Below are 288358 nucleotides of genomic sequence, written 5' to 3'. Positions count from 1 at the left end.
AAGTTAGACGCTTGAAATTTGGCAAGCAGGTACCTTAGTAATCTTAAAGCTTAGTTATAACAGGATATTGCAAAATTCTCACGGGAACGGGAGTTAGCGGGAAAAAACATTTGTATGAAAATATCTAAACCGCGTAAGTTAGACGCTTAAAATTTGGCATGCAGGTACCTTAGTAAACTTAAAGCTTAGTTACAACAGGATATTGCAAAATTCCCACGGAAACTGGAATTAGCGGGAAATTCCTTTTGTATGACTGACTCACTGACATACCCACGCACAGCCTAAACGACTAAACGTAGGCACTTGAAATTTATAAGGGACGTAGCTTAGGTACCGTAGAGGTGCACTAAGAAAAGAATTCCCGAAATTCCCACAGGAACAGGAATTACCGGGAAAATCCTTTTGTATGAAAAATCTAAACCGCTTAAGTTAGACGATTGAAATTTGGCATGAAGGTCTCTTAGTAAACTTAAAGCTTAGTTACAACAGGATATTGTGAAATTCCAACGGGAACGGGAGTTAGCGGGAAAAAACATTTGTATGAAAAAATCTAAACCGCGTAAGATAGATGAAGGGGGTAAAATGGGATCCACGCGTACGAAGTCGCGGGACGCCGCTAGTTAACTTAGAATAAAATCTATATATATAAAAGAAAGTCGTGTTAGTTACACCACTTATAACTCAAGAACGGCAGAACCAATTTAGCTGAAAATTGTCAGGGAGGTAGTTTAGAGCCAGGAGAAGGACATAGGATACTTTTTATCCCGTTCGAAATTAAAAAAAAAGTCTGCTTATTTATTGCCATTAAGGCGGAACAAAGTTCGCCGGGTCAGCTAGTTGGCAATAAAGCCCATATGCGAAACTTTATTATCTTATCGTAAAGTCTTAGTTTTAGGGCGCCATCATTGTTCTCGTTTGAGTTGTCATATGCGGGTGCGCAATCTTTGGTGTAATTCAAAACATTAAGTATATTGATTTTCAGAATACTGGAATTTAGTAATGCCATCTGAAGGGAAAGTACTCTTAACACTGTAGATAGAAAATATTTTTGGAAAGAAAGAAAACTGCATTCCTGTAATATTGTGGAACATACTTACCACATTCTAGCGACACCTGTCGCAAATAATTTGCACTGAGCTCGAAGCTTGATGCCCTAATCGCATCACGCAACTAAGTTACTGCCTGTCCAGACTGCACTCACGAAACTTGTTTATCCACGGCCATTGCGAGCCACTCTAATGAATTGGAAGCCGAACTAACCAATTTTGGGTTAACCGCGAACTAACGTGAAGTTTGGCGGCCAAATTACTGTAGAAGTGTTGTGTAGTTCAATGATGAAGGGTATAAGTCGTGAGTGAGTTAGGCAAAAATTACGAGTTCAAAGTTCAAGCAGTGACTTCTGAGAAGTACTTATATATTCCGGAGTCGATATCATTTTGTCTTTTTCCCCACACTTGAAATATTTATATCGTTACCTAAACTCGAATGCGCGCTGGCAAAAATAGCCTAAGTGCATACAAGAAACGTGCAACCTAGGTAGGTACTATTCGGTTTACGAAAGTAGGTATTTAACAGATTTAATAAAGCATGTTGTTCCATCTCGTACGGAACCTTTTGAGCGCATGTCCGACTCACACTTGACCAGTTTTTGGGATCCAAAACGATGAGAAAATACATCTTTTATACAGGCTTTATGATTTATTATAGGCTAATAAAGACTTAAAGTATCCGTTCAGAATATTAAAGCTCATAAAATATATTTCGTGCTTTGATGAAAATTTTTTCGTCCCTTCACCAGATTCTTATGTCGTAAAAGGCATAAAAACGCAACTGCTACAACTTTATTAATATGTACGAATATCTGATGGAGGGGTTTGGCAATATTAACAAACTTGAGACATCAACACCAACTGTGGGCCAGATCTTGACAAAAAATCTCATTTCGCCTGATACGTCAAGTTGGATCATTTTTGCGAGGCAAGTTCGAAAAGTGTTTTGCTAGTGTTGAATAGCATAAACGTATGAATAAAATTGGCATAACAACCATGAAGCACCGTGGTGGAAAGACAACGTAAGGATCAGAATCATGTCAGTAACTTGTAATAACAGATTTTTCGAGGTATTTTTAATTCATTACAATAATTTTTTTTTTGAAGAAAATCTATTGAAGATTTCATTCAGGAGTCCGAGCTATGGGTCGAGGTATGGCCAACCGAATCTTGTCAAACTTTTGTATGATCCATTGAAATTATTTATCAGGGGATTTTTTTTAAACAAGTTAGTACACGGCACGTGAATTCTGTGACATCTTGTGTATCTGTAATAGGTTCCATTTTGCAATGAAAATATAAATAACTAGCTGTGCCCACGACTTCGTTCGCGTGAAAACCCGTTTTTGCATCATTTTTCATTGTTGCTCTGCTCCTATTACCTACTCGTATCGTGATGGTATATAGCCTATAGCCTTTCTCGATAAATGCGCTTTCTAACACTGAAATAATTTTTCAAATCGGACCAGTAGTTCTTGACATTAGCTCGTTCAAGTAAACAAACAAACAAACAATCAAACAAACTTTTCAGCTTTATAATATTAGTATAGATATAGTGTAGTGTGCAGTTGCCGTACATACTTACCAACCTGTATTAAATGCACGCTAAAACGTGCGTGATATGAGTGACCGATTGCGTGCGAGAATTAGTGGACCAGCGTATACCATGGCCATAAGATTGATCTTAATGTCGATTATTAACGGAAATAAGGCGCTAATAAATTATATTAGTAGTACAAACAATATTTCAAGTAGGAAAGACCTTGAAATTACGCTAAAAGTATAGTAATTTTCTATATTTTTTTCTAGTAAAATGAACAGCGACGCTTTAGGTGCATTCCAATCCAGTTGAAGGCTGAATACTACCTTAGAAGTTTATTTTATTTGGAAAACATACAGTGAACAACTGCTTAAGAAACTTAATTAAATGCTTAATATTTGGAACGTTTTCGTACGTGTGAACTTATTCACTTCATTTATCTAGTCGTTTTGGTAGGCTGTTTTTGTCTTTTATAAAGGCTTCGATTTTGTGGCTAGATACATTAGTGTATGTAGAAAACGATTTTTTTATAAGTCAAAGTAAAATTTTCTTTGTTTGTATAGACTATTATATTATAGTACTTACAAATCGTCAAATATTTTGCTCTTAAGGAGCCTCTACATGTTTCATAATCTCTTTACCCTACCTGCGCTTCGAGACCAACATTTGGCAAGTGCTGAGAAGAAGCGCCGCAACATTATATTGAGACTAACTTATTTGACAGCCTAGAATTACATTATATTGTGTCAAGGTTCATCACGCCTGAAAAACTTAGCAAATAATATGAAATCGATGCCCCACTTGCGGTCGAGGACAAATTGGGCTATCTAGCCGGGATGCGCGAATAACTCCCAGACGTGACTTGTGTTACATTTCGGAGAGTGACGAGCGCGAGACCGTGTGGTGTAATGTAATATTTAATTCAATCATTGCTACAAAGTTTTCAGTTTGTTCGTTATGGCTTAGGAGCGAGAGAGAGACCAAAGGTTGTTGGTGGTAGGGCTTGTTCTAAGTCCACCTGGCTAGCTACCACCATCTTACCTAAGTCTGTCGCCATAACAACAATGTTAACAGCATTGTTGTGTTCCGGCAGTTAGAGGTAAGATAGCCAGTTCCTCCGTGGTTGAGGATTCCGACTGAAGCTCGCTTCCACCTTCGGCCTGATCGTCACTTACCATCAGGTGAAATACAGGCCAAGAGCTTCCTCGTTGTGGATAAAAAAATAATTCGATAACAAGTTAACGATCAGTTGTACAGTAGAATACGTCCTGAACTACTGAAAAAAAGAAGGCCCATAATATACGACACCTAAGTGCTAAACTGAGAATAAATAAGTTGGAAAAAGTCATACCATAAATAACTATGTTGGACTTATAGGTGAGATATAACTTGTAAAAAGAGTATTTCAATATTTACAGCCGGTGCACAGCAATAAATATGAGTTGCGGCACTCTAAAACAAGATATGGGAGTATCTTCCTGACTAAAATAGCTTTGCTCACACCGGTTACCATTTAATACTGGTTGAATTCTTAAGTTATAAGTAAATCTTAGTTGGAAGGTATAGGTACGATGTTTACAATAATAATTATAGAGGTAAATATAATACCTAATAGCATTTGCTGTATCTAGTTGAAAAAGTGGCTGATAAAGGTGACTGAGTTTCTTCTGTCACTTCTTCTCAGCACCAGCCCAAATGTTGTCCCGAAGTGGTGGTAGGGCAAGCTATATTTGGGACGTGTATAAGCGCCTAAGAAAGGGCCTACTGAACAAAAGCTTTGATTTTGACCTAATTAATAAAAAAGGTAAAATGTTGAAAATTCATAAATACGAGTACGTCAACACGTAAAATTAACATTTTACACGTTTTCCAACTTTTAATATATTCGGTTTGTGTGTACATCGTAATATTAAACGATCACACGAAATACGTGCTGAAAGTGTAACCTCGCTTCAAAGATTACATGCAGCACTGCCAATAATTTAACACGTTTGATGCCAGCATGGGAACATTTTAACCCGATAAAACTCGTGCAAATATTTTTCCAATACTCGGTCTTCGGAAGTTGCACAGATTACGCGTGCTGCGGCGAAGGTAACGTGATAAGGCGCCACCTGCCGGCGGTTATGTCGGAATGCGTTTTACATTGAATAAAATAAAATTTGATAGTGAGAGCTGAAAAAACTTTAGAAAGAAAGAAAAAATATTTATTTGACAACTAATAAAAGTACAAAAACAATGGAGAGAAAAAGAAAAAAAATGTTGTCAAAGAGGTCACCCACTCAGTATCATCTTGACAGTTGACATTTTACTGCCAAGTGCCACGACACTGGTTTTCGAGACACGGCGACTGCGTTCATCGTGACGCAACACGGGTTATATTTGCTTGATGAAATGTTACTGAAATGCACTCGTTGCTTGTAAAATTAGGTGATAACAAAACGTCGAGCAATGGCAATATACATAATAGTAGAGAGTAGATAGCTAGACGATCTGTTAAAAGCTAGTAGGTAGTACTTAATATTCCTCATTAAACTACGTAGTAATCTAGTCTTAATTTAAACAGATGTCACTATACATTTACAACAAATCGAAATACGTGTATACACTGCTAATTCAGCCCCAAATATCCGAGTTAATCACACAAACGTTTGATTTCCACATACATTAATCCGATAAAGTAAACATTGCTCTGTATCAATCATTCAGTAATCCGACGCGAAATTAGAGATCCACTTAGTGAGCTGCACTGATTAGCATAGTGATCGCGTTCATTACAACTGAACGTAGCTTGTTTCCACAAATAAGATTAGAAACATTTTCACACCCGTATTCATAAACGATGCTTGCTTAAGTGAAGCAGCAAATCAAACGCACAGCGTTAAATAGAGCTCTGTGATTGGTTCATGTGTCATTTGTGCGTCCACAAGCACTGTGAGACCTCATAGTAATGTTTGTGAATATGGGCATGAGACACGTACGTTAGTAAAAATAAGATTTGTGTATGTGTATGTAGGACCGATCTTTGTAGAAATCCTTGGGAGGCCTTTGTCCAGCAGTGGAAGTCTTTCGGCTGAAACGAACGAACGAACAAACGAATGATGTGTATGTGTCGAGACTTTGCAATAGAAAAATTAGGGACAGCGCAAAACTGCGCATATTATTGAGATGGCACGGAAAGGGATTTTTAGATTAAAAAAATTGAGCAACGAAATTGGTCGATTAAAAAAAAGAATAAAGAAGGTGGTGGCCAGTTGCACGCTCAAGGATCTTCTCAATAAAAATAATTTTACATGTGTGTATCCTACCTATTCAGAATACTCTATGCTGCGAAAAGTTGCAACGATCAACTAACTACACATCTAAAGAGCAACAAGCTTACAATTAAAGTTTTAAATTGGTGAAAGTTGCAAATTTTATTTATTGTATATTTTTGACGATATTTTATCGGACTCGTGTGTCAATGGATATACTTTCTATGTTGCCACGGAAGCAACGATTAGTGCTAGAAATTGGATGTGTGTAATTGTATCCAACTAATTCCTTAGCTACTTTGTATTCATGGTTTCACATATCTTTAACTGCTAATTATCATTCTGATATTGTGATAATTAATGTGCATTATAATTAACAACGCTTGCTTTTAAAGTCCTGGGGTAAACTAAGCTGCAGATTTTGATAGTGTTAGATTTTATGACGACTCTGCACGGCTTAATGGCTAAAAATAAACTCAAAATATGAGACATTTTATATGTGTTTAATGGTTAATGACACTAAAGGCTACAATCGCAAAGCATGATATAGATTCAGATTTTTGGTATGTTGCATGAAACAGGGTAGTGTGAATCCAATTTTGCAACTTCGAAAAACTATTCTCGCTGTGTAACCACGCGAACAAGAAACCTTGGAACTTCACTTTTTCTCTAAAAGTCGATTTCTACTGGGCTACATGATGGCCTTGAATCATCACCGTCGTTCGATATAAATACTTTTAAAATAAAGTGTATTATTAAACTTTTTATTGAAATACACTAATTTTCTCAAGTTATGGGTCTTATCAAGAGGGCTCTGCACTTTCACTGCCTTAAGTCAAATCTCGCCACTGTTTTAAATAAATTCTAAAGTTTTTGTTTATCTTCTGCTTATTCCTGCCACATCGGCTTAATGACAGCCATCAGACACGCGAGGGGTTAACAGGCCGTGGTATGAATTAATATGTAGCTACAGTGCCTGCGGTAATTAAAATTTTGCTTAGATTTGAAAACAGGGCACGTCGCAAATTTACTCCTTGTGATGTGAGCGTTGTAATTTTAATGCGTAACTAGCTTTTGTTTCCCACTCAGATTAAGTTATTGTATTAGTTAAAGTTCATTTTGGGAGGTGGAAGTTGAAGTTTGATTGGATGAATGACAGGAAGTTTCCGTTGCTTAATGAATTTTAATTGAAATTATCTTTAAGTGAATAGATTCGCTATTTTCTACGATTAAAAGAGTTGTTCGTGCTTGGTGTACTGTTAATGAAAGCCGCGTGCATGATGGTTATCTGAAAAGGGTGAAAATTATGTTTTTGATTGTAAGAGTGTGTTGTAAAGATGTAAGCATATCAGACTACAAATTTTTTAAGCAATATTGCTTATTACAAGTAGATAAGAGGCGACAGTGTTATTTATTATTTATTATCATTTTTATTTTCGACAGCCTTTTTTATTGCGATTAGTCTGTATCATATAAGCACTGAATAACAGTGTCGATGTAGAGATCAAAACGCAGACTCGGCCTTTTTGTTCGTTTAAAAATACCTACCAACGACTTTCGTAGTATTTGCTTATAAAGTTTCCAGCCGCAACCGTAGAGTTGTTCATTTAAAAAGGTTTTGATTCTGCAGGCATTGTTCGCCGGCTTTGAGCGCCGTTTTGCGATGCATTCTTTCAGTGTTAGTTGGGCTTCGAAATAATTGCATTTCTAGCAGGCATAGGTACGCAGAATTCGTACCGTGAATTCGAATTGCAGCCGCTGCTCCAGACTGGATGGTTTAATCATTCGAAGACTGAAAGAATAAAACCACATGCCATTGGGTAGTTACTTTTGTTGCACCACCTAACCATGACCGTTTGTATGGAGTTTGACAGATTTTTGACGTTTGTAAAAGTTTAAGTAAGATGGTGCAACCCAGCCTAAAACGAGATTTGGCCATTTACCCTAACAAGTTCTTTGTCCAGCAGTGGCCGTCTTTCGGCTGAAACGAACGAACGAACGAACGAACGAACCCTAACAAGTTCATCTGAATTTTATTGTATTTTTGTGTAATTTTATACGAAATATCCTCCTTTCATAAAACGTTTTAGTCATTGTAGGCAAAACGTCCCGCAATCACCCGCCACGATTAAGACAGACAGACAGACATAAACACAATCGTTATTCATAGTGTTCTGCTCGGGACCGAGCATTCGTATTTATCTGGCATTGTTCGCGCGTCATTCAGCCGGGACTCATTAGTGGATGTTCAACTTTTGTTTGCGTTTTCTTTAATAAATACGCCTTTGTTTCGCTCGTTTTTTGCTCCAACAAACACAGGATTGTAATTTAGTGGGAGGTTGTAGGCTTCAAAAACAGACAACTTGAGGCGAATTTGTTTGTAAGCATCTAATTTACGTAATGTTTAACATGAAATAAGTTATCAAGACGAATAATTAAATCAAATTGCTACATGTGTGACGTGACAACGAATTATTTGTTATCACAAGAGAAAATAATTGCATAACTAACGGGACTATTCCCACCTCTCGTTCCCACCACTGCAACTCCTGTGTAGCCAGGATCTACAGCTTGACCGCCACAAAAACCCAACCAATGAAGGTCAAGTTTGTCCCGGGGAAAGTTAAACTGTCATTGGACCCGCAACGAAATTAATCAGAAGAACATAGGAGGAGTTCGAAATTATTTGCATAACTAGACGAAAAATTATATCATTCGACAAAAGTTTGTGACTAACGCTATTTTCATAGTTTTTTATACCAAAATTATTTTCTCTTATACGACCTCATAAAGGTAGCGGGAAGGCGCTGGATGCAGACCGCCACCAACCGGCTATTGTGGAAGTAATTGGGGGAAGCCTATGTTCAGCTGTAGACGTCCTATGGCTGAAAATGATGATGATGATGATGATGATGATTTTCTCTTATGACAGCAAAGAATCCGTTGTCATTTCAACTACAGCTCTACGATTACTTTACGATACGATAGTTGTTCATGCTTGGTCCTATACCGTGTATCTTTAAAGATCACAAGCACGACCTTAAATATCAGAGTTCCTAAAATTCCGCAAACAAAGTAACAACTCAAATAACAGCTAAGTAATGTAAAATTAGGGTTTACTTAAACACAAAGTAACAACGATACAGCGTTCGCCTGAAAGTGCAAGCGACTGAGTTTATTCAGTACACTGCTCTCGAAAATAGGTCAAACAGGAATTGAAACTTAGGTGCAGGAATATTTCTTCGTATTGGAAACAAAGTGTTTACCCGCTGGTATAAAAACAAGCGTATTTTATTTCAAAGTCATTGAGCGATTCGAATGGAAAGGGAAAAGAAATGAAGATTTTTAAATTACTGTTCCAGTGGCTACGAATACACATTGCGATTCAGAACTATAGTCTTTTTCACCTAAGATGATCCGTATGACGTTTCGAGTTTGAAAGATTTAGAGATGTTACATAACTAAACCATAGCGATTTATCTATCGATTTTTTTCGAAGAGTTAGTAAAACCTACTTTTAGAGAAATATTTTGTATAGGTGTTATTTAACAAAAAACATGTTTTTTACAATTACAAATATTATTGTAACAATTTTTTATTGATAATATTCAAATTTCATGGTTCATGTTCAAAAAAACGATTCCTAAAAAGTACTGGTTCTTTTTCTTTAAATTAAAAACCATTAATTTATTTTTAATGCGTTTATTAAAGTCAATAATCGAAAAATATAGTTGATTTTTGTGATGTTTTTAATAACTAAGTATTCACTGCAATCGATTAATGAACCGCGGAAATAATCGATTTTATTATACAAGAAATACCCCAGCACTAAATCTATTCCGTTTCACACATTGCGTACATGAAATAAATGATATTTTTACATCGTATTTAATTAAAATATAATCAATAGACTCAGATTTTACTATATATTTCAAGACAAGGTAGTTATTTTTTTTTATTATATTGCTAATAAAATACAAATATTTTTTCAAAAATATTCTGCATATGTAGTATGCGTAATATGGATAACCTTGAAGTGTCATACGGATCATCTTACGTGAAAAAGACTATAAGTTCGAATGGGTGGAGACGAGTATGATAACTAAGTTTAAATACATATTATCTCCTATGTAATGGGATGAGACAAGATAAGTAACTTTAAATACATACGAGCATTTTCTATGTAAGCATGATATTGTATTGTGTGTATTATGTGGGTATTTCATATTATGTAATACAATGTCATATTATGTTTTGAAAAGATTCGTTTTCATTAGCGCTTCGCTGCATCTCTAATTTAAGTATGAGATATTAAAAATATATCTTTTTTTTTTTTTTTTTTATGTGATAGGAGGCAAACGAGCAAACGGATCACCTGATGATATCTTCATCGAATACACGAATGTTACATTATCTAGCATTTAACTTTAGATACATACCTACTTAAATATAACTCTTTTACTTTTACTCGTTGCACTATCATTTATTCCCAACGGAATTCAAACCTACACCTGCACCTGGCGTCGTATTACTCAACCCGTCAAGCCAGTCCGCCATTAGAGAATCAGTGCATTTAAAATTCAATCTATGCACTCTCATCGTTATTCAGAGTCGACCAAAATCCGTCCTATGATTATTCATTACCGCCATCAGCTTTCAAAATGGCCGCTTCGTTGATATACACGGCAAATAAAAACCTGGGACAAAGTGTAGACTACTTTTGAAGATATTAGCACTTTGATGGCGTTATTAACATAATCGAAGTCCGGCTTCTGGGGGAAATTGTCTACAGTTTCAATAATAATGCGAAGGCTGCGTAGGCAAAAGTTGGGAACGAGCGCGCTTGTGATAAAAATGATTCGGGGATCGAGCTGTGGGTTTTTATATCAATGTGTAGAGTTGTAGAACGGCTTTTCATGAGCAATAAGCACAGAAAAAGTAGGTACGATTATTTTACTACCAAAGTTATCAATACAATTTTTGGAAAATTTAAAATTTATATCCTGCACTTGCTAGGTTATTATAGGTACCTAATCTTTTCATTGTACATCCTTAATGAACTTTCTGGGTTTATTCCAAAATTTTATTGTCATCACTTACCGAAAATCAGAGGTTTATTTACCACATAATCAAATATCTTTCCATTCACTCTTTATTTACCTTCATCTGAGTTTCCAGCAAGAATGCTTTAATTTGAGTGTCTCCCTCAGCAGAGTTCCTCTCGGCCACCTCAGCTGATTTTAATGCACTTTCGCTTGCATTTTATAATACCCTTGGCGGTTCTACTGGGCTTTAATTTAGTCTAGTTTTTATAAGATAATCCTGGTTCTGTCTTTTCAGTGAAGCGTTTTTCGATAAATGCTTTCAATATTTTGTTATCTTATGTTTTATGTATTATAATGATATAATTAAAATACAACTGCAATTTATGAACCACCTACATAGACTAAATATTTACAAATATTGTACTCCCAACAAAGTAAAAACAAAGAGACCATTGTATGTTATTTATTTAACTTAATAACTGTGCATATAAAAACATACACAGAAACAGCAAAATTGATGAACGTAGCCTCGTAGCGTCTAGGAGCGTAGCACCGGCTACGAGACTACGAAAATATTCGTAGCATAGATTTGTTTTGCGAATGTTTATCTGAAAATAAATATGGTTCGGTTGCAGAGAAAGCCGCAACCAAGTTTGTGAAGTTCTGTCATAAGCTGTATAAACAACAGACATCGGTATAAAGTTACTAAATAGGAAGGTTTATTTATGTTGTACTCGTAGTTACAAAATTGTATGCACGAGTATGAGCACGGAGAATGGATTTTCTAATTTTTTGTATTTCTATTTCCTAATGGCAAACGTAGTCAGCGTACGTTTTGATCATCTTCGTCTGCTGTGCTTTTTCCCATTTTATTTGGGGTTGGCCCTACTGGTTCTAAAGCAGCAAGACAGTCTGTTTGGACTTGATTGGCCGTTGATCTGATTAATAGTTGCTCTATTATATGCTTTTTGTTATTTATTTAGTTTTATTAACCCTATTTAGACCTACCGTAGCGTAGCGTTCATATTAAATAAACAATGTTCTTTTTAGTGTTTAGTCATCGAACCAAGTCCCAAAGATTTGACCTGAGTAGTATCGACATAAATTATACGCCTCATATTCGCTGCAAGCGTTCGCTCGCAATAACAGAATGAGGGCGATGCGCTAATTGCAACGTGATAACATTCCAGCGCAAAATCAACATTCGCCACCATACCGCGCTGGAAATAACGAACAAATTCCTTTACCGCAGCGGTAGCCAACTGGGTTGACTTAGGGCTCGTACAGATTAACACGATATGGCGTCACATCGTGCTACGACGCGGCAATTTTGGACGGATTTCACGACGTGGGAATTTACGACGAGTAAGCGACACGACATCAAATTCTTAAAATGACTCTCGTTACTCATTAATTGAAATAAATGCATGCATCTAGTACCTTCTGTGTATCTATTTGTTTCTTCTTTTTTAGTCTTTTTAATAGCAGCGTGAGGAGAACACGTCTAGTGCATTCCATTTTTAGAGATTAACTGTGATCGACCACACGACGAAATCGTGCCACATATTCCTACGATACGGTGCCGCGTTGTAGCACGATGCGTTGTCGCATCACGTTTATGTGTACGAGCCTTTAAATCGAACAAAGTTATTATACCAAGCCTCGTAGCGACTTTGAGCCGTATAATGTGATGTGTAGGATCCAGAACGGCGTGGCTGATAGTGTTTGCAGAATGTCTATCGAACGCGTCTCGATTACGTTGCAGCGTGTAATTCGTAGCGTAGAGCTTTAAATTGTCGACAAATGTGTCGATAGTCGATGGAGTCGTGTTCGCCAATCATCGCCCGAAGCAATCAACTTGATAGTTCAAAATAAATAAATTGGGTATTTAGTTACTAGTGAATACCACTGTTTAATGATTATTATTTTTAAGAGCTGTCACAATGCGATCCTTCTATGGATTACGGTAGGTATATTTTGTTATTACTTATTATAGAAATAATTTTACACTTTTTCTAAACTAAATAAAACTTTGACTATGGGCACTAGACAACAGTATCCCATCAAAAACAATACTTGTCAAAAAAACCAAGTCTCGCAACTCAGTTGTTCTACGGTAAAAAGTTGTGAGATCCATGTAATACCAAGTCCAGGCCAGGAAATCTTTAACGTTTTACATAAATTATTGACTTGGCCATCGCACTAAATAATTTAATTTACACGTGTTTTCATGCGATGGCCAAGTCAATATATTTATGTAAAACGTTAAAAATTTCCTGGCCTGGACTTGGTATTACATGGATCTCACAACTTTTTACCGTAGAACAACTGAGTTGCGAGACTTGGTTTTTTTGACAAGTATTGTTTTTGATGGGATCTCATTTCTTTTTGTATTTTGTAGACAGCAGTTATGTATCTAGAAAACTGGACCGAAATTGAAAAATTTTACTCGACTTGGCGGTTGCGCCACCGTGCCCCCAAATATTTTAGTTTTTCCTTGATTCATACACCAAACACTACTTATATTCCGAATTTGAAGCTTCTAGGTCTTCTAGAAGTGCCTTAGAGTTTTGATGATCGGTGAGTCAGTGAGTCAGTGAGTGACAAAATTAAGTAACTTTGACCCGTTATAATTCTTAAACTACTGGTTCAAATTGAATGAAATTTTAAATATACCGTGTCTTTACAATGCCTGCATAGCTAATGAAAATTCAGCCTTCCAGTTTTATCCACAACGAAGTTACAGGCGGTCGAAAATGGCCTGAATTGCTTCGAGAAAAGGATGGTACGGCCGTGCCGCTTTTTTGCTCGACTTGGTGGGGGCACTGCCGTGCCCTCAGATACTCGTAATTCGATGTATGTTTTAAATACCTACCTGCATGGAAACACCCAGACTGATACAAACGGAACTTTATGCATATTAAGATTTTTTGCAATGTTCGGGATTCCCTAATTGTCCTACGTTAGCGACCGGGCTCGAATATATCTAGAAACATATTTTTAAGTTTTTTTTAATCCACAACGAGGAAGCTCTTGGCCTGTATCTCACCTGATGGTAAGTGACGATCAGCCGAAGGTGGAAGCGAGCTTCACCCGGAATCCTCAACCACGGAGGAACTGGCTATCTTACCTCTAACTGCCGGAACACAACAATGCTGTTAACATTATTGTTATGGATTAAGATATACATTTTGTCATAGCGATAAACGTTTTTATCCCCCTCAGTTTTCTTTTACTAAGGCTGGGTTGTACCATCTTACTTTGACTTTAAAAAACGTCAAAAATCTGTCAAACTCCATACAAAATACACCGGTTACGGTCAAAGTTAGGTGGTGCAACTCAGCTTAAGGCCGGGTAGCAGAGAAAATGGCGAAAATGAGGTTTTCATTTTTCATTTTTGAGGTACTAAAAAGTAAAATTAAAGGCTAAGATTTTTATTGGGCATAGTTGAGGATATTTTCTAGGGCTATTAACGGATGGAAACACGATTTGATGAAGTTGACTCGATAGAATAAATTCCCAAAGTTACCTCTATTCGGTTTCTATTTATGGTTTTATTTTTAAAATAAGCGATTTGAGATTCTAAATCTTTTACTAAACTAAAGTACAGAAATAACTTGAGGGCTTTTAACGGATGAAATTTTTATATTGCGTCTTATTTAGTTACTATGTTAAAAAATGTGGAAAAAATCGTCCATGACGGCTTGGACAATCTCAATCAGTCGCGCGGTGGCGCTTACAGAGGACGGACGCGTGTCAGTTTTTTGGCCGTGACAGTTCGCGATTTGTCAATATTTTTGACAATGATGACTTTGATGAGTCACAGTATAATAATATCAGTGTTACTGGAGAAAGCTTAAATTCAATTCAGTCTACCTATTGAAATTTAAATCGTTCGCATCCTTTTAAACGAAAACAAAATATGAGACAAAACCAATGAGTTAAAATTACATTTTAATAGTACCTACCTACATACTATCGTCTTACACTCTTTAGAAGAGCACACTGACACAAATAAATAATAAAAAATACTGTCTAAGGCAGCGGTTCCCGAATGGTGGTCCGCGGAACCCTGGGGTTCCGTGGAAAGGCCGCAAGGGTTCCGTAAAAAATATTATCCACGTTTCGTGACCGACGTTGTTCGCTCACACCGACTTGTTTACGCACAAGGGAGGGGCAGGGCGTGCGGGCGGAGTAGTACGGGAGTTCCGCTAGGAAAGGTATAATCAATTAGGGTTCCTTGGCAAAAAAAAATTGGGAAACCCTGGTCTAAGGTCTGTAGCTAAAGGTCTAAGCTGTAAGATAGAAGAATCTTCTAGTCAAAAAGATGGCAGATGCAGCAGATGTCAACGGATGTAAAACTGGAGTTCATGTGACTCCTTGTAGACTTGAGTGTCTAGAGCATCCCTTCCTCCACCATGCGTAAGAATTTTCGCAAAAATACTGTCTAAGGTCTGTAGCTAAAGGTCTACGCTAGGGCTTGCAATATCGGATGGTTTTCAATTCCGGAACTGATTTCCGATATTGGACACTCAACTCCGGAATTCCGGTTCTAGTTCCGGAGTTGGTTAAAAAAAGAAAGCGCCTCCCGACAAACACGTACACGTATATAGCCTCCACTCCAGAACCTTGCCCCATCGGCCGTCTGTTCTACGTACTATGTGCCCTGCCCATTGCCACTTTAGCTTGCTAATCCGATCGCTATATGTCAGGCGACTTTAGTTCGTTTACGAATCTCCTCATTTATGGTTCGATCTCCAAAAGAAACACCGAGCATATCATTCTCCATACTATGGTGTGCAACTTTGAGCTTATTATAAGGCCTAGTAAGAGGCCACGTTTCCGAACCGTATGTCATCACTACTGGTAACACACACTGATTGTAGACTTTCGTTTTTAGGCACTGAGGTGTTTTGGTCGAAAAGATGCTTATTAGTTTCCCGAACGTATTATTACATCTCCCTGCCTGTGCCGAGCACGAGGAATCGCCCTCGTGCTCAGCCAGGCTCAAAGACCTTCTCATAGTCTAAGAACGTCAAGCATATAGGCAAGTTAGACTCTTCAGTCTTCTGTATAACTTGCCGTAGCGTATAGATGCGGTATATGGTAGTGTAAACTTTTCGATAACTGGCTTCCTCGAGAGACTATAAGTCATCGAACATACGCGCGAGACTATTAGTGATGGATCTCAAAAACAGCTTATAGATATGACTCAGAGTCAGAACCCAGATGGGTCTGTAATTCCTTAATAATGCTTTTACCCCTTTCTTAAATAAAAACACCACCAAGCCTTTGTTCAGTGCCTCTGGCATTATTCCCTGGAGTAAGACGGAGTTACAGTCTCTGAAGGACTTTCAGTATCGGCTTATCACCAGCCGCGTTCAGAAGCTCCGAGGTTATTCCGTCATCATCACCCGGTGCCTTGTTGTTCTTTAGCTGTTTGAGAGCCATCCTAATCTCGTAAGGGCTGATGTCCGGGTCGGGATATCTTCGGTATAGTGTCGAGTTAGCTTAGCTCTTGGAACTATCCTGTGGCTGAGCTATTAACAGGTTTGGTGACCGAGGTATAATATAGCTGTCCATAAAATTTTTTCGATCCCACCCAGAACCCTCAGCTTTTGTTGAATTTACACTATCATCCGCTGTCTTCAGCTGGCTTCGCCCATTAGGCCTCAGCCTCGAATTTAGCGGGCAGCGGGGCGGCGGCGGTAGCGGCGCGGGAGCGGCAGGATCTTATTTATGCGTAAAATCAAATAGACCGGTTCTCGAAAACAGCGGCGCGGGAGTGGGCAACGAGCGGGCAGCGCACTCCTTCTTTTGCGCACAATAAATCGAGCGTTAGGAATAAATTTGAATCGAAATAAAATTGTCACCGTTGTTCAGACATTTCGTTTGCGAATAAAAACAAATATCTCGACAACACAACCCCGAACACAACACTTCGCCGCTAAAGCGCCGCGCGAGCTACCCGCTTGTTTCGAGAACGGGTCTGCGTTGCCCGCCCCGCTCCCGCGCCGCTGCCCGCTAAATTCGAGGCTGAGGCCTTAGAGTTGTCTCTAGTGAACATGTTGGAGCTTTGGTTCCGCTCTATTGCCTCTTTAATATTATTATTAGTACTAAAGTTGCGAATACATATCTTAAGGACTTCCTTATATGTTATAAGGACCTATTTTGATACTTAAACGTTTTGAAAACTTAAAATAATTTATGAAAAATTTCAATATCGGAATACGATATTGGCTTCAGTTCCGGAATTGAAATATCGGAAAAAATCTATCCGAAATTCCGGAGTTACGAAATTCCGGAATTCCGGTATTCAAGCCCTAGTCTACGCTGCAAGATGGAAGAATCTTCTAACCAAAAAGATGGCAGATGCAGCAGATGTCAACGGATTTAAAACTGGAGTTGATGTGACTCCTTGTAGACTTGAGTGTCTAGAGCGTCCCTTCCTCCACCATGCGTAAGAATTTTCACAAAAATACTGTCTAAGGTCTGTAGCTAAAGGTCTAAGCCGTAAGATAGAAGAATCTTATAGCCAAAAACATGGCAGATGCAGCAGATATCAACGGATTTAAAACTGGAGTTCATGTGTATCCTTGTAGTTTTGAGTCTCTAGAGCAGTGGTTCTTAACATTTCTGTCTTGTCAAGGACCACCTCATAATCGGTCAAAACCAGTTTGACTGCAAAAATCAGTTAAAAGTGGTTTTGACCAAGGTGTGCAAGTGCACATCGTGGACCACTTGGAATGCCTCCAGGGACCACCAGTGGTCCGCGGACCACCGGTTAAGAACCACTGCTCTAGAGCGTCCCTTCCTCCACCATGCGTAAGAATGTTTCAAAAATACTGTCTAAGGTCTGTAGCTAAAGGTCTAAGCTGCAAGATAGAAGAATCTTCTAGCCAAAAAGATGGCAGATGCAGCAGATGTCAACGGATTTAAAACTTGGAGTTCATGTGACTCCTTCTAGACTTGAGTCTCTAGAGCGTCCCTTCCTCCACCATGCGTAAAAGTTTTCCAAAAATACTGTCTGAGGTCTGTAATAAAAGTCTAAACTGCAAGATAGAAGAATCTTTTAGCCAAAAACATGGCAGATGCAGCATATATCAACGGATTTAAGACTGGACTGGCACCACCTTGCAATGTCATCCTCTCATTGTTATCTGTAATGTAAATTATTTTTAAAATGTATTTAAAAAAATAAAATGTTCGTTTTATTATTTCAATAATCTGACCTCTCAACTCAACTACACAAACACCTTTGTTCGCAACTGTACTGACGAAATCTCGATATTATACCGTTCATTTAAGATGGCAAGCTTTTTGCTGCGGTAATGCACTTTAGGTAACCGTGTGTGATGCTTATTGCTCATAGTGATTTTCGATACAGAGCCCCGTAAATACGTTATACATTATGGAAAGAAAACACCCAGACCAATACAAACAAATATGTATGCAATTTTAGTATGATATTTTTATTTATTAATAAACAAAAAGACTGAACAAAATTGATGCGTGTACTGCAAAGCAAATGCAAAGCACATGCAAAGCTTTGTGAATTGCAACAACTATAATTTATTATCCAAGCTCTAAATTAATAATCGCTACTACGAGTAACTGATCATAAAATGTTTTTCCAATCGCTCAAGCTCCCGAGGATCTACCGATAGGTCGGGTGACGTAATCTTGAAATTCTTTTAGCCGGCGCGGAACTTCTGGAAGGTCGGGTGACGCCACGCCTCTTTGAACCGTGTTTACTTTGGCAGTTATAATGTTTATTCGATTCTAAAATATATTCCCAAAATTTTTGGAAGTTGTTTTAATTTGTATCACTTGGATATGATTTGTATTAGAAAGTGCTGTGAGTGTGACGCTTGAACGGAAGGAAGTCAACCTAACCTAACCAACTGCGTATTTCTAAACTGCGTATTTCTATACTGTGTAGCCGCGAGAGCTCTTTGGCGCGCTGTCTTCGGCGAAGTATTGCGCGCGCAGATTTTGACAGCGCGAAATACCTACTTTAGCAGAAATACCAAGCCTTAAGCCTGCCTGCTACTAACTGTAACAATGTAAAGATGCATAGATACTCTCATTTGTTTTCTACATAACATACTTACAAACAGCATTATTACGCGACACCAGCAGTGGTAATTACAGCACATTGTCTCAAAACAATGTGTAACGGATCTTAGGCCTTTGTCTCGTCTGCCGCGAATTAGCCAATGAATGGTAATGAACACGCATGCCTTTTGCTTGCTATCATTGTTCGTTTAATACTTTGACGTGTGTGTTGATACAAAGGACGATCGAGCTAGTAGGGTGGCCAAATAGTGTTTATGTTACGGTCAAAGTGATAAATGTGAAAATTATGAATAATCGCCGGTTATTATGAATAATTACCGCATGATTTGGTAAATGTGATTAATATGAGGTCATTTATGTGTGTATAAAACTAAATAGGCGGCTTAGGGGTGGCCCAAGGGCCACCTCCGCCGCACCTTAACTTATTTTTCACTTTAAATCAAAACATTATGTTATAGGCATCATGGAAAAGCAATATTATGCAAGAAACATTCCAAACTCATTATGCCAAATTATATTAATATATGATATCAAAACATTCAAAAGTTTGGCTGTACACAAGCACGTACACAAGATGTTGTTCTCTTTTATGAAATTTGTTAGTACTAAGGTTGAATTATTAAATAATAACTGTTAAATGTGATTAATTTATCACTTTTACCGCGACTGTCGGTAATTATTCATAATAACCGGTTTTTATTAATAATTTTCAATTTATCACATTAACCGTAACATTTATAATGTTAATAGTCTCCTACTCCTTTAGATAACCTAGTGTCATTTGAGACAGATTCGAATCGTTTAAAGTGTGTAATACTCTCCAATGTACGCTAAATATAAGTATTATAAGTTTGTGTCAGGAGTGGCTTTACCATAAAAGTCCGGCGCTCCACGGGGATTGAAGCATACTCCTCGGATCTCAAATCGGCAGTCCAACACCAACACGTTGGGTTATTGTCGCTTAGAAGTCTTAAGATACTGCGTACAAAAATAAACTTACGAATGTCCTTTAAAACTGAACATTATTGGTCACCCCAATCCATTGCAGGTAGGTTATGATTTTCCTTTTTTAATTTTCTGGTAGGCACTAAATGTATCTACACCGTGACCTTTTGGCCTTCGCAATGTTGGCTTTTATGTAAATAACGCTTTATTTCTTTACGATTATATGTATTACAGTAGAAAAATGGTCAAGGGTATTTCAAACTGCGGACCTTTTTTTTTCAAGGAAGTTTTCGGACCTTTTAATATTCTATAGGTTTATTTTAAATACTGGTGTTGATATAGGTTTGGCAGCCACCATTTGACCTAAACGCCCTAGCCCAGTTCCATGCAAAAACCATTGTACACATGGGTGTACAATACATGGGTAACTGTATACCATTCAAGTTTCACTGTTGCACCGCTACCGATACAATGGTAAACAAATTAAAGCGCTCAGAACACCCTGTATTGTTGTCTTGACGTGACGAGGGTACAAGGCAGTAGGCGTGAGCGGTGGAGGTGTGAATGTGGGACAATGAGCAAAATTGGAGGCGAAACTTAGTGTGGATTGTAATTGGTATGTTGACGTGAGTTATGATCGTGACGTTTAAGAATACGCTTGTGACCGAATTGGAATAAATGTTAATGTTTTTATTAAGACGCTTATGTAAGACCAAGCTGGCATGTCCTTTCTAAAAGTTTACTATCAATTTTTTTTATCGACAATGAGGAAGCTACATCTCACCATTCTCACCTGATGGCAAGAAATGTACCCGCCGAAGGTGGAAGCGAGCTTCACCCAAATCCTCAACCACAGGGGAACTGGCTATCTTACTCCCAACTGTTGGACTTAGCGACTTCAGACTCAAATTGATTGATAATGAATTGAAAAACATATCGTGATTCAGAATTGAGTATACAGACAAGAAAAAAATATGTTGAAGGGTGTCATTGTGTCTTAGGCCCAGTTTTTTGAATCTTAGTTAAAATAACTAATTGTTAAATTTTGCTACTAATGGTTAAATATTAACAAAATGTAAACAAATAGTTAAAAAATGTACTAAAAGTCAAGCTAACCATTGTTCGAAAAACATTTTTTTCTGATATTTAACCACTTGTCATTTGACATCTGTCAAATTTGACTATTAGTTATTTTAACTACGAATCAAAAAACCAGGCCTTAAAATTTAAACGTTCATAATCATCATTAAAGTCTAAATCCTCATCATCATTATCATCTCAGCCATAGGACGTCCACTGCTGAACATAGGCCTCCCCCAATGCTTTCCATGTTGCCCGGTTGGTAGCGACCTGCGTCCAGCGCCTTCCTGCTATCTTTATGATGTCGTCGGTCTACCTTGTGGATGGACGTCCCACGCTGCGTTTTCCGGTACGCGGCCTCCACTCCAGAACCTTGCTGCCCCATCGGCCGTCAGTTCTGCGTACTATGTGCTCTGCCCACTAAATCCTCACATAAAACAAAAGCCTATCACTCGCACCAGACATCGAGCGGGCCTGCTCGGATGTTCAATGACAACTGTATATCTCACGGGGTGTACGATGGCACAATGGTTCTATCTTCGTACGCCACGTTTCCGTAACACGGGTACGGTGCGGTTGAATGAATTATGAACGACTCACGTTATTAGTTATTAAAAATTGTTACACATAGGACATAGTAAATATTCTTTAGTGTGAGAGAAATTGGAATGCTTGAATTTTAAAATCATCAAATAAAATAAAATAAAGTTAGACATCCCCCTTATTAACACCTTTGCTGCGGCAGTAACTTTCTAATACTTTCCATTCCTTCGGTACAAGGTCAGTAAACCTGGTATTAAAACTTACATTGTGGCGGCACAAGGCTTAAAGACCTTGTAATATTTAAGATATATTAATTTTATTTTTGGCTTCATGTTAATAGATATTGTGTTTTTTTTCTTTGAATATTAATAATAATGCATTTATTGACATACACCTGAAGGCGTTCGTGAATAACTTGTTTAGTATAAAAATTATAGCTATATTCAAAATACAAGGCTTATGCACCCTGTGCCGCACTGAAGTAGGGAAGTTTGGTGGGTATTCTAGGGATGTGAAATACAAATATCGATAGTTTAAATTAAGTTTTAATAAAAATTTAAAAAAGTAACAAACAAAGATGTTTTAATAATTTAGTCTAAATATTTTACAAATAAGATATACGTGCATAAATACTTAAATAAGCTATATTTAAAGAAAACATATTATTTAATAACATTTAGTTACAACTTCAAATGTTTGTCACGAAAAACATTATTTAAATTAGCAACAAATTAAATTATAATCAATTTGCAGTTTTGATTTTGTTTGTTTCTCTTGACGCCATGTCGACATGTGCGTTTCTTACGAATGCGAGACAACACTGGCTGCACGAAGCTAGCGTGGGGTGCGGTACCAGGTGCGCAGGGTACAAGGTGCTTCGACCTGGTTTCGCATTGTGAAGACATTTTATTACTTCCGTGCGGTACCAGGTCTAAAAACCTGGTATTAAGGTAGGTACATCATTGGATTCTATTTTAAGAATACATCATAGATATATATTCATCACTTTCCTACACCGGACCCAATTGAAGTTATGCCTTTCGCACGACAAGGAAGACTATAATTTTCTTAGCCGCACGGTAAGCGAAACGTACACAAGGTCTATAGACCTGGTTTCGCACTCAACGTGTTAATAAAAAGACATTTCCGTACTAAATGACAATTTAAGCTTGAGTTCAACTAGGGTGTAACTTTTATTAATAAGGGGGTTTTGATTTACTCATACTTATTTTTTCCAAAATTTGATTTTTTCTTTTGCAAATCTTTTGTGACTCTACATTTAACTTCTTTTCCTTCTTATTGACATTAGGTTCGTACAATGCTTCATTTTGGTCGCAGGTCCCTATAAAATACTGTGTGATGTTTATAAGTAAGATATACGATTTCACATTTCCTGCTTGAAAAGTCAATCCAAAACAATTTGGTTCATTTATCACGCCGTCAACCCGTGATTATTTATCTATGATTCCTTCAGCCTTGACTATTTTTGGTTAATGGTTGTTGTCACGACACTATCACCTCCGCCAAATTGTACCGTTGCCCTTTATTTTCACTGATTACTTGTTTTTCCACCTGGCAATGTACCTACTTGGGGATTTGGATGTTTTGGAAAAACAGACGTTCATTTGTTATTTTTTATTTCAATAGTATCATCGTCATCATCACGTCAATATTGTAAACTCCACTGCAGGGGTATGTGCCTCGCTAATTTACCAGAGGAATGTGGATGATTTGGTTTATACTCCCCACGCTGTCCAGGCAGGTGAAAAAAAACCGTGCCATTAGAGCCGTAGCAAAACTTGGCTTAGTTGGTGGGGGTTAATGTTAATAGTATTTTTTTAAATTATTGTTCGTTTGTTCGTTTCAGCCGAATGACGTCCACTCATGGACAAAGGCCTCCCCCATGGATTTCAACAAAAACCGGTCCTGCGTCGCCCGCATCCAGACACCTCACCTAAACTCTTGTTTATTGGTTATATCGATTTTAGGATTCAAGGCGATTCTCCTCTTGAAATCGGGGTGTCACAAATTTGAGAATTCGTTGTCTGAAGTAAATTATTGTTGTGAAAGTTATTCAATATCAGGCCATTTTATCAAAGTTCTAAACTAATTGACCTGATTTAATTTATAAACTGTTCTTTATGGATCTGTCCTTGTACACTAACGTCTTTTCTGTATTAAGAATTTGTTCGTCCCTCCCTTTCACTATTGGTATTAGTGATAGAGATGGATATACTAAAAAAATTGGTAGGTATAATAGAAATTTGCCCATTAGTCTGAGCTGTGTGTAAACTTATACAGGGTGTTAGTAAAAATCCAAAAATTGAAATTACTATTTTATTTACGCAAACCGTCCTCGGAAACAGATGAACAGACAGTATACAAAGCACATGGTTATGTACAACACTATCATTATTATTGACACGGTACTAAGGCGACGACTATGGTTCACAATACATAGTGGATTGACAGTATCAAAGTCAGTTTTGATTATTTTCTTTCATTTCCATTATTTACTGACGGCTAGAAGACAATAAAAAAACCGTTTTAATTTTTTTAATTAAAAAAAGACTAAATTTTTAGATTGAATTAACAAAATTATAAGGATTTATGCCACCAATATAATCAAGAGACAAACAGTTTTTTTTCAAATTAACTATTAGTCTTCTTAATAAAAGTAAAGCTCGCTTTATTAACAAAGTAATACACTGAAATTCACAGACTTGAGTTCTTTATTTGCGGAAAAAAGCGATGGTCCGACACTATCGCCCGTATTCACAAACGATGCTTGCGTAAGTGAAGCAGCAAATCGAACGCTCAGCGTTGAATAGAGCTCTGTGATTGGTTCGTGTATCATCCTGTGCGTCCACGCACAAGTATTCACGCAGTAAAGTTTGTAAATACTTGCGTTAGTCATAATGCCAATCAAATAAGTCAATCTAGGATGGATTTTAATGTAAATAGAAACAATTCAGAACTTTTGATTGTTTCTATTTACATTAAAAATCCCTCTTGGATTCGCTTATTGGATTGAGAGACGGATTCGCCTGCTGTAAATTAGGTTACTTGACTAATTAATACAACAGGTAAGATGCGAGAAATAGACACGGAGATCTAGGTCAATAGTATTAACTACTACGATTATGTGTCCCGAAACTTTGCACAAACATTTTATAGAAAGTTATTATCTTTCCACATTTACTATAATTACTTATTTACTATGTAATAAAAAAGGAATGGTGGACAATTCAGTGGTTTTTTTTTTTCGAATATCTTGCAAATTAGACCGCATTTTAGATTTTAAATAATACGATTTATCTACAAATTAATTAAAAACTAATCAACAGATAACTTACACTTGATAAACATCTTGTTAACTTACTTTTTAAATCAAAGAAATCTAAAATCTATAAGTAGGTTACATTATTTTAGTAAGGTATTCTTTAGGTTTGATTTACATGGCTTTAAAACAATATTTTGTACTCACTATTATAGTAGTCACTATTTCATTTATCGATGAAATTTCAATTAAATCTAACTACTGTTATTTCACTCTTGTCTTTCATATATTTTTGTAATAACTTATTATTATTAATAATACATGAATTAAGGATTACACTTTTGCTTATTATAAAATATTTTTACATTGTTTTCTATGTTGTTTGCTACTGCAATGTTTAAAAAAATACGTAATATCCAAACTTATTATTTGTCTATAAACAAAGAAGGTAGGTATTATTATATTATTATGAATTACATATAACATAAAATATATTATGAACATATTACATGTTAAAAATGGTTTGGAAAAATCTTATAAATATTTTAAATAAAAAATATTTGAATTTGATTTATACGAAAATTACTTATATTGCTTATTGTATTTGAACTACTATTACTTGATTGTTAACTTAACAACGGTTTAGGCCCGCATGCGTACAAATCTAATACAAAACTAACTTATAATTGACTATTTTTGAACGCTCGAAATCTTTAGCTGGGCTCTGGGCTTAAAGCTTTAAAGCGTTTCTTATTATAATAATGTGATTGTGAGTAGACTGGTGATGATAAATAATTTATTATTAATAATATCAAACGTAAAGGTAATACCGTTAACAGTTACTTTAAAGAATTAGTTAGGTAGGTTTTGAGTAGGTACTTTTATTTCAAAAATCTAGTTTCAAATTAAAATGAATCTTTCAAATGTAATAGTCTACTCATTATCACAGTATTTCCAAGTAGTTATTTAATCAAGTACTTACATAATAATATACTCAACATATTTTTCTCAAATCGAGATAAAGTCAACTACATCCTCATTACATACAAATTCCCAATTACTTTCAAGCTATTGTTAAAATATTGAATCTATCATAGCTTAAACAAATATACGCTTAACTAGAAATATAAAGAGACTTTGAATAACTTTAAATCTAACATTTATATACACGCTCTAACATTTTATTGTCAGTTCTGAACTCCAAAGATCAAATAAAAAATTTATAAATATACAACTTTTCTACCTTATGTACAAAATTTGAGATCTGCTTTTAAAGCCGACGTTTTCTTCTATACATTAAAATACATATTCTACACAGTATGCTACTATAATATCTATACATCAAAAGCATACTTACGTATTAAAAGTCATAAATGACGGGTATTGTCTTATTTAGCAACAATCGAATGAAGGTCATTCGGAGATTGTGCGCGTAACATTGGCCAAGACTCTGAGCCACCCAAATTACGCCTTGTAGCCAACATACATGGACTAGGTGATGTGAAAGTCCCCACGGAGGAGTCTCGTGAAAGTCTTCTTGAACTGCTGATTGGCCAGCGCGTAACAAAACGGATTGATCGGACTGTTCGCGTAACATAAAAAGTACGAGAACATGTACAAATGTTTGTTAATACACGGCGGGTCCGTACAAAAACCTTCAACCAGCGCCAATATGTGGTACGGTGTCCAACAGACAACAAACGCACCCAAAATAAACGATATCGTCCTAAAAGCTTTCCTAGCTCTATTTTCCGATTTAGACTTTTGTCGCCCGATGCTCGGGAATAAACCGTCTCGCTTCGAACGCTTAACTTTTAATTTTTTTCCTATGTTTTTTACAAACTCTTTCTTGGAATCACCGCGGCCTGACCCAGTTACAGCGGTACTTGAAACATCGCTGTTTTCAACAGCTGGACTTACTGGATTTAGTTTTAAGGGTGAAACTTTTGATTCCGTAGGCTTGGGCGGTTGAGAGTCATTATTATTGGAAGACGTTGATACAAGTGTAATTACTGGCTTGGATCGCTCGCCGGTAGACAAACTTACCTCCGTGTTCACTTTGACGGGCGGAGGCGGGGAAAAACTAGATTTAGGAGTGACTATTTGAGCTTCAGCCGTAGCTCTGATTAAGGCAGCTTGCAACAATGAAGTGTTGGTAACATTGCCCGAATTCATTGTTGGGGGAGATGAGGGCTCAGTCGCAGTAGGAAAGGTCACTGAAGATGGTGGACTTTCAAAAGTAGGGGAAGGAACGATAACTGAACTCTCGTCCATAAAACGGAGGTCTGCACCATCCATACCCACAAGAACGTCATACGAGGTGCCGTCACTTTTCACCAGTCTGACAGTTTTTGTGCGTGACGATTCTGATTGAGACGGGGGACTTTCAGACACAGTGGGACTGCATCTAAATTCTGATGGAGGTGGGATGATTCTCTGAGCAATAGTTGTTGAAACTTCCCTTTGGTCGGACGGTGTGGCTATACCTGATGATATAGGCGACATAAAGCTAGCTGTACTGTGAGGCACTGTAGGAGCTGGAGTTGGCCCGCTGCTTTGGGACGTATCCGGGTTATCAGTATCCAATAAACTCTTTTCAGATATCTGTGACAAAGACGTTTTCGGTTTCTCAGAGTCAGGCTTAAACATTGGTGTTTGTTTTGCATCAGGTGGTTTAATTAACATACCACCATTCATTCGCATGTTATTTAATAATTGTAAAGCACCAGTTTGCATCACTAGATTGGCTACAGATGGTCGTTTCTTCGAATTCGTCTGGGTCGTACTTTCTTCATCAGAGTCAAAAGCTGGGCTGCTGGACCGTTCTGCTTCTACTTGATCTTCTTTCTTATCTCCATCCGACTCTTGTGTTGTCGATGTACCGGTAGCAGTGGCACTGCTTTTATGAGCAGACGATTTTTGGCTTGAGTTAGAGTCAGTAGATCCACCTAACGCCAATAGCGGGGCTGCTAACGAGCCCTTTGACGTTGAATCTTTACGGACCGCTTCGGAAACCTTCACCTGATCTTCGCTTGATATCGTTGCTTTGGACAAACCCGACGTGCCGGCCGCGCGCCCTGCCATTCCTGTCATAAAACCTGCACTTAAAGCTACCATCGACTGCATCTTCCTCTGCTTCGCTTCGCTTTTCTTTTGCATGTCATATGCAGTTTTGAAAATTCCCGCGTACAAAACAATAAGTACGAATAACGTCGTCCAATAGTATCCGATGATGAGGGCAGTATTGAATATCGGGTCTTTGAGGAACTGCACAGCACACTCGCCTTCCTGCAAATCCCTGTAGCCTACAAAGTGTTCCCATCCAAATATAGTCGTAAAAAATAGTAAGGCTGGTATAATCCACGTCACTGTCACCATCCATATGACACGGTTCTTCGTCCGCCACGCTCGGTACCTCGCCGCAATTTTCACACTACAAAATCTGTCCACTGTTATAAGTAAAACTGTATATTGGGATACTAAGCAGACGGTGTAGTCGACGGAAAGCCAGAGATCACACAGCAAGGGCCCAAGATGCCAATATCCTTTCAAGACGTAGTCAGTGTAAAACGGAATGGACAGAGTACCTGCGGACAATGAAACAACTTTTTGCTCTCATTCTTTCATTTACTAAATGAAACCGCTTTTAAAATGGAAAAGCACTTTTCTTTCTCTTAATTAAAGTTCCCGCTAATTCATTCGAATAGATAGAATGTCAGAAGTTTAAGGCCGGTCGGTGAATAATATTCGAATAATAATTCAGAAGGATGACATTTTTCATTATCCTTAATTTATTCCATACATTATAAATTTCGCATTAAATTAATTTCAAATAACCAAACACGCATCACAAAATCAATGACAGGGTAAACAAGCTTAGAATGAAAAAGCGAATAGATATGGATGCTTAATAGGAAAAGATAATTTAATTATCTTTATGACTCAGTTCCCGGATACTTCATTGTCCTCATTCTCATTTAGTAAGAATAGGTTGCTACCACACAAGTGGGCTAAGCAAAATAACTTTTATAGCTTAAATTAAAAGTCAACACTAGTTGAAATGAACTACACACATAATATTTTACATAAAAAACAACGACCGAGTATAACGAAATTCTCGTCCTCTCTATAACTTTTAATAGCTATAAGATTTTCTTACCTATCAACAGATCGGTGGCAGCCAGCGAGGCAATGAAGTAGTTGCTCGGCTGCCGTATGGTCCTGTCCACGAGGAAAGCCAGCAGCACCAGGATGTTCCCGCTGACGGTCAGCAGGATGACCAGCACCAGACACGTGGCGAAGATAGCCGCCAGCCACAGCGGGAACGGCGGGAGGACGGCTTGCTGCAACAAGCATTGCATTCAGAAAAGCCTTGGATTGTGTAAGTATCGAGCAGACAAATGAGGTTGAAGAGTTGCAGGAGTTGTCACAAACATTTTTTTAAGATAAAAGTTAGCCCCTCGTCCTAAGCGAAAATTCTTTCTTTGTACGAAAGGCCAAAGGCAAAGGCTTTTTCAATATTTAATATGCTCGTGTCACGAGTGAGCTCACCACAATACTTAGTCGAGCGCCGGCGGGGATCGAACCCGCGTTCCCCGGATCAAGAGTCGGCCAGTCCGATCCCTTCAACGTTCGGCTATCGTGGATTCTAATAATTACTCGTGTGTAGACAGAGATAAATATTGGATAATCGCTCGCTTCAGAGGAGCTAGTATATTCCCGCTGACGGTCAGCAGGATTACCAGCACTAGGGGAATAGCGGGAAGGTGGCTTGCTGTAACAAGCATAAGACTTTACAAAATAAAGCCAAAGATTGTGTATCGAGGAGACAAATGGGACTACTTGATGTTGCTGCTAAAGTGAAATATGCAATTGTCAATGTTGCACGTACGCTCTATTTCGTTGAATAATGTCTGGCATCTGAAGCGCGCTTAGAACGCTACGCTTCTAAAATTCTATGAATTTATATGCAACGAATCACACACATCCCAATTTTATAGGGCACCCAAAACATAGAATTTTGAGCACCCGTCGGCGCCTGTTATGACTAGTCCCTAATAAACATCAAGGCTGACAGCCGGTCGACTCGACAAGTAGCTGAATTTATTTATTTATTTTCTATGTTACACCTAGTTCTTATAGGCTTTTCTGTTGTCAAATAGTGTTTGGCTCGATCTATTTCATAATCAGGACAGAGCATTTTCACCAAGATGCGCAAGTTCTATTTAAAAATTGTTCATTTTCCAGATCAATACAGCAAAAGGTATGCCGCTTGACCCGATGGATGAAGAATTTTTATTTCAATTCTATACAAAATTCCGATAGCCATCAGCACTAGAGTTGTGCCGTGATGTGTGGACTCGATAATGGCGTTAATCGATTACCCTCGACACGAATGGTTGCTGCAGGGAAATTTCTTCAGTTATGCCACGGAACTGTGACCTACAATTTGACGTGCTAGTAAATAGAGAAGGTAATTACTGATATTAGTATCGAATAAAAGCGTGCTTTACATTTTTTTGGCATAATGGCATCAGGTGAAATTTTAATAACGTGAACCTTGGTTTACGCGTATTATTAATAGCGTAAGTACCTACTTGTGCGTATATTATGCTGTATTGTATGTCCACAAGGTGGACCGACGACATCATAAAAGTAGCAGGAAGGCGCTGGACGCAGGCCGCTACCAATCGGGCCTATGTTCAGCAGTGGACGTCCTATGGCTGAGATGATGATGATGATGATGATGATTGTATGTTTCCGCTAAGCCAATCGATTAAACACCCATAAATAGACAATTGATTTTTATAAACTTTTTTGATTTTAAAGCGAAAAGATGCCAAAACAGCTAAACAGTTCAATGTTAAACTTAGCTATTCATACTTAATTTAAGAGCCAGATTACTACAGCTTACTTCTTCCTCGAATCAATTCCAAACACAGCTTATCAAATAAAAGCTAAGGAATTATTATTGTGTATGTTCATTTAGTCAATAATAAAAAGCTCTGTTCTAAGTGACTTTAGTAGTCTTCGGAAAGTTACTGGAGAGGTAGGCAATCACGAAGTATTTTTAACGGCGGCACTCTGTCGTATAACGTCAATAAACGTTGATGGCCGTGTTGGTTGGGAGATTGAAATGGCGGTCAAGTGTCAGTCTGAGATCTTTCATTAAATTCATATCTTTACGGGATCGCTAAAATCAGATCAGAGAGCTTTTGCGTTTCTTTTAATGAAAAGATTTATATTCAATTTAAAATCGTAAATAACTATGAAGAACCAACATATTCAAAATTCAAAGTTCAAATTAAGCTTAAACCTCTTTAAAACATTATAGTTTAAGGCTGAGTTGCACCACCTAACTTTAACGGTAACTATGACGATAATCGGTGCATTTGTATGGAGTTTGACAGATTTTTGACGTTTGTCAAAGTCAAAGTAAGATGGTGCAACCCACCCTAAGTATCTAACATATTAAAATTGGAGCATAATGTCTAGTCAATACAGCAAGTCGAATCGGCAATATGGATGCTAAATAAAATACTACTCTATCCAAGCGTAAGAAAGATTTACTCAAGTCGTACTATGAGGATTTGAGGTATGTACTCGTACTACTTATATGTTATTCAAAAATAAAAAAATAGGTCATCGCCTATTCAGCAAAAATTTTCCGGAATATGATACCCCTAGAGTCTTCTCAAATTCTTAATAATTCTTACAACAATTTGATGCCCTTTGATTGAGTGGTATTTGATTTCTCTTTTAAAATACGATCCAAAATTAAATTACTGTTTTGTGTAGTTTTATTCATCGTTGTAGGTACCTACTCGTACCTATATTTTTGTTTCAATTTAGCGTCTAGTCTAATTCAAAAGAGTCCAAGGAACACTGTGACCGGTTTCAATCTATTGAAATCGCCGCTGTAATATATTAGTTTTCGAGTCCTTTTATTAAAAAAGTAGTATTTTTAGGGGACGTTAAGTCTTACCTACTTAAAGGTAACAGGAAGGCGCTAGATGAAGGCTGTTACCAACCGGGCGATGTGAAAATCATTGGGGAGTATGTTCAACAGTGGACATTCTGTGGCTGAAATGATGATGATGTCTTACTTCCTCTGGGCTTCAGATACTTATAATAAATGATTTGTAGTTTCCTTAAAACAAATTCCACTTACCAGGTCCCCGTTAGCAGCGAGGATGTTCTCTACGGTGCTATTGAAGAAGTAGACGTCGGTATAATTGGAGCTGTTGGTGAGGAAGAAGGCCTGGCACTCCTGGAAGCTGCCCGAAGACAGGCACGACCGCTGCTTCAGTTTCTGGAGTTTCCTTCAACAAGAGCTAACATTAAAACAAATAGGTTTGTGGTGAGCTTCTGTTTTCATGAGGAATTAAGGATACTAGGTAAGTATGTGTATCATCTAGCTAAATTTTAACTTTAAATCACACCATCACACTAAATTATAAAGGCGAAAGATTGTGAGTGTGTATGTTTGTTACTTTTTAACGTCTAAACGGCTCAAGCGATTTTAATAAAATTTGGTATGGAGTTAGTTGACACTCCGGATTAACACATAGGCTACGTTTTACGACGGTAACACGGCGGGGCACAGCTAGTCTATTTTAAATTTTGTAAAATATTTAATTTGGGTTTGACAGAATAGCGGGGTATTGTGGACTGTACACAATCAATGAGTCATATTCTGTTGTATGTATATTCTACATTAATGGTTACATTAAAATTTAGTTTTATTATTAGTACCTAGCTAATGGTATTTGAAAAGAAGCAGAAAAAAATGTGACCAGAGCACCTGATAGCAATAATGATCAAACGGCTGATACGAGTACAAATGAATAAACAATGCGTACTCAGTCATGTAGGTACTAGAACGACCATCATGATGTCATGTACAATGTACTTGCTATCGCATTTTGTATTTTATCCCTAACAAGACTCAAATCCGCAACCGCAAATGCGTTGTCGCACTCAAACCACTTTAATTCAACGTACAATGTAATCCATTAACCATTATCTTTATTTACGATGCCTCAGTTAAAACAAACACAGTATTAGATATGGTCACTGCTGAAGCAGTCAGATAAAAATAAAAGCTTTCGATCCTTGGCCGGAGGGATTTTGTTTTATTATCTTATAAGAGAGCTGATAGACGAGCGAAATTATGTCGGAGACTGCTTGCGACTTAGGCTGGTTTTAGTGTTACGCGGACTGTCAGTGCGGATCGCTCCGCACAGCCGATCTGTATGAACTGCTAGGGAGCGAGCGGTTCCTCCGGACCGCATTACTCTAAAACGATCCCTAGAAGTTCATACAGATTGGCCGTGCGGAGCGGGTCCGCCTTAGGGCCGATTTTACCATCGTCGTATAACTTTTAACCGAAGTATAAGTTTGGCGCATTGATAGTTTTTGTATGGGAAATATGTAAAAATGACAAGTTTATTCTTCAGTTAAAAGTTATCCGGCGATGGTAAAATCAGCCTTTAAGTCGGCGACGATCGGCGATAGTCGCGGACGACCAATTTTCAAATTGGAGGACCGTCACCGACGCATCGAATACAGCCGACGGTCGCCGACATTCGCCGATACATCGCGACTCTCGAAGACGTGCAGTCATTAACGCATAGTCAGAGTGTCAATATGTCATGACAGGGAAAGGCGCGAGTCGGAGACTGTCGCCAACAGTCGCCTACAATCGCTGAACCATCGCCTACCACTATCGCAAGCAGTCGCAGATAAACTGTTGCTAGTCTGTGAGCTCCCTGAGGCGGCGATAAAAGTGGAAGCAATATTTTTCGGTTTGAGAAACTGCGTTGTGTTCAGGTTTATTTTTATTTCAAACGTAAGCAAGATTGGCGCAGAGGCTCAACGTAAAAAAGTAAGTGAATAAATGATGAATACATACATGTTTAAATCTGCTTTAGATTACGTCAAGTTAAACACGCGTCTACTGTGATTGTGATAAGTACATAAATATGTAGTCACAAAAATTTTAAATGTACAACACAAACGTAAAGATTTTCAGTATTTCTTACAAAAATATGAAATACCTACTCAATAATTGTACGAGTAGGTACGACTAAATACAGAAATCTGAAGTGATTAAAAATACAATATGGCTTAGAATGCTCTGTGACAAAGCTTTATATGCATCCAACCCAGGTGTTTGGACGGTAATAACGAAGTATTTTTTCTTGATACATATGCTTTATGTGTTATAGTGGTGTATAAATATAGCATAACATTAAAAATTTATCGAACCGCGCGTAAACTCCCGAATGGCAAGTTTTAGTGTTGCCTGTACGAGCCGCCCGAAATTTACGTTCGTGCCATTTGGGAACCAAGTTATACAGGATGATTTTGTTATCAGTATTCAATTTTTTAAAGCTATAGAACAATTTAACAATACAACTTTATCTTAACTATTTTTAATTGCGGAATTACGGTTATTGAAAATCTGATTTGCGGGTGCTCGCTCATATCTTAATTTTAAAGGTTAAGGCTTAATTTCGCGTATGTAGTTAACTGTGTGTACGTATTTTTCTATGAACGAAGCAAATTATCCACGTGAGCCAATTTTGAAACCGCGCCTAGCGGATAAAAATAATTAAATATAAAAAAAACTTTTCTTTACTTAAATCGATTAAATTACTGATTCTGAATCGCTCCTAAAAATTGGATACTGTTATTAAATATTTCTTAGCGAATAGAGTCGCTTCTCAAACTAAATTTTAAACTTGCAGCCGCCCGGCAAGCGGAAGGTCGTGGGTTCGAGTCTCGCCTTAGGCAGTTCGATTTTTTCAAGTTGTTTGTTTAAAAAATTGGATACTGATTGCAAAGACACTCTGTATATCTTTTATTTATGTAATCCTTATACCTTTTTTTTCATGGCTACTTATGTAACATAACGGCTTTTAAACCGGTACGATTCCGAGAGTGCTTACCGTCTAAATCGAAAATCAAAGCTTTGTGCCAGTACTTTTTATTCTACAAATCGTTTTCTTTTATTGAACTAAGCTCGGAAAGTAACCGGTGAGCCAAAGGGCAAATTTTATGTCGTTCGATTTGCAATGAACGTAAAACACTCACATTTGAACTCAATGTTATACGGTTATAACAAAGTTTTCTTAGTGAAGATTATATAGAGATTTATCTCATGCTGTCGGTAGGTACAGTTTGGGCAGTAAATAACTATTTTCTCACCAATGGGTTAGTATTAGTAACTTGGGTTTAAATACTCGTAGCTAAAGCGAATAAATAAAAATATATATTCAGTATAATAGGTTTTGAACCACCACAACTTTTGCATTAATTTTCTCTTTGAAAATGCCTTATGTGGTCCACTTGAATTCACGACATGCTTGCATTATTGCTTTGACCTTTGAGATCACCTTACTTAGTCATTATCCTCATGCTCGTTTTCACCATCAATCCCTATTTTTTAAGTGACCCCTTTGAAAACAAAATTCCTGTTATGTGTTACCATAGGGGTCACTTAAAAATTAGGGATTGATGGTGAAAACGGGCATCAGTTTCTTATAAGTTTAGAAACTTCTAGTATTGACGTAAGCTATGTTACTGCAGTAATAGCCTACATCAATATCATAATCTGAATTAACATAATTCGAACAAACAAAAATACATATTTTGAACAAGTTGGAGGTAGCAGTGTCGTTACAGTTATAGTTCGCTTCATCCACGAAGACGCGCGGGGTCGAGGGAAACTACAATGATGACGCTCGGATTGGTCGGATTATGCTCCCCGCACCCCGCGCTACCCTCGACCCCGCGCGTCTTCGTGGATGAAACGAACTATAGTTACAGCTACATTTCTTTGCAGGAGAGTAGAGTTACTGAATCTAACTCAATTATTGTTCTCATAATATAAAAAAAAACAAAAAAAAAAAAACAAAAAACCTTTATTCAACCAAGGTAACAACTTAGACAACATTGCTAATGGTCCCCAAACTAGGTAACACCTGTCTCTTGGGGACTGGAGTACGAGGCTTGAAGTTAAATAGTTAAATAATATGTTTCATAGAAAGTTGCAGTTTGGGTTATGAAAGGAAGTTTCCGAGAACTCGCAAGTTTCGGCTTTCGGTGTAATTCCTGCACTAAACTTTGCTCTGATGAATCTTTATGAAATTCCTCTGGTTTGATTTAAATATTTACGTCTTGTATGTAGGTAGAGACGAAGGCATATCAAGCTAAATATGTGGTATCTTATTTATTCGTGATAAGTGTTATTTTGCAACAAAAAAAAATGATCTGATGTGCTGTTGACTGACCGCGAACCTATGTCTAGATTATAATACGAGTAGGTATATTAAAAGTTAATGGTTTACCTATACATAAGAAGTTTTCTACATCTTTCGTATTTCTTGGAATGGTCTGGGTTAGATGGAGTAAAGCTTCAACCACACCAACGCGTGCAGATCACCGACGCGATCCGTTAAGGTTCGGCCAAACCAACGCGATCACACGCGATCAGCCGGCGTGCAGCGATGGCGACCAGACTTAAATGCATTGATCGTCATCGCTGCACGCTGGCTGATCGCGTGTGATCGCGTTGGTTTGACCGAACCGTTACAGTCTAAGGCCAACGACGTTCGCGCGATCCATTGCAGTCCGCCTATGATCGCGCCGTGATCGCGCCGGCGATGGCGATCTGCACGCGTTGGTGTGGTTGAAGCATAAGAAGAAAATATCATCCGTAAACAATAGCCCAATCGAGAGGCTGTGCGTAAAATGGGCGGCACTGCTCAGTTTACTTTCTCTTTCATTGTATATTATGTTTTATGTCACCTCTGTCTTATTTGCTTTTTTATTTACATCTTTTGTCTTTTGTAATGTCCATGGCAATAAATGATTCTTTCTTTCTTTCTAAAATCTTAACTGAACTTAATGAATAACTTTACCATCGAACGATGAATAAAAGTATTTTTAGAAATTCTAAGTGCGTCAAACCGCGGTCAAAGCACGGTGGGACATTAAAATCAATGACAAATAGGTGCTTTGGTTTAATAGAAAAAAAATTTGGAGGAACTTCCATAAATTATACCAATCTATCATCAATTCTAAGTGGCGAGGGAGTAATTCCCACCAAATGGTAAGTGGCTTAAATAGGCACTCAGGTTTGGGGAAATGTTTCAATTACTGAATAAAATCGTCTGTAAGGATCGCTACACAGTGAGTGTAATCGCAATTCAGGTATTCGATACGGCACCTCAGTGAGAACATCTACTTAAAAACTGTGGTCATCAGTATTTGTTAATTCAGTATTTTTGAACAGTTATCGATGTCCATTGATGGGTTCTGGATTCGTTTCCCAGTCGTGTCTTTTTAGAGCAAGTTATGTTTTAATAGGCCGTTTCTCGATGTATCAACGCGTTTCTGGACCATAGTAGCATGTAAAATAATGTTGTACTTAGCTCAATATTTACATTATTTTTGTTTCTTTTACGCGTGTTTCCATTTTAAGAGTCCATTTCCCAGAGGAATAATATGCTCTAAGCTTGATCTGTATACCTAATCTTTTCTGTTATTTGCGGGAATAGGCATATTACATCCCACTCGGTGTGTTCAAAGCTTTATTACTGTGCCGATGCTAAAACCTGCTGGCGAGTGATTTGTAGGCGGCTGAAAAAAGCGATATCGAGTCGGGTGAGATTAATGAATGAAATATTCCCGCAATTGCGACCCGACTTCTCATTAATACAGCCTTGATTTGCTCCCTACGAATAACGTTCGTTCGTTTCAGCCGAAAGACGTCCACTGCTGGACAAAGGCCTCCCCCAAGGTTTTCCACAATGAACGGTCCTGCGCTGCCCGCATCCAGGCTCTTCCCGCGACCTTCACCAGATCGTCGGTCCACCTAGTAGGAGGCCTGCCCACGCTACGTCTTCCAGCCCGTGGTCACCATTCGAGAACTTTCCTGCCCCAACGGCCATCGTCTCTACGAGCTATGTGCCCCGCCCACTGCCACTTGATTTTAGCAATTCTGCGAGCTATGTCGGTTACTTTGGTTCTCCTGCGGATCTCCTCATTTCTGATTCGATCACGCAGGGAAACTCCGAGCATAGCCCGCTCCATCGCCCTTTGGGTGACCTTGAGCCTTCTTATGATTTGCCTTGATTTGCTCCCTACGAATAACGTTACCCAGGTTTTATTAGGTAATATTATTAGGTATGTTATAAATAAAATATCCGTTTCAAATAAGCATATTAGTGATTTGTAGGCGGCTGAAAAAAGCGATATCGAGTCGGGTGAGATTAATGAATGAAATATTCCCGCAATTGCGAGCCGCCTTCTCATTAATACAGCCTTGATTTGCTCCCTACGAATAACGTTGCCCAGGTTTTATTAGGTATGTAATTTATGTTATAAATAAAATATCCGTTTCAAATAAGCGTATTAATATTTACAAAACCCCCTTGATTAATAACAACAAAAATATTAGGGCCGAGTCCGGTCTGTTAGTTACCTACATTTGGTAATAGGAGTATCTATACTATCTATACTAATATTACAAATGCGAAAGTAACTCTGTCTGTCCTGCTTTTAAGCCTAAACTACTGAACCGATTTTGATGAAATTTGGCATAGAGATAGTTTGAGTCCCGGGAAAGGACATAAGGACAGTTTTTATCCCGGTTTTTGGAACAGGTTTTTCTGTGAAAGACAAAATTACACGCGAGCGAAGCCGCGGGCGGAAAGCTAGTGTTGTAATAAAGCAAGTTTTTCTGTTTCAACTCTTGGTTGAAATGGAAGAACATTTGCATAAATTTTTTGTGTTTATTTGGTAGGTCTGAGAATAGGTTGGAGGCTTCTTTTTATACTCCTATATGACAAAACAACGTTTGCTGGTTCATAGCCTTATTCACGTAATAAAACTTCAACGACAACAAATCGCTGAATGCGATCCTATCGAGTAATCATTCTATCGAAATGACCCTTGTGAATATGGATTTAAAACTGTTTTTCAATGGGACGACTTCTGAACGTCAGCGAGATCTTGACTGTCAAAATACGTGAATTAGGCCACAGGCAGAATGAGGGTTTGCGCGAATGAAAAATCCGCCAGACGTACGCGTAGACGCGAAGTCCAAATGCTGCATGATTGGTTATTTTTGACATGACATTGACAGATATGTCAAAATCCACCAATCACGCAGCAGTCAGACCCCACATCCACGTCCCGCTATCTAGCGGATCTTTCATTCGCGAAAACCCTCATTGAAAATGGATAGCTCGCTTGTCATACATACCACTGCGTTATAAAGTTGGTGCCGATAGCGTAGATGGGGGTGGACTTGTTGACGTCGAGGCTAGCTTCCGTGACGTTCATTGTGGCTGCGCTCCGGCGGCAGATACCATCAGATCCGCTCGACGCTCGTCTGGAACAAATAGGGTTGATTATGCCTTGTATTATCTTGAAGAACAATGCAGTTACTACAGTCAGACAGTGAAGATGTTTCGTAGAGTGAGTTGCACCTTTAACAAACGTCTACAAAAAAGCACCGGTTATTTTATAGTCACGGTTAAAATTAGGTGGTGCAACTCAGCCGTAGGATTTCATAGGCTTAAGTTAGTTTTAAAGGGCTCTTGATGATTCAACTTCTGTAGCGAGTAAATGAAATCATTCAACAGTCTCTTTTTCCTAACTCAGCGAAATTATTAACATTGGATCTAACGTGATTAAAATTTGTGAAGGTATACAATTCTAGAACTGTGCTACTATGTTCCTTAGTTAATAAAATCGTCATGGTTTCTCGTCAGAAACTTATGTTTAAATATGGGGGTAAATTGTTCCGATGCAAATATCTCGACAACAGAAAGAATTAGATATGTGATCGTATTATGTCGCATGTGGCCAACTGTTAGGCATTATACGAAATAATACGATCACATATCTAATTCTTTCTGTTGTCGAGATATTTTGCATCGGAACAATTTACCCCCGGCACTTTCAGCCCCGGTCTTCCCTACGTTTTAAATGATAAATATTAGAATTTTATAAGTTTGAAAGTCTTGCATCTAAGACAAATGGAGCAACATAAGTCAGTCGTTCTAAGCGGATTATTCCAAAAAGAATACGGTGTCTATCAGAATACAAATAATCGTAAACTAAGAATTTATACTGAAATGGAATATCGGTTTGCGATCTCGCAAACTACGAACACTATTCCCAAGGTAATTTACGCTTTCTAAATGCAAAGTTTCTGTGTATTAAATTCCGAGCTTAGTAAGCAATGCGCGTAGTCCGTCTCATTGGGACTTTCTTAAGGGTGCATTTCCATTGATCGGAACGGAGCAGTATTTTATAGATACTTAAGTATTTCCCACGTTCGTGCCGCTTATAAATGTACCTGTATGTATAATCTGCTTAAATTATTCTAAACATTGTTTGTAGGACTGCTCGAAAAATAATTCTCCCTATCCCGAATCTACCCTGAATCCTTTTGTGAACTCCTCATTCTTTTGATTCATTTCTTTACGGGTCCACTGACATTTTAACTTCTTGGTTGGCGATCACGCTGCAGATTCTGGCTAAACAGGAGTTGCAGCGATGGGAATAGTCCCGTACACTCAGTAGTATCGAAAATAAAAAGATTAAAAGTCTATAATCTACTTATTCATTCTCAAATCAATGCAAACACGCCCTAAGAACTCCGAAGGTGAGCTCATTTAAAAAAAACCGGCCAAGTGCGAGTCGGACTCGCGCACCGAGGGTTCCGTACAAACCTGCAAGGTTTACAAAGTTCGTTCATTACGACAATCGAGTCATAACTATGGTATTTTTATTGCAAAATGAAATTCATAACATTACAATGGGGAAAGTAACTACTTAAAAGGAGAATGCCCAAAAGTGGTATCGCTCGAAATCTAATTGTACATTGAGGGTACCACACCGTAAATTCCTTTCTTCATTTGTAATGATTTGCGAAAGTAGTAAGAAATTGTAAAACCTCCGGAATAAAATCCGATTTTAATAAAAAGTATTGTAACAATGAGCTGCAATCAGCAACACCTATCACCGAGCAACGACACTACGTAGTTCGCACGGTTGTCAATAGATGGCGCTGTTCGTAGTTAGCTCGCGGTATCATTTGATTTTTTCCTGTCCTTAAGTAGTCAGGGCTAACCACAAATCCCTTTCCCCTTGCAAAATGGTATAAATAACATTGGTATGCACGCAAGATTATTTTGTGTTTATATCTGATCCTTATCAAATAACGCTAGCTTTGGCGTAGCTAGGGTTTTTTTTTAGGCAGGGTAACTATCTACAAATATAAAACAAGTATTCTAAGGTAAAACCTGTAGCTATGCCAATGGACACCATTCATTTCACTTAAACCAAAATTACGTCAAAGTCCGGAGTTTTATAAAAAAAAATATGCGGTATGATTATTTTTTATTTATTTATTTTTCCTATATTTGCATTATAGGTAGGTACCTACCTCAGCGTTTTGAATTTTTGCGTTGATTTAGAATTTCTCACAGTTTAGAGGCAATTAGATTTAAGAAGTGTTTGATATGAATTTCAACTTTAATATCTCTACGCGTTCATGTGAAAAAGGGTAGGTAGTAAGTTTATAATTATTAAAAAAATATTTTATGTCATGTAAGCAAAAATAATATTTTAAATTTTATATAACTTCAAATTTATCATTTTCGCAATTTTTCCTTTATCTGTACTATATAACGTTGCTTCGTGCCGAATTTCAAGATTCTGAGTTCACAGGAAGTACTTTGTAGGTTTTGATTCCCTAGCGTGTGACGGAAATTCGTCTAAGGTGTCGGTATAAACTGCTGTATCTTTTGATCGCGTTAACTTAGAAGTTTGATTTTTTTACTTCTTAAAGGGACAATAGATCTAGGTATTTGGTATAAATTTCAATTTGATACCTTTATTCGTTCGTGAGAAATAAGGTAGTAAGTTTCATTTTATTAAAATATTTTTATTATATTATATAACTAAAAAAATGTAATTTTCGCAATTTTTCCTATATTTGCATTATATGACAATGCTTTATGCCAAATTTCAAGATTCTGAGTTTACGGGAAGTATCCTGTAGGTTTTGATTCCTTTGCGAGTGTCGAAAATTTGTTGAAAATATCGACATAATCGGCTGTATCTTTTGATTGGCTTGGCTTAGAAGTTTGATATTTTCACAGCTTAAAGGGACAATAGACCTGAGTATTTCATGTGAATTTCAGCTTGATACGTTCACGCGTTCTTGAGATAAAGGGTCTTGACAGAAGGACGGACGGACAACAAAGTGATCCTATAAGGGTTCCGTTTTTTCCTTTTGAGGTACGGAACCCTAAAAACATGGCGAATACAATCCTTTCTTTGAAATTGAATGAATTGCCTACATTTGTAGCAAATGGTGATTTTCACACAAAAGGTGAAAAGGTTTTACTCTACAGTGAGTGCATGTTGATGAAAATTAGAATACGTGCATTAGTGTCGTTGAAAGCATTTACGGTATTCAAATAAAAAATTCAAGACAAGGATTTGACAAAAATAAATCTTTTGTATTGTTTAGATAACGTAAAAAAACATGTCAGTTTTGTTATGATTTTATACGTAGGTACTCGTACGAGTATTATACTTTTGATTTGGCAGTGTTTGTTTTTTAAAAGCCTGCAAGTTGTAATGACTATTTCATTTTTATAGACTGGAAGAGATTTTAAAATCCGTGATATTAAAGTTAGTACAGTCAAGTAATATATTATATAAAAAATTTCATATTATTTATTAAAAAGTGCTTTTCGCTATTGAGGACGAACGTTCCTCATAAAGTATAATAACACGTTCCGTATTTCACACGCTGATACATTATGTATGTTCTTTCGTATTTATACCTTTTTATTCAATTAATAATATCCGCATAGTCCTTCACTTGTTATGTCTTATTAGACAGTTAAAGATATTGCACAAGCGCGATGAATACAATCATCATCATCAAGTTGATCGTTCGATGACTTTTCTTTATGTTTTACGCCGGTTTCCCATATTCAATCCTTGTCTAAATCTGGACTACAACTGTCAAATTTGAATCTGTTGTCGATCAAAATATCCATATTTTTTGATGCGGAACACTTTAATATTGTTTAAAATTAGTCTAATAAGCGGGAAGAGCCTGGATGCAGGCAGCGCAGGACCGTGCATTGTGGAAAAATTTGGAGGAGGCCTTTGTCCAGCAGTGGACGTCATTTGGCTGAAACGAACGAACAAACGAACGAAATAGTCTAATAAACAATATGAAAATGTAAAAACATCGAAAACCGTAAATATTTTGACCAAAAACATATTGTTTGACAGATGACGGACGGATTTGGATTAGTATTGAATATAGAAATCATTAGACAGCTTTCCTCTAGAGATCGTTGGTCCCCGGATCGATAGGAGTTTGCTTTACTACTCTCATTCTGAAGGCCTAGTGTGAGTTTACAACAAACGTGCTCACTAGCGTCAAAAAATGACATTAAATGTATGACGCATTGTACAGCGCCCCTAGCGGGAAACGTTCAAAAACTAAAATTTTCATACATTTTTTAAACGCGCTCACTAGTGAGCGCGTTTGATGTAAACTCACACTCAGCCCACAGATGAAATCTCTACTGGAGAACTTACTCCACTATTATCAGTTTGTGATAGATTTTTGGACTGTGAGCTTTACTTAGGTCTTGTGTTGACCTCGTTTTGATTTAAAAATATAAGCGTAAAATTGATGTTTATTTCAGGAGTGCTTATTCCAGGAAAAGTTACGAGGAAAACGGTTGAGAACGGTGTAAGCAGTATAGACAAAATATTTCTCATTCGTGATGAACTTTTCTGTTTTGTAATAAATATTAATTTAAATGACTTTCTGTGCTGATTTTGCTGTCATTATTGTGTAATATTTTTCTTGTTCTACCAAAAGTCACTAAATATAAGAATTAGGTCATTTCCTCAATATCTGACAACATCCAAGTGGCTAACCACATTGATCACTGACACATGATGGCCACTCAGCCATCGCTCTTCCTTTCATTGATCAAAACCAATCGGACCTAAATCACTGTCGGCATTCAGATTCAGGCACCTGTAAATGGCGAGATGTATCTTATCTTGGGCAATGAGTGGAACAGGGATGAGGCAATGTTATTATTCGTAGTCAATAAAGTACTTGATATTTAAGATTGAGATTTTTAATTATTTCGGTTCCATCGAATTCCGTCCACTGCCGGTAAGCCTTTACCTCAGATTTTCACCACAACCGGTCCTACGCTGCATCTAGGTACTTCCAGCAAGCGTAAAAACTGATCAAGAAATTTCTTTGGCATATCATCATCATCATCATCATCATTTCAGCCATAGGACGTCCACTGCTGAACATAGGCCTCCCCCAATGCTTTCCATGTTGATCGATTGGTAGCGGCCTGCGTCCAGCGCTTCCCTGCTACCTTTACGATGTCGTCGGTCCACCTTGTAGGTGGACGTCCCACGCTGCGTTTTCCGGTACGCGGCCTCCATTCCAGAACCTTTCTGCCCCATCGGCCGTCAGTTCTGCGTACTATGTGCCCTGCCCATTGCCACTTCAGCTTGCTAATCCGTCGGGCTATGTCAGCGACTTTGGTTCGTTTACGGATCTCCTCATTTCTGATTCGATCTCGCAAAGAAACACCAAGCATAGCCCTCTCCATAGCACGCTGTGCAACTTTGAGCTTCTGTATAAGGCCTATAGTGATAGGCCACGTTTCCGAGCCATAAGTTATCACTGGTAGCACACATTGGTTATACACTCTAGTCTTCAGGCATTGAGGTAATTTGGACGAAAAGATGTTGCGTAGTTTCCCGAACGCTGCCCAGCCGAGTTGGATTCGACGATTGACCTCCTTCTCGAAATTGGACCTACCTAGCTGAATCGTTTGTCCGAGGTAGACATACTTGTCGACAATCTCGAGAATATTGAGCTCCCAACTGAAACTGGGTAGGGCGTAACATGGACATTCGACATAAGCTTCGTTTTGTCCATGTTCATCCTCAGGCCTACCTGTTGGGAAACTCGATTAAGGTCTTCGAGCATTGTGCCAAGATCTTCCAACGATTCTGCCATGACCACAATATCGTCGGCAAACCGAAGGTGAGTGATGTACTCGCCATTAATGTTTATGCCGAATCCTTTCCATTCCAGGAGTTTGAAAGCGTCTTCCAATGCAGCGGTGAACAGTTTCGGAGATATAACATCTCCCTGCCTAACGCCTCGCTGCAGTGGAATCGCCCTCGTGCTCTGCTCCTGTACTCGGACCGACATGGTGGCGTTTTTGTACAAGCACTTCAGCACCTCGATATACCGATAGTCAATACGGCACCGCTGGAGAGATTGTAACACTGCCCAAGTGTCAATCGAATCGAAGGCCTTCTCATAGTCCACGAACGCCAAGCATAGTGGCAAGTTATACTCCTCAGTCTTCTGTATAACCTGCCGCAGCGTATGGATGTGGTCTATGGTACTATAACCTTTTCGGAATCCGGCTTGTTCGGGAGGCTGGAAGTCATCGAACCTACGCGCGAGACGGTTCGTGATGACTCTCGAAAACAGTTTGTAGACATGACTCAGAAGCGAGATGGGTCTGTAATTCTTCAGCAAGGTCTTATCACCTTTCTTGAAGAAGAGCACCACCACGCTTCTGTTCCATGCCTCTGGCGTAGTTCCCTGGAGTAAGACGGAGTTAAAGAGTCTCTGAAGGACTTTCAGTATCGGTGTTCCACCCGCATTCAGAAGCTCCGATGTTATTCCGTCATCACCCGGTGCCTTGTTGTTCTTTAGCTGTTTGAGAGCCATCCTAATCTCGTATAGGCTGACGAGGGGACTTTGGCATATAATAATGACAAATGCTGAGAGGCAACCTTTTTGCCACACTGTTAATCATACAGACACCATTGTTTGAGAGTATCATAATCATATGTTTTTATGCCTCCGTTGTCTGTATGTCTAATTGATCTAGCTTAAAGATCAAAAAGGTGATTTACACAACTTATACTACAAATAGTAATTTCAATACTTATTTAATTTTTTTCTATATTAACGAACGCAAAAATGTATCTGCAAAATATTGTATTAACAGTTGTTTTACTCGTGTCAGCTCAGAAATGTAACGGAATCATTTTCTGTTGCACGATATTTCGTACATTCCCGTGGACAGCTGTTTATGACGTATATCTGGGTTCCAGGAAACGCATAAACCCAACTCTCTCGTTCGGTGTAAAGGTTCGTTTCCACTGGAGGGAGAATTATTTAAGTTTTGGGGCACAGCTTCGGTGCGTTATTTCACCTGCATTTCTTATGCTTAAGATAGCAGGTATTTGAGGCAGGTATCAATCGCACCTGGTGTTAAATGAGATGCAGTCTAGGATTGTATGTTTATCCCCTTACATAAACGCGTGCTCAAAGTTTGAAAGTGACATTTAGGCTGAGTTTCACCAACTTACTTTAACCGTAACTGTAATAATAACCAGCGTTTTTCGTTTGGAGTATGACAGTTTTTTGACGTTTGTCAAAGTTTAAGTAAGATGGTGCAACTCAGCCTTAGTATGGAAAGGTCTTTTTGAAGTAGTGTTCAAGATGCATGTATCTTTTCATTAATATCTAAGTAGAAAAAATAAATTGTTTGGTGCTGTTCTCATAAAAAACCCTAAAAAGATCCTGCAGTTTTAACTTTATAACTTTCTGCGTTATTTTAAAGTTAATTTGGGATTAACACGATACTTTTATCTGTTGCAGAATAAGGACACGTGTATTGTGAGAGTTGTTGATGAAATAATATTAAGAGAGTAAAAATTCTACGGATCCCAAAATCCTTCATACTCCAGTCAGACCTTGGTCACAGGTCGGTGTAGCCCGAACGAGACGACAGGTAAATATTTGTGTAATTTCCTTAGGCTGGGTTGCACCATCTTAATTTGACTTTAACAAACGTCAAAAATATGTCAAACTCCATACAAAAAACGCCGGTTATCGTTAAAGTCACCGCTTAAGTTACGTGGTGCAACTCAGTCTTACTGTGGGGTATTTTTTAGATAAAATAAATACTTGAACAGTCTTTACTGAATGTTTTGTTACGCGAGTAAAAAAAAAGATAAATTCCGTTTTTAGAAAATAATAGGTATTAATTACTATTATTTCGAAAAAAAATCTATTGCTGAATATAGACCTCTTTTGATCTCCCACAATAACGGTCCTTTGTTTAACGGCTCTTTGTTACCTTTATCAAAATTTTAAATGTCATCGCGCCAGTACGTGCTAGGTAATTTGGAATATAAAGCAAAGAAATTACTTACTTAAAATAATTAGATTACGAAGAATAAATGGAAGAATATCAACCCCAGCGCTGCTAAATGTTGGCAGCAATTTTAATCTTGTTTATTATATTTCTTTCATTAGTAAACTGTGATATTTTTTGAAAAATTTTTAGTAAACGTTCAGATTTTTGTATTTCACAGCCTACGTCAAATCTATTATTCAACAAACGTACTGATAAAACCAACATTAATATTGAGTGAGTCATATTATCCATTATCAGATTGTAAAACATTATGTTGCAGATCACATTATATGAGTGACTCACTGTTTGCATATTTCAGTAAGTCATGTAGGGTTTCAAAGGAAGTATCTAACAGAAGGTACCTAGTAGATATTCAATAAATTAATGATCTTCTTCTTGTCGTGTCGACAACAAACTTACACAGTGTCAGCCCAAAACTCCGCCACAAGAGTGGCGTTGTCAGTAGCTTTAATTACATCTTCCTGCGTGCAGTTGTTTGGGCACGCAGGGCAGGGCGACATCATGTGCTTCGTCGACTGGGGAACAAAACCAAGTTTGAGCCACCCAAGAATCCCCACCTGAACAGATTGTACTACGGCCGACCTGCATCCGAAGTCTACATATTTAAAGACTTCCTGGTAAGCCAGGGGAGCTCATGTCCAGGACTCTCAGGCATAGCGACAAAAGGGCAGGGAAGATCAGCTCTCGCACGCCATAATTGATAATGATCATGATATACAAATTGATGATCTAACAGAATAAGTATTTTGAATGCACCCGTAAAATGTGAAGACAAATATCTGAAACACATGGCATTAGAAAGATCAGTAGAGGGCTATCGAGGCGGAGACAATCCAAAGGTTTTTTTTAATCCACAACGAGGAAGCTCTTGGCCTCTCACCTGATAGTAAGTGATGATCAGGCTGATGATGGAAGCGAGCTTCACCCGGAATTCTCAACCACGGAGAAACTGGCTATCTTACCTCTAACTGCCGGAACACAATAATGCTGTTAACATTGTTGTTATGGCGACAGACTTAGGTAAGACGGTGGTAGCTAGCCAGGCGGACTTAGAACAAGCCCTACCACCAACCAAACCGAACAGAAAAATCTGCCTCCACTGGGAATTGAATCCGGGACCTCTGCGTCTGAAGCAGGTGGTCTTACCACTAGACTGTGGCGGATAAAATTCATTATAATCAGTACAAATACAGAGGTCGGCACAACTAACCCTCTTGCTGAAAACAGCAATAAAGTCTTTTATATAGTAGCTTTTTACTTTAGATATCCAAGTGTATAATTAAACGAGTAGTATATTTAAGTAAAACAAATAAGAAAGAGACACAGCTCTATTTGTTTTCGACTCATCATCAAAGTGCGTGTCAACATCTCATTGCCTACGAAAACCACGACCACGTCGTTTTCGTGTACGCTCTCTCAACAAACGCAGCTTTTGTTAGCATGGAAACAAGGGTACATGAACTTTATCGTTTCTGTATGGGCTCGAGATAAAAATACTTTAGGGTTTTACCTAATTCTAAAGAATATCGTCAAGATATCACATTTAGATAAAATCATTGGATTTTAATCATTGGTAGAGATGAAAGAAGCTGTTCTTAACTTTGCGTGATTTAAAGAATTAGAGATAAAAGTTAAAAAAAACAAAGATTCACATACCACATACCCACATACATACATACACTCGAAAAACATAACCCTCCCTCTGACGCAGTCGGGTAAAAAAGACAAAGTTTCACAGTTTAGTTTATCGAAGTTACAAGCTTGGATTTATAACCCTAACTCATCACAAAATAAAAAAAAAACAAATTATGATTATCATGCTTTAATGTCGATTGCTACTAAGGCTACATAAATCATCAAAAGTCATTACTATTAATAAAAATCTAGCAACAAAACATAACACTTTGCTGTCAGTAAGAACACAGCCTTACCGGCTATCTACTCACCACTAAGATAAGGGCGCGGGCAGACTGGCGGCGCGCGCCGTCCGGCCCGGAACCTCGGCGTCGTCCATGCGATCACGGCCTATGCCATCTGGAAAGGAAACCGGTTGTGACTGGTTTGAACTGGCGCGGACCGGTGAGAGCCGGTTATCCCTCAAGCAGAATGAAAATGCAAATTTTAAAATGTATTTCCTTGTGTTAAAGTCCAAAACCAATGAACAATTTTAACTTGCTGGTCCGATTAAGGATTAAACTAAGCTGAGGGTCATGTGAATAGTTTTTATTTTATTTTTGCGACTTTTTGCTTAGTGTAAATTGATAATTTCATTGATTAACGGTAGGTACATAATGTTAGTACATAATAGATAAGATAATTTGTAGGATAAGGGCAATGTTAAAAATAATTTCTGAGTATAGATAAATAGCACCTTGCATGATTAATCATGAATCATAATCTAAATAATTTCTTAAACCACTGATTACGTTTTTAAACGATGTAAAGACTTAATTTTGTAGAAATGTTAAAAGGATCATTTTTCCAAGTGTGCGTGATTTCCGGTGCTATCACAAAATAGGGTATTTGACACCTCCAATCAATTGACGTTACTTTATAAAACTGTCAAAACGACACTCTCCCATAGATTTTGTACGGCAATACTAGCATGTGACGTGACAATTATATCAACTCAATGAAACCACCTTTTTTAATTATAATGCAACCAAAAATCGTAAGGTTATTAAAAATTAATTAAGTTTTTAAGACCAGAAAGAAGTGTCTTTTTTAAAAAGTTGTGCTTTAGAATTATTGGGAAATGGTGTCAAATACCCAATTGGATGGTGTCAAATTTATAAAATAAACAATACAAATTACGTTTTCGATTAACTCGAGCCTAATTATGGGATTACATAGGCGTCGGCACGCTCGTGTATGTATGGACGGTTCACTGACTCGGGTGTACTCGGATGGAAGGACTATCTTGAGAAAATAACATAATTACACGTGTAATACACGCACATGCGTTATTCATAATTTATTATTATTCGTGAAAATCATGCTCAGATGATTTATTTATTTATTATTATACTGCCTAAATGCCAAAGCCACCATTTTTGGTGAATGTGGAAAAATTCAAATCCACCATTTAATTTTGCCTTGTTAAAATAAAGAGGGTCGTCCTCCTACGGTGATGATTAGGATCTGATGATAATAATAATGATGATTCAATCCCTTTGAAATTAATAATGCACCCTTATGTTTAAAAAAACTCGGTAATAGTTTTCGAGTCAATGTCTGAACTCTACTGGTTTTACTATCTTTTAAAACTTTTATTTTCAAGCTACGTCACAGGAACTTATTATTCTATAAAATAATAAGTTCTCAATATTCTAATTCGCTTATTGTCCTTATTATTAACCCAGGTAAGTGGCACGTTTCAGCCACTTCCATCTACTTGAGCTCAAGTTTTCTCAACGCCCGTACTTCTAAGACGTAAGAGGCCTTATTATTAAAACCATTTGGGTCATTAGGTCAGTCAATTATGTTCTTCAACACTGACAGCAAAGGTTCATTTTATGATGATCCCCTGTTAACAGACTTTGACAGGCAGTAAACACCAATTAGGTAATGTAACGATGTTTGCCGTAAACTTCTATCGAAATCCTTATCGTTATCTAAATTTCCATAACAATAACGAAGTAAATATATTTGCATTTAATTGTTTAATAAAGTTCCGTATGAATAATAGCATATTAATATTTACATACATCTTCCACGAAGACTTTAAAAAACATTTTCGCGTATCTATTGTTGCATACTTATTTTAGGATATTATTTGGTGGGTGTCGTAGTGCAAGTTCAGTTGCGTAGTTTTTCCGCGAAACTTTTGTGCTGGTAATTTTGTGCAAGTCTAGATGCCTAATTCTTCCACGAAGCTTTTATTCACATTATAATATATAACAATTGATACGTTATTTTCTACGTAGATATCTTTGTGCAAGTCTAGTTGCTAATATTTTGCGAAACTTTTGGCGATGTAGTATTTTATACCGATATTGATACATTTATTTAGATGTAATTTAGTCATTAACAAAGCACAAATTAACTTAGCTTCAGTCATTTAAGTATCCAATCCACTACTTTTTGCACTAAATACCCCTGTAAGACTGTGTGTTTATCAAAAATTCGTCCCAATGATTACTTACCACGTGGTAAAATTATCGGTCTTTATGAGTACAAGATCCATTTTAAATACTGTCTCTCTCTTCAGTGAATCGTTATCGTAGTTATCGTGATACATTTTCATCTTTCCAGAGCCGCATGAGTTCATTTATCAGCTTATGCGTGTATTGCCAGCATGACAAGGTATGTATCTAGTATCTATACGTCTTTTGGAGCAGTAAGCAACAATAGGTGTGTCCCCAATTATAAAATGACACAAGTTTATATGTATTTTAAGGATTATTGTAATCAAAAGGACATACTCGTAATGGTCAGACGTTTAAAAATGCAACAACCTGATACAAAACTGTTGCCATCTTTTTGTATGTACGATGAGCGAATACTGACTGTATTCTTTTCAGGTGGTACTTGATCGACTGGACGCCAACCTTTCGCAGACCTCCACAGATTGTACTTGCCACTGGAATGTAGTGCCTATCCTAGTGTTGACGCTATTTGTTCAGTAAATTGCATTTATTTCCAGGCCTTATGAAACTCCTCGCTCAGACAAAGTTCCTATTCTGGTAGCTTCACAGGTCCGGCCACTCTTCAACAAAGCGTATAAAAGCACCTATAAGTTTTGGACCAAATAAAAACTGTTCTTTCTTTCTTTATACGTTCAGCCAAACCAACGCAATCTCAAGCGATCAGCCGGCGTGCAGTGATGGCGATTAGACTTAGGGTTCGGCCAAACCAACGCGATCACAGCGCGATCAGCTGGCGTGCAGCGATGGCGACCAGACCTAAATGCATTGTTCGCCATCGCTGCACGCCGGTTGATCGCGTTGGTTTGGCCGAATCTTAAAATGCATCGATCGCCAATCGCTATCGCTGCACGCCGGCTGATCGTGTGTGAACCTTATATGTAGGATTTGGAAGTGATGTCACCAACGAGTTCAATGTGGGTAGCTTTTGTAGTCATGCAGACAATAAATATCACTATATTATAGGCTTCTATAGTTTTGTTTCCTTGGACATCAAAATTTAAAAGGGTCCTTCAAAATCGTCTCCCTTGTTCATGAATTGTCTAGATTGAGATACTTGCTGTTCTGGTAAATCTACCATTATTTGTACTTTGGCAGTAGCATTCAATTTAGCATAATTGAAACATCTGTGCACGTATTTTCTCGCCAATGGTTTCGCCTTGATAATCCAAAATGTGGAGCCTTATCAGCTTTCTTATGAATTATAGTATTAATTATTATAAATGTTTTCGACTTTCTCCACAACGCGGTTTGCAACAATAGATTTCCACCTATTCGTCTCTCCAGACAGCTAGGCGATCACAATAGAAAAACCTGTTCACAGTGTTCGAACATCTGTGAGGTTGGTATTCTTCACATTACTTCTTCTCATTTGCTTCATCCAGTTTACTCAAAGTACCATATAGCTCAAAACGTGGTAAAAAAAATAGTTTTTAGAGAGCACTTGAGTTTTTTAGCAATTAATTTCGTTTCAAATCTTTCATCTAGTTGATAGTGAACGGCTGCAGTTTATTGCACTCACAGAGGCATCGCTAAATTCATTATATTGTATTTTTACTCGGCCTGCATCCAACGCCTTCCCGCTACCTTCATCAGGTCGTCGGACCACCTTGTGGATGGATGTCCTAACGCTGCGTTTTCCGGTACGTGGTGTCTGCTCCATAACCTTGCTGCCCCATCGGCCGTCAGTTCTGCGTACTATGTGCTTCCAACCGCGCGATGTGGAAGTCATTGGGGGAGGCCTATGTTCAGCAGTGGACGTCCTGTGACTGAAATGATGATGATGTATTTTTTCTCTCTATCTATAGATAGTATACCAACCTATATCTGTATTTTGTCAATGTGAATCAAATCCTGCCGTATCTTAATCAAATCTTTTTCTAATGAGTTACTTATCTTTCCATCCTTACTAGTTTTTTATCAGCCAATGTTTTTGTTTTGAAACAAATAAATACTTTCTATTCTATTTCCATTAGAATCTTAGCCATGACTGTACTTAACGCTAAGCTCCAGGCTCCAGCCAAGGGAATCAAAAAGTTTGATCAGATGTATCAGATAAAATGTTACGTTTCATGGTTGGTTTTGCAATTTGTGGTATATTCACATTGAATTGAAATCTGTGCTCAAATTCCATTCAATACCCAATACTTGGACTGTTTCATCAAGGTTCATAAAACTACTTTAGCACTAGCTGATATTTTGTTGTCTTCTATTGACTTCATAAACTCAACGCAGAACTAGGTAGCAAAAGGTATTTGACCGCAATTGCATGTGATGTTAAGTGAGATGCAGTATAAGATGATAGATATCTACCTGTAAGTGCCTATAAGGTCCGGTATAGTGCTCAGGAGAGACAGCAGCAGGCAGCGACCTGTTCGCATTATAAAAGAGTTTATCGAAACGCTTAGTGCAAGCTGGTGGAATGTCGACAATGTAGGAATGATACGTTAACCAGCGTCTGATGATGGAAGGGGGCTGGTGGAATTAGGTCGTGTAATTCCTTCGCACATTCTCTGAAGTGTAACCTGGTGGATGGTCACATCAGATGTATTATTATCTGCTCTGTAAGTTCTCATTAAATTATAGCATTATAGCTTCAATTGACCAGTCCAGTCTTGATAAAAGGTCGTTGATATAAAAATATTGTTTTATTATTTTATAGAAATCGGTACTCCGGTAATCCGAATAATTTTTTGTCACATAAATCTGAAGATCATCTTCATAATGTCATCTATGAAGCAAACACGTTTCATCTCATTATAATATTTCTCGGGTTTTCTTGCAGCTGGGAACCTACAAGCAGTTCGTTATTCAGTGAAATATAAATCGAACCTTAACACAAAGCATCAAATAGGTATAATCGTGCGCGAGTTGTCTCCGTATTATTCCAGACGACCGCATGATGAGGTAAGTATACTGTCAGTCTTGTTTCTTTTTCTTCTTCAGGTAGGTATCTTTTTTAATAAAAAAAAATCTGTGTGTTTGTTAATCTTTTTTCAGGTCTAGTGATTTCTGTAACTTCCTTTCTTCATAAAATTGAATTCTTTATTGAACGGACCTGTGAGTGGTTATGTTTCTGGGTTTTTTAAGGGAAAGGAGGCAAACGAGCAGACGAATCACCTGATGGTAAGTGTTTACCCGCCACCCATAGACACCCGCTCCTCGGTGAGTTACAGATGCGTTGATTGTCTTTAAAGTATTAGAGTCTGCTCTTAAAGGTTTTAGGTCGTATTGGTCCGCAAATACTGCAAACGGCAGTTCATTCCTCGGCTTGGTGACTGCAAATGGTGATTGTGGAATTTCTGTTTTAAATGGTAACTTTACAAAATATCTATCTACCGCTTCCGTAAAAATAAATGTCCTGAAGCAGTGGTTGGGTTAATACTGGGGAGTGTAAAACTATAAAAGTGCTTTATAAAAGCCTACTTGCAAAAATAAATGAGTTTTATGCCCGTTTTCACAATTAATCCCAAATTTTTAAGTGACCCCTATAAAAACAAAATTCCTGTTATGTATCACCATAGAGGTCACTTACAAATTAGGGATTGATGGTGAAAACGGGCATTAGTCCTTTTGATAGCTCGTCTCTGCCTAAAAATGCAATTTCCGAAAATTATAATATAGTTATGCAAAAATATTGTAACTTTTTGATTTTGAATAAAGCTATAATTTTACATACTACCATAAGTAATGTAATTTTTCACAAGGTAAAAGTACGTTATCCTTTTTACGAATTTATTTCAATACGAATAGTTCGAGGAAAAACTACGTAAACTACACTTACACGTTGAATGCACGACTAAATCTGAACGCCAATAAGTAGTTATCTGCAATAATACCAAATAGCATGTATTCCTTTACATGTCAACAATGCAATATTCATAATTACAACAACAAGTGTTAAAATATGTTTCGCGGAATAAGTACGCAACGCTCTTTTTTAAGTTTTTCTCAAAACCTATTAAGTGTATTTTAAATATAAATACATAGGCCCGTCACAGACATTTTAAGCTATCTTTTGATGTATAACACATATTTTTAATAATGGTAATAAATTTTTAGGACAGTTTTTTTACGCTCCTGAAAAGTTGGCATTTTTCACTTGCGTACTTATTCCAGGAAGGGTGCGATTTGTGTGCATGAACATATTTGTTTGTATTGGACTGGGTGTTTTCTACGTATATAATAAGTATGTATTTACAAAAAAAAGTATTTAAGTATGTTTATATCCGTTGTCTAGTAGGTACCCATAGTACAAGCTTTGCTTAGTTTGGGGCTAGAGGCGCAGTGTAAAATGTCCAAGAATATTTATTTATTAAAAAAAAATATTTTATTTATTTATTGAAGTTTTGCTAGATTTAGTTTAAGATATTCCATAATTTATAATCTTTAATCACTTTACTTAGATATGATATTTCAACAATTGATTGGCGTGTTATTTGACAAAACTAATATAAGTAAACAAACTAATAACTTTGTTATTGTCTACGTATCAAAATTAACTGTCTATCTACATATTGTTAAGATCTATACACGTACTTAATAATTTTCTAAACTAAAGTCATAGCATAACGAAAGTACAGTAGGCTGAATGTATATTGCTATTCATACGGCTCTATGGTTATACATAAGCTGAAGGCTTGTGTGCCTTCCGAAGAACGGAATATTTTTTTATCAGACTGTGTCGTATTGATTCAAGTCACTAAATTCTAAAATACTGGAATTCAGAGTAGCTTTAATTGGTGTTTCCCAACTAAGAAGTGTCTTTAGACTTTGCATTGAAAGAGTTAACTCTTCCATCTTCTCTTCCATTCATTTTTTGTAACACCTGATCTTTTTTAAGAGGCGTATTTTTAAAGCATACATCTTAATTTGCTTGCACATTTGAAGTGTAAAGAATTTGAAATCAGTGTCTGAAAACTTTTCTTAAAACCTCAAAAAGGAGCTTGTTGGACCACTTGTTTAAAAAGTAGCTAAATAACTTTACACATAAAGTTCATAGGGATTCTCTTGCAACGTCAATACTGATGCGAATCGGAACTCGAAACCTCTCAAACGAAATTCTCGAGTGCGGTCGAAACCGGCCCGTATACAAAACGCGTACACAAGCTTTGTTGTTGTCATTGTAAAACGTAACATTTAGCCGCGGCAGCCTTCGATCCATTTTATTTTCAGACATCGGTCGGGTACCTTAGGAGAGGATACCAAAACAGAAAATAGAGACTTTATGTAGGTTAAGGACATGGGTTATACCAAGTCTTTGTGGCAAATTGTATACCAGTAGGTACTAAGTCTTCATCCATTCAAAATCAAAAAAAATCAAAAGTATTTATTCAGTTTAGACCACAAGTGGCACTTATGAACGTCAAAATATTATTATAGAAAATAATAAAAAAAGAAAAGGTAGCCCTTATGGGGCACTTTACATGTCTCCTTATCTTTTGGGCCCTACCAGCGCTTCGAGACAAACATATGGCTAGTGCTGAGAAGAAACGCCGGAACAAACTCAGTCACCACTAATTGCCAGGAATTATCTAACGGTAAGAATAACCAAATTCGAGTACATCAAATATGTGCAGACTGAACTGACCACGCATCCTTGTCATCCATTGAGCCTCTAAACCAATATTATAGAATTTTGGTAGGTAGCAAATTCCCATGTAGAGGAGGCGTTTGCGAACTAATGAACTATTTATTATTACTTAAGTAAACAGGGAGTAAGTATGAGTAAGTTAATTGACATGGGAATTTGCTATGGGTCTAAATTCAGACGCCTTGTTTAAATCCGTAATAAATCTTATAAGGAATGAAACAGGATGATATAGGTTTATACGAGCTACTAATTATTTCTCATGTTATATGAAAACGTACGATTTTATACCGTGCATTTCTGCTAAGACTAGCGAAGCCACAGGGAAAAGCTCTAAATAAATTAAGAACATGATTTTTCACTTAAAAACCGACGACTCGAAACCGCACGACTGCTATACCACTGCATTAAAAGACTTGATGTACCGTAAAGTTCATATTTGCTTAATTTAAAACACGAAATTTTTAAATATGTACTGCATTAAAACGTATTTATTAACACAAATTTTCACGTCAAGTCACCTCTGACCTCGAGTTTTTTAAAACTGACGTACTTTAACTGCAAGGTTAAACTAACTCCATAAACGGTTAGCAGTATTTACAATACTAAATTGCATGTTCTAAATTATGGTATAGCCGTAATTATACTTTTAACTTTCTAAAGATTTCTAAAGAGTATAAAACTATACAATACAAATACAAATATTTTATTATGAAACACATGTTACATTGTCATTACAAATTAGCCTTATCCATTTAAGTTTTTAAAAACTTGTCCTAGGATAAAGCTGCTCTTCACAATGTTTAAAATTTCTAACATGAGTAGGTAACTAATAATTTTACGTTTAACAATTCCACGAAGCTCAGCAATATGTTGTAAACAAAATTTAAAAAAAAATCTCTATGAAAAACATAAAAAATTAACGCACTGCTCTTAATTAACTATAGTTTGGTTTTTGCGCTCTAACAAACAGTAGGAAGTAGAAGTCAGCCATTTGGCCTACCTACGACTTATGTTTGGCAATTGTGCGGACTACCAATTAACTGATAAGTGACTTTGGTTCTCCTAAGGACTCCTCATTTCTGATTCGATCACGTAGGGAAAATCGGAGCTAGCACGCGCCGTCACCTTTAGTTTCTATTGATAAGAAAATATGTTTAGGCACTTAGATTTTAAGTCAAAATTGTAAGCGTAACATGTATGAAATGTTTAGTTATTATCATACTTAATACCTAATCTATTTTTTGTTATATAAGAGGTGTATGGCGTGGAGAAACTTTTCCACACAAATATGAAAAAAGTACATTTTTAACGCCCTATCGCACCACTACACCACTGCAGTCACCATTTTTCCAAAATTGGTAACGGACTGACAGACAGACCTGTTAAATGGCAATACTATGCTGGACTTTGTAGAACCTCACTTTGAAAGTACCTCACTTTGAAATCCTCGCTCTTGAAATTCTAATAGAAGTTTAGCAATGGCTATCCTACAGCTACTTAAAATGATAAGTATAGCTAGGGAATCGTTAAAAGTTAAACTGTTAACGCCCAAAGCAATCGCGCATTTTCAAAGCGCACAGGTGTAAACCGCTTCCTGACATTTCCAATCAAGTTCAAAGCTGCAAATGTCATGGTCAATAGCCTTAAAGGTTGTATGTAGTTTGCCCTTTCGCTACCTTAATGGTATAGTAGAGCAGCAGAAGGCAACAATGGCAGCCGTTGAATTAAAGTGCATGCTTGGCACTTGGCATTTATTCCTTTGTCTATACGAAATACTCGTAAAAAAGTAGTTATGCGATTCTGAATTTGAATTCTGCTAGAACTTCTGAAATAAAAACTAAAACGATCGTAGCGTAGTGTTTTGTTTTTGTTTTAAGCATTTTCTGCGATACTTTTTGTCAGATGTACTTTTGTTATGGTTAAGTTATTTTATAAGGAATTTTGTCTGAAAATCATGAGATTTGGAAGTTCGTGCTCAGTCATTTAAAAAAAAAAAACTCAACTTTTTGGGTATCCCGAACCATTTGAAGCTGATTGTCCTAAGATTGAATTAAACGTAAAAATACTGAAATACTTAATTACAAAAGCTTTATTTGGAAGCTTAAATTGATTAATCACTTTTCTACTAGACACATAGAATAACTTCAATTTGGACAAAATTTTAACTGATCATTATCTGTAAGCGGTATAAATGAGCCGAATCATTCAATGTCAGATCCATAAAGCACTCTTGAAACTGGATTATGAAACATTTTAATATGCTGACAAATGACAATTAAAAGATATTTCTATTTTATATGTGTAATGACAATAATGTGTGTTATTGTATGATGTATGTACAGTCGGTAATGTTATTGTATGTACAGTCGACAGCACATGAAAATTTACATTTTTGTTCCCAAATGGTTTGTATTACAATGAGATAAGATTTCACCGTCTTTAGCATAGTCACCGTCTTTAGTTAGCCAGTATGTAACAGGAATAAATGTTGACGTTCATTATAAGCAACAATCCAAGAATAAAAGTATTTATTTCAATCCATCATGTTGATGAACTGTGATAACTTGGAAGATTATAAATATTTTTAAATCTATATCAAATACAGTAGCAATCTTGAAAAACAAATCATGACAGGGCAAATATTTGCACGTTAAGCACTAGTAGGTACCTACCTACTTATGAGTATTAATTGATCAAAGATTCGAAATATAACTAAAGCTATCACTGTTTTATCCTTCTCCTAATATTGATATGATATAACGAGTGTGATATGACGAGTCCAACTAACGGACTAAGGCTGGGTTGCACCATCTTACTTTAACTTTGACAAACGTCAAAAATCTGTCAAACTCCATACAAAATACGCCGGTTATCGTTATAGTTACGGTCAAAGTTAGGTGGTGCAACTCAGCCTTAGGGTTTCAAGTTGATACCTTCTTGACTAAAAATTAAATAGCTATGACAAACCAACGATCAGTCAATCCTCTAAGACTTAATTTGGATTTTATGCTTCGGAATCCAAAAAAAAACTTGAACAATCTGACTGTCCATTCCGTTATCGTCACGAGCTGCCCAGTAGAGCCTTATCAGCCATCCTCGACGCCTCATTAAATTTGACACAACGTTGTTATGGCAGTTCCGCACACAAAGAACTCGTCAGGAAAAACATTTCCAGTGTTTTCTTTACAAAACTAATGTAGATTCTACGAAAGCACGCGAGGATCTTAAAAACTGGTATGTTATTGCTAAAAATGCGTATTTTTACTACTAAAAGTCTTTACATAAGGTCTTAGAAGGTGTGATTATACTAATGTTTATGTTTATGTTTACACTTATCCAGTAAAATGTGTGAACTTGAACATGTAAGCACATTGTGAGCTTTAGCAAAACGAATCCAACCCAGATACGGCCATTTATGTGATTCCAAGCCGTGTCCCCTGTAATCCAGGGTATTTGAATTGGTACAGTCAACTACAAAATATGTGTATTATACTGTGGCAATATAGAAAAAAAGAAAAAGAAACATTTAATGCTATGGACATCACACAAGGACAAAAAAGGTAAATAATAAAAAAAAGATAGAGGCAAGGCAACACATAAAACAACAATGGAAGAGAAAATGAACGGAGCAGAGCCACCCTGTCGCAACAGTGATGCCCATTGCAATGGGAACGCACTCAGCATATGCCATGGCCCACGGTGAGGAAGGCCACGACGCTGATTTTCAGTGTGCCCCATGCACAAAATTTTAATATCATATAACATGATACTCTACTATATGTGTTGTATCAGAATACTTCAAATATTCAGGTAAGTTCGTTCGTTTCAATCCAATGACATCCACTGCTGGACAAAGGTCTCCCCCAAGGATTTTCACAATGACCGGTCCTGCGGTGCCCGCTATAGGTATCAAGATTAATTTATTCTCTGATTCCCCTAAAGTTTTACCTAGATTTTGCCTAGATTATGAGAAAATGTTTTAAGCTGCTTATGCAAACACCCTTCACTTTCTGTTCGGGGTAAAGTCTTTTAAAATTGAGTTTAAATTAGCTTTAAGAAAAGATAAATAAGTATAATTAGAACTCAAAACTTTGGAAGGAGTTTGCTTGGTTAATGATGTTTATTTGAAAGTTATTAACGTTTAAGTTCATGCTTAAAGAACTTTGTTCCATCAAAAGAAATTTACATTTTACCTAAAATCGTATAGAAAAATATTATCCGTCGCATGTTTCTCTGAGACTTGAGGTTCATTTAAAGTATTCGCATATTAACAAGCCTTCACATTATCTAATTTATTATATTAGACTAGCTTTCCGCCCGCGGCTTCGCGCGCGTGGTCTACGTTATAGCGTCAGGGAGGAAAACCCGACTTATTTTTATATAGTAGATTATTTGATCTATAAAAGCGAAAGGTCACTGATTGACTGACTCACTCATCACGAAATCTCAGAAACTACAAGTGCTAGGAGTCTCAAATTCTGCATGGGGGTTCCTTTTAGAACGTAGGTGCTTAATAAGACAGGAATTTGCAAAATTCAACCCCTAAGGGGGTAAACCGGGATCCACGCGTACAAAGTCGCGGGCGGACGTTAGTTTAACATCAATAATATGTTTAATTTTACACATTTTTGTGGTTAAGTATACTCTAAGCGTATAATGCTCATGTTATTTCGCCAGTTACACACTCGAACGAGGGTTGCCTCATGAAACAAACGCTTGGTGGGATATCAGCACTCGCCAGATACTATTATGTTATTAAAAAGGTAAAGTACTTGGAAATAGGATATGATATGCTAACTGCTTGGTGCCCGTGACTTATCCACGTTGAATAAATTATTTAAAAAAATATTTTATTTTTTATTAAAATTTAGATATGAGTGAGTTTGTCGCGGCGCTTCTATTCAGCAACCAAATGCGCTGGTAGCTATGGTAAAAAGATAATGAGACATGTAAAGCCTCTTTATGAAGAAAACTTTGTTTTTTTTCTTTAAATATTTTACGATTTGTAAGCACTATTTTAACGTCTTTGCAAATAAATAAATTTTTACTTTGATGCTATTACATATCAGGAAGTTGATCGCTTTTTTATTTCTCACACGAAAATAGGAGTTCAAATGTTTTTAATTTTTTAATTTGTTTATTTTCTTAATTTTCTTTTCTTTTCTTCTTTGTTTTTTTAGTGTCAAATAAAGTTTTTCTTATCTTATCTTATCAAATTAGTATTTATAATTAGTTTTGAAAGATTGATTAAAAAAGTAAATGAAAAACCTAGCACCGGAGACTGTTTGACAGATCGTTATAATCGAATGTTAGAGTAAAAAGAATCAAATTGTATCTGTGTAGAATTCCTTTTAAACAGTCAACATCGTAAACTCGACCCGATAAATTCGATAGCTAAGGCTATAAAATGACTAGTAAACCGAAACTATTGGAACTGTATTTGCATATAAATAGTTTGGGGCAAATTAACATGAGACCGGGTAACATTTGTGCAAATTCTGATAATATTAATACTCGTTTGATTACTTTTGGGTCACGTTTTGGAATATCGTAAAACTGTAGGGATGTGGAGATTCTTATAACAATATCAAATTGATAATTCCGATAATCCCAACTAATATTATAAATGCGAAAGTAACTCTGTCTGTCTGTCTGTCTGTCTGTCTGTCTGTCTGTCTGTTACGCTTTCCCGCTTAAACCTCGCAACCGATTTTGATGAAATTTGGCATAGAGATAGTTTGAGTCCCGGGAAAGAACATAGGATAGTTTTTATCCCGGTTTTTGAAACAGGGACGCGCGCGATAAAGTTTTTCTGTGACAGACAAAATTCCACGCGGGCGAAGCCGCGGGCGGAAAGCTAGTTCACCAAATAAATTTTCAAAATACACATAAGTAGGTACAAACGATATTAAGCACTACTAATAAAAATACCTACCCTTTAAAACGTGTCAGATGTTGTACATTGTTTAATGTATGTAGGTAGACAGAATAACAAAAAAAAAACTACAAAAGTTTATTAGTCTGCCTGTTCATTGTCGATACAAAGTACAACAATTCAATCAATTTAGGACCGTTAATTCATTTTTGTATAATTTAAAACTACAGTAGAGATTAAGTTCTCTCAAAATATTAAAATTTTCCCGTAAAAATTTTACCTTAAACGTGAAACGTCGTTGGTAAAGAACAGAGTAAAATTATAAATCAAGTTTTTAATAACAAAAAAGGTCATTAGTGCTCGCCACCTCTGTAAAAACTGTGTCGTACTTAGTTCGAGACTCCTCACTTAGATGCTTTCATTTCTCTCCTAATGATCTTACCCCAGAGAATAACTCTTGGGAACTTTTAACCATTCAACATTTTAAGGTTTAAAGAAGTCCTTTTAACTTTTGTCTTTAAAAGATTCACTTAAATGTTTTATATGTCAAAAGTTAGGTATGCTTTATTGTATTTTGAATTTTTTCTTTCTTTTCCAGTTAAAAAAAGGACGAAATACGTGCTGGAATTTGGGGGTGGTTTTGTCATGAAATCTTCTTTTGAAATGCCGAGAAGCTAGCATGTGAGTACAAGTACCTACTTTTTGTATTATGCATGTGTGTATGTTTTCTTCTTTTATGTGGCCAGTACATGAATTATTTATTTATTTATTACTTGTAACATTATTTCAAGTTATAATCCTTTCCTACTCGTGTACTATTAATGCCTTGTGTCTTTTATTAGTCTCAACCTCTTCCTTCGTCTTCTAACCAAAAAGTTTTAATTAACGGTTTTCAATTTAAATGTCAACCTACTTCAGTTTAGTTTCAGATTTACTAACTAATAAATTGCCTTTATCAGGGACGGAAATAAAGCGTAGCTATTAATTACCTTCATTATTGGGGAATGTCGCTATTGTCTCTAAAGTTCAAAGGTTCATAAACTAAATCTCACGGTAGAGAGGCTTGGCAACATTTTGGGCTGTTAGTTCGCAAAAAACATTCATTGTAGTCTCCAGTTAGACACAAATTGAAGGGGTGAGTGGACAAAGGTCTTAACTAACAAAATGAGTTATGAGTGTTTGAAAATGTTAATCTGCTCATAGTGCTCATACCACATTTGAATCCTGAAATGTATGAATGCTTGTCAGATAACACCTTTGTTAAGGTTTGACACGTAACAAAATTGCGTGTTTTGAGCTCATTAGTCGATTTTATCATCACTTAAAACCTATGTTTATGCAAAAAAGTCGATTCTTCAGTTTGGCCAGATAACACCTTTGTCCACTCACCCCTTCAATTATGAGTAATTAACTTATATTAAAACCTAATAAATCTACGTTTTTTATCTTTAATTCCTCATTAACCCAGATATCGACAAACAAAGCTAGGTATCCCGGTTTTGCTCATTTTTTTTATAGTTTTTTATACCTGTTACTTATGTATAACACTTTGAAATATTATAGCCTGGATGTTTTAAAGCGCTTTTTATTATCCAATTTGCAGAAAAAAACTTCTTTGAAGACTTTATTCTTAGAAAATTTTACCTTTTAAGCCATTATTAAAATTTTCGTTAAATTATTTCATGTACTCTACTTAAACATATCTATTTATCCAATTCTCGAATATTCACACCATCTATTCTCGTGTACCCGCTCGAACAAAACCCACTCACGTTTCAGACGCGTCGCACGATTATTTGTTACATCGATAACGACTAGTTGTATAACACTCGAGAGTCCGATTTGCACCTGTCAACAACAGTTTCGATCTGCGTCACAGCCGTTGGATAAGGCTAAGAACTCACGGCGCAATTTTCACCCGCGCCCGCGGCGATTGTGTAATTGCGATTTTATTAATCAAAACTCACGGGAGCGGTTATTTGCACGGTTATTCTAAGAACTCACGGCGCGATTTTAAATCGCGCCGCGTGCTAAGTCACTGGTACAAAATGGTCGCCCGCCGATCGGGCGGTTTTCGCGCGGGCGAAAACCGCCGAGCGGGACCAGATTACACCCGCGCCCGCTGCGGGCGAACACCGCGTCGTGAGTTGTGCATTAGTTTTTACATAAGTATCTGCATTCTACAGAAGCTGCGGGCCCGCAACCGGCGCGAGCGCGGGTGAAAATCGCGCCATGAGTTCTTGGCCTGTCTGTATTGCTGTAGACTAAAGATTATCTAGATAGTCTAGAAGATACATAGACTTATGAAACGTAAACAGTAGCGACTGAGTTTATTGCGCTGCTTCTACTCAGCACTGGCCTATTTATTGTCCTGAAATAGTGGTAGGGTTAATACTAGGACGTGTAAAAGTGCTTTTTAAAAGCCTACTTGCATTAATAAATGAGTTTTATGAGTTTTAAAAGAGAGAAAAGTTTCAGTTGTTACAGTGTTTTAACATTTTAAGGGAAGAAAATATTATGCAAACTTATAAAATAACTATTGCAAAATAATTAGGCATTTGATTAAGTCAACCAAACAATTGAGGTAACGTGATTCTTTCATAGATTTTGTATGGCATAGTGAAATCCCTATTTAATCAACTCAATAGAGAAACTTTTTAAATTCTTACTTATACTTATTATGTAGTTGAATGAAAAATTATAATAAAAAAAAACTTTTTTAAAAACAAGTTTTATCCTGAAATGCAGTTGTACTAAAACGAAAAAAATAATTATATGCTTGGTTCAAAGAATTTCGAAAGCTTGTATCGCGCATGGAATTTAAATTTATTCCTCTTTTTTTCTGTTTGCGCTACAAGCTTTCGAAATTCTTTGAACCAAGCATATAATTATTTTTTTCGTTTTAGTACGACTGCATTTCAGGATAAAGCTTATTTTTAAAAAGTTTTTATTTATTATAATTTTATTTTACACTTTTTAGTTGTATCTCAATCTCTGGGTGATTATTTAGCACCAAAGTGCTCCTGAAGTCGAATCCAACGAACCCAAACTCGATAAGATTCCGCCGTTTGGTTTAGGAGTTCCTATGGCAACCTCCTGACTCCATCATCAGACCAGCTCAATGGTATCATAACATTGCATTGTCATCGTACTTACATAAGTATCGTTTCAGCCAAATACATAAGTATACCAAATTTCAACTCAATCGGTTGAGGAGAAGTGTTCTTAAATTCAGTTGCAAGATTTGTCCCACACATACTAACAAGTGAAGTAAATATAAAGCATGTAATAAAAAGCTTGTAAAAATAAGAGTTCAAACCAGAAGAAAAGTTGTGGTTGAATTATTCGTATTGTGCCAAATCTGATTAGGTTTTTCAGATCACATTTTTGTCTTTTACAGCCTAAACACTTATCTATGTCAGATCTAATCGATTCTCTATCTACAGTTGTTGCGTAAACCGTGATATCGCGCTCGTCTTTATACGTTCGATGTACTTTTATTTATTGTGAAAGCGAGATTTGTTTTTGACAGAGACACATTATTATCTGTTGTTTATATAACTAATGTTGAATGGAATTGTATGGATTGTGTGACTAATACAGGACATAAATTTCGTGTATTTCAATTCAGATTCTCGACAGTCTGTCTCAATTTTCTTTTAACTCGTTCAATTGAACGCAACTAAAAAATGAGCAGAGATGGCAGATCTCTGAAGCCCATAAAGGATAAAAAATTGACATGAGCTATGTTCATGGTATTTAATGTTATTGTAGGAATACCTCAGTAACGCAATTTAGTTTTATCAGTACTATAACTGTGAGTAAATAAAGAAAATTCTTTGCAAGGAATAAATAAATATCCTTGAACATTTTAACGCTGCGCGCTCTATTCCCAAACTAAACAAAGCTTGTACTATAAAAACATGGAAAGAGATCGAGACAAAAAATTGTCTATTTACGTTTGACAGCTCAAACCGACGTCACAAAAAGATTTTTTGTCTAAATCACAAAACAGTCTCACAAACAACGACCGAAGACTTCTGAAACCCGACCGCAAACCATTTATCCGGATCACGTTTTATTTAAACGTCTACATCAAAACTTAGCTGTTGCCGGCTTCGCGACTCGCTGGAGTTTCTACAGTTTGTTGGCGACAGATTTCAGAAGATATTGACAGTATTTATAACTAGCAGCCGCCTGCGACTTTGTACGCGTGGATCCCGTTTTACCCCCTTGAAGGTGGAGTTTCGTAAAATCCGTTTTTAGTGAGCACCTACGTTTTAAAACTACTACGGGGGTTCCCCATGCAAAATTTGAGACTTATAGCACATATACTTTCTGAAATTTTGTGATGACTGATTCAGTCAATCAGTGACCTTTCGCTTTTATAGATAGATTATAGATTCGATTAAATTCATTGTTTAATGTCCTATTACTCTCTGAACTAACCCACTAGTAAAAATTACGTGACAGTAACTTACTTTATCAGCTTGTATGTTTAACTTGTAGTGAAAAAAGACTTTAAAGAGAAAATTCTTACAGGGAGAATAACTGTTTTCTTTAAGAACGAGAATTCATAATACTCATATACTTTTAATATGAAATGTAGAGTGTTTGTAAATGTTTGGTTTTTCAGACCGTTTTGTGATTCGTGGGTTGTCTGACTAGATCGTCGTAATTTACTGCAGTATTGAAACGCAACTGTAACGTTTACAATAAAGAAAACTAAAATTATTGGGTATTTATCATTATGTACTCTATTACGTTCGTATTCACAAACATACTATGAGGTATCACAGTGCGCGTAGACGCACAGGGTGACACATGATCCAATCACAGAGCTCTATTCAACGCTGTGCGTTCGATTTGCTACTTCACTTACGCAAGCATCGTTTGTGAATACTCGAGTGTTCCCCGATGCCTGTAGCAAGTCTACGTTATATAAAGTTGTAAGATAAAACCCATTTACTCAGACAACATAACTCCTAATCAGAGTTAAACATCTTTTCAGTATGTATTACTACTTACTTGTGCTTCTAAGAACACAAATCCAAACTTCTTCCATTAAACATAGAAACAAGCGCAAGCAGCGGCAAACTTGGTCTACATCTATTGCAACTTCATATTCAGATTTTACTGCACTTAACTAAGAGTTAAGAGACTTCTTGTTCCAGATAGGGGCTGTAATATACAACCGTGTATTTCATGACTACGCTCTTCGTTCGTTTCAGCCAAATGACGTCCACTGCTGGACAAAGGCCTCCCCCAAGGTTTTCCACAATGAACGGTCCTGCGCTGCCCGCATCCAGGCTCTTCCCGCGACCTTTACCAGATCGTCGGTCCACCTAGTAGGAGGCCTGCCCACGCTACGTCTTCCAGCCCGTGGTCGCCACTCGAGAACTTTCCTGCCCCAACGGCCATCGTCTCTACGAGCTATGTGCCCCGCCCACTGCCACTTGATTTTAGCAATTCTGCGAGCTATGTCGGTTACTTTGGTTCTCCTGCGGATCTCCTCATTTCTGATTCGATCACGCAGGGAAACTCCGAGCATAGCCCGCTCCATCGCCCTTTGGGTGACCTTGAGCCTTCTTATGAGGCCCATAGTAAGCGACCACGACTACGCTCTACAAAACCCAATTAGGTATTACCACAGGTATTACATCTAATCTACAGGGTGGCCAGGCAGTTGACGTTCAATCAAAGCTAAAGCTTAGATTCCTTACATCAAGGTGTATCTAAATCACGATGTTCTACGATTTTTCTTAGTTTAGGACAGCGGTTCCCAAACTTATTTAGTCTACTGCCCAGTTTGAGAATAAATTATTTATTAGCGCCCCCCATTTTTGTAGTCAAGAGTCGAGCTCAGTCGATGTCTAAGAGTCCTCCTAGTAGATGACGCCTCCCAAGCCTCTACACAACGTCCCGGTTTTTTTTTGGGTCTCTTACCGCCCCCCTTCAACCCTGCAGCGCCCACAAGGGGGCGTTACCGCCCACTTTGGGAAAGACTGGTTTAGGAGATAAGGTCACTGATTGACTTACTCACTCATCACGAAATCTCAGAAACTACGAGTGCTAGTCTCAAATTTTTATGGGGGTTCCTTTTAGAACGTAGGTGCTCACGGGATTTTGCAAAATTCAACTACTAAGCGGGTAAAACGGGATCCACGCGTATGAAGTCGCGGGCGGCCGCTAGTAACATCTAAATTGGGTAGGTACAGTTAGACATCAGACTATACATGTTTGTTCCTAAATAGCCTGTATTATAACGACCTAAGACAACGGTATTTAGCTTGATATACCTATTATTTCTAGACCACAACTTTCCCGAAGGAATTCATCATTAGGGCCCTAAAACTAAATTAGTTTCAGGCAATTGTAAATTTATAAACTGTGGATTCGCAGGCTTTACTTTAATCTGATCTTGAGTGATTAGACTAATGGTTTACATATTGAAATTCGACCAAACAAAAGCCTTTTGCCAAAAACCTACGCTTGAAACCATCGTTCGTTTTATGACTAACGAACTAGCAAGCTGAAGTGGAAATGGGCAGAGCGCATAGTAAGCAGAACTGACGGCCGATGGGGCATCAAGGTTTTGGAGTGGATGCTACGTACCGGCAAGCGCAGCTTAGAATGTTCACTCACAAGGTGGACAGACGACTTCATAAAGGTAACAAGAATGCGCTGGATGCAGGCCGATATCAATTTTATCATTTTGAGCACAATGTTCTGCAGTAGACGTTCTGTGGCTGAAATGATGAAGTTGAACTTCAATATTTATTAGACTAATGATAGTGTCAAATCTATCTTCTAAATATATGTAATTCAAAGGTGACTGACTGACATAGTGATCTATCAACGTACAGCCCAAACCACTGGACGGATCGAGCTGATTGCCTGCAGGTAGATGTTATGACGTAGGCATCCGCTAAGAAAGGATTTTACGAAGCTCTACCCCTAAGGGGGTAAAACGGGAACCACGCGTACTAAGTCGCGGGCGGCCGCTAGTTGAGTATATAATCAGATGAGAAAAAACATCTTTCGAGAGATACTGACAGATGGCTAAAAATATTGTTGTTGTTGTTGTGTAGGTACGCCCAAAAATGAAGGGCGGTTATGTTTTTCAAAATATTTTGCACATTTTTACAAGGTTTCTCGTGAAAAGGGGATAATCTCATCCCGGATCGGGATAACAGGAGCAATCCCGAGCAGGATTACGGAACTTTCGAGACGTTTCCCGCGTTTTTATGCCATGCAAATCTTTCGCAAGTTGTTTAATGTAAAACGGCTTATCTTACAACGCCAATCGTGTGTTTTTAGGTTCTTTGTTTATCTAAATTGCCTTCAATAAATATTTTTTGGGCGAAAATGTGCAGCAGAAATCATTTTTCATTCTTAACGAGCCATTTATTTCTGGGTTGATGTTTAGACATTATGATGCGTATATGGAATGCCGAGGAAATATTATATCTCAATAAGATGTTAAGCATATTGACTGGAATAATAATAAAAAATAATAATTAATATGAAGTAAATACATAAAATATAACCACCTTCTAAGGCATCCTAAGCAGGGTATATCTTTTACTACACGAAAACATATTAAAGTAATAAAAAAATACTTGTTCGCCAACTTCAATAGCCAATTGTTTGTTGATTTCAAAGCAGCTAAAAATATTTTTTTGCCCTCAATCGATTACCACCTAGGTTTCAAGGTTGAAAATGTGTTTAGGTAAATAATAGTGCCAACGCTATTTCATTGACTTCGGAAATTAAATAAGAAACTATTTTCTCTGTACCCATACACACAATACATTATGTACACTACAATGAAACGACATGACTCGATTCAAAAATCAAGCACGATTTAAGCTTTTAATTGGTAAACAATATACATAATTATTTACCTACAAATCACAGACATGAAAATATTTTTCAGAATAAAATCGTACCTACTACTTGAGTCGTATCATAATACGGGCCAATAGATAACCAAGTGGTCTCACAAGACCGCGGTAACAATAATAGGTATCCATTGTATTCTGGTTTGCTGGCACTCGATGGCTCAAATCTTTTTTCATAAAAGAAAAATAATATGAACCTTACGATTCCTTTAATATGTCAGAACTTACAATGACACAGGCTTTACCTGGATTCGGGTATTGAAAATACTGTATTGTTTTAAATTTGCTCTACATGTTCATTTTGTTAAGGCAACCTTAAATTCATATTTTATATAATACTCGATTTCGAATAATAAACTAACAATCATTCATTATGAAAATGAATGATTTTTAGTTTGCATTTTTTTACATAAGGTTTAACAATATTAACTAACTAACTATGAATACCTTATATTTAGAACTGTCCAAAATGATTGGTTCCAATATTTCAATGAGACTTGATTCAATTTAAATCATCCTCTAATATAAGCCCTTTCAACAGCCCAGTCGCGGTTAGGCTCTGCCCGAGCTGTAGTACAAATCTCTTACAAAGCAAGACCACACCACAAATCGCTTGGAACGCCGGAACATTATGTAAAGTCAGAGCAGTAGCCTCATTTCCATAGAGATATAGAGAGATGGCTACTAAGGCGCTGAGTTCGAAACTCAATGTCGCATTAGAAATTGACACACACAAAGTAATCAAAATAATTATGTGCTCATTATCCACTGCGGTATCAATAGCCTTTATTATAACGATGTAAGACGTATTTAGCTTGACATACCTATTATTTCTAGACCACAACTTTCCCGAAGGAATTCATCATTAGGGCCCTAAAACTAAATTAGTTTTCAGGCAATTGTAAATTTATAAACTGTGGATTCGTAGGCTTTACTTTAATCTGATCTTGAGTGATTGATTAGACTTATGGTTTACATATTGAAATTCGACCTTTTGCCAAAAACCTACGCTTGAAATCATCGTTCGTTTTATGACTAACGAACTAGCAAGCTGAAGTGGAAATGGGCAGAGCGCATAGTAAGCAGAACTGACGGCTGATGGGGCATCAAGGTTTTGGAGTGGATGCTACGTACCGGCAAGCGCAGCTTAGAATGTTCACTCACAAGGTGGAAAGACGACCTCATAAGGTAACAGGAAGGCGCTGGATGCAGGCTGCTACCAATAAAATCATTTTGAGGACAATGTTCAGCAGTTGACGTTCTGTGGCTGAAATGATGAAGTTGAACTTCAATATTTATTAGACTAATGTAGTGTCAAATCTATCTTCTAAATATATGTAATTCAAAGGTGACTGACTGACTGACTGACATAGTGATCTATCGACGTACAGCCCAAACCACTGGACGTATCGGGCTGTTTGGCATGCAGGTAGATGTTATGACGTAGGCATCCGCTAAGAAAGGATTTTACGAAGCTCTACCCCTAAGTAGGGTAAAACGGGAACCACGCGTACTAAGTCGTGGGCGGCCGCTAGTTGAGTATATAATCAGATGAGAAAAACCATCTCTCGAGAGATACTGACAGATGGCTGAAAATATTGATGTTGTTGTTGTGTAGGTACGCCCAAAAAATGAAGGGCGGTTATGTTTTTCAAAATATTTTGCACATTTTTACAAGGTTTCTCGTGAAAAGGGGATAATCTCATCCCGGATCGGGATAACAGGAGCAATCCCGAGCAGGATTACGGAACTTTCGAGACGTTTCCCGCGTTTTTATGCCATGCAAATCTTTCGCAAGTTGTTTAATGTAAAACGGCTTATCTTACAACGCCAATCGTGTGTTTTTAGGTTCTTTGTTTATCTAAATTGCCTTAAATAAATATTTTTTGGCCGAAAATGTGCAGCAGAAAGCATTTTTCATTGAGCCATTTAATTCTGGATTGATGTTTTGATATTATGTCGATGCTTAGGTATATGGAATTCCGAAGAAATCTATACTATCTTCTATACTAATATTATAAATACGATAGTAACTCTGTCTGTCTGTCTGTCTCACTTTCACGCCTAAAACACTGAACCGATTTTGATGAAATTTGGCAGGGAGATAGTTTAAGTCCCGGGAAAGGACATAGGATAGTTTTTATCCCGGTTTTTAAAACAGGGACTCGCGCGATAATGTTTTTCTGTGACAGACAAAATTCCATGCGGGCGAAGCCGCGGGCGGAAAGCTAGTATCTCAATAAGATGTTAAGCACATTGACTGCAATAATAATAAAAAATAATAAGCCTTAAAGCCTTAGAATCCAAGGCATCCTAAGCAGGTATATCTTTTACTACACGAAAACACATTAAAGTAAAAGCGCCTATAATAATACTTGTTCGCCAACTTCAATAGCCAATTGTTTGTTGATTTCAAAGCAGCTAAAATATTTTTTGCCCTCAATCGATTACCACCTAGGTTTTCAAGGTTGAAATGTGTTTTATACAGTTTCTGAATCGTAACTACGAGTCATTCATTGGATTTGTCAAATATAAAATGAAAATAATTTCAATTACAATGAAACGACATCGATTCAAAAATCAAGCACGATTTAAGCTTTTAATTGGTAAACAATAATACATAATAAATATACCTACAAATCACAAACATGAAAATATTTTTCAGAATAAAATCGTACCTACTACTTGAGTCGTATCATAATACGGGCCAATAGATAACCAAGTGGTCTCACAAGACCGCGGTAACAATAATAGGTATCCATTGTATTCTGGTTTGCTGGCACTCGATGGCTAAAATGTTTTCTCATAAAAGAAAAACAATATGAACCTTACGATTCCTTTAATATGTCGGAACTTACAACGACACAGGCTTTACCTGGATTCGGGTATTGATAATTAACTTTTTAAAAAAATAAAACCGACTTCAAATGCGTGAACACAAAAAAAAACTAAAAATTAAAAATATTGTGTATAAAAAAGTTCATCCCCAATTTTCCACCCTTGGGGGTGAAATATTTTCTTCAAATTCGCATGAAACCACCCTTTTGATAATACCTATTCAACAAAAAAATAATCGTTCAAATTGATTTATAATCGGCGGAGATATTGCGTATAAAAAAGTTCATCCCCAATTTTCCACCCTTGGGGGTTGTTTTTTCTAATATTAAATTTAAATGGGACCACCCTTGAGGTATTACCTATACGCCGAAAAAAGATTTGTTCAAATCGGTTCATAATTGGCGGAGTTATTGCGTAACAAACATAGAAAAAAAAAAAACATACGGGTCGAATTGAGAACCTCCTCCTTTTTTGAAGTCGGTTGAAAATACTGTATTGTTTTAAAGGACAATGACCAAAAGTGGTCCAAATGTCCACCACTAATGAGACCTATATTGGCTTATAGTTCATTAAATAGAGATTAACTTTCAGTATGGGACGAAGAAAAAATAAGCTGTCAGTAAAAAGTTATGACCGTATGAAAAATTATAGTAGTTTACGCGCTAATCTCAGGAACTACTGGTCCGATTTGAAAAAATATTTTTGTTATGGATAGCCCATTTATCAAGGATGGTTTAAGGTTATATAACATCACCCTACAACCAATAGGGGCGGAGCAGCGACCACCCGACCATAATTCCAATATTGTTGTCTTTCTTCTGAGCTTATTTTTTTTTCTTTTAGCGAGAATCTAACACGGCACACTAAGCGACATGACATAACATGCATAGATTAATTCAAAATGTGCGATGGATAGAATGATATCAAGAACATTTTTCGGATGAAAAGGTAAAAAACATGACTTTTCATTCAGTCATAACTTTTTACTGACAGCATATTTTTGATTGCGGTTTGGTTATAATGAATCAGTATTTAGTAGACTATTTTGCTACATAGGTCTCGTTAGTGGTGGACATTTGGACCACACTCCATACATTTTTGGTCATTGTCCTTTGCTCTACATGTTCATTTTGTTAAAGCAACCTTAAAATCAGATCTTAATACTCGAGTTTGAATAGGATTTTATACGATTCATATAATGAATGTTACTTTTGTTAGTTAACATTTTTTCTAAGTTTAATAATATTAACTAACTATGAATACTATCTAGAACACAACTAATATCTAGAACTGTCTAAAATGATTGGTTCCAATATTTCAATGAGACTTGATTCATTTTAATTCATCCTCTAATATAAGCCCTTTCAACAGCCCAGTCGCGGTTGGGCTCTGCCCGAGCTGTAGTACAAATCTCTTACAAAACAAGACCGCACCACAAATCGCTTGGAACGCCGAAACATTATGTAAAGATAGATCAGTAGCCCCATTACATTCAAACTGTATTATAGTTCTTGCAACTTACGAAGGCGAGTGAGCTTTACATGTGTGGCTCGCTTCTGTTGGTTTTATACTTATACTGGGACCATTGCTCTTTCTGATTTATATAAATGATCTACCTTTTTATTCAAAGGACCTTTGTGAGATAGTATTATTTGATGATGACACTTCTTTAATTTTTAAAACTGACAGGCGTCAGGAAATATTTGACGACGTGAATAATGCTCTTTCCAAAGTATTAGACTGGTTTACAACTAATAATTTGCTATTAAACGCAAAAAAAACTAAATGTTTAAAATTCACTATGCCTAATGTCAAACAAGTTAATACTAATATTACAGTAAATAATGAACGCATTGAACTGATAAACTCTACTGTCTTTCTAGGTATTACCCTAGACTGTAAATTACAATGGGGCCCCCATATTGCTGCCTTGGCGGAAAGACTTAGTTCAGCTGCCTTTGCGGTGAGAAAGATCAGAAACTTGACTGATGTTGAAACAGCAAGGCTTTGCATCGTTACCACATAAACGGTGACTCTTAGGAAAAAGGGGCAAAGACACTTTTAATAGATAATTTTATGATCTACTACTATTTCTTATCATTTCTTATGATAAGTTTACTGTTTGGCGGAAAAATGCAAAAAACTTGGACTTCGTAAATTTTTTTTTCAAATGACGGATCGTTGGGGACTTTTGACATTTCATTAAGGATAGTGTTCTCAACATTCACACAAATTTTCAGCTCTATGCGAATTATTATAACCTGGACTGTCTAACTTGGTCGGGCTAAAAGAGTGACCATAGAGTTACAAGTAGAGTAGTGACGTGTGCATATAAGAGCTCATAAACCTAATGAACACGAAAACTTCGTATCTTAGAAACTCACGGTGCAGTCCTTCGTCAAAGTTGCAACCATTTTTCGATAATTAAAGATGACAGACGACATTGAGGTTGATCATTTTATATTCGACGTCGACAACATTTCATGATACAATGCTGAGTCGAGGCACGAGGCGATATCACATTGGATTTATGTGTAAGACCGTTATGAAGAAAACACTTTTTTGACTCTTCGGATCATCGAATCTCAGAAACGCTGACTCTTAGGAGAAAGTGTATAGACAATTTTGATAGATAATTGTATGGTCTTAAACCTTGTCATACATATTTTTGTGATAAAACTTACCGTTTGGCTGAAAATCTCAAAAACCCGTATTTTTTAACTTTGACATAGAATTTTTTTTTTAGCACATGTCGGATCGATGGGGACTTTTCACAGTTAATTCATAATGGTGCTCCGAACATTCGTACCAATTTTCAGCTGTATGCGAATTATTGCAGGGTTCATGTCTAATTTGACTGGACTATTATGTGCTTGTACACGTCGTACACACACAAGTAAAGCTCACTCGCCTTCGTGAGTTGCAAGAACTATATATGAAGTGGTATATCAAGTTTAAATCATATTATGTAGCTAGAATTGCGGTTGTCAAGCCCGATGATTGTATAACAGAGTTAAAAAAAAACTTAAGTCAGGATATTTTTATGCTTTAGACCAGTGTTTTTCAACCTTTTTCATGACGCGACATAGCATGAAAAAAATTTTTGCGAACCCCCAACCGTTCGCTTTTTTTTCATGCCTTTTATAAAGATGTTGTAGGGAACGAATTCTTCAATCTATAAAATATTTATGCATTTGCATAATTAGATTTCGGATAAATCTAGCTTTTAAACTTCTCTGGTTTTTTTTACTGAGGTAGTTATTACGACCTCTCGCGACCCCCTTATAGAGGCTTCGCGACCCCCAGGGAGTCGCGACCCACAGGTTGAAAAACACTGCTTTAGACAGAAGGTATATTAAAAATGCTCTAACTTCAATTTTTGACTTCAGTCAAGTGGATTTTGGTCATGTTACAGTACTTACAGTCGAAAATACTTCAACCTTACTTTTTAGTAATCATATAATTTTTTCATAAAATATCCAGGACATATTCGTAGTTAGTTCTTCATACAAAAATTATTCCCATGTTCTCTCTCTTCTTGTAGTTTTTTTTTGCAAAAAACAATATCCGAGGACGATGATGCAATCTTTAATACCAAAGCTCATCAAAATTGGTCCAGCAGCTATTTTGTACGATTATACAAATCATTGGCTGCTCTATTTCTGCTACTGTAAAATAAAATCATACCAGACATGATGCACTTACCTACTACATTTTCTTCCTTTGTGTCAGAGCTAAGCGCTTAAGGCTGTTGCTAAATCTATCAAGTTGCGAATATTCTTCGCTTTGAGTTCGTTTCCGAGAGATTAAAAGCCCGTTTGCATATTTCATTTGGGTCTGTTTTGGAAGGCAATGTTAAGAACAACATTAGTTTCTTTGCGGCAAGATGTAATATTTCATACTTGAAGTGCTGTGCTCATAAATCAAACATGATTGTTTCACCCGACATTAAGGCACTGTAGGATAGGTTCGTATATAGGTACTTAGGTTAGGCCCAACACTTAACAGTCTAATAAATCACAGCCACAGTTTAAATAGTCAATATTCTAGAAATCTATGCCTCAAATAATATGTAAATTGAGTTTTGGACTTCGTTCTGTAACCTTAAGATATTGACTTTGAGAGGCATAAAGTGTATAAGTGGAAAGGACCTATGTACTGAATAAAATATTTGAATTTGAATTTACTTACTTTGCTTTTTAAATAAATAAAAAATATTTTTGTTAAAGTACCAAACTTCTACTAAAATGCTTCAAATTCCCAGACTGAGTTGCATAAGCACTACTTAAGTACTTATCAAGTGTTAGATAAAGATTCCGCGAATCGCTTAGTTCTGAAACATTAAACGTCAGTTTCTCCATTATTTTTCCACTCTCCTGTGGAATGTAGTAGTGAAACATCGTATATTATGTTTCTTTAGGATCACACGATGTTACTTTAAATTGTGCCAGCCATTTTTTATGTTAATAGAGGTTTGTTTGTCACTTAGGGCGGGGTAATTTGAATTTGAATAATTTGTTTATATGCGTCGTACATCCCTGAAAAGAGTCAAATAATTTATTTATTTAAATAAGTACTTTATTGCATAAATAACGTACAAAAGGCGGACTGAAAGCATTCCCCGCCAGTCAATCTTTGGTTTATGCAGAAAGCTGTTAGTGCAGAATATTTTTAATCGGGTGAAATAATGTATTTTTAAGCCTAGGCGCAGACCATCGATTTTTCGTCGGCCGATAGTTTAGTCGGGCAGTTGATCAGTATGGGCATGTATGGAAGTGCGCACATTACACCGATTCGATTTGGCCGATTCTTCATACAATTTAAAATCGGGCACAACTATCGGTCAACTAAAAATCGGTGGTCTGCGCCTAGTCTAAATGGTACGTTCTGAAGTAATGGTTTAGTCTGGTTGAGCTTTTCTCTATAAAAGTTACGGACTCAATCCACTTCTGTCAAAAGCAGTGCTATTGGCCATTTATCTATGACAGACAGGCTTCAGTCTACTAGTTCGGTGCAGCTCGCCAGAACGACAATCGAGACAATTTCGTAAAACGGAATTACGAATAAACCCGAATCTGTTCGAATTTCCAAAGGCTTAGGAAATTACTGTATCTTGTTGCATTTTTTATTCCGGCTTTCTGTAAGATAGTTTTAAACATTAAAGCACATAGTATTTTAGTGTTTAGAAAACACAAGCATTAAAAATAATTTTGAAAATCGGTCCACAATTGACGGAGTAATCGGTGAACATACATAGAAAAAAAAACATACATAGGTACAGCCGAACATATAACCTCCTCTTTTTTGAAGTCGGTTGAAAAGCAAATAACGGGAATAGCGTAGAAAATCAGAAATTTCTTAGGTGGATTCCTGTATAATATTTATCCATACTCTACTGTACAAATAAAACAAGCGGAAGAGAGGTTTGTTTGTATGGTACGTATCACCATAGATATCGAAGTGTTGGCGATCGTCAACTCTACTTTATTTCACATTGTATTTTGTACATTTTATAAAATAACTAGTGATTTGATACAAAATTACTATTATTTGTAGCTATTTCATGAGGTAGAGTTTCAGTAAAATGTATTCAATGATTCGTTAAAATCCGAACACGTTTCAAGTTTCAGTATCAAATGATCATTAATGTGAATTGCTAGGTTAATGGTTATTTTGTAATGGCCGTTTGTGCTGCAACGATGTAAGCTGCAGTGATAATGTTTTTAACTTTCAAATACAGTTAAAAGTAATGTATTATGATAATACATAATAATACAATGGTACAGAAACGAATAGCTAAATGTTATTATAACATGACATGTTAAATAACTTGCTAGTAATAAAATAAATACAATAAATATTGCCTCTGACTGTAGTAAGCTGAAGCATACGATATAAAGAAAAATGTTGCTAAAACGGAAAATATTAATCAAACCATTTTCACGCGTACGAAGTCGGGGGCACAGCTAGTATATGTAATAAAAACATAACCCTCCTTCTGGCGCAGTTGGGTAATAAAATAGAAACACTCTGAGAAACTACTCATATAATATACATATTTCTCACATACTCGCAAATACAAGATACATGGCAAAATCAACACGATACGAACTTCAATTTGCCCTCGGCATTTCTCAAACTAGAAAGGGTAAACAGACGACGTAGTTTGTGAGAGCATTTCATTCGATGTGATGATATTATACATCAATAGATATGTTTATTTTCTGTATGAATTAGTTTCGTGTATCTCATAAAGTTTTTACAAGTTGGACGCCACGTGGCTCACCGGTGAGCCTCGAACAATACAATTTCCATTGTGTCTAGCGTCTCGGCGTTCAATGACTTAATGTTAAGTCGTACTTGTCACAAGTACATAATAGTTAAACAGATTGTTGTATAGGAGTAACCTTTGTAAAAGGATTGGCTGTGAAACAGAGAATGGAACTTTCTCCTAACCATAGTATGTTCACATTCGTAGATAAATAGTAAGTTAAATAGAAACTATAGATGTGTTCACTTAGGCTGGGTGACACCATCTTACTTTAACTTTGACAAACGTCAAAAATCTGTCAAATTATATATACAAAAAGCACCGGTTATCGTCATATTTATCGTTATAGATAGGTGGTGCAACCCACCCTTAACTACACAGTAACACTAACGCGTTACTGTTTCTTCAAAGTTTCTTCAAGTTGAGATTATAAATAATGCCATCCACGAAGACGTACTCCACCATTCCTTCTAATCGTTATAGTTTATGTATGCATGCTTCCGCTAATGTTTGAGTGTTATCGGTACACGCAAATTATCCATGAGTGGATGGACACGTACTCTACAATAATTTCGCGACTGACGCTCGGATCAAACTCTCCGCACCTCGCGCTTCCCTCGGCCAAAAATTGGAGGGACGCGTCTTCGTGGATGGCACTATTTATAATCTCAGCTTGAAGAAACTTTGAAGCAACAGTAACGCGTTACCATAACTTCATACAGATACCACTTTCATACAAAGCACGAATGCACAAGTTTCGAAACTTAACAAAGTTTCCTTTTTAGGAACATTCCGACGCGCGAGTGAGTTGTTGGGTCTTCTTAACTTTTTGCCAAAGCCGTAAACTTTAGTTTTTCCCCCGAACTATTTGGAACTAGCTAAAGTTTGTATTTAATTAAAATTTATTGCAAACGAGAGTACTTTCGACTGCATTTGTAAAGCAGCTGTTTTCTAGTTTCATTATCTTCTTAATCGGATATTCGTTTATTTGCTTTGAGCATGCATTAAGCAATTTCATCTAATCTTTATTACAAATCTGGTTTTATATAAATTAGGTACGTTGCAGTTTGATCTCTGATTTGTGTATTTGATAGAAAACTTCGAACAAGGTAATGTACCCCTGGACAAGTACCTATTGTAACAAAAAAATAAGTCGAATACTAATAATATTATCTTAAATTGAATTAACGCCTTTAGTCGGATCAATTAAGCATTTAAAAAAGCTTCTTTTATTGGAATTACTAAAGAAATTTTCGTCATGGATTAATCTCAATTATCCGATTATAGTGAATTATGACAAAAAATACTGTAGACCGATTTAGTGAAACTAAAAATAATATAGCAGACGAATATTTATCTAATGCCTACTTTCTTAAGAACTCACCTTGACTGTTGTTGGTCTAATCTATTACCTATTAAGTCTGCCTTTGTCACGCTATGGTAGTTTTAGAAAGCTTCGTATCGATCTTAGTGAAATATACAGGGTGTAGCAAAACTAAAATTTGAATCTTACTCCGTAGTTGGAAACCAAAATAGAACGTCTTAGGCCCAGTTTTTTGATTCATAGTTAAAATAACAAATCGTTAAATTTTGCTACTAATGGTTAAATATTAACAAAATGTTAACAAATAGTTAAAAAATGTACTAAAAGTCAAGCTAACCATTGTTCGAAAAACATTTTTTTCAGATATTTAACCACTTGTCATTTGACATCTGTCAAATTTGACTATTGGTTATTTTAACTACGAATCAAAAAACCGGGCCTTAGAGTAGGCGCACACCGTTGATTTTTCGTCGGCCGATAGTTTAGTCGGGCAGTTGATCAGTAAGGGCATGTATGGGAGTGCGCACACTACGCCGATTCGATTTGGCCGATTCTTCATACGAATTAAAATCGGGCACAACTATCGGCCAACTAAAAATCAACGGTGTGCGCCTATACTCTTCCTGGAAAATCACAATTCGTCCATATTTTCTTGCAAACCAATAGAACGTCCTACTGGAAAATGACAAATCGTCTTTTTTTTCAGTTTTACTCTTCTTAATAAATTATCTGTTATGATATCGTCTAGAATTCAATCTACTTTACAATTCCTGCAAATGGAAACACCAACTACTTTTGACCCCAAACTTTTTATGGATCTGGTATTTTGAGTATACTTTTATTGCCTTTGACTTTTTATCGTCTTTTCAAAATTGAGATCATAATCACTTTTTATTGCACTCCAATAAAACTGAAATTAAATAAATTAGTGGTACGTGAAATATTACATTTAGCCTTAGAATGCCAACATTGCCAAATGATCGAATGAAAATCTAGTTCGGAACTTTGATCTAGGTTCACTGCAAAAGATTACACCCTATATTTTAATCTAAAATGAGGATTAAATGTTAATTTAATGTGGAAGCTAGCCCATTGTAGAAAATAGCTTGAGCTAGAAAATGAGCGCAGGAAGACTTATATGACAGTTTACTATTATCCAGGGAGAAAGGATTCTTTAGTGTGTAGTAACGGAATAAAATTAATGAATCAGTTCTTTACTATGAAAATGTTATTATCCATAGCTATTAAAAAAGCTACCAACCGGCTAACATGGAAAGCATTGCGGGAGGCCTATGTTCAGCAGTGGAAATCCTATGGCTGAGATGATGATAATGATGATTAAAAAAGCTGCATGGATAAAGTACCTACGGAGATATCCCGTTTTTTGCAGGTACTGTTCCTCGCAGGATCTCGTTTAGAGTTTAAGGCTCGGTTACACCATCTTACTTTGACTTTAACAAACGTCAAAAATCTGTCACACTCTTTACAAAATACGCCGGTTACCGTTATAGTTACTGTTAAAGTTAGATGGTGCAACTCAGCCTAATTAAGTAATTCACACAAACATCTCGTTTGCAGTGTCCCGAAAAAAACCAATCCATTCCAACTTGAAGTCTGGTTTTGTCCTAGAACCCGTAAAAACAGGATCCAGTTTAAATACAAGTATTATTTAATAGAAGTTTTCCCACTAGCAGTTTCCTGTATACATTTTTTGCAAACGTCCGTACCGAAAAAGCTCTAAGGGTTCTTTCTTAATCTACGTGTAGGTATCTTACTACCTCCTTAGGCCCGATTCGACCATACTTTTATCCGAGAATAACTCCTGATATAACTGGCACATTCAGTATGGGAAATACGTCAAAATGTCGAATAACTGACGATTTATTCTGAGATTAATATTTACTCTTGTTTGGTCGAATCTACCATTAGATAAATACCACGTACTAGATTATTCATTAAGTACTTAAGACACAAGTAAAATAATAAGTATGTGATCATATCATAAGGTAGTGATCGCTTCAGAAGAGCTCGGACAGAGCAAATTTTGCGTTCATGATGCTAATTTTTTACCAGACATAATTTTTTCAATCGTGAGCTTAATATTGATTTTTCTTCTAATTATTCCATTCCAGGTCACTTCCTGTGAGATTGCGGAACCTCCACTGATTGGGTTTGATACAATTAAGGCCGTCCTACGAATGTAGGTTGCTGTACATTTTTAATTTCACTGATAAATTAATATATTCACTTGCTATGGTGGAGATAATAACACTTACCAACTTGCTGTAACCAAATTCATAAAATTCTTTACTAAGTACAAGTAGAGAAACACGCACACGATAAAGACTTTCTGTGTCACAAACACTGTCTTAACAAAGCTAGTCACATCATACTTCATACTAATGTTATAAAGGCGAAACTTTGTGATTGAGTGTGTATGTTTGTTACTTCTTTACGTCTAAATGGCTGGAGCGATTCGGGACTATTCCCACCTCTCGTTCCCACCACTGCAACTCCTGTGTAGCCAGGATCTACAGCTTGACCGCCACAAAAACCCAACCAATGAAGGTCAAGTTTGTCCCGGAGGAAAGTTAAACTGTCATTGGACCAGCAACGAAATTAATCAGAAGAACATAGGAGGAGTTCGAAATTAAGGTTCGGTGGCTGGAGCGATTTTAATAAAATTTAGTTTGGAGTTAGCCGACACCATGGATTAACACATAGGCTACGTTTTACCGCGGGTAACACCGCGGGGCACAGCTAGTTAATTATAATGCAACATAATCTACCAGAGGATTCATTTACTCGTAAATACATTATGTGTCCAAAAAAAAGCTTAATTAACAGCTTTATTTCCATTGTAATTGATTATCTATATTGTAGACATCCGCTAAGAACGGATTTTACGAAACTCCACCCCTAAGGGGGTAAAACGGGGTCCACGCGTACGGCGCCGCGGGCGGCCGCTAGTACTTATAGATTAGGTAATAGAAGTATAAGGGAAATTCATTTGCTACCACTTTTTTGGCTATAACATTAACTTTAGAAACAATGAAACAAATTGTTACTATGCTTATCCCTTTTAATCAAAAACCTTTTATAAAAATCAGTTGTACCGTGAAAAAGATAATTCTGTCCCTTCAAAGGGGAAACTCTGTAATTTATCATTAAGAATCTTCGCTCTAACAACTGATTATTAAGTCGCACTTTTCTTTTATCATCAGTTGAATTCAATTTATTTACTGAGATGTTTCTAAATGGTAGCTTATTGTTTGAAATTAACAAGAAAATTCCTGATTTTGATATTCTTGTTTAGCAATGATATTGATTGTTTCAAAATTTTACAGTCACGTTAGTAATGTTAATTAAATGAGTTGAAATATTTTGTTTAATTTACTATCCTTGATTATTTAATGTCTATGCAATAATTTAAAAGTTCTCATTCAGTTTAGGCAGTATACTTCATATCTGGTTATTATGTAAGCGTCGAACCTGAATTATAATTCTTCATAAAAGTATATTATCTATTACGTTGGTTCTCTATATACACCATTACGTCTAAAAAAGGTGTTAAGATTTGTTTTAATTGATAATACCAAATAATACTTTTTCATCTTCATCCTTATTAATTTTATTATTAGGATACGAAAGTTATAAAATAGAAACTGATTTATTTAAATACTAGTGCAATAAAAATTAATCAAACCCTAACCTGACTTTATACACTCGTACTAAAGTATGAAAAAACTTACCGTTAAACGTACCTACCTTTTAGTACGAAATAATTTTAAAATGCCATTGTCGAGAGATTATTTCGTTTCATTATAAACTTTGTTTTAAGGATTGTGGTTTTCAACGCGGAGTTTCAACCTAAACTTCAACCTTTGTAACTTTAACTCAACAAACTTTACAAAGTAACGCATTTATTAAAACAAATAGGTCGGGTTTTGAATAATTAGCGCTTTTCGTTTTAAAATTAACATTCACTAATTAAATATTCAAAATACGATCTTAATAATTCATGTCCTATAATTTTTAATTCATAAAACGTCATTAAAATAAAAAAAAAACTTTTCGCAAAATTTCACACCCGTAAAATAATTTAAAAAAACTTACCCACTCTAAAAGGCACAGAAGAGGGATCATTATAAACCAGCCAAAAAATTCCGAGCCATTCATTTGAAAACCAACAATCGGTAGCACAGCTTTCGTAAGTGGGACACGGAGGTAGTGACGGGTGGAAAGTATGACGCGCGCGGATTCACTGGCGACTACGGCGACTACGACAGAAAGCTCTGCTACGCGCAACAGGCTACGGCTCGGGCCGTGCGCCTATATTCGTAGTCCGTAGCGTTTTTACGCTACGGCTTTGGATTTTAGGATTGCTTGGCTTGTTTTTTGTATTAAACGTGTAAAAGGGGATTATACTTTAAAATGAATAAGTTAAAATTTTGGTTATTCTGTTGATAATATTGATGAGCTGATTTTGAGTTTGTCGCAATATGTAAACGTCTAGACGTCTTTTTGAGGTCGTCGGTTCATCGAGCAGAAGTTCACACTAAATAACGAATAAAAGGGGCTGTAACTTTAAAAATTTGTTGTTTTAACTTTTGCTACTACATTATCGTGTACATTATTAAATACTTTCTTGGTTATTCTGTTGATATTGCTAAGCTAATTCTAAATTACGTAAACATCCAGACAGCTATGTTTTTCAGGTCGTCAGTGCATCGAGCAGAAGTTCACACAACTTTGTAGTATCCTCCATTCGAGAACCAGTATTTGTGTAATTATGTTTAGATGTGGTTGGCCACTTTAGTTGCTATTAAGTGGTAATTTAAAAATAAATTGTGTGTTTTGTATCAGCCGTATTATGTAATTATAAAGGTTTAATAACGTATAATTACATACAAGCACTAATGATTCCATAGAGTGGTTATGGCATCGTCAACACGATATCATAACCACGCTAGTTCGTGGAAATCGTTCAACTAGATTAAACCAGTCTTAGCAACTTATTTTAGTTAAACTCAAATAAAATTAAATTGTGCATTTAGCAGCTTAATTTAATTAAAGTTACATCTGACAGCTTTCATAACATTTATGTTTGATATTGATATTGGTTAAAATCCACAACGAGGAAAGCTCTTGGCTTGTATTTCACCTGATGGTACGTGTAATCAAACCGAACGTGGAAGCGAACCACAGCTAACTGGCTATCTCATTGATATAGACATTTACCCCTTTACTAATAAAATCACAGTTACACAGTTGTTGAACACTGTTTTAAAATGACATTTCCATACTAAACGTCACTTTAAAACACTGATTAACGAGCGTTTAAGTTTTATTAGTAAGGGGGTTAGTCTTCACTACAGGATCATGACCCTCTTTAATTTACTAAAGGCTAATAGAGAGTTTGGTTACGTTTCCACGCCCCATGCTAAAGAATTATATGCTTTTAGTTATATTTTCATAAATGGAGCTAAATTATAAAAGAAATAAACATAAACAGCGCTTGTTCCCAACGAGTCACGCTGTTACTCGTTGGAAAAAATCCCATCCAGTCATACTGGTACTGATCACAAACATTAAATACCTATAACATCAGGATACAAGAGACTTCATTATAAAGAGACAATGTACAAAATGCATTCCAAATCAATATAATTCCCTAAGTAATCTAACGCCCGTATTCACAAACGACGCTTGCTTAAGTGAAGCAGCAAATCGAACGCACAGCGTTGAATAGAACTCAGTGATTGGTTCGTGTGTGACCCTGTGCGTTCACGCGCACCGTGAGACTTCGTACTATAATGTTTGTTAATACGGGCGTAAAGCTTATAGTAAGAAAACGAGTAAGGGTGTGATTGGATGGGAACAAGCGCAAGAAAGCATGTTTTGTCCTCATTAATAGCATATCAACGAGACCAAAGGCTGGTTAACGTTTACATTTACAACAGACTGCTCATCACCCCGTATTTTGACTAGGGATGTTATGGATAATGTAGTTTCGGTTATGGATACGGTTACGGATATAGGAATAATATTTACCGGTTTCGGTTATGGTTACGGATATCTGTGCTTTAGAATGCAATTTTCAATAGTTGTCCAACACGGTTCATTAAAACAGAATAAAAAGTAATAAAAAAAAATAGATACTACATGGCATTATAAAGGTAAATAAGGTTGTTATGCCTTAACGTATAATGGTATACAAAAACAATTTAAACTGCCTACATCCGAAACTATCCGAAACTTTTGAATCGTTTACGGTTACGGTTACCGATCTTTTTTATTTCGGATATCCGAAAGTTTCGGTTACGGTTACGGATATCCATAACATCCCTCATTTTGACGAAAAGAAGCGCCCCCTAGCGAGCGTCGCGCCCAACAAATCGTGATAATTAAATTGTTCCAGCTTGTCGGTCAAACAAGCGAAGCCTGCGCAACTGTTCCTTAATTGGACTAAACGTTTTGCGAACGCTCTTTGCCAATATTTACTCGGAAATAGAACGTTTGGGAGTTTAATGACCTTGCGAAGTTTTATCTTTTAATTGCTAACGTGATTACATAATTTTGTAATGAGTTTTCTTATGGCAATTTAGACTGCGGTTACAAGTCATTCCAAAATGTTATTTAATTTTGGAATTACTTGTTATGGCTATATAATGGCTGGTATTAAATTTGATTTGGTTGGTGGTAGGGCTTGTTCTAAGTCCGCCTGGCTAGCTACTACCATCTTATGTAAGTCTGTCGCCATAACAATAATGTTAACATCATATTGTGTTCCGGCAGTTAGAGGTAAGATAGCCAGTTCCTCCGTGGTTGAGGATTCCGGGTGAAGCTCGCTTCTACCATCGGCCTGATCGTCACTTACCATCAGGTGATATACAGGCCAAGAGCTTCCTCGTTGTGGATAAAAAATAATAATAAAAAAATTAAAAAATGTATGGAAGCTGAAAACGTTGAATTTTCAGATAGATCCAGTTTATTCTGTAGCCTATTACCGTTGGATAGAGCTCGTGAAACACTTTCAGGATCGTAACCAGTTTTTCGATATCTTGTATAGTTTAGAAATAATCGAGTAAGATCACCGATCGTTTCCACCCTGTTTGTAATTTCATGATTATATTCGTATATCTATAAAATTAATAAAACCCAGACTGCATCTATACTAAGCAGTCGGGATAAGCCATACGATTAGATATCGTTGGTTTTATAAGAAAAACATGTGGGTTTATCGTTGAAAATAAATAAAATGCCACGATAAGATTAATTTGCCGTCGTAAGGCAGGTGAAATTGAGATGAAATACTTGCAAATAAAATAAAAATTCCTACGAGATTCTTCAAGAAAGTTGGCCTTCTATTTATTAATGTTTTTACCCGACTAAACCAGAAGGATGGTTTTGTTTTTACAATGTCAATCGGCAATCGGCATTACCATTAAGTGGCCATCAGTTCTCCTATTTAATGTTTAAAGAAACATGATATCTTTTAGATATTTTAACTGATTTCAAAATTTTTCAGATTTTACAAACACTACAAAATACACTTTCAAAGTAAAATCAAAATTCCTTTACTTGCATATGCTATTAAATAGTGCTTACAAAAGATTTCAGTAAACATAAGTATTGTACACAACAAAACATTAAGTACACTATAATAAATCCTTTATATTTTTAACCAAAATCACAGATTTGTTGAATATATTTTGCAAACTCTACTTCCCGAGGTCACTAAAGCATTATAAGTTGTCATATGTGGCACTGTTGTGACATCAGCGTACAATTACAGTGTTCTAGTAGCCCAGGGACTACAACTATCTGCAGTGTTCTGTTATACATTATCTTTACTCATATAGTGCTATAGGTGGAGGCTGAGTAGGCGCGGTTCACAATAGTAAATTGCCTCCTTGGTCCAGTAGTTAGGGTTAAATTCTCGGGTTAAGTTGAATTTACAGGTCTTGATTCGATACCGTGTTAGTGTTAGGCTGGATTGCACCATCTTATTTTAACTTTGACAATCGTCAAAAATATGTCAAACTCCATACAAAAAACACCGGTTACCGTAATAGTTACGGTCAAAGTTAGGTGGTGCAACTCAGCCTTAGTGTTGTAAAACTCTAGCAGTTCATATACGCTACCTTCAAAAAGAAGAGACCCATTATTCCATAGTTTCTTGTTTAATCATCGATATTATACTCAACGGCCGCTGTGAATGTTCATTTAGTATATTATTATTTCAATGCTCTTATCTACAGCCTCTCATCATTTTTTGGTCCAATGCTCAATCCGAGTAACTTAAACATTATCAATAAATTTTATAGGAATCATTACCATTTTGTTTCATTTCAGCCAAATGACGTCCACTGCTGAACAAAGGTTTTCCACAATGAACGGTCCTGCGCTGCCCGCATCCAGGCTCTTCCCGCGAACTTTACCAGATCGTCGGTCCACCTAGTAGGAGGCCTGCCCACGTTACGTCTTTGTTTAATCGAATGAAAACTATATTGTTTTAAACTTTCGTGGTCATTAATATAATGCCATAAAGCTACTAAACACATTTCCATTATGTGTAGTCCAGCTGAATATTGAAGAGCCCGCGGGACAAGCTCGTGTCTCCGCGAAATGGATGCCAACAGCCATGCATATGGAATCACTTGCCGCTTTACAATGTTAATGTGGCAACGCCATTATAACATCATATTTAGTTGGGCTCTCCGTAAACGACAGGCATATACGATAGGTTAGAAAGCAACGAAAATGTTACGTGTCAAGTGCAGCACTTAAGATGTCTCGATTTTATCTTGCCAGACGCTTCAGAGCTAAAGCACACGATGCGTTGCGGCGACGGTGCGACGCCGGAGCGGTGTCATAGAAATATCTGTGGCGGGCACACGAGCGGTGAGGCGCTGCGCTGAACGATACGACGAAATCTTTGCGTTGCGGTGGAGCAACAATCGTGTGCTTTAGCTCTCATGGTTCCGGATCATAATTAATTTAGTTTCAACCTAACGAGATCCACTGCACAACAAATAAATCAGCGCTACCCGCATCCAAGTGTTTTCCTCGACCTTCACCAGGTTCCGAACGGGCGGCCTGCCTACACTACGTCTTCTTGTCTGTGGTTGCCACTTCAGAACTTTTCTGTCCCAACTGCCATTAGTTCAACTAGTTAATAAATTAATAATTACTTATTAAGGTTTAAAAGTTTTGGGCTGACACGGTGTAGGTTTGTTGTCGACACGAAAAGAAGAAGAAGAAGAAGGTTTAAAATGGATTATATAAATGATTAAATAAATGACGTGAATTCAATTATCTACATCAGTATTCAACAAGATCACCTTCACTGTCAAGAACGTAGCTTACAAAATTTCCACTGCTAACGAGACTATAAAATGTTAATAAATAATCTTTTTAATTAAGGCCTATGAAAGAGAAGATAAAGGACAAAGTTAAATGATAAACATAATAATTTTGATAAAACATGAATCCTAAGATGTGAATCAGTAATAAACCGGAAAATCATGTCTGATAAGTGGTGATTGATTCATTGCTTTGGTACATATCATGACTCACTAGTATTTATGTGACTTGCTAGCTTACGATTCAGAATGGATGAGTTTTATATCAGAAATGAGGAGATCCGCAGGAGAACCAAAGTGACCGATATAGCTCGCAGAATTGCTAAAATCAAGACAGTGGCAGTGGGCGGGACACATAGCTCGTAGAGTTGATGGCCATTGGGGCAGAAAAGTTCTGGAGTGGCGACCACAGGCCGGTAGACGTAGTGTGAGCAGAACTCCCACTAGGTGGACTCATGATTTAGTGAAGGTTTTGGGAAGTATCTAGATGCGGGCAGCGCAGGACCGTTTGATGTGGAAATCCTTGGGGGAGGCCTTTGTCTAACAGTGGACGTCATTTGGCTGAAAGGAACGAATGAGCTTCTATAGCTACACTACAGGTATTGAAGTAACGAAGTTTAATAAGACGGCGCAAAGCACCCGAAAACGATTGTTCTATTTGGTTTAGAATGTGTTAGGTTGATTGAAGCAAACATCGCATGTTCTGGGAATAATTGCGACAAAAAGATTTTTCAAAAAATTGTGGCAAACGCAATTAAGCAGCAAAGTCAGTTACTTTTCGAGTTGTCATCTATCGATCTGTGTACCTACCATGAGTTTACGTTAGGTCTGCTCGCTAGCGAGTACGTCAAAAATCTCTATGAAGATTTTGTTTCTTGAAAGTAGCCGCTAGGGGCGCTGCACAATATGTCATACAATTAATGTCAATTTTTTTACGCAGTCGCTAGCGAGCACACCTAACGTAAACTCATGGTAAGCACACTGATGTACCCTTTTTGGGTTCGAATCCCAGGAAAGTCACGAATTGAGCTTTAATAAGGCTCAATGGTAATTTATTAGTAATCTGTATCTGTATTTAAATTCATAATAAACATGATTTAACAAATTCTCAGTAAAACTTGAAATAAAAAATGCTCTTTAATTATTTGAATATTTCAATTAAACTTCGTCACAACCAATTTATTATTAGATTAGAGATAATAAATGTATTTGTCATACTTTTGGTAATTATTAATCGCACTATCGCATTTTATTAAATAAATTTAGATAAGATATGCCTGATCGCAGTTAATAGTATCAAAAAAGTCAAATTAATTCATTGTGTTTGTATAAGTGTGGGGATAAACACACTTCAAAAGGTAAAGTTTTTTGAGTTTTAATACTTAGTTTATAATATCCCATCCTCCCTTCAGTGTTATAAGGTATGCATCAGATTGAGTGCGAGTTTATAAAGTTCTCGTGTTGAAAAAGTGCGAAAAAACCGTATTAGTGCACGGAATTACAATAAGCTATTCGATCTGAGTAAGTAACCTTTTTAAAATGAAAAGAAAGCTATATAAAAATACATTGTGAAGCCTGAAATTATGAATTCTTTACATTACTAGCATCATTTATAAGCCAATAAGATATAAAGCCAGGTTCAGATGTAGGCCGAAGCTAGATGAATCTGTTTCACCATTCCATACTTCTTTCTGCATTCCATCTAAATAGGTCACCAATATCTACTTATATCTAATCTCTAATGCTAGATCTCTCCACTTTATCAAACGGAAAATATAAATCTTGAAATAAAAAGGGCCATTACAATGATCAACAAAAGTTCCTTTACTTTTGATCCCTATGCCATTATAAAAAGGGACAACAACTCACTGCTGCTCACTGTACTTGTTGTTTCCACACCAGTGATTCGGTGCTATTTATAAAATTATTCAACCATTTTTTACTTGAACGGTCAAAGTTTGCGATTAGACCCAAAGGTATCAATCGAAGTTCCTCAACGACCTTTGCCCTATCTGACATTCCCCTTTCTTATTTTATAGCTAGGGTCAACAAAAATAACTTGTTTAGGTAAAGGTTGTCGCTATCCCATTATCTTGTTTCTGAATTCAATGTAAAAACATTACTAAGAGCGTTTTTAAAATTGCGCGACATTTATTTTGTACATGAGAACTTCTCTCTTATTCGTTACGCTCTTGGCAGAGCGGTCGTGGTCACGTTGAGGAGTTGTTCACATCGTTTGTAGAGGCGGATAAAACTCTCCGCACGATCTCCCGCCATCTCTCTCTATTGGGAGACTGTCTGGTGCAGTCACATAAGCCGTCTCCCACTGCTAATTTTACTTGGTCGGTCCAGCGCATTGGTGACCTGCCACGCGATCGGGTTCCTTCGACTTTTCCTTGGACGACCATGCAGTCGTTTATGAGTATTAAATATTAAAGCTTGAAATTTCGGCTCTTTGAACTTGCTATAGTCAAAAGAGAAGCCAGAAAGCAAAAAGATAATATGAGATTTTAAACTTTCGCGTTCCATTTCAACTAAAATAGTAAGACACGGGTCTTAACGCGACGTTTATTAATGAATAATGCGTTAATACCCGTGTCTTACTAATTAGTAGAACTATAAAGTTAGGTACTAAAGTTTTACTATAAAGATCAAAATCGAAAAACACTGGTGCTCCTTACAATAAAAAGATAGTTCGCACGCGTAATTATTTATCATGGACTTATTTCCTAGTAATCACATAAAGCCTGCAATTATCAAATAATTTTCGTGTTTTAAAGATAGCTTTAGGCACGTGATAAAGTGACATTGAGATTGAACATTTAAGTATAGTATAGGTAGTCAACAACATATTAGACTACCTGCACATCTTTAATGTAAAACATCTTGTACGACTCTTCTTCATGCAGGTTACCAACCGGTCAATATGGAATCATTGGGGGAGGCCTATGTTCAGCAGTGGATGTCATATGGCTGAAATGATGATGATGATGATGACTCTTCTTTACCCGCGTGTGTTTTGGTTTGGTTAATTTATTTTAGTGAATCCTAAATCGATCTTAAAATAGAGATCGTGCTCTAGAAATTATCTTAAAGCATAGAATAAAAAAGGTTTTTGTGATAATCTAACTACCAGTAAACAATAACATAAAAAGTCTCAGGTACATTTATTAATCTGTCCTTCATTTCATATAGTCTGGTATTAATTTTAATCACCAATTTACTCTAGTGTTCGTCATAACGGTACATGGATACTTTTTCAGTTCCAATTTATCTCTATATTGCTCAATATCAAATTCTTGCGTGGAATTCGGCCACAGTTCGCGGTATCTTAATCTTATTGATAAACGTTATCATTCGATAAATTCGTGTCAATCCGATTTATCTTACGTTTTTATAACATACAAGTAGGTACCTGTATTTTTAAGTACTCCGATATTTCTATTGTAAGGATGATAAATATCTAGTATCCTAGTGTACCTAAGTATACCTCACCCACGTCAATGCAAACAACTAACGAATCTCTACTTTTAACTACCAACTAACAACTAGACAGCAATAATTGTTATAGATATAACAATAGCTGTATTCTTAGGCTGAGTTGCACCAACTTACTTTAACCGTAACATTAACAATAGGTAACCGGTACTGAATAAAAAAAACTATTTGAAAATTGCAGCAGAAAGACCATAACTCATTTTTTTTGCAGACATGCTACTTCTACTAGTAGCCTTAATCGGCTCGGCTGTAGCCAGCCCAATATCTCAAGAGGAATTCCGCACTTTGACCAATGAGCAGCTGGCAGCACAATACAATCTACCTAGAGAAACAATACCTACCTTCTATGACGTCACTCTCTTCTTGAACCCAAGCTACCCGGATAACTTCAATGGCAGCGTTTCTATCAGAATCGTTCCTAACATAACGACCAACGTCATCATCCTTCACGCCATGGAGATGGAAATTTTAAATATTGAAGTCTTCAACGTTTTAAACACGACTGCAGATATATTCCAAACACATTTTCTTGCCACGGATGACACTCATTTCCTGAGAATTTTCACAAATGAGCTAATGCTTCCTAATCAACTTTATATAGTCAATATTGAGTATAGAGGACAATACGCTTCAAATATGTTTGGTATTTACGTGTCGACGTATGAGCAGGCGGGCTTGGGCACAGTGTAAGTTGTTAAACTATTTTTCAAAACTTAATTCTGTAATAATGTTTCTTTCTTTCTAATTCGGGCTTCGAAAAACTTACTGTCAAATCATACCTAATTATTAATTTGAATTTGGTAATGGAATAATATTGAAAACTTGATTCTTATACGCCCGTTCGAAGGCACAGCGTTGAATAGAGCGCTGTGATTGGTTCGTGCATTACCATGTGCGTCCACGCACATTGTGAGGCCTCACAGTAATGTTTGTGAATACGGGCAATAATCTTTTTAACAATATTGTATCATATGGTGCATGCATGCCTTGAGGTGAGATTTCTATAACATGCATAATTTATATTCTGCAGGAACTTGGTCACCTCTCAGCTGCAACCCACATTCGCTCGTCGGGCGTTCCCCTGTTACGATGAGCCTGCCCTCAAAGCTATTTTCCGAACTACCATCTACGCTCCTCCTGGCTACCCGACCGTCAGAAGCAACATGCCTTTGAGAAATGATACCAATAAGTATGTATTTGTCCTACCCACGATTTTATTTAGCAATTTTATACGCGAGTGCAGAAAGAAATGCAAAGGGAGTCGAATATTTTTTATCAACAACGAGATAGCTCTTGGACTGCATCCCACCTGATCGAATGTGATGGTCCGAAGGTGAAAGCGAGTTTCATCCGAAATGAAAGTATTATGAAGTAACTTATTTTCTCTTTTTCTCAGGCCTGAAATCGCTGGATGGGTAAAACATGAGTTCCAAGACACTCTCGACATGTCAACTTATCTCCTGGCCTACCTCGTCTCTAGCTTCGAGTACATCAGTAACGAAGATGACCCCATCTACGAAGTTCCCTTCAGAGTCTACTCCAGGCCTGGCACCCAAAACAATTCTGAATTCGCTTTGGACTTTGGACAGAAGAACATGATCGCTTTGGAGAATTACATTGAACTGCCCTATGCGTTCCCTAAGCTGGACAAAGCTGCAGTTCCTGATTTTGCTGCCGGTGCTATGGAGAACTGGGGACTGGTGATTTACAGGTTCGATTGATTTACAGCCGATATTATCTTAATTTGGTGCTATAACGTTTATACATTTTTCTTTTTGTGTGTTTGGTAACCTATTATAAATGCCAACGAGTATCATTTTCTGCTAACAAAAGTGAAATATTCATTTTTTTTTTTCAAAACCCAATAATCAATATTATTTTGCTTCCAAAAGGTGGTATTGGTAAGGTAAGATACCTACAATTGTTTAAGTAACTAATCTTTTTTTCTACAAATGACTAATTATTTCCTGCAGAGAAGTTGCCCTCCTTGTCACTGAAGGTGTCACGACCACCCAAACCCTTCAGAACATTGGTCGCATCATCTGCCACGAGAACATGCACATGTGGTTCGGAAACGAGGTCGGGCCTTACTCTTGGACCTATACCTGGCTCAACGAAGGTTTCGCTAACTTCTTCGAGAACTTCGCTACCGATCTGGTAAGTTCTTCTGATCAAGTTGTCTTAAAGTATCGTTAGTAGAGGCATCGTTATTACAGCATCATCAATGTTGTTGTGCGAAGTTCTTTGGTCACGTCTCTAAAATGAGAACTCGATGGAGAGACTGGTAGTTCAGGGCCAGGTGAAAGACAAGAAAGCACGCGGTCGATCGCCAACCCGCTGGATAGACGCCATTACAAAGGCTACTGAGTCCACCATGATCCAGTGTACTCGCGACGCTTCTAGCCGTCAGAAATGGAAGCACATCGCCAGAAGAGCTACCCTCGAAGATGACATCACCCCACTATATACCTCGTCAGTGCAACCACGACCACTCTGACAAGAGTGCCCGACTAAGAAGATCATCAATGCTAATTCTACATCTGGGGGCACGGCAGTGCCCCCACCAAGTCGAGCAAAAAAGCGGCACGGCCGTACCATCCTTTTCTCGAAGCAATTCAGGCCATTTTCGACCGCCTGTAACTTCGTTGTGGATAAAACTAGAAGGCTGAATTTTCATTAGCTATGCAGGCATTGTAAAGACACGGTATATTTAAAATTTCATTCAATTTGAACCAGTAGTTTAAGAATTATAACGGGTCAAAGTTACTTAATTTTGTCACTCACTGACTGACTCACTGACTGACTCACTGACTCACCGATCATCAAAACTCTAAGGCACTTCTAGCAGACCTAGAAGCTTCAAATTTGGAATATAAGTAGTGTTTGGTGTATGAATCAAGGAAAAACTAAAATATTTGGGGGCACGGTAGTGCAACCGCCAAGTCGAGTAAAATTTTTCAATTTCGGTCCAGTTTTCTAGATACATAACTGCTGTCTACAAAATACAAAAAGAAATGATATTTGGGGGCACGGTAGTGCAACCGCCAAGTCGAGTAAAATTTTTCAATTTCGGTCCAGTTTTCTAGATACATAACTGCTGTCTACAAAATACAAAAAAAGAAATGAGATCCCATCAAAAACAATACTTGTCAAAAAAACCAAGTCTCGCAACTCAGTTGTTCTACGGTAAAAAGTTGTGAGATCCATGTAATACCAAGTCCAGGCCAGGAAATCTTTAACGTTTTACATAAATATATTGACTTGGTCATCGCATGAAAACACGTGTAAATAAAATTATTTAGTGCGATGGCCAAGTCAATAATTTATGTAAAACGTTAAAGATTTCCTGGCCTGGACTTGGTATTACATGGATCTCACAACTTTTTACCGTAGAACAACTGAGTTGCGAGACTTGGTTTTTTTGACAAGTATTGTTTTTGATGGGTTTTCTTTTCTTTTCCTAATGCAATGGCACTTTTTACCTATTTTTGTTATTTCTGTATCAACCATTAGAAGAGTGGTACGCAGTATTTGCTTTAAAATATTTTTTTTATCCACAACGAGGCAACTCTTCGCCTGTATCTCACCTGATGGTAAGGATTATTGTATTATATCCCGTTCTCTTCTCAGGTAAACCCCCACTGGCGCATGATGGACCAGTACGTGATTGCCGTACAAAACGTATTCCAGTCTGATGCCGTACTCAGTGTGAACCCCATGACATACCCTGTCTTCACGCCTTCCCAGATCATCAGCACTTTCAATGCTGTGGCTTACCAGAAATGTAAGGCATTATTATTAACTAGCTGTGCCCCGTGGTAAACGTAGCCTATGTATTAATACAGGGTGTCAGTTAACTCCATTCCATATTTTATTAAAATCGCTTCAGTCGTTTAGATGTGAAGAAGTAGCAAACATACACACTCACAAAATTTCACCTTTATATTAGTGTGAAAGTGTGATATTTGTGTGATGTGATATTCCATGTCGTAATTTTGGAACGTAAAATACAAAGTGATACTTTGATTAGTAGAGACCATGTTTATGCAAGTCGTAAAACAAGAACATGGTTCCTTATTTCATAATTTATTGGTGTGTTGTTTCATAGTCACTATTTAGTTTAACATTGTTTAATCTTGTCTTCTTTAATGAGGACAAAAATAAACAAAGATGTACATACATTTATTTATAGTGACAACTGGTATTAACTACTATGTGACGCCCATTAACACCAATATTTAAAAACTTTTTTGATGTGTGTGTAAGTGCCTGCTAGATTTTTTTTACTAACTTTATTTTATTTATTTTCTAGCTGGTTCGGTTATTCGAATGATGCAACACTATCTCACCCCAGAAATCTTCAGGCAAGGTCTCGTGCAGTACGTTAGCAATATGTGAGTATCTATGTATATTCACAGCATAACTATTTTTACTGTAATACATATCACATAATGCCTTTCGCAGTTCGCCAGTGCAATTTTATACTGGCGAACCGCTTCGTCTACGAAATCTTCAAAAACGAATCAGTCACAACCATATTCCGTACATCGTCAATATTGCATACTCAGTTTCGGATTTTATAGGAGAGAGGTACATGAAAACCTATACTGGGTGGCAATCTGACTAAATGTTTCTCTTAGAGTTCGCATTTTAATAAAAGTGACTACAGAGACAAATTATCAGCATACGACGCAAATAAAATCGATCTTTATTTTAAATTATAGTTCTAGCTTCTACATAAACATCGTGTAGATTTTCATAAAGCAGATCCATGTGACATTTTAGTTACTGTTAAAATAAGTTAAAGCAATACTGTATACCTTCATCAGAATCCAGCCAATAGTTCTGTCGTAACAGAGTTTAAGTTAGTTGAGTTTTAACTTTTCCACCCTGTATGTATGAAATCACAAAACTTTTATAGCACATTACGCGGAGTCGCGTAAAAGATATTCCATCAGAAATGAAACGACCCAAAAGTTTGTGTCTGTGTGAGAGCAGGCCTGTTCATCTCCGCGAGTTTACATCGAAAACAAAACACGCACGATGGCCCACCTACAGGATACTATTCGACAAGGCCTCACATACGAGCGAACATTGACTCACGCACGCGTATTCTTCTTGAAGAAAATAAAGAAAATGGTGTACTAAATACTGTGCAGTATTTAACTGCCTAAATAATAATAAAAACACAGAATATACTTTTTTAAGTTACCTCAAGACACTGAGAGGTAAATAAGTAGTTAATATTATTCATGATAATTCATGCTAAATCATGTATTTCCTCCGACATTTTCCGCGGTTTGGCACCTCACGTCACATCATTTTACCGAAGTCAGCCCTATAGCTTCGGCGCAGTGCCGATCACTGACGTTGTCAACAAAATGGTGCTTGACTCTTGAGACAGGCTAAATTATTATTACACCATATTGTTAATGACATTGAGCATACATTTTTTTAAATACCTTCGCGAAGTAAAACTTCTGTACGTAGTACTTATTATTATTCTGTGGCTTAACTCAGACAATGCCTGAGGTATAATAATAGGAGCGACACGGGAGTTTTTGAGACATCAAAGACGTTCATTGACTTCAGATTAAGATTCACGCCCGTATTCACAAATATTACTATGAGGTCTCACTGTGCGCATGGATGCACAGGGTCACACACGAACCAATCACAGAGCTCTATTCAACGCTGTGCGTTCGATTTGCTGCTTCACTGAAGCAAGCATGGTTTGTAAATACGGGCGTAAGATTTGTATGCTCTGTCACGTCATAAATGTCAATGTCACCCCTCTCATACCTCAGGTACTGGCTGAGTTAAGCGCTATAACTATAATAGTCTTGGTAATGGACAATTTGACACCATTCTCCAACAATTCGAAATCACAACTTTTCTAAAAAGACACTTCATTCTGGTCTTAAAAATTTAATTCATTTTAAATTACCTGTAAATTACAATTTTTGGTCGCATTGTAATTGAAAAAAGTAGTTTATTTGAGTTGACAAAATAGTGACGTCACATGCTTGTAGTGGCATACAAAATGTATGGGAGAGTTTCGTTTTGACAGTTTTAAAAAGTACATCAATTGATTGGTGGTGTCAACATGTCTATTTGTGTTTCTAGATCATAAATTGTATTTATCTAAGGCTGAGTTGCACCATCTTTTAACTTTGATAAACGTCAAAAATCTGTCAGATTCCATACAAAAAGCATCGGTTATCGTTATAGTTACCGTTAAAGTTAGGTGGTGCAACTCAGGCTAAGACTCATGTGAGTGACTGTAATGTTGTTAATGAGAAATAATTAATGTTCTTTAAACTTAAATCTAATAAAAATAATGGTAATTTTTCTTTAACCTAGGTCTCGCAAAGCAGCTCAGCCCTCCGACCTCTTCGCTAACCTCCAGGAAGTGTTAGACGCCTCCAACCACAGCATTCCGTGGCCGATAGCCACCATCATGGACCGCTGGACCAACCAGGGAGGATTCCCGGTGCTCACTGTAATCAGGTCCGCACCTACTGCCAACTCTTTGACCATCGCTCAGGTAAGGTTACTTTATCATTTTAGTATCATCGTCATGTATGTATTTGCATCTTTATGATAAAAAAATAATGATTCTCGCCAATCACAATATTGTAGTTAACCCTTCCTCATTGACGTAATAAGATAAATATAATATATGGTTGTGTTAGGACTGGGTTCACCGTAATTCTCTATGACCGTAATAGTCCAGCTGTCGGTGGAAATCGAACTAGCGTTCTTTGGATCTCGTTTCAGCAGTCCGACACCGACACTGTTGGGTTATTGTCGCCTCTATTAATATCATGTAGTATTTAAGGCCTGATTCTGACACAGCGATCATAGCACGGCTTCTAGGCAGTTATCAAACATTTGTAACATTACGGTTAACGTCCCAGTGCCTTGCCAATGGCAACCTAGAAACCGCGCGATTGTCACTGTGTCTGAACAAGGCCTAAAGTAATTTAAAGTATGTAGTTATAATCAGGTCATTTAGTCTCCACTGCAGGAGCACGACCCTCTAATTTATCAGAGGCAAATAGAGGAATTGGCCTACACTCTCTATACCCTGGCCAGACGGGTTGGAGAGGTCATGTAGGTAACCGTTATACATCGTAAATGCTTGTTTTTTTTTTGTACAGGAACGTTTCCTCACCGACCGCAGTCTGACCTCCACTGACCGTTGGCACGTACCAGTCAACTGGGTGCTGTCAACCGACCCCAACTTCAACGACACCAGCCCACAAGGATGGATTCCACCTTCCTTCCCTGCCGTGGCCATAGACATCCCCGGTTTAAACCAAGCAGAGTGGTACATCGTGAACAAACAGCAGACTGGTACGTTTATTCATCAAACGGTCAAATTGTTTTACCCTTTTCCTTAAAAATACACCTATAATATTACAAGTCTGTACTAAAATAATGTAGAAGCTATTAAGATGATTGTAATAGAGTAAAGGCCAATGCTGAAGCTGATCTTAAAAATTTAAATAACCACATTATTTGCTAAATCTAGACACGCGGTAGCGTGTCAAGACAAGTTCAAGTAACAGAACTAACGAGCAGCACCGTGTGTATTACACGAACCATTTGGAGCCATTACTCGTATATTAACTACCATTGTTTACGATCATGTAGGACAAGATTCTATCAAGGTTGTCAGTCCTGATCCAAAAATGACGTCTTTTTGACCTCACATTCACCTCTACTATTATGGTAGCTAAATGAACATGACGATAGGAATAGACCACCATCGTCATATATGTATATTCTGATCTATAAAACGAATAGTTACTGCCACTATTGAAACAGTTTCTGCCACTATTTATATTCTGTTTTTTCTCTTCACCAGGCTACTACAGAGTGAACTACGACGTCCAAAACTGGGCTGCACTTGCATCCGTACTGAATTCAACCCACGAGCTCATTCACGTGCTGAACCGTGCTCAGATCATTGATGACGCTTTCAACTTGGCTAGAAACGGCCGCGTGGTGAGTACCACTTTGATATACCGCTCTTCTTTTACTGCTATCGATGGGGCAGCAAGTTTCTGGAATGGAGGCCATGTAGCGCAGTGGGACGTCTACCCACTAGGCGAAAAGACTACCCTATAAAAGTTGCAGGAAGGCGCTGGATGCAGGTAGGTCGCTTCCAGTCAGCTAAAATCTGGAAATCATAGGGTAAGGCCAGGTAAATCAAAATCCGTGTCTCTAATTTATATTGAGATTTCCACAAGTTAATTTATTTTATCATCAGTGTCGGAGTGTTCAATTTCCTAATGGATTTTAAAGTTGTGGCGTTTAAGCTCACAACAAATCTACACCGTAACTTTAAACATTATGAACATAGTATTGTCCAGATTTAGTGAAATAGAGTTAGGAGTAAAGAAAACAGGACAGTTGCTACTTCAACATTTACTTTACAAATCTCAACGCGTGGGTAGCGTTTCTAATAGAATAACTTTTAGAATTCTCAGTCCACAAACGTTAGCACCGAAGTTCTTCGTCCCACTGAATACAGAACAACTTTTTGAATAATCCATTAGCAGGAGTTAATGTTGAGGGCGTTTCGATTCGCCAAGCCGACTGGATCGGACTGGGCTGATACAATAAAGTTTGAACTCAAAAGGTTCTCTCTTTATAAATCAGTACAATTAAACGGGACTATTTTCACCTCTCGTTCCCACCGCTGCAACTCCTGTGTAGCCAGGATCTACAGCTTGACCGCCATAAAAACCTAACCAATGAAGGTCAAGTCAGTACAATTATAAATAGTCAGAAATTGATCCTATTTTAATATTGTCTACCCTGTATTACTGTGTTTTTAGCAAATAAACGTTTTGAATTTGAATTTGAATTTGACAATTGATGCACTTCATTATTTTTCTTTTCATCAGTAATAACCAGAGTATAGGAGTAGGTATTTGCTTCAAATCCTCAGGAGGATTTAAAAGATAAATATGATTGAAATAGTCTATCTACTAATACTTTCGTGAACACGTGCGTCATGCACGTTTCTTTTGAGTCTGTTGATAGTGGCAATAGAAATACACACGTGACTTTTATCGTTTTATGATATACAGCCCGATACAAATAGATAGTCAATGGATATCAAGTAATGGAGCCTCGTAAATACCATTTGGAAAATGCTTATTATTTGCACTTGCTCGTACTTGTAATTTATTACATTTAAAATTGCCTATGTTTTGTTGTTGTAAAGGCATTTTTTATCTTACTAATATCATAAATGCGAAAGTTTGGATGTCTGGATGTTTGTTACTCTTTCATGAAAAACACTACTGAATGGATTTTGATGAAACTTTACAGTATTATTGTTTACTAGCTTTTGCCCGCGGCTTCATCCGTGTGAAATTTAGTTTGTCACAGATCATCATAAATTATAGCCTATATGTTAATCAGGGTTATAAACAATAGTACTGTAAAGTTTAATCAAAATCCGTTCAGCAGTTTTTGCGTGAAAGAGTAACAAACATCCAGACATCCAAACTTTCGCATTTATAATATTAAGTAGGATAACCCAGAATAACATTATAGGCTATAGTTTATGACGATCTGTGACAGACTAAATTTCACGCGGGTGAAGCCGCGGGCAATAGCTACTTTAGTTATAATATTAGTTATTCCTTAAATCACCAAACCTACTCAATTACTTTCATTGTGTAGTCTACGACATTAACCAGCGTTTAAATGGGAACAACAGGGAGAATCGGTTAGAACTTGCTCTAGAAATGGATAACTCTGTTCGAAGTTAAATTGAAGTATCACTATTTCATAGTTTGCATCAACTGAAACTTCTGCGATAGTATTTTATGCAAAAAGAGGCAAGAGTTTGAGTTAAAAAGATTTTTTGAACTTGTTTTATGTCACTCGTAAGAAGGTACTAATAATTTCAGTATCGCAGATTCAATCACCCTTAAATCTGGTCTCTACATTCTACGTTACCTTAATGTCTATGTGTTGTTAATTAACCGAAACGGACCGAATATAATGCACTAAAAAGTAGAAAAAGCGATTAATTCGCGCATGCACCTAACTTACTAAAAACAATATTAACGCCCGTATTCACAAACGATGCTTGCTTAAGTGAAGCAGCAAATTTAACGCACAGCGTTGAATAGAGCTCTGTGATTGGTTCGTATGTCACCCTGTGTGTACACGCACTCTGAGACCTGAAAGTAATGTTTGTGAATACGAGCATAAATGTTTTCAAAATGTGTGCTTTGGAACACTATAAATATCGCAGAAGGCACGGCACGTGGCAAAATGAACTTTTCCTGATAGAGTGTGACTATGGTTTCATGGTGCATGAATGGTCAGTGGAAATCCCATTTTCTATTACGAACTTGATTTATCAACAAAATACGACTGAAATATTCGGGTTTCCCGAACTAACGTATCTTATAATCATTATCACCGTCATAACATGGTGGAAAATACACCAATATCTTGTAAAAAGAGATTACGATTGAAGTAAACAGGGAATTTCACTCGTGCATCCCACAAATCTAATACAAGTTTTTATATGTTTTGTATGGTCCTGGTGTAGTGTTCGTACCTACTTACAATAAATTACCTAGGTATCTATCTATTTTGAGTATGTCTATGTAGTTATTATTAATATCAACTTGACCCTATGCAACGTAAATAGCCATAAAAATTTACGTTTCAGGAAGGCCAGAACCATTTTTCTTCCCCTCGGCCTATTACTCATTTCCCGCCCAATATTATTTTTAGGCGCGAAACTTGTGTTAGCTGAATAAACGCTGGAGTAAAGTTTTGATTTATTGTGGGGTATAACCACTGTATAACTCGCCTAAAGCATATAAGGTAACCGAGCGAAACGTGACGCTGCATAAAGCGGCTTTGTATTTTTTCTTCGATGGCGGAGTTTTTTAAGATTCCGCGTTGTATGGTGTTTGTACCTAGCTAATTTAGGGTAATTTACCCTCAATTTTAGGCAAAATCAGAATCTGATTTATTTTGTTTTGATTTTAATTAATGTTAGATACTCTGATGTAAGTTCCAAATTATTTCAAAATGAAATTATATTCCCGCTTTTACGTGGCAATATCAACCTTCAGCATAAACCAAAAGTCGAAAAAAGTTTATCGAATTAGATTTTTCTTAGAGAAGAAAAGTCATTTAAGATTTCTTCTTGTAAACCATCATTTATGCACGTTCAGTCACTTGTATTGGATCGGATGTCGGCTTATATCCTTTTGCCACTCAATCATGAGTGTCCCGGGAAATGTACGAAAGTAAAATGTATATCGCTGCGCTTACGTCACTCCAAGGGACGAAGAACGAGCATGAATGATAGGTTCTCTTTAGTAAAATAAGAAACTCGAAAATATCATAACATGGACATAAATCTTGCACTGAGCTTAAAAATTGAATTAAAGGTCTTTAACCGCCTTATAAGTTATTATTTTTTGTTTTAGTAAGGGATCCTTGTATTCAGTGAGGATAATTATGGACGCTTATAAAAACATTTAATCGTTCTATTCTCGAGTACGGTATTGGAGTACGGTTTATAACATAAAAAGTTTCATTCGTTCGTTCCTTTCAGCCAAATGACGTCCACTGCTGGACAAAGGCCTCCCCCAAGGTTTTCCATAATGAACGGTCCTGTGCTACCCGCATTGTGTTGTGTACTACGAGGCCTGCCCACGCTACGTCTTCCAGCCCGTGGTCGCCACTCGAGAACTAGCAAAGCAATTCGGCGAGCTATGTTCATTGGTTCTCCTGCGGATCTCCTCATTTCTGATCCGATCACGCAGGGAAACTCCAAGCATAGCCCGCTCTATCGCCGGAGAGTGTTTGTAGGAATACAATACCTAATTTACTTACTTACAAGTTCCGTACCTTAAAATTCTGAATTCATAAGATACTTACCTATGTAGAACTATCCCACAGATCTACCACAACGGGGAAACTCTTGGCCTGCATTTCACCTGATGGAAACGGGTATTTTTTTTTTAACTCTTGTCTAAAAACCGTTGTTTCTTCGCAGAACTACAACTATGCCCTCGAAATCTCCCGCTACCTGGTGAGGGAAGAGGACTACATCCCCTGGGCTGCCGCCAATGCAGCATTCGCCTACCTTGACGTCGTACTCACTGGGTCGGAGGTCTACCATCTATTCCAGGTAACCAACACTACGAAGCTAGTATACTATTTACCAGTATCTTTTTCAGGGACCGGTATCAAGATTGCTTACTTAGGCCTCAGCCTCGAGTTTAGCGGGCAGCGGGGCGGGAGTGCGGCGGCGCGGGAGCGGCAGGATCTTATGCGTAAAATCAAATAGACCGGTTCTCGAAAACAGCGGCGCGGGAGCGGGCAACGAGCGGGCAGCGGCGCGGGAGCGGGCAACGAGCGGGCAGCGCACTCCTTCTTTTGCCCACAATAAATCGAGCGTTAGGAATAAATTTCAATTGAAATAAAATTGTCGCCGTTGTTCAGACATTTCGTTTGCGAATAAAAACAAATATCTCGACAACACAACCCCGAACACAACACTTCGCCGCTAAAGCGCCGCGCGAGCTGCCCGCTTGTTTCGAAAACGGGTCTGCGTTGCCCGCCCCGCTCCCGCGCCGCCGCCGCTCCCGCCCCGCTGCCCGCTAAACTCGAGGCTGAGGCCTTAATGTGTATTGTCCGACTGAGTTTCTTCCGCCACTTCTTGTCAGCACCAGCCCATTTGCTGTCCCGAAGTGGTGGTAGGGCAAGCTATATTTGGGACGTGACGTGTAAGCGCGCTGGAAAGGGCCTAAGTACCTACAGAATAAAAGTTTTGACTTTGACTTTACTATAAACTACGTTAGAAGACCAATATTTATCAAATAGATCCATCAAACGTGGTCTTACCTCATTCTATTATAATTTATCAAAGTTTATAATTATAGTTTGCATTTGTCAAAGAAAGTCTAACACTTGATTTGTTACGAAAGGTATTATGATAAGTTTTATGTCTCATTTATGAGGGACTATTGATTTCCTATAGATTGTATTTACATGAAAATAAGCCGGTGTTGCTCTAAGATCTCTAATTATTAAAATGGGTTTAGTGGTTTAGGCCTGAAAAGCAATAGGCAGATTAGTTATAAGTTCCTTTCGCAACATGATATCAAATCTTGCTAATAATGGATCTTCACTTCCAGCGCTACGTTCTAGAGCTGACAGCTCCTTTGTACTCTAGCCTGGGCTTCAACAACACCGCCAACGATGAGTTTGTGACGGCCTACCACAGAACTATCGTGCTGAATTTCAACTGCCGCTTTGGCAACGAACACTGCGTGGAGACTGCGCAAGAGATGCTGGAATCATTCAGGACTACTCGTAAGTTGTGGCCAATGGTCGTTTAAATTATTTTTTTGGGGATAAATTATGAATTCGATGCAGAAAGTTTCAAATTTCATTTCCGACGTGAACTCGTAATTGTCTGCACTACAAATTCTTTTAAGCTGGTTCGCACCATCTTACTTTATCAAACGTCAAAATTTTGTTAACTTCATACCTACAAACACCGGTTATGGTTATAGTTGTGTTAAAGTAAGATGGTGCAACTACGCCTTAGACAAAAAGGGTATGAAAATACCTTTAACGTCAATGAAATAAGTGAATTCTCCAACATTAAAAGAATTTGTAGTAATACCATGTTCGTTCGTTCGTTCGTTCGTTCGTTTCAGCCAAATGACGTCCACTGCTGGACCATGTACTTGCTCATAACTGCAATGTTTAGTTGAGCCATTTTTTTGTTTCTATTCATTATAGTACTAGCTTTCCGCCCGCGGCTTCGCCCACGTGGAATTTTGTCTGTCACAGAAAAACTTTATCGCGCGCATTCCTGTTTCAAAAACTCAAACTATCTCTGTGCCAAATTTCATCGATATCGGTTCAGTGGTTTAGGCGTGAAAGCAAGACAGACAGACAGAGTTACTTTCGCATTTATAATATTAGTATAGATAGTATAGATTTTAGGTCAAAAACAGTAAAATATAAAATCATACCTTACACAGCACGTTACAAACACACAGATTTATCTCTAGATTCCTAATGCTGACATTAAAATGTAATTTCAACGGAGCCATAATTTATTATCATTGCAAAGTCGTGGTTTTCGCAATTAAGCATTGGCTTTTATATTGAAAGCCTGCGGCCAGATGTAATTAGTAGAATCTGTAGATTTTAATTAGTCGGAAAGCCACATGGCCTAAAAGGTAAATTTAATCAAAATCGGTTGAGCTTTGAAGTCAATAAAGAGATAAAATGCGTTTTTAGACCGTAAACACGGTGGTTTCGGACCTATCCCAACAGAAGGAATTTGGTCTTTTTTCAAGTTTTAGATTACGACCATACGATAATAATATGCATTTTCATTTACACCATTTTACTCCATCAGAGGTGCGTCTTGCCGCCGACATCCAGACCACGGTCTACTGCTCCGGTCTTCGCGGTGGTGACGCCGACAACTTCGACTTCTTGTGGGACGAGTACCTTAAATCCACCGACTCTAGTGAGCAGTCCATTCTGCTGAACGCCCTCGGATGCACTTCCAACGCTGATCGCCGGCAGTTGTAAGTATTTACAGTTGGGAGCACATTTTTGCTGCAAATTACTTAAAATACCTGGCTGGGTTGCCCCATCTTACTTTAACCTTGACAAACGTCAAAAGTCTGTCAAACTTCATACAAAAATCACCGGTTTTCGGTATAGTTACGGTCAAAGTTAGGTGGTGCAACTCAGCATTAAGGTGCATCAGAACTGAATCCAACTTAATGTGCCGACATCACTACAGCACCCTCAATTGTTTGGGTTCCTATTTGACTGGTTTAAATCTTTTGATACCCCTGGGCCAGTCAGTCTCTTGCTGTGGACTAGTCTGTTGTGAATTCTTGTCAAAAGCCTACGACTTACAAACTTTCAAGAAGAGAGCGTATTTCATCTTAAAGGCCGGCAACGCATCTGTAACGCCCCTGGGACTGCGGGTGTCTATGGGCGACGGTAATCACTTACCATCAGGTGATTCGTCTGCTCGTTTGCCTCCTGTCACATAAAAAAGCCTTAATATAATGATACGAGGAACTCACGTCCGAATAACATTTTTGTACCTACTAACTAAATAATACTGAATTTTGTTCAATTTTAATCATTCGACTTAAAAGTTTCAGCAACCATTAAACTGTTCTGTTGAACTTTTGCTATAAGCTTTAAAAAATGTAGTATATTTAACTTTTCTAACTGCATTTAACTTTACAGGTCTACAAATAAATATTTGCCTTTTTAAATTTTCAGCTACATGAACCAAGTGATCAACGAGACGTCCCAAGTGAGAGAGCAGGACAGACACACTATTCTCGTGTCCACCATCAACGCTAGTCCTGAGAACATGGAGGAAGCTCTTGACTTCGTTGTCGAGAACTTCCACCTCATCCAGCCAAGGTAAATGAAGCTTTATGGTCACTGTTTTATTCTGTTTAATCGAATGGTAAATAAAGTTTATTTCTACGGGAACATTTTGGACATCACTGGATGGGTTTTGGAACGTGGAACCCTAAAGCTTCAACCACACCAACTGCCAATGACAGGTCGCGCGACCCATGACAGTCCACGCGACCTGTCACTGGCCTATGATCGCGCCGGCGATGGCGATCTGCACGCGTTGGTGTGGTTCAAGCATAAGGCCTCAGCCTCGAACTTAGCGGGCAGCGGGGCGGGAGCGGCGGCGGCGCTGGAGCGGGGCGGGCAACGCAGACCCGTTCTCGAAACAAGCGGGCAGCTCGCGCGGCGCTTTAGCACAGATAACTATATGCTTTAATGCTTTAGCGGCGAAGTGTTGTGTTCGGGGTTGTGTTGTCGAGATATTTGTTTTTATTCGCAAACGAAATGTCTGAACAACGGCGACAATTTTATTTCGATTCAAATTTATTCCTAACGCTCGATTTATTGTGGGCAAAAGAAGGAGTGCGCTGCCCGCTCGTTGCCCGCTCCCTCGCCGCTGCCCGCTCGTTGCCCGCTGCCGCCCCGCTGCCGCGCCGCTGTTTTCGAGAACCGGTCTATTTGATTTTACGCATAAGATCCTGCCGCTCCCGCGCCGCCGCCGCCGCCGCCCCGCTGCCCGCTAAGTTCGAGGCTGAGGCCTAAGTGGTCACATAAGACTTCGGCAACAACATTGATTTCTATTGTGTCTCAATTCACTTGTACTTGAAGGCATAAAACTGTGTGGCTTTACATTGGAATTGCAGCAATAGAATTACTGGGATTTGTCCCATTTAGTAACCATCATACACTGTTGGAAAAATCTTGTTTTTTTTAAATACAAGTATACCGAGATAATTAACATTATGATGTACTTATTTCAATTTACAGAGTACAAGGTCTTAGTGGAACTACAAATATTCTGAATGCTCTCTCCAGAAGGCTCACAACGCAAGCTCATTCTGACAAGGTAAGTCACATCTGTAGTTTTTGTCAAAAATGACGTCAAATGGAACATTATTTTAAAAAATGACGCATTTCTATGAATGAACGGGAAATATGACTCTATTACTTGTATGCTCAACACCTTGCTTTAAGATTGATCAACACTTGATAACTGTTATCGATAAAGACGTTTTGATACAATCGTCAACACACGATTAAATATTTTTGTAGCAAAGTGATCCTTATTTCGTCCACATAACGATGCCATAGCGTTCACTTTATTGCGTTATTCGTTTACGCATCCATCATCTGGCAAATCCAGATTAAGATTAAATTTTTCCGTTACGATAAAACTGAGAACATTTTATTTTATGACGATAATATTGTTATTAAATTAATAGAAAAACTATTTTTTTCATTGTTCGTTTCACGTATACAATATTCGAAAGCAAGAATGCAAGAAATAATTAAAACATTTATTTTGTTACGCCCGTAGTCAAAGTCAAAGTCAAAATTTATTTATTTGTTTGGACTAATAAATAGTTCTTACAAATCGTCATTTTGCTCTTAAGGAGCCTCTACATGTCTCATAATCTTTTTACCCTACCAGCGCTTCGAGACCAACATTTGGCAAGTGCTGAGAAGAAGCGCCGCAACAAACTTAGTCACCACTGTCTGCCGGATAATATAAATAAATAGAAATAGTAGTAGTAGGTACATTCGATTCAGGAGCAGTTCACTGAATTTACCATGCATTCTTGTATGGTGTATCTTATAAGAATGGGTATACAAGATTGCGTGGTATATTAAACAAGGTAGTGACGTGCTAATATCTAGACTTACATATTAAGATACTAGTAGAAATGACTCGCATACATAAATTTGAATAACTTGGATTGACCAGTCCCCGAAAGCAGCGCCTGTTCACAGTTATAGACAATAATAATAGACAATTCCAAGTTATCTCTTTAAAAAAATACTAATAATAAAGCTAAGTAACAGTCCAGATTGAGAAGCATGACACTATAACATTTGAGAAATTATTATTATTAATTATAACCGTATTCACAAACGGTACGAACGATGCTCAAGTGAAGCAGAAAATCGAACGCACAGCGTTGAGTAGAGATCTGTGATTGTTTCGTGTGTGACCCTGCGCGTCCACGCGCGCTGTGAGACCTCATAGTAATGTTTGTGAATACGGGGGTTAGACATTAGAGTTAACTGCTTGGGTTACATCAAACCTCTTTAGATTATAGTTACAGACAAACTTAGGAACTTAGGAAATATACGCCCGTATTCACAAACCTTACTATGAGGTCTCACAGTGCGTGTGGACGCACAGGATTTCACACGAACCAATCACAGAGCTCTATTCAACGTTGTACTTTCGATTTGCTGCTTCATTTAAGCAAGCATCGTTTGTGCATACGGGCGTAAAACTAACACGTAACGTGGGCGTCTATGTATGCAAGGTTAAATATGCATGCATTATCTTTCAGACGATTTTATCAAACATCCTACTACCGTTACACTTTTCTGCAATAAAATTCCCTCTGTCTTTTAGGTAATTTTTTTAACATCTAACAATTTTCAAATCAAATCAAATATATTTATTTTGCGAACATGGGTATTACACGTAGGTGTTACAAGTATTTTAGTATCTCCATCTACCACCTTTTGGCATGCTAAATTATAAATCAAACTTATAAATTATTCTGTCATATTCTTCCACAGGTTGACCAGCTGTTCAACCGACACCAGTTCATCTTCACCGCCGGAGAACTGGCCTCCATTGGAGCCATCAGGGAGAACATCGCAGCTTCTCTCACTTGGAGTGCGGAATACTTGGACACTGTGGAATCCTGGCTTGTTGAGAACTATACTGACAGTGCCAGTATCATTACCAGCAGCTTCGTTATTTTCATCTCTATTTTTATTTCTATTTTCAACCACTAAGAGATAATAGATGACCCACGCTGAACTGTCCCACCAAACTCAATGACAGGGGGGCGCTACCATCGTTCAACTATATGGTTTCCAACATGGCAAAAATCAGAACCAGCGATCCGGTATTGACGGTGGCGCCCCACTGTCAATGTCATGGATAGGACAGTTCAGTATTTTGGAACTACTTATAATAGACATGTTGACACCACCAATCAATTCATCATCATCATCAACAGCCCTTTACAGTCCACTGCTGGACTATGAGCCTCCTCCACTATAGTGGAGGGTTTCCCAATCAATTAAACTTTTTAAAACTGTCAAAACGAAAATCTTCTATAGATTTTGTATGGCACTACAAGCAAGTAACGGCACTATTTTGTCAACTCAATCAAACTACTTTTTACAATTACAATGCTAACAAAAATCGTAATTTACAGGTAATTTAAAATTAATTACGTTTTTAAGACCAGATTGAAGGGTCTTTTAAAAAAAGTTATGGTTTCGAATTATAGGGGGTATGGTGTCAAATTGTCTACTGTGTTACTGTTAGGTTTATAAGTTGTTATATAATGTAACAACTACTCTACCTAATTGTTACATGTTAGGATTTAAGTCGTTGTCAACCTTATAGTCCATATTTTGTACTTTTGTATAATCTTTACAAATAAATCAATTTTTATGTATAAATATCTTCTAAGACTGATTCAGAATTTACTGATTAATATCAAGGAAATATTAGCACTACTACTACCTACTGCTTTTAAAAGGTTGTGCATTAAATAAGAACAAAATGTTAATTAATTGTTATTTATATTTGTAAATAATAATATCACAGTTGTTTATACAGAAGTTTTATTTGTACCACTACTTTAAATCCTAACTAATATTATAAATGCGAAAGTAACTCTGTCTGTCTGTCTGTCTGTCTGTCTGTCTGTCTGTTACGCTTTCCCGCTTAAACCTCGCAACCGATTTTGATGAAATTTGGCATAGAGATAGTTTGAGTCCCGGGAAAGAACATAGGATAGTTTTTATCCCGGTTTTTGAAACAGGGACGCGCGCGATAAAGTTTTTCTGTGACAGACAAAATTCCACGCGGCCGAAGCCGCGGGCGGAAAGCTAGTTAAATATAATTTAATTAAATGAGTACATTTTCTATATTACGGCCTAGACTAAAGATAACTGTAAAGATCTTGGAGGTGACACATGGAAACTAGGGAAATTGTATTCTAAAACTGCCTTTTAATCATCAAAATCGCACTTCCCATATTAAAACTAAGGAGGTTATTCTGATGACCAGTTTGTAAATATTATAAATGAAAAAGAAATACGTTTTTTAACTAAAATTTGTGACTAGTTCACGATGATTCACCAATCAAGTACCTGCCCATATCAGATAAGATATCTTATTGCACTATTCACAGAGATCACACTTCGATAACACGAGAACAATTCTACGTAAAAAACTTATCGATGAATTCGACAGTTTTATTACACTGCTGGCCAAGAAACTTTACCTGAAATATTTTTAAAAGGGTATTTTTGGAGAGACTTTAAACTGAAATTGGTTCGATAACTAGATGTCACATAATATTAATAACTAGGTGTTGAGATAGTGAATTACATCTCAACGATTCGCAATTTTATAATTTCCGGAATGATGTCATCACTCTACTAAAAAAATTTAAACGTATACTTACAACAAATGTTTCTCAATTTATTTACAATTTAAAAAAAATAACTTCCAAAGTATCTAAATTCTCTGAAAAAACTGATTTCGTTGAGATCGCTAAAAAAATAAAAGTGATAGTTTCCAAAATTTTTCCAGGGTACAGTTTTTTGTCACTCACTGTATTATCTCGAGTGCCATGATAAGACGACATCAAAATCATCTCTATCCTAATCTGATGTATACGTTGTTTCCACATCTCACTTTCTCAGTGTAGTCTTCCAAGCAGCATGTAGTAGCCGTCCCAGGCATCCATTGGCGTGGTCACACAGTGTTATGTAGACCTACAACCATGAGTAATATACCGATATTGTTTATTTTCTCTTTAATTTTAATTTCAACAAACGCACTGCCAATTGGACTTAAAAATGAAGAACTTCCAAAAATAGTAGTAGCAGATATCAGTGAAAATGTGACCAACGATGAAAGGACAGAAAACGACACAGTGAGTGATATTAAAGTTAGTGACCGGGCTCTGGCAAGAGCATCTGTAAGACCTGGGATGGTAGTTCAAAGTTATGCTGTTCAATTGGAACCAAACGAAGCGAACGGAGTATTCAGTGGTTCAGTGGTTATTGTTGTGAATATCATTGACGCGGCGACAAGAGAAGATGACATCTTATTCCATATTAGTGACTTGGACGTCACTTCTGTGGTTTTCGCAGTTGGCGGAGGAACAAACTTTATGGAAGCGAACTTCTTTGAGGATGATGGGCTTTTGGTAATACAGACAGGAGTGATGGCAACGCTGTATTCATTTGTGATAGAATTCAATGGGAACCTGGACCCAGGTTTCGGATTATATTCTGGTTCTTACGCTGGTGCAAAGTAAGTTTTGTTCTTTCCTAAATCATTAAGAATCCCTGCAGACTAAAGATTTTTAGGCGGCCGATAGTTGGGCTTGATTCTAATTTGTATGAAGAATATTATAATTATACCAAATCAGTGTAATGTGCGCACTTTCATACAACTCCATACTGATTCTGATTAACAGCCCGACCCAACTATTGGCCAACTAAAAGTCGGTGGTCTGCACCTAGGCTTAGTGTACAGACGATATTAACACATCAAGCTAAATACTATTGCATTAAGTTGTAAAATGTAATAGGTGTTATTTTTCATTAAAATCTGATGCACGTCCGTTTGTCTTGATGTTGGTTTGGTTGATACGAGTAGATTCAATTCTTTACTAAGCGGGACTTTGAAAGATTTATTTACAATGCTTAATAACGAATAATGCTTTTTCTTCGAATACGAACGAATTCGATAACGAATAGTAGAGTAAGTATCACGATTTTTAAGCTTTGACCATTTCATCCTTATCTCAAGGAAAATGTGAAAGAAATGTAGATACATAATGAAATTATGTGAGTTACAATTACATTATGACAAAATAGAATTATGAACATTTACTGTTATTTTCCAAAATAGTTTATTTTTCTTTTACTAAGCTTCCACTGCTTTAAGTAGAACCTAGCACCATCTGTTTGGTTATCGAATAATCTCGTTTAAAGCTTCTCCTTAAAATGGCGCTGTGTAACAAAAAGTATTTCTTAAAGGTAGCACTAGGTGGCGCTATCAGTACCATTTCAATGAGCGAGATGGGATAAACATTTTCGGTTTTCGTCAATAATAAGAGTAGTAGATTAATTTATTAAATAATTACTTATGAAAACTACTTTCAATAGTATTGTGTATGACATTTCTTAATGCTACTAAAAACCATACAACCCAAGAAAGTCATTAGTGTTATTATTAGGAATTCGCTTCAAACCTACATGGTTAGGTATAGAATAAAGTTGTTTTAAATATTATTATGTTCTTTCATAAAACCAAGATTATATTTTGGAACTTTATTTTCATCTGGACACTTATCTCTAAGAGTTTTGATAATGCCAATCTTGCTATCAACTTATCAGGCTCGAATTGATACATTTTTTTTTTAGAAAAAATGATACACATGAATTTGTAACACAAATAAATAAGTAAAAATCCTACTTACTAAAGTTGTTACAAAAATCCGTTATATAAAACAGACTGAGTTATAACAACGCTGCTTCCTTATTTGAATTAAGAACACTGTAAAAACAATTTTTTATGTGATCACAATCACACCAAATAGGTATACTATTTACTGGCTTTATTTTGATGACCTTGACCTAATTTATTATATTTTTAACCGACTTCAAAAAGGAGGAGGTTATTTTATTTGTTTTACAAATACAATTAATACAGTAAACACTATAGGTAATCAACAATTTCCTATAATATACAGGGTGGAATTTTGTAATGCCACCTGTAGGCCTAAGATGCGCGCCGTGATAACTTTTATCGACGTCAATTTATATGGGCAAAATCGATAAAATGGCGTGATAACCGCCTATCACTTCTTCCTGGATTCAGACCGTTCATTCAAGATAAAATGCATGAGCTACTTGAAGTTGTGTGATAGCTAATGGCTAAATAGGGAACTGTTGCCAAATTTTATTTTTACTGAGTTATTATTAATTTAACTATTTGGATTGTTTTGTTAAAAATTGTTTTTTTTTCTCTTCTATGTGTAACTACCTAGATTAATTGGTTAAAATCTGTTCTTTTTTTTCTGTCGGCAAGCTTATTTTCTTTGAATGCTGTATTTACCTGTAAATACAGCATATCTTTTAGATTCTAGCTTTCTAATAATGTAACGATGCATGTAAATTGATATGTTGTTGGTAAATCTTAAACAATAAATAAATAAATAAATAAATCACGGCGCGCATCTTGGCCTACTGGAACTCTTAATACTGTAGATAGAAAATTTTACTGAAAGAAAACATTCCTTTATTTTTGAAAAGAAAGAGATCTGCATTCAAAGAATTTCGATTTTTTTTCGAAAATTCACTACCATACCATAAAATTTTCTGTAACATAATTAAAATAATTCAAGATTTCATGGTTTTCCTTTCATTTGATTTATTAAGTTTGTTAGAGAGATTTCATCCTTATACTTAACCCTAACGATCGATGTAATAAAAATACAGGGTGTAATTTTTAACAGATTTTAGTTGGTTCGATTCCCGGGTGTGACAAGCAATTTTTTCGAAATCTTTGAATGCAGTTATATTTCTAAATGGAAAATTTGGAAATGTCTAAAAAGAATCACACAACCCTTGAAATGTAAAGAAATCAAAAGTTTACATCCTCTAAAATTTATCTTTAAGGCCGGGTAGCAGAGAAAATGGCGAAAATGAGGTTTTCATTTTTCATTTTTGAGGTACTAAACAGTAAAATTAAAGGCTAAGATTTTTATTGGGCATAGTTGAGGATATTTTCTAGGGCTATTAACGGATGGAAACACGATTTGATGAAGTTGACTCGATAGAATATATTCCCAAAGTTACCTCTATTCGTTTTCTATTTATGGTTTTATTTTTAAAATAAGCGATTTGAGATTCTAAATCTTTTACTAAACTAAAGTTCAGAAATAACTTGAGGGCTTTTAACGGATGAAATTTTTATATTGCGTCTTATTTAGTTACTATGTTAAAAAATGTGGAAAAAATCGTCCATGACGGCTTGGACAATCTCAATCAGTCGCGCGGTGGCGCTTACGGAGGACGGACGCGTGTCAGTTTTTTGGCCGTGACAGTTCGCGATTTGTCAATATTTTTGACAATGATGACTTTGATGAGTTACAGTATAATAATATCAGTGTTACTGGAGAAAGCTTAAATTTTTGATAATTAAAAATTATCAATTTTGTCTACCTATTGAAATTTAAATCGTTCGCATCCTTTTAAACGAAGACTCTACTCATGATACATAGTACATTCCTCAAATATGAGACAAAACCAATGAGTTAAAATTACATTTTAATAGTACCTACATACAATCGACTTACACTCTTTAGAAGAGCACACTGACACAAATCTTATATCTTATATCTTATATCTTATATATATATAAAAGAAAGTCGTGTTAGTTACACCACTTATAACTCAAGAACGGCTGAACCGATTTAGCTGAAAATTGTCAGGGAGGTAGTTTAGAGCCAGGAGAAGGACATAGGATACTTTTTATTCCGTTCGAAATAAAAAAAAAAGTCTGCTTATTTATTGCCATTAAGGCGGAACAAAGTTCGCCGGGTCAGCTAGTAAATAATAAAAAATACTGTCTAAGGTCTGTAGCTAAAGGTCTAAGCTGTAAGATAGAAGAATCTTCAAGCCAAAAAGATGGCAGATGCAGCAGATGTCAACGGATTTAAAACTGGAGTTCATGTGACTCCTTGTAGACTTGAGTGTCTAGAGCGTCCCTTCCTCCACCACGCGTAAGAATTTTCACAAAAATACTGTCTAAGGTCTGTAGCTAAAGGTCTACGCTGCAAGATGGAAGAATCTTCTAACCAAAAAGATGGCAGATGCAGCAGATGTCAACGGATTTAAAACTGGAGTTGATGTAACTCCTTGTAGACTTGAGTGTCTAGAGTGTCCCTTCCTCCACCATGCGTAAGAATTTTCACAAAAATACTATCTAAGGTCTGTAGCTAAAGGTCTAAGCCGTAAGATAGAAGAATCGTATAGCCAAAAACATGGCAGATGCAGCAGTTATCAACGGATTTAAAACTGGAGTTCATGTGTATCCTTGTAGTTTTGAGTCTCTAGAGCAGTGGTTCTTAACCTTTAAGTCATGAGGGACCATTTTACCAAATTTCTGTCTTGTCAGGGACCACCTCATAATCGGTCAAAACCAGTTTGACTGCAAAAATCAGTTAAAAGTGGTTTTGACCAAGGTGTGCAAGTGCACATCGTGGACCACTTGGAATGCCTCCAGGGACCACCAGTGGTCCGCGGACCACCGGTTAAGAACCACTGCTCTAGAGCGTCCCTTCCTCCACCATGCGTAAGAATGTTTCAAAAATACTGTCTAAGGTCTGTAGCTAAAGGTCTAAGCTGCAAGATAGAAGAATCTTCTAGCCAAAAAGATTGCAGATGCAGCAGATGTCAACGGATTTAAATCTTGGAGTTCATGTGACTCCTTCTAGACTTGAGTCTCTAGAGCGTCCCTTCCTCCACCATGCGTAAAAGTTTTCCAAAAATACTGTCTGAGGTCTGTAATAAAAGTCTAAACTGCAAGATAGAAGAATCTTTTAGCCAAAAACATGGCAGATGCAGCATATATCAACGGATTTAAGACTGGACTGGCACCACCTTGCAATGTCATCCTCTCATTGTTATCTGTAATGTAAATTATTTTTAAAATGTATTTAAAAAATAAAATGTTCGTTTTATTATTTCAATAATCTGACCTCTCAACTCAATTACACTACACAAACACCTTTGTTCGCAACTGTACTGACGAAACCTCGATATTATACCGTTCATTTAAGATGGCAAGCCTTATGTATGGAACGGTCGCTTTTTTGTAACCTTTATAATTTGGTCGGCTTATAGAAGAATTCCTGATATTTTTTTGCAGTTCGATAACTTTCTTATAAGTCATAAAATAAAGCTGAAATTAACAGGATAGCTTATTCAAGGAACATTTTAATTTGTCCATTGTATGCCATGTTCCCTTGTTATAAGGGAATCGCGTATTCGGCCACGAAAGTAGACTGTTAAAATAAATTAGATTTCTTGAAATCTCTCTTTTGCGCAAAGCCACATCATTTATATTTACTGTGGTTATAAAAGTGTACCAAGGGTACATGCTACACCTTTTTATTCGATTGTAAGAGTACTGGTTTACTCACAAATCCGTTTTATCTGATTTTCGAAATCTTTTAATTACACTGGTGTTTATCATTCAAATCAATGACTAATATTTGAACTAATTTGGACATATCAAGGTCTATCATTGGTATTTTTTTCAAACTTCTGCGTTGAGCCATTTACGAGATCTGGGACATCACAAAACATTACCCCAGCAAAATTCTAAATAACTTAAGAACCGGAACACGAATAAATTTTGCTATTTGTGGACAAATTACTACGCAACAAGAGCTATCTATCCATGTATTTGGTTCCGGGATAGAACGACTTTCAAAAAAAAATTTTGCCAGGGTAATGTTTGAAACGTTACCCCAGCAAAATCTGTTTTTTCCTAATAACTTTAAAACTATAATTTGAACGAATTTTGCTATTAGTGGACAAATTTCTGCTCACGATGGACTAATTATCTGCTATACTCTCGACTCTCTAAAGCACAACATTTATAAAAATGTTGCTGCGGTAATGCACTCCAGGTAACCGTGTGTGATGCTTATTGCTCATAGTGATTTTCGATACAGAGCCCCGTACATACGTTATACATAAATTATGGAAAAAAACACCCAGACCAATACAAACAAATATGTATGCAATTTTAGTATGATATTTTTATTTATTAATAAACAAAAAGACTGAACAAAATTGATGCGTGTACTGATTAATGTAATTAACCACATGCAAAGCTTTGTGAATTGCAACAACTATAATTTATTATCCAAGCTCTAAATAATCGCTACTACGAGTAACTGATCATAAAATGTTTTTCCAATCGCTCAAGCTCCCGAGGATCTACCGATAGGTCGGGTGACGTAATCTTGAAATTCTTTTAGCCGGCGCGGAACTTCCGGAAGGTCGGGTGACGCCACGCCTTTTTGAACCGTGTTTACTTTGGCAGTTATATTCTATATTTATTCGATTCTAAAATATGTTCCCAAAAATTTTGAAAGTTGTTTTAATTTGTATCACTTGGATATGATTTGTATTAGAAAGTGCTGTGAGTGTGACGCTTGAACGGAAGGAAGTCAACCTAACCTAACCAACTGCGTATTTCTAAACTGCGTATTTCTATACTGTGTAGCCGCGAGAGCTATTTGGCGCGCTGTCTTCGGCGAAGAATTGCGCGCGCAGATTTAGACAGCGCGAAATACCTACTTTAGCAGAAATACCAAGCCTTAAGACCATCCTCTCTTTGTCTTACTTAAACTAAATTATGAAAACAAAGTTGTGTTTTTTCAGATAATGGTATTAGAAAGTTTCAGCAGTAGAATTATATACTCCTTAATGTTACCTCTAAACACCTTATACACCACGGAATACAAATTGATAAAATCGGATGTTTTTTTTTAAGGATCTGTTTGTTTTGCAAAATAATATACAATTTTGTGTTTTCTTTCAGCAACTACTTGGCTATGAACTTGCACCCGACCTATGCAAGACGTGTGTTCCCGTGTATCGACGAGCTGACTGAAGCATCCACCATATCATTCGCTATCAATGGTGTTGACTATCCTGTCATACTTTCCAACTCTTTGCCTGAAGAAAATAATCCGTGAGTAATTTTATGCGTTGCAAAATTATTGAGGTATGATCAGTGAACTAAAGAATAATTATGTATAAGTATAATAAAGTCCGATGTGAGGACCATTCTGTCACCAAAAGTGCCAAAAGTTGGAGTAGAGAAGTTTTTGAGAAAGACGCCTTTATTTAGGATGCTGATCCTCATCTTAACATCATCAAAAAAGTTGGCATTGGCTACTCAAAACAAAAGATAATCTTTTAGCATCTCTTAATATTTTTTCTCAAACAAAATAATAAATTATCATAATAGATAATAATTTAAGTATTATGGGAAGAAGACACAAATGTTGTCGCGACTGTGCGACGCGCGCCCGCAGTGAGTGTGCGAGCGCGACAGCAACATAATTACGGGCGAGCGATAAGTATGGGTAGCTTGGGGTCATTGGACAAAATTCTACGTGCTCACGGACCAGGCTTTATAAACTTTCTTCTTTATTTCAGGAATCAGTTCCGTCCTCTGCAAGGGCCACCCCACCTTTGGGGTATGATTGCTCACAACTACAATCCAATCAACACCCCGATCGCTGGAGTCTCCTTGATAGCAAGACCTGGCGTGACTAGCCAGGACCGAGCGTCTGTAGCTATCAACTCCTTCATGACCTGGCTAAATGAGTGGACTCAGAAGAATTACTTCGAAATTGTCGTTAATCAAGCCGCAACAATGAATGTGATAGCCATTCCCGATGTTGCGAATAGTTGGTACTCACTCTCCATTGTTGGTATCTGGTAAGTTTAAAATTAAATAAATAGCAACCTTGGTGTTCAGAATAACTATAGGCGTTTTACATGGACCGAAGGATTGAAGTGCCATCCGAAACACACAACCATAATCGTATGTCGTCATAAAACTGGAAATAAATAGGATTAGAATTAGATTTAGATTAGGCCAGTAGAATTAGATTTTAAATCGGAAATAATTCCTATACTTTTATCCTATAAATTCTTTATTTTATTGTTTTAATGGCTTCATTTGTTTCCCATTAATACTATCCTAGATTTTCGTCTTCGGCGGAGTTGTGCTTAAGTGGTGGGGCAGCCCGAAAGGGCCATTTTTGCGGTTTTACCATCAAACCAGTAGTTTCTGAGATTAGTGCGCTCAAACAAACAAACTCTTCAGCACTTTAATATGAACTTGTTGTTGTTGATTTTTTGAGTCGAACCATACCTGGTTCGACTCAAAAAGTCAACTTATACCTAAGACTAGGCAACACAATCGTGCAGGAGGGTGCAAGGAAGAGAGGCAGCCACAGTAGATAACACAGAGTCGTTCAAGAGAGTGCAAGGAACAGGTGCAACAACCGTAGTAAAGGAACGGCTGGGATGAATAAGGATAGGCGAATCCAACTTGCTACGCTTGACAGGACTACGCTGGTTATGGTGGGAGCCTGCGGGTGACGAGCCATTGGACGTAGAGAGGGTCATTAAATATACGTATATTTTCTAATTTTTCGAAGATAGGCACGAGAACGGTTTATCCAAAATAATAAATATGAATTTGGTCTTATTCAATGTAGGATTAAATGCCCTTTAATCGTCATGAAGATCAGTTTTTCATAGTGCAAATCCTTTACACGGTATAACCGTAAAACCGCAATTCGAGGAGCTCCATCACTTAAGCACAACTCCGTCGAAGTCGAAAACCTACATAGTCTTGAAAAGCAACAAATGAAGCCATTAAAACAATAAAACCTTTTGTAGGAATTATTTCCGATTTAATTGATTTTCATGTCTTATTCTACTGGCCTAGATATCAAAGATTATTATAATATGTTTTAAAAATGTGTGTGCAATTTAAATTGATCCCAAGTACAGGTTAGTCTGTCTAGAACCATGAAGCTAGAGGGAAGGAAATTAAAAATGAATGCTCTAAAGAGAGCTAAAGTTTTAAGAATGGTTCAAACAAAAGTTAGGAACTGCATTTTTAAAATCTGGTAAACAATATTTTAAAACTAATGCGTTTTTATCAGGGAACCCTACGTCTTAATGCCTATAACTCACTCGGTAATGCAACGGAAGATTGGGTTGGTGGCCATCGCGGAGGCAATGTCGCGACAGTGGTTCGGCTACGTGCTATACCCAGAAAACTGGATCCACAACTGGGTTCTCACTGGTATAGGCACTTATGCTGCATACGAAGCCGTTAAAGATGTGAGTAGATTCTGTTGCAATCCTGTTTTAGACTAGTGTCCGTCACTGAATAAACATTTTTCTTTCTTCTTGAATTGTGTATTATGTGGAAATGCAGACAGAGTCAAATGGTTAGTCAAAATTTATGTGACCACGTTGCCTGAGTTAATACTGAGAATTGAATTCACGTGGAGTTAAAGTGGATGTCACGCGTAACATTGATAATTCTTACAAATAAGCAAAGTTAGTTAGACTTTAGTTAAACAGTATTACGAGGCCCCATATTCTGGAGGCATTGATGAATTTGAGAGTAAAAACTTTCCAATCACTATTTGACGATAAAAATATAGCTGATAACTTACGTCTTATTTAAATTTTCAGCTTGAAACTAACCCGAATGGAGAGGATGACACTCTTTTGGACGTCGACACCATGTTTGTGGCTGACGTGATACAAGAGAGCTTGCTTCGTGATGGCTACACCACCACCGCTTTGGTTCTTCAACCTGACGAACTTATAATAGAAGAAGATGATGTCAGACAAAAAATATATGGTCTTATCGAGTACAAAGCTCCAGCGATTATGTCTATGTTAAGACTTGTGCTTAGTAATGCCGACACAGATTTCATACAAGTCGCCGCAAGAGGACTCTTCATCAGCAGGTATGTAATTCACGTAGATGTGTCACACTTCTCTCTAAATGATATAGCAATTCAATAGATCCAGCGCTTAAATCTTTGACCTGACAAAACATACAATTTGAAGCATATCTGAAGTCTCGCTGACGTTGACGTCTCAAAAACACCCTCCCGTGCCTCTCCCATACCCCAGGCACTGACTGAGCTCTTAAGCTAGCTACCTATAGTAGCACTATTGAAAAAACTGTTAGTTGTTATCAAACATGATTTTTGCAGGTCGCTTCAAACTGTGAACACTTTGAACTTCATAGACGCTATAAACAGTCAGTGGGCGTCGCACCCAGACCGAATCATAGGAGACATAGAGGAGTTCCTAGAGCCATACATCACCTCCCCAGGCTATCCAGTCGTCCGTGTTCACATCACACAAGGAGGATTGACTTTAAACCAGGTTTGTGGTCAGGTTTTACCTCTTTATCTTTCTTTAAAAAATGAATGAGAGTTTTAATTAGGTACTATTCTGAACCGAGCCTATTGATGATGCTGGTTCTCCTAAGTGATTTCTTACTCGGAGAACCATGGCATTACATTACGAACCAGTTGTATAACTACGGTCATCTGTAGTCGCTTAGCGTGCAACAGTTTTAGGCTGAGTTGCACCACCTTCTTTTTATCGTGACTAAAACCATAACCGTTGTTTTTTGTATGGAGTTTGACAGACTTTTGGCGTTTATTAAAGTTAAAGTAACATGGTGGAACCCAGCCAAGTCTGTCAGTTGTTCTAATTTAAAATCCTCATGATCATGTACAACTTGGTTTTTCGCTCATCATCATCATCTTAGCCATAGGACGTCCACTGCTGAACATGCCTCTCCCAATGCTTTCAATGCTGCCCGGTTGGTAGCGGCCTGCGTCCAGCGCCTTCCTGCTACCTTTATGATGTCGTCGGTCCACCTTGTGGGTAACCGTACCAAGATGCGCTTTCCGGGTTTTCACTCACTAATCTAAAACCATTTTTGTCTCCAGCAACATTTCCAATTTAATACACCAGCAGTACCTCAAACATTCCAAATTCCGCTGACGTTTACGAGGAGTATTGATAGGAATTTTGACAATGTTCATCCATTTATGATTCTGGATGTGGCCACGTTTTCTCACAATATCGAAATTGGTGGTGAAGAAGATTGGGTGATTTACAATATCCAAGGACGAGGTGAGATTTAGAACAATATCTATCAGATCTTTAGGCAGCTAATGGAAAAAGCATCATTTTTATTTAATGTATGAATTTTATTACAGGATACTACCGCGTTTGGTATGATAATGATCTTATGGAAAGATTACAAATGGCTCTTGAAGACCCTGAGCGTAGAGAAGAAATACATCCTTTGAACAGAGCCACTGTAAGTAAATATACATTGGAATTTAATTTAAGATTTTACAGTTCAGATCTTGTAAACTTGATAATAACTCATGTCCCAAAAATTTTCTCTTTACAGTTGATCGATGACTCACTCAATTTAGCAAGAGGTGGCTTACTTGGATACGATCTAGCACTGCAACTGGTCTTAACGATGGAGCATGAAACAAACTATGCGGTATGGAGAGCCTTTATCAGGAATATGGAGTTCATCCAGAAACGATTATTGGCAATGGTGGCTGATGATGAAGACTTGGACCCGGACATATACTTGGTAAGAAAACAATCTGCAATAAGAATATTCAATAAACTACCAATAGTATTAAGAAAAGAAACAAATAAAAAAATATTCATCAGAGACCTAAAGAACCTACTAATAAAAAAATGCTACTACAGCCTAAACGAGTACCTACTTCAGTGACTTAAACTTAAATTAAAAATATTTTTGTATCCGTTACACGTTGATTACTAAATCAATCATTTAATTGCTAAGCCTAAATGGGTAACATGATGTACTGGATAATATGATAACCACATCTTGTAAACATTCATGAAATGCAATAAACACATTTTGACTTTGACTTTGAAAATCAGCCTAGGATTTAATTTAAATCATTTTATTTTAATTGCTTTCTTTTAAAAAAAATTACCTAAGATTGCGCAGAGAATCTGACCAAGGACTTTATGGGCTCGTTTCCACGGAGAGATCCCGTTTTTTACAGGATTCCGTTTAGTAATACGTGTTTTAATATTAACGTTCACACGAATATACCGTTTGCAGTCTCCCGCTAAAAACCACGAACGGTTGGTTTTTCGATTTCAAATTATGTGTGTCCACAAGACAGTTTTGCGGGATACTGAAATACTGAATTCCGCAAAACTTGATTGACGTGGAAACGAGCCCTAACCTGTTAACATTTTCCAGAGATTGGTGCGACGAACCATTGGAGCTATAGAGAACGAGCTCGGCTTCAAACCAGACTTAACTGAGCCAGCCATGGACTCTCTGACGCGCGGCATCGTGATGGACCACGCCTGCCGCGCCGGCTATGACCCATGCATAGCTGCAGCTGTTGACTGGTTCTATGACCCGAATGCTGCCGAGCCTACTGTGTAAGTTACCACAAATGATTGTTAGAATCGTCTCAAGAAAAAAATTAAACTCTATGGCACTCTATGGTAATACATACTTTGATTTTGTTATGCCCAAATATCGCTGGCAAATCGTCAAACGTTAAGCTTTGGATGATATGGCTGGAACATGGGCAGATCATGAAGTGTCGGCGTGTCACTATATGCCCGGGCACATCATGATGAGACCAATCCAACGATCAGCCCATGACATATACAAAAGAGAGTCTAGCTATTGCATTATTATTACATTTTATCATTACAATAAGCATTGAAAACCTGTAATTCAGGGAAATCTAATCACAACTCTGAAATTATTTCTCTAGTTCAATTTTAACTTCCTGACATTGACATTATTTGCTTCTAGAAATCCGAATATTCCTCACGATATTCGGCCCGCGGTATTCTGCACAATGGTGAAGGAAGGCGGTAATGAAGTCATAGACGCTCTCAGGGCCCGTCTTGAGATCGAGACCACGATGTACGAGCGATTGGTCATCCTGGAGTCTTTTGGTTGTTCCCAGGACGGAGGCTTTATTAACGGGTGAGTTACTTACTTACTTACTAAAGGTAGCAAGAAGGCGCTGGACGCAGACCACTACCAACCAGTCAACATGGATATCATTGGGGGAGGCCTATGTTCAGCAGTGGAACGTCCTATGGCTGAAATAATGATGATGATGAAAGTTTTGACGTCGTTGCGTTTCCAGTGACTGTTTATTTTCCCCGTGTCAAACTTGGCCTTCACTGGTCGGATTTATTGGCGGTCATACTCAGCTGTCTATGGTTACACAGGAGTTGCAGCGATGGTAACCAAACGTGGTTGGAGAGTTACTTTAGTAGTCACAAAGATAAGATCATCGTCAATCAACAAGGGCTTCTTAATTGTATTTTATCAGTGGGTCCGCTCAGAATTCTAGGATTCCCCGAAACTTTATATTCATAAGATTTTTTTTCCAGGCTGCTCGCTGAGACAGTGGCAGCAAACAGTCCGTACAGCGTGGAGGAAAGAGTCAGGATATTCAAGGCGGTCGTCACCTCAAGCCAAGATAATGCTTTCAACGCATTACAGTTCATAATACAGAATACGGGTGCAATAAGGCAGAGGTAAGTTTTATTATTTGTTCGGATTATTGTCACAGGATAAAACTCGGAAGAAGTCTCTTCATCTAAGGACCCTTTGGAGTTACTTGTAGTCTAAAAATGTAACAAGCTAAATATGTGGGCTAATCATAATCTCGTTGATTTTTCAGATATGGTGGGGAGAAAAAACTGGAAGAAGTCATTTTCGTTCTAGCGGAAAACATGGTGGATCCAGGTCTAGCTACTGACGTAAGTAACAAAAAGATAAATGTATCATAGGTATTCCAATAATTTTGTTTCCTATATTGGATCAATTCAGTTGATGTATTGTAATAGTCCAAAAGGAAACTTTCCTAATTTTACGGGCTTCTCAAAGGGAAGCTTTCAACTTCAAGTCATGAGAAAAATTTTTTTAGAATCATTATTAGCAGCCGCTCATTATAATTTATTTATTTATTTGTTACTAGTACCAAACATGGGTGTTCGGCCAGCTCAACAGTCTTGGCTCGTCTGAAGCAGTAGCACAGAGGTTCAACCAGTTGGTGCAAGAGAACCTGCAGTGGGACAACAGGTACAGAGACTTCGTCTACGAGTGGATCGATGAGAATGACGCCACTACCGCAGCTCTATCCATGTTGTTAGTCTGTATAACGGTTGTATTGACGTTGTTCAATCACTAGCTACAATACACTTAGCCTAGGCGCAGACCATCGATTTTTCGTCGGCTGATAGTTTAGTCGGGCAGTTGATCAGTATGGGCATTGGGCATGTATGGAAATGTGCAGTTTCGGCCCAACTATCGGCCAAATAAAAATCGTTGGTCTGCGCTTAGGCTACTTGTAATATTATGTACTAGGCGAGTTAATTTAAAGAACAACGATGCCGTAGAGTCGTTGTGTTAAAATATTTATTAGTAATTAGGAAATATTTTTAAGAGTTTATAGTAATAGTATTCTCTTTGAGATTTATGTTTATTTTTATAATCATGCGTATATTAATATGGTAGGTTTTACACCTTATGTACATGGGTTATTAATTAATTTTACTAAAAAATTATGATATAGAGTTTAATGGATTTAGATATTTTAAAACGGTTGTGGGTTTATACAAGTACGTATCGTTATACTAAGTGAGATTGAAACCTAATACTATCTTTTTGATAGTATATTTCGTTTCTTAGTGAGTTTTTTGGGTCCTTTTTTGCAACCTAAAATGGAGTATGGTCACATTCTGTTACGCATAATGTAACAGAAATGTTTGATTTGTTTTTTTAATTATTATTATTATTATTGAATATGCAACTATATTATAATGTAAGAAAATGTTATTGTTATTTTAAAATATTATTATTCACATAAAAATATAATAATCCTTAAAATATTAATTGTTTATGTAGAGTGATTGAGTTGTATGAAAATTGCACAAAGTGAAATATATAAAATTAAGAAATATTGTAATCGTTACTTAATAATTTATTATTTTAATTATTATAATTATACATTATTCCTTAATATCAATAATATAGAGTTAAAACAGTATTGAATATTCTTATAGGATAAGGTTTTTTACTGCATTTTCACTCATAGTCTTATGATAATTAAAATATTTAGACGTAGGAAAATTAGTAATTTAATTATAGTTACACTGGATTTGGAGCAAACGCGTCCTCTTGCTTCAAATGCGGTTTAATTTATTAATTATTAAGTTAAAATTGGTTTATATTAAATTTTATCAAAGCTTATAACGTTAAATAAGTTATAATTAAGGCACAATGTTTCATGTTTTTATTTTTAATTTATCCTTAACATTTAAGTTTATTATAAACTAGCTTTCCGCCCGCGGCTTCGCCCGCGTGGAATTTTGTCTGTCACAGAAAAACTTTATCGCGCGCGTCCCTGTTTCAAAAACCGGGATAAAAACTATCCTATGTTCTTTCCCGGGACTCAAACTATCTCTATGCCAAATTTCATCAAAATCGGTTGCGAGGTTTAAGCGGGAAAGCGTAACAGACAGACAGACAGACAGAGTTACTTTCGCATTTATAATATTAGTTGGGATGTAAAACTTATTAAAAAAGATGTAATGTGTACATATTACATAAATGTTATTTAAAAACATAATAAATTAGACTAAGACAATAAATACATTTTTTATTTACTGTGTCAAAATATAATATTCAATGACATTATGACTAGAATATACAGGGCAGTAAGATAATAAATATGACAACTATAAAACAATATCATTATTCTCATTCAAATATCTATTATTAGTTTTAAAATGTGATGAAAGGGAATGTAACTTTCATATAAAAAATACTGTAACGTAAACAAAAAGCAACGTGGAAACAAGAAGTAATAAGTATTTTGCAGAAATAAATAGTAACCGTCATTAAATCCAAAACAAACGAGATCAGTCTTTCTCTTTTCTCTACAGAACATCAAGACATTAATATTTGTTTTTTATTTAAGTGTTTTAATGTACCGTACCTATTTTACCAGTTAAAATACAATAATAATAAAGTTTTAACAAAAAATATTTCAACTAAACAGCATAGCTAGTACAGATAACGATAACAAATAAAAACAAACGAAAGGCGACTCCGCGGATCCCTTGTGCGCATCTGTCAGTGCGCTTTTTTCGGTAGACTGTAAAAAAAATTAAGAATGTTAAGAAAATACACGAATTTAAAAAACACACAAAAGAAGTGCGATTATATTTTTTGTGATTTAATTTAGTGTTTTTAAAATGGGATACTTCCTACCGTATTTAAAAGAGAGTTATTAAACTCTGAGTCTTAGGCTGGATTGCACCATTTTATTTTAACTTTGACAAATGTTTGACATATCTCAAACTCCATACAAAAAGCACCGGTTATTGTTAAAGTTACGGTTATAATAAGGTGGTGCAACTCAGCCTAATTATTTCATCACCAGATCTTTAAAAAAAATACTTTATCACATACCACAGTAATTGGATCCGGAGTGGTCATAGTATAATTTTCAGGCCTTGGCTCTCCTCTGGGGATTTTGTATATGAAATGGTTTTCTCTTCGACTGAAAGAAAGAAAAAAATTCAATAACAAAAATTGCATTAATTTTAATCTCAAATTACAGTTTTAAATAGAAAAATAATAACAAATGACAATAATAATAATTAGGCATACTTCAACAAATCATCATCATCATCAATAGCCATTTACAGTCCACTGCTGGATTATGAGCGTCCTCCATTATAGTGAAGGGTTTTTCCGGACTTTTTAAAGCTTGACCTTTTTTAATGTAGAGCTTTTCAGTATCATTAAGTCTAATATTATATCTACTGGATAAATACTTACACGATGTGTATAGCAGTGTTCTTGTCCTCAATTTCGTAGGCGTTAAAGTTGTTCCCGTCGAGAGTCGACTTTTGCGCCTCATACGTGGCATAGTAGCAAGCTACTCGGGAGTCGGGGTCGATTCTGTAATACAAAAAGTGAATTGAGTTTTTGAAACTATTCCCACCATTCGTTCCCACTGTTACAACGCCTGTGTAGCCAGGATAATACTATGCCATGGCCCTGAAGGCTTTGAAGGCCAAATTTATCCCGGAGAATGATAAACTGTCATTGGACCCGCAGGGAAATTAATCAGAAGGAAATATAGGAACAATTCGAAGTGTTACGACATTGCCAGACAAAGTTTTGAAGCCTCACGAAAAATTTTAGATAATATGTATTAAACTTAGGCTGAGTAGCACCACCTAATTTTGACCGTTACTATAACGATAACCGGTGTTTTTTGTATGGATTTTGACAGATTTTTGAGTTTGCCAAAGTTAAGGTAAGATGGTGCAACCCAGCCTGAAAGTGTTGTGCAATACAAAAGTTCTAAATCAGTTCATACCTCTGGTTCCTCGCCCTCCATTGCTTGTAAAGAAGGTCGACATAGTCCAGGCATGTTTGGTATTTGACTGCACAGGCAAGCTCTAAAATCTTGCTTCTGAAGAGACGAGTCTGCGGCTGTTGCTCTATGTTGTTCGTTAGAATCTTGTATATTGTCACTATTTTCCGACGAAGGAATCTCTGAAATAACCAAGTTTGTTATCAAAAAAGTTATTTTATTACTTTATATCCTAATTCACTATCTTCCACTTCCATTGTTGCTGTTGCTCGACTTCTCCATCAAAGCAGAACAAAGATAGGTAGTTATATTTTTCGCGTCCATTGTTATTCCAAATTTCCATGAAATAAGTTAGAAGCTACTTAGGCTGAGTTGCACCATCTTATAATAATTTTAACAAACGTCAAAAATCTGTCAAACTCCATTCAAAATGCATCGGTTAATGTTAAAGTTACGGTAAAAGTAAGTATGGTGCAACACAGCCTTAAGCTGAGTTTCACCAACTTATTTTAACCGTAACAATAATAATAACCGGTGCTCTTTGTATGGAGTTAGAAAGATTTTTGACGTTTGTTAAAGCTAAAGTGCAACCCAGCCTTAAACTTCTGTCTACAGTTTATAGCAAAACCAATCATCATACAGCAACATTTTCCTAAGAGTTTCATATCTTTAGTGCAAGTACCTATATTTCAAAATTAAAAACGGTAATTGGATATTAAAATTTGTCAAAGTAAAGTAGTTAATAAAAATACTTCTAGAAACAAACCTGCCACTCCGAATAAATTACTTTCGTCATCTTACATCCTGCATCTTCTATCTTGAACATCTCGTAGCCCGATGCCACTGATTCCCACACCATCAAGCTACGTTCCTGGTCTAAGAAGTCCAGGATTCTCATTGCTAGGTCCTGGGACATATCCCCGGATACGTAAAGAGCGAATACGTCATTGACAATCTGAAACCAGTTTTATTTTTATTGGGTGAAGGTTCTTTCTTTACTGTTGCCAAAGCAGATACAATAGATTATTTATTCATGTGAATTCTGTCGGACATTAACCCTATTTTGTCATTATATTCTTACCTGGGCTCTGTTCAGTTCACTGATCATAAATAGGTCGTCTTTCAAAGTCTTTGCTATGAGTTTCCATGTGTATTTGTCATAATTAACGCGGTAATACCCTAGAACATAAAAAATAGAAAAATGAAAAATTTATAAAAAAAAACTCATTTAAAATCAAAGTTATCATTCGCCAGATATTCTTCTGTTTTGAAGACTGTAAGTTTTAGCTTACACAATACAATAACATTATGGCATCTTAGGCAGTTAAAACAGTTGTGATTTTGCAAAAAATCTATAGTTAGTCTCATGACGTGCTTAAACAAACTATAAGCATTCCCACAATCTTGACATTGAGAATGTATATTTACAGTAATTACCGATGAAAACATAATAGCAGCAGTGGACTTGGCAAGTTGCATGTGTAACCAATCGCGCGTAGATTTGGAAGCTGCGCGTGGGCAACTAATGGGCGGCCATAAACATAAACATGGTCAAGGTATTGCCAATGTCACCCAGTTCCAAGTTCAAGATGTTGAACTTCGTTAACAGTAAGTATTTATGTGAGTTGCCATTTTAATTAGGTAATGTTATCGAGAATATTATGTCCTTGCAGATCATTTATCTTTTTCTGATACCAAGATAATAATATGGTTAACTTTGAAATTGTTCGAAGGTAGCCAAAAAACCATAATAAGTAATAGCAATTTTAATACTTTATGGCCACTTTTCAGAAAAAAAATCAAGCTTAATATCAAATTCGTTCCGTAGCTGGGTAAAAAAATGGAAATAAAGTTATTAATGTCAAATCTGGATAATGTTTACATTGAATTCAAGCATGAATCTGCGACAAGTTCTACATTCTAAACTCTAGATTTAATTTAATTTGATGAATATTCTTCGAAAATTACTGAGCTAGATTTCACATCAAACCTTACCAGAAGCATTCGTATTGAGAATAATCCACCCATTGTTCAAATTCTCACTGAAAGTGTAAGTCTGCCTGCCAATAGTGAATCTGGGCTGGTAGCAGTTGTAGCAATTTGACATGTCCTGAACGAAGTAAGATATCGGAATGAGGTAGTCGGACTCTCTTCGGTGCTCGTGGGTGAAGCTGAAGCGACTCTGGAAGATAAAGAAGATAATATTAATAACACCAAGTAATCAAGTTCTTACGAGTGCAAGTACAAGAGATTGAAGACAAAAGTAACTTCAAGAAATTGAGGATAATGTTGCAAATATTTACAGTACTATGGGTCCCAAAAGCTTAATTTTGAAACTATGTAGGTATGTATAATCTATTTTGTTGTTGAAACAAATTCTCAGCTAAACAAAACAGTCATTTGAAGGTAGAAGTTAAAAATATTACATTATTTACATTTCACATTCCAAGGAATTCATGGACTGAATAACAATAACAAATTCTGTCTAAAATAAGCATTATTCTCTTTTGGCACTAAATTGCATGTTCTAATAATACGAGTATTATAATAATGAGCTTATTAACTTAATTCAAAAAGTTTTGTTGCGCCAGTGTCGAGGGATGCTTAGTAATATTGAGCGATCGCCTTACAATTTTAATAGTTTTTCCCCTTTTTCCGTTAATTATTATTATAATGTCATATAAACAGGAATTTAGGAAATTCTTACCTGTTTCAGTTGTATAGCATTAGGAGTTCTGTCTCTCAATACTTGAACAGAAATCACGGGGTACCCTGAATGACGGAACCAGGAGTTGAGGACTTTGGATGCGGTTGAGCCGTTGAAGAATTGGTGGAAACATTCCACCGTGTCATGGTCTAGGTTGGTCATAAAGTCTTGTAGGGAAATGTACAAGCCCCTTCTAGAATAAGAAGACAAAAATATTTTAGTACTGTGAAAATTATTGATCAACTTCATTCTGAGTTTAATTAAATGTTTGTCGTCATCATCATTAGGTCATTTACTCGTAATCTCCACTGCAAGAGCACACAATCTTTTTTGTCTAACTTAGGTACTCTCTCACGTTTTCCAGACGGCTTGGGGTAGCCTGAACTTCCCATGTTTTTTCTTTAATTTTTTTTTCGCATTATGTAGTGTATGAAACACTTACTTGTTATTAATATATTTCACCAACGCCTGATGGAATCTTTGCGACCCTATCCAGTTCTCAACCATCCACAGTATAGACGCCGTCTTCATGGTGACCAGCTGCTTCCATCTCCAGAAGATATTCGCTGCCGGCTCATTCCCAAAGTCTTGCAAGGCTCTTAAGCCTGCACCGTGTTGCCAGTCTACTAACATCGCCGAGTGTTTCATTTGAAGACCGTAGTAGTCTAATGGCCGTTTGAACTTCATGCTCTGGTAACCATCGCCATGATGGTACTGTGAAAATTTTAAAGTAGAATAAATCCCAAGTTGTTATAAATAAAGTAAGTAAGATATACAGGTGTTTTGAAAATTATTATTGTAATTTAATAAGTGTTATTAGTTGTAGCATAGCATTGAGATCATACATTGTCTAAAATTCATTATTTTCTGGGTATCGAATTACGAATTGGGCTGCAGTGGTAGATATTATAATTTACTCACACTAACAAAAACTGGTACACCTAAAGTTTTTGTACGTCTAAACACTGATTGCCTATTTTCATTCTATTGTTTTAATCTTGTTGTTGTGACTCATAGTTTATGAGGCGTCTCAAGTTTTGTTAGGTATTAACTAGAAGAGAGAAGACTAGGCCCATCTTCAGATGAATTTGCCTGAGTCAAGAAAGAGTAAGTAAGATATTATTTGCAATACCTACTTTGATCAGTGACTCAGTTTATGATGTGTTTCAAGTAGAGTGTTGGTAAGAGATGTTGTCCCGCCTTAAGAATAGTTTCTAAGAATTTACCTGAGTCAAGTAATAATAAGCTAGATAAGTGGCAATGCCTTCTTTGAACCATTCCTCCCTCCACCTGGTTCGGGTCGGTTCTCCAGGGTTACCGAGCCACACTCTGCTCAACTGCTGCGCCAGTTCAAAGTTCATTCTTTCAATCTGTTGAATGCTGATGAACTCTGGTTCGTTGATTACGCGAATCGCACTGTGAAGGTGAAATTATTACTAAATTATGTAAGTAACTATAATCATTATTACAAAACGTGCTTTAGATTTAATTGAATCAAGCAGATGTTACAGAATAAACATTCTCATCATTATTGTGTACTTATTACAGTTTTTTGGCTTCAATTTAGTTCATGGTTATTTAAAATACGATTTAAGCATAATTTAAGTCATCATTCAAGATACTCACTTGTTTGTTAGCACGTTCCAGCTACCGACTTCGTACCCATCCAAGTCCTTTGGTATTGCTATAATATTAATAGGCCCAGTAGTGATAGACCTATTCAACATCGAGTAGTCCCTGAAAAATTGGAGTATGTTCTCCCCCAAATCCAAGATATAGTAGCAGTTCTTCAGCTTGTGTCGCGGAGCCCACACTATGAGCGCATCGTTGGTGTATATTGATGATGTTTTTATACCTTGGAATTGGGATTGGTGGAAGGTCACTTGTGATAAAGTGACTTGAGGCGATGGTACGTAATTGATTATGAATCTTTTATCAGGTAATCTGAAAAGAATATCTTAGTGAGTTACAAGTATAACTAAATTTGTAAGATGAGTTACTAAACGACCGACTGTTAAAGAGATAAGTATCTGATCCTTAATAAATTATAAGCCCAAAAGCTCATTATGATTAGAAAATATCTTCATAAAATAAGATGGATACAATGGGCAAAGAAGTAAATATGAGGAATAAGAAAGTTTGCACAAGGTAAAAGATAAAAATCGTAAAAGAAAAGTTTAAATGTTTATGATGAAAAAAAAAGTAAACGATCAACTCTGGATGGAACCAGATAGTCTTTATTGATATGTCACGGAGTTGACACCAACTTTCTTTCCGCAATAGCAAAGAGGAACTTATCGGAAATAGAAAATATTATCGGCTTTCCCCAGCAATGCTTTAGGCTAGTTTTTATTCCATGTAAAGCTTGGGCACACTGTGAGCTTTAAGCGATGATAATGAGATTTGTAATGTCAAGTTCGTAATGCTAAAAACAACGAATTAAGTTAGTACATAAAATACGTTATTTAGTGTAAGGTCAAAATAATAATTATTTAAAAAATAGATTTCTTTAAATTAAAGACGACCTAATTTGATGTAGCATGGTGGAATAAAAAGTTTCCTTGTTTTACAACACGATTTATTTGATTTCAATGCAATCTTTAAATCTTGTGAAATGTGTAGTTTTTAAAAAGTATGAAAGTCTCATTCGCTTCTCGTGCAACTGCCTCAACACTATTGTATATTGAAAGAAAAAAGAAGAAAGAAAATGTTTTATTTGGCCCAACATATTATTAAATTAATACAGTATACAGCTTAAAATACAGTATATAGCTGAAAATACTGTGACTTGATGTCATTCGCTCGCACGATATCGCTTCGCTCGCTCTATCCTCCATCCTACCTTGCAGTTCCTGCCATACAAGGCGCGCGGCCCATTTGTGGGCGCTGAGAATGGTGTCAATTATTGTGGTCAACCAACAACATAACGTACAAGATACCCCATATAGGAACAGCTTGGACATTTTTAGCTGTAATGACAGTTTTATGCGTGTCGTGTGTTAGACTATTTTGGATACTGACTAGAATAGGGATAATTTACGTTATTGTGACCAGCCTTGTAGATTACAAGTTTTATTGCCTCCTAATGATCCATTGAACTATGATAAATGCAGTAATAACCTAAATGGACTTTGATAAAATTTTATTAGTAAACAAACATGTGATTAAAACATGATAGATGATCACAATATTTAAATATTGAAATTGGGACAATTTTAACTATCAGGAGCGTATCATTATTGAAATTCAGCTTAAGACTCGTACCAATAGAATAGAAATATCGAAACAAAAATTTTAAGCCCAGGCGCAAACCACCGATTTTTTGTCTGCCGATAGTTTAGTCGGGCAGTTAGTCATCATGGGCATGTATGAAAGTGCGCACATTACACCGATTGATTCTTAATACAAATTAGAATCGAGCCCAACTATCGGCCGACTAAAAATGGGTGGTCTGCGTCTAGGCTAAGGGTTTTGCCTTTAACTGGTTTAAATATTGAAGTTCAACGAATCTAATTGAGGTTTAAGGGTCATTATGTTATTAACAGAGATTAGAAAATATTTGGGAGAACCCTATGTTCAGTTAGTGGAATTCCTATTGCTAAAACGTGATGGTTTAAAGCTCAAACGTTTTTCCCTAAAATATATTCACAATTGTTAAATATCCTATACTCACAATTGTTTTTTCAGTTGCTCGGAGATAACGATGCTGGTGTTGGTATACTGCATATGGCGGTCTTCGGGGGCGACGTAGACTGTGAATTTGAAGGCAGACTCGAAGCGAGGGTTGTCGAAGCACGGAATGAAGTATTTAGCCTTGTCTGGAGACAGCCGAGTCTGGATCATATACCTGGAACGGAAGAAATATTACAGGGTAAAGGTAAACATTAAGAGAGGGTAAAAAAATCCTCCATTGCTTCTGGTAAATTGGAGAGCCGTGTTCCTGCAATGGAGACTAAACGACCTGATGAATCGTAAATATTGTGTGGACCAGAAAATGTAGTGTATGTAGGCCTTCCAATTGGTGATCATATGCGATATAGTGAAAGTCGCGGGAAGCACCGGGATGCAAATTCTTTGGACCTTTACACCCGTATTCACAAACGATGCTTGCTTATGTGAAGCAGCAAATAGAATGCATAGCGTTGAATAGAGCTCTATAATTGGTTCGTGTGTGACCCTGTGCATCCACGCGCACTGTGAGACCTCATAGTAATGTTTGTGAATACGGGCGTTTGTCTATTAGTGGACGCCATTTGGTTATATTTCGACAACAAAGTTTGACTACAAGGTGAAGTCTATGTCAATTTATTTAATACCTAACTTTTTTGCAAAACATTTCATAATTTTAAGCCAACTACACTTGAGTTGAACACACATAGAAGAACGAATACCAAAACATTCATTTTCGTATAGCGCAGACGTTCCGCCTACAACTTTACAAGGAACCGATTCAAGGTTGTCTCCGTGCGAAACAATGAATGCGTCCATGTTGCAGACAAATTAGTAAACGTGGTTATTTTAAACATGACTAGGGTAAACCGACAGTCATTGGACGCTGACAGTCATTGGACAAAACAACCCTTGAATTTTCTTAAAATGAATATTCCTTCAAATACAATGAATATTCCTTTAAAAAAAAAGCCCTTTTATCCCCATCAGTCGGAATCTCTCAGTTGTTAAAATAGAAATGCTATTTTTAATTCAGTAAATAACTGTCCAATAACTTTTTTAAGTGTCCAATGACTGGCAGTTTACCCTAGTTAATTATTTATTTTATAAATATTACAAAAATAGTATTGATAAATTATTCAAAAACAGTTGCGACCAAGAAACAACGAAAACTGATTGTATGAACAACTGATTCTTGTTCAACGATGGATTTTAAGGTCTTAAAAAGAATAATATCTCTCGTATACAAAAGAATAATTAAGGTATCTAATGACAGTGTTCCAGTAGGAACATGTACATTTTTATGGTGGTTACAAAAATTTTCAGCGAACCTAAATAACATCAAATAAATATGTTATGTAGTAGGTATAATTATGGAATTTGTTTCATTAAAATAATCTCAATAAATGTTTAACACACAAATGGTTGTACCTAATTACTTCCAATACTTACATTATAATTATGTATAGACCTTACCATTTATTCTAACTGCAACTTACCATAGCCCCTATTTGTCATGTCCAACGAGCCAGAACGCTCTTGATTTATTACAGCAATTAGTTAAATCATACCATTATGGAATACCCACTAACCTTATTCAGTGAGTACATCTTGGTCTTTGATTTTGATTTTAGAGGACTATCGAAGAATAATTATAAACTACTAGCTTTGCTCGCAGCTTCGTTTGCGTGAAATTTTGTCAGCCACAGAAAAACCAGGATAAAAACTGTCCTATATCGTTTCTCTCAGGACTCAAACTATCTCTATATTATCATAAAAATCCGTTCAATGGTTAAGGCGTGAAAGCGTGACAGACATGTAGAGAGTAGGGACCAAAAATGAATAAGAAGAAATATTTGGTAGAGTTGCATAAGATAATAATTACACATTTTGGCACTAATAGGTCTAATGGTCTATGGTTATTTTAGCGAATAGAGTCGCTTCTCAAACTAAATGTTTAAATAAACAACTAAAAAATCGAACTGCCTAAGGCGGGACTCGAACCCACGACCTTCCGATTCAAGTTCGGTTCGATGTTTTCAAGTTGTTTATTTAAAAATTTAATGGAATATGGTCTGAGATAGAGTAGAGGTGACCGCGAAATTACGTCATTGGCAAATCAGAGCAGGCAGTTAGCGTCAATTAGTACATCTCAAAATCTAGCTAATGTAGTTTTACAGTTCCTGTGAGTAAAAAAATGTCTAGATGTCTAAATGTCTATTATGTCAAGTCCACTGCCTTTAAAATGACCTTTGGGAGCCCTTCGAACCATGGCTTAGGTTTAGTTACTATCATCGTCATCATCATCATCGTTATTTCAGCTGTAAGACGTCCACTGCTAAACAAAGGCATCCCCTAATGACTTCCATATTGTCTACCCACAAGGTGGACCGACGATATCATAAAGGTAGCAGGAAGGCGCTGGATGCAGGCTACCAACCGGTAGTCACTCTACTAGCATAATGAGCAATAATATTAGTTACTATTTTTTTAATCCATGGCGACTGTTCAATTGAGCCCTTGTACAACTGCTATAGGATTCGATAAATTAAGATCACCGTTATTTTGACAGTATACTTCCCAGTTCTGTACCTGTTAGTAATTTGGTTTCTTGGCGATAGGTACGTCTTACAATTTCTTTGAGCCTCAGAAATATTTGCCCAGGTGCATCGGAGGTCAGCATTCAGTGAGTACTGAGGACATAATCTTCTATATCCTAGCTATATGAAACAAAACATAGGCTGGAAAAACTACGCATAAAATGTTTGAATTAATTTAGTCTACTTCATAAAATTAAATATAGGTAGGTAGGTACCCTTTGCGGTCCAGCGTATGTAGAGTTTAGTACACCTAATGGCACATCCTAGCTCTAAGTTACGATGTTTATTTTAGAGGACATCTTGTAACACCTAGTTCTTAGTTACGATATTTTCTAAAGAGGACATCTCGTAACATCCTATCTTTATGTTACGACATTTTAGAGGACATCTCGTAATCTTCACAGCCTATAATGGATTCCCAATGCAACGCAAGCTCAATCCAAATCCGTCGAGTTGTAAACCCAAACGCGTAAACTTGAGCTATGGCGAAGGTCAGTTTACACAGGCCGATTGTAAATCGTAATGCCTAATGAATGTATTACCATGTTGAGACCGCACGTGGGAGAGAAGGCCGACTGCACTGAGGGCAGAGTAAGCTTAACACCGCGACTTTAATGTAGTAGAAATAGGGACGATTTTGCAAAAAAGATTTATAGTTTGACGTGCTGTCGAAGTATCGACTGCACTTACATGGATTTGCTAGCTTTTAAGGGATTTCTAGTAAATGATTAGTTTTATTTTTCTTGTTAAATACTTAGTATCTAATACAGATGACGCGGAATGATACATAATAATAAAGACCGTGGCTTAATTTGAAAAAAAAAAAAAAATGTAGAGGCTACTTTTTTCTCCCCAATATTTTTTCTACAGCAAAAATATTTATTTTTTGTAAAGGTATGAGTAAAACTAATCCGATTCTTAACTCCGAACATAATTTTAATGTTATGCCATAGACTTACCATAATATTTGAGAGCGCTACCTACATAACTCTAAATAAAGACAAATGTTAAAATTCATCAAGGATTGTAATGATAATAAAAATAAACCAACGATATAATAACGCCTTAAAATGAAATTATAGATCATAAATGTAGTCTTAAATCACCAGGCACATAATAATTTCTGAGATATATTTTAAGCCGATATGTCACAAGCAAAGTTGTGTCTAAGAACTAGTAGTATTTTTCTTGTTCGTCTTAAAAATTAGTCTAACTCTCCCTAGTTAGGCACGCTCTTTTTGGGAATAAATAAATAAATGTTTGTAAAGCACAATGTTGCTATGCCCAAACCGGGTTTGAGACTAAAGATTGTGTAAGACCTTATGTACAACATGGAATGCAATAAAGATATTACTATTGACACCCTGTATATGATATCGTTTTTGAGTCGTCTCCAAATAATATGACGTGGCATCAATGCAGTATCGTACTGACCTTACCACCCGAACGCAAGCAATGTATTCTTAGATAATCTGCGAAAGTCTGCCGCGACCTTGTCTGAATGTAAACACTGCTCTTCATTTATGAATAACTAGCTGACCCGGCGAACTTTGTTCCGCCTTAATGGCAATAAATAAGCAGACTTTTTTTTTAAATTTCGAACGGGATAAAAAGTATCCTATGTCCTTCTCCTGGCTCTAAACTACCTCCCTGACAATTTTCAGCTAAATCGGTTCAGCCGTTCTTGAGTTATAAGTGGAGTAACTAACACGACTTTCTTTTATATATATAGATTATACTATTTTGAGAAAAAGATACAATTATATAAAATTTTTGGCATAGTTCAACTTTAAATAAGATTCTAACACCCATATTCACAAACGATGCTTGCTCAAGTGAAGCAGCAAATCGAATAATTGTTGAATAGAGTGTTGATTGGTTCGATTGTCACCCTGTGCGTGCACTGTGAGACCTCATAGTAATGTTTGTGAATACGGGCGTAAGTGTGGTAAAAATAGGGCCTATTTTGCTCTGTTTTTCCCATGAATATCGTAAGACGCGACCAAGAAAAAAATATGAAAAAAATTGGCTAAATCCTCAATTTGCCTCTGGTACCTGAATTAGAGGAGATTGTACTCCTGCAGAGGAAACATCGCATAATGAGATTGAATATTTTCTATAAGTACAAAAACTGAAACTATACAAAGTTATTTAGCAAGTAAAATATGTAGAGATAATAAAATATACAGCAGAATATTTTTACCGCTACAGATTCGACCTCGAAAATTTTATTTACAAAATCTGAGAATGATCTTTAGACTTGCAAATTTCAGAACCATGTCGTCAAACAGACGATAACAGCTCTTAAGTAAGTGATAAAAAGGAGAATAGAGTCGCAAATTAGCGACAGCATGGTAGGTGCATGCAATGGCGCACTTACATTTTTGTATGTTGAGCAAACTATTGTAGTTGAACATTAATGGTAATTAATACATAGTTTATACTTTGTACCTAATTCTAATTCATACAAAGTTACCTAGGTATGTAACTTTTTGAAATTTCACATCCCATTTTTAATAAAAAGTTACACTTAATAAGGAGTTAATGTTTACTATATTATTCCATAGGAACTATTGATATTAATACAACGACATAACACTGGCATCTTATGTAGAACTGTTTTTAAAACAATATTAAAATCATTGGTCACTTACTTCGTAACTCTATCCTCGTCGTACTTCACTAAAAACACTCCTTCACTATCTTCTGTCACTTCTTTCATGAAATTCATTTTAATCAAGTAATACTGCTGATTGTTGCCTTTATACGGTATTAAAGGCTCGCTCAAATATATCATCAACTTCCCCCGGTGCCCATCATAGCTATACGGTCTTGGCTTATTCACAATATCATGATTCCCCTTCATGACCTGTATCGATTCACCTTTGATCGTCATATTTTTCGCTTCCATTTCAATCATGTTTATGTTCGCATTCGCTATCACTGTTATAACTATGTGACAATCGTAGAAACAATGTCCCCCGTAAATATATGGCATTATAGTAATGTCGTATTGCACTGGATAAATCGTATAGTTCAAACACTCCTCGTCAACTGTAAATGCCTTTGCTGACGTCCAGAAAAATAACAAAAAGAAAAGCGCGCGAAACATTTTGACGTTAACTTTTTTTAATTCGCGCCAAAATAAGGCGTTCGGAACGTCCTACCGCGTCGCTCGCTTGGACTCTTTTCGTATAGTACACTCTCATTCTAGACGCCGGCAGACATTACCAGTATATCCTGAACTCCTCCGCCCCTCCCGAGTTAAGTGATACGTGACAAATTGAGGGCGTCTCGTTACAAAACCACAGGTCTGCTATTTCTGGCGCTCAGTATTTGTTTTGCCTGAATGATCATGACTCAGATACATGTGTTCATAGACACTAAATAAATATGCGTAACTATACGAAAAATATTATTTACTTCTGCGTGAAAACTAAAATATAATTAATTTATACAAACTGTTATTTCTCAATTAAAATTAATATTTTATTGTAATTTCTTCAAAACTGCCAATAAGGAAAATCAACTCAGAAAGCAATTAATCATAAAGGAGCTCTTATAATACTTTTTTCATGTCATTGTGTGCTTCGTCTTTTGTAATGTATAGAAAACGGGAAGAATCACTTCGTCACGACACGAATCACAGATCAACTCCACTAGAGTCCCTACTAAGCACAACCATTTTCATATATTTAACTCCATCTATCTCTTACACACACTTTAGATTCCTTTTAAATATGAGAGAGACAATAGAATGGAATAAACTTATTAGTTTTGAACGTAGACCCCAAATAGACCAGTGGGTAGAGCCGGTAATAGCACTCTATTGTCCCCTAGAGATTACCACCCACTCGTAAAGAAATCTTGCCGTTATTCTTATGCTACAATAAATGCACGTATGTTGTATGATCGGTGCAAGATGTTTAGGGTTCCGCAAGGTAAAGTCATTTTGAATTGAAATGATTTTTCAATAATTACGAGTCTAAATTATATTCAGGACTTGCAAGTACAAGGAATTTTGATTTAGGAGCAAGTAATTATTTGTAAATAAATATTAAAATTAACTGACATTTTTACAACAAACGCACACTTAACTAAACTAAACAAAGAAGAAAAAAACTTTTTCTTTACTCAAAAATAAAAGCGTGTCTGCGAGGCAAAGAGGCGAGGAATGCTGGCTGCATTTCCTCGCTGGATAGTTGATTTAAACATACTTGCAAGTTGTTTTTTTTTTAAACAAACTAAAAAATATGGCTGGTTAAAAAGCTGCACTGCAAAAAATGCTCTTATACTTCAAGCTTAGACAACTTTTTTACTTATTAACATACCTACCTACTATGACTTTTGCTTGAATCTCTGATCTAATTATTATTCATAACAATGTAAATTACAATAGTAATTACATCATTTTTACAACTCTGACACAGTGTATCGAGGTAAATGTGTAAAAACCTTGACATAGCAATGATCTGTATTCATAAGAACATGACTGCATAATTTCTAGTAATCCTACCTAGTAATTACTAATTACATGATGAATTAGTAGGTAATTGGCATTTAAAAATCCTACATTGATGATTTCTAATGTAAGCTCTCAAAAACCGTAAAGTTTGCGAAGTGGACGTTTGTTTGAATAATTTGTTTAATAAGCAATTTTTAATTTAAAAACAAGTAAAAAAAAAAAAAAAAAAAAAAAAAAAAAAAAAAAAAAAAAAATATTTACGGTCAAAGTTAGGTGGTGCAACTCAGCTTAAGACTTATTTTTTACGTTATTTAAAAAAAAACAAGTGAAGAGCTTAAAAATAATTTTATTATCATAAAATATTTGGCAATTCGATACACAATTATTGTCCTTAGTTTACGTTTGTAAGTACCTGTTGTCTAAGTTTTAAACTTATAGATAAGACTATCTACAACATAGTGGAGCGACATCTCTTCATTTATCAAAACTATAAGTAGAAACTAACATAATTCTTAAAATCTGAAAAGCACCAACAGTCTTCATACTAAAACAATTAAAATAGGTAAAGTTACACAAACCTATCTCAAATCTCATCTTACAAATGATTCGGGATTCATGTGTGATATCTAGTTGAGTCTCAAGACTGCCAAACATAAGACGATCAGGGCTAGAGACGACGGCAGCGCCACCGCATGGCCCTTGAATGCGTTAAGCAGTTCGGTTTTGTGGCTCTCCACCCACATGGCGTTGGCTCTGCCTGAGGCTAGAGTGGCGAGGGCGCCATCTTTGTCGCCGCACTCTGTGCAGGAGTTTAGCCAGGATTCAAACTGAAAAAAAAACATAAAAAATAACAACTTCCATGCTATTTGGGTAAGGGTAGTTTTCGACGATTTTCAGTTAACTCATACGTTTTGGCGCGCTTTTAGCAGCTGACCGAATAATGTGTGAGCAGCCATTTCCCACTTTATGGCATTTCAGTTTAAGTTTAAGTCATTCTTCCTTAAAGTGTCTGAATAGTATTTTAGAACGTTGAATAACAATAAATAAATAATGAATGAATGAAAATGACTTTCCCTCAAACAATTAATTGTATAGTAACAAACAAACTAAATTGCTGCCAATTAATACAACCATACTCCATGGCAAGGCCAGTACGAATTAATGAACACCTAAATGTCATTGTAATTTAAATTATACAAGTGAGACATAATAATATTGTGTTCTGCAACAACACAACGCAATGGAACTCTACATTTACCAAATTTTTAGTTATATTCCAGTCTATCCAATTTTAACATTAATACTTTGTTTAACTGATAAACTGTGTGACAATATATTAGAAACTTTGGACTCCGTTTATTAGAACGACGTAGTTATTCGCACCTCTACCTATTAAAAGTTTTCTCTACTTAACAGTATCGTCATCATTATGTTTAGGAACGTAAATAAACCAATTGTCCAGGTTTAGTAGATAACGCCTATAAACGCCTATAAAGTCCTACCCAAAAAAACGTCAAATTCAAAAGTCGCCTAACTCTGGATCGCAGAGTTCATTTTAATGTCAGCCAGTGAGAGCTAACCTATTCTACCTTCTGCTGTTGCTTGAACTTGGATGTTCTCAACGCGCGTAACATCATTTTAGATCCTTAAATAATATTCGCCTTTGTGAAAATCAATTTAATGATCAGAATTCATTAAAATTCCAAACCAATTGCAATGTTATCCAGGTATCAAAGCCGGCGCCAAATCTAAATCTGTCGCGGCCAAGGCCATGAGAAATTAGACTTAGCGATTGGCCATCAGCCAATGCTCTAAAAATCACTTTCACTCTTAATATCTTTGATTGAAGTGACTCCGGAAGTCTGGATACGTAGATTATAGGTCATGGTAGAGCATATTTATGCTGCTGATTATCATCATAACTCATATAAAATGCTTAGTTTTCAGGCTCAGTCCTCTACATCTTAAAATCTGGATTTGGTGGCAATATAGGATCTCCTTTAAAGACTCACTGAAGTCACAATGTCACTGTTTCCAAGCGACCTGGCCCCCTAGACAAGTTGCACTTTTTGATCAAATCGAAAATCAATTACGTCAAAACTCCATGCAAAAACATAACCCTTCTGACGCAGTCGGGTAAAAAGAAGGTTTTTCAACCATTTTCAACCGATTTGCGATTATAATGTGCACTTTGTCTAGACCAACATCTACCAATACCATTAAAAACATAATAATTTAGTTTACTGACTAAGGCTGAGTTGCACCACCTAACGTAACTATAACGATAACCGGTGTATTTTGTATGGAGTTTGACAGATTTTTTTTTGACGTTTGTTAAAGTCAAAGTAAGATGGTGCAACCCAGCCTAAGTAGTTATTTCTAACAAAGGTATTTATTAACTCTGGATCAGAACGTATACTACAGTTTTCGGTTTTATTCTTCTGAAAAAATTGCCTAAAATTAACCTACTTGTTGTAAAAGCTAATCAATAACATTGTCTTGCCCCTTCTATTTCCGTGTGCCAGTCCCCAAATGGCAAAAGTAATGGGCTTTCATTAGTCCAGTGTTTCCCAAAGTGAAGGCAATTTACTTAAATAGTCTGTTTTCAAAGAGTGTCTCTGAATACGTTTTTGGCCCTTTCCCATTTTGCCTAAAATGTTTGTGAAGTAGTATTAGTAGAAGCAGGACCGGTCTTTGTGGAAATCCTTGGGGTAGGCCTTTGTCCAGCAGTGGACGTCTTTCGGCTGAAACGAACGAACGAACGATTAGTAGAAGATGTAGTAATTGTTATCTATATTGTCGTAACAGAAGCAGAAAGACTAAGAGCTAGTGAACGCCAGACCTACGCTATTTTATAAAAACTGAAAGTTTGCTCGTTCCATCTTGCCAGACAATCATTAAGAGTAGCTGCCAAAGCCACGATGACCCAAACATCATGATGCACCAACGTTCTTACCTATATTGGAAGCATGCCCTGACAAACTTTCATAACGTAGGTCTGGCACTCACTAGCCCTTAGTCTAATACTTAGCACAAGGATTAATGATTTTTTCTGCATAAAAATTTTGAGGTTTGAGAACCTGTGTATCAGCAAATCCGCGGAAAAGTCAAACAAAGAACCCTTGTAATGAATGTACACTCGGCGCCGAGTGTTTGCGGCCGCTCATTTAGGCCGACTCGCAATTAGTGGATGGTTTGTGTGACACTTTGTTTGCAGACTATTTAGATTGAAGGGGCATTTTGATGACATGTGAAACAGCCATAATAACAAGGATAAGGTAAACTCGTTGTATTCAATCATCATCATCAATAGCCCTTTACAGTCCACTGCTGGACTATGAGACTACTCCACTATAGTGGAGGGTTTTGCCATAAACTCCACGCTTGGCAGGCGGGTTGGAGATCGCAGTTTCAAAGATTGATGTTTTTCATAGAGCGCTGCTGCCCGTTCTCTGTTTGATGTGTAGTCCCTAAGTCGCCTCTTACGACACACCCTTGGGAAGAGTAGGGGTTGGTGACAAAATGTATTCTACTCTGCCGTCACCACACGGCCGTGTATTCAATATTGTATTCAATAGCCACGGGATAAAAACTTACTAAGCCTAATTTACTAGGATTTTAGAGAAGTGTTGAATTCCCTGCCCTTATACTCACTTCATTTATTTCAGCTTCAGTTCGGAGAGCTCCTGCCACTGCATTGAAGACCGTATCCATTGATGGATAGCTGCAAAAGAAAGATAAATAAGACCACAAGATCTGAATATCAATACAAAATTGGCAAGCCCGTGGCTAGGTGACAAATAACGAAAAACAGGCGCGAATAACTGAAGCGATGACGGTTACCAAGGAAGAAAAAAATGTTCCAAAATAAATATCACGTATTGAGCAAGAGTGAGATGAACTAAAATTATTAATAATTCAAATACTAGTAGGTTAATGTAATGACCATTATTGTTTACCACAATACACACAGCGGTTATTCTTGAATGAAACTTACATGCTACTCCACAGCGTAAAGTTGTTCTTCAGACCGTCGATCACAATATGTACGTGGCTGTGGTTACCCACCACGCCACTCAAGGGGACCGTGAGATCTTGAGACATGATGGGACTGTTCTCCTCCAGCATTGAAACTAGGAACCTGGGGATAACGAAGAGCAAACGTTTAGCTAATAATTTATTACAATCTCAAAGACCCAGTTTTTTGATTCATCGTTAAAATAACTAATTGTTAAATTTTGCTACTAATGGTTAAATATTAACAAAATTTAAACCAATAATTAAAAAATGTACTAAAAGTCAAGCTAAGCCATTGTTCGAAAAACATTTTTTTCTGTTATTTAACCACTTGTCATTTGACATCTGTCAAATTTGACTATTGGTTATGTTAACTACGAATCAAAAAACTGGGCCTAAGAATGCCATAGTGTCACGGTATTGGCTCCGTGCACGATTACAGCGCCAACTAGCGTCCACAACTTTGTGGGCTCTGTCACATTGACATTTAGGTCGTATATTTGTGAAAAAATATCGAAATGAAAAAATAACAAATATTTTCAACTAATAAATTGTTGTGATACCACGATTTGGGTGGAAAAAAGGTTTTGAAATCATTTTGGTCATTCAAATCAAATGAGGTAAGTCCAAAAAGTGTGTTTAATTTTGATTGTGTCAGGGTTTGTTTACTTCATTTATAGTTGTAGTTTTACAGTAAAACAAAAAGAAAAAGCTTCTTTAACGGTTTCATTATATAACAGTAAATATATTTAAATGTTTCTGTATCGCTAGTAATAAATTAAATATCGTTTTCAGATCGAAATGAGTATCGTTTTGAAGACCGGGTTTGTGAGAGTTACAATATCAAATTCCAACCACAAACCGTATTTAAAGGAAAGTTGTTGGTATTGGCTGGACAAGTCCGAGATGTAGAAGAATTAAGAACAAAACAAGGGCAGAGTTCAATAATTCACGCTCTCATCATAAGGCAAACATCTGTGCACAACAACTACTGTGACTCATTTTTGTACTACCACGTTGTATAGTTTAGTTATTTCCAAATTGTAAACGGCTATTAAAACAGCCCTATCGAAATACAGTCCACTCTTTTATTTAAGTTCCCAGTAGGACCCTTTTCATGCGATTAATTAATGATATTAAAATGTATTATGTAGAATCGCTTTGCCATTGACAGATACATCTGATGACAGAGCTAACATTATTTCTACTTTTGACCACCATGAGCGCTGCGATAGATTATGTCCCCCCCACCTAGTACTTCGCACCCAGCGAATAGTGTGGTGGGACAAGGCAACAAATACAGATCGCGGTAATGACAGATGTTGATGACCAGTCGGTAGGCTGCTGATGCACAAGTTTATAATTTCTATCGTCTTTCTAGACGGCGTATAATAGCATGATACGTAATTCAAATAAAAAAAAATCTAAATTTATTTATTGGAAACAAGAAAAATTGTAAATGAAAAAGCGTGTACAATAATAGCCGCAATCGTTTGAAAAAAATGTGGTGCGACTACTAACGCTCACTTCCGTAAAATTATTCCACAAACACACTACTTTGGGCGCGCTGTGTGTATGTATGTGGTGTGTGTATGTGTATGGTGTGTGTATGTGTGTGGTGTGTGTATGTGTGTGGTGTGTGTATGTGTGTGGTGTGTGTGGTGTGTGCATGTGTGTAGTTTGTAAGTGAGTGGTGTAAGAGTGTGTTGGCTTTAATACAATAGAGAATAGAAGGAACCCAAGTCACCCGTTTTTAAGAGATTTACAATCTCCTGATAAGTGAGCGTATGAAGCCATTTATCAAACACAATTTTACATTCAAGGTAAGTTTATAATTATCTAATTGGAAAGCCTATTAATTTTATTATACAAGGTGGAAAGGATAAGTGATTTCACTCGACTATTCCTAAACTAATACAAGATTTATTAGAAGTGTAATTTTTTAAATTAAATAATAAACTCTTAAAATACACTCGTAAATTACATTCTTACTTAAAATTATTTATGGAAATCATTAATTTTAGGCTTTACTTGCTATAACATTATCAAGAGATGAGTACCTACCATGACTGTGGTAGTACTAAATGTATGGAAGAAGGAAACATTGAATTTTTTGATAGATCCAGTTTATTATTGATACCATTGGATAGAGCTTGTGAAGCACGCAGCACTTTAAGAATTAGTAACCATTTTTACGATATCATGTGTAGTTTTTAATAATATGTGGCTTTACCAAATGTATGGAAGCTGGAAACATTGAATGTTCGGATAGATCCAGTTTATTTTATTTTTTTAACGCGCTCACTAGTGAGAACGTTTATTGTAAACTCACACTCAGCCCTCTGTTTGCATAAAAGAGTGTCTTGTTATGAAAGAATTCGCATTACATTCAATACTCAACTTGTCACTGTTATAAGTTAGAGGGTTCGTACTCCTGAAGTGGACTAAATGATAATGATGGTGAAGGTTCGGAGTAAAAGTGATATAAAGAAAGAAAGAAACAAAGTAAGAAGGAAAGAAACAAAGAAAGAAAGAAAAACATTTATTTTGGTTCCAACTTAAAAAAAAAACACAGCTTGATTACGCACAAGGTAGTTGGAACTACCACCCACCACCACCACACACAAAAGCCACCGCTCAACATGTGTCATGCTCTGAAGTAGTAAAACCCAGAACATGACGCTGTAATTCGGCGGAAGCCATTTAAGGAGAGAGCTACACGAATATGCGCCTTAAATTAACACAGACAACACACACAAACAAAAAAGAAAACAAAATACAAAAAAAAAACTAAAATAAATAATACAAAAACACACAACAATAAAAAATTACAACTAATATTAATAGACAAACTAATGCCCAACATTGAACCAACCCAGCCATGATACTGTCAGGAGGGCGCCACCATCACTACCAGATTACTACTTACAGTTTCAGCCATATTGGATCACCATAAAATCAATACTGTTATTAAATACAGTATTTACACTAGACGTTTTAAAATCTTAAACTTAGTTACAATAACTCAAAACTCAATACTTAATTACAATCTAGAGTTATGTATACATTAAAGCAACATGGAGGAAGCTATTACAAATTATTTGACTATAGCCTGACCAGGAACATAAAAACCCTCGCCATGTTGCGGAAAACTAATGGTACTAATTTCTTTTAATGGCAACAGTAACTGAAAACTTCATTGACATGTCACCTTGCATGTCAGTCTATTGCTGTCAAAGTGTAAACAAACTTTATTTTAAATGTGCGCAATTGATTTTGTGAATTAAATTGCTAAAATATTTTTATAGTCGTGAAAGAAAAGTGGTTCACAATGTGTTAAAGTATTTGTCGAAGAGAAATACTAAGGGTTCGGACAATATTTTCATTGAATAATGTTTTCGACAAAGGTTGTCAAATTGACTGACATGTTTATCGTATAGTACAGTCCACTATGAAAATTAGCTGTGGTTTGTTATAACTACCTATTTTAAAGTTTTTTGTCACTTTCTAAGTGTTGAATTTTATGGAATTGGGAAAGAAGTACCGAGTTTGAAGCGTTCATGAGCAGACATTGCAGTTGAATATTCAAGTTCTGAATTTGATTATTGATGAATAATAAAATAAATCCTACTAACTCGATTGATGGTTTCATTTAATTTATTTAAACCAGGTTACCTATAATAATATTTTTTCGTTAATTTATGAAAATATCAAATTAGCCCGTAATCCTGAATCCTGATATATAAAGTTAGCCTATTAATTTAACACAGGTACGACTGTACTCAGTGTTGCACTATCAAATGCAATTGACGCGCCTCTATGCCAGGGTTTTTATGTTCCTGGTCAGGCTATAACTTCTTTTCAATTACAATATTGTGGCAACAACAGTAATATTATTTATACGAGTAGGAACAAGCCGTGGCTAAAGTCACAGTCCAATGAAATAAAATAAAAAAAATAGGAAAAAAACAGAAAGGGAATCAATCAGTCATGTCAATAATTGTCAACTGTCAACATTTTTAGTGAGTGACATTTACAAAATAAATAAAAAAACAAAAACTTGAGCATGAGCATGCGCTGCCACGCACATGTAAAGTGACGTGGCAAAGGTTTGGAGCTTAAACTTCACAGGACCAGGGGCACCAATCGTTCTCCCTTCACCTCGGGTTGCCAGGTGTCTTTTTATGGTCTTGTCCGGCCTGTCCGGCTTTTGTTAGGCTTTTTATGTGGCTGCCGCGCCACGCATCAGGATGTTGGGCAACCGATGATGATGTAATTATTCGTAAGCTAAGACACTAATTGCTTTCACTTTTACACAATATGTCCGGCTTTTAGGGTAAAATGTCCGGCACAGCACAGAGTCCGGCTTTTGTGTTGTTGGACCTGGCAACCCTACCTTCACCTTAAGCATTTAGGGCCTCCGCCGGTGCTGGAGTTACCAATGTGCATACACGTGACACAACCTAAACGTGAGTACATTATATCTTATATATCTTACTTCTTCAAGCTAGCTTCGTCAGTGGTGCAGCCCAGGACCTCACCGATGAGCCGGGCTTCGTTAGCCACGTTGGTGGTGGACATGCGGTGCCACATGAAGTCGTAGTCAGCACCAGTACCGTAGCGAAGACCAGTGCAGTATGAGACCGGTCGTAGACTGGGCGGGATCCTGGAGGTAAGGAATAAAAATATAATAAAGACAAAGACAAATACTTATACAGCGGGAGATTCGTTCGTTCGTTCGTTTCAGCCGAAAGACGTCCACTGCTGGAGAAAGGCCTCCCCAAGGATTTCCACAAAGACCGACCCTGCTCGCATTCAGGCATCTCCCGCCACCTTCACCAGAGCGGGAGATAGTGCTTTGTTGCGATATTTGATGGAAGCTTACGTAGAGCAGTGGACTGCCAAGGGCGGTGATAATGATGATAAAAGATGTTAACTGTGTAGATACACTACTCAAGTACATGGTAGCTAAGTATTTACCATGCACTTGTAAATAAAACAAAATCTGTTTAGTTTCAAGTAGATTACGTACGAGTACATACGTAACATGTCTGTATTGATCCAACATAATTTCTAGATACCTATATTTTTGAACTTCATTGGCCCTAATTAACATTTTCGCTACTTCATCCTAATATCAAATACTTTATTCTCAAATCCATTAGCAGCATTAACCCATCTTATTAATATCATAGATGAAACTTTAATCGTAAGTTTTACTATTTATAACTCTTCAAACAAAAGTTTGTTCCATCTTGTGGTGCTATCATCATATACGCTTTACAACGCGTTTCGCGGCTTCGTAACGATTATTGTTTATTATATTAACACACTTTCCAGATTAAAGACGGTCAGCCATAATCTATTTTCGGTTTATGGCCGTGGTGATTGTATACACACTTAAAATGTTTTCCTTGATAAATTAGAATATTTTAGGTATTTTTATCCATAACGAGGACAACGAGGAAGCCTTAGGGCTGCATCTCATATAAACGAGTACAGTTTTCTACACTTAAAACTATAGGTATTCTAGCTACGTGATATACTCTTGTCACTTTATAGTACCCTTTCCTCAAAACTAAATATTTAATTGCAATTGCTGATAGCGTACGGCCGCTAGTTACCACATTATTTTTACTGACAGCCAAAAATACTCACTCCACACCATTGTCAACGAAATTTCTGAATTTAGTCCGCATAGTAATTTTACAGGACAGCTGCAGTCTCAAAGTCGTCCGACTCTCGTTCTTCGAAGCCATAAGGTCATAGCACACTTATTTTTTTTTATTTATTTACACTTTTGCACATACAACTGTACAGTGGCGGACTTAATGCCAGGTGGCATTATCTGCCAGTCTTATCAACCCGGAAAGGGATCAACATCGTATCTTTCCAGCCTTTCGTCTTTCGTTTACGTTACGGTGCGGATAAGTGCGTTGCAGTACGGAGTTTCATACAAAGAATAGTGACCGCCTCGAGTTGATACAGTTACGATCCGTTTCCGGGTTGATAAGTGTGCTGTATTGTGCAGCAGATACTTACTCTACACCATTGTCAACGAAGTTTCTGAATTTAGCGACGAAATGTTCCACGCAGTCCGCATGGTCCAGCTTGCAGGCCAACTCCAAAACTTGCATGCGGTTGGGAGTCGTCTCAAAGTCGTCCGACTCTCGCTCTTCGAAACCTAAATAGGAGATTGTATGGTGCAAGATACTTACTCTACACCATTGTCCACGAAGTTTCTGAATTTAGCGACGAAATGTTCCACGCACTCCGTATGGTCCAGCTTGCAGGCCAGTTCCAGAACTTGCATGCGGTTGCGAGTTGTCTCAAAGTCGTCCGACTCTCGCTCCTCGAAGCCTAAATAAGCGATTGTATTGTGCAGCAGATGTAGTGTGTGAGCCTGTTAGAATAAAAATTCAGTTTTCAATCGTAGCAAGTAGAATCGTAAGGCTTATATGAAGAAAACTAGCTTTCCGCCCGCGGCTTCGCCCGCGTGGAATTTTGTCTGTCACAGAAAAACTTTATCGCGCGCGTCCCTGTTTCAAAAACCGGGATAAAAACTATCCTATGTTCTTTCCCGGGACTCAAACTATCTCTATGCCAAATTTCATCAAAATCGGTTGCGAGGTTTAAGCGGGAAAGCGTAACAGACAGACAGACAGACAGACAGACAGACAGACAGAGTTACTTTCGCATTTATAATATTAGTTGGGATAGTTGGGATTGACAGCATTTTGTTAAAATTTACAAATGGTAAATTTTTATTTTATTCACTTCAACAGTCAATAGAAAACTGTTCACACTAAGCTTGGCGTAGCACGGCGTTTATTCTTGTTATTTTGATGTCTGGTGCAATAGATTTCCTCGCTGTATTTATTGGTGGTTGCTTTATTATGACAGTAATTTATGATATCTACTTTTACAGAAGCAATTAAATTGACGGCTTATAGCGACAGAACAACGATCGGTGAGTAGAAGTGCATTTATCAAAAAAAATACTTGGGTTGTTGTGAATAACATTTTACACGTAATCAAAGGGTACAAAAGGTTTAGCTGTTGGAAGTGTAGTTCATCAAGTTTTTAGTTTTCTTGATTTTAAATTAATAAAAATCTTACATCGATAATATCAGCTACGGTCTCGGTACCCAGGTACCTACTCCTAAGTTTGTTCAGACCTCTGATTGCGGCGTACCAAACGTTGAAGTCAGTTTCAGATTGCAAGTAGAGCAAAGCATCGTTCAATGTACTGAAAGACACCTCATCGGCAAAGTAGAAAGCAAATAGGTCGTTTATAATCTGTAAATAAAAATATAGAATTAAAATCACTTCAAACATAATAGTTAGTTGAGTTCTATCACCACGTAGGTAAGTCATTTTAAGGTGGTTTTGACATTTTGATGCCATTTGCTAGAGAATCGAAAGACGCGTCGCTTCGTCCAATCTCCTGAAAAGTTCCTAAAATGACTTACGTGGTTATAGAACTTTAACGACTTTAAATGTCAGATAGGAGGTACCTCCTTAAAGTAAAACATTACCTTAGCTCTATTCAAATAATGTATTTTCTCCAGTTCACCACCTTTTAAAGCCTTGATTATCATTTGCAAAGACTGCGAGTCGTATTTTACTCGGTATAATCCTAAAAAAATATCAAAATTAAATCGATTCGTAGTTATGCAACTATATTGAAAAAAAAAAAAGATAATGATGCTGGCCATACACTACACGAAAAAAAATATACCTGTCTCTTGCAGATTAAAAATAATCCAGTCTTGCGTGAAGTTGTGAATGTTAAAAGTGTGCGTTTTTCCTTCCATGATGAACGCTGGTTTAGTATTCACGAAGTTAGGGTTGTCCCCAGTGGTGTATGTGATTGGGATTTTATATGTCTCATCGGATGTGTGTGACCCGTTGATGTAGAATCGTCTCTGTAAAAAAATAATTTTACTTTAGACTCAAATATCAACGCAGTGCCACAAGTGGATGCCAGCTATCTTTGCTTTGGTACATGTGTATTTTTTTTTGTATTTATCTTAAAGTATTCCTCTTCTTCTTAAAAAGTTTTCATGTGATATTTTTCTAATTTTCATCTTTCAAATTACATTCCAATAAAATAAAATGCTGTGATTATCTTTATTAATGCTGCTAGAGTTAATTTATGTGCTATTGTATAAATAGGAAATACCTAACTAGGTGATGTAATAAACTAAAGGCGCACTTTTGATTCCTTACTAGTTTCCTATATTCTTTAACTCCAATTCTATTACTACATGGTTTAAAATACACTCAACATCAAATAAACCGCACCTTCCGCGACGCGAACTTTAAATATTTTCTTCTGACACAATCATGATACCCCAACAATATTGGTGTTATTTGAAAGTCCAATAAATATCCTTAAAGAAAAATACATTTCATTTCTAAATAAATGATTAACATATACCATAAATGTGACTTGAAAATAGACCTCACTTTGGGCTCACCTCTGGGATGAATTAGACCAATTTTTATGGTTATAAAACCAAATAAAGATCTCACGTGTCCTCTTTAACAGATGGATAGCGATTAATCCAAACTTAACAGTTTTATAGTCATAAAAAATGGCTATATCGTTACACATTTTTGGGGTAAAAACCTTTCCTTTAATGAAATGAAGTTTAGAACTAGGCTTTCAAATGGTACCAATGTTGGTGGGAAGTGGGGATGCATACGTTTGATAAGTGTTTGTCGCGGGAGGTGCGATTTATTTGATGCCGAGTGTAGTTACATAATGTGGTATCAAAAGTATTCCAGTACCTGAGTTAAAGTAACAGAACCAGCTTCGTAATTGACCTGAACGTCCAACACCGGGTGTCCAGCTTGCGAAATCCAGGAGCTCATGATGTCTCCAATGGTATGACCAGGGTACAATGCTAAGGAATTTGTGGTATTCACTCCCTTTTCCAGAGCCGAATACATCAGTTCGGGGTAGCCAGCTTGGAATTGACTGCGAAAACATTAAACGGTGTTATTCTGTGGTGTATGCTGGCATGGTCAAAATCCTGGCAATTTTATTACTAGCCATATGCCCTTAATTTCGAACTCCTCCTATGTTCTTCTGATTAATTTCGTTGCGGGTCCAATGACAGTTTAACTTTCCCCCGGGACAAACTTGACCTTCATTGGTTGGGTTTTTGTGGCGGTCAAGCTGTAGATCCTGGCTACACAGGAGTTGCAGTGGTGGGAACGAGAGGTGGGAATAGTCCCGTATTTTAGCCATATGCCCGTTTTCACCATCAATCCCTAAATTTTAAGTGACCGCTTTGAAAACGAAATTCCTGTTAAATGTTACCATAAGGGTCACTTAAAAAATAGGGATTGATGGTAAAAACGGGCAATAGCCACCCAAACTATTCATAGCTATTACAACTTACTTGGCAGTCAAGTAAGAATTCAATCCAATCCTGAAAGCCTCGTCTCCAACAAGGTGATGCATCATCCTGATCACCGATCCCGCTTTCTGATAGGTGATGGTGCCGAAGTGTTCACTGATCTCAGCAGGGGAGGAGACATTGTCATTGGTGATGGGCGGTGAAGAGGGGGACTCGTCAGCATCAAGCGCCGCGTAGATCGACCCGGTGACCAGGATATTGCCTGAACCTACTTCGGGCTCGATCTAAAAATACAGGAATTGAAAGACATCAAAGTAAATTACACCCGTATTCACAAATGATGCTTGCTTAAGTGAAGCAGCAACGCTATGCAAAGTCGAACGCACAACGTAGAATAGAGCTCTGTGATTGGTTCGTGTGTGTCAGTGCGGATTGACACACAGGTTTTTGGGACCCTGTGCATCCACGTGTGCTGTGAGACCTCATAGTAATGTTTGTGAATACGGGTGTTAGTCATAGCCTCAAATCGAAAACTCTTCAACCTCTATCGCGGACTAAGTTCAATTGTTATTTTCATCCACTACACGAAATCTACGACACGCTTGTGTTCTGAAAGGACACAAAACTTGTGAATGAATTTGATTAAAGATTATACCTACTTTTATATCATAATTATAGAGTCTGTCAGTCTGATTCCAGCCAATTACAATCTTGAGTTTAAATTGAGAGTTGAGTGTTCCAATTAGAGTTTTCTTACCAAAGCAGTAATGTAATCCTGGAAGTAGTTTGCAAAGCCCTCGTTCAGCCATGTGTTGCTCCACCAATGACACGTGACGAGGTTCCCGAACCACATGTGGGTGGTCTCATGAGCGACGATCTGCGCTACCCGGTATTTGTAGTAGGGTTCAGATTCCTCGGGAACGTACAGGAGAAGCGCTTCCCTGTTTAAATTAATACAGTGAGTATTTTATTTTATTTTATTTTATTTGTTTAACAATGTTTCAACAGCATTAAATTTTACATAAATGTGCAGGAAGATACAACTTGAACATAAGCCAATTAAAGAAACACATTCTATTACTAAAACATTTTTAAATAAGTTAACGTGGGTAGGTATTGATGACTTCAGATTCACTTAGGTTAATTTAATAATTTTACAGGGCAAAAAATTCATTTAAATTGGCCTCAAAACCATCGTTGATAATTTCTAAAACTTATCATAATAATAGTATATGATCGCTTTATTAGTATTACAGTACTTTTATTATTCTGTGGTATTACCATTACATAGCAAGAAACATTAAATAATAGCTGCATCGAAAATGCTTGGTAACTATAGCAATCGATCTACCAGAAATATTGTTTATTTTATTACAAAAATGTTGTGCATTTGCAGTATTCTTGGTGACAGAATTTTGGAAAATTAAATCTGAAACTGTGTCTTGAAACATTTTCAAAAAATCGTATTGTACCTGTACTTAACCAGACCCCAGTTCTCCATAGCACCAGCTCTAAAATTGGGCAACGCAATGTGGTCAAGCTTCAGCTGGTTATTTGTAGAGTAGTAGTTGACCCCGAAGTAGTCTCCCAAAGCGTCAACTACCCTCTTGCCAAAGTCGAAGGCGTATTCAGTTTGGTTCGTGGCTTCTGGTCTGGCAAAGACGCCGAACTCCATCGAATTGTTGGAGCTGTAGTATTGAGCTTCTAGCTCGGAGACGAGGAAGGCAACGAGGTATGTGGACATACGAGGAGTCGGGTGGAAATCTTCTCGGACGTAACCATTGGATCTGGAAGAAGGATTTTCAGTTAAGATAATTTATGAATGTACCTACTGTGAACTCGTTAGCTTTATATCAAACCCTAGTGGTTTTTCAAGTTATCCAAAAGTAATTGTCCCAACAATGTAATTGTCTTTTTAGTTGTTAAATAAATGAACTTAATAAATTAACTGGCCCGTTCCTTTCAAACCAAATGAAATCTAGTATTTTTTTAAGTTATTTACTTGCCCGACTAAGCTGCGCATGGGCCAGTTAGTACCCAACCCAATAATGAAAAAATATTGTAATTAAAAATAACCTTTCCAATTTAAACACTTGTTTGCTTTATGCTAATCTATACTAATATTATAAATGCGAAAGTAACTCTGTCTGTCTGTCTATCTCACTTTCACGCCTAAACCACTGAACCGATTTTTATGAAATTTGGCATAGAGATAGTTTGATGATAGTTTTTATCCCGGTTTTTTAAACAGGAACGCGCGTGATAAAGTTTTTCTGTGACAGACAAAATTCCACGCGGGCGAAGCCGCGGGCGGAAAGCTATTTCTGCTATAAATCCTCGAGGATCGAGGATGGACGATGGACGATGGACGTCATAGCCTAAAAATATCAATACCGATACTCACAAATCCGTAGTAGCAGCAATCTTAGTGTTAGTCAACGAGGGTTTATAACTAGCTGGGCGCATTATGGTGAGTGTGAACACAGCCTTCAGCTCCGGCTCGTCGAAGCACGGGAACACTTTTCTTGCGTGCGTGGGCTCCATTTGCGTGGCCCCCAACCATCTGGAAATTAAAGATTATGTGGGTCAATTTCCCAAACACATTTTTTGAGCGGCGTAGCTGAAAATCATTTGTTTTTTATGACATAGAACTTTGATTTTTTTTTTACACGAAAATATACAGAGGTTCCATTTTGAGGACAACATTATTAATGAGTATTTTCTTTTACAAATTCGACAAAAAATAATTGAACTAAGCGTTTCTAATTTTGGTGCAGTGTCCACATCCTTAATTTCTTACAATATGTATTTTTTTAGCTGAAGATCAAAACAGAACTTAGGGAAAAAGTATATTTTTGGATTATACAATCTATCTATTATCTAAGATTACCAAATTAAGCAAGTTTCCCAAATAACTGTGATTAAGTCACGTCCTTAAGTTTTGTCCGCGAAAAATTTATGATTTTGGTGTCAATAATGAAATAGCTCGTCAGTTTCTTTAAAGATCAAACAGGATTTAAACACTCCCATCATTCGTTAGGTTTAGTACCGCCCCCGCGAGCAGTGACGGCAGACGGGTGCAAGACCTCTGCGTCTTCCCGCCAAAAACGTAAATGTGTTGTTTTTTTTTAAACGGACAACAATTCTGCAATTTTGGTGTCTTTTTGTATAAGATTTCTAAGCTATTCTTTTTAGTTGAATTCCTCGTATAATGTAAAGGAACTGTTTTCATACCATGTGTTAAAATGTTATTGTTATATTTAAAACAGATTTCATATAATTTAGCTTTTTCAACGAGAATCTAATTTTGGTGAGTCAATTTTGGTGTTTTTGGTGGTGCACCAAAGCATTTTTAACCGACTTAACTCCGTCAATTGTGAACCGATTTTCAAAATTCTTTTTTTGTTCTATAGGGTACACTTATGTGGTGGTCCCATTGTCACCAAGTCAGGATCTGATGATGGGATCCTAGGGAAATCGAGAGTAAACCTCAAATTTTGTAGGAATGCAATACGTTTTCTAAAGTTATTCAAGTAGTCATCATCTAATGTTGATGAGGTGATGATGGAAGGTAAAACTCCTTAACGCTTAGGAGTTGGAGGATAATTCTTTAAATATTTTAGGTAGGTATGTACATACAGTTGTATTATTTCAGGTATTTAAGATGAGCTGATGATGAAAGGTCAAACAACATAAGTTAGGAGTTAGATGATACTCAATACTCATTTGTTGATACATACATTGACACATGATACATTGATACTTTTTAGTTGCCGATATTTAAAGTAGGGAAGGGAGCCTGTATTTTGCTAGGAAGATTATTTACACTTGGATTGTGAATAAGACTATAAATTTCCATTACAAAATGGAAAATTATAGTCTTAATCACATTAAACATAGGTACTGTCCCTCTTCAGTGACAATAACAAGGACTAATCAACTAAAAAGCATGAAAAAAAATAATTTTAACAAAAAAATTAAAACCGACGCCAACAATCACTTAAAAGTAGAAAATAAGTACGTCGTTATTTATTTATTAGGAAAATATACCATGATTAATATTTTTGGAGTCGGTGCTGGTAAATTTAAAACCATTTCTTGAGCTTGGCACTAAGATATGACCGACTGACAGCATATTTTCTAATTTTGGTGCTTTAATATAAATTTTGGTGTTCTCTTAATTTTGGTGTAAGGAAAATCTAAAAAACTACTGGACAAAATTTAATGTCTTAATCATTTTAGAAACAGTATAAGTTTCCAATAAATTTGATCTATAATTAAAGAATAAAAATACACAAATAACAATTTCCACCAAAATTAGGCAAAAATATGCACTTGTTGAAATTCACCCATGTAATGGACATGCATGTGATATACAACGTGCTCTTTTTGATTTCCTGGAACTCTAGGGTATTAATAAGACCACTTCAAAGAATGGAATGGCATTACATTTTTTGTTAAATTCAACAATTTTTTTCGACTTATTTTTTCATACGAAATTATTTAAAAACTTTATTTTTCACTGAAATAATTCATAATTTACATACACTTATCAATAAAAAGTCTGCACAAAAAGACTAGGTGACAATTTTGAAAAAAAGAAACTAGATTGATGATACTATAATATAAATCAACTAGGTATCTTCTATTTAGAATTAATTAATAGATTTCTAGAATCCACAATATCTTCAAAAATCTGCTTTTAGAAACACATATTCCTAAGACACTAGTTTTTATTTATCTAATAGAATATACTCCTAAAATGTCCGGAAAACAAAAGGAGCACGTTGTATGCACACATCTATGTACAAACTTCCTTAGGCACATTTTAGCTACAGCTCTAGATGAAGCTTTTGTATGTGGCAAATTAAGGTGCATTCTACGATGACTAATTAAAAACTTCAGACTTCAATATAGTCTGATATGGCTTTCATGCCCAGTGTGCTTACATTACACGTATGACATATTGTGCAGCGCCCCTAGCGGCTACTTTCAAAAAATAAAATCTTCATAGACTTTTTTGACGTACTCGCTAGCGAGAACACCTAACGTAAACTCTTGGTAAGCACACTGATTTCAGACAGGATTATGGTTTGATGCCCAGAGACTAAAATAATTTGTGCTTTCTTTATTCTGAAGGAAAATGCGAGAGCTAAACTGTTTCCCCTAATTATGATTTATGTTTATTAAATATAGAAACCTATAAATAGGTACTTTCTTTTTATTTTCTTGTCTTGTGTGGTGGTGTCAATAAATCTGCCTACTAATGTTCTGAAATCTCTTCGTGTTAGGTATTTCTGCAAAAATTACAAATGTTTTGCATGATGCATAAAGACAGTAAGATACTTAGAATCGTTTTATTGCACTATTTTGATTGTACTGTTTGTTTTAACTGTTACTGTTGTCTTGTTACTTTTGGTTATGATTAGATTATCATACCTGGCAACAGCTGCCTACCTAAGTACGAGCATTATACAGATATTTTTTTTTAATCTTACCCATACATTATAACAAATTATCCTACTCATATTATCTATAAATGCGAAAGATTGGATGTCTGGATGGATATTTGTTACTCTTTCACGCAAAAACTACTGAACGGATTTCGATGAAACTTTACAGTATTTTTCTTTGTTACCTAGAATAACATATAGGCTATATTTTATGACTATCTGTGACAAACTAAATTTCACGCGGGTGAAGCTGCGGACAAAAGCTAGTATACTATATTATTATCTAGTGCTAGTTAAGCATTTTAAATACTTAGAGACACAACCCAATATTTAAACTAACAAAAGGTCTCGGTATCTTAGTGGTAATCCACAGACAAGCGATAGGTCGTGGTTTTGAGTCAGGCGAGTGTTAGATTTTAAGTAATTCTTAAGACATTTAGGATTACAAATTGTAAAAAAAACTAGAAACAAGTATTGTAAAGCGATAAAACTGGAGGATGCTGAAAAGAAACGGGTAGGATGAGGACGCTAATAAAACTGAAACTGGAAAAGCTATCGAATAACAGTAATTAAGAAATGACGTGAATTTGCCAAAAAGGCATAATCATATATTTTATATATCATAATGTAATCTACTCGTAATGGTGGAGTGAAAGGTACTTGCAAGTATTAATGTTGTCTCATACACTTCAAATTTTATTTAATTGTCTAGCAATGGTTATTGCACCAGAGGAAAATTTTACGCAATCAAGCGTTAGATTTAGATTTCGCAACACTTATCGCGCTTGGTAATCCTCGAGTGCTTATGCCTTGATACGATTCTCTCGAGGACCCTTTAACGTTTTCTAATAAGCGATAAACATCTGACATATTATTATCTACGAGTAGGTACAGTATCAAGTACTAAAATATAAGAACATGAAGGTAGGGGTATAGCTATAAGATATTGCACATTCATTGTTTTGAAATCCTTATTATCTTATATTTTAAGATACGTCTATCTTGTGTGTAAGGTATTAAAATATTAGGCACACGAGTTGCAACTTGTAGACTTCTAGGGTTATCAAACATTTTTTTTACATCTTTATTGTCGTTTTGTAAAAAGCTTTATATTGAATAATGCCCGTATTCACAAACATTACTATGAGGTCTCACAGTGCGCGTGGACGCACAGGGTGAGACACAAACCAATCGCAGAGCTCTATTCAACGCTGTGCGTTCAAGCATCGTTCGTGAATACGGGCGTATTAAGTATGTCACATATCCAACAAAAGTGATACTGTTGTTTGCCTAACTAGGCAACAGCTAACCTAGTTAGGCTGATCATAATTCGAAGAAATCATGTATTGTACTTACTTTTTGACTCCCTTTTCAATGTAGTTGTTTCTGTAGAACCCAGTCAGATCTTCTCTAATTGGTCCTTCGTATAAAATTCTCAGCGTATACTCAACGCCTGCTTGCAAAGCGCCTTGGAGATTTATATGCGCAAAGGTGTACGCGGAGTCGAATTCCAATGCCTTAGTTTCATTCAAAGGAACAGTTCCTGCAGCATTGCTGATGGTGATGTTATCGCTACTGAAGGTGAGGTCTTGTGAGTGGAGCTTTATTTGGTTGATTGGTTCATCACTTGTGAACGTGATGGTCACATCACCGTTAAAGGTGAAAGCCCTTTCGTCACCAGTGTCGAAGAATGGCATGATGCTGATAGCATATTTGGAGGGTTTGATTGTCGTGTTCAGTCTGTAATTTGGGTCGCTAGCATTGCTGCAGATGAGTAGGCAGGCAGCCACTATGACTAGGCGGAACATGGCTGAAAAAATATTTTACTAAAGATAAATTCAACAAATGGTTCTTTGATTTTAAATGTAGACGTAGATATTAGTCGTAACAAAGTAATACTAACACAATAAAAGAATTAAGAATGTATCACTGCTTATCAATAAGTACCTTAATTAACTATGCTAACGGTTGGTGACTTTGGCTGGCTTAAATTTTATCACATTTTTTTCCCTCAACATGATGAGTAAATTAAATTCACTAAACAGCAGTACTTAGGAACGATTACATGATAGTTAATTTGCCAATATACTAAATTATATTTGACTCCCTCATTACAATTTATTAGATCTATTAAATGTACACTTTTTAACTTAAAAAACATAGGAATAAAAAGTATTCCCATTTTCTTCGGTAACTATGAATATTCTTGAGAAAAAACTTGAGAGAATTGATGTCATTTGTGAATAATCTAGCTGCATATTAATCAAATCTTTTCAAAATTTGGATTAGCACTTTCAAATTCATATAATTACCGCTTACAAACACAAACATATTAATTGCTTAAATACTTTGGGGCTAGATAGCGCTGTGTGAAATTGTCCAAAGAAACTTATTTAAAAAAAAAGTTTGACAACCAAATTAATTAATCACTCACCTAATGTCTTCACTAGCCTAAACAGTATTACATACTAAACAGCCGGCATTAAAAGGATCATTTGAACAATGCTGATAAGAATCATCTCGAGCATCTGTTATCAAGAGTTACGACTGTTCATAGATAAACTACCGTTCTTCAAATGAAATTCATGAAGTTTCATAATCTTTAATATTATATTTTAAAACAATTGTTTGTTTATATTTGTGTGAGACAAAGTTAGGTAAGAGTAAAGTTTTAGTTTTTTTTTAAATAATATTAGAATATCTCAATGGTCTTTGCTCTAACTTTGCTTTGGTGTTTGGTGTATGTACTGTACCTTCTGTGTAATATTTTTATGTTACATTACTACTTAATGGAGCTACTCGTATGTTGCTATGAGGCAAAAAATAAAAACATTATTGTTTTGTAAAAAAACTTTATTTATTCTTAATTTAAATATAAATAAGGCACATCGTTACGACTATTGCTTCTTCATTGTGTTTTATAATAAGTAATATAAAAATCATTATGTACAGTCATTAAAGCATTTGGAAGCACAAAGAATACCCATTCAAGGAACTTATATTTAAATGTAGCTCTGATTTTAATCTAAAACCATTGCACAAATAAAAAGTAGACCATATTGATCAACAACAATAGTAGGTACCTAGAAGAAGTCAAATGACTCGAATAGAAAATCAGACATAAAATCAGAATACATTTTATAATCTTTGTATCTATCTCAGCATCAATGCTATCAAAGTCGTAAAGAGTAAACTGAGAGTTGGTACGATGACGTGACCGGAACCACGGCCCATGGCTTTTAGAACAGCGTCCGCGTTATCATCACCCCACTTCATGCTGGATCTGGCAGAGGCGATGGCAGACAGACCCACATTGAACTCCGGAACCGACTCCTGGTTGCTGTTCAGCCATTGCTCCATCTGTGAAAGTCAGTCATCATTATCATCAATATCATTATGATTTCAGGAATAAAATAGCTGGCAGTGGCTGGATAAAATAAGAAGCTCCTCGGGGAAATCATAACTCCAGATTTGTACTAATGATCATTATCAGCATTAGCTAATAAGCCGTGTGGTGACTGCAGAGTAGAATACATTTGTCACCAACCCCTACTCTTCCCACAGGTGTCGTAAAAGGCGACTTAGGGACTACACATCAAACAGAGAACGGGCAGCAGCGCTCTCTGACAAACATCAATCTTTTAAACTGCGATCTCCAACCCGCCTGCCAAGCGTGGGGATTATGGCAAAACCCTCCACTATAGTGGAGGCTCATAGTCCAGCAGTAGATTGTAAAGGCCTGCTGATGATGATGATGATTAGCTAATTATTGTATAAGAAATGTGAACAATCTGTATTTTTTAATATATTACTTACGTCTTCTAATCCTTCTTCATCCAAATAACCAGCAATGCCGCTCAGCACGTTTTGAAACCATGCTGGTAAAACGACACTGGAACAAAGGTATCTTCATTAATTACCTAGTTACCTTGTCGTATAACACGTACAAAATAATGTCTCGAAAATGTCTAATTTTACATAATACAAAATTACCATTATTACACAGGAGTTATTTACCTGTGTAGTCAATTAACATCTAACTGCGAGCTTAAGAGAGCAATTTTGTCTCAGAGGAAAGTCAACCTGTCATGATTCCCCACAAAATTAATCAGACAAAAATAGGAGAATTTTAAGGTTTTGGTTTCGGTTGCTAGAAACACCTGGATGCGAGCTGGTCATTGTAGAAATCCTTCTGGAAGCCTTTATCCAACATGAACATTATTTTTGGCTGAAACAAACGAACGAACGAAAGAGAGTTCAAAGTTTGTGATCACTCGTATACTTACGCTTTTCTGATTTCCTCTGTTCTTTCCTTCAGGAACTGCAGAGCTATCTTTGCGTTGCCCTTGTCACCCATGTAGAGGAAGGTGAATGCGTTCACTGTGTCTTGCGCTTTGACGTCATCACTCAATATCATCTCCAAATATCTATGGAAAAAAAATCACAGCTTTTAGATGTTTTGTACAATGGCATAATTTACTTTGTCAAGTTAACAAATACATTTCAAATAATTATGTCAGTGAAAGTTTACTATTTCTTTAATTTCATTGCCTAGACTACTTGTATAAATATAAGTTTGTAACTTTGTAAAATCGCTGGTAAAATCTTAGTTGATCATCTACCTCTAGAAAAGTAATAGCTATTGCCAATTTTTTCACTTTATGCCTCAAAGTCCTACCCTTCCTATAATTTGCTAGACTATAGAATTAAGGTGGATACAAAGACAATTTTATAACGCATTCATTCAATAGTATTAAAGATATTTTGCAAGATTAATTGCAATTTAATACTGATAATAATGTTTATTTGAAGAAGCACTTACGTAAGCTTATTGAACTCATCATTCATTCTCAAGATCACTTTGTAATCATTTCAATAGGTAACTTATCGTATTTTAAGCCCAATCGATTTAAATAAAGATTATACTATCGACTTAATATGTTGCTTAAAGGTTATTAGTATTCAATTTCATTTTGCAATGGCATATGCAAGAACAGTCATAGCGTAAATTGTTTCAGCCAAGTCACGTGCTACAACTAAGTATTATAAAAATTGGTAATCGGCACTGCCACCCTCAGATACCATCTATCTTTAAAACTCTTATGCCCGTTTTCACCATCAAACGGTATTTTTTAAGTAACCCCTTTGAAAACAAAATTCATGTTATTTATTACTATAGGGGTCACTTAAAAATTAGGGATTGATGGTGAAAACGGGCATTAATCTCATAAGAAAGTTACATTTTTCATTGTGGATCATGTACGATTGACGGCTGATGGGGCAGCAAGGTTCTGGAGTGGAAAAGCGCAACGTAGGACGTCCACCTACAAGGTGAACCGACGGCTTCATAAAGGAAGGCACTAGATGCACTCCGCTACTCTCTTTATGGAGGGAGGCCTATGTTCAGCAGTGGACGTCTTATGGATGAAATGACTATTACATATAATGTACGCCGTTGACTGGCTGATGGTTATAAAAAAAATGGAACTCACTCTTTAACAGCTTGCTCGTCGGAGCTGCAGCCCAGTGCTCGGAGCATAGCCACCTCATCACCCTGGTTGTTGGAATCCAATCGCCTGTTGTACAGCCAGTTCCAGTCATCGTAGGTGCCTTCGCGCAGACCAACGCAGAACACGTGACGGCGCAGGTTAGGGTTTACTCTGGAGAAAATATAATGGTTGATGAGTAAATGAGAGAGAGAGAGAGAGAGAATAAAGAAGCTTTTTCCTTTGCTACTAATACTATAAAAGTGATAAAGTTTGTATTATAAAGTTGGTATATATTTTTCCGTAGATACTAATGCTATAAAAGTCATGGTACGGTTGCCAACAGGCCAGTCTAAAAGTAAACATAAGAACCCGCAAATTAACTTTTGGTTATGATTCAGTTTAAAGACGAAGATTTAATCTATTTTTCTCTTTCAACCTAAGCTGTTACTTTAACATATTAATTTAATAATACAAACAATTAGGCACATAGAGTCACTATATCTACTTAAATTACAGATTTGCCTCCGTTGGGATTCGAACCCGCAACTATTACAACCCTGATATCATTTTCATTGTTTCATTCAAGATCACTGTATGTATTGTTCAATTACACATGAATGTGTATCTTTAGAGAGATAGAAACCGTTTAATTTCCTTTAGCTTGATATAAAGCCATTACACCGATTGCTCTTTGTTGGTTATCGTCGGCGATACGTCTAGTGAACACGCTACGTCAAGCAAATTGGCTTATTTTATCAAAATTAGATTATGATTTACTTGTATCCTGACATCGGAAGTTTGGCACACTTTTCTATATTAAACATGGCCTCCTCACTCACATCCAACTAATGAGAGTATAAGAAAGTTGTAAGCTAGCTTAAACTCAGTGTTTTTACTTCCTATCCTTCACGCGATTTACAGAATTTGTTCACACGATAGTATGTCTAACAGATCTTTTTGAGGAAGAATTATAGGATTTCATATATGAAAACAGTGGGCTGAGTGTGAGTTTACATTAAAAAAATCTATGAAAATTTTAGTTTTTGAACGTTTTCCGCTAGGGGCGCTGTACAATCTGTCATACATTTAATGTCATTTTTTGACGCACTCACTAGTGAGCGCGTTTGATAAAAACTCACACTAGGCCCTCAGTATACTCACGGAGTCTGCGAAGTCCTTAAAGCGGTGAACTTCTGAAGAGCATCTTGTACACAGCCGGAGTGGCCGATGTTGCAAGCGAAAGACAGAACGAATAGTCTATTCAGGGTCCTGGTGAGAGGCTCGTCCTCTATCACATCGTACCCTAAGTCCTCGATCACAGCTTGTAAGAACTCGAAGAGAACTGCCTGAAAATAAATACTTTGAGGTAAATATAATATTATGTTTGTTAAAATACATAAGTAAAGAAGGTACTGCTGGTTATGAATACCGTTTTCCACGGATCTCAAGATAAAGCTCCTAAATTGAATATTGATCTTAAATACAATTTCGGCTAAAAAGGGGTGTACAAATTATACACAATTTATCATTGCTAGGTAACATTAGGTACATTATTTATCAACTCACGAGAGATTTGGCACTATAGTCCGGTCGCCGAGCACGTAGAATTTCGTCCAATGACCCCAAGCTACCTATCCTTATCGCTCGCGCGTAATTATATTGCTGTCGCGACTGTGCGACGGGCGGCAGCAGTGAGTGTGCAAGCGCAACAGCAGCTTTAGCAAACTTACATCATACTCAGCCAAAACACTCGGCAGGTGCAAAAATCTGTTTCGGATCCAGTTCAAGCCGGAAGTGGCTGGATACCAGGAGTAGTAGCTCGTGTCGTCCCTCAGGAAATCGAGCACTTCGAAGCCTTGCTCGAAAGTCATGCGCTGGGAGCGCATCAAAGCAAACACATCGTCGACTATCTGAAATTTTAGAAATAGAAGCATATAAAATATTATACCCCCAATCATCATCATCATCATCTCAGCCATAGAACTTCCACTACCAACTGGACGCAGGCCGCTACCAACCGGGAAGCATGGAAAGCATTGGGGGAGGCCTATGTTCAGCAGTGGACGTCCTATGACTGAGATACCCCCAAAATTATACCATAATATAGTTGGAATGCGCTGGATGCAGGCCGCTACCTACACAACGGGTCAAAATGGAAATCATAGGCCTATGGAGGCAGTGCATGTCCTGTGGCTGAATTGATGATGATGATTTATTATTATACTTTAAACAATACCTACTCAGTAGTAGGTAGGTATAAAAAGACATGCAGATTGAAAATACCCCCTCAATCTTCATTTTATCAGCATCATCAGTTTATTTAGTCTCCATTGCAAACATCTTTACCACAGGCAAATTATAAAGCATTTGGCCTACAGACACAGAATCTACAGGCTTGATGGGTTTGGAAGAGGTTACGTTCTATGCAAAAATAAATACCTATAACAACTAACCTGTGCTCTGTTCAAGAAGTGAATGTTGTTGATATCTGCTTTGAGGGCATTAGCTATCCGTTTCCAGTTATTTTCGTCATAGTTTACCCTGTACATGCCTGAAAACACAAAAGTAATATAAAAATATTTAGTATGTAATTATTTTGATAAAATTTTCAATTTGATAATCATCAGGATCAAAGTGTTATTTAGAATGGAGAATAGATAAGGGAGGCACCTATAGCATGTCCTTTGATTGATATTGATACGCGTTTAACTAAGGCCAAAAGCAAGGACAGCAAATTTGTTTTCGAGGAGTTTATCAGCAAGCCAAACTGACAACTTGTTAGGGCACAATAAAATTATTGACCGTTACCTTTTTGCTGTACATTGAAAATAACCCACGCGTCTCCAGCGTCAATTTGGATCTCGTCAGATTTTCCCAACATGACTGTGGTAGGTGTCAATGCATTCCAATCGGGGTTCTTCCCAGTTGTGTACGTCAGAGGTAGTGGCCACACTTGCTGTGTTTGAGTGGCCGTTGCACTGATGAAGAAACGCTCCTGTAAATTATGATAAAAATTATTCAGACTATATTTTTTGCTGAATAGGGTTTATAACTTGATTTCCGTTATTAACACTCAGCAGTTTCGCATCAAAAATTGTAGAGCTTGCCGCGGCCCGATGCAATGTTCCACACGCCCCCGCTAGCTTCATAACTCCAGTCAAAGTTTGTTTGTATTATCAGCCACCATTGCACGGTAGTCACAGGTACCACCTGACCTCATGCGAGCAGTTATGTCCTAATGTAAATTACCTGAGAAAGTTGAACCAGCCCAGTATCCGTGTTGACAGTGACATCTAGCACAGGGTACCCCGGCTCGTCGACCCAGTATTTTAGGAATTCTTCGATGTCAGCACTGTACAGCTGAGTTCCATCTTCGGTGGTGGCGTTTTTGAATGCTACGTAGAGGTCTTCAGGGAAAGCGTGCTCGTAGGACCTTTAATTTTACGAGACAGAGCGTTTAATGAATATAGTTTATCTCAAACTTAAGTATGTCTTATAGCGACCCTTTTTTGTCAAAGCTTCTTTTTTCTTAGTAATATCGCGAGCAGTAGCAGAAACTTACCTCAGATCTAAAAATTTACTCAGTTTCAGAATTAAACTAAGATTCGAGACGGATAGTAACAAACTTCTAACCTGTCAACCAAGAAGCGGTTCAAGGCCTTCTTGAATGTATCTTCAGAAAGGAAGTGCTTCAGCATGAGAAGTAGGGTAGCGCCTTTAGAGTAACTGATGCCGGAGAAGTGTCCCGTGACCTCGGTAGGGCTGTTGACTGTATGTCGAAGAGCCCTAGTGGCGGCGGACGAATCAGCGGACAGAGCGCTTTGCACGTACATGATGTTGAATTGCGACTCAAGCTCCAGCTCTGGGTAAACCTGTACAAAAAAAAAGGGTATTATAAAGGATATAAGGCAAGGGACCACACAATCAAATAGAATCCTTAATCAAATACCGCAATCAACTTTAAAACCTATTGATTCAGAAACCGGGTGGGTAGAATTTAACTTCATGGCTTAAAGTGATCTTGCGTTAATGGGCTTATCTTCAAAAAATTATAGATTCTTATTATACAATCTTACTCCATGCATTCCGAAATATTCGAAGTAGCTGGCGAAACCCTCGTTGATCCATACGTTGTCCCACCATCTCGCAGTGATGAGGTTGCCAAACCACTTGTGTGCCAGTTCGTGGGCTGTTATAGTGCCGATGTTCATTTTGTCCAAAGCGTTGGTCTCTCCCTCTTCATAGAGTAAACGAAGCTCCCTAAATAAAACAAAAAACACATGAAAATACAAATACAAAATACAAATAAATATCCTTAGACATTTTACACTGCGCTTCTAGTCCCAAACTAAGCAAAGCTTGTACTATGGGTACTAGACAACGGATATAAAAAAAGAGAAACATCTGAAGATCGACGAAGTACAATATGAACATCTTAACACATCACTTGACAATCAAATATTGGATTACAAGAATCATACAATGATGAGTTAATGTTAGTTAGCCATTAGTTTTCAAAAGTGCGAATAAATTCTAAACTTTTTTATTACCTGTAAGAAACTAAGCCCCAATTCTCAGTAGCTCCTGAAGCCCAATCAGGTGAAGCTATCTGATCATTCTTCATACCTGGGCCCATGGTATAATAGGGAATACTAAAGTAGTCTTCAAACCATTTGGTTAGTGGAGGGCCTACTTTCAAAGCGTATTCTCCTTGATTAGGAGCATTGGGTCTAGCAATGATGCGGTAAGGTCTATCAGCGTCGTTGTTCTCAGCGATGACTGTGAAGTCTTCGCTGACCAGGATCGAGATCAGGTAAGCGGACATTCTAGGAGTTGTGTAGAAGACTTCTTTGACGAGATCTCCCATGCTATAAAGAAAGAAAGAAAAATATTAAAAGATAAAAATAATAAAAATATTAAAAAAAAAAACAACTGTCAAAAGATTAACAGAGACTTCTCCTCCGTGAGTTTTGGTCTATCTATCATTTACAGAAATTTCATTAAATCGCATGTGTTCAATGTGTTGCGTTTTATGAAAATCATGGCTATTAATTATGTTTAATCTTTTACTTATGAGGTTTTGCAAACTGTTATAAACAATTTTACCCATTACGAAAAAAGTGTCTATACGTGAGCTTTCTCAATTCCAAAATTAGTTCAATTGTGGTAAAAGCGTAAAAAATAGGCGAATTAACAAAGATAATCGCAATATTCGCTTACGGTAGGTATTTTAAATGTTTTAAAATTTATTTTAGTACGGCCACTTACGGAATAGTATCCGCTATGTCCATGTTGGAATAAGTTTGTGTGAAATTAGCTGGTCTGTTAACTATAATGTTGTATGTAGACTTGAAGCCTGGCTCATCGAAACTTGGGAAGAGTTGTCTTCCATGGGTCGGCTGAAGATGTGTTCCTGCATACCAGCTGAAAACATAAACCAGATATTTTTATGCATGATATATGATATTAAGTGAGATGCAGTAAAGGATGGTGTCTGCCCTGTAAGTGCCATTTACTCTCGCCTTGAAAATTATATGAACACCATAGTACCTACAGCAGCAGGCAGGGCAGCATAATCCAGCATAATCCAGCATAATCCAGCATTAATTATTATCGAAACGCAAATAGAACACTACAGGCTAGCTTATTGATCCCAATGCGTTCTCGAACTTCTCAAGTTGAATGCGTTGTATATTATGCTACTTAATATAAATGTCACCAAAACTCGTGTTGATTTAATATAACGACGCGACTTCGCTATTGAGTACCCTTATAGCATTCATTCATTCACTCCAGAATGAATGGTGATTCCCCGATTTACTAACCACAGTTAGAATATTCGTGGTGAACAGTGAATACTTAACCGGCTGTGTAACCGACCGACGACGTTTAAAAATTAATCGGCCGATTACTCAAACATTGGTTAAATGACAGTTGGTGAACTCGGCCCTTAGTGCGAGCTGGTGGAATGTCAACAATGGTACGCTAACCTGCTTTATTACATTACCAGATATTTCTGATGGCTTTAATATTTAAAGGATTTTTAAGTAATTTAAATTTAGTTAATACTTACTGAACCTTTCCACTACTGTCTTTGTAGTTTCCCCTGAACATTCCTCTTGTAAGAGGCGTCTCGTTTATGTTTCCAATATAGTGTATATTTAACAAATAAACTTGGCCATTGACCAAGGTCACGCCATCTGCCAAGTTGATTCTTAAGAAGAAGTACTGACGGATACGGTCGAACGGAGTGGAGTCATTTAAAGGTACAATATCGAAATTTTCCGTGACGAGGGTTACGTTGACAATGTCTTTCACGTTGTCTTGTAATATCATAGCAGTTAATCCTTCTGATAAAACCTGGAAATTACATTAAAGTTAATATCGATTACCTTTTTAAAAAAATAAAACCGACTTCAAATGCGTGAACACAAAAAAAACTAAAAATTAAAAATATTGCGTATAAAAAAGTTCATCCCCAATTTTCCACCCTTAGGGGTGAAATATTTTCTTCAAATTCGCATGAAACCACCCTTTTGATAATACCTATTCAACAAAAAAATAATCGTTCAAATTGATTTATAATCGGCGGAGATATTGCGTATAAAAAAGTTCATCCCCAATTTTCCACCCTTGGGGGTTGTTTTTTCTATTATTAAATTTAAATGGGACCACCCTTGAGGTATTACCTATACGCCGAAAAAAGATTTGTTCAAATCGGTTCATAATTGGCGGAGTTATCGCGTAACAAACATAGAAAAAAAAAAAAAAAAAAGACATACGGGTCGAATTGAGAACCTCCTCCTTTTTTGAAGTCGGTTGAAAATGGAAATAAAATATAGCTTATACGCTGAGTTAATATCGCATAACATTCAAATGCGAGCCGGAAGACGTAGCGTGGGCAGGCCTCCCACTAGGTGGACCGACAATCTGGTGAAGGTCGCGGGAGATGCCTAGATGCGAGCGGCGCAGGACCGGTCTTTGTGGAAATCCTTGGGGGATTTTGTCCAGCAGTGGACGTCTTTCGGCTGAAACGAACGAACGAACGATTCAAATGTTGAAAGCCAAGCAACGATTTCAGTGACAAAAAGTCCTTACTTCATGTCCATATTTTCTGTTTGGGACACCAAAAATGGTATTTGCAAGACTTTATCTGACAAACTATGTATCTTTGTAATTTTAATCAGAAGTCACTTGTACCGGTTATTAATTTATTAACTTAGTTGTCATATCAAGTAGAGTCGCTAGCTAGGGTATCCACCTTATTTGTTGCTAAATCCCCGGTATTTAAATTACGTGTTTTTTTTTATTTTATTTTTTTGTTAAAAAACTATACATTAAGCTTAATTGAAGCTTTCGGCTATATCCACATTATACAAAAATATTTACTTACTCTAATGTAAAGTGTAGTTTCGCCATCGAACGTGAACGGCTCTTTGCCTTCTGGTGCCGTTTCGAAGTACGGAGTCACTTCGATGTTGCAGTGGATGGGGTCCAGGTCTTCTGGGAGACGGTAGGAAGCCGGATCATCATTCCTGGCCACGGCAGGGTCGAAGTCAAGGTCTACCTCCAGCTCGAATGGGAACTCCGCGCTGACGAGGGCGAGGAGCGCCGGTACTAAGACCAGCTTTGTCAAGAAGGACATGGTACTGGAACAATGAAGTTAATGATAAGGTAATGTTTCTAAATATTTATTTATGTAATTAAGTTTTGTAACATTGTGAGAATTGTCATACTCTAGCAACCCGCCCCGGCTTCGCTAAAAATCTTCCTCTTGAATCACTCTCACTTAATTAGTGAAAACTGCATTCAAATCCGTAGCGTGGTTTAAAAGATTATTAAAATTTAAGGTGGCTTTTTAAACTTTATTGTACTAACAAAGAAATTAATGGACTTAAAATAGTTATGACATTATCTACCAATCAACCTTGAGATAGATACATACGTCATAGCATTTTGTGAAATTTGGGCTGATCGATTTTTACCTTATCATGCATCTTACATGGCTCCTTTGATGACGCAATGATTGACTTATGACAGTGCAATAATTTACCCCAAATTCAATAAAACACACATTTTCTACAACATTCCTCTAACACTATATTTACGAACAAGCTTTTATTAGGTGTATATTTCTTTCTTTTATACTCTTATTATTTACCCAGTTGCATGAGAATCAATAAGTTTTAAATATCTCTATCAATGGAAAATCTTTGGAATAAATTTTGCGATATGCATTGATATGAACACAATAATGCATAATTTGGTTTCTATTCTTATCATTAAAGCTTTTGTGTTCACAACAAATCCTTGTAAATTCTTTTGACATTATGGAAATCATAACGTTATGCGAATTAACGTATAAATTACTATGTAAACATTAATTAATAGAGTATTAATAAACATACACGTGTTGTTCGAAGTTTTCGTAATTATTTATCTTTTAATATCGCGTGGTTTTTAGTTTCGAAATCAAAGTAGGTACTACAGGGTATAGCACGGTAAGTTACCTAAGTATGATCTCAGTTGTTACAATCTACAAGACAAGAAAATCTAGCAAACTTTGCGGTGTATAAAATCTTCACTTTTCACATAGGATCAACACATTTAAATCATGATCATCAATTTCCATCAGAAAAGATGCAGCCAAAGAGTTTCTTCGTTGTGGATGATTTAGAACTTATCTTGAACACGATTAAGAATGAATTTATATCATTAGCACCTTATCAATTAAATCAGCATCATAAGTAATTGGAATAAAAACTTAGAAGTGTAACACTTACCCGTCCTTCGATTACATGTAAAATGGCTCCAAAATCCGATATCATAAAATTATATTCGTCGTTTCACGGATATTTTACTTATAATTATTGTAGCTGTTAAATGGATTATATTCGTGATAAGACATATGATATACCTACGATAATTCTGATAAGGTATTGTGTCGATAAGAAGCTGATATGTGATAAAAATATGCAGATAATTTCGAAAAGAAAATTCCGTCGAATTGTGACATTTTGAAAAACAGATTGGGAAATAGGATTACTTAATGATAAGGATTAATTCATTAATCCCAAATAGAGGTAATTAATTGCTATGTTTAATATTATAATTGCGATATACAAAAGTATAAGCTTTCGTTCAACATCATGAAAGGTAACTTTGTGATTCAAATGTAACCATAGGGGTCTGACATAACTTATTCAGAACAATTGAACGTGCTCTCTGAGACACAAATTCGTATTACTTTTTTGTGTCAGTCAGTTCGAGCTGAAATATCCATAAATAAACTAGGATACTAAACTAAAAATGAATTCCCGAATTCCCACCTCGCGGCCTCGGAATCAAATCCATAATTTTCAAGTCGAAAGAGTCTGGACTGGACTACTGGTGTATTTCCCATACCTAAAGTAAAGTAAATAAAATTTACTTATTTACTTAGTACTTATTATCGCTCTTGGGTTTTTTATCTATATGTATTAGAGAGGAATTGTCTAATTAAGTAGTGACGCATGTTTAGTTTGGGTAATTTATTTTTTATCAGTTTTATCAATCAAACTTAGTCATAATATTATTGGTCACTTCATTACATCGGCACACAGGGTGTTTAAAACGACAATCCATTTCAGTATTATTATATTTTTATAGATCTACCACGATATTAATTAAATCTACGTCCATTTTTTGTCCATAGTTTGGGGCTAGCGGCGCAGTGTAAAATGTATAAATAAAATTTATTTATTATTTATTTATTTTAGTCAACTACTTGTATCTCTCAAGAAATTGTATCTATCACTCTAAATGTGAATATTTTAAGTTAGATATTGTAACTATGTCAAACATTATTTGTGAAAAGTGGAGTTTTAAATTAATATTGTTATGATCTTCAAACTTTTTTCAGCAAAAAAATTAAATAATAGAGGTATTTATTAATTGATTTGAATGTCTACGGGTGTTACAGCCTAATATATATAAATATGATAACCCATTTATGACACACTTTTTGTTATTTTCACGATAATCATTGGGACACGTGACATCGCTCCCACGGTAATTAGGAACTAGAGAGCATCTACTTACATCATTATTGTTTGTGAAGTAAAATAAGGTAGAAGAAAACTTCATCATCATCATCTTTTTAGCCACAGGACGTCCACTGCTGAACATAGGCCCCCAACTGAGGCCGGGAAGATAAACAGGACTATTCCCACCTCTCGTTCCCATCGCTGTAAATCCAGTTTGGCCAAGATAAGCTCCAAGGACGACCCAACCAATGATGGTCAAAGTATGGTAAGAAAAAAACTAAAAGACAACATAAAAATGCTGAAGAACCTTGCCACTTTCCGTTAAAATGTATATCAAAATGACTCAATCTTTATCGCCATAGGGGTCGAACCCAGAGATATGGATTTACTCTTCAAGATAGAATTCTGGAAAGTACTGATTTAGTAAAGGAAATATAAATAATTAAACTTACATCCACCGGGATATGTACAGTCATCATCAGGACCATCGCCCACGGCGACTTTTTGTAGTGATGCTGTCATGCAGCATCGCTACTAACGCGCATTAAACGCATTTGCAACGCACTACAGAAGCAATGCCAACGTACTACTAACGCGCTACAGTAGCATGACTGTATCGATGCAAACGCGCGACAGAATCGCTACAAAAAGTCGCCGTGGGTAAGGGGCCTCAGATTATCCGAGTAAATTAAATATCCTAATCCTTCGATATTTTACACTGCGCCTCTAATCCCAAACTAAGCAAAGCTTGTACTATGTGTACTAGACAACAGATATAAACTACTTTTGTAAATAACATTAAAATTATCACAACACATGCATCTAAAATTAGTATAATATCTTATCCCCTTATATAATTATGAAAGCACACAATTTTTTATCAAAAAAGCATTTATTACAAAAATATCACTTATTCCTATTCACAATCATACAAGTCTAACTAAAACTGCAGTGGCTAGCAGCAATGCTGTCGACACTACAACCGTTGCAGAACCATCTCTCATAGCTGACAGGATCATATCAGCGTTGTTGGCACCCCATTCATTGTTCGCTCGAGCTGATTGGATGGAGGAGAGAGCACCGGAATACTGCATGGTGCCGACTTGAGTGGTGCGAAGCCATTCTTCGTACTGCAAATAAAATTTTATGTTGGTAATCAGTTCCGTGCAATGGGTATGCTTATCGCCGTGACATTGACAAACGTGGAAACAAAGGCCCGCCAGACACGGACAGCTCGAGCAGTTAGTCAGTGATCAACATACACCGACCACTCTTGTAGTCAAGAGTCAACAGCTTGAAGCTGCCAGTGATAACTGCTCGAGCAGTTGGTATTAACTGCTCAACAAATCACAAGCGCGCGCGCCGTGGAATGAAGAAAGTGGGCGAAGGTAACTGCGCGAGAGCTGTCGACAGCTCGAGCAGTCAGTGTACATGGCTGGCGACTGCTTGACCGCACGATGAAAATTCACCGTGCTTTCGACCGCCCGAATCAATTGCAACTGCTCGAGCGGTTCGTGTATGTGCGTCCATAGAACTCTGCAGTTCACTGTGCAGTCGCAGCTTGAAGCTGTCGACCCTGACTGCTTCAAGCGGTCCGTGTATTGCCGGCCAAAGGGTACAGAAAAAGATTTTTTTTTTTTACATTCAACATGAAAAGTGTCCTGATTCATAAGCTGCGAATTAACAGAGAGGGTCTTTATTTCTTCTCTAGTTATATGCCCTCTTATGAGAGCAAATCTTCGGGAAATCAGAACATAATCAGATTTACTAACTTATTTACAGATTCAAAGACAACTCACATCCACTAGTCCAGGCTCGTCCAGATACGCAGCAATGTTATTCAATGCTGAATTAACAGGTGTGGGCGGGGCATCTTCAATGTAACTGAAATAAAAAGAACATAATTCGAGTTGAAAATAGGTACTACATAAATTAAAGTCCTCACAAAGAAAATAATTCATCTCTGAAAAAAATAATAATAACTAGGTTTATAGGTGCTATTTAGCAAAAGTTCTTGTTCATCGTTATTATGAATAATTTTTACAATGTTGTTAACGATAAATGTAATTCCCCAACATGTAAAACCATTATAATCAGGATAATAAAAAGTGCAATTTAGTCAGTAGTCTTACGATTTCTTATTTCTGATATTATTCATTACCGCTGATTTGACATTTTACACAAGTTAAGAGTACAGTATTTAAAAGGATATATTTTGGACTCCAAGTTCCATAGTATGAAATGGAATAACAACAATGATGTGCTTGTTATATTTCACTTACGCGACTCTTATAGCATTAATATTGTTCTTCACGAATTCAAGCACGGTGTAGACATTATCCGGGTTCCCAGTCAGAGCAAAGTTGAACGAGTTCAGTTTGTCGTGAGACCTCACTGTTGAAGTCAATGTCAGTTCTAAGTATCTGTGGATAAGAATACATTTTGTTTAAGATTATCCATTATTAATTTGTTTCAGACCTCCAGTGTCTTCGCAAATATTGAGGTACCTACCTAACAACTAACGGTTTTCAAGGCATATAAAATGGGATTTAAAGAAAGAGGAGGTGAATAACAAGCAAACAAACACAACATTTCGGTCACAAATTACTATTGTGAAAAATAAGCTCTGCTTAATGCAGCAGTAAGATGATTGGTGTGGAAGCATTAGCTGTACTCTTCTCTAATCTACAATCTACGTTCTAGTTATTATCGCCAGGAAGATGATTGGTCTTGTACTTATGGGACTTACTCTCTTTTAACTGCCTCTTTTTTCCAGAAACCAGAAAAAGTAGCGCCTCACCAGTGAAGCTTACGAAAACTCATGATTCTATAATCATGAGTTTTCGTAACTCGTAAAGACATTAATAGCAGTGAAGTTTTACTGAGTGATAATGGAAGAAAATCGCTTATCACTTACTCAGTCAACAGCTGTGGGTCTCTAGTAGCTGCAAGAGCTCTCAACATCTCGAGCTGGTCATTAGCATAGTTGGACTGCTGGTGTCTGCGGAGAACAAACTCGAACTCCTCGCGACCACCTTCCCGGACTCCCGTCATGTAGACGTGACGGCGGATACGCGGGTCAATCCTGGTGAGAAGTAAAATTGAATTAATGGACTTTTCTGCGCTCACATTAAGTTAAGTATGTATAATGGAGTTCTGACGCGTCAAATTTTAAAATACAGTAACTTTCTGGCTTTTGCCGGCGGCTTTGCCCACGTGTATTGTACTAGATTTTATCGTTCAGTGATTTGGACGTGAGCTACGATCCCTCATATCTTAAATCTTAAGATCTCAATAAAGCAATAGGAATCCATTTACCAAACTTCATCTTTCATAGCGTTGAACTTTTCCTGCGAATCCTCCACACACTTCTGGTGGCCGATGTTGCAAGCCAACTGAAGGATCTCCTGGCGAGTCAGACTCACAGTTGGAGTTTCGTTCTCAGCTGGCTCGAATCCAAGCTCCGATATCACGTGATCCATGTAGCCGAGGATGATGGACTGTTAAAGTAAAGTATCATTTTTAACTCATGTGATGGATGAACTATGTATCTAATTATGGTTTTCAGGAGCTATTCGATATCAATATCTGTCTGCGTTTTAGACCACGCTCTGTAACTGAAAGAACATAAAAGCTTAATATTATCTATCATGACTCATCCCAAGTCGCCCAGTAGGTATGGACGATGCTATCTGACAAACGGGACCATTCCCACCTCTCCTTCCCACCGCGCCGCTGCAACTACTGTGTAGCCAGGATCTTCAGCTTGACTGCCAATAAAAACCCAACCAGTGAAGGTCAAGTTTGTCCCGGGGGAAAGTTAATCAGTTATTAGACCCAAAACGAAATTGCTATCTGACAGCAAAGAAAAATAACCAACAAGACTGAAAAAACTGGCTCCACGACGTGAAAATTATTTAATTAATGGGCACTTACATCAAACTCTGCCAATTGTTCGGGCAAAAACCTCAACCTGTTTCGCAACCAGGAGAGCCCGCTGATGGCTGGGTTCCATACGTGGTAGTTGGTTTCTTTGTACAGGAACTTCAGGATATGGAACCCTTTAGCGTATGTCAGTCTCCCTGACCTCATTAAAGCAAATACATCATCGACGACCTGAAAGAAACAGTATAATTGAAATATTTCGACCAGGAACATTTGAAATTTTCAAAATAGTCTTTGTCCAATTTCTATAATAATTAATTGACTAAAAACTTTCTTAAATGAATACTCACTTGTGCTCTGTTTAAGTGGTGTATGTTTCCTGGTTCATTGACTAAAGCGTCTCCAATCAAATCCCACGTTTTATCATCGTAGTTTACTCTGTAAATACCTAAAAAAATGTTTTAGAAGTCATCTTAGATATTCATTTGAAAATAATGGCCTATGTTGCATTAACACCTATAAGTTTTTAACCCTGAGAAAATAATCATAATGAATCACCAGTTCAGGGCTCACCAGTTACCCTTACGGCATTCAACGACATAAATAATTCAAATTTCTACCTACCATGTTGCTGATGATTGAAAATGACCCACTCTTCGCCAACTGCCTTTGTACGGACAGCTTTATCTGACGTCATCGTGTAAACTGGTTTCAGGTTTTCGAAGTCACGGCTTGATTTTGTAGAGTAAGTGATAGGTATGGGATAGATCTGACCCGTAGGTGTTGCTGAGGCACTTAGGAAGAACCTTTCCTAAAAATTTTAGATTACTTACTTATGGTAGAATTCTTGTAAATATTTCAGATACAACAATCACGCAATAAAGATTCGAGATTATTTTTTGGTCTGAGTCAGAGAAAGTACAAAAGTTTCGTTTCAATATGCTTACTTGACTGAGTTGCATATCTCCTGTTGAATGGTTGATCTCGACCATCAAAATTGGGTAACCAGGTTGATTTACCCAAACGTCGTAGTAATGGGTAAAGTTGAAATGCAAGTACTCGTTCAGGGTACCATCTTCAGTCACTGCCCGATCAAACGCGCTAAACAAGTCGTATTGGTCGGTTGGCTCGTAAGAACTGAAATAGAATTAAGTGCTAGAAAGTACTTACAAAATGTTCTAGATGGAGTCCATATTAATATGATGTTAACAATTATTGTTGTTTTAAGAACAGTTCCTGTTTGGCAAACCCTGTTTTCTTGATGAAAATCAATGGTTAGAAATGTCTGCTTAAATGACCTACTGCTGCCTGGCAACTGAGGAGGAACATCAACAAAAAAAGAAAGCGAACATTTCTATTTGATCAAAAAAGAATATCAGTTGGTAAAGCTGTTCAATTTGCAAAGGCTAGAAACTTACTTTTCCCTTAAGAAGTACTGGCAGGCCTTCCTGAAAGTGTCCTGCGTGATCATATTAACAGTCATCCTCAAGAATGACGCAGCTTTGTTGTAGCTGATGGTTCCGAAGTGGCCGGTGACCTGCGCGGGAGTGTTGACGTCATGGTTCATGGGTACGGTGCCAGTGCCAGAGTCGAAGGAGAGCGTCGCTTGGAGATAGCGAGAGTTGAAGTGCTCGTGGAGCTCGTATTCAGGGAAAATCTGGAATGAAGATTTTTTTTTTTTTTGTAAATATTACAATTATGTTATTTATAGTTCTATGTATTTTAACAATGCAGAAGATATTTAAATTACAACAGACAAATAGGAATATATGCGATCATTAACTTACCTGGTTAGTGGCAATGTATCCAAAGTAACTGGCAAAACCTTCATTGATCCAAGTGTTGCTCCACCAGTAACAAGTGATGAGGTTTCCAAACCATTTGTGGGCCAGCTCATGGGTGACCAGAGTGGAAGCGTAGTGCTCCACAGACATGATCGTCTCACTAGAGTTTAGAATTAGGTACAGCTCCCTGAAAATTACCAAAACCTAATTAAATTCCCAGGCTTGATTGGACGCGTGAAAATAGTTTTCCAGGGCAGTGTCAGTTATCACGATAGCATAAATTTTCTACCAAGACCGCTAATTTCTATTATACTACGCCAAGTAGAGAGGTCAATCAACGTCGCTATCACGCTAACATGGCCAATGTGAAGCCAAGATATTTTCAACTTACCTATAACTGACCATACCCCAGTTTTCTGTGCCAGCAGACGCCCAGTCCGGCGACGAAATATGATCATTATTCAGATGCGGGTCCAATTCCGCGTACGGATATTGAAGAAATTCGTCAAAGTGCTGTGTCATTTTCACAGCGAATTCCAACGCTCTGTCAGCAAGACCCACAGTGTTGGATCTTCCGATGATCCTAATGGCAGGACTAAAGCTTCTGTCTTCAGCGATCACTTGGAATGACTCACTGACGAGTAAGGTTAGCAAGTAGGAGGACATTCTGGGTGTAGGCCAGAAGTGTTCCCGAATACGGTTTCTCAGGTCACTGCAAAATAATTAAACTACATAAAGTATTGACTTCATAGTTAGTATTTTGCACTTTTTTACTTTTCTGGCCAGATTAAATCTTCTAGTAACTAACCTCTCAATAAGGCGTACACCCGTATTTGAGTAACTGTTAGTGAAATGTGAAGGTCTGGAAAGGTGAAGTTTGAACACCGCTTTATATAGGGGCTCATCCCAGCACGGGAACGCCTGCCTCGCATTATAGGGCTGGAAGTGTGTGGTGGCGTAGAACCTGAAAAAACAATTATTGTTTATTACCTTGGCTCTAATTAATCAAAATTTACTCGATATAATGAAGAAGATAATCTAGTTCAAGTTGTAGATAAGATGTAAGATTTGATATTTAAAACAAAATGAATTTAAAAACCATATTATTTGTGACTATCTCAGTATAGTATACAAACCTTTCCTGGTTATTGGCATCAATGTATGACCCTCGCCAAATACCTCTCTTCATGGGTCCTTCATTCATTGTACTCGTGTAATCTATAAACAAGGTGTAGTTCTGACCAACCACCAAATTCTGGGCAAGGTTGATCTTGAGGAAATGGTACAGAGGCTCGGTAAAGAATGGCTGCTGTGTGTTAACTGGTACCAGCATCCCAGCATCTGTTAGGACGCTGATGGCGTTTATCCTGTCCACGTTGGCGTGTAACGTTATTTGAGTCACATTTTCTGTGACAGCCTGTGAATAAGGCAGATGTAAATTAAAATAAATATCCGTGGACATTTTACACTGCGCTTCTAGTCCCAAACTAAGCAAAGCTTGTACTATAGATACTAGACAACGGATATAAACATACTTAAATACGTTTTTTTTGTAAATACATACATATACATAGAAAACACCCAGTCCAATACAAACAAATATGTTCATTGAGCACACAAATGTTTGTACTGTGCGGGAATCGAACCCGCTATATTCGGAATAGTAGTCCGTTTCGAACCACTACACCAAACGGCCGAAATTGATGCTGTTGAGAGAAGAAATTTGGCCATAATTGCTATTATTATTGGACGGACTTTATATTGGAGAAGATGGCCAAATAACCAATTATCATGATCATCATTTCAACAACAGGACATCCACTACTGACACTGCCTTATCTAATGATTTCTAAAGAAATCATTAATGACCAATTGGTAACGGCCTGAAGTTTGAAGTTTATTTACTTAAAATACGAACTTAGCAGAGGACATCAAAAGTATCGTAAATTATGGGTATATTAAAGTTGAAATAATGATAAATAGTTGATAAACATATTTTTTGAATTTGTTATCTTAATTGCAGTAATTTTAACAATAAAACAACAGCCTAATTTTATATTACTCGTAAAATATTGAATAACCTTTAATGTATCCTATCTAATATTCTTGAATTGCAATTTTTTTTATAAAAAAATTCTAAGGTTTAGCTATGCTAGCTATAAGCTTCACTTAACACTTTCCGCGACAGTAACCCAGACACAATAGAGGTTTAATTGCTATGACTGCTATAGCAGTTCCCTGTCGGGAAAAGTGTTAAAATCTCAAGTATAAAAGATGCTCATTTTACTTGCCTGAATGATGATGGTCTCTCTCCCATCATAGCTAAAGGGTCGATCAGTTCTTTCATTGAAATACATATCTATGTAAATGTCGTATTCCAACGGAACAACATCACCAGGGAGCCTGTAGATCTGTTCATCGTTTCTCGCTGAAGAATCTTGGCGCAATTCTTCCTCAAACTCACGGTACCAGGAAATAGGGTGATCTGCAGCACCCACCGCAATAAGCAGTATGCTCAGACCAATAAAAAGGTACATGGCTGAAAAGAAATGTTTATGAAATAAGTACTTAGTTGGGATGAAGTTTATTAAAAGCCTGATTCAATGTTAAATACTGCAAAAATGGATGAGCAGCTAATGGGAAATTAATTCAATGCATCAAGTCTCTCACTTTTGATTCCGTGTTTATTGTTAATGTTTCGCTATAAAATCAACAGATTTTGATGAAATAACACAGATTGCATTAATGAAATAACACCAGACCAAAAAGAGCTAGAAATCATTTAAAAGAAAATAGCATGCGCTTGAAAGTTCCGGTATTTTTCAGTCAAAATCTAACAACTATTTTCCTTCTCATATAATTCTCGACACGAATTTAAATAATAATAAATACAACAAACCTGATAAACCAATGTCCTTTGGTTCGTGCCGCCTCTGATAAAATGCGTAAACGCTGACTAACTTAATGATCCATAACGGTAATCTAGAGGGATTTTGGAAGCTATATTCTTTATCGAAGTTATCAAATTATTTGATGTTATTGCTGATAATGATAAGATTAATCTCAATAAAATACCTCATTTGAATTTTCAATATCAATTTTAATACGTTTGTACTCAAAGTATTTTAATCATGAAAACGTGTATTGATGATTATAGGAATAAACGTCATTAACTAGGGAGATAATTGAAAAGCTTTTTAAGCTCAATGACGGCCAACAACACATTAGACTTATATTTTTTTGTGGAAGACAAAAATAGGAGCTACAGGACTGCATGAGATGCCGAGTGCATGCAGCCTTGTGTGAACATTTTTACTTAATTTTAACTCTACTCATATTTAGTAAGTTTGGTTAGCTGATAAGCATGCCAACCCCTTAAGTACTCCCGGGAATTACGAGGAACATCACTCTGAATCGTGATTCACAATGATGACCACGACCACTCTGACAAGAGTGTACCGACTGAGAAGAAAAACTCCCGGGAAGTTCATTTGAGACCTACATCATGGACTCAAAGTCTCAAATCTTCACAGTCAAGAACTTCACTCGGTATCAAGTTTAGTGCATAATTGAATTCTATGGGCTGTGATATTAACATTTTGTTTTTGACTTTGTTAAACGTAACTTCTTAATTGCAGAAATTCATATCCACGTTACCTACCGAATTGGGGAGTTAACGGTTTCTTCAGTAGTCTATTTAAACGAAATTAAGACTTAGCTTAGTATCATAAGGCTCATAAACATAATATCTAGCACAGCCGGCACTCGGTAGAGTTATTGATACTTACTAACCGTTATTTTTTTTTAATTTACTGCTTTTTGACCATTAATGTCATCTTTTTCAAGTATCTTTAATATTTTTAAACCATGACGTCATTGATTTAATTTCATCACATCTACATACCTAGGCAATTAGTGCTTGTTAATATTTAAGGCGTGTATTTTTTTATCTATTTCATATCAATGCGATTATTCTCAAGTTTCCGTTTATCTTAAATGAATAGGTTATTATGACAGAAGCTTTGATTTCAAATGAGTCTGTCGTTAACAGTGAAAGGAAAATGCATTATTTGTGTAATCTATTTATTTATTTAAAAATTAAATTAACAATTAAATACTTTACAAAAGTTGTTGAACATTAACAATTCGGTGTTCACTTATTTTGGCTTGCTGTTCTTACAAACTAGTTATGGCTACTTGAAAATTACTAACGGAGTAAGACAGTGGCCATCGCAGCCAGGATGAGAGCGAGGGGAGAAACAATGGCAGCAGCGGAGTTCCTCGCCAGGAGTATGTCGTAGACCTCAGCAGCAACGCTGTTTCCCCAGTTGAGGTTGTTCATGGCACTGTTGACGACGTTGACAGCGTTCTGGAAAGCGCTGCCGAGCGCCAACTGGTTAGCGTACGCCCAGGTTTGGAACTGGAAAAAGTAATGTTCTTATTAACTGCTGGGGAGATGTGGTAGACGAGGATCTTCGCGAGCTGAAAGCTGACTGGCGTAAAACTGCACAAGACTAAGGCTGGATTGCACCATCTTACTTTAACAGTAACTATAGTCTGGTCTGTGAGCACGTAGAATTTTGTCCAATAACCCCAAACTACCCATCCTTATCGCTCGCGCGTAATTATGTTGCTATCGCGCTCGCACACTCACTGCGGGCGCCCGTTACACAGTCGCGACAGCTCACAGACTGGACTTTATAACAATAAATCCGGTGTTTTTTGTATGGAGTTTGACAGATTTTTGACGTTTGTGAAAGTCAAAGTAAGATGGTGCAACTCAGCCTAAGCCTAGGCGGCTTTTAGTCGGCCGATAGTTGGGCCCAATTTTAATTTGTATGAAAATCATATCGGGGTAATGTGCGCACTTCCATGACATGTCCATACTGATTAACAGCCCGATTCAACTATCGGCCGACGAAAAATCGATGGTCTGCGCCTAGGCTAATGCAAAATTAAATAACGACATCTCTTATCAAAAGCCAAGTTGGCAACACACTTCAGATCGCTGAGCCATCGAAGTTAGTATTTTATCAATTTAAAGTCAAAAAAATATCTGACAGTCTTGTAAATGAATTCGTTTCATACGTTTAAATTCAATTTTTACTCTTGGCAGCAAAATTGCAATCAGATTTTTCTTAGACTCAAAAATTCTTTTATTTATTCAAATAAATTATTAAAACTACTTACTTCAACAATATGCTCGTAGTTGGTCAAGAATCCAGCTACGTTGTTGATGTTGACGATGAGTCGGTCCTGGTTTCCGTGCCTATAACAAAACAGTCAAATTAGAATGACAATCAAAATGAACAAGCCGTATGTAGGTAACGCTTGTCAATATACTTACGCTTCTCTGATGGGAGCAAAGTTGTTGTACAAGAAGTCCAGGACAGTCGGCAGGTTCTCAACGTTGCCTTGGAGCGCGTAAGCAAACGCGTTGGTGCGGTCGTGGAAGCGAATCTTGTCGTTGGTCAGCGACTGGTTCAGGTATCTAGAAATAAAGATATCAATATTCTTTATTTCGGGGTCTAGATAATGGTAAATAAAGACTTACTTATGCCTGAATTATGTATAATCCAAGGTAGTCCAAGTCGAGCCTAAATCATCAATGAAAATACGCATACCGTCTACTATTTGGTATGTTTACTGTACCATGCATTCAGAAGAAGAAAAAGACTACCCAACTGGCAGTCCAACTTTTTATTGATGGCGATGAACTTGTGTTTTTACGACACTGTAGGCACACCAATTCCGCCAATGTAGTAACGTAACCTTTGTTTTTGACATGAATAATATGAGCTCGCAGAATTGCTAAAATCAAGTGGCAGTAGGCGGGGCACATAGCTCGAAGAGACGATGGCCGTTGGGGCAGAAAAGTTCTCGAGTGGCGACCACGGGCTGGAAGACGTAGCGTGGGCAGGCCTCCTACTAGGTGGACCGACGATCTGTTAAAGGTCGCGGGAATAATATTTGTACAACAATATAAATAACGTACCGGTTCAGTGAGGCGGTGTCCTTCGTGCAGGCAAGGGCACGGAGCATGACGACCATGTCGGCAGTGTTTTCCGAAGTCTCATAGAGATTGAGTAGGAACTCGTAGTCTGAAGCATCACCCTCTCGAAGGCCGGTACAGTACACGTAACGACGAGCGTTTACTGGCACTCTGAAAGTAGAAAAGTTTTGAATTAGGAACAAAATTTTGAATTATTGATAACTTTACTAGCTAAGTTAAGTAACTGGGTAATAAAAAAATTAATACGCAACAGATGACTTATTATCGTACCTACATAAATCTATTTTATTTTAATACGTATTACAAAACTTATAAAACAATTCATTACATCATCTATGGATAAAATACAAATGCTCATAACAACAATCTATTAAGTAATATATTTTGTCCTACATTCAAACTTGTAGCCCTTTTTGTGTAGAAGTTACTAATTACGTTGTAAAGTATCACTTTATGTGAATTTTACTTACAACGTGGTTGGGTCAGCCACAAACGCACGCCACTTGTTAAGACTGTCGGCGATACATCCAGAATGGCCAAGGTTGCAAGCCAAGTTCATGAGTTGCATGCGGTTGAGGATGGTAGACGTGGAATCGTTAGCGAGCTCCTCATATCCCAAGTGCTGAATTGCCGCATCCAGGATATCTAGCATGTATTCCTAAAATATGATTTTCAGTATTAGTACTTGTTGTAACACTACATTTTGATATGAGAAGAATTTTTCAGTCAGTGGTATCGACTGTTTAGTGTTACTCTTTCACCCTTGATTTGAATGAATCGAAATAGAGTCTGCATGTGATTTTAGTAAGTTTTAAATATTGTCCTCAGAAAATACTAATAATACTTAGTAGTAAACTAAATCGTAGAAAACTAAAATTCCAGTGGATCAAACGGAACACTAAAAAACACGAATTACTTTCTAATACTTACGGTGAATTTCTGATGAGCTAGAGGAATATGTTCCATTCTCTTCCTAATCCATTCCAGCTGAGTAATGGCGCCGTTCCAGACATAGTAGTCGGTCTCAATCTTAAGGAAGGACAGAACGTCGAAAGCTCTTTCAAGGCTGATCTTGCCGGCTCTGATAAAGAACAACACGTCGTTCACGATCTGAAATCAAGAATATTTTTTAGAAATGGATTGGAATGATTCATGAAAGTCTTAATGTATTGCCAGTGTCTGAAGAAATAGGTGACAAAATGAAGGTGAAACAAAACAGTACCTGAGCCCTGTTGAGTTTGTGGACATTTGTGCGAGTGTTTGCATTGCGGAGGTAAGAAGCAAGCATTTCCCAGTTATGGTCATCATAGTTAACACGGTACAAGCCTGCAACATTGAATATACTTAAAGGTCGAATAATTATACCTACAATTAAACATGAAAACTCTTTAGTTAAATAAGAAAGAGTTGGTGCAATTATTTTAAACTAAGTAAGTACCTGACTGAGCAATGTTAAGGATAACCCAGATGTGACCGGGAGTGTTCTGGATAGTAGTACTCGCAGTAGAGAGGATAAAACTGGGCCTTGTGCTCTCGAAGTTGAGCTCATCTCGGTGGGTCCAAGTGATGGGAATATCCCAGAGCTGGGCTACTGGGGTACCGCTCAAAAGGAAACGTTCCTGAAAAAAATTGATTTTATTATTAATATTACTATGCAAGTATTTTGTTTTCATAAGTGATTTATTTAATCATTTTGGGTGGATTACATGACAATGTTTTATTATTTATACTCCGTCACACCTGGGTGAGGGTGATCAATCCAGTGTCCATGTTGACATCAACGTTCACAACTGGAGAACCAGGATTCTGCACCCAGTTGTCTAAAATCTGTCCAACGTCAGCATCGGGGAAGTCCCGTCTGAACGCCATGTCTTCATAAGCCGCCCGTCTCAACGCTCGGTACAGATCTTCTGGGGTTCCAAGACCGTAGGCACTGAATTGAAAAAGTGTTTGAAGTTAATATTTGTTTTTCTTTCTTTGTTTGTAAATATCGTCAGTCAATCAGATAAAAAATGTTGTTATTGATCTTAGAACCGTCATTTAAGAGGGCTCACGTTCATCAAAATGAAAAATATTACTTACTTTTCTCTCAAGTAGTATCTCAGTCCTTGTCTGAATGGACGAGCGCCCATGAAGTGTTCCATCATACGCAATACTGAAGCTCCCTTGGCGTAGCTGGTGGTACTGAAGTGGGACCAGATGGAGGGGTTGTTAACCACTCCGGTCCAGTTCATAGGTGTAGCGCCTGAACCGGAGTCCCAGCTGAGAGCACTATGTACGTAGTCCACAATGAATTGGTCATCCAACTCCAATGATGGGTCAGCCTGAGGTAGACCAAAGAAGAATTAATATTAATAAATCTATGGGTTCTAGAGAAACATTTCAACAAAACTTGATGTACAGACTGTGCTTTCACATAAGACTAAATATTTTATTGCAAAATCGCCTAGCTTAGTACGTAAGAGGTAATCATTTAATGCCTATGTATGATTATGGCCAAGCCGTATTCAACCTAAAATAACGTTTTATAATTTTATTATTTGTATTATGTTGGTACTTACGTAATGAGCTGCGAAGTATTCGAAAAAGCTAGCGAAGGACTCGTTCAGCCAAAGATTGCTCCACCAGAAACAGGTGACCAGGTTACCGAACCATTTGTGAGCGAGCTCGTGAGCCATGATGGTAGCGATGAAAATCTTGTTGATCATATTTGTGTTCTCCTCATCGTACAACAAGTACGCTTCCCTGTTAATATAGAGTAGAAGCATTAAGAAACTATTTTGACAATTACGCATATCATATTTTTCTGTCATTGATAAGTAAACATTCACCTGTAGTTTACCATCCCCCAGTTCTCCATAGCACCAGAAGGAAAATCAGGAATAGCAAGGTGATCGTTCTTCATTGGCACTCCTTGTCCCATTTCATAATACTCAATTCCCAAGTAATCATCCAGTTCGTTGGTGATGTCCAAACCAATACCAGCGGCGTACACGTGCTGTGAGGTAACTCCTGGGCGAGAGACGATTTGGAAGGGTCTGGTGGACGTGGTGGTTAAGTTGGTGGCAACGAAGTCACTGACTGTGAAAGCGACAAGATATGCAGAAACAATAGGAGTGGGGAGGAAAGTCTCACGAATACGGCCGGGAGAAGTCCTAAAAACAAAGGTTTTTTTAATAACGATCAACAGTCTAAGACAGTATTTTTAAGATAGTTTGTATACATGAATACATACTCAACAGTTTCACCAATGGGCATGTTAGAGTAAGATGGCTGCAAAGAGCTGTCACGAGTGAGAGAGATGACGAATCGTGACTTAAACTGCGGCTCATCGAAGCAAGGGAAGGTGGTTCTGGCGTAGAAGGGCTGGAACTGCGTCGTGGCGTAGTACCTATAATTTTGAAACTTTATAATTAGTCAAGTTTAAAATTACAAAGTGTATGGAATTGTTTAGAATGTAAATGATATCAGTAACCAAAACATCAAACAGTTTTACTGATACATATTTTGATAGTTGAGTTAACCATGTATAGTAGTTTAGTAGGTACTGAATTTCGAATTACGAACCTCTTCTCTCCGTTGTAGAAATAGTAGCCCTGGTAAAAACCTCTGTCATACTGGTTCTCGTGGATCTTGCCCAAGTATGAGATGGTGATGGTGTAGTTACCAGCTGATATGGGGTCAGCCAAGTTGATGAGGAGGATCTCGAAGTGATCATCAGTGGAGAATGGGTTAGGAAACTGAAGGTTCACGGGTCTGCCAGCGGAATCAAGGACATTGACAGTCTGTATCGACACCACTTTTTGGTGCAACACGATCTGAGTCATGCCCGATTCTTCGATCTAAAAGAGCAAAAATAAAATTACAGTCTTTTTATTACTGAAATTGTATTTACATAATATATTTGTATCCAGTCAACTTTGAAGTTTAGAATTTATTGCAGGCTATACCCATAAACTGACCTGCAAAATAAATCTGTTTAATCATATTCCCTAAAGTAATATAATTTTCTTTGTGTTACCTATTATATTTCTGGGTCATCGTCAAGGAGTTTCTGTAAAAGATTGTCTGTACTTTTAAGTGCTTATTCTTTGGGTTTTGACTACGTGACATCGAGTGTTATCTCAAACCTCAATAATGAACCTATTAATGGACTTTAAATTTTGCTACTTATTTGCGATATCTACAAAATTATCACCTTAGTCACGCTTGAATTACTCCAAAATTTATCATATAGATAAAGCCCGCTATTATCCTTTTAATTTCGTCAATATTGATAATATAAGTGCCTAGCTGATCAGACTTAATAATTATTGCAAAACCAGTTCTAATATCGTTAACGATTAAAAAATAATAATTTTGTCGTCCTCAAAAATGCTTAATTAATTACCAATCATTATCTTGATACAGATTTTGGCGAGTCATGACAAAAAGCTTTAAATCAATTCACGTATCGACGCTACCATTCATTGGACAGAACACAATAAAACCCATTATTCAGGTTGTTCTAAATACAGGAACACTACATAACAACTTGATTTTTTTTCTATAAATAACGTGTAAAAACAGTAACCCGATTTTAGAGCAACCTTTATTGAAATGATTCTGTCATATGACTGAAAGTTTACCTCTATCAAAACCAGTTTGTTAACTTACTTCGACGTCGAGCTGAACAAAACCGTCGAATCTAGCCTCCACGACATGCACATCCAAATGCACATACACGTCTCTGGGCTGCACAGAGTCTGTGAGACGGTATTTAGGATCGTCCAAGTTTGTGGAGTACCCGAAGAACTCCAAGTCAGATCTCATGTCCTCATTGGGGTAAGCAGCTACCCCCGCGAGGAAGAACAGGATTGGGAGTAACATGATTGACCCTGAAACATTACAAGGGTTACTAAGAAGGTTTGTAAGAGGATAGGTACTCAAATCTCTAAAAAGGTCACCTTTTTCTAACTCTAGTTTTCAGTTTGCTGAAAATCCGATTTTTAGTAGCTTTGAAATCAATATTGTATATGTTACAGGAAATGTATGAAATCCGTCATTGTATACAATTCCTAGGAATTGTGTATAAGTCCTAAAATCACCCGGAAATGTGTGATGTAAATTATATTAGACACATTTCGTAGGAAAATTACACATTTCCTAAACAGCAATCGGAAATGTAATTAAGACTTTGTTATCCAGCTACAGGAGTACTAAAACCTTCATGTCAATAATAGTTTAATAAAATAGATGTTAAAATTAGGGATTTCCAATACTTCAGCGTAATATGCGTGATGCCGAAAGAAAGGTATAATAGTGCGAAAACAACTGTCAGGCTAAACAATAATAATTGTGAGTTAAAAGTACCTATCGGCCAATGTGGTTTGGCTAAATGAAATTTTAGGCGTACCGAGGGACACCCGATCACGCTACCGCGCTTGTGCCGCTTAGTTTTATACATTTCCTAATACAATATTGGAATTCTATAAAATTCCTAGGAAAAGTATACATTTCCTAGGATATGTGCGTATTAAAAAATCTCTGAAGCAATATTTTATACATTTCCTAAATAGCTTCGGAATTGTATACATTTCCTAGGAATACAATATTGGAATTCTATAAAATTCCTAGGAAAAGTATACATTTCCTAGGATATGTGCGTATTAAAAAATCTCTGAAGCAATATTTTATACATTTCCTAAATAGCTTCGGAATTGTATACATTTCCTAGGAATAGTATACAATTCCTAGAATTCATACATTTCCTGTAACATATACAATACCCGAAGTCTCCATTTCCATACAAAATCTATGGGAGTATCAGTGTATGTCATGATGAGTAGAGTGTTCACTACCCTATCTGATGAAAAATGTATGGCAGAGCTTTTCTTTTTCTAGAAACTGCATGATTACCGTAAGTTCTATCAATGATACATTATTTTATTAATTTATTCGTCTATAGGCTCGTGACATAATGTATCGGTGGAAATCTTGATAATTTATTACAAAGATTTTTAACGCAATGTCCTTGTACAGATAACACTGTTCCACATAATATCTTTATTCTTTATCAGCATTTTTTGTTGTAAATGATAAGGAAAATAACCCATTGATATCAATTCTAAGTTTACTTATTAACTAAAGTTTTATACTGCCGTGCTTCGAGTAGCAAATTATTGCAGCATGCATTATTAGCATTGATTATTATGTTGAACTGTTTCTTCTATCGTGTAGGTTGTAACAGCTGAGATTATAACCGGTTATGACAGGTCAGACTTTTTGAACCGCTATAGGTATCTCACATAGCTTAACTATATCAACAGGTTAATGTATCTTCTGAAGTACTGAACCATAATATTTCATTTCGATTGCAATATGCAACCAAAACGGTTAAATGAATGCATCCCACTTGATAAAGCTGATCAAATAGATCGAAGCTCGACCACTGAGGTGTTAATATGAATTTTAAGACGAATTACGAGCCTTAGGTTAAGAATAAATCTATTTATTGGCCTCCTTAATACAGGCAGGTAGGCTTCAGCACAAGAAATAATATTATAATGGATCATAATAAAGAAAAATGAATGTAATGTAATGGTAGCAACTAATTGAATATTTTAACCATCCAATGTTTTCAAATGTATAAAAGCTTTGATCTAGTCCTAAAATTGGTATTTTAGCGTCTGAAACTTCAGTAGGTTACCTAGTTATAAAGAATACACAATCTTTGCCATACTAGTGACGTCAACGCGATAAGTATCAAAGAAAATAATGAATAATAATATGTTACGGTCAAAGTGATAAATGTGAAAATTATGAATAATCGCCGGTTATTATGAATAATTACCACATGATTTGGTAAATGTGATTAATATGAGATCATTTATGTGTGTATAGAACTAAATAGGCGGCTTAGGGGTGGCCCAAGGGCCACCCCCGCCGCACCTTAACCTATTTTTCACTTTAAATCAAAACATTATGTTATAGGCATCATGGAAAAGTAATATTATGCAAAAAACATTCCAAACTCATTTTGCCAAATTATATTAATATATGATATCAAAACGTTCAAAAGTTTGGCTGTACATGAGCACGTACACAATATGTTGTTCTCTTTTATGAAATTTGTTAGTACTAAGCTTGAATTATTAAATAATCACTGTTAAATGTGATTCATTTATCACTTTTACCGCGACTGTCGGTAATTATTCATAATAACCGGTTATTATTAATAATTTTCAATTTATCACATTAACCGTAACAAATATAAATAAATAATAAATCTTTGGACAATTTCACAGAGCGCCAGCTAGCCCCAAAGTAAGCAACTCAATGCTTGTGTTATGGGTGCTAGCTTAACGGATATACTACTTATATACTTTTTTTTTCTTTTATTAAATATATACATATTATTATTATACATATTTACACCCAGACCCGTCACAGAAATTAAAATTCATCATTTCAATTTCTGCCCGGCCGGGAATCGAACCCGGGACCTCTCGGCATAGTAGTCCGTTCTGAACCACTACACCAAACGGCCGACTAATATCACTCTGATTAGAGTAATAGGGTATGTTTTGTATGAGAAAACCTTCAAATTTTACCATTAACATTTTAATTTCATTAAAAAAGCTGCAGGGTACGTCAAGGCTTGATACTGGGACCACCGCAATATTTTTCCTTATTATTATATTTCTGAAACACTTACCCATAGCTGCCCTCACAGCACCAACTAACCAACTAAAGATATCTAATAACCATATTGTATATATTTATTATCATTAATCGCTTCATTATCACTAGACTACTAATTCGATTTAAAGTACTATAAAATTATCAAAAGTATGACAAACATCAACTGTAATCAGTAAATCAACGATAACGTATCATTAAATTATTGTTATTAAAATTATTTTGGCTTTGTGCTTTTAAAGCCTTTCAGTTAAGTAGGATTGTACTAAACTTAATTAGTCACACACATCTATCTGAATAGCATTTCGTACTACGAGTTTACTTACCTATTCATTCCGACGGTTTGTTTTAGAGTATGCGCACACCGTTGATTTTTAGTTGGCCGATAGTTGTGCCCGATTTTAATTTGTATGAAGAATCGGCCAAATTGAATCGGCGTAGTGTGCGCACTCCCATACATGCCCATACTGATCAACTGCCCGACTAAACTATCGGCCGACGAAAAATCAACGGTGTGCGCCTACTCTTAGATATCACCATTTCCTCGGTCTTGTGCAGTTTCACGCCAGTCACCTGTTTCAAGAATTTGAAGATCTGCGTCCACCACAACACCTTAGCGGTCTTCAATCCCATCCTCTCAACAAAAGTAAGGCTGGGTTGCACCATCTTACTATAATCTGTCAAACTCCATACAAAAACCTCCGGTTATTGTTATAGTTACGGTCAAAGTTAGGTGGTGCAACTCACCCTAAGGCTCAGGCTCGGTGTTGAACCCATTGTTGTTCCTACGGAAACATGACATCCCGTTTTTTGCGGGAACTTTTTTTTCGCAGGAATCTCGTTTAATAGCATACCTACCGTGTTCTAATTATATTAACGTTCACACGAAGATTTGTTTGCAATGTCCCGCAAAAAACCGATCCGTTCGAATTTAAAACACAGTTTTGCAGGATCCTGCATTACTGAATCCCACAAAACTGGATTGCCATGGGAACGAGCCCATTATACTGTTGTTAATTTCCTATCTCGATCTCTACGATTTTTATCTGAAAGAACCATAATATCTGTTTGTTTGCCCAGGCTTATGATTTTATGTAACACTAATTGAGATCCATAGTCCATAGTATGGACTCCGTAAGTGTAAAAGACATTATTATTAACGTATTATTCGGCTATATTACTTAAAGTCTGACCATTATTTATTTCTGTCAGCCTATCAATAACTGGTTCAACTCTGAAACTTGTGACTTGTGGTTCAAATGAACATTGATTATATTGATAGTAATTGGAGTTTGTCTCCATAATAGAGAGTATAAAATATTTCCACTTAATTGAAAACGTAACATTTGAACCATGGACAATGTTCAAAAGGTGTCAAAATAAATAGTGGCTGCTTGACTATAACTAGATTACTTACTCTGTGCTAGTACAACCACATACATCGAGCATTATGCCTCCAGTTCAGGAATGTTGTCATATATTAAAGGTTTCTTTAAACTGATATGAATCTTATTTTGTAATTAAATCTACCTACCAGTCAATGTAAACTCAGTAGGTATGTAAATGAAATTATTTTACTTTAGAAAATAACTCTTGTTACGGCCTTAATTATGTTATTTTTATTCACTAACTAGCTGACCCGGCGAACTTTGTTCCGCCTTAATGGCAATAAATAAGCAGACTTTTTTTTTCGAACGGGATAAAAAGTATCCTATGTCCTTCTCCTGGCTCTAAACTACCTCCCTGACAATTTTCAGCTAAATCGGTTCAGCCGTTCTTGAGTTATAAGTGGAGTAACTAACACGACTTTCTTTTATATATATAGATACTAGCTGACCCGGCGAACTTTGTTCCGCCTTAATGGCAATAAATAAGCAGACTTTTTTTTTAATTTCGAACGGGATAAAAAGTATCCTATGTCCTTCTCCTGGCTCTAAACTACCTCCCTGACAATTTTCAGCTAAATTGGTTCAGCCGTTCTTGAGTTATAAGTGGAGTAACTAACACGACTTTCTTTTATATATATAGATAACAATTCCGTATTTAGAAAAATAATTAATTGAAATTAATTGCCTGCTCTAGAAATAGCACTTAATGTTTATACAGCTTTTCAGAAAAGAAAAACACAATTTCTGTGGCATATTTATTACAAAATATTATAAATAACAATCAACGGCTTAAGTATATCAACAATGTCCCTGTATTTGTTTTCTTAAAATCATTTCATTTTATTGTACAGTCGCGGAATGAAAAGGTTCGTCAGTTTTCAAATTGATTCCTTCAACGAATCGCGAGCACATATTACCTTTTGAAACTATGTTACAAAATACCTTCTTGTTGGTTCAACCTGCCATTATTATTTCTATTAAATAAAAAAAAATACATTTTGTAACATTGCACTGATGGGATAGAAAAATAAGCAAAACCTTCTTCGTTAGCAAACGTTACATTTATTTAAATGTTAGCAGCACTGTTTCTTGCACTGTTATGTTGGCAGGTTTGACTCTTACAGTACCTAGTGCAAGCGAAAACCGACACTAAGGTGACGAACCTTTTCATTCCGCGACTGTACTTGATTTCAATATCTAAAAATTAATTAGCTTTGCTTTAACTAATTAGATTAATAGTGACGCTTATAATAAGAGTGAAAATGCTCAACGCTGCGATGTTAGCTGAATCTGATTCATCATCAACTTCAGTTGTTACTTCAAGATCAAGTTCTGGGGGAGTGACCGTTACAGATTCTTCTGTGGTCACCTCTTCTTGTGTGGGGTCTTCGATTTCGTATTCCACATATACTCCGTTGTCGAAATACTCGTAGACTTCAGGCATGCGTCTGGCCGACCACGCCAGATTGTTTCTGGATGAGGCGATCCCGTTAACACCGGTATTGTACGCAGTTCCAATCGAGTCTTGGTTCTCGTTGAGCCAAGTTTGAACCTGTGTAATAGAATAATCAAACATCACTAACGTGTAGTGACAAATTTAGTTCATGTGCCATGTAAATTAAGTAGGTAATATTAGTTGTATTTTTTCTAGTAGTAAATGCCTTCTTATCGTTTAAATCATACAATCGAAAACTATTAATTTAAACAGTGCACAACAATAAACGTATAATAGTAAATGATCGAATATTTTACCTCTGCCATGTCCTGTTCATTCAACAGCCGTGAAACAATGTAGCTCAATGGAGTAGCAATGCCGCCTAAACTGTAACAAGAAAAAAACAGTAAGCCAAAAGGTGTTATTCGCCTTCATTTTCTTGCTAATCCAGAGAAAAATAGATTAGTCAATTCTCTGCTCAATAAAAACATTCTTCTTTTAATTTCAGAATTAGAATAACTAAGCTCAGATCACTGAATTGTAGTAATACTTACGCTTCTGTAGTCTGGTTCACATTATCCTTGAGCCATGCGAAAGCTCTCATCGTGTTGTATTCGTTTTTGGATACAGCGGAGGTGAGTGCGGTTGTGAAATCTTGGTCTCTTACAATGTTCTGTTGAGATACGATTGCATCCAGGAATTTCCGTAGGCTGGCCTCGTCCCTGGTGCAACCAGCGTTTTGAAGCATGACAATTTGTTCACCGGCTAAGTCTTCCTGCAGGTAGCGGTTCCAGAAGAATTCGAAATCTTCCGCGTCACCGAAACGGAGTCCAGTGCAGTACACCCATGGTCGCATGTTTGCTGGAATGCTAAAATAAAAATTATGTTTTTTTTTAATTTCAATCGCAATTAATTGAAGCTAATGTATAAACTGCCTGTAGTTTACATTTTTATTTAGCACTGTAGAGTCCTGACAATAACATGACAATATCTTATTATCAAAGATTTCCAGAAATTAATTTTCAAATGATTTTTTCAGACAAACAAAATTATCACATAGCAAGTGTATGAATACGTACAATCCTCCCGCCTTCCATTCTGCGAATTTCTCTATGCCAGTTGCAATGCATTCCTCGTGTCCATTGTCGCAAAGGAAGTTCATGAGATACATCCTCAAGATTCCATCCATGAAGGTTTCATTCTCCACCTCGACGTAGCCCAGTCGACCAGTTACAGCGACACTCAGTTCTTTGTTAATAATATCCTGTGAATTATGAACATTTTGTTTAAAGATACCAGAAGTAGCTATGAAGGCATCTAATTAGTGTGTAATATTGAATTATTGTGCAAGAATATTTTTATTGACGATATTTTTTATAAAAAAATATGAATTCTACCACCACTTGTTAATCAATTTTCCAATTATTATTTAACAGTTTGCTATAGGAGAGAATAAAGTGATTTGAATGTAAATTCATTCAAAAAAACATGATTACCCTCAGCTTCTGCAAGTTAGGTTCATCATGCGCAAGCCTTCTCAGCACGAAATTGAAACCATCGATAGCGGCGATCCAGGGTCCGTACTCGTCATCGAATTGGAGGAACGACAGAAGGTTGAGCACTTGCTGGTAAGGCCTGACTCCGGCTCTACCCATGTTGAATAGATCGTCGATAATCTAAAAAAGGTTAAAGATACTATTACTTATAAAACAGATTGAAGCAGGAACACTATTCGTCAAGACTAGTAAATTATGTTGGTATTTATTGGTTTTCATCATCATCATCATCAACAGCCATTTATAGTCCATTGTTGGACTATAAGCCTCCTCCACTAAAGTGGAGGGTTTTGCCATAATCTCCACGCTTTCATACTTTTCTGAAATGCTTGCACGTAATTTCAAAAGTCTTTACAGAGGACGAAGAGAAGAGGCTGAAAGAATCTGAGCTTACAGTTCCTAAATACATACCCAAAATAATTATCTGCACATTCATTATTGGTGTTAAAGTCTTACCTGAACACGGTTGAATTCGTGTATTACATTGGGATTGTTCCTTAAAGCTTGCACAATTAGAGCCCAGTTGGTGTCATCGTAGTTCACTCGGTAGAAACCTGTTGACATTTAACATTTCTTTTACAGGATGTAGTACGAGCTTATGTTGTTTACGATTTTTGTTCCATCGTTACAATTCTTAAATGCAGACTTAGGCCAAGACTTATCATTGCTTAGTGCAACTTTTGATAAGGAGTCAAGATTATGTGCGATATTAAATAATAGGTATCATTTATTAGGAGTCATAAAAATAACCGGTACTTTACATAGCAAATGAGTCGTTGTTGCTATGCACAATAGATAATATTTTATTGACTTAAGCTGAAAAAATAGTTACCAGAGGCTTGTTTGTTGAAAATCACCCATTCGAGACCTTCTGTGCCTCTTTCAATTACTGTGCTTTGGGCTGTCAAGAACTGCGACGGTTTGAGATCATCAAAATCGGCAGCGCCCTCTCTGGTCCAAGTAATCGGAATATCCCAAATACCAGGGAAGGCAGATGAACCAGTAGTCCTTTCCCAACGAGCCTATAGGAAAAAAATGTTTTAATTTGTATTTAAAGTTTTAGCTACCCTTAACTTTACAGATAATAACTACTAGAACATTTATAAGGCAACCTTATGCGTTATAATTAAAATGCCATTTCGATTCCCTCGAGTTATATTCATCGAAAAGAACACGTAGAGATGCATAACATACTTTCTGTTATGAAAGCTGCAAACTCCTAGTTCGGCAACTCTAACGTCGAGAATTCTGAATCATAGTTACCTGGGTTACTTGCATAGTCCCAGTGCGTTGATCAATAGTAACAGAAAGCATTGGATGTCCAGCCTTCTCAGACCAAGTCCTGAAGTAGCGGTCGATGGTGATGCCACCATAAGCGGCTAAAGCACCGTCTTCTCTGGCTGCAGCGTCAAGAGCGTTGAAGAGGTGGTGAGGCTCGGCTACGTCGAATGCCCTGTGAAAATCATTAATGTTGATCATTGCTGTAAGACATACATCGAATTTAACACACGGCACATAAGTTATGTAGTTATAATAAGAGAGATTTTGCAACTGAAACGTAAAGTCTGATGTACTGTCGACTGCTAATCGCTTATGATAAGTACCTTTCCTTCAGATAGCTGCGAAGTCCCTTAACGTAAGTCTCTTGACCAAGAAGGTACTGGGTCATTCTCAAGATGCACGCTCCTCTTGCGTAGGTGATGGTAGAGAAATGGTTCCAAACAGTTGTCGGGTTGTAAACATCTGGGTTGGTAAGCGCATGAGCAGAGTCAACTGAATCCACTGACAAGGCAGATATGTACTGCTCCACCATGAATCTCCTCTCATATCCCAGCTCTGGTGCAACCTGTACAAAGAATCACAAACAACATGTTACCTACTCATTCCGGATTTATATTTGCCAAATCATCCGTTTTTATATACTGACTCATTTAAATGATTTGTGAAATGAAAATAGATAACATATTAGTAAGAGATATTTTATCCTATTAAAATGATATTTGATTAAAATAATCATCTTGATCAAAATGATTGATATAACACGCCATATTTTCTTAGTAATACTCATTTATTCTATAATAATATCAATATGGCTCTTAAAACACCCAAAATACATTTTAAAATATTAGAGACATGAGAAATGATTTCCAACCCTCAATTACGAAATGAGCTATTGAGAAAAGAAACAAAATAATAAAAGTAAAACATACAGAACCGGTCAAGAAGTATTGATAGAAACGGGCGAAGCCTTCGTTGAGCCACAGGTTCCCCCACCACGCGCAGGTGACGAGGTTCCCAAACCACATGTGGGCAATCTCGTGGGACACGATATTGGCCACACGCTGCTTGTAAAAGTGGTTGGAGTTCAATGGGTCGTATAGGATTAAGGCTTCTCTATGGAGTTAAATAAATGAAAGAAAAAATCAATAAACAGAAATTAAGTTAATTAGGAAGAAGAAAATAAAAGCATAATCAATAAAACAAGTAAAAATACAATAAAAACATTAAAAATAAAACAATGTTCAACGAAACATAATAATAATATAACGCATATGCATCAAGATAAAGAAGCAGAGTTATTTCTTATTGCTTACTCGTACCTGTAAGTCAAAAGACCCCAGTTTTCCATAGCACCCGCATTGAAATCAGGAATAGCAGCTTGTTTCATGTTAATTTTTTCTGCCATCGTGTAGTAAGGGTAATCAGTGTAATTCTCCATGGCTTCTAGAAGCTTCATTCCTATTTCTAAGGACCATGCACCGGTTCCATTGGCATTGTCACGGGCATAGATGTCAAAAGGTCTATCTTCATCGTTGTTAGTTTCCACCTTATCGTAATGGGAGACGATGAAGGCAAGCAGGTATGTGGAGGTGATAGGAGTCGTGTAGAAGGTTTCGGATATACGGCCATCAGTTGTGCTACAAAAGATATGATGTTATAAACGTGAACTTAATACAATAAAAAGTGTTTTCACAATAAGACGTCTTCTTTTACGTTAATAGGTACCTACTGCCTATAAGTAGTACTCGTACAAGCTGTAACTTCAAGATAATCATGGTAAGTGCAGAGAAAAAGGTGTTGCAACAAACTCAGGCAACATTTTAGTTATACTGTGGCCTATACCTAATTAAATAAATAAATAAACGTTCATTGCTTTTTACACATAAAAGGAGAGGATTTCTAATGAGAAATAAATAAAACAAACAGCATGTACGTGAGTAAGCATCACTACATAAAGTTATTTCTTAATTTTACTGAAATTACTCTATCGAACTAAATCGATTCTTAGTTTGGATACATATTTACACACATAAATCGTATCGTATCTCTTAGTCTTATGAAGAAATCTACTACTAAAACCAGCGCCCTCCATATATTGCCTCTGCTCTTTGCTGATCATATTGAAATTAGAGCCAAGGCACAAGGATGCGTTGCGGCACCGCACCTCAAAGATTTCGCTATATCGCGTGACGCGGCGCTGCACCGCTCGTGTGCCGGCCACAGATATTTTTTATGTGAGACGACGCAGCGACACCGCTACGGCGCCGCAAAGCATCGTGTGCTTTGGCTCTTACTCTTGCAATCTTGGCAATTATCATGGGACCACTAGCTTACGTCTAGTTCGCTTAGAAACAAAGCTTTAGTTTTATGAGTATAACTTACTTTTCAGTAGTTTTTATAGGCATGTTAGAGATGGTGGGACTGAAGTCTGGCTCCCTGTTCATGGTTATGTCGAATGTGGCCTTGAAGCCGGGCTCGTCATAGCAGGGGAAAGCTTGCCGCGCGTACCCAGGTTGGAACTGAGTGGTGGCCATCCATCTGTAAGAAACGAATAACAATTACAACTAAACTCCTAAAGCACAATAAACTCGTTAGTTGCCTGCCTAATTCCCTAGGACAGTTTAGAAACGAAGATAAAATAAGTTCAAAATTAGTTTCCGTCTTGATGTGTTTGTAGATACTTTTTAATTGTTATCGGATATCTCGTTAGAAAAAGACGCGTAACTTTACTTGAAGATAAATAGCAATGTTATCTTTCTTGAATTTATTGTAAAACAATATACACAATTTACCTTGTGGTGGTGCTGTCTCTGTACCAACTCCTGTAGAACCCATTCATATTGGATTGAAGATTGCCAGTGAAGCTCGATCTGATGATGTACTCTTGTCCAACTTGCAATGGCTCTATGGTCGCAATTCTCAAGAAGCTTTGAGGAGCTTCACACTCGTAGGTCTGAGGAGCAGCTATTTGCTGAACCACACCCTCAGCGTCTGTGTGCTCTACAGTCAGACTGTGAATAGTGAGATCATTGCAGTGTATCACAATTTCAGAGACATTCTCTTCCGTAGCGCTCGTGTAGATCGCGACTGTTCCATCGAAAGTGAATGGTCTTTCTTCGTCTTCAAAGTACGGTGTCAGGGACAGTTCATAGTGCATCGGCATCGTCGTCGTCGGCAGTCGGAAAGAGGCATCGTTCAGTTCCCTGCTGAATTTTTCCCATGCCTCTTCTTCCTCTAGAAGCGGTAACGGATTGAAGGTGCATACGCCCTGGAGGAGGGCAACCCCCGCCAGCAAAAGTACCCAGGAGCGTGCCTAAAACAAATCATGCATTAATTTGAGGCATTAAAATAAATAAGAAATACCTTGTACCTCGTTGGCTTACCATTATCTTAATGGACTAATGAGACTTCTACCGCTTAATCTACTTGCAATTTATCGGTATCACAATTAATCTACATAATCTTATCAAAATTCACGTTTGGCAAATAATTGCTTTAATGCCGCTATATTGTTATTAAAGAATTAAGTTTTCGTTTATCTTCATATCGGTATCGAATTATAAGACCCGGCACGCTTTGTTTTTATAAAACTGTTCAAAATAGGTAGGTATTTAATGAGTCAATATGACGTAAGTAATAACAGGCCGGCAGTAATTACTTTTCGGTACATAAACACAAGTGGGGTCAAGTCCCAATAGTTAAAACATTACTAGCGGCCGCCCGCGACTTTGTACGCGTGGATCCCGTTTTACCCCCTAAGGGATAGAGTTTCATTAAATCGGTTCTTAGCGGATGACTACACCCTATAAGGAACCTAACCTACCTGACAAATTTCAAGTTTTTAGGTGTTATAGTTTCTGAGATTTTGTGATGAGTAAGTAAGGCCCAGAACAGACGGTGAAACGCAACCGCAACGAAACTGCAACTCTCTGATGATTCTGAAGAATGAAACTGAAAGTTTCAAACTGGTCGCGTCATGTGTGGTCTCTAAACGGACGCTATGGCAGAAACTTGGATGCAACTCAAAAGTAACTAGCAGTTGCAGTTTCGTTGCAGTTGCGTTTCACCGTCTGTTCTGGGCCTAAGTCAATCAGTGACCTTTCGCTTTTAGATATAAGAAATAAGAATACCAGAAAGGTCTATAAAACGTAAACAAAATATATTTATTCGTAAATAAAACAAGGAGTTAGTTTCTAAAGTCTAACATTAATAAACCTACTCATACATACAATATTTTATTTCAGTAAAGACACATATGGTTAGAAATCAACAAGAAAACTCTTTATCATTAAGTGCCTATATTTTTATTGCTATTTTACTTCTGAGAATAGCAATGTACCAAGAGCAGCTAATATAATAAATGGGGAACAAAAACAAAATTCCAACAGTAATTAAATAAGGGCAAGATATTTCGGATGTGTATAAGCCCTGAAACGGGTCTGTAAGTACGAGTACATAATACTCGTATTATAGAGTCAGTGTTTGAAAGACTTGGAATTTGTAAAATAAATGAATGGAAGAATTTGGGGGGAAAATTTTAATGCACTGAAAAGGGACGTTACTGTTTCACACAAAAAATAAAACTACCTATACATGAAATTAAATGTCATTTATTTTCACAAAAGCTACAAAATAATTATAAGTGCTATTCTTGACAATTTATTATATTAAACATTAGTAAACATTCACTGTTTAGTTTTACTGGCGGTCAAACTGCAAATAAATCCATAAAGGTTAACGGAGGGCTTAGTGTGAGTTTATATCAAATGCGCATGAAACGAGAGCAAACGAGCGCGCTTAAAAAATATATGAAAATTTTAGTTCTTGAAAGTTTCCTCTAGGGGCGCTGTACAATCCGTCATACATTTTAATAACATTTTTTACGCGCTCACTAGTGAACGCATTTGATAGAAACTCACACTCAGCCCTCTGAACGAAAATTTCATTCGGCATTAAGTTCGCCATCTGTACTCTGTTATTGTGTGCAATAGAGGAAGGAAAAATCCCATGTAATTAATTCCAATACATTTTGAAATAATACGTCAATATACCTAATAACAAATTACCGATTTGATTGCTTGATATTATATTGTGGCAAGGTGATATCTTATCACTGATTAGGGATAATGAGATATAATTTAATAATTTAGATTATTGTAATCCAGTTGCGGCTGCTTAGTCGCTTAGAGCTCCTAGTGTAGCCTGAGTCGTCGAAGGTAAGTTTCTGGAAGGGTTTTTACTATTGTAAAAACCTTACTAATTATTCCTACGATAGAGCGAAGCATTGTTCATTAGATTACCCTTTGATACGATGAAATGCAAGTAAATTACTACATATTAGTACTATCAACATATTTTACACTTCATAAAAGTACTTTTTAAATCAATTCAGTAGATTTTTTTAACACATTACTGAAAAAGGTTTTACTAAATTAAAACATTAAATTTATTTCTAGATGGCGACTCTCAACTTTATAATCTTAGCTGCAGTATGCTTAGCAGCTCAAGCATTTCCTCAAGATCCTACCCCATACAGAAACACCATTTTCGGTGATGAAAAGCTAGAAGGGGAACCTTTTCAATATATAGACGATATTGATGGCAAAAATGGACTATCCAGATCAGATGAAACAGCCAATCCCTATCGATTACCAACAACAACAAAACCTGAACACTACAATCTCCTGTGGATGGTTGAGATACCCGAAAATGTATTCTCGGGAGAAGTAGAAATCCAACTGTATGCAACTGAACCAAACGTCAACGAAATTGTCATCCATGCTCAATACTTGAACATTAATTCGATAGTGTTAAAGCTAGGTGATGATGAAATAGCGCAAACGTTCTCCTTACAGCCAGAATATGACTTCTTAAGAGTAAGCCTTACGAACGGTGTCCTGGAATATGATGCGACGTCGAATATCTTGTATAGTCTGACCATTGATTTTAATGCTCCTTTGAGAACCGACATGGCTGGTCTGTACCAGAATTGGTTCAGGAACACTGCCAATGACAGTGAAAGGTGAGCTATGTTTTTACATAATGAACTTATCTCTCAACCGTGTTATGAAACAATTTAACTGTAGACATGTTTAATGTAAAGATTTGATAAACATTTTCATGATACACTAGGAATTCATCTCTTGACTGGAAATTATTTCTCTCAATGAAAAATATTATTATGTTTACCGAATAAGCAAACGTTTATTGTTTCAGCTGGATGGCATCAACACACTTCCAAGCCACCACCGCACGCTTCGCTTTCCCTTGCTACGACGAGCCCAGTTCCAAAGCCACTTTCAACATTACCGTCAGAAGGCCCGAGGGTTTTAATAGCTGGACTGGAATGAGGCTCCAGGAAACCAGAAACAGCAATATTGCGTAACCTAATTTTCTCTCTCTCTAGCTTACCAAGTTCTAAAGATTTACAAGCGTTTGATATTAACATTACTTTACAGGGGCTACGAAGAAGACGTTTTCCACATTACTCCGATAATGCCCACCTACCTCTTGGCATTAATAGTCGCTGAATACAAAAGCCGTGAAGTTTTCAATGATGGAACCCTCGTTTACGAAGTGATTGCTAGGCCTAACGCCATTGACACAAACCAAGGAGATTATGCTTTGGAAATTGGACAAAAACTTTTGGCAGAAATGAGCGATCACACGGCCCTTGACTTCTATGATGTGCACCCTTATCTCAAGATGACACAGGGGGCCGTCCCAGACTTCCGTGCTGGAGCTATGGAGAACTGGGGATTGTTACTGTACAGGTACCTACTGAGATTTTTTGTCAAAAAAATTATTCTCTAACATTGCGTTAATAAAAACAAAATATAGGCTGGCGATTTATCAAACATTTTTCCCACCAAGATCTTACTCTATTTTTGCAAATTTTTGAACAGGGTTTACTTATTAATAATTTAAAATAATATAATTATTTAATGCTCCCTCCTGAAACATGGGTCATTCTTGTTTTAGTTGTACCAGTATGATCACTGGCATATATATTGCACTACAAAAACATCCTATATTAATGAAAGGTGTAGACTGTAGTTAACTCCCCATACCATATCATCATATCATACTTGCAATTCTCCTTACCAGGGAAGCTTATATATTATACGACGAGAACCACACAAACAGCTACTTCAAGCAGCTGATTGCTTACATCTTGTCACATGAAATCGCTCACATGTGGTTTGGTAATCTCGTCACTTGCGATTGGTGGGACGTGTTTTGGCTCAACGAAGGATTCGCCAGATATTATCAGTACTACTTAACTGATTGGGTATGTTCCATCATCAAAACTTTCTTTGGTAAAACCTAAATAACTAGAGCTCTTTCAAATAAGACGTTTTGAGCCGGGTGGTTGTCGTAAGTATGCAAGTCTGCACACTTACTGTTGGTACTTGGCAATTTTATTCCAACGCAATTAGTATCATACAATTTCCCGTGTGCGGACGACAACCGTCCGTCTCAAAACGTCTAATTTGAACTAATCACACAATTAAATGTACGCTTGAGATTAAATGGATTAAATGGAATTCAAAAGTGACGTTCCTTACTCGTATAGTCTTAGCAACTATAAAGGATGCCAAACTCGGAATAGTGATTTGAGAGCACTATTTAACGAATGTTTGTTTTAACTGTTTTATACCTTCTATAATTTGATACCCTCTTTGATCATTGTTTTTAGATTATACCTGAGATGGGTTTCGAAAAGCGTTTCATCAACGAACAAGTTCACACCTCGCTCCTCACTGACTCAGCCAATAACCCTCATCCTGTAACTAACCCTGGGGTTGTCCACGATCCAGTTCAAATAAGGGCTATGTTCTCTACGATCAGTTACAACAAAGGTGCTGCAATCATTAGACAGACTGAACATCTTCTGGGGTTCAATGTCCACAGACAAGGTTTGAGAAGATATTTAGTTGACAGGTAAATAAAACATCCTTTAATATTTTCTTTGCATTGATGAAATTTTTACAACAAGACACTATACTACAGTTAATGTAGTTCGATAATATATTTATTGCATGTACATTTGTACTACATGGAGTGGAACCTTATTAAAATTAATCTTATTCTTGTATTTTAACTTAAAGCACATAATAATAATAATGAATTACTAGGAAATTCTTATCTTCTAATTTAACGACTACTGCCTTACATCCTATTTCGCTTGACTGAGGTCCGCTTAATAGGTTAACTACCCAGACTTTTATTTATAAAAGAATGGAGAAAAAATAAAAACTAGAAAATAATAATAATAAAGTTTTGCAAGTTTATATTTATTATCCTTACGTTTTAGATCATTCAACACTGCGCAACCAATTCACTTATTCGAAGCTCTTCAAACCGAAGCTGTAGCAGCTGGTGCAATTGCTCAGTACGGAGACGACTTTAACGTCATCGACTATTACAAAACATGGACTGAACAGGCAGGACACCCAGTACTCAACGTTGAAGTTGACCACCAAACTGGTCAAATGACTATTTATCAGGTAAATAAACTAATAAGTATTTCAAGGTTAAGATCAACATAAATTTTATACACGTGAAAAATACCTTTTTTCCTTTTAGCGCCGTTTCAACATCAACAGCGGTTACTCTACAGCTACCACTAACTGGATCGTTCCCATCACGTTTGCTACGGCCAGTGACCCAGACTTCGAAGATACTAAGCCGTCTCATATCATTAGAGACGCTATCACCGTCATCGACCGCAACAGCATCGGTGATGAATGGGTAGTTTTCAACAAACAACAAGCTGGTACGGATTTTTTCTATTATAATGAGAAAGAAGAAAAAAAATAAAATAAATAATTTCTAATTTCTAACAACATTTTCGAACAGGTTTCTATCGGGTTAATTACGACGACTACACTTGGAATCTAATTGTCAATACCTTGAGAGGACCAAATAGAACTCAAATCCACGATTTGAACAGAGCCCAGGTAAGTCCAACGTTTGCCAGAAGCTTTAAGACAGTGCATGATTTTTTCCGTTTTACTTTATTTTTCTACGATTATTATGATAGCTAGTTTATAAAAACTTACTTAAACGTAATATATGGTTGTGCTGATTCCAGATTGTTAACGACGTATTCCAATTCGCCCGCTCTGGACTCATGACTTACTCCAGGGCTTTCAACATTCTCTCCTTCCTTGAGAATGAGACGGACTACACTCCATGGCTGGCTGCCATCACTGGCTTCAACTGGATCAGGAATAGGCTTGTTGGCACTACATACATCGATCGTGTTGATGTGAGTTATACTCGTACCATCAATCCGAAACCAAATTAAATACAATGCCTGGATAAAATCAATCACCTTCATCACACCAGTTTCATAACTAACCTTGACTGATCTTTCAGGAGATGATCGCGCGATGGGCAACGACAGTAATGGACCAGTTGACGTATTATCCAATTCCTGGTGAATCTTTCATGGATTCGTATCTCCGATACCAAATAGCTCCTTTCATGTGTAACCTGAACCAAACCGCTTGTCGCGAAGCTGCTGTAGCTCAGTTTGAAGATCTACGTGACAATGACAATGAGTAAGTATCACTCTTTGCTTATGACCTTATGACTCAAATATTTAATGTAAATGCAAAAGAGAGGATTTTTTTATGTATCTTTTGATAGATTTACATGCCGTTTACATTTTTTACAGTAAATGTTATCTTAATCGTGCTTAATAATTTGAACATTCAACTTATTTATACAGAGTGCCAGTTGATAGCCGAAATTGGGTCTACTGCAATGCTCTTCGTCAAGGCACGGAAGACGACTTCGAATTCCTTTGGGAACGCTTCGAGAATCACAACGTGTACTCTGAGAAGATCTTGCTGCTTCAGGTCTTAGGATGTACTCCTCATGAGGATTCACTAAATAAGTAAGGATGCTTTTATTTTAATTGGTTACAAATACTGACTGTGGATAGAACTGCTAGTGCGAATTATTAATTCAAGAGATACCTAAACGTTAAACACCTCTTTTATGGCTCTTTCAAATTAGAAGTTTTGAACCGGACGTTTGCAAGACTCCTTAAAGTACTGAATTTATTTATCCATCTCACTAGGTGCATCCCCTCAAAATGGTGTATCCTCGCTGCTTAGTTGAATAGTATCCGTATTTTTGGATCTTCGCTACAGACACCACTCAGCATGTCTGCATGGGAATAAAGAGATTCGAAAATACAGACGTTTTTGTAGGCTTAGTAGTAAGTGCTATAAGTGACTGTTTTATTTTTAGGCTCTTAGACGCAATTATTCAGCCCAACTTCATTATCCGGCCCCAAGACTACACGACGGCGTTCAGCACCGCCGTCAGCGGGAATGAAGGCAACACTCAGATTGTCCTCCGCTATATGCAGAGAAACATCACGGCTGTTGCTGTTGCGTAAGTAACAATGTTTAATCTTTATAACTAACACTAGCGGCGTACGCGTGGATCTCGTTTTACCCCTTAGTTCGTAAAATCTGTTGTTTGATATCATGTTGATAGATGGCGTTTCATGTCTTCCCCCGCATGAATATTTACAAACGTCAAATACAGTAGTTTGTCCAGCGCTGTAGACTTTAACCAATGACGATAGACGGCGCTTTTTAGACACGTCTAATCTGCGTTACAAACAATAATACCTACTGTAAAGTTTCAACAAAATCCGTTCAGTAGTTTTTGCGTGAAAGAGTAACAAACATCCAGACATCCAAACTTTCGCATTTATAATATTAGTAGGAATTTTAACAAACATTAATTTTAGAGTGTAATAGACTAGTGAGAAAGAACTACAGGAGGTTTCAGTAAAGTTTTTAACAGTATTTGTTTTTACCTAAATACATATTTATTTTGCTTGTTTCAGATTTGCACCTGCATCTGCACTTACAATCTCTGAAGATTTCACGACACCGATATCTTACATAACGCCAAGATTGAGAAATGAACTAGAAATTAAAGAGGTAACTGACATTTTATGGATTTACCTAATATCTATTACAATTTATAAATAAACTAGGGATCCGCACCGGCTTTGCATGGATGCTAAGTATATCTACATATAAACCTTCCTTTTGAATCACTCTTACTATGTAAAAAACCGCATCAAAATCTAAGTATTAATAGGGACAGACAGCGGAAAGCGACTTTGTTTTATACTATGTAATGATGATAACCCATTTGCATAGAAGTTTACAAATAAACAGTAGGTTAGTAGGTAACACCATATCTTACTCTACTTTCCTTCTCAGTTCGAAGAATGGGTCGTCGCAAGCAGAGACGAACTGGGTACCAGCTACAACTCAATCTACAATAGCATCGAGTCCACCCGCCAGTCCCTCCGATGGGCCGCAAATGTCCAGAGCGATATGGAAAACTATTTGACTGCTGGAGACGACGTGTACGAATCAAGCACAGCCCCGCCAGTCGTCATTGAGGAACCAACTACTGTCACAGCACCGCCATTGTCTGAGCCAGTGAACCCTGATTTATCAGAATCAGACTCCGCCAATACAGCTATTTTGTCAGTAGTCGTTATAGCACTCGCGGTAGCTGCAAACTTTGCTTTGTAAACTTGTGATATGATACTGTACTATAATGGTAACAAGCTTCATATCAATAATCGAATTGGAATAATGCTATAGGTAGACCGCTTAAATAAGTCTTCGCCGGCAGTAAGGTTTCCACCAAGCGGAGCGAAGTAGGGTTTTGAATAACCAATCAGATTCTCGCACTGGTTTAGACTGGTTTGCATGTGCGTTGCCCGAACGCACATTTAGATTGTCTTCTGCTCCTACATATCTACTTCGTGGTTAGTCGGTCTACCTATAGTAAAACTCCGTTAATTGATTACATTGTAAAACAACAACTGACATAGTATTAACAGTCATGAGGCGGTGGCAGATATTTAGTACTCTTGAATCATCTCTAAATATCTAATTTAAGATTGCGTATTTATAAGAAATAAATATTTTTTAAAGAAATGGTGTTACTTTTATAAATATCCTTAACTATTCCTAAATAACTGGGCCATGAGGGCCAGAACATAAAAATACAGTAAAAAATTGTTTTATAGTATGAAAGTTCGATCTTATGATAATAATAATAATAATAATAAAATGTTTATCGCCATTAAATCAATGTACAGAGTATTCTTATGACTAGCGGCTTCTGCACTAAGCATAGCTTGTGTCGCAGGAGCCTTTTAGTTTTTACAATATCTTTACTTTGGGGTCTGAGAACACACAAGTCAGGCAATTTATTGCTATAAGAAATTAAGATTAAAACATAATAATAATGGTATTAGTCTCTATTAAAGGATGACAAGTAAAATTACATCTTAAGTAATTATGTAGGTAGGTATAGGTATATAATTAAAATCTATTTATTATTCTTATTAATAGCTAACAAAATATGTAAATTTAGTTGTGTGTGTGTGTGTGTGTGTGTGTGTGTGTGTGTGTGTGTGTGTGTGTGTGTGTGTGTGTGTGTGTGTGTGTGTGTGTGTGTGTGTGTGTGTGTGTGTGTGTGTGTGTGTGTGTGTGTGTGTGTGTGTGTGTGTGTGTGTGTGTGTGTGTGTGTGTGTGTGTGTGTGTGTGTGTGTGTGTGTGTGTGTGTGTGTGTGTGTGTGTGTGTGTGTGTGTGTGTGTGTGTGTGTGTGTGTGTGTGTGTGTGTGTGTGTGTGTGTGTGTGTGTGTGTGTGTGTGTGTGTGTGTGTGTGTGTGTGTGTGTGTGTGTGTGTGTGTGTGTGTGTGTGTGTGTGTGTGTGATAGAGGTTTCTTAGTCTTTAAGTAAGAAGGCATTCTGTGTCCGGGTAATCAAGGTTTTTAAGCCAAGATTCTATTTCAAGTTTGGCCTGGCGAGTTGTCAATGTTTTAATTTTTAATTTGCGGCAGATTTTATTGTATAAAAACGGTAACAGAGAAGTAGGGTGACGTTTGGCAAATTTTGTGCGTACTGTTGGGACCGGGATCTTGAAGACTCGTTGCTTACACAGCTTTTCGTATTCAGGAGACTTGAGGGTGATAGTGTGCATGCCAGTGGCAGCCCGTAGTATGAACAGCTGACGGACTCTCAAGACTCCTGCATCTGAATATAGCCGATCTGTATTGTACTTGAAAGGTTTATTTAGCATTACTTTGAGAACTGCCCTTTGGGCTCTTTCGAGCTCGATCATTAAGTACTTAGCAGCTCCTCCCCAAACTCTTATACAGTACATCAGTAAGGATTGGCAAAGGGTCTTATATACTAACAGCAGAATTTCCTTTGAACTGAAAATGTTGTTAGTAATCATCTAAAAATATCAACTTCAAGAGTAAAAATAGTTACTTCAACCAAGAATTTTGAAGAACAAGAAAGGAAAATATGACTTGAACATTTTGATCAGAATGATTGCATCAACTTTTTTTTGACGTCCGTTTTTAACTGGTCGATGGGGACGGCCAGTGGGTTATGTGGGACTATTTTTTTTTTTTGCTTCAGTGTCGTGTATACTACCTACTACTACTCCTGAGATGGGCGTTGTTTTACAAAACCACACCTGTATATTGGTAAAATATGTTCAATAAAATAAATTTAATAAATTAAATTGTTGTATGATTTTTATTATTATGGAGCTTGCACAGGTAATTCCCACTATCACTATCTCTATCTTCTTTTAAACTAGATCACATCAATACTTTTAATACCTTCTCTACCTACTAGACAAAAATATTCGTAGCTCTATCTGAAAGTGCATTTTGATTTTTAAAACTCTCTATGTTCTTCCTTCCTCAATCGCCTTATTAAGACCCATAGTTATTTTGAAATGTTATGTTTTTTCAACATTCAGTATCTACAAATGAATAAAATGGAATCGTTGGAAAGCAAAAAAATTAATACCAATTTGTTGTTTTGCATCATGGATTGCGGCTTGATTGTACCTTTTGATAAAATGACGAATTCCTATAATTTATAATATTAACCTTAGATAGATATCAGTGATTGCGATAATGTGATAACTTACATTAAATACTCGTACATTATTTTTTGCGAGGAGTGGTTGATTGTACCGGTGTCTGGTAGTGTCGTCGGGGCTTTCCAACGTTGAGGTACGTATAGGTTTTTTATATACCCATTCTTATAAGTTAAAGCATACAAGAATGCGTGGTAAATTCAGTGAACTGCTCCTGAATTAAATGTACCTACTACTGCTTTTTCTATTTATTTATCTTAACCGGCAGACAGTGGGGACTGAGTTTGTTGCGGCGCTTCTTCTCAGCACTTGCCAAATGTTGGTCTCGAAGCGCTGGTAGGGTATAAAGATTATGAGACATGTAGAGGCTCCTTAAGAGCAAAATGACGATTTGTAAGAACTATTAATAAATAGTATGTTTAGACTAATAAGTCTAAACATATAAAGAAATTTTGACTTTGACTTTGACTAGAGCATCTCCAATATTTAAACATAAAAAAATTGCATCAACATTTGGGTTGTTTTTAATATTACAAACGTCTGTTATTTTAATTAACAAGCGCTTATAAGTAATGAAAAGCCTGCAAAATTCAATGGAAATGTTTATGTAATATACCTAAAACAACATTATATACCTAAGCCAGTACATTGTGTAAATAATATTGTAGAAGAATACTCATAGATAGGTATAGTAACTCCAATATTTTGAATTTTAATATAGGTATTTTCAAAGTAAACGTTATAATATTTATATAAACTTTTACTCACGAAGTATTTAACTAAATTTACAGATGGCGACCATTACCTTCATATTACTTGCCGCAGTATGCATTGCTGCTCAAGCATTTCCCCAGAATCCTCTGCCATACAAAAACACTATCTTCGGCGATGAGAAACTAAAGGGAGAACCTTTTGAAAATATTGATGATTTCTCTATTCTCACTCAACTATCAAGGTCCGATGGAAACAGTCCCTATAGACTGCCTACTACGACTAAACCTACACACTACAACTTACTGTGGATGATCGAAATCCCCGAAAACGTCTTCTCGGGTGAGGTGCAAATCTTACTACACGCAACTCAAGTAGATGTCAACGAAGTCGTCATCCATGCTCAAGATCTGAATATTGAGTCCGTAACATTGAGATTAGGAAACTCTGAGGTACCCGTAACGTTCTCTTTGGAGCCAGAATACGACTTCTTGAGAGTTCATCTTACGGACACCACACTTGCATATAGCATGACGACTAATGTCATTTATTCGCTTAGTATTGCTTTTAATGCTCCTTTGAGAAACGATATGGCCGGTCTTTATCAACACTGGTTTAGAAACAGCGCCAGTGACGCTGTCAAGTAAGTAATTTGGTACTAACTTTATTTTATGATTTCTTGAATATTGTTATTGCATGTTGAATATTGTTTAATCGTCATCACCATATCTTAATACAATCCGCGTGAAGTGCTCTCTTAAGAGTGGACGATGGAGTAGCGGTTGTACAGTGGGCCACAGAACCGGCTACGCATTTCCTTTTTAGGGTTCCGTAGCCAAATGGCAAAAAACGGAAGCCTTATAGATTCGTCATGTCTGTCTGTCCATCTGTCCGTCCGTATGTCACAACCATTTTTTTTCTCTCGCTCTCATCAAAATGGTGATTTTTGCGATAGAACGAGACGACATGACTGGAAATGGGTAACTGGGACTGTGGCCAATAGTACCTACCCTTCATCCTTGAAGTAAAGATTTCAAGATACAGAATACTGACAGCTGGGGGCGTAGTGCGAGTTTACATCAAACGTCGTCACTGGTGAGCGCGTAAAAAATGACTTTAATGTATGACGGATTGTACAGCGCCCCTAACGGAAATTTTCAAGAACTAATATTCATATTATTTTTTAATGCGCTCACTAAGGAAGTTTGATGTAAACTCACACTAAGCCCTCTGGTGAGAATATTGAACATGGTCACCGTCTACTCACGGACATTGCCCGCGGGCGGCGTGACCGGAGGGAGCGGCGAGCGTTCGGCGAACGAACGAGCAATGTTCGGTTCGCGAGCGAACATCTAAGAAGACGATCCTGACGCACTCTCTTCAACGACTTTGCACAAAACGGTCTCGATAACATTGTAAATTTATACCGAATAGATAATTAATTTCATACAGTCCACTCTTTTCATTTATAAACTTCCACTACACTCACTATCGAAGTAACAGTCACAGTTATGTTTTGTTTTCAGTTGGATGGCTTCTTCCCAGTTTGCAGCTACGTCAGCTCGCTTCGCTTTTCCTTGCTACGATGAGCCAAGCTTCAAAGCCACCTTCAGCGTCACAGTCCGGAGGCCCACAGCTTCCCGAAGTTGGTCTGGCATGAGACTGCAGCAGACCGTTACCACGAATATAACGTAAATATGTATATTTTTGTTATGATTTCATTGAGCGAATGAAATCAAATTCCATTGTCATTCAAATGATGTAAGCAAAATTAATACAACAATGTACTAAATAGTCGCACCAAAATAAGTACAAAATGTTTCCTTTGAAAACTTTTAACCTTCTAAAAATCACAGTTATGATGCTGCAAGGATGTGAGAAGTCTGTTTACAGAATATCTGTATTACCTGTTCGCGCTAAGTTTGCCGTTCCGTGGAATGCGCGTCCCCTCTCCCAACCGCGATTAAACGCAATTAGTTAGTGATTAAACGCAATTAATGTGTCTTATTTTACGCAAATACCCAATTTTTATCAATATTAATAAATAAAAAATATTTTAAATAATAGTTTGTTATAGTTATAGACGATTCCCTTCGAGTGACGTCATATCGCCAGCGACAAACTTAAAGCGAACGGATAGTATGTTTTATTTCCTGTTATATAACCGACTTAAAAAAGAAGGAGGTTCTTAATTCGAGTGTGTTTTTTAAATTATTCACAGAGGCTACGAAGATGACGTTTTCTATATCTCACCAACGATGTCAACTTACCTTCTGGCTATAATAGTCGCAGACTACTCTAGTATAACACTATATGAAGGTGAAAACCTAATGTACGAGGTTATAGCCAGACCCGGTGCTATAGAATCTGACCAAGGGAGTTACGCTTTTCAAGTTGGACAGGACCTTCTAGCCGCAATGAGCGACTACACGGCTTTGGACTTCTATGATGTCCATCCGTATGTTAAGATGACACACGCAGCTCTTCCAGATTTCTCTGATGGAGCTATGGAAAACTGGGGACTTCTGACCTACAGGTAATAGTAGTAGTATGTTATTTTATTATACAAATATGCAGTTAGGGTGATTACTATAGTAATTGGCCTATTCATAGTTATTGGCATATTGGATTGTTAATAAGTAAGAGACAAAAATATTTACTACATTGGATTGCGTATTGCTCAGAAAAAATATTTGTCTCTTTTCCTCTCTTAATAACTTCCATTAGGCTTGTTTCTTTTCATTTTAGGCAAGTTGGCCAATAACTATGTATTGGCTAATTACTATAGCGATCACCCTATTTTTAATTTCAAACAAATTGTTCATGAACTCCTGGTCAAAATCAACATCTTGACTTCAATATGCCAATTAATTTATCTTAAATTATGTGACACAGTAATCATATTTTATGAATTACCTACCTGTAATTATCTTTCTAACAGGGAAGCGTACCTAATGTACGACGAACAACACACAAACAGTCACTCAAAGCAAATAATAGCCTACATAATTTCCCACGAAATAGTCCACATGTGGTTTGGTAACCTCGTCACTTGTGACTGGTGGGACGCTTTGTGGCTCAACGAAGGTTTCGCTAGATACTATCAGTACTACTTGACTGAATGGGTAAGACATTTTTATGTTTATTTTAATATTATTAAATAGGGATAAAAGAAAGAGTTTGAATTAAGTTATATATGTCACCGTAAAATTGTGAATTCCGTCAGATTATAATCTGACGTATTTAAATTACAATCTAACCTAACCTAACCCACTGTTAGTTTACAATCTAACGCGTTATATTATAAACTGACAGAGTTCACAATTTCACGTTGACATATAATATTATATATTAAGTCCGTCGGTTAACTTATCAAAAAATACTCTACGCGTATTTATCACTTTTTCAAACTAATGAAAGTTGAAAGAGATAACGCACGCCAAAATTCATAAGAAGAGGCCCGAGACGTCAAGGCGTGCTTAAAAGTGGGTTACCTACACCATATCGAATTACAAATGATCGAAAATTAAAATATCGAACACGTTTCATCGAACGATCAAAATATCGAACGATCAAAATATCGAATGCTCAAAATATCGAACGTTCAGAATATCGAATTTACAAATGATCGAACGATCAAAATATCGAATGATTAAAATATCGAAAAACCAACATAGAGGTTTTAATTAAATGTCATACGATTAATGTAAATAAAACATAAATTCTTAAAAACATTTTTTTTATTTCCCACTTTTGGGTACCATAGTCAACAAGGAACCCTTACCTCGATATTTTGATCGTTCGATCATTTGTAAATTCGATATTCTGAACGTTCGATATTTTGAGCATTCGATATTTTGATCGTTCGATATTCTGATCGTTCGATGAAACGTGTTCGATATTTTGATTTTCGATCATTTGTAATTCGATATGGTGTAGGTAACCCCTTAAAAGTGTAGCACTTTGTGACCTCGCCCGGAACTTCAACGCATCATATCTTCGTAATGACTTTGACAAATAAAAATATACTTGCACGTACAATATTTCTGATAATGTAATTGATGGACTGAAAGTTTTTTAGGAAGCTAGCCTATTCTGTTTATAAAACAAAAGGTATATTTTTAATCTAGGTCGAACCTGAAATGGGTCTTGGGAGCCGTTTCATCAACGAACAGGTCCATACCTCGATGCTCACTGATTCCGCTGATAACCCTCATCCATTAACCAACCCTGGAATTGCCGATCCCGTTCAAGTGAGATCTATGTTCTCCGCAATCAGTTACAACAAAGGAGCTGCAATAATTAGACAAACTGACCATCTTTTGGGGTTCACTGTTCATAGGGATGGCTTAAGAAGATATTTGAATTCACGGTATGTAAATATTACACATAAATTGTATATTTTTAGTTTTAAATAAACTGCCTAAGGCGGGAATCGAACCCACGACCTTCCACGGCCTTCGGCAGTTCGATTATTTCAAGTTTTTTTTTTTGAGCGGCTATTCTGGTTCTATGAAGTCCCAGTATCACTGCGACCCGTACCGATCTATTGTGATCGCCACTATTTTCCTTACAGTTCGCCTCCGAGTCCTGCATCCATTAGGTAGTGCAGTATCTTTTGGGGGCGATATGTTTTACATCTTGTGGGCTTAGGATGTATTTGCCTAGATGTAAGCAAGTTGTTTATTTGAAATTTAATTTTCTTGAGAAGCGATTCTAATCGCAAATAATAGTTTAAGAATAAATAAGTATTATGTCATTTTAAACTGTTACGTTCGTACATACAGTAGGTTTTTAATGGCAATATGGATCAAATTCCTGTAAATTGTTTGACCAAGACATTAAAACTAAGATTGTTCTAGGTCCTTTAACACTGCTCTGCCTACCCATCTTTTCCAAGCTCTGCAAAACGAGGCTGTGGCTACTGGTTCAATTGCTCAGTACGGAGAAGGATTCAATGTTATTGATTACTATAGAACTTGGACTGAACAGCCAGGACATCCCGTACTTAACGTTCAAGTTGACCACCAAACTGGTCAGATGATTATCTATCAGGTAATATTATTATTTTTCGTTTTTGTGTCGGCGCAAATGGGCCACCGACCACAGCCACCGGTGGCCAACCACGCGACTTAACACACTTTTTAATATATTTTGTATAGACTTAATATTTAAACTAAAACCCCAATATGTGTTGTAGGTATACTGTGAATGTCTTAAATGTGTATTGCTGTTGGTGTACCTTTATCAATAAATCAATAAATAGACGCGCCGCACACGTGTATCCGGTGGCGGCCACTCGCTACATTAGTGTCCGCGACTCGCCACCAGTGGTCACTACGTGCCACACAAAACGCCGACACCCGCCACTGTCGCACTGCTTCACCCTCCGCTAGAGATGTGCTGGATTAAAATATTAAGCGGGTTATAAAATGTAACGGCTTCCAGATACCGGTGGCTGTCGCTTGCTTCTGACACTCTTAGAAATGTAGCTGTAGCGCTCGACAGTCACCAGTGGCTGTGATCGGTGGCCCATTTGCACCGAGCCTTATTGATGTACATTATGTTACATAATTTTATACTATTATTTACTTCAATAGCGCCGCTTCAACATCAACAGCGGTTACTCTACAACTAACACTAACTGGATAGTTCCCATCACGTTTGCTACGGCCAGTAACCCAGACTTTCAAGATACTAAGCCATCTCATATCATCAGAGACGCTATCACCGTCATCAACCGCAACAGCATCGGCGATGAGTGGGTTATTTTCAACAAACAACAAACTGGTACGAATTCGTGTTTATCAAAATCAAATCAAATCAAATAAAATAATGTAGTATAGTATAGAACATACCAAAGATCTATTCCAGTGAATATTAATCTTAATTTCTTTGCATAGGTTTCTACCGAGTCAATTACGATGACTACACATGGAACCTTATTGTCATGGCCTTGAGGGGATTGAGTAGAACCCAAATCCACGAGCACAATAGAGCTCAGGTATTTAAGTCACATTCATCTGTTTTCCGAATATAATTTTCAATGGTCGCCTCCAGCATCTAAAATTAAGGCAAGAGATTTATGTTCATTTCTATCGCTTATTGTTGTAGATTATAAACGACGTGTTTCAATTTGCTCGATCTGGAATCATGAACTACTATAGAGCTTTCAACATCATATCCTTCCTCGAAAATGAGACCGAATACACACCATGGGTGGCTGCTATCACTGGCTTCAACTGGATAAGAAATAGACTTGTTGGTTCCTCGTACCTTGACCGGCTTGATGTGAGTATATGTCAAAACATTATCTTATTTAAACACTAGCGGCCGCCCGCGACTTCGTACGCGTGGATCCCGTTTTACCCCCTTCATCTATCTTACGCGGCTTAGATTTTTCCATACAAATGTTTATTTCCTGCTAACTCCCGTTCCCGTGGGAATTTTGCAATATCCTGTTGTAAATAAGCTTTAAGTTTAATAAGACACCTGCATGCCAAATTTCAAGCGTCTAACTTAAGCGGTTTAGATTTTTCATACAAAAAGATTTTCCCGCTAATTCCCGTTCCCGTGGGAATTCCTAAGTATACTATAACCTGCCCAGGAGTATGAAGAATAATTGTACCAAGTTTCGTTAAAATCCGTAGAGTAGTTTTTGTTTCTATAAGGAACATACAGATATCCAGACATACAGACAGACAAAAATTTTACTGATTGCATTTTAGGCATCAGTATCGATCACTAAATCACCCCCTGATAGTTATTTTGAAAATATATTTCATGTACAGAATTAATGTCGCTACTACACTCAACGACAAGATTTTCTTCTGACACAATCATGGCACCCCAACAATATTGGTGTTATTAATAGTAGTAATATTGTCATATGCCAATGTTCAGCAATGGACGTCCTGTGGCTGAAATGACGATGAATTATCTATTTCTTCAGGAAATGATCGTGCGATGGGCTACCGCAGTGATGAATCACCTGACTTACTATCCGATTCCTAACGAATCGTTCATGCAGTCGTACTTGCGTTACCAGCTAGCGCCATTCATGTGCAACTTAAACCAACTCGGTTGTCGCGAAATCGCTGTTCTTCAGTTTCAAGCATTGCGCCAATCTGGCACAGAGTATGTATCTCTTAAATTATTTCATTATTACATAAATCAACTATGGAAAAACATGCCAGTGATTAACAAAGTCAAATTCTAGAGCGTAGATAATTTATTACAAAACATTTGATTAAACTAACTTATAAAATGGATAAAATACTTTAACACCACGTGCTTTTTCAATACAACGCCATGTAGTATTCAAAATAGATAAACTTATTACTTTTTTTTATGCTAGACAAGGCAAGTATTTGACCGCAATCGCACCTGGTGTTAAGTGAGATGCAGTCTAGGATGGTACATATCTGCCCTGTAAGTGCCTATTCACTCTCGCCTTGAAAACGATTGATATCAAATGACATATTTGCGGGCTCGAACAGCATTAAAGTAAAACTTATACATACCAAATAATCAGCAGTTTATACCTCCTGAATAAACTTTTGGTGTAATAATTATTTGGTATTATCACTTTAATTTTCTAGAGTTCCAGTGGATAGCCGTAACTGGGTCTACTGCAATGCCCTCCGACAAGGAACTGAAGAGGACTTTGAATTCCTATGGGAACGATTCTTAAATCACAACGTATACACTGAGAAAATCCTGCTGCTTCAATCTTTAGGGTGCACTCCACATGAGAGTTCTCTGATCAAGTAAGTTAAACCATATGAATGCACGTTGCTTTAAAATCTTGATGCATCTAGAAGGGATGCTAATCCTACTTCCTATCCTACTTCCTACTTAAAATATTATGATTGAGAAATTTTCTATGGATGTCTGGATGTTTGTTACTCTTTCACGCAAAACCTACTGAAAGGATTTTGGTGAAACTTTACAGCATTATTGTTTATAACCCAGAATAACATATAGGCTATAATTTATGACGATCTATGACAAACTGAATTTCACGTGGGTGAAGCCGCGGGCAAAAGCTAGTTCAATATAAAATGTGAAGTGAAAATCTCTCTTCTTCTTGAATTTTAATCAACTTGTAATTAATATCGACCAAGTTCTGTGTTAAAAGTATCATTTTTTTTTTAACTTTGGTTATCAAGAGGTCTTCATTAGCTTTTATTTATATCAATGGCATGTTCTTCAGGCTGCTTGACGCAATAATCGAGGACAACTTCATCGTGCGACCACAAGACTACACTGCAGCCTTCAGTGCCGCAGTTAATGGGAATGAAGGCAACACTCAGATTGTGCTCCGCTACATTCAAAGGAACGTCACTGCAGTTGCTCTTGCGTAAGTGTCTTATTTTTCAGCAAATATAACATAGACAACACAATTTCAATGGTCCAATTAAACTTAACCGACATATTATTTATTTTAATTTTATTTTATTGTCAGGAAAACTAACAGCATTCTATAAAGGTCTTAGTCGGCCGTTTGGTGTAGTGGTTCGAGACGGACTACTATTCCGGAGGTAGCGGATTCGATTCCCGCACAGTACAAACATTTGTGTGCATGAACATATTTATTTGTATTGGACTGGGTGTATTCTATGTATAATAAGTATGTATTTACAAAAAAAAAGTATTTAAGTATGTTTATATCCGTTGTCTAGTGCCCATAGTACAAGCTTTGCTTAGTTTGGGACTAGAAGCGCAGTGTAAAATGTCCAAGGATATTTATTTATTTATTATTTATTATAACACACATAGAGTTACCAATTAAACTTCACATTTGCCAAAAGAGTTTTCACAAATAGTTCTTACATTGGAATTATTAACGCCATCTTAATAATTACGTTTATTCCAGTGACATGAATCAATCTTATTGCTCAAAAATTTAATTCGAGACATATGAAACCAAAAGTTGTTATTAACGAGTTATTATTAGACTTTTTAAAACGTCTTCAACATTAAATATTTATTTTTTTTGTTTCTAGATTTGGCTCCACTTTGACACCAATAAATTATGTTACTCCTCTGTCTTACATCTCATCAAGACTGAGGAATATTCTACAAATTGAAGAGGTAAATAACAATTTAAACTTGATTATGCACTTTTCTTATTTAAATTTTCATTATCATAACTTATTTTCAGTGCTAAGTTCTATCTAAGTATGGGCCAACGCTTGATAATAGTAACAACGATGTCTACAATAGTGTAAATCATGACATATTTTTGCTTTCAGTATGAAAACTGGGTCGTCGCTAACAGAGAAGAGTTTGGTACAAGCTACAACTCTATTTACAGCGGCATAGAGTCCACCCGCCAGTCGCTACAGTGGGCCGCCGACGTCCAAAATGACATAGAGTATTACTTAAATGAGGGTGATGAGACATACCAGACCAGTACGTCTGCTCCGGTCGTCCCTGAGGAACCAGTTACGGTCACGGCGCCGCAGTTGGTAGAGCCAACCACTCCCGAGTTGCCGGTTGTTGAGACCGATGAACCTACAACCGTTATTGATGAACTTATCAGCACTGATGAACCAACGACCACTGATGAACCAACCGTTACTGATGATCCAGCCGTTACCAATGATTCAGCCATTACCGATGATTCAGCCGTTACCGACGAACCGTCATCGGATGCAACGACGCCTTTAATAGAAACAACGACTCCGGAATCAGATTCAGCTAACACAGCATTTTTGTCAATGTTTATCATCACCATTGCTATAATATTAAACGTAACTTTGTAAACATTTTTCATTCCTAAGTAGTAAGCTAATATTATAATAAGATCAGGCAGTGACAACAATTCGAGCTTCAGTTGTGGTATGTAGTGTATTTTTGGCAAATGGTGTTTCAGTGATAAAAATCAATGGATATTGTTTACCTTAGATTTAAAACTGAATGTATCTGAATACATATAAGTAAGTTAACAATTTGTTACTGGTTGTGTGTTTTTTTTTATATAAAAGTTAATGTAGAGTTGCCCCTATTAGTCGATAGCCTCACTAATTCCATCTTTGAGGTCTTGAATCGACGCTTGGCTGTTGGCGTAGACCTTCTCTTTTACGTGGCCCCAAAGGAAGAAGTTGCAAGATGTTAAATCACAAGATCTAGACATTGGGCAGACACTTTGGGAAATTTTCATGAAAAGGATACGGTCTTGTAAGCGTGGTCGTGGTGGTAATTTGCCTGATATTATTTACCACTATTAACGGTATACCTTCCTCTTTATAATGAAATTAACATCCGATCATTTATGCTTCAAAAATCATTTCTCTTTGAATATCAAAATGATACCTCTTATTGGAAAACCCTATATTATGTGTATTGGACAGTTCGTAAATGGTAGGATAGTAACATGCATTTTGCAAGCTTTTTTTTATTTAGCCGTAGCAATTTAATGCAGACGTTACACATACGTTGGCTAGAAGTCTTATTAAATATCAAACGCATCACATCAAATCTGGAAGATACTTTTATCGATTGGAAAATTAAGCCGAGTTGGGTTAAAGTTAGCCGCCTATAACGCTATTCAGGTATGACATTATAATATTTCAGTGTACATGAAGCAATAAGATACAAAGAGAACATCATACGAGTATTCTGATGATGTAACATCATTTTTGTAGTCTAAATAAAACCTGCTGTTTTAACGTTTACATTTTTTTTGGTTTGTCAAGGTTAAATTGTAAATGAATCAGCAATTACTACTTGATAATTTATTTATCTTTGATAAAAAAATGTTGTACCTACTTATATACGGTGGCATATAAGTGCTCAACTTTACGTAAACTTTCCAATAAAATTATTACTCAGTTCTATACTCAGGTTTATTTTCTTATTACTTGTTATCCAAATTACCTACTTCATAATCAGATTAATCAGTAAGTCTCCTCTCATTACTGAGATCCAAGGAACCAAAAAAATGATTCAACACAATTAAAAGACAATTTTATTATTACAATAATTTATAAAAAATACAAAATGTATAAAACTATATCTAGTGATTTGAAAAGTTAGGCATACATTAATACTAGATTTAAATGCTATTAAAGTATTATCTCTTATCATTTAAAGCGGAGCTTTTTTTGTAGATTCATCATGACGTTACATTGATTGCATTTCATTGGGTCTTTATAATATTTCTGAAAAGATAATAATAAATGACTGTAGTCATTATATTACTGTAGTCATAAATCCAAGGTAGCTCTTGCAGTAAATACTGAAAACCGCAGATTGCAGATTGATTCTTCTTGAGGTCATAATCGCACGGTTATAGCGCAAAGTTTGCAGCGGCAGCGACAGCGATGACAAGCACTGACAAGAAGGCAGTGTTGGCTGAGTCAGACTCTGAGAGCTCAGGAGTAGTTGGTTCTTCCAATGGCGGCTGTGTCTCTGTAACCGGGGCATCAGTGACGACTGGCGTTTCACTAGAAGCCTCGTAAGTCTCGTCACCCTCGGTCAAGTAATTTTCTATGTCACTTTGGACTTCAACAGCCCACTGGAGAGAGTCGCGACTGGACTCGGCGCTGTTGTAGATGGAATTGTAGCTGTTACCTAATATGTCTTGCGTCGCATTGGCCCATGCTTGGAACTGAAATAAAATGACATCAACGTTTATCTTTTGGACGTTCAGATTCTTATCACAATAAAAGTAATCTCAATCATCATAAATAACAAAAATACCCATGTCCCTAAAACTTTTTATCCCTTGCAGCTGATTTAAGGACTTTATTGCTTTATGGTTTTGTTTTTTATCAGATAGATTTTAATCTATTTTCAAAAAAAATTTTGCCCATATAAGGGACTCCCTAATGTTTACAAACATATTTAAGTTACTTACATTATCAATTTCTTCAGTAGACCTTAGTCTTGCTGAGATGTAAGATAAGGGTGTTGCGTAATTTATAGGATTTAGAATCGTACCAAATCTGAAACCAAATAAATAGGATAGGATTAGCTTTAAAAGGTAAATGAAGTTGAAACTTGAGAAAATGAAACGACCGACCTTAACAGATGCTTAAGATGATAATAAATAGCAAATAAGTATAACATAGTTTAAGTTAATAAATAAATTAAAAAAAATAAATAATAAAAACGCCGATGTAGTCAAGCCAATTCTGACTACTATCTGAACTGAAACTTCAGTCATCATTATTCTAGAAAAACAGTGACCAAAGATGTACACGACATGGATTTATGAAAGATTGTCGTAAGTTGGTCCAAGTGGTGGATTCAGTTGTTAACGACGGGGCACATACATTTTCTATTTCAGTTACGGGCCACACTATGGCCCGCGGGCCTGGTGTTAATTGAAACAAAATAAAGATGTCAGACTTTCGAACAAACGCAATACGGCTTTTTATTTTTGCTCTCTTCGTAACAAATTTATGAAGATAATCAGTAGGGTATTAAAAAGAATTAACTAATATAAGATATGGGGGACGCTTATGTTCAGCAGTGGACGTCCTTAGCTGAAATGATGATGATGACAAATTTAAACATGTACAATACTCACGCAGCTGCTACTTGAGTGAGGTTGGTCTGGATGTAGTTGAATACGATCTGCGTGTTGCCTTCGTTGCCATTGACCGCGGTACTGAACGCAGTCGTATAGTCCTGGCGCCGGATGACAAAGTTGGGCGTCACTATTGCGTCTAGAAGTCTGGAATAAATGAAATGAATAAATATTATCTACTCAGAAGACCAAAACAGTTGAGCAAAATACAAATGCAACGTCATGTCATGGAAATGACAATGTTTTCACCTAAATCTCTGATAAGGTTCTTGACTTCTATCATATGATTTCTCTCCTTTCCTATCTATTGTTTGAATGAAAAACATTTTTAAATAAGTTTTTTAGAGAATATGACATTATGCTATAACACAATAATAGACGCTAGAAAACAATTAATATAAATAAATATCTTTCGACATAAACATTTTACTTTCATTTTTTTTTTACCATAATTTTTTGTACCATCCTAGACTGCATCTCACTTAACACCAGGTGCGATTGCGGTCAAATACCTGCCTTGTCTAGCATAAAAAAAAATCTTACGTTTTAAGAGAAGCCTCGTGAGGAGTGCAACCCAACACTTGAAGTAGAACGATCTTTTCCGTGTACACGTTGTGGTTTTGGAAGCGTTCCCAGAGGAAATCGAAGTCTTCCTCGGAACCTTGGCGGAGGGCGTTACAGTACACCCAGTTACGGCTGTCCACTGGCACCCTACGAGTTAAGAAACAATATTAGACACAGAAAATAATAATGAAAAAAAGACATTTATACTCGTAATTGGCACCAAGAATAAAAATCATCTATACTTATAATAAATCTGTAGAGAGGTCAATTCTGTACATGAAATATATTTTCAAAATGACTATCAGGGAGTGATTAGTGACCGATACTGATGCCAAAAATGCAATCAGTAAAATTTTTGTCTGTCTGTATGTTCCTTATAGAAATAAAAACTACTCGACGGATTTTAACGAAACTTGGTACAATTATTCTTCATACTCCTGGGCAGGTTCTAGTATACTTAGGAGCAGAGTAGTGAAGGGAAATTTTGGGAAAACGGTAGAAGTTACTCCATTTTTAAGCTTCCATCGCGTGTGCAGCCTTAATGGTTAAATTAAGGGACGTAGCTTAGGTACCGTAGAGGTGCACTAAGAAAGGAATTCCCGCTCCCACTGGAATGGGAATTAGCGGGAAAATCCTTTTGTATGAAAAATCTAAACCGCTTAAGTTAGACGCCTGAAATTTGGCATGCAGGTACCTTAGTAAACTTAAAGCTTAGTTACAACAGGATATTGCAAAATTCCCACGGGAACGGGAGTTAGGGGGAAAAAACATTTGTATGAAAAAATCTAAACCGCGTAAGATAGATGAAGGGGGTAAAACGGGATCCACGCGTACGAAGTCGCGGGCGGCCGCTAGTAGGAAATAATATCTCTATGTGATACTTAAATTTGTCAAAAAGGACACCTGCAGTAGGTATATCCCGCCAGCTAAGTGCGTAATTGGACACAGAATTTTAGGTCGTCTAGAGCGCTTAGGTCTTATTGGAAAACTTAGTTGTCCTATGATTTGTGAAGTTGTTTTTTGTATTCTACTAATAATTACCAAAATGTACGAATAAAATAACTGGTAAAGTTTAGTTTAATAACTAGGTAGGTATACAAATTGTAATTTGCTTCATGTAAAAAATGTATTAATAAGCTATTATCACAATGTAAAAGCATGTTCCTTCTATTACAAGTTTGGATAATAATCGGAAATTCCACGATTTATTTTATATTACAAATTAGCGGCCGCCCGCGACTTCGTACGGGTGGATCCCGTGTTACCCCCTTAGCGGAACCTGCATGCCAAATTTCAGCCCGATCCGTCCAGTGGTTTGGGTTATGCGTTGATAGATCACTATGTCAGTCAGTCAGTCAGTCAGTCAGTCAGTCAGTCAGTCAATCAGTCACCTTTGAATTATATATTTAGATAGAAAGATTCAGGTTAGATTTATTGCGTAATTTAAAAGATACATACTCCGTGTCATTATAGCGCAAAGCTTCAAACTGGCTAACGGCGGCTTCGCGGCAAGCTGTTTGGTTTAAGTTGCACATGAAAGGAGCCAGTTGGTACCGCAAGTACGAATCCATGAACGACTCGTCGGGGCGCGGGTAGTAAGTGAGCTGGTTCATCACTGTCGTGGCCCAATTTGCGATCATCGCCTAAAACACAAAACATTCATCATCATCATCATTTCAGCCATAATACGTCCACTGATGAAAATAGGCCCCCAATGATTTAATAATGGCCGGTTGGTAGCGGCCTGCATCCAGCGCCTTCCTGCTACTTTTATAATGTCGTCGGTCCATCTTGTGGCCAAAACATTACTTTTCTGATTTGGAAATGAGAAACAACACAAGGTTAAATAGGTTTTTATCCTGTTTGTTCCGGCGTTTCTTCTCAGCACTTGCCATATATTTGTCTCGAAGTGCTGGTAGGGCCCAAAAGATAAGGAGACATGTAAAGTGCCCCATAAGGGCTACCTTTTCTTTTTTTATTATTTTCTATAATAATATTTTGACGTTCATAAGTGCCACTTGTGGTCTAAAGTGAATAAATACTTTTGATTTTTGATTTTGATTGACAGTATGAACTTTGGTGCCTGACCTACAAGTTGCTAACGCTATCTAATTTGGAACTCTTTGATAATGTTTTTCCGCTAGAGCCACTTTCATAGTCACTAGCGTACTTAAACATCCTCGGCAGTGGTGTCTACTGGTTGCTCTAAATAATGATTGTCTTTCGTAATCAAGCTAGAAATCATTTACATACATTAAGTACATTGTAGTTTAGTGCTCCTGAAAATGGTGTAATAAGTAGTTGGCTTTAAAAGCCAATTTTATTATAATAGAAGACGTTATCTACAAAAACCAAAAAAATTACAAAAGAAATACATTTTAAAAGTTACTCACTTCAAGTTCAGCGAGATAGGAGCTGCCAATGAGCCTGTTCCTGATCCAGTTGAAGCCGGTAATGGCGGCGACCCATGGAGTATATTCCGTCTCGTTCTCGAGGAAAGAGAGGATATTGAAAGCCCTGGTGTACGTCATGATTCCAGAGCGGGCGAATTGGAACACATCGTTGACGATCTAGAGAAAAGCATTGAATAACACATTTTATAAATTGAAACTACGAAGAATTTTTTATTAACAATCGGGTAAATTAAATTAAAAAACTCAAACAAACCTGAGCTCTGTTGAATTCATGGATTTGAGTCCTGTCAGGTCCTCTTAATGCGTTGATAATTAGATTCCATGAGTAGTCATCGTAATTAACTCGGTAGTAACCTGTACAAATTTTTATATTAAGAATCTATACTGATATTATAAAGCTGAAGAGTTTGTTTGTTTGTTTAGGTACTTAAACACGCTAATATCCGGAACTACTGGTCCGATTTGAAAAAATCTTTTAGTGTTAGATAGCCCATTTATCGAGGAAGGTTTAGGCTATACAACATCACGCTACGATCAATAGGAGCAGAAAAACAATGAAAAATGTTGCAAAAACGGGTTTTCACGCGTATGAAGTCGCGGGTACAGCTAGTAACATTATATTTTAGTTATAATTACAGGAAAGAATAGCTTAATTCATACCAGTTTGTTGTTTGTTGAAAATGACCCACTCATCACCGATACTGTTCCGGTTAATGACGGTGATACCATCTCTAATGATATGGGATGGCTTAGTATTATTAAAGTCTGGGTCACTAGCCGTAGCGAAGGTGATAGGAACAATCCAGTTAGTGGTAGGCGTAGAGTAACCACTGTTGATGTTGAAACGGCGCTACGAAGACAAAATAAATTTCATGTTTTTTTATTATGTGCTAACAAAAGTAACGAAGTAGTAAATTAAGAATTGAAACAAACAAATACCTGATAGATAGTCATCAGTCCAGTCTGGTGGTCGATTTCGACATTAAGCACTGGATGCCCACCCTGTTCAGTCCAAGTCTTATAATAGTCGATGATGTTAAATTCCTCTCCGTATTCTGCGATAGCTCCTGCCTCCACAGCAGCGTCTTGAAGAGCTTGGAAAAGATGAATGGGTAGTGCTGTCTCGAATGACCTAAAAACAGTATAAAATTTTGTTAAATCTTTACGATCAATACGATCTTTTTTAAATATAAGTCATGCTGACACATACTCGTATTATGTCATAACTTTAGTAGTCTATTTCAGTTACAGATTTAACGTTACTACTTTGACTTACCTTTCAACCAAAAATCTCCTCAAACCTTCTCTGTGGACATCGAATCCCATAAGATGCTCAGTTTGTCTAATGATAGCAGCACCTTTGTTGTAACTGATTGTTGAAAACATCGAACTGACTGAAGATGGACTGCCTATGCCAGGGTTGGTCAATGGTTGAGGGTTGTTAGATGAGTCACTCAGCAACGAAGTATGGACTTGTTCGTTGATAAAACGGGTACTCAGTCCCATGTATGTTTCAACCTATTAACGAAATAAACATTTTTATATTTATTCCAGTTTTAAAGACATGATGAGAGAAGATGTGTATCGAATAGGTACTGCGACTTACCCAATCAGTTAAAAAGTACTGATAATATCTGGCGAATCCTTCGTTGAGCCACAACACGTCCCACCAATCGCAAGTGACGAGATTCCCAAACCACATGTGGGCGATTTCATGTGACAAGATGTAAGCAATCAGCTGCTTGAAGTAGCTGTTTGTGTGGTTCTCGTCGTACATTAAATAAGCTTCCCTGGTAGAAAAATATGTTATAGGTAATTTTAAACATTCAAGTTCTGATTACTATTCCAAAGTTATCATTGAATATACAATACATTGGAATAAATATACTTGTCATATTACCTATAAGTTAACAGTCCCCAGTTTTCCATAGCTCCGGCAGAGAAGTCTGGAATAGCCGCCTGTGTCATCTTGACATGAGGGTGGACACTAAAGAAGTCCATGGCGGTATGATTGCTCATTTCGGCTAGTAGTTCTTGTCCTACTTCAAAAGCATACTGTGCTTGACCAGATTGAATAGCACCAGGTCTAGCGATAACTTCGTACTCAAGATCCCCTGTAATCTCGTTTAATTTTTCAAGAGTTTCGTATTCTGCTACTATTATAGCTAAAAGATACGTAGACTGTATCGGGGTTATAAAGAAAACATCGTCCACGAAGCCTCTGCAATTAAAATTTGTGAATTTAAAATTATGAACAGCATTTTCTTTGTTTTACCAACCATTTTTTAAACATTTTGCCAAAAATATACGAGTATATGAAATTATTTGAAGTAAGTGATGACGAAATGTTCAAAGCATATAGAGGAAAATTATTTACATCCAAGCGCGTGCATTGCACTCATACACACAGCTATTTTGAGAAATTTTATTACATGCAGCTTAGATTTGCCAAACTCATTGCCAAAAGGTTTTTTCCTGTTTAACCCGAAGGTTAACTGGCAGAGAATGCCCAATGGCATTAAGTTCGCCTTACGTACCAATTATTGTATGGCAATAAAGAATAAAATAATTGCTGGCACTGCAAGAGGTATTATTATGATCTACTTTAATAGAGGTATTAAAGGAAGAGGTTCCAAGAACAGAATATGCCTGGTTCAGACCAATAACTTACTCAATGGGGCTGGTTATGTTGTTCTGCAGTCTCATGCCAGTCCAACTTTTGAATCCAACGGGCCTTCTGAGCGTAATGTTGAAGGTAGCTTTGAAACTTGGCTCATCGTAACAAGGGAACGCATAGCGGGCAGACGTCGCCTGGAACTGGGTTGAGGCCATCCAACTAAAACAATTAGATATTGAAAGATTTGTAGTACACGATAAATGATATTTAAGCATGCACTGAGCTTAATAAAATAAAAATAAAATTAATAAATAAAAAAGAAAAATTTTAACGACAGTGGTCAGATCAGATCTCTCTTAGGTAATGATCTAATGTCAGTTGTTGTTTAAAAATGGGGTAAATGGTAAGTTAATTTTTCATTTAGCTTACCTCACGTTTTCGTCACTAGCATTATTCCTGTACCAGTTTTCGTAAATTCCGTACATGTCAGTCCTCAACGGAGCAATGAATTCGATATTCAGTGAATATAGAACTCTATTGGTCGCGCTGTATTGAAGGACGCCGTTACTGAGGGCCACTCTTAAGAAATGATACTCTGGCTGCAGGGTAACCGTATGTGGTATTTCAGTATCTCCCAATTTCAAGACCACCGAAGTGATATTTAATCCGTTAGCTTGGATGACGATTTCGTTGACGTTTTCTTGAGTCGCGTACAGCTGGATTTCCACCTCACCCGAGAAGATATTAGCGGGTATCTCAACCATCCACAGTATGTTGTAGTGTTCTGGCCTTGTCGTGGTCGGTAGTCGGTACGGGTTATCATCGGATCTAGAGAGTTGTGTGTTGCCATCGAAGTCATCTATGTTTTCGAAGGCTTCCCCTTCTAGTTTCTCGTCAGCGAAGATTGTGTTTCTGTATGGGCGAGGATCTTGAGGAAATGCTTGCGCCGCAAGGCATGCTGCAGCCAGAATTAGCAACTTGAGAGTCGCCATCTGAAAATACTTATTTTTTAGCTGGATAGGATTTACCAATTTTCTTATTATACTGAGCATTAAATATGTAGCTTCAAAATAATTACCTACTTTGAACCCAAAGTAATAATTTAATAATCGAAGTTATGTTATCACTGATAATATTTTTATCTGACATTTATCATCATAACATTACGTTATCGAATTAAATAGTTCTGACAATTTTACAAAGTAAAGCCTAATTGCATTAATTTAATTTATTATTCGATGATAATATGATTATATTAGCACTTAATGGTTGTAGGTGGGCCACGGCCTCACAAAAAACCGGCGTGAAGCAGCGCTTGCGCTGTGTTTCGCCGAGTGAGTGAGGATACCGGAGGCCCAATTGGGGGGGAATGGGATTTAAAAGGTTGGCAGCGCACTTGTGACTTCACTGATGTTGCGGGTGTACATGGGCGACGGCAATTGCTTACCATCAGGTGATCCGTCTGCTCGTTTGCCTCCTATCACATAAAAAAAAAAAAAAAAAAAAGGTATATAAATTGGGATTTTACTTTGACTTCATTGAGACATCACCACCATCAGAGTTTTGTTTTCAAACTACAGAAACATTCACGAATTTAAATTAATAAAGAAATACATACAACAAAATTTGGAAAATAATTAGAAACATGAACTTATGTAGTTAATTGCAACAAATTGGAAAAGATCGCGGTGGACACAAGCGCATGTACTGCTTGATGAAACACTCTGGTGAAGGATATAATTATCGTAATACATAATTATATTTTCTATATTCTATTTAAAATAGCCTATATTTTATTTGAGTAAAATTGTACACTGGACATAATTGTCAGCGATGAGACATTTTAGGCGTTACGTCATTATACCTACACGTACGTTTTTGTGAAAGTTACATTACATAAAATAAGCATTTATTTAAGAAAGCAACTTATGTGTATATTGGACTTAACCTTTAACTGGTGACAAGCGGTCTCACAGGCCGGGCGGCGTCAGTGAAACATCGTTTCACCCCCTTCCCCGTACTTCCTATGTTTCACCGCTTTAGTAGCTTCGAGTTTAGTTGTGTCTACGCCGTAGATAAGGATATTTGCATCATTCAGCTCCAAATCGACAAGTTACATCGATGTAAAGTTCATCAGCGGTCTCTCAGACCGCATGTCACCAGTTACGTGACACATTTTTCATACAGTTTTTTCGTATTTTTACAGTTTTTACTTGCAATTTATACTTTAATAACTCCAAAAAAGAAGCGTAGGATCATTAGTTGAGAATATAGTGCCACACTTTATGAAACAACTTGAAAATTCGCGATTTGAAAAATATCTGGAAAAGGAAGACGCAATTGGGTCGGAAGCCGAATATGTTCCTGAAAACATCGTTCTGGAGCAAAGTGACCATGATTCGGAAGCCGAAGAAAGTGTTTTTGAAGATAAAGGACCAATTGACGAGAATCAGTCAGAAAGTGAAAATGACGGTCCACCTTTATGCCAAACAATAAATGCCCTGACAGCCTATAAAAAATACAAAAGTTTCACCACTGCCAGTTTTCTAAAATGATAGGTTACCTACGTGTGATAGGTTTTTTTAAATTGGTTATTATTTTAACTATAATAAAAAATACAAATTTTGTTATAATTTGTTGATTTAAATTTATTTGTTTGCGATTATCGATCTCATCTCTAGTTTTTTTTATTTTTATTACTACATATAATTTAACAGCAAGTTCTGCATTAAAAATTATATTTAGAGTTTATTATTTCATTTTAATTTAATTCTTCTATATGCTAATAATCTGTTTTTAAAGATTGTGGTATGCTACCTTACCTAGTTTCAATGCTACAGTCTTGATACGGTAGCGGCCTCTCAGACCGTACGTCACCAGTTACGTTACACAAAAACCATGTCACCAGTTAAAGGTTAAGGTTTGTGGTGAACTCAATATAGCGGTATAGTCAGGATATAAATTTTATTTTCAAGATGGGCTAAAAGGCTCTCCCAATTTCAGACCACTGATTTGCACGAATAAATCACCATTTTCTACATAGATTACGCAACTTCTAATTCTAACTTTATTCAATTTACAGTTTTACAGAACGCTCCTGTTTACAAAAAAAGGGTATGTACATACTTTGTATCATTTCTGGTCAGTCCACGATAAAGCACTTCATTCGTTCTATTGAGCCAAACGACGTCCACTGCTGGACAAAGGCCTCCCCAAGGATAATGACATACGGAACGGAGTCGTGGGCGCTAAATATGGGCCCATAAAAAGGCTCAAGGACACTTGAAGGGCGATGGAGCGTCTATACTCGGGGTTTCATTGCGTGATAAAGCACTTACTTACCTTTGATTTTCTAGGCAACTCCAGAAGAATTCGGTGCGTTCGACCGGACGCGACTGAGTTATCAAAATCTAAATTAGTAGAATATATAGCGCATTAACCAATATCAGAGATACTGTTTCATTATCTTTAATTATTAGTTACAAAGCCGTTGAATTCAGCAATTGATCAGTTCATATCTACACTGGTTATTGATCAAGTCGGATATAAGACTGAATATTTGTACTTACCTATTTTGTTATCTTTGAATTTCACTAGTCATTGGGTATATATTTTTAATTCATTTGCGTTTAAAACGTGAAGGATTTCAGCCAATGAACCAATAGGATGTACTCTTTTCATTCGTTCGTTTCAGCCAAAAATGACGTCCACTGTTGGACAAAGGCCTCCCCCAAAGATTTCCAGGTAGTTTCCATGACAGTGACAGATCCTGTGCTGCCCGCATCCAGGTACTTCCCGTGACCTTCATCAGATCATCGGTCCACCTAGTGGACACTACATCTTCCGGTCCTTGGTCGTCACTCAAAAACATTTCTGCCCCTCTTCTTCTTTTTTTCCTACTTTTTAAGAATGTTCATTTTTTTTTGTATTATTGCCTGATCGTAAATTCAATTTTACTTATCATCTTTGTTTCTGTTTGTACAGACGAAACGACGTCAAGACTGTACATTTCCATTGCAAAATAGCTCCTATTACATCTACTTAAGATGCCAGTCCTTCCTTCTTCTCTTGCAGGCTTATTAGGTAATATAAATCAGTATTAACTTGCTATGAACGACCCGTTTTAGAATTGTTATTTCTAACAATGTAATAAAACTATTTCTAACATTTTTTCATTTGAAACTTCACTGTCTCAGTTAAGTATGATACCTAACTTAAGCCCGATATTTTGCTTGCCTTGATTTAATATCTGATCTATAAAGACATTGATGATCTAACCGGAAAAATCGAATTTTCCTAAGGAGTGTCGACCTTTCGCTTGACGGGCGCCTGCTCTATAATGTAGATCTGTAGTCATTTTAATTAATTAATGACGATGTGAATCATGAATATCATCAATACAGGCTCTGGCAGAATGTTGTTGCAATCATTGAAATGTCGTAAAATATTTTCGTTTTATTTCTATCAAATCAAAAGTATTCCAGGCGTGTTATAAATGTATGTGATTGTAATAAATCCAGCTAGATCATTTTGATAACAGTTTTTGCTTGTCTTAAAATAAAGAAGAATTATTATATTTTTCATCTCATTTTAATATAAAAAATTATTTCCTATTTATGATTATAAAAATATTATAATATTATCTTTAAAATAAAATTATAGTTCCTACCTACCTCATTAAATACAATCCTAAATGAATAAGAAGATACGTCCTACTTCATGAGTGAAAAGACATTTCAGTACATCGAATTTCCCTTTTTCAGGGGGTTGTTGGAATAAGCCGGTAATTACAATCAATTATTGGTATTAAGCAGCCAAAAATTTGTCACTTGTATTAGTTAATATAATTATAGAAAAGTACAATAGGTATTATTGAACTTCAAATGCGTGTTATTACCTCTTAATATAAAGGTATTTTTGATGTTATCTTAGAAATTATTTCCACAAACATAATGTTGCGAGCACAGTAGGTAAAGGTATACAGCATTCAAGTTGACTAACATTATTTTAGAAGCCTACATTTACAGCCGCAGCGAAGGCAATGACGACAACTGATAACAAAGCTGTGTTGGCGGAATCTGGCTGCGCAGTAGTAACTTCATCATCCATAGGCGGCGTGGTTGGTGCGTCAGTGAAGATGGGTTCAGAAGTGATGATAGGATCAACAGTCACAGGTTCACCAGTGACGTCAGGTTCAACAGTGACGTCAGGTTCAACAGTGACTGGTGAAGACGTACTAACGTCCACCTCCTCAACCGGCAACTCGGGAGTAGTTGGCTCTACCAACGGCGGCGCTGTGACCGTGACCGGTTCTTCAGGGACGACGGGTTGAGACGTACTGGTTTCATATGTCTCATCACCCTCGTTTAGGTAATACTCTATGTCACTTTGAACGTCGGCAGCCCACTGGAGCGACTGGCGGGTAGACTCTATGCTGTTGTAAATAGAACTGTAGCTGGTGCCAAACACGTCCATATTAGCGACGACCCAGTCTTCAAACTGAAAGCAAAAATATTTTGTGTTGTTACTTTATTGTACCAAAAATTGTGATGCGTAATAAAATGAATTAGCCATTACATCTTCGATCTCTTGGACAGTTCTCAGCCGAGGTGTGATGTAAGACAGAGGAGTGGCATAATTCACAGGAGTCAAAATCGTGCCGAACCTGTAACAAATAATTAATTACGACTTCAATGACATCGAAATCTTCTCCAGAATTATGACATGAAGACACATCAAATAATAAGGGTAAATAAGGGTAAGTAACAAAAAAATATAGTCCGATTTGATTGTGAGTCCGTATCTATTGCTCGAATTTACAAAAACTAGAAAATGACATAGTTGTTTTCAGATGTAATGTCGACGGTGCACTAAACACTGGAACAAAGTAAATTATTGTTGTTTAATAAATAAGAGCGATTTTGCAACAGATGTGAATAGTCTGAAGTGCTTTCGACTTCACACTACACAGCGATTATCACTCACGCGTTAGCAACAGCTGTGATGTTCCTCTGAATGTAGCGTAAGACAATCTGGGTGTTCCCTTCATTGCCGTTGACGGCGACATTGTAGGTCCCTGTGTAGTCCTGCGATCGGATGATGTAGTTGTCCTCCACTATCGCGTCAAGAAGCCTGAAAAAAAGCTTTTGGTTACAACAAAAAAAGTTTAAAAAAATATTATAGCGTCTTCGTGGACGTTGCTAACAAGTTCCAGTTTAATTTTGAAGTAAGTAATCCTTTGTCCCTCATTGCATAGAATTGGGAAAATACTTCATTTAGATTTACTTAAATAATTGTCAAGGTAAAGCACAGATAGAAATGGTAAGTTTAACCAAACCAACGCGTATAACCTGCGTGCGCGATGGTTTGGCCAAACCTTAATGAATAATAATTCAATGTTTTAAGTGCAGTACCACAGTATACCCTGAACAACCAGAGCCTGCACAGTCCTGCCTGCAGACAACACCAGAAGCATTATTGGGTGCAATCAATTCCTTTGCGAGTGGTTCTGCGGGCGGCTTGGATGGCCTTACTCCACAGCATCTCAAAGACTTAGTAAGTGCTAACTGTGGCGAAACCGGTACCCTCCTCCTGAAGGAGTTGGTTGCCCTGACAAATTTGATGCTATCTGGTGGCGTCAACCCTCAATTTATAAATATTTTATACGGAGCCAATCTCTGCGCTCTCAAAAAAAAGGATGGTGGCATTCGACCCATTGCTGTTGGCTCAACTCTGAGACGACTAGCCGCCAAAATTTGCTGTAGGGCTGTTTCCGATAGCCTTGCAGCTTATTTTGAACCTGTCCAGCTGGGCTTTGGCATCAAAGGCGGTTGCGAAGCCGCCATCCATTCAGTCCGTTCTTTTTTGTACAGTAATCCCAGCGACGTCCTGCTGAAAGTGGATGTTAAAAATGCTTTTAATTCAGTTGATAGGGGCGTCTTGCTGACACAAATAAAAGAGCAGGCTCCGTTGATTTATCCTTTCCTTTGGCAGTGCTATAGCACCCCAAGCAAACTATTATATAAGGATAATATCATTGAGTCTGCTGTTGGGTGTCAGCAAGGTGACCCTCTTGGTCCAGCTATTTTCGGCCTATCAATTCATCCTTTCATAACCTTACTAAATTCCAAATTAAATGTGTGGTATTTAGACGACGGGACCCTTGGAGGAGACCCTAATACAGTTTTGGCCGATTTAAATATGTTAACACAAAACTTTGAAAAAGCCGGTTTAGATTTAAATTTTTCAAAATGTGAATTGTTTGTACCCGACTCCTGCCCTAATTCAGATAGGGTCATTTCGAATTTTAATTCCATAGCTCCCAATATTAAAATTATTAAAAGAGATTCCCTTCGCCTCCTTGGGTCTCCTATATTGGAGGAAGCGTTTGCTTCTTTCACAGACGAAAAATTACAGAGCTTTGAAAATGTTTCGGACCGTTTACTTAAAATTAACACACACATGGCGTGCACAATTATTCGGTTTTGTCTTTTTGTTCCTAAATTCACATATTGCATTCGTTCTTCACAGTTTTGGAAATACCCTAGCTTAACTGCCAAATTAGATAACTCTATAAAACAAATTATTTCCTCCGTTTTAAATATTCCTTTAGATGATCGATCATGGACCCAAGCCTCTCTACCTATTAGGTTTGGAGGTTTGGGTATTCGCAAAATTTCCAGTGTTGCTCTACCGGCTTTTTTGTCTTCGGCTCATAGCACCAGTGGATTGGTTTCAAAAATACTGAGTAAGTGTTCTGACTCAACTACCATCCACCTAGCCGAAGGCATTAGCGCTTGGAGGCAGTTAAGCTCTGAAAATTTGCCGTTGTCTCTCATCTCACAAAGGCAGTGGGACGAGCCGCTCTGCAGACTTGTACGGAATAACTTATTAAACACGTCTTCCAGTTCTGCAGATCGAGCTCGTCTTCTGGCTGTAGCCGAGTGGGAATCAGGTCTTTGGCTTCACTCCCTACCTTCTCCTCATATTGGCACACTTTTGGATAATACCACTTTTAATTTAGCAGTCTCGCTCCGTTTGGGGGCACCATGCATTGTCCCCCATCGCTGTCCCTGCGGTGACATGGTTGACTCCCTTGGTCATCACGGACTGTCATGCAGCAGAAGTGCCGGGAGATTTTCCCGTCACGCCAGCCTCAATGACATCATACGCAGGTCTCTTTCTAGCGCTTCCGTACCGGCCATTCTTGAACCAAATGGCCTGGTTCGAAGTGATGGTAAGAGACCTGATGGTATGACTTTGGTTCCATGGAAGGTGGGACGGCCACTAGTGTGGGATGCAACCTGCGTAGACACACTGGCACCGTCTCATCTTCCGCAAACCTCGTCTGGGGCTGGTACTGCCGCTGCATCAGCGGAATCCCTCAAGCGACGCAAATATGTAGGTCTTAGTAGTACCTACATGTTTGAGCCATTTGGGGTCGAGACGCTAGGTCCGTGGGGACCAAGTGCTCATCGCCTGTACAGGGAATTAGCCAAGCGGCTGATTGACTGTACAGGTGATAGAAGAGCTGGCGCATTTCTTGGCCAACGAATCAGTTTGGCCATTCAGCGCGGAAATGCAGCCAGCATTCTGGGCACCATGTCGCGTTGTTTGGACAGCGATTTGAGACATATTTTTATTTGTAAATATTTGTAAATATTTAGTCTATGTAGGTTAATTATTTGTATTATTCTTAATCTCCATGGTCAAGTTCATTTTTGTATATAAATTGTGGATTTTTAACTTCTTAATTAAGAAAATAAAAATCTAAAAAAATTTAAAAATTATGTTTTAAGTATGAGTAGTAAACTTCCTTAACTTTTTTATCTAAATAATAATTAACTTACCTGTTAAGCGCAGCCTCATGAGGTGTACAACCCAAGGTTTGAAGTATCAAGATCTTCTCGGTATAAACATTATGGTTCAGGAAGCGGTTCCAAAGAAAGTTGAAATCCTCTTCTGTACCTTGACGGAGGGCATTGCAATAAACCCAGGTACGACTGTCAACTGGCACTCTAAAATGAAAAAAGTAGTTACAAAAGGATCAGTTTAGTTAAATTACCAGTAGGTAAAGCATCAGATTTATGATAATCGGACTCCCAATTCGTGAAAGATCTATCAGCACTATTGCACATCCTAATCCCTTCTCAAGATTTTCTTCATCTATAGTTTAATTGAACTGTGACAACCAGGTATTACGATTTATGTCACATTTTCACATAGCTGAATTTTAATAAAATATAGTACTTAGTCATTTGGAGATACATACTCAATATTAGCATAACGCAATAGTTCAAACTGGCTGACAGCAGCCTCGAAACATGCGGATACGTTCAAGTTGCACATGAAGGGTGCCAGTTGATATCGCAGGTACGACTGCATGAACGATTCGTTGGCGATCGGATAGTAAGTGATTTGATTCATCACTGTGGTCGCCCATTTTATTATCAGCTCCTGCAAAAATATGGCTAAGTTTGTGGACACAAAAGTAGGTCAGTCAACACACCATTTTTGGACAATTCAGTGTATTGTGATTGGATTAAGCGAACAATTAAATGTTAGGATAATGAGCATTATTGGACGTATGGTTCTGGCGGAGTTAAACGGGACCATTTAATTTCCACTCTGGTGGGACCACAGGACTATTATGTCAATGGAGTCTAAATTAACTGATGATGATATACTTTGGTGTAATTATAGAAACTTTCCTTCGTTGACACTAGTACCATCCAATAGTTCCATGATGTAACTACTGATAATAATTTACATCATTAGTTCCATTTAAAATGGAACTCGAAATAATGGAACTAGTTATACTTACATCAAGATCACTCAGGTAAGAAGTACCAACAAGTCTGTTTCTGATCCAGTTAAACCCAGTGATGGCGGCTACCCATGGCGTGTATTCCGTCTCGTTCTCAAGGAAAGACAAGATGTTAAAAGCTCTGGTGTAAGTCATGAGTCCAGAACGGGCGAATTGAAACACGTCGTTTACAATCTGAAATATTGATAGCAATTATTACCCCTGAATATTTATGTATCATGGCATAATCCGCAGCATTTTCGGGCCGAAAATGTTTTTAACAATTTAAACCGAATAACAATGATACCCAGCTGTCTACGTGTATATTTAATGATGTAGCACTTTTACTAGACTTGATCATGTCAATCCTGAAATTTTATGAAACGTTCAACAAACCTGAGCCCTGTTGTAGTGGTGGATCTGTGTTCTGTTTGGACCTCTCAAAGAGTTGATAATTAGGTTCCATGAATAGTCATCGTAGTTAACTCTGTAAAAACCTGCCCAAACACACACAAAATGAATTGAGTTTTAGTTTTTTTTACTCAAAAATAAATAGTGCTTACGATGTTCTTACCAGTTTGCTGTTTGTTGAAAATGACCCATTCATCACCGGTGCTGTTGCGGTTAATGACAGAAACAGCATCTTTGATTATATGAGATGGCTTAGTATCTTCAAAGTCTGGGTTACTGGCCGTAGCAAACGTGATGGGAACGATCCAGTTAGTTGTAGTTGTAGAGTAACCGCTGTTTATGTTGAAGCGACGCTATAAATGTAAACATAATTATAATAGATATGTTACATGATTGTTACCTGCATCTATGTATTAATATTGTACAAAGTAAATGTAATATACCTGATAGATCATCATCTGGCCAGTTTGGTGGTCAACCTGAACGTTAAGTACTGGATGTCCGGCCTGTTCAGTCCAAGTTTTGTAATAATCAATAAAATTGAAATCGTTTCCGTACTCCGAAATAGCACCAGAAGCCTCAGCCTCGGTTTGAAGAGCTTCGAAGAGATGAATGGGCAGTGCAGTGTCGAAAGATCTACGAGTAAAATCAATATTTTTTTTATAACCGCTCACATGCACACTACACATAATAATAATTAGGCAAAACGTTTTACAGTTACCTTTCAGTCAAGTAGCGCCTTAATCCTTCTCTATGAACATCAAATCCTAAAAGATGCTCAGTCTGCCTGATAATTGCAGCACCCTTGTTGTAACTGATTGTCGAGAACATACTCCTGACTTCAGTGGGACTATGAATGCCAGTGGCAGTTAATGGATGAGGATTGTTGGCGGAGTCAGTGAGCAATGACGTATGTACTTGCTCGTTGACAAAACGAATTCCAAGACCCATATACTCTTCAACCTAATTTCAAAACACGATGATTAGAAATTATCTTAATAATCAAAATGATTGTTTGCTAAAATGTTACATACCCAATCTGTTAAGTAATATTGGTAATATCTGGCGAATCCTTCGTTGAGCCACAACACGTCCCACCAATCGCAAGTGACGAGATTACCAAACCACATGTGGGCGATTTCGTGGGATAAGATGTAAGCGATTCGTTGTAGGAAGTGGCCGTCTGTGTGATCTTGATCGTACATAAGGTAAGCTTCTCTGTAAATGAAGGACTAGTTAGTGGCTAAGATACGATAAACGATTTTTTTATTTTTCCGAATTCAAATGACAATTTTTTTTCCTTTAAATGCATTCTTCAGTTACTAAAGATTTTCGGCAACAGTTCTGAATGAAAGAACGATAACATGAAATTTTACAAGTCTTATGACAAACGTCCCGACTGTTTTTTTTTTTTATAATGATGCCATAACTTTACCTATAAGTTAACAGTCCCCAGTTCTCCATAGCCCCATCAAAGAAATCAGGAATGGAAGCCTGTGTCATCTTCATGTTAGGGTTAACGCTGTAATAGTCGATGGCTGTGTGATTGCTCATTTCAGCCAAAAGATACTGTCCAACTTCCAGCGCATACTCTCCTTGATTAGCGTTAATAGCGTTGGGCCGAGCTATAACTTCATAGACAAGATTACCGTTCACATCAAACACCTCGCGTGTTTCATACTCAGCCACTATTATTGCCAGAAGATATGTAGACACTACTGGTGTAGTATAGAAATCGTCTTCTTCGTAACCACTGCAAAATAAAAAATTAAAAGATGTAGATAGAGAAACTAATTATTATAACCGACGACAGACTTAATAATAGTAGCTTATTTTATTTATAGAGCACTGACTCATCATATTTAAGGTCTAGAAGTCCACTGTTGGACTTTAATGCCCTTTACATCGAACAAAATAGATCATGCAATCTTGTCGTGGATTTCTGCAATCTTTTTAGTTCGGTTCGGTTGTCGTTCGCGGTCGTTACTCAAGAGATTCCCTTTATTAGACTGTCTAATGCCACTACAACTTAGAAAGCAAATTATGCGCCATAGAAATCTTTTTTACACTTACTCAAATGTGCTATTTCTGGTCTGCTGAAGCCTCATGCCTGACCAACTGGTGAAGGTGGAGGGTCTCCTGACAGTGATGCTGAAGGTAGCCTTGAAGCTGGGCTCGTCGTAGCACGGGAACGCCAAGCGTGCAGAAGTCGCTTGGAACTGGGTTGAAGCCATCCAGCTAACCGATCAACAAATAAAGTATTGAAGCACTTAGGCCCAGAACAGACGGTCAAACGCAACTGCAACGAAACTGCAACTTTGTGATGCAACTCAAAAGTAACTAGCAGTTGCAGTTTCGTTGCAGTTGCGTTTCACCGTCTGTTCTGGGCCTTACACGAATAAATAACAAATAAAAGAATTTCGTAATTTACCTCTCTGCATCACTGGCGTTGTTCCTATACCAATTCTGGTAAATTCCGTACATATCAGTCCTCAAAGGAGCATTGAAGACGATATTCAGTGAATAGACAACTCTACTCGTTGCATTATATTGAAGGGCGCCGTTTGTGAGCGTTATTCTTAAGAAATGATATTCTGGCTGCAAGACGAATGTTTGTGGTATCTCAGTGTCCTCCAGTTTTAGCACAAGCGATGTAATGTTCAGGTCGTGAGCATGGATGACTATTTCGTTAACATCTGCTTGAGTAGCGTACAGTTGGATTTCAACCTCTCCAGAGAAGAATTTTGCTGGTATTTCAACCATCCACAAGATGTTGTAGTGTTCTGGTTTGGTCGTAGTGGGTAATCGGTAGGGGCTAATCGTATCATCGGATCTAGACAGTTGAGATAAGCGATCGAAATCATCTAAATTCTCGAAAGGTTCACCTTCAAGTTTTTCATCTCCGAAGATGGTGTTTCTGTATGGCGGAGGGTCTTGTGGGAATGCTTGAGCTGTGATGCATACAGCGGCCAATATTATTAAATTGAGCGTTGCCATCTGTAAAATTAAATAATTTCATATTTATTATTGTAACCTTAACCCTATGTAATGTAGTTTGTCCAGTATACTTACAAGTTCTCCTAATGTTCAAGCTTTATAGCCTTCTTGATAATCTTTTATTATTTCATTGCACTTGAATAAAATTTTATCTTAATTGTCGTGTATAAATGTTTTATCGTAATCCAAGAGTTCAATCTAATAATTTGCGGGTTAGCAGTTCATTATAAAGAGGGTTTGTCGGCAAAAAATAATCAACTTTAGGTAGGTACTTAAAGTACTTATTTTTAAATCAAATCAAATTGTCCTAAGATCTAAGCGTATCTTGAAAATGGTGGTCTGAAATAGTAGTAGTAACTACTTGTTAGGAAATCTGATCTGATCTAATAGTAGGTAAGCAATAATTTAAATTTTAAACATAGCCTTTTAAATTTTTGAAAATTACATGTGCTGAATTCTATTATAAAATATGTAGAACAATAATCGTACCTACCTGTGGATAAATGAATAATCGCAGGTCCGATCATTGTGGAGTGCAAACTAACGATTTTAAACTTAACAGTTACATGATGACCACTAACAACTGACAAGTCCTTACTAAACAACCTTACGCAATACTGGTGAGTGCTAACGCGATAGCTACCGATTCAGAGCTTACCAAATGGCGCTACTGTCTTAGCCACTAAACGAGTGTCACTTGCTTTCGCTACCACCTCTTCCACCACCATTTTAGCCACAGGACGTCCACTACCGAACATAGGCCTCCCCCAATGCTGTCCATGTTTTTTAACCACAACTGGAAGCTCTTGGCCTGTATCTCACCTGATGGTAAGTGATGATCAGGCCGTTTCTTTCGCTACGCCCTGCCCTAACTAGTGAAAGCAAATACAATAGCCCTCATTCCTTGGAGGAACAGCCTGATGGTCATTTTTCGGTTATAAAGATTATTCCCACCTCTAGTTCTCACCGCTACAACTGTGTAGCCAGGATCGACAGCTTGACTGCCAATAAAAACCCAACCAGTGAAGGACAAGCTTGTCTCAGGTGAAAGTTAAACTGTCATTGGACCCGCAAGGAAATTAATCAGAAGAACATAGGAGGAGTTCGAAGTTAGGGTTCGATATAAAGTCGCGATATACTCACGTCCGAAATACCGCAGTGTCTCAAGACATAGACAAGTCTTTAACCATTGTGTGTTGCGGGACACATAGCTCGTAGAGACGATGGCCGTTGGGGCAGAAAAGTTCTCGAGTGGCGATCACGGGCTGGAAGACGTAGCGTGGGCAGGCCTTCTACTAGGTGGACCGACGATCTGGTAAAGGTCGCGGGAGGAGCCTAGATGCGGGCAGCGCAGGACCGTTCATTGTGGAAAACCTTGAGCGAAGCCTTTGTCCAGCAGTGGACGTCATTTGGCTGAAACGAACGATAAAGTACGCTGTCGCTTTAAGGAGTTACACTGCCTACAGACTCACCATTATTGTAGGTGACAGCACGCCCGCCCAAACACGACTGGACGGCAATTAACTGAACAATTGGCTATATCTGATTATCCTAGAACAGAGCGGCTGAATCATCACTTTATCTTATTGCATTAAAGATAATGATAAAAAACTATAAATCTAATAAAAATATAATATCTAACGGATTTTGGGCAAGTACACATTTTATTTTTAAAAAAGGCTTGTACTTACCTCGTAGTTATAGATGAGAGTGGATTGGAGCTGGTATAAGTACTTCATCATCAATTTACCTATATTATAAAGTTAATACCTAACTTAATAACGTTTCATTCGAAAAGGTAATCCATTGATCAAAATTACTGTTGAGACTACTTTCTTCTGCCTCTACATCCCACAGAAGGGCATATTACATAGACTTATTTTGTTTCATTTTTTTTTAATCCAGGTGTCCATTTGCCATGTTTCAGTGAACTTCTCTTTTTTTAATTTAATACGGGGTGATTTGAAATTGGATAGTAATATTTAAATAAAAACAATTCTTTTAAAAACATACTCCATTTATTAGGAAAATTGTTATAAATATGCCACTCTTTGAACGCCATGTGAGCAATCAAATCATTTATAGCCCACCGGAGTTCAAAGACACGAGTAAAACGTTAGCGTAAATATGTACATAATTTTACTAATTTTTCAATCATATTCAAGGATTATCTAGCTAGTACTTAGGTACAGAAACATTAATTTGCATTTTAAAATTATCAGATTCATATTATTTCTATGTTTAGTTTAAGAAACAAAAATTGTACTAAAAATACATTGTATATTATTAATAAAAAAAATATGAAATTGTACTTTAATACATTAAATTTAAAAGAAAAAATGGCTCTTCGAGATAGCAAGATACATATTTTTGAAAATTTGATTGATTGACACTAAAACATTGTGTGACAATAATAAACACTGAGAAAATGATTAAAATCTTATTTGGATCTACAGAACTTAAAGCAACCTTAATTAATAACATCTACTTACAAACTAAATTAATTTAATTATAATGTAATTCAATGAATAACTATCCTTTTGCTAATTGAGTGAACACAAAATCATTGCTGACTTTCGTATTATTCAAAATGGCTACTGAACTCATATCAACCTGTGTCAGAACTCTTTTATGGGAAACCATTTTATTTTGGAAGAAATATTATGAACGAAAAATAATCATGATTAAAATTCATATTTAATGGGGAACACTTTTACATTTTACAATATTGCTGAATATTAAAAATGTTGTAAGTTACGATGAGCATAGTCGCCATTTTAAATAATCCAGGTGGCGAAGTCGTCACCCTGTATAAATAAAAATTGTACAAAAGAGATTGTATTATCAAAAATTTTGTATAGTAGTCGCGTGTCGCTATTCAAGATAACTCGATTAGACCGAATAATTACGACTATCCTATCACTTTGGTATTTATTTCGATTTAACGACTAAACTAATCCAGTTTTAAAGTGACTAGTGGGTTTTATAGATGCTCTATAGCTTCACAAGTTCAACATTCGATTACCAAATAAACAATACGTACGACAAATCCATTATAAATTAGCTATATTAAAAAAATAGATGCTACGTGTTTTACAAAGGTAGTTTGGTCAAGAATTTGTTACTTCTTAATTGAAGACATCAAAAACAACAGAATATTGTGTGTGAGTTTTGTCCTAATTCACCGCATCATAACTCAAATGTAGATGAATCTTAATTCATTCTGATAATGAAATCAGATTTGTTCTTGATTTTAGAATCCAAGTGAGACTCATTTTAAATATTTCCATACTGAAATAGTGTAACAGCATTAAAAATATTCGCTTTAATATAAAAAGTGCTAACCATAATCTCTCAAAAGCGAATGTGCTTAAGCTAAACCATTTATGTCTAAAGTTCTTCCAGGTCACCAGGTCTTCTCCTGGTCAGCTGCCAGGAGCCAGTCGACTATGACCTGGTAGTTGTTCTGCATCCATTGCACGTTGGCTGCTGTGCTTTCCAACACCTGCGATACTGGACGACCGAGCTCTGTGCACGATTCTGATATGAATCTTAAGAGCTGGAAAGAGGATGAAAATAGAAAAATTAATCGATTATTTAGGGATTGTTTTGTATGAATACTTCTTATATTAACTTTTGTAACCAATCACCAAAAATTCCAGAGTACAAAATATGAATTTGACGTCTCTAACTGGTGAATTTAGTAGGATGGCAAAGGATTGATGGATTTATGTTGTACTTTCACGCAAAAACCAGAAAACTACTTAACAGATTTTTATGAATCTTTACAGTATATTGTTTGTACATCAAAATAACATAATTATAGGCTACAAGTCATAACGATGATAAATTGATTTGCCTACTATTAGTGTCAAGTAGGTAAATCTATCTACAAACAGAATTTCACGCGGGCTAAAGTCTGGACCATATGGGAATTGGGAAACTCCCGTTTTCACATCGCAAAAAAGTGGTATTTACTACTACCCTATGCTTATTGAGAAAAACTTCAAACAATGTCTTACCTCGTCATACTCATGTTGTTGATTCAACCTTCGCGTCACCACTTTCACGATGGTGTTCAGCGTTAGAGCTGAGTTCACACTGTTAAAGACAAAAAAAGGTTATTGTTAAGGATAAAAAATACTTATCATAATTCATTTTATTGCTGATTTGAACTTACAATTCCTTGGAAATATGTTTACAACTTTATGATAGCCTGAAATTAATTTTATACCTATACGGTACTTCCCCTTAAACCTCGGAACTTCAGAAATTGATCCACTTACTTTTTGTCGGCCGATAATTTGATCGCGCTATTAATCAGTATGACCAAGTAAGTACATCGATACAAAATCGGTGCAATTGGAGTACCTACTTTTGTAAGCAGGTACTCACATTGCACCGATTATTAAAAAAAAACTATTGGCCGATAAAAAAATTTAGTCTGTGAGGATTAAAACTTACTAATTCTTAATCCTTTGCCAGTTGGCTCGCACGAAGTTGAAGGCTATGGGCTGACCGATTGCTGAACTGGCTACAGCTGAGAACACTCTCACTGTGTCCTGCTTCCGAATACCGCTGTCATTCCTCAAAGAAAGCTCGAGGTACCTGTAAAAAGATGATGCTTAATTTTATTGTTTTTAACAGCAAAAGTATACGATCTGTAAAATATTATTGAATACAGCCTTCAAAATAAAGGAAGTCCATAGAAAGTAATAGAATTATAACCTAAATAATTTTTGTACCTACTAAAAAAAACTTTGTTTTTTGTCGATAACAATTTATGATGAAGTTTCACCACCTTCCGGGGTTGCACTGTAGAATCCTGCATCCTGAACATCGATATGGATGTAAACCAACTGGTGTACGACATGGAGAACTAAAACAATATAATAGCACCGCGCTCACCGGTACAATAAGTAAGGAGCCCTCGTGCAGCCGAGTACAGTCAGAAGCAGTTCTCTCTCTCTGCTGTTGCGCGGAACCGTTCCCAAGCGAAACGCCACTCACGCGCACCGCTCACCCTGTATGTAGCCTCACAGTACACAGTACTGCATGATCTAAACAAGTAGCCACAGACTTACCGGTACAGCAAGTAAGGAGCCCGCGTACAACCGAGCACATTCAACAACAGCTCTCTCTCCGCCGGTGCACTGGCCACTCGGAACCGCTCCAGTACACAGTACTGCATGAGTCTAAACAAGTAGCCACAGACTTACCGGTACAGCAAGTAAGGAGCCCGCGTACAGCCCAGCACAGTCAACAACAGCTCTCTCTCCGCCGGTGCACTGGCCACTCAGAACCACTTCAGTACACGGTACTACATGAGTCTAAACAAGTAGCCACAGACTTACCGGTACAGCAAGTAAGGAGCCCGCGTACAACCGAGTACAGTCAGTAACAGCTCTCTCTCCGCCGGTGCGCTGGCCACTCGGAACCGTTCCCAAGCGAAGCGCCACTCCCGTGCACCGCTCACCTGTATGTGCCCTCACAGTACACTGTACTACAGAAGTTAGAACAAATAGCAATAGACTCACCTGTACAGTAAGTAAGGAGCCCGCGTACAACCGAGTACAGTCAGCAACAGCTCTCTCTCCGCCGGCGCACTGGCCACTCGGAACCGTTCCCAAGCGAAGCGCCACTCCCGTGCACCGCTCACCTGTATGTGCCCTCACAGTACACTGTACTACAGAAGTTAGAACAAATAGCAATAGACTCACCTGTACAGTAAGTAAGGAGCCCGCGTACAACCGAGTACAGTCAGCAACAGCTCTCTCTCCGCCGGCGCACTGGCCACTCGGAACCGTTCCCAAGCGAAACGCCACTCCCGCGCACCGCCCGCTTGGATACCCACACAGTACACAGTACTGCGAACGTCGGCGTGGATACTGGAACAAGGAAATGCTTTACAAACTACCAGATCATATTGTTAACAAAGTAGACTTTAGTAAAGCTGCAATGCTACTATGAAGACACTGACCGTCGTAATACGAAAATTCCAGCCAACTTCCAGTCAGAAGTCAGTCAAGTGTCACGTGACCGCTGTCTGGCTGGCCCTAGGGGATCATAATACGGAAACGCAAGGCAGTTTAGTTTAAGGCGTACACTGACTGGAATTAAGAGATCGTAATAGGCCTGCAGAACTACCTATTCAGCATTCGCATCAGTTGTGTAATTAAATTTCAGGGCAAGTTGAAACCGAAATAAAAAAATGTGCGTAGTTATAATTTTGAGATTATGAAAAACATTTTAGCATTGACAGGCGGTTTTGATTTTGACTTAAATCTCCTCAACTTCACTCCTTTGAAGAACGTGATTAACTAATTCTGTAGCAAAAAAAAATCTGTGTCAAAAAGAGTTCAAGAGTCGGAGTCTAAGAGTTCATTAACTTACTCGTTGTATGCATCAGGGTTAGGCGTGAGCATCCAGTTGGTGTACATCCTGACGGCATGCTCCATGCAATCCACATGCTCCAGGTGACATGCCGTGGACAGTAGGTCGGCTCTTTGCTGGGCCCGCACCACGCTCTCGTTGGCTGACACCTCCCAGCCGAGGTCTTTGACCGCACCGTCGAGGAGACGGAGCACGTACCGCTGTGGACATCATCATCAGATCATTTAATGAAAATTGCACAGCATTGTTGTGTTCCGGCAGTTAGAGGTAAAATAGCCAGTTCCTCCGTGGTTGAGGATTCCGGGTGAAGGAAGCTCGCTTCCACCTTCGGCCTGATCATCACTCACCATCAGGTGAGATACAGGCCAAGAGCTTCCTCGTTGGGGATAAAAAAAATTAGTCTCCATTACAGACGGACGACTCTCTAAATAAGAGGTAACGGATTTTTTTGGGGCGGCCTGATCTTCACATTACTAGTATTTCTACCTTAGTCACCTCTTACAATATCCATCCATGTGCCAATTCAACTTTACCGGCACCACACGGCTGACATTTAGTAGGTACTTAAAATATCATCACGTCATTATTATGGCATACTTCCCCAAATTAATTACATACTCGAGTAATCAGCATTATTCATCAATAATAATTTGATAGCCCACACTATTATCTTCAAAATACGATACTAACGTAAAATTAGATTAGATTAGTTCTCTATCACAAATTATCTATTTTTTAATCAGGATGATGATGTCTGTAAATTATATCGGCAGACTTTAATGAAAAGTCGAAAATTATGTACAGTTTTGGCATTGGAATGTCGATTGGAAAGGTCACAAGTTTAATCTCTTCGACCATTGGATTGGTGAACCAACAAGACGTAACAAAAACAATTGAATAAAGTTTTATCAAAACCAACCTTATACTCCAAGTAATAAGCTCCTTTCGACAGCATCATATCAATATACCCCAAAGCCACCAAACCAGCCTTCCAGGGCACATAGCTTCTCTCATGAGTGAGGTAGCTGGTGATGTCCAGAGCAGTTCTGTAGTCCAATCGGCCAGCCAGCGCCAGGTTCATAGCATCGTCGACAATCTGGGCTCTGTTGATGGGGTGGATCTCTTGGAATCGAGAGGGGTTGTTGAGGACCTCGACTAGCATCTTCCAGTTGCGACTATCGTAGTTTATTCGATAGAAACCTGTGAAAATTAATGGTAGAAATGATAAACTTAACCCTTAAGTAACACCGTGGGGTAATTTTTTACCCCAGGCGCATAAAAATTTACATATCTTTTTTTCTAGCGAAGCAAGTGTAATGTCGTTTTGTGTATTCTCAATGCAGAGCGTGCGCTTTAAGCTCGTAGACGCGGAATGTGATAAAAATCATCCGTTTGGCTTTTACAGGTAGGTGGGGTAGAAATTTACCCCAGGGTGTTAGTTACGCATGCTTTAATTTATCATCACCTAACATTTGTTATTAATAGGTTTTTATAATATTTAAACAAAATGAGTAGATATTTATATGAATATCAAGTGGCCAGTTGTCTCGAAAATGCAGAGAGACAAATAAAGCCTTATTTACATGATACTTTTCGAACTTTGAAGACATCCCCTCAGAACAGAGCGTTCATAAATTCGACACAGAAATAGAGCTCGAAAGTAATAATTACGCAATAATTCAGTGTTTGATGTTTTTTGAAAATAATAATTAGGCATAAAATAAAATAAAAAAAATATTTTTCACAATTTAAAAAAAAACATTTTTTTATTATTTTGCTATGTTATAAGTCCAGAAATTTTCATTTTATTTAACTTTGAGCTTAAAATGTGTATAAAGCATCTATTCAATTTCCGATTAGTGTTAGTTTTTGGTTCCCATAATAACTTTCCAAGATTTTTCTAGAAGACCATTGTGGAGACTATTAGTTGCAAATGAAAAATTCTTTGTTTTTTGTTATGATTGATTTAAGATGTTTCTGTATGCTCTATAGACGATTTTTTAAAGCAATCGTATAAGTTAGTGAGCCCACTAATACATATAAATTATAAATTGAATTGATTTTAAATACTTACTTAACATTTTTCAATTTCCGCTTGGGGTTATTTTTTTACCCCAGGGTGTTCAATGTGTAACCAAAAATAAGGATGTTACTTAAGGGTTAAGTAGTACTAATCGCATCCTACTAATATTCTAAATGCGAAAGTTTGGATGTCTGGATGTCTGGATGGATGTATGTTTGTTACTCTTTCACGCAAAAACTACTGAACGGATTTTGATGAAACTTTACAGCATTATTGTTTATAACCCAAAATAACACATAGGCTATAATTTATGATGTTCTGTGACAAACTAAATTTCACACGGGTGAAGCCGCCGGCAAAAGCTAGTTAGAAATAGTTTCGAGATACGGTAACCATTTAAAAAAATGCTGCTGATATAAAACTGAACTGACTCAAGCATGAGTCATCTCATTATAGTTCCAATATATTTAAAAAGTAAAAAAACTATTTTAAAACCCCTGAAACTAATATTATTTAAGGCAACATAATCATGGTTATGGAAAAAATAACTGAATTCTATTCTAACTTAACGAAATTTCTTAGGTCTCATACCATAAGAGGTGGTAATATACTGACCTGTCTGCTGAATATTGGCTATCAACCACTCGTCCTTCCCAGCCGATATGTTCTTGACCTCGATCGCCCTCTCTCCCCTCAGCCAGACCCGTGGTCTGGTGGACTTGAAGTCCTTCTCCGAAGCAGTGGTGTAAGACACCGGTATCCACCACACGGGGGACGTCTGATTGTCTGCCGTGTTATTGATGAGAACGAAGCGCTCCTAGAAGATAATGAAAGAATTGAAAATTAGTGAGATTTTAAACAAACTAAATTGCCATTGAAATAACAAGAAGAACATAGGTTTAACATGTAGGTGACCATTCTAGGGTCTAAGTAGCTACAATTAGTAGTTGCGAGGAACTATAATATGCCATGTACTGTAAGATCATTCCACAAAAAGTTTACGAGGGTAAAAATAACTGCAATTAATCATCAACATCATAATCGTCCTTAATCTCTATTAAGCGTAGCTAATTAAAACAACTGATCAATCAATATTGAATTCATTCCTAATTTGATAATGATAGTGATTGTGGATTTGTGAAGAACAGCACTGTCATGACAAGACCAAATAATACCTCGTCAATTGGTATGATGACTGGGTAATAAAATCAAAATTCTATTTTGTCCGTCAGACAGATAATAAAAAAATGGAAACGTATTTTTTTTCATAATCGAATAATGACAGTATTATTTGAGTTGAAAAGTCGCGTGTCGTCGCTTTTGAGTAAAAAATGTACATACATAGGCGTGACGTAATAGCACTATTATTATTTTTATGAAAGAAAATAAAAAATACGCATCTAATATTTTCTGTCTGTCTGACGGACAAATAATAAAATTGAAATGTTGTTATCTAGCCTATTAAACTGACCTGTCTTAAAGATACGACTCCACTATCGTAATCCCTCGTAATGGTCAGGACTGGGAACCCAGTCTGCAAAGTCCAGGAGTCCATGATGACGGCTACATCGGCGTCCAAAGCGCCCCTCTGGTGGGCGGCATTGGTGAGGGCGCTCCAGAGGTCTCTCTGTTCCGCATCACCATACTTCTTCGCGTTGAGGTAGTCCGTGATCCCGGAGTTGAAGACGTCGTCGGTGAGGAAATGGTTCATCATGCGGAGGATGGCGGAACCTGTTAGTCACAGTTGTAATACTTAGCTAACTACGATACGGTACGATAAGAAGAAGAAGTGGCAATAATTCGATTACAAGGAGATAAAAACAATCGATATGATGATCCGCAGATTTTTGCAACATCTCAAGTAAAGATATATCGGCGTGACAAAGCTTAACGCCAAAATGTTGCGTACACTTACATTAAAAAAAACTATTTGTAGTGGAATACATAGGGATCTTCTACTACTTAGGTACGTCTTGAATTGGTAAACTCATGAATGTACCGAATGTTACCGGAAGACTGCTATAACACTGTTTTAACTTTGACCCTTTGAATGTTGTGAGAAAAATAGATTTTTCATTGATTTCGAACCTTATTTAATCTCAATAAAGATCATTATAGTTACGATGTCAACAATTCAGTCACAACCAGTAAAAGATTTAAGACAGCGTGGTTATGTTTACCTTTCCCATAAGAGATCTTGTCAAATATGGCCCCGATCTCCTCAGGGTTGCCGACTTCCACCGAGATCTGGTGGGAGGAGGTCAAGGCGTCCAGCTTGAAGACGCTCTGCACCTCATTCAGGACGAACACCTCCATGGATTCCCATGTTTTCTCCACCTGTATCAGAAAAGAACATATTTTTACTAACACTGTCTATAGAAGTCAGATACATCCCGTAGGAAAAGTGGTATAAGGCAATATAACAATTCACAATTTGATTAATTATTAATACGCGTATTTTTATACAAGAATTGAAATCTACTCATCATCATTATCTTTTTAAATAATCTCCGTGTTTAATTTTACTCACGCTTCACCATTTTTTACGATACCAAAGTGTGAGAACTAACGCCATTGAAGGCATTCGCTACCGACAAGATGGCTTACTTTTCCTTGTGAACAAATTATGTCATAACCACCGGTTGAGTAAGTGTTACTAGTAATTAAGTAATGCATGTTTTATCTTGGTTCTATTGTTAAAAACAACAACATTGTCGGCATACAAGTTACACGACCCCGCGAAATGTCATGGTAGACAGGTGATTGCTCTTTCTGCGATGCTATAAAAAGTGGTGTCTTAATTAACCCTTTCGTAAGAAACCAACAACTAAATAATTTACGAGTAAGAATGGTAAATAAATACACGAGTAGCTATAGGAAGGCTGGAATAGCCTGCTATGAAAATCGTAAACCGTAATTAATCGATTTATGTACGAGTACGAGTATAATATGTAAGAAATTTTAGAATATTATTCGGAGAGCTGTATCCGTCTCTACCATGAACGTTGAAGATTTAAAGTTTCCACAACCGCTCTGCTAAATGTTAAACGACAGACAGGTGGGCATAGATATGGAGAGAGGGAAAGAGAAGAAGATATATAAAGAGAGAGAGAAAGAGAAAACATTATACTTACGGCATCCACAGCTACGTACTCCACGTAGCTAGCGAAGCCCTCATTGAGCCAGATGTCGGACCACCAGGCCGGGGTCACCAGGTTGCCGAACCACTGGTGCGCGATCTCGAGTGCCACCACAGAGTGACGGAGATAGCAAGAGAAAGTGAAACTTACGGCATCAACAGCTACGTACTCCACGTAGCTAGCGAAGCCTTCGTTGAGCCAGATGTCGGACCACCAGGCCGGGGTCACCAGGTTGCCGAACCACTGATGAGCGATCTCGTGAGCCACTACTGCAGCCACGCGCGCCTTGGCCGTCGTAGGGTAAATGTTGTTGTCGTACAACATTGCTATTTCTCTGTGGAAGGAGATTGAAGTTTCCTGATTAAGCACTGATCGGAAAGCAATTCTATAATTATTTATTTCAACAATAACTACATTACAAATCGCTAAACAAATATTGATGAATTTAGATATAAAGAAAGTGATGACACTTAGAAAAATGACACCGTTTAGGCTACCCTTTTTCTTAAAAGAGAGGGGCTCTAAATTGTGTATGGAAAACCCATAGTTGTAAATGTTTTTGCGATTTTATGCTTAGTAATCAATAAAAAGTTTTCGGGTTGAATATCTAGTCTGTTATTAGCTAAAACAAGACCTTGAAGATAAATCAAAGCTAAATTAGCTAATAAACACCCTACATATGCCTACATAATTGGGTAAAAACGCAATTTGAACGGGTGGCATGCGACCCAATCTCGGGCTATTGAGTCACCCCGTCCGAGGGAAGATAGATGGGCCCGCTCTGCCACTAATGAAGTGTCACCACTCAACACAAGGGTAGCCAAGAGGTTTGATTACACTCGGACATGTTCAAGGTTGTACAAAATACGTACGAAGTCAAGAAGACCCAACATCATCTATACTTCTATACTAATATTATAAATGCGAAAGTAACTCTGTCTGTCTGTTTTTGGCAAAGAGATAGTTTGAGTCCCAGAAAGGACATAGGATAGTTTTTATCCCGGTTTTGAAACAGGGACGCGAGCGATAAAGTTTTTCTGTGACAGACAAAATTCCACGCGGGCGAAGCCGCGGGCGGAAAGCTAGTTGTCAAATACGTGTGAAGTCACATTTCAGACTTTTTTTGAAGAGTTCAATTTCATTAAATGATTACATTTTCAAAGTAACTTTGTTAGTTGTTCACTTTTATTAGTTTTAGTTTTCTTTAACATTTTATTTAGAGGCCAATAATCAGTTTATACACTTTACAAAAAGTAAGTAGGTATGCACTCAATATTCTGAAAGAGATTAAGTGCCCCTATATCCACAAATGACTAGTTAGATTATAAAATCAATCGATGTCTTCGGTGATCTAATATCGCAAAAGTTTTCATATATCGACTCTATCTCTCTTACTCATATCAACATTTCAGGGTGAGTGACAAAGTCGGATATAGTCTAGCAAACGAAATGCCCCCTCAACCACAATCAATTAGTTGCGGTTAACCGTTGGACATGGAAACCGTGGTTTCAGTGGAGATCACTTTTCAATCGATAGGAATTTTATTTAGGTCATGGTATGAAAAGGTATCGTAGTTAGAAGTTCATAGTTTCTTACTTTCAACTTTTTTCATTGCAACGACGTATTCATTTATTATGTAGCTTAAAATTTGACAAACAAGGAATTATCAATGCAATCGTTTAAAGTTTTATTTGGTAAAAATATTACCGAAGGAACTAAATTATTCTCAAATTAGTGATTCTTTGTAAACATGTTTTCGTTCTACCTTATTTTTCATCTAAAATTTTCATTCGGCTGTCGTAATAAAAATATAAGTTGAACTGTTTGTTTCTCAGTGGATATTTGGCTCTATGTTCAGGAGTTTGTTAGAGCCAAGCGAGCGGTTTGGCCCAGTTAGGATGATCGAGTGCTTTTTATTTGCGACCTATGAAATGTTTACATTTGGCGACTGAATTTTATATCATTGGATACGACAGATCGGATGGCAATAAATTAAGGACTATCCTATCCATATCGGATAGCAATAAATTACTCCATTATGTATATTTTATTGCCCTGTCTTTTATGAACTTCCGATCTTCTTTTATTAATATGTTTACTATACTTACCTACATTTTACTGACTTAAAGGGCTTTTAAAAAAAATATTTGTCTGTTTCATGATAAAAACAAGGTTTCACACCAAGGATTTACGCATCTACCCGAATGTTCGCAGAATTAAATCGGACCAATTTATTCTCACTTTCAAATAAAAGTGTATTTATACACATACATTTTTTAAGAGGATCGCGGTAAGGTAAATCTAGAGGGTTCGTCCATGCAAAAATTTTGGAAATATTGAGATATACTTGAATAACTTACCTAAAAGTAAGCAGCCCCCAATTCTCCATAGCACCGGCCTTGAAGTCAGGCAACGCTATCATGTCGATCTTTGGCAGTGGGAACTTGATCTTATAGTAGACCTCCAGGAACTTCAGGATCTTCGGGCCTATGTCCAGGGCATAGGCTGCAGAGGACAGGGCCTCTTTCCTAGCCCATACAGTGAAGTTCTTGTCACTCATGCTGCCAAAGTCTGTGACGGCGAAGGCGACCAGGTAGGTCGACATCGGAAGAGATTCGGCATAGTGGTCCCATGTGTAGTCTGGTAAGGTGGCACTGCAATGAGAAAAACGCGTGATTGTAACTAAATTAGTCATATTATTTTAGCCTTGAACACGTATCGCTATGGGAGCCTTATCAAAACTACTTTCAGAAGTTAATTCAAGGAAAGTATCAAAACTAATTGAATAAGTAAGTAAGTACCTACATATTATGGTGTCTTCTTTGATAGTATTTGTTTGTAATATAACTTGGTGGGGCCAATCTGAGTGAAATACCAAGCAGGGAACGCGGGCGAATGCTAGAGGAACTGCCGACGGCGATATCATCGATATCTCACATTCTCTTATAGCGTCAGCTTTTTAATGGGTAGGCCCTGCCTTTCTGGGAGTGCCCCACATGATCGACTAGCTACCCCCGTGGCTGTGGTAATGCAATTTTATGCATTTTACTGTCGAGAAAAAAACTTGCTCATCGACATAAACTTACTGAGGTTCTCGTCCGACGTTGTTCATATTTGACACGGAGCTCATGTTGGAGGGTCGGGCGATGCTGATGGTGAAGCGAGCCTTCAGCGCCGGCTCGTCCCAGCACGGGAACGCACGGCGGGCGTCTGTGGCTTGGAACTGGGTTACGGCTATCCATCTAGAATTTTGATTTGGAAAAACCTTGAAATCATCATCATTATATTTTTTATTTAATTTTCTTCGACTAATCTGAAAAGACGTGGCGTAATAAGTTCGCATAATATTTCAAATAAGAATATCAATTATCGAATATTTTGTCGGAAAAAATTCAAGAGAATTTACATTATTATTTTATCAACAAGACATGTAAAGAAAAACGAAACAATAAATCAAAAAGCAACTCTCTTTAGAAAAAAAGATACAATCGTTTTTGTTTACACATTGTTCTTGCACTTAATAACTGTAACTAAACATCCTTGCGCCGTCTCATAAGAGTTAAATAAGCAATTTGTATGCCGCATCACCAGCCATTTATCGTAGTTGCTGGACATTCCGCGTTTTGCTGACCTCCCACTCGGAATATCAACTAATGATCCATTGTACACTTAAATTGCTTTAATATTGATCCTGCTATGTTATGAGACCAGTTAGTTAACGAACGAAAATCAGAATTTCAAACTAGAATCCGTGTGGAAGTTGGACACTGTTCAAATTGTTATTTCCTTCTTATGCTGATAGAATACGTAATGCAGTCAAATGACTAACGTAATCAAGAGACCGTTTTATAGCTACTCCGTATTTGGGAAGCGTATAAAGATTTAACGTACCAATTGCTATATTAGTAGAACCTACTGATTCGTTTATGACTCAGGCGTGAGTTTAAAAAATATATTTAAGGGCACTGACCGTTCGGCTATGTAATGTAAAATTAGATTTGGGTTATACTTTAAAAATGCGAATATTTTGCTTACCTCGTCACATTTTTCTCCTCGTAAGAACTTCTGTAGAAACCGTGAAGGTTATCGTTTAAGATTCCAGTGTACGTGATATTTAGCACGTACTGCCGCCCAGCCTTTAGCGTTTCGTTCAGCTCCAACACGTGGAATTGCCTTGGCACATCCTCCGTTCTTCTCACGATCCTGATGAATCTGTTGTCAGCTTTCTCAAACAAACTTATGTTATGAAACGTGAGTTCAACACCATGGAAGGTCACTCGGTTGGTATCGTTTTTCACAGTTAACACTACACTAATTTCACCATCGAAAGTAAAGTTACCCTCGTAAATGTATGGAGTCAACTTGAGTTTGTATTTGTCAGGTTTGACGTTAGTTGGCAATCGCACATCAGTTATCGCGGCTTCGGCGACTTCTGTGGTTGTGAAGAGAGTCGTTGTTTCTAAAGGCAGAACACTTTTACTACTTTCAGTACTAAGAGGTATCACTAAGAGTTTGGATTGGTCACAGTGGGTAAGTTCGTATTTGGTGACGTTGGCCAGCTGATCAGTTCTGGGGCAGGCTGCGAAGTTGTACACGATGAAGGAGGTGGCTACGAGGGCCAGGGCGAAGATGACGAGGATGACGAAGGCCAGGCCCTTGGAGAGGTAGACCCCTCGCTTGGTCTTCGTGGAGAAGTCGCAGGAAGGCGGGTTGCCGTCCATGATGCCGAGGGATTCGCGAGCCTGCGTCATCACATCACCGACATGTTATCTGAAAATAGAAAGTTACATTAACATCTTTAACTTTTGTAATGGGATGGGACACAAGTCTGCTGATGACGAGGGTGTATGAACGCTGTTTTTATAATGTAGGTATTTTGTAAGATTTTTCCATTGAATTGCGACTGATTAATCAAATCAGGAACCAATAAAGTAGACTTTTAATGGATAAAAAATTCTGTGGAAAAAAAGAGATATGCCATAAATATTTTATTAGCGTATACAATAAATAATGAAATTACAGTGAATTGGCTGATAACTTCCTTTTTCCTTGCCGTTCCCATTACTCAACGAGGCAATCATAATATTATTGTCGTTATGATTTCCATTTACTTCGAATATAATTTTGGTCACAAATGTTGGTCCCAGATATTCCAGCACAATGGAGATATGTCAATAATCTCCTACTACAAGTAACAATAAACAGTATGCCTCCAAAATCATGTAAATGTTGCCAAAACGAAACCATACGGCTCGTGAAAAAGTTGTCAGATCTCATGTAGAGCTTCTGACTTTACACCTTAGTAAAAATATGTATAAAGTAAATAAATAAATAGTATAAAGCATTTGCATCTGCTTCTTTCAATTCATCTTGGGCAGGTACTTAGGCAGCTCATATAACAGCAGGGTTATAAAATAAATTCTTTACTTACTTATGACGTACAGTAATATTCAGGGAATATCACTAACTACCTTATGACGTAAAGTTATATTCGTAGAATAGGCCTGCTGTGCCAACAAACATTATATTTTGCGACATCGTATTCATTTCGGTTGGAAAAGTTATTCTCATAAACAATGTAACTCGTGTAACTTCGTACTAACACGCGAAGATGGAAGAATGAATTTATGTGTTAACGGTCTTGTCACACAATATCCTCGGTTTTGTTTGGGAAAATGACCCCTAAGTTCTCCGTCGTAGGGATAGTTTGATTATGGGGTTATACAGGGTGAAAAAATCATTAGCATCCTTTTCATATAAAACTCTACAAGTACTCATGATACATAGTACATTCCCCAAATGTGAGACAAATTCAATTAGTTTATTCTTCTTTATTTTTACTAATTATTTGTATCACTGTGCTCTTAGAAAGAGTTTAAAACGATTTTGCAATCAACAACACATCAGACTATACATTTTTGTACCAAAATAACACGTATTACATCGAAATACAGTTAAGCGTTAAGCTTCATGTGCTGTCGTCTATACAAGCCATTATAGCCATTCTAAGTCATTGCATTTGTCTCATATTTGGGGAATGTACCATGTATCATGAGAGTAGAGTCTTATTTTAAATGCCAATGATTTAAACACCCTGTATAATAAGTAAGTCGTGGATGAGTTGCGGCATCACGCTCGTCTTCTCCGACCCTATGAAGACACATCAGTGAGGGCGTCGACCTCTTAGTTAAGTTATTAAGATAGATCGTAGGCAAAGATTTCATTCAGTGATGCTCTACGATCAAGATTTCTGAGAGATTTGGGATACAATGACGGTGGCGACATCATAGTTTTTGGCACAATGAACATGTAAAGTACAATAGTAGAGTCACTTGTTTGATGTTCTCAGAATAATGGCACTTAAAAGAAAAGGGCGCTCAAATAACTTTAAAAAAAAATAAAACCGACTTCAAATGCGTGAACACAGATAATACCTATTCAACTAAAAAATAATCGTTCAAATTGGTTCATAATCGGCGGAGATATTGCGTATAAAAAAGTTCATCCAGAATTTTCCACCCTTGGGGGTTGTTTTTTTTATTATTAAATTTAAATGAGACCACCCTTGAGGTATTACCTATACGCCGAAAAAAGATTTGTTCAAATCGGTTCATAATTGGCGGAGTTATCGCGTAACAAACATAGAAAAAAAAACATACGGGTCGAATTGAGAACCTCCTCCTTTTTTTGAAGTCGGTTGAAAAGAAATGAGTCTTGAACCTAGATCTTCTACTGCAAAAAATATTTCTTAGAACTTTCAACTTTTGGTTTCAAGTGTTCAATTACTTTATCAGTATATGAAATTGATTCATACCGAACTGTTATTGGCTCAATTTAAAAGAAAAAACAGTTAGCTGAATCCTATGCTATGATACCCAAAAATGTTTATCCTCATATTTACTATGCGTTGCAACAACAAATATAACACTTAACTACTGGTAAAGCTGATCAATAACAAGAATAATAATAGGGCGATTGGTTCCAACACACTTCGTAAAATCGAATAGATGTGAAAAGGCGTACATTATTGGCCCCTTTTCTATTAACAATCAGCCAAATGTTACCATTCACACCCTTGGGGCAGTCCCATTGTTGGCTCCCATTGATGACAATAAATCGGATGGTAAAATGGTAAGTGTTCAAACTTCGAGTTTTGATTATTGTTAATTTTGAGTATACGAATACGTCGATCATAAAAACAGTTAAAAGTTATTGGTCATAAAACAAACATCATTTGAAAGATGGCTTTAAGCCCCTATTCAATTGCTCTTTTATCTATCAGTGAAATGATCATCTTCTTTGTGATGATATCTAACCTAAATTATAGTACAATTTGTTAAAAAAAGTTATCTAAACCAATTTTTAAACCTATGCATGGTTTCTTTAATAAATTCTACAATTTCAAATACTAAGTGGCTAAAAATCTCATTGTGTTGTTTTAAGTAATGTACATCATAATTCATAACTATCATTTTCAATACATTCTATCTAAGCACTAGGTACTAACCGTGACCAAACCCTTCTGGGTGGCTTTAAAGTTAAATACTAAAACTCAGTAAATTCATTCAAGAACACGTCTACCCCTTCAGCTATCGGTTTTACGGCTCGTCGACCAATATCACATCAAATTCCTTATCCTTAAGCTATATTGACTACTTTATTTCTTTTTAGGATTATTTTATTCCAGTATGTTAAACCCTTGTTTTGTCTCCCGTCATCCGATTTGCACTGGAGAGAAGTCGAACCTTAACTTCGAATTCCTTTTATATGTTCTTCTGGTTATTTTCATTGGCAGTTTTCTTTTCCCCGGGACATACTTGACCTTCACTGGTTGGCTTTTTTTGACGGTCAAGCGTAGATCCTGGCTACACAGGAGTTGCAGCGGTGGGAACGAGAGGTGGGAATAGTCCCGTAAAGTCATATTCTTAGTCTTCAGTACCTGCAGTATGTATTGCGAATCCGACTACACTTAGCCAATTCACGCCAACAATGGTCAGACGAGATATTTGGTGACACTGGCTATTGTTGACGCCCATTGTAGACTTGTAAGTAAATTGCTAGGACACTTTATGCAACAGACGACCTTATTTCTTATGAGATACGTCATACTTTATGGTTTTGTATTTAAAACGTATGTATTTTCACCTGTAGTAATAACAAAATTGAAGAAAACAATTACAAAGTAATCAAAATAATACTCAAGTAATAATACTTATTGTTTATTAATCTTTGTTGTGTTTGTAAATAAATAATGTAAATAGCTTTCATACTCAGGGATTAGTATTTTTCTTTTTTATCCACAACGAAGAAACTCTGGACCTGCATCTTACCTGATGGAAAGTGATGATTAAGCCGAAGGTGGAAGCGAGCTTCACCCAGAATCCTTAACCACATAAGTATTGTATTTCCTTCATTTTGATTTGTTTAGTAAGCTACTTACTATAAAATGCTACAAATGATTCAATTTGATTAGCAGAATAAACAAGAACCTAATTAGTTTATTAAAACTGAAACTAACGGAGCTGAACAAACTAATTTGATCAAAACGCGATTAGATCTAGATGTGCAGTAGACGGGTCAAACTTTGACCCAGTTAAGATGCATGTGTTTGCTGCATCTGTGATGCGCGTTATGATATTGCGTGTGGTGCAAGATGAGTTTAAGTGCCCTGGAAAGGGCCTATGTACTGAATAAAATATTTGAATTTGAATTTGATGAGTTTACTCTAATTTTCACAAATCTATTTTACTTTAAATCGACACAGGCCTGCGAGCCTAGTGCAGAAGTTGTGGTTTTTACATCTCAGAAAATGATATTTAATTTTGTGAATAAAGATTATTTATTTATTATAGCTTTTGCCCGCGGCTTCACCCGCGTGAAATTTCGTTTGTCACAGATCGTCGTAAATTATAGCCTATATGTTATTCTGGGTTATAAACAATGATACTGTAAAGTTTCATCAAAATCCGTGACTCTAAACATTTCACTCTCATTACCTACAATGTTGAACTAACAACCGTTGTAGACAAAAAATTGAGCAAAAGCCATGGAAATAATAAAGTAATTTTACATTCATTATGTAAAATTGTCTCATAAAAGAGCGTGAGAAAGTTTTAATCTATACAACTTTGTGGTTTCCTGAGAATATCACTTCAAAACACTCTTATAGTAAAAACTTCAACACAAAAGTAAACAATCTATTTTAAATTCAACTTATTCAATACAGGGAAGTCTTAAGAAAAAATTCTTAATTAAATATTTGAATGTAAAGCGATCATTTTATTAGTCAACCTGTATATTAACACCAAATAGGAACACCTACATAACAATATGTGTGTTCAATGTGTTCATGTAATTATTATAAACGCTAGGTGTATAATCAGCATAGATAATTGAAAGTAGATCTAGTGAGCCTTAGCAAAATAATTTTCTCGGTAAACACCATTGCCTTGGTGTGAAATCATCGCATTTATAAGGCAGCCCACACGAGGTCAAACAGGCGGGCTCGCCATGTTAACATTGCCTCTATATTAATAGATATTAATAGATTCCGAGCAAAAACTTTCTGAACAAAGTAATTTGTCTTGACTAATTCTAACAATTACAATTTAATAAGACAGTAACAATAGCAAAAATATCCAAAGCAAGAAGCAAATTAACCAACAATAATACTGTACTTATAACTTTAAAAACACGTTAATTTATACTCTTTAAGGATGTTAAATAGAGCTTACAAGTATTTTCCTATCAGAAGAAAATATCATTCAGTGATTTTAAAATGTTAACATACTTCAAGTCCTCGATACAGTCAGAGTCTATTTAGAAAAAAACGCACAGACATTACTATGAGGTCTCCCAGTGCGCGTAGACGCACAGGGTGACACACGGACCAATCACAGAGCTCGATATGCTGATTCACTTATCGTTTGCGCGAATAAGAGTTCGTTTCAGCCAAATGACGTCCACTGCTGGACAAAGGCCTCCCCCAAGGTTTTCCACAATGAACGGTCCTGCGCTGCCCGCATCCAGGCTCTTCCCGCGACCCTTACCAGATCGTCGGTCCACCTAGTAGGAGGCCTGCCCACGCTACGTTTTCCAGCCCGTGGTCGCCACTCGAGAACTTTCCTGCCCCAACGGCCATCGTCTCTACGAGCTATGTGCCCCGCCCACTGCCACTTGATTTTAGCAATTCTGCGAGCTATGTCGGTTACTTTGGTTCTCCTACGGATCTCCTCATTTCTGATTCGATCACGCAGGGAAACTCCGAGCATAGCCCGCTCCATCGCCCTTTGGGTGACCTTGAGCCTTCTTATGAGGCCCATAGTAAGCGACCACGTTTCGGATCCATATGTCAACACTGGCAACACACACTGCTCGAAGACTTTCGTCTTGAGACACTGCGGTATTTCGGACATGAGTATATGGCGAAGCTTCCCGAACGCTGCCCATCCGAGTTGGATTCGACGATTGACCTCTTTCTCGAAGTTGGACCTACCTAACTGGACTGTTTGTCCCAGGTATACATAATTGTCGACAACTTCGAGTGTAGAGTCTCCAACCTTCAGAGGAGTGGGTGCAACACGGACATTAGACATGATTTTTGTCTTGTCCATGTTCATTCTGAGGCCCACTTGTTGAGAGGCTCTACTGAGGCCATCGAGCATTGTGCCTAGATCCTCCAAGGTCTCAGCCATGACTACGATATCGTCCGCGAATCGAAGGTGGGTGATGTACTCGCCGTTGATATTTATGCCAAATCCGTTCCAGTCCAGAAGCTTGAAGACATCTTCCAGGGCGGTGAGATAGACTTCATCTTGTCGACGAAGAAGCATATATTCAATGATGTCTCTGTGATCAATTCGGTCAAAACAGGAAGCGATCACCGAATGGTAAGAGGCACATTGAATATCAGACCCAAGCTCGAGAGATGTCGACTGATGAAGTCTACGCTCCGCCCAGCGCCCATCCAACTCCAAAACCCCGAAAGCTTTCAGCTCGAGTTGCAAAATCGTTTCGAATGCCTAGGAGACTGCGAAAATGTGGACAAATACAATGACAGGTTCGTGGAAATTGTCCAAACGACTGGGTCTAAGTTCTTTAAAACCCGTCGTTCAAAAGGAACCAAAAAGATCTCTGACCTCACCAATCAACTCATGGAAGAGAGACGGAACTTGGTTCTGCAGTCCTCTGAAGATGCTGCTCAGTATCGGCGCCTTAACAGACAGATCTCCAAGTCTTTGACTCGCGACCTACGCCAATTTAATACAGACCGTATTAAAGAGGCGATTGAGCGAAACAAGGGCTCTAAAGTGTTCGCAAGAGATCTGTCTGTTGGCCAAAGTCAACTGACCAAGCTGAAGACAGAGGATGGCAGAGCCATTTCGTCGGGGCCGGAGATATTGGAAGAGGTCGAGAAGTTCTACAGACAATTATACACGAGTGTACGTGCACCTGTCACAAATCTAGCCGAAGACCCAAGAGCTAGACTGACCCGACACTATACCGAAGATATCCCGGACGTCAGTCTGTACGAGATTAGAATGGCTCTCAAACAGCTGAAGAACAACAAGGCACCGGGTGATGATGGAATCACGGCTGAGCTTTTGAAGGCAGGCGGAACGCCGGTACTGAGGGCTCTTCAGAAGCTGTTCAATTCCGTCACCCTCGAAGGAAAAACGCCTACGACATGGCACAGAAGTGTGGTGGTACTCTTCTTCAAAAAAGGTGACAAAACCTTATTGAAGAATTATAGACCCATCTCACTTCTGAGCCATGTCTACAAGCTGTTTTCAAGAGTCATTACGAATCGTCTCGCTCGCAGGCTCGACGACTTCCAGCCTCCCGAACAAGCCGGTTTCCGAAAAGGCTTTAGTACCATAGACCACATACATACGCTAAGGCAGATTATACAGAAGACCGAGGAGTATAATCAACCACTTTGCCTGGCGTTTGTGGATTATGAGAAAGCCTTCGATTCGGTCGAGACCTGGGCAGTGCTACAGTCTCTCCAAAGGTGCCAAATTGACTATCGATATATCGAAGTGTTGAGGGGTTTGTACAAAAACGCCACAATGTCGGTCCGCCTTCAGGATCGGGATTCGAAACCTATCCAGTTGCAGCGAGGGGTAAGACAGGGAGACGTCATATCTCCAAAACTGTTTACCACCGCGAATAAGAGTAAGTCTCAGTAACTTATATTGCCAGTTGAAGGTGCCAAGAAACATATTATTACACTCTAAAAAGAGCTTTATAAACACAATAATAATTTCATTTACAATATCAAATCGCTATCTCTCTTGCCTTGCTCCAGCTCGTCTATGATTACTGTAGCAGATTTCAATCAAAGCTAAACAAATTTGATTGTGTGCTCACAGTTAACCAGTTCGGTGCGGGTACGCACATCATTTTGATCCCGAGAAATTTAATACGTTAGATGAATAGACAACAAACAAAGAGTTTGGAGAATCTTTGTCCTGATGTCGTAATGTCTTGATGGAAGATGAGATCAAAAGACAAGTTATATGCACAAATGGTACTATTATTGTTCCATAGACAATAAATATCTAATACCTCTAACCACGATTACTTGGCAGATTCGGGATGACATCAATCATATTATATGATCACTCAGAAACTGTACCTTTACCTAGAATATGGAACAAACGATCCATTCAGTTTTGGCAGCATTTATAATATTTCATGCAAAACAATATTATTTTATGCAGAAATTAAAACTTGACACTTCAAACGAAAGCGAATTACCTACGTAAAAATATTAATAAAATAGTTTATGAAGTCAATAATATACATTTTATTTTGATTAAAAACATGATTTTTTTTCCAGCTACAGTGAAATTAAACTGATTCCACTGAAAAATTATTCGAACCTCGATTTCACTGAAAATTCATTCGAACCTGGTTGGCGTAAAGTTCGCAAGAACTCGTTCTTATAAAAGCAATGAAATAATATAACTGACAGAAAGAGAAAGAAAGTTTCGAACTACGATCCGAAGAAAACGACTCCAATTAATCAAGTTACGGCAGTTGTAAGTTGATTTACCAGTGATGTCTTTGGAAAGAGCAGTAGTGATGGGAAAAGTTGTAAACATACTGTTAAGTTATCGAAAGTAAACCCTTCAAGCCCCGAGAACCGAGACACAATAGATAATAATCAATTGTTTCCCGATCTTATGAGACCGCTTGAGATTTGATCGATGTTTTTTACATTAATAGTGGTGTTACATTATTTAACGCAGTTTAATTTTAACGAAAATATCAAAAAAACAAAAGATAAATTACTTGATTAATAATTAAATTAATGCGTTCAACCAAACCAATAAAAATAGTTCTAAAATTACTTTTGCCAGTCACTTAAACTTGACTTAAAGATATAATTATATTGACTTGACTTAAAGATATCATAATATTATATCGATAACTAAGTATTCTTAAAGATGACTCTACATCACTATGCCCGACCAACTCAAACAGAAGTCGTTACAAATTAGCAACTAAGAAAGTGGTAGTACTGATATCTTTACTACTTGGAAAGTGAGCAATAAAGTTTTTATAGAACTTACGAATCAAATGGTCAAACTTTTACGTAATAACAAAATAAAATAGATTCTTTATCTCTTACACAATTAATGAGAAAATGTATGGCAGAAGAAGTTTTCATAAACTTACATTCATAATGTTAAGAAAATTCTCCCGCTTTTAGAATCTAAGTAACGACAAACCAAACGAAAAACGTGCGTTTTGTCTCAATAATAATACAGCATCGATAGAGACAACAAACCGCTAAACCCAATGCTAGAAGTGGCATGTCTAACATCTATAATCTATCGAACCAAGTAGCTCTTGACACTGCAATTGTCACTACCTACTTTATTGATCGATCTTAAAAACTAACAATTGAGTGATCAATACAAAGTTTAATACCTACCGGAAAAATCTGTTCACTAATTGACGTAATTTTGAAGCAAGAAATTCAGCGTCTAGCTGACTACTGTATAGCTTAGGAAATGTTTTGTTTTTCTACAAATTAACTTCCGTGGACGCACAGGGTGACACACGAACTAATCACAGAGCTCTATTCAAGGCTGTGCGTTCGATTTGCTGCTTCACTTAAGCAAGTATCGTTTGTGAATACGGGCGTTAGAGTGTCTCCTGGCTAGTCATTTATTAGGTCAGTTTTTACAGTCACTATGCGTGATAATGTGAGAACACTTAAATGGATTCTAAATTAATTATTCTTATCCACTAAAATTTTAACTTCGCGTAAGCGTAGTCGCAGACCACCGATTTTTAGTCGGCCGATAGTTGGGCCCGATTCTAATTAGTATGAAGAATCAATCGGTGTAATGTGCGCTCTTCCATTCATGCCCATACTTATTAACCGCCCGACTAAACTATCGGCCGATAAAAATCAGTGGTCTGCGCCTAGGCTAAAGGTTGATCGTAATGCGGAGAAAGAAATGTAAATCGGCTCTACCTCAGAAAGGATTACAAAAACTCCATCTGCCAAGGGCCTCACAATTTCCTATAGGAAATGGCGACACGTGTCACATCCCAGAGGTTCATTGTCTTCGAGGGAGAGGTTAGTTCCGTAGACCGCCCAAGTTACGATACGATGAAGTTCGGTGCTACATTGTTAGAGCCATCTAAGAGTCGTTTGGTAAACTTAGTGTTAAGTACGGCGATGTTAAACTACAATTTCCTCTTATTCTGACGTAAATAGAGTAGAAAGTCTTATGTTTAGAGCTCTGGACAGTGGAAGATCTATAAGAATTGAACTTCTTTGAAGCATTCTTCTAGTTGGATTAACGACATATCCACATTTCTGACTCTATGGAACTTTGTAGTGGCAATGTCGTTCGTTCATTCTGATAATTTGACCAACTTTGAAATCAAATCAATCATTTTGTAGTAGCAGATGTGAGAGATACATAAAGAACAAAATTCCGTTCCCCAATCTTCAAGCAACAATGACAACTTATTACTTTTCATAAATACAGATCGATCGAATCGAATGAATAGGTACTGCATGTTACATTGTCTAGACTTCTGAATCTTCGATAGTGAGGTAAAAATAATGAAATTGTTTAAATATTCAAAAAGATAGATACAACTTGCTTTCTGATATCGAATCTATTCTGAATTTTAGGCGCTATTTCGCTTGTTGTGAACGTTGCATGTTAAACAAAAGTGTAGTCCAGCTACCGTTCCCTAACCTTGCCCAAGCGATGTGGGGCAATGGCGCTCCGCTTATTACTTTTTCACGAGGGAGCTTGCACGTGCTGTGCGAAATTATTCACGCGAACGCCATCTTTGTGTGTCAAAGCTGGGGCTAGTGTTGTCATTTGTAGTATCGACCAGATAGTTAGTTGTCCAATGACACTGACAACCTCAAAATCGTTTGACCAAATTCAATAAAAACTCATTTATTTTCTGTAAGCTCTCAAAGAGCTATAAGCTCTAAAGAATAACTTGAAGTTTTACTATTTTCTAGTAAACACACATTAGTTCTACTGTGTTATACGAGCACAAGGCTCGGGGTAATGTTGGCTACTGACAAAGATTTGTTGTTTTTTTAATATTTTTTTATTTAAAAACAACTATGTCATATTCGATAGTTTACGTCGATATAACATTTGAGCAGCACTAGCAAGTGCCTTGGGGATTGCCTCGGGGATTTGAATGGGTAATCTGCCGTCTGCTCTGAGGAAAACTCTTTGAGCTTTTTGCCCAATTCGTAGAAAAGGGTTCCAAGTGGTTACGCGATGTGCCAGTGAGATGGTATTCAATGGGTGCGTTTGGTAGAAAATAGAAATTGTAAGAAAAATGACGATCGCTATGGCAACTGCCGAAAACTTTCGGCTGTTTTCGGCGAGGACACGTTTGCATATGTTTGCTAACTTCAATAGTGACGTTTTTCAGAATTTGCTTTAAAGGCTGCATTTACACGTATTAAGTAGTTAAGTAGGTAACTAAATTATTTACATAATTTTACGCGATTAAATTGCATCTAAGCGGTACTTAGTACTAAATTGTGTGTTTACACGCCATTAATCACTTAAAATTAAGCTAAAATACTTATCTACTTAACACGTGTAAATCAGCCTTTAGTTGGTCTTGAAACGCGCTGGTAGAGCTTTAAAGACAATAAAACATAAAGAGACCGTGAAGGAAAATCTTTTAAAGATTATTTTGGGGTTAACAAGTGCCGAATTTTAGTAAAAATATAAAAATATTTCGTTTCTAAAATGTTGAAAAAGTCACTATCGAATTTGATCGGGAATAGCACCAAGAACCCCTTACACTGAATGTCACTATCGGGCTGTTAGGGATACGATCCATCAAAGATTAAAAGGCCATAAAAGATAAGTTAAAAAGCACCCAGGGTCCGCCATTTGTCGGTGAAGGTAAACGCGTATATACACACGAGATGATTTATATGATCTGGGCTACGTTGTATGTAAAGCTGGGTACACATAGGCAATAAATCGAAAAAGTTTTCCTATTATTGCGGAAATCTTTCAAAAGTTACGGCACAAAATTCCTATGTAACCAATGTAGAATACAATTTTGTACAATGTAATAGAGATTTGAGAAGTTGGAATGAAACAGTTCCCTGATTGATATTCAGTAAAAGGCTCTTTGGTCGGCGTTTATGAAACCCAATATTACTAAGAACGAAGATATCTAGACTAGAATATAATTTATCTTTATGGTGAGAAAGTATCAGAATATTTATGATGCCTAGAAGTCTGGAGTTTCGATGACGAATCCACTCGAGTTGAGTCAAGTCTATACTCAGAACTATGATCATACATATTTCCGAAGGCCAAAGACGAATCTAATGCAATTTTCCGATCAAAGGCAATCGAGTTTATCAGTGCAATAGTCATTTACATTTGCTCTTTGCTGAGCATCGTGTCCATCGAATATGCACCATCGTACAGTCAGCGTCAAATAGTTCGTGACGTCTTTGTTACTTGGAATAAGGAGGTGTTATCAACTTTTTGATCACTTTGGGTTCGTTTCAGCCGAAAGACGTCCACTACCGGACAAAGGCCTCCCCCAAGGATTTCCACAAAGACCGGTCCTGCGCCGCTCGCATCCAGGCGCCTCCCGCGACCTTCACCAGATCGTCGGTCCACCTAGTGGGAGGCCTGCCCACGCTACGTCTTCCGGCTCGTGGTCGCCACTCAAGAACTTTCCTGCCCCAGCGGCCGTCAGCTCTACGAGCTATGTGCCCTGCCCACTGTCACTTGATTTTAGCGATTTTGCGGGCTATGTCATGTCAGTCACTCTGGTTCTCCTACGGATCTCCTCATTTCTGATTCGATCACGCAGGGATATTCGATCACTTTGGGTGTCACAAACTATTTGACGCTCACTGTATAAGACTAAGTACTTGTACGTAGCAAATTTTGTTGCAAATTACCACCTATTACAACTATGTAAGATGCTAGAGTTTTTATCCATCGTCGTATACACATACAAGTAGGTAGCTATGTGAATTGTTGGCTATTTCGCCTTCAACAGCAACTCTTTTAATTACAGGCTGGGCTACATATCAACAACGTACAACGAACTAATTTATCGCCTACAACACACTTAACACTTTATGATTTCGTATCTTCACAGGAAAAATTCAAGAATATGCTACAAAAATGTTTTAGGATGGTCCAAAATTAAACTTTTGTTTAAAACCGTTTTAATTACTCGATAACATTTGCCTGTCCTTATGGTTCGTAATCTTCTTAACTCTCCTTTTTGGAATCATATTCTTTCAAGTACTTAATTAAAGAAATCTTGATCTTTTAATGAGGTACTACAACTGAACTAATTGCCAAAAATCCTCTTTGTGCAAATAAAATCTCCAACTACTTACGCACTTCTAAATCGATGAACCACAGAAAAAAGTGCCCTATTTATTTGCGACCGCTAAAGTACGCTCGATTTGCCACCCCTGGCCAAATTTGCGCCATTACTCGAGTAAACGTCGGACAAAATGGTCCAATAAGTGTGGGACTGGGTTAATTGGAATGTGGAGTGACTGAAAGGTATTTGGGGGGAGACTTAGTTCATAGCTACCTACACTGTCCTTTAAGGGTCCGCGTAACGATAGGAAAGGACGACACACGGAGCAAAAAGTCGTTTACCAAGCTAAAACAAACAAGAATCGCACACAAATAATTCCTAACCATCATTGTGTCGTACAAGATTGAACACCATGTTACTTTTATTCTATTTCACTGTGTCATCATTTACAATTGATTGCTTTCCCTATAGCTGGATTTGAATCAAATGGAAATCTTTCTTCATGCACTACTTTGACAGATTATAATTATGCTCTACATAATCATATACCTATGTAACGGAACAGAAATACAGGATAAGTTCAGATGATAAAGCTCGAGTGAATATTATTTTCTGCATATAAATCCTAATATTCAACATTATTCAACGTTCTTGCTCCCAGTCTGCCGTACGTGTAGTCCGCCCTTAATACCGTATGAATACGTAAATCATGTTTGTTTTATGATAACGTATGCATTATGTCACTCGCTCGAGTTAAAAAGTAAATTAGAATTCGAAATTCAAATAACGATAGGAATTTGTTTTCAATAAATTTTTTTTTTTTTTTACCAATAACCATAGACCACTCATGAAAGATGGAGGTTAACTACAGTAATTCTTTAGATAGATTAATTAATTTAATAGTATGTGATGTGACTTGACATGGCTTATTGATACTTTAAATTACTTTTAATTAATTTATCATAGTTTAAAACATACAGTTTCATGTTAAATTACCATTATTAAGTGTAGGTCTGTTTTGAAATACCCTAATTGGTCTCCACGTGGATGTCTACATCGAAGAACAATGATATGCTAGCTTTTTCAATTAATTAAGGGTCAATACAACAACACATTATAATTACAATGGAAAATAAATAACATAATAGTAATTACATACCTACTAGGTACATGCAATGTTTTAAAAATTAATCCCAAGACACCAAGTGTTTACATGTCATGAATAATATAGATGTCTGTCTCTCTCATTTGACATGGTTGTGAGAGAGACGAAACCTATGACTAGACCTGCCTAAGTAGGTACTTGCAATGTTTTAAAAATTAATCCCAAGACACCAAGTGTTTACCTGTTATGTATAGTCTAGATGTCTGTCCCTTTCATTTGCTATGATTGTGAGAGAGACGAACACTGGTCGAAGGTCGAATTGCAGGTCAGCAAGGCATCCGACTAGATCTGAATTTGCGATTCAATGAGCCCAGGCGCGACAATTGAGACCACAATTGGGTTTTAGACGGGCATGTTATTGGAATGTACTCTCGGGTTATATTTTTGACTAGCTCTACATGCGGCTCCGCATGTTTTTATTTTCAGGAAACCCTAATTTCTATTTAAAGTAAACTTTAGCCTAAGTTATGAGTACTAATGATTCGATTATCAAAGAATTTTTACACATCCTTATTTTTGATCCAAATTAGTTGCACTTCCCTTAATCCTGTTACACTATTATTTTTATAAATACTCAATGTTTGATAAGAAATGTAGATTTTAAACAAATTATCTTACTAATTCCCAACACAAATGTAAATACTAGCCAAGATAATCCAAATAGAAAATAAAATACAATGTACATACATCCAGAAAGACAAAATTACATCTAAAATGTAAACTCAACCGCTGAAAGCTTTCGGCTACGGAACATTTGGCACAACAGGCTCATAACTCATAAATGAAGTACTTGATCCCGTTCGTTGTGTATTCAAGGTTCAAGTTCATTTGGTCGCAGTAGGTTTACTTTGGGAAACGATAAGGGTGGAGTCACACAAGTTAATAGACTATAGAGAACTTAAGTCTGTCGCCATAACAACAATGTTAACAGCATTGTTGTGTTCCGGCAGTTAGAGGTAAGATAGCCAGTTCCTCCATGATTGAGGATTCCGGGTGAAGCACGCTTCCACCTTCAGCCTGATCGTCACTTACCATCAGGTGAGATACAGGCCAAGAGCTTCCTCGTGGAAGATAAAAAAAACTCTACATAAAGCTCGAAAAGTTAATTCTCCTGCAGTGGAAACTAAAACTGCTTGCCTTTTCGATGAAACTTGTAATTATTATGTCACTGAATAACCATTTTTCATCTTATTTTCATGAGACTGGACTCTGCTCGTATTTTATAAATAAAACACTTTAAACCACTCGGTGATGTATAAAATATATTCAGTTTACAACAAAATTTGACTTTTTTTAGTTAGCAGCGAGCCTAACATTTGGCAAGTGCTAAGAAGAAATAAAAATATAGATAGCAAGCACCAGATTTGGACGAGTTACGCCCGTATTCACAAACATTACTATGAGGTCTCACAGTGCGCGTGGACGCACAGGTGGCACACGAACCAATCACAGAGCTCTATTCAACGCTGTGCATCCGATTTGCTGCTCCATTTAAGCAAGCATCGATTGTGAATACGGGCGTAAATCACTATGAGAGGAGCCAACAACAGAGCACAATAATACCAAAATTAGATGAACCACGTCCTAGTGTACCCTCATCTTTACTCAAGTGTTAATTATCCGCCGAGTGTTTTCCATAATTGTTTCCACAACAATTGACTCTGTCGGAAAACTCCAAAATTCGTTTAGGGAAATTGCCGGCATGAGGCGAAGACGTAATTGTATGGACAGTTCTACTTAAGCATAATGTTTAATTTCTGTGGCGTAATATTAATTTAACTCAAATGAGGAAGTAACACTGACTGAAATATACCAAATACACTGAACCGCAAAGAAAAAGGATCGGTTAGAAAATCTTCAAGTTTTTCCAGTACGTTTTGTTTCGTAAAACCAGATCAGATATTTTTAAAGATATAAAAACTTTCACCCTTTTTCTTTGCGGTCCAATTTATAAAATATTTGTAACTTAACTTGTCTGTAATTGGCTAGAAGTTATAATGTAATTCCATCTGAAATAGTAGACAAAGTTGTTGACTTCCAAATAAATAAATATTTAACTTTAAATAAACATGAAAAGGTTTATAAAAATATATGTTCTTTTAACCTCTCCCTGCTCGCCCTTCGAAAGGCTATCAAACGTCCCTTGAGGTCTAAAATTCCCAAGGCAGAAAGTGGATTATAATAATCGTAAATTGGGATACACAGACTACTACTATCTACAAACAACCCAATCTCTTGAGAGTATCAACAAATTCTCAAATTGTGTCTTATGTTTTTATTACTGTATTTTATGTTGATAGCCCAATAAATAAATTGACATATTAATGTAGAGCAAAAGTTACTCTGAACGTCAGTTTGTTTATTGCATTTTAGTACACCTAGTAGGTATGTTATATTAGGTAGGTGTGTAAAGACGCAGGCTGAGGCCCAGTGAATTCCCACTAAGGATTTCTGTAAGGATTCGCAGAATTTTTAATTTCTTCTTCTTCGTGATCAAATTATTATAATACTGATTCTAATTACTTGGTAACAAAGTGACCCGACGCTATTTCTTCTCCCAATCTGTTCCGAATCACGAAAAATATTTGTACCTCAACTCATCACGCACCAAGCACATTACTCGAGAACACCTCCTAATTTACCAAGAACTAGATAAGATAACCATAAAAATGGCTAATAAATCTGGTCGACTATTGAAGGGGACGTTTCATCCCCAATCCCCAACCCCTGCCCTTGCTTGAGCACCCTTCGGCAAACGTGCGGCAGACAAAGGGTTTGACAGCCCCAGAATAAAAATAATACCATGATAAACCGTTCACTGGCGTACAGAATTAAAACGTTATGGTGTTGGTTGGCATAATCTATGGGCTGACAATTTTGTACAGATTCCTTTCACAATGCTTTTTAAGCTGTGATCGGAGTTTTATTTGTAGCTTTTTTAACGTATTCATTGGTGAAGAAAAGAAGATGGAAGCGTTATTCGGATAAGACAGATGGCGGAAAAGAACAGAAAATCAAGGACAAAAATATACAAGACACTTATACAGGGTGTTAGGTAAATGGGTATATGAGCCGACACTAGCCCATGTTAACATGGGCAAATAAATAGTATGGTGAAGTCAGAAATTTGATATCATCATTTAATTTTTTTTTATTTTCATACAAAATAAATTTTATAAAATCCGATTTGTATGAAAATTAAAATAATTAAAATGCAGATATCAATTTTCTGACTTCACCATACCATTTATATGCCCATGTTAACATGGACTAGTGTCGGCTCATATACCCATTTACCTAACACCCTGTAGAGACTGTACAAATATACAATGTATCTTTTGCTCTAGATTTCGATTGGATAAAACCGCATGCATCTACGTTTTTTACCTAAGTTGGTACTTATAATAACTAGAATTATTCTTAGAAAAAGCTTTATAAAAACAAGGGAGTAGAAAGTTTTTTCAAATACAATTAACAGTAATGTCGGCATTGTTAATCATTAATTTCTTTTAAAAAGTTTCTTACAATAATTCCAATTATCTAACCTTAAAAAGCTCTAATTGTAATTACGAGTAGTTTGAAATTATCATCTAATTACTGTGGTTTCAATTTAATTTTGTGGTTAAAAAAAGGTATAGAAATTCGATAATAATATTATAAAACAACTGTCAATTTAGTACTACTACTGTGGTCCAGTTAGATCTAAGATAAACTCAAAACATAATAATAATAAAGAAAATCTAATAACAATATTGGGAGAGAACCGGCTTTTAAGTTTGTTTGTTGCTGGGAGACTTAAAATTCACCCTTATTTACCGCTCTGCACTCTGGGCTCATTTCAAATTCATATTGCCACTCATAAGCTAAAAGCTCTGTTATTTGAACTTGCACTAGGAGCTTTTAAAACATTTTCTTCGTAGAAACTATTTGATGGTCAAGCGGTTTTGGTATGAGCAAAATTAAAACCAAACTAATGGGATAAACAATTCCCAGTTTGTTTTAAACAGATTTTTCTCACGTAAATATTACAACTACACTCGAAGCTTACGAAAAACAGAACCGCACTACCCGCAATAAAACAGTCGTTAATCTTTAAGTAAATAATCCGCAAGTCCGGGAAGAAAACCCGTGAGAGACCGTTGGAAATTACAAACGTAAACATTGGTAAACAAATTGTTTTACAGCGCGTTCACGGTCAACGTATGTGGGGAGAATTGCTGGAACAATTGGATGATAAAAAAAATGTTTTTACCTATTAGTGACGTGTGTCCATTGTTTCTTTAATTGCGCGGAGTCGCGGAGAGACGAGCGCGCGCGAGCAACGAGCGTGGCGGTCGGAATTAGACTGCCGCGTTCGCCCGTAGCAGGCGAACCCCCGGTTTTCAATGGAGTTTTCTTTGGCGAAACCTGCTTACTTTACTATAGTCGAGTTAGTTGACATGCCTATTTCGGGCGGATAACATTGTTGACGATCAGGGTTCAAAGGCAATGTGTTTGTTAAGTAAGGTAGAGCAAGTGTAATATAACTGCAGAATGTTATTTTGCATAGCCGTGTACTTTTTATCAATTGCTTAGGGTAGGTACTCCTTTCAATTTTCAAGACTTATAATTACGGCATAGATAACATTTCCAGTGAAATTAACTTTTAAAACTAAATACAGACAAATTAAAAATACTGTTAGGCAACATTTATGTAGAGTTTAATGTTATTGTGTTACGTAAAGAACAATTTAAACTAAACATAATTCCAACTATTATTTTTATTACTTAGGTACTTGTTGCGAAAGAAACAAAAGAAGGTATCTTTTATTTTACATTTTACAGTTTAAAAACATAAAACAATAGGTAAATGACAATCTATCCCGGTCCTGTGTTAAGGAAATATAATTTCCAAGCTTTTACGAACAGGAGATGAAAAGAACACGCAACGATTTCTTCGCTGAAGTAGGTTTTGACATCGAAAAACAATATTGTCCTAAAACAATAAAAATATAATGGCTTCCCGTACAGTCGCAATCAGGAATTAATTGGTACGTTTTTATTGCAAAACTAGCTTTCCGCCCGCGGCTTCGCCCGCGCGGAATTTTGTTTGTCACAGAAAAACTTTATCGCGGCGTCCCTGTTTCAAAAACCGGGATAAAAACTATCCTATGACCTTTCCCGGGACTCAAACTATATCTATGCCAAATTTCATCAAAATCGGTTCAGTGACAGACAGAGTTACTTTCGCATTTATAATATTAGTATAGATAGCATCTATTACAACTCTATGGTCTCCATCATAGTTAACGGTCGCAGATCAACCTACCACAGAAAGATTAATTTCCGCGATGGATTACAACATGCGTTATTATGTTAGTTTAATAGTAAATGAGGTAGTTAATTTGTTGGTTAACTAATGTGCTCAACTAATTCAACTGTAGTTATGATCCTACTAATATTATAAATGCGAAAGTTTGTATGGATATCTGGATGTTTGTTACTCTTTCACGCAAAAACTACTAAACAGATTTTGATTAAACTTTACAGTATTGTTGTTTATAACCCAGAATAACATATAGGCTATAATTTATGGCGATCTGTGACAAACTAAATTTCACGCGGGTGAAGCCGCGGGCAAAAGCAGTATTAAGTTTAAATGACATATAAAAATAAGAAAGGTTGGTTTCTTTGTTTTAACATCAATCGGCATTTAGTCGCCCTAAAAGGCTACCTAACATAAAAAAATACTTTTTTCCTAAAAAAAGCTCAATATAATGTGTTTTACTTCCTGAAAGTAACAAAGTTCTTGAAATCCGGTCAAAAAAGCCCATTGTAAGTTAGAAGCTTCTTTCCATTGGATTCATTGGGTAAGAAGCTTCTAACTTGCAATGATAGAATGAATGAAAGAAAGATAGACATCCCTATCTTTCTACCCATTGTATAATCTACCTTTCTTGATCTTCATTATTGCTACCTTTCATTGGCACCATACAGCAATCAGAGAGAAACAAAAGCACACATCCCCCACCCTACATGGCAATAGCGGGTTGTTTGAACTTGTTTGCCCTTTATCCTTAGGTTCCTTTTGGTACGCAACAGGCCATTTCATAATCGGCTTACACAATCCCTATGGGGTAGATAGAGGTGGCTTCAAATCTAATGAAACATTGTTTATTGCTTCATGTTGATACAAAAGTTCTTAAATAAGATTGTACATAGTTTTGACTTGCATGTACTACAATTATTATTTTCTTTTTAGGCCCGATTCGACCAAACTTTTATCCGAGAATAACTCCTGGTATAACTGGCAAATTGACAGTTTCAGTATGGGAAATATGTCAAAATGTCGATTAAGTAACGATTTATTTTGATATTAATATTTACTCTTGTTTGGTCGAATTCACCCTCGTGGAACATGGATTGTTCACAATTTAGAACGAAATTCTCAATACAAGGCAAAATAATTTTAATTAAGATGATCTTGTAATGAATACTTAATATTTTACAAAGTATAGGTTATGAAATGAATGAATAAATATAAATTTCATAATCGAATAATAAGTAATTTAAATATTAATAAGGATTATTGAGTGAGATCACAATCTTTGTCTTTTCTGCACCATGCGACATCTAGCGGAATTTAAACTCACTATTTGGTATGAACTGTTCAAGGTACTTAAAGCACAATAGGTTCAAGCGAGAGCATGCGATACTGGTTAGTACCAAACTTATGGTGTAGGTGGCGTTACTGGCGAATTTTATTTTTTAAATCTTTAAATCGAGAAGTCGAGGATACTTGCAATAGAGTACTCGTTTCTTATTTTTTTACTATATTACCATAATATTAATATAATAATGAGTAATACTACTCACAAAAACATTTAAGTTGTTTACAAGACTACATTTCGTACAATTACGCCCATATTCACAAAACATTATTATGAGGTCTCACAGTGCGCGTAGACGCACAGGGTGACACACGAACCAATTACAGAGCTTTATTCAACGCTATGCGTTCGATTTACTGCACTTACTTGTGAATACGGGCATAAGTCTAGAAAAGCTTCGTTCGATTCAGCCAATTGACGTCCACTACTGGACAAAGCCCCCCCCTGAGGCTTCCCCCAAGAAAAGCTTAGATAACATTGTCCTAATAACTGTTACTTGGTCGTATCATAATCTGAAAGAAAGCTTCAAACAATTATTTTTAAGGAATCCTTCAAACAGAATTAACTTAGTATTATTTGTTACGTTTATAAGTA

General features: G+C 37.1%; 13 protein-coding genes and 1 long non-coding RNA gene across 15 annotated transcripts; 5 read left to right on the top strand and 9 right to left on the bottom strand.

Annotated features, from left to right (window-relative positions):
• Nucleotides 1-25655: 25655 nt before the first annotated feature.
• Nucleotides 25656-49147, bottom strand: LOC135074270 (muscarinic acetylcholine receptor gar-2). The gene is made up of 5 exons (XM_063968554.1): nucleotides 49108-49147; nucleotides 39091-39219; nucleotides 31987-32137; nucleotides 28975-29158; nucleotides 25656-28402 (listed from the first exon to the last, which is right to left on the bottom strand). Exons 2-5 carry the CDS (start codon nucleotides 39168-39170, stop codon nucleotides 26307-26309), a joined length of 2511 nt encoding a protein of 836 aa, XP_063824624.1. The 5' UTR covers nucleotides 39171-39219; nucleotides 49108-49147; the 3' UTR covers nucleotides 25656-26306.
• Nucleotides 49148-91859: 42712 nt separating this feature from the next.
• On the top strand, nucleotides 91860-112581 carry LOC135074028 (aminopeptidase N-like). Its single transcript, XM_063968333.1, has 16 exons — nucleotides 91860-92000; nucleotides 94189-94663; nucleotides 95008-95166; nucleotides 95374-95688; nucleotides 95951-96134; nucleotides 97608-97761; nucleotides 98290-98371; nucleotides 100341-100524; nucleotides 101141-101336; nucleotides 101851-101990; nucleotides 106033-106167; nucleotides 107177-107354; nucleotides 108418-108592; nucleotides 109311-109457; nucleotides 110385-110463; nucleotides 112176-112581. The coding sequence occupies exons 2-16, from the start codon at nucleotides 94191-94193 to the stop codon at nucleotides 112395-112397; spliced, it is 2823 nt and encodes a 940-aa protein (XP_063824403.1). The 5' UTR covers nucleotides 91860-92000; nucleotides 94189-94190; the 3' UTR covers nucleotides 112398-112581.
• A 1720-nt stretch (nucleotides 112582-114301) lies between these two features.
• LOC135074025 (membrane alanyl aminopeptidase-like) lies at nucleotides 114302-129983 on the top strand. The gene is made up of 14 exons (XM_063968330.1): nucleotides 114302-114945; nucleotides 121261-121413; nucleotides 121884-122168; nucleotides 123410-123590; nucleotides 123951-124231; nucleotides 124484-124658; nucleotides 125234-125420; nucleotides 125507-125610; nucleotides 125707-125901; nucleotides 126553-126740; nucleotides 127126-127302; nucleotides 127719-127865; nucleotides 128012-128090; nucleotides 128309-129983. Exons 1-14 carry the CDS (start codon nucleotides 114410-114412, stop codon nucleotides 128519-128521), a joined length of 2901 nt encoding a protein of 966 aa, XP_063824400.1. The 5' UTR covers nucleotides 114302-114409; the 3' UTR covers nucleotides 128522-129983.
• On the bottom strand, nucleotides 129976-143954 carry LOC135074026 (aminopeptidase N-like). Its single transcript, XM_063968331.1, has 13 exons — nucleotides 143353-143954; nucleotides 138103-138276; nucleotides 136056-136373; nucleotides 135656-135845; nucleotides 134872-135143; nucleotides 134430-134622; nucleotides 133718-133904; nucleotides 132804-132901; nucleotides 132489-132677; nucleotides 131726-131904; nucleotides 131179-131301; nucleotides 130807-130897; nucleotides 129976-130489 (listed from the first exon to the last, which is right to left on the bottom strand). Exons 1-13 carry the CDS (start codon nucleotides 143808-143810, stop codon nucleotides 130382-130384), a joined length of 2580 nt encoding a protein of 859 aa, XP_063824401.1. The 5' UTR covers nucleotides 143811-143954; the 3' UTR covers nucleotides 129976-130381.
• Nucleotides 143955-145493: 1539 nt separating this feature from the next.
• On the bottom strand, nucleotides 145494-166540 carry LOC135074024 (membrane alanyl aminopeptidase-like). Its single transcript, XM_063968329.1, has 15 exons — nucleotides 166439-166540; nucleotides 165361-165814; nucleotides 160956-161114; nucleotides 160024-160338; nucleotides 159309-159492; nucleotides 158594-158835; nucleotides 157977-158166; nucleotides 156922-157108; nucleotides 156719-156819; nucleotides 156300-156479; nucleotides 155399-155583; nucleotides 153679-153846; nucleotides 149161-149304; nucleotides 148818-148887; nucleotides 145494-145990 (listed from the first exon to the last, which is right to left on the bottom strand). Exons 2-15 carry the CDS (start codon nucleotides 165810-165812, stop codon nucleotides 145790-145792), a joined length of 2778 nt encoding a protein of 925 aa, XP_063824399.1. The 5' UTR covers nucleotides 165813-165814; nucleotides 166439-166540; the 3' UTR covers nucleotides 145494-145789.
• A 296-nt stretch (nucleotides 166541-166836) lies between these two features.
• Nucleotides 166837-178376, bottom strand: LOC135074022 (membrane alanyl aminopeptidase-like). Its single transcript, XM_063968326.1, has 16 exons — nucleotides 178277-178376; nucleotides 176887-177142; nucleotides 175567-175853; nucleotides 174762-174917; nucleotides 174044-174361; nucleotides 173570-173753; nucleotides 173127-173365; nucleotides 172743-172926; nucleotides 172302-172488; nucleotides 171947-172044; nucleotides 171224-171403; nucleotides 170655-170839; nucleotides 169497-169664; nucleotides 168291-168431; nucleotides 167821-167896; nucleotides 166837-167364 (listed from the first exon to the last, which is right to left on the bottom strand). Exons 2-16 carry the CDS (start codon nucleotides 177136-177138, stop codon nucleotides 167158-167160), a joined length of 2862 nt encoding a protein of 953 aa, XP_063824396.1. The 5' UTR covers nucleotides 177139-177142; nucleotides 178277-178376; the 3' UTR covers nucleotides 166837-167157.
• A 2015-nt stretch (nucleotides 178377-180391) lies between these two features.
• On the bottom strand, nucleotides 180392-188188 carry LOC135074023 (membrane alanyl aminopeptidase-like). Its single transcript, XM_063968327.1, has 16 exons — nucleotides 188087-188188; nucleotides 187479-187726; nucleotides 186324-186604; nucleotides 185996-186151; nucleotides 185579-185899; nucleotides 185191-185374; nucleotides 184822-185060; nucleotides 184351-184540; nucleotides 184028-184214; nucleotides 183754-183851; nucleotides 183455-183634; nucleotides 182837-183018; nucleotides 182436-182603; nucleotides 181801-181941; nucleotides 181318-181402; nucleotides 180392-180648 (listed from the first exon to the last, which is right to left on the bottom strand). Exons 2-16 carry the CDS (start codon nucleotides 187722-187724, stop codon nucleotides 180445-180447), a joined length of 2862 nt encoding a protein of 953 aa, XP_063824397.1. The 5' UTR covers nucleotides 187725-187726; nucleotides 188087-188188; the 3' UTR covers nucleotides 180392-180444.
• Nucleotides 188189-189253: 1065 nt separating this feature from the next.
• On the bottom strand, nucleotides 189254-207941 carry LOC135074274 (membrane alanyl aminopeptidase-like). Its single transcript, XM_063968556.1, has 29 exons — nucleotides 207924-207941; nucleotides 207333-207853; nucleotides 206923-207078; nucleotides 205860-206177; nucleotides 205470-205653; nucleotides 204864-205105; nucleotides 204523-204712; nucleotides 204092-204281; nucleotides 203716-203813; nucleotides 203200-203379; nucleotides 202783-202967; nucleotides 202258-202572; nucleotides 202021-202090; nucleotides 201490-201820; nucleotides 195857-196077; nucleotides 194768-195042; nucleotides 194436-194591; nucleotides 194032-194355; nucleotides 193762-193945; nucleotides 193283-193524; nucleotides 192941-193133; nucleotides 192639-192819; nucleotides 192423-192526; nucleotides 192131-192310; nucleotides 191671-191858; nucleotides 191183-191350; nucleotides 190535-190678; nucleotides 190378-190456; nucleotides 189254-189607 (listed from the first exon to the last, which is right to left on the bottom strand). Exons 1-29 carry the CDS (start codon nucleotides 207924-207926, stop codon nucleotides 189395-189397), a joined length of 5835 nt encoding a protein of 1944 aa, XP_063824626.1. The 5' UTR covers nucleotides 207927-207941; the 3' UTR covers nucleotides 189254-189394.
• A 1717-nt stretch (nucleotides 207942-209658) lies between these two features.
• Nucleotides 209659-216533, top strand: LOC135074021 (membrane alanyl aminopeptidase-like). Its single transcript, XM_063968325.1, has 15 exons — nucleotides 209659-209756; nucleotides 209997-210562; nucleotides 210757-210921; nucleotides 210999-211313; nucleotides 211648-211831; nucleotides 212240-212484; nucleotides 212858-213050; nucleotides 213130-213319; nucleotides 213403-213503; nucleotides 213638-213814; nucleotides 213925-214109; nucleotides 214280-214447; nucleotides 214807-214953; nucleotides 215417-215513; nucleotides 215802-216533. Exons 2-15 carry the CDS (start codon nucleotides 209997-209999, stop codon nucleotides 216120-216122), a joined length of 3054 nt encoding a protein of 1017 aa, XP_063824395.1. The 5' UTR covers nucleotides 209659-209756; the 3' UTR covers nucleotides 216123-216533.
• Nucleotides 216534-218544: 2011 nt separating this feature from the next.
• Nucleotides 218545-229180, top strand: LOC135074017 (membrane alanyl aminopeptidase-like). The gene is made up of 15 exons (XM_063968323.1): nucleotides 218545-218639; nucleotides 219295-219857; nucleotides 220741-220905; nucleotides 221436-221750; nucleotides 222156-222339; nucleotides 223345-223586; nucleotides 224077-224269; nucleotides 224815-225004; nucleotides 225118-225218; nucleotides 225329-225505; nucleotides 226167-226351; nucleotides 226816-226983; nucleotides 227430-227576; nucleotides 228223-228310; nucleotides 228472-229180. The coding sequence occupies exons 2-15, from the start codon at nucleotides 219295-219297 to the stop codon at nucleotides 228982-228984; spliced, it is 3231 nt and encodes a 1076-aa protein (XP_063824393.1). The 5' UTR covers nucleotides 218545-218639; the 3' UTR covers nucleotides 228985-229180.
• Nucleotides 229181-230176: 996 nt separating this feature from the next.
• Nucleotides 230177-240802, bottom strand: LOC135074018 (membrane alanyl aminopeptidase-like). Its single transcript, XM_063968324.1, has 15 exons — nucleotides 240693-240802; nucleotides 237780-238342; nucleotides 237405-237569; nucleotides 236634-236954; nucleotides 236340-236523; nucleotides 236010-236251; nucleotides 235673-235865; nucleotides 235394-235583; nucleotides 234987-235087; nucleotides 234713-234889; nucleotides 233778-233962; nucleotides 232299-232466; nucleotides 231756-231902; nucleotides 231081-231168; nucleotides 230177-230831 (listed from the first exon to the last, which is right to left on the bottom strand). Exons 2-15 carry the CDS (start codon nucleotides 238340-238342, stop codon nucleotides 230511-230513), a joined length of 3045 nt encoding a protein of 1014 aa, XP_063824394.1. The 5' UTR covers nucleotides 240693-240802; the 3' UTR covers nucleotides 230177-230510.
• LOC135074019 (uncharacterized) lies at nucleotides 238349-238994 on the top strand. The gene is made up of 2 exons (XR_010257735.1): nucleotides 238349-238625; nucleotides 238858-238994. It is a non-coding gene; the product is annotated as an uncharacterized LOC135074019 (long non-coding RNA).
• A 1135-nt stretch (nucleotides 240803-241937) lies between the features above and the next one.
• On the bottom strand, nucleotides 241938-252098 carry LOC135074015 (membrane alanyl aminopeptidase-like). Of its 2 annotated transcripts, none has more exons than XM_063968320.1 (15): nucleotides 252036-252098; nucleotides 249998-250563; nucleotides 249640-249804; nucleotides 249002-249319; nucleotides 248601-248784; nucleotides 248288-248529; nucleotides 248010-248202; nucleotides 247730-247919; nucleotides 247552-247652; nucleotides 247174-247350; nucleotides 246622-246806; nucleotides 246200-246367; nucleotides 243336-243482; nucleotides 242928-243015; nucleotides 241938-242849 (listed from the first exon to the last, which is right to left on the bottom strand). In XM_063968320.1, exons 1-15 carry the CDS (start codon nucleotides 252036-252038, stop codon nucleotides 242358-242360), a joined length of 3219 nt encoding a protein of 1072 aa, XP_063824390.1. In that variant the 5' UTR covers nucleotides 252039-252098; the 3' UTR covers nucleotides 241938-242357. The 2 variants fall into 2 exon arrangements, with proteins under 2 accessions (XP_063824390.1, XP_063824391.1); XM_063968321.1 differs by lacking the exon at nucleotides 252036-252098 and adding an exon at nucleotides 251707-251909.
• A 461-nt stretch (nucleotides 252099-252559) lies between these two features.
• Nucleotides 252560-285466, bottom strand: LOC135074016 (aminopeptidase N). Its single transcript, XM_063968322.1, has 14 exons — nucleotides 285367-285466; nucleotides 266156-266890; nucleotides 265207-265362; nucleotides 264481-264774; nucleotides 262270-262453; nucleotides 261160-261316; nucleotides 260451-260710; nucleotides 259595-259796; nucleotides 257876-258156; nucleotides 256957-257156; nucleotides 256284-256451; nucleotides 255028-255171; nucleotides 254586-254664; nucleotides 252560-254122 (listed from the first exon to the last, which is right to left on the bottom strand). The coding sequence occupies exons 2-14, from the start codon at nucleotides 266869-266871 to the stop codon at nucleotides 253970-253972; spliced, it is 2994 nt and encodes a 997-aa protein (XP_063824392.1). The 5' UTR covers nucleotides 266872-266890; nucleotides 285367-285466; the 3' UTR covers nucleotides 252560-253969.
• Between the last annotated feature and the right edge of the window lie 2892 nt (nucleotides 285467-288358).

Source organism: Ostrinia nubilalis, chromosome 8 (genome assembly GCF_963855985.1).
Source record: "Ostrinia nubilalis chromosome 8, ilOstNubi1.1, whole genome shotgun sequence".
Classification (NCBI taxonomy): domain Eukaryota; kingdom Metazoa; phylum Arthropoda; class Insecta; order Lepidoptera; family Crambidae; genus Ostrinia; species Ostrinia nubilalis.
This window is presented reverse-complemented; position numbering and strand designations above follow the sequence as displayed.

What these genes read in the sequence shown, in the direction of transcription:
- LOC135074270 (XM_063968554.1), bottom strand. Translation starts at nt 39,170, where the DNA reads ATGAACGTCACGGAAGCTAGCCTCGACGTCAACAAGTCCACCCCCATC. An exon ending in TCGCTGCTAACGGGGACCTG is followed by an intron (nt 29,159 to 31,986) that starts GTAAGTGGAATT and finishes TGCTTGTTGCAG; the next exon opens with CAAGCCGTCCTCCCGCCGTT. An exon ending in TGCCACCGATCTGTTGATAG is followed by an intron (nt 28,403 to 28,974) that starts GTAAGAAAATCT and finishes CATTGTCCGCAG; the next exon opens with GTACTCTGTCCATTCCGTTT.
- LOC135074021 (XM_063968325.1), top strand. Translation starts at nt 209,997, where the DNA reads ATGGCGACTCTCAACTTTATAATCTTAGCTGCAGTATGCTTAGCAGCT. An exon ending in CATACATCGATCGTGTTGAT is followed by an intron (nt 213,815 to 213,924) that starts GTGAGTTATACT and finishes CTGATCTTTCAG; the next exon opens with GAGATGATCGCGCGATGGGC. An exon ending in ATGAACTAGAAATTAAAGAG is followed by an intron (nt 215,514 to 215,801) that starts GTAACTGACATT and finishes TTTCCTTCTCAG; the next exon opens with TTCGAAGAATGGGTCGTCGC.
- LOC135074023 (XM_063968327.1), bottom strand. Translation starts at nt 187,724, where the DNA reads ATGTACCTTTTTATTGGTCTGAGCATACTGCTTATTGCGGTGGGTGCT. An exon ending in GGTGTACGCCTTATTGAGAG is followed by an intron (nt 185,900 to 185,995) that starts GTTAGTTACTAG and finishes ATTATTTTGCAG; the next exon opens with TGACCTGAGAAACCGTATTC. An exon ending in CAGTACTTCTTAAGGGAAAA is followed by an intron (nt 184,541 to 184,821) that starts GTAAGTTTCTAG and finishes ATTCTATTTCAG; the next exon opens with TTCTTACGAGCCAACCGACC.
- LOC135074015 (XM_063968320.1), bottom strand. An exon ending in TGGGGACTGTTAACTTATAG is followed by an intron (nt 248,785 to 249,001) that starts GTAAAGTTATGG and finishes CTTCATTTACAG; the next exon opens with AGAAGCTTACCTTATGTACG. An exon ending in TTGCGTTATGCTAATATTGA is followed by an intron (nt 246,368 to 246,621) that starts GTATGTATCTCC and finishes TTTTCATTTTAG; the next exon opens with AGTGCCAGTTGACAGTCGTA.
- LOC135074026 (XM_063968331.1), bottom strand. Translation starts at nt 143,810, where the DNA reads ATGTTTCGCGCGCTTTTCTTTTTGTTATTTTTCTGGACGTCAGCAAAG. An exon ending in TGGAACGTGCTAACAAACAA is followed by an intron (nt 135,846 to 136,055) that starts GTGAGTATCTTG and finishes TCACCTTCACAG; the next exon opens with TGCGATTCGCGTAATCAACG. An exon ending in TGGAGGGCGAGGAACCAGAG is followed by an intron (nt 131,302 to 131,725) that starts GTATGAACTGAT and finishes TTTGTATTACAG; the next exon opens with AATCGACCCCGACTCCCGAG.
- LOC135074024 (XM_063968329.1), bottom strand. Translation starts at nt 165,812, where the DNA reads ATGTTCCGCCTAGTCATAGTGGCTGCCTGCCTACTCATCTGCAGCAAT. An exon ending in TGGGGTCTGGTTAAGTACAG is followed by an intron (nt 159,493 to 160,023) that starts GTACAATACGAT and finishes TAATTTAAACAG; the next exon opens with GGAAGCGCTTCTCCTGTACG. An exon ending in GTTCTGTTACTTTAACTCAG is followed by an intron (nt 157,109 to 157,976) that starts GTACTGGAATAC and finishes ATTTTTTTACAG; the next exon opens with AGACGATTCTACATCAACGG.
- LOC135074018 (XM_063968324.1), bottom strand. Translation starts at nt 238,342, where the DNA reads ATGGCGACTCTCAAGTTGCTAATTCTGGCTGCAGCATGCCTTGCGGCG. An exon ending in TTTCAACAAACAACAAACTG is followed by an intron (nt 235,088 to 235,393) that starts GTATGAATTAAG and finishes AAATTTGTACAG; the next exon opens with GTTACTACCGAGTTAATTAC. An exon ending in CTCACTCAAGTAGCAGCTGC is followed by an intron (nt 231,169 to 231,755) that starts GTGAGTATTGTA and finishes ATTTGGTTTCAG; the next exon opens with ATTTGGTACGATTCTAAATC.
- LOC135074028 (XM_063968333.1), top strand. Translation starts at nt 94,191, where the DNA reads ATGCTACTTCTACTAGTAGCCTTAATCGGCTCGGCTGTAGCCAGCCCA. An exon ending in CGTGAACAAACAGCAGACTG is followed by an intron (nt 101,337 to 101,850) that starts GTACGTTTATTC and finishes TCTCTTCACCAG; the next exon opens with GCTACTACAGAGTGAACTAC. An exon ending in TGGCTAGAAACGGCCGCGTG is followed by an intron (nt 101,991 to 106,032) that starts GTGAGTACCACT and finishes GTTTCTTCGCAG; the next exon opens with AACTACAACTATGCCCTCGA.
- LOC135074016 (XM_063968322.1), bottom strand. Translation starts at nt 266,871, where the DNA reads ATGACGCAGGCTCGCGAATCCCTCGGCATCATGGACGGCAACCCGCCT. An exon ending in AACGTCGGACGAGAACCTCA is followed by an intron (nt 264,775 to 265,206) that starts GTAAGTTTATGT and finishes TTCTCATTGCAG; the next exon opens with TGCCACCTTACCAGACTACA. An exon ending in AACCCTGATGCATACAACGA is followed by an intron (nt 256,452 to 256,956) that starts GTAAGTTAATGA and finishes TCCTTGTTCCAG; the next exon opens with TATCCACGCCGACGTTCGCA.
- LOC135074274 (XM_063968556.1), bottom strand. An exon ending in CCCATTGGTGAAACTGTTGA is followed by an intron (nt 194,356 to 194,435) that starts GTATGTATTCAT and finishes CTTTGTTTTTAG; the next exon opens with GACTTCTCCCGGCCGTATTC. An exon ending in TTTGCTCCCATCAGAGAAGC is followed by an intron (nt 190,457 to 190,534) that starts GTAAGTATATTG and finishes GTTTTGTTATAG; the next exon opens with GCACGGAAACCAGGACCGAC.
- LOC135074025 (XM_063968330.1), top strand. Translation starts at nt 114,410, where the DNA reads ATGAGTAATATACCGATATTGTTTATTTTCTCTTTAATTTTAATTTCA. An exon ending in CATACGAAGCCGTTAAAGAT is followed by an intron (nt 123,591 to 123,950) that starts GTGAGTAGATTC and finishes TTAAATTTTCAG; the next exon opens with CTTGAAACTAACCCGAATGG. An exon ending in ATCCAGGTCTAGCTACTGAC is followed by an intron (nt 128,091 to 128,308) that starts GTAAGTAACAAA and finishes ATTTGTTACTAG; the next exon opens with TACCAAACATGGGTGTTCGG.
- LOC135074017 (XM_063968323.1), top strand. Translation starts at nt 219,295, where the DNA reads ATGGCGACCATTACCTTCATATTACTTGCCGCAGTATGCATTGCTGCT. An exon ending in TGGGGACTTCTGACCTACAG is followed by an intron (nt 221,751 to 222,155) that starts GTAATAGTAGTA and finishes TCTTTCTAACAG; the next exon opens with GGAAGCGTACCTAATGTACG. An exon ending in AGAAGATATTTGAATTCACG is followed by an intron (nt 223,587 to 224,076) that starts GTATGTAAATAT and finishes AGATTGTTCTAG; the next exon opens with GTCCTTTAACACTGCTCTGC.
- LOC135074022 (XM_063968326.1), bottom strand. Translation starts at nt 177,138, where the DNA reads ATGTCCTTCTTGACAAAGCTGGTCTTAGTACCGGCGCTCCTCGCCCTC. An exon ending in GACAGTAGTGGAAAGGTTCA is followed by an intron (nt 174,918 to 175,566) that starts GTAAGTATTAAC and finishes TTATGTTTTCAG; the next exon opens with CTGGTATGCAGGAACACATC. An exon ending in GACGAGCAAGCTGTTAAAGA is followed by an intron (nt 168,432 to 169,496) that starts GTGAGTTCCATT and finishes TTTTTTCCATAG; the next exon opens with ATATTTGGAGATGATATTGA.